This window comes from Muscardinus avellanarius, assembly GCF_963383645.1.
Source record: "Muscardinus avellanarius genome assembly, chromosome: 9".
NCBI lineage: Eukaryota > Metazoa > Chordata > Mammalia > Rodentia > Gliridae > Muscardinus > Muscardinus avellanarius.
This window is the reverse complement of record NC_137795.1, coordinates 33,287,430-33,574,465: the sequence shown is the minus strand read 5'-3', so window position 1 is coordinate 33,574,465 and position 287,036 is coordinate 33,287,430. Positions and strand designations below refer to the sequence as shown.

The 287,036-nt window shown below is 37.2% G+C and overlaps 2 protein-coding genes across 7 annotated transcripts; both read right to left on the bottom strand.

Moving 5' to 3' along the window:
• Window positions 1–44,323: 44,323 nt before the first annotated feature.
• Window positions 44,324–201,371, bottom strand: SNX13 (sorting nexin 13; the record flags this gene model as incomplete). Of its 6 annotated transcripts, XM_080701842.1 has the most annotated exons (26): window positions 44,324–44,571; window positions 48,073–48,185; window positions 50,172–50,240; window positions 50,474–50,619; window positions 52,989–53,060; window positions 55,112–55,273; window positions 57,603–57,713; window positions 60,254–60,361; window positions 67,644–67,816; window positions 71,643–71,712; window positions 76,744–76,781; window positions 82,668–82,800; window positions 83,346–83,450; window positions 86,939–87,132; window positions 89,104–89,203; window positions 97,474–97,562; window positions 97,946–98,084; window positions 113,543–113,626; window positions 124,830–124,918; window positions 126,796–126,897; window positions 126,982–127,103; window positions 140,356–140,477; window positions 141,262–141,351; window positions 143,777–143,879; window positions 147,251–147,363; window positions 201,036–201,371. In XM_080701842.1, the coding sequence occupies 26 exons, from the start codon at window positions 201,045–201,047 to the stop codon at window positions 44,324–44,326; spliced, it is 2,907 nt and encodes a 968-aa protein (XP_080557968.1). The 6 variants fall into 6 exon arrangements, with proteins under 6 accessions (XP_080557968.1, XP_080557971.1, XP_080557970.1 ...); XM_080701845.1 differs by lacking the exon at window positions 201,036–201,371 and having other exon boundaries at window positions 67,644–67,783; window positions 141,262–141,344; window positions 143,770–143,879; window positions 147,251–147,357; XM_080701844.1 differs by lacking the exon at window positions 201,036–201,371 and having other exon boundaries at window positions 67,644–67,783; window positions 147,251–147,357.
• Window positions 201,372–281,014: 79,643 nt separating this feature from the next.
• PRPS1L1 (phosphoribosyl pyrophosphate synthetase 1 like 1) lies at window positions 281,015–281,971 on the bottom strand (the record flags this gene model as incomplete). The annotated part of the gene is made up of 1 exon (XM_080701767.1): window positions 281,015–281,971. One exon carries the CDS (start codon window positions 281,969–281,971, stop codon window positions 281,015–281,017), a length of 957 nt encoding a protein of 318 aa, XP_080557893.1.
• Between the last annotated feature and the right edge of the window lie 5,065 nt (window positions 281,972–287,036).

The window sequence follows — 287,036 nt, the reverse complement described above, 5'->3', positions numbered from 1 at the left end:
AAGTGATATAAAGAATGTGCAGCCGGGCGTGGTGGCACACGCTTGTAATCCCCGCACTTGGGAGGCGGAGACAGGAGGATCGCGCAGGTTCAAAGCCAGCCGTATGCGCTGGCTTAGAAGACCCTGTTTCCAAAATGAAAATGTAAAAAAATAGGTCTGGGAGTGTAGCCCGGAGGTAGAAGGGCTTCCAGGAACCCCAGTACCACCAAAAAAAAAGAAAGAAAGAAAGAAAGAAAGAAAGAAAGAAAGAAAGAAAGAAAGAAAGAAAGAAAGAATGTGCAACTGAAGCCAGCATGGTAGCACACACCTATAATCCCAGTACTCAGGAGACAGAAGGATTGCAGGTTCAAGGCCAGCCTGGGCAACTCAGGGAGACTTTGTTTAAAAAAAAAAAAAAGGAGTGGGATTGGAGGTATAGCTCAGAGGTAAAACACCTCTGGGTTCAAACCCAGTACCAAAAAAAAAAAAAAAAAAAAAAAAAAATCTGCAATTGACAACATTTAATCCTGAGCAATAGAGAAATACCAAGGAATCCAGTTTAAAGTCATCTCCTAAATAACCTGAGAAATAAATATAAGTCACAGGTCAATTATTAAATGTATAATACGTGATAAAAAGAACACGATTTGTTTTATTTAAGTTATCTCTCTCTTTTTTTTTTTTTTTTTGGTGGTACTGGGGTTCCTGGAAGCCCTTCTACCTCTGGGCTACACTCCCAGACCTGTTTTTACATTTTTATTTGGAAACAGGGTCTCCTAAGCCAGCACGCGCGGCTGGCTTCGAACCTGCGCGATCCTCCTGTCTCTGCCTCCCAAGCGCGGGGATTACAAGCGTGCGCCACCACGCCCGGCTAGGTTATCTCTTTTTGTGTGTGTGTGGAACTGGGGATTGAACCTAGGGGCATTCTACCTCTGAACTATTCCTCCAGCCCTATTTTTTATTCTTTATTTTGAAATAGGATCTCACTAAGTTGTGTAGGACCTCACTAAGTAGCTGAGGCTGGCCACAAATCTGCGATATTCCAGTCGCAGCCTCCCAAGTACTGGAATTAAACATGCTTGGCTAAAAATTCTGTTTTAAACATGTTGAAATTACTATCATAACAAAAGTAAATGAAAACCAAAAAAAGGTTTTTATAAAAAACTAATAAAATAATATATTGGTGATAAAATAAATTTTTAAAAACCTGATCTGAGCAAACATAAAAACATAGTTGCCATTGACTGCACACAATAAATGTATTGACTTAATATTGATAGAGGATTCATTTAAACCCATATAATTAAATTTTATAAAAATAATGGCCAGGATAAAAATAGTGCCATGAACCAATTAGGTAACATCTAAGTCATATTGCTAAGCAAAAAAATAAAAAAGTTAAGCACAAAAATTACAAATATTCTACTTTTTGTTTAAGTAAAAAAAAATAAAATAAATAAGAAAATATATGTCTTTATAAAAACACAGGAAGGATAAAACTAGAAACTAAGAAAAATAGTTATCAGCAGGAATGGGTAGGATTAAAGGGATAAGAACTGGAGCACTTTTCTGAGTATAAGTTAATTATTAGATTTGATTTTGATACCATGTAAATGTTTCACATAGTCTATCAATAAAATTAAAGCCTCAAAGATATAGAAAGTAAGCCCTGAAATGAAAATACTATAAAAATATCCTAGGCATGTGAAATCTGTGTACTTGAATGTATATACATACATATATGCATATATACACATATATTACATATGTGCACATATAAAACAGATACACATATATGAATAAATATGTCATATGTGTATCTATACAGAGAAAATAATTCATATAATTAGAACACAGCACTGTGGATATATTCTAAGGACAAAAAGAACTGTAAAATAATCTTAAACTTTACTAAGTAGATTTGTTGCTGTTTGGCACTGTAATTCTGTAAATATGATATATTGCAATTTGGAATAAATGAATCAACTTTGTGATATTGTTAAAAAAACAGTAGTTTCAGACTTCCGGGAAGATGGCGACCGAGAAAAGCGGGGCTTAAGAGCCCCGCTAACAACCAATCTCCATTACCACAAAATCAGCACCTTTCATAGCCAGAAAACACCATCACCAGAGAAACAAAAAAATCACCAGGCTCCAGAGAGAAAGCAGACTGAGAACAGAGCTCAGAGCCATAGAGGAGATACACCGGCCTCACGCCCGAGGACGCAGCAGCAGCGCCATACTGCCGGCGGCAGCGGCGAATTCACCAGACGGCTACAGCAAGCCGAGGTGAGTCACTGCGGAACAGCCCAGTGGGATTTCTTGGCGAATGAACAACTAAAGCTCCCAGTGGCTGAGCTCAGCACACGCTGCAGGGATTCAGAGTGGAAATCAAAACCAAGAAGAAATACGCCAGCCTCATGGACGAGGGCGTGGCAGTGGCGCCATATTGCCACCGGCAGTAGCATCAGCGAATTCACGAAGTCCAGTACGGCTACATCTGCGTACTCAAGAACAGTGAGTCAAATTGTGGGCCACAGAGGAGAAATCCCAGTACTGTACTCCTTGGGACTTGACCCAGTGGGGAAGTGGCGGTGGCAGAGATATCACACCATAGGAGAACATGCAACCTGGCACCCCCCATAGTTTAAAGCAGCCTCTATCGACTCCCTGGGTCGGAGACTCTGTGATACAACCCAGTAAAGGAGTAGTGGGGTCTGACATACTACAGACTCGAGATCCAGAGCACCTTAAGTGAAGCCGTAGTGACCCAAGGGAAGAACCCAGAGAAGGCACAAACCTCCGAAATCATGGGAAAGAGGAATGATACTAGAGCAATGAATGCCCACAACGCCCCAACATCAGAACCCGATAAAACAGAAAATCAGAGATTTCTAGAAGATCAAATCAGGAAAATAACTGTAGAAAGAATAGAGGTGCTTCGAAAAGAACTCAGAGAGAGCCAAAAAGAGATAAAGGATGCAATTAATGAAGTAAAGGCCTCAATTCAAAGCACAAACAACCGATTAGACCACATGGAGAACAGAATCTCGCTCTTAGAAGATGATCATTCCAAAAATGAACGCATAGTTTGTAATCTATAAAAAATTATCCAACAGCAGGAATCTGACATTGAAGAAATATGGGCCCATTTTAAGAGAGCTAACCTAAGAATAATTGGAATAGAGGAGGGAAAAGAAAGTGATACCAAAGGGATCAACAATCTCTTCAAGGAAGTAATAGCAGAAAATTTTCCAAACATAGAGCAAGAGGTTGATACACAGGTCCAGGAAACTTATAGAACTCCCTTTAGACAGGATCGGAGAAGAGGATCCCCACGCCACATAATTGTCAAAATGACCAATGTGGAAGCCAAGCAGAGAATCTTAAAGGCAACAAAAACAAAGGGCCAAGTGACATTCAGAGGCAAACCAATTAGAATCACTCCAGACTTCCCAAACCAAGTCATGAGAGCCAGAAGGGCTTGGAGTAACATATTCCAAACTCTGAAAGAAAACAACTTCCAGCCAAAAATTTCCTACCCAGCAAAACTTTCTATCAAATTAGATGGAAAAATAAGAAGCTTCCACGACAAACAGAAACTGAAGGAATTTATGTCTTCAAAACCAGCGCTAGAGAAAATACTCAAAGAGATTAACTACAAAGAAGAAATAGGTAACACACACCAGAACCAGAGAAACAAGAGTTTCCATCCAACAGACAACTAAGATTGGTTATCTGTGGAGATTCATTATTTATGTTAGTCTTTTACCTATCTCTAAATTGTATTGTTTGCCTTTATTGTTGTTAATTTTTAGGATTTCTAGTTGGAATATTAATATACCTTCAGATATAGCATTTGGAAATATTTTATCCCATTCTATTAGTAACTTTTAACTCTGTTTACATTGTCTTTGGATATACAATATATTTTTATTTTTTAGGGAGTTTGTATACTCTTCTGTTGCCTGTGCCATTGAAATCATATCCAAGAAATCACTGCCAATTTCAATGTTGTGAGGTTTTATGACCCAGATTTTCTTCTAAAAGTTTATAGTCTTAAGATTTATATTTAGGTCTTTTATCTATTTTGAGTTAATACTTGTATATGGGATTAGGTAAGGGTCCAAATTTATTCTTTTCCATGTAATTATTATTTTTCAACAATATTTAGTTAAAAGATTATTATTTCTACCACCAAATGTTCGTGGAAACCTTGTCAAAAATAACTTGACAATATAGGGAAGAATTTAGCTCTAGGCTTTTATTTAACTCCAATGGTTTATATATCTGCCTTTAGAACAGTACTACACTGTTTCAATTATTGTAGCTTTATATGGTTTGAAATCAGAAAATATATATCTTCTAGCTTTGTTCTTTTTCAAGATCGTTGTGGGTATCTAGAGTCCATATTCCATATTAGGATAAATATTTTTCCTGAAAAATAGATATATAAATATATGATAGTTTCACCAAAAAGAAAAAAGAAAAAAATATTCTCTGGTAAGAAAGAAAGTAAAAAGAAATATTGAAATGTTATCTTTAAGTCATCAAAAGCTTGGTATCAGACAAATGAAACTGTTATGTGAGATTATCATTTTTAAGTTTGGATAAATTGCTATAATACTAGATGTCAACCACTAAGCCAAGCATGGGAGGGAGGGATGGGGAGAAAATGGTGTGGGGATCGGGTGGGGGCTGACTGGGCGATGTGTGCATGTATGTCTACAAAAGTTTGTATCCCACTATGATGTATGAATACAGTGCACCAATAAAAAATTAAAAAAAAAAACTGTAGTTTCACTCTAGGAGAAGGGAGATATAAAACAGAGTGGGCAAAACCAGGGGAAATTCCTACTCTGTTGAATTTGATTAAAAATATCAATACAATCATTTTTAAATTTTAGTGGTACCCATTGGAAAGGCCTAGATCTTTGTTTCTAAGTGCATTCTCCATTAAAAGGAACCACGTCTATTTGGTGAAATAATGGACTCCCGAGATAGGATGAGTCTGGAACAATTTAATGTACCAGAAAGCAAGGAAGTACTCAAGCCTTAATGAGGGCCTGATAAAAGGACAGGAGCTGGCTTTTGAAGTGGCTCTCATGGCTAAATTTGGATGAACATTGGCGTCAAAAAGAGTAATGACGGTCATGGATTTTATCACACTGAGTAGATATAATGTGGGCCGCTCCACAGGACGATATGCCTGGATTCCTCAAAGAAGTCACTGTCAGAAAAACAGAGTGAAGCGCTGGGATTCTAATCATAGATTTCCACACTTACTGACTTACCAATCCATTTTCAGAAAAAAAAAAATTACTCGGTGCTCCCTGGACACTTCCACCCCCCTTTTTTATTCATTCAACCCTCTCTCATTGCACCTGAGGCTATTACTACCCCCCTGGCTGGTGGTACTGCTGACTCTGGGGATCTGTTTAGACTGAGGAAGACTCTTAAATTGAGAAAATTCAGAGATGTGAGTATTTAAAGGACACAGAAGAGGAGCAAGGAGATCAGAGCGTGCGCGCGCGCACACACACACACACATTTGAATTAATTTTTAAGACAATACTTCTTTATTATCTGGTTACATTGGACTTTTTTCATTGAATTCGTTTTTAAAAGATGTATCAAGATTACCAAATTTACATTATTCTGCTCACAGTAGAAATATAGTAACTTTCTCTCGTGAGTGGCGTGTTCTTATGGTTGAGTGCATCCTCCCCCACATTCAGGGGTTGGAGCCTTGATTGCTCAATGAGGCAGTACTGAAAGGTGGGGCTTAGAGGGGGTGTTTGGGTCATGGAACCCCCCTGATGGACTAATGTGGGTAGGAGTCAGCTAGTGTGGGGTCTGAGCTCCCTTTCTCTCTTTTACACACACTCTTTTCCCTTCTGCTTCCTGCCATGTGCTGAAGCAGCAGGAGGTCCTCACCAGAAACTTAGCAGATGTCAGCTCTTGGACTTCCCAGCCTCCAAAACCATAAGCCAAAATGAACCCCCTTCCATTATAAATTATCCAGTCTCAGGTATTCTGTAATAGCAACAGAAAATGGACTAAGATACATTCTAACAGAGTTAAGGACTTCAGGTTTATGGTAAATGTTCAGATTCACTTTGTTTTTGCTTAGGAATCAGAAACATACAGGGTGGATCAGTTACCTTTGTGTATCTCAGGGCACAGAGTGATTTCTCTTGACCATGATAGGTTATATGAGTTGTAATGAAGGAAAAGCATCACTGTTGCTTCCATGAGAGAAATAGCCGTATTAAGGCTTGCTTACAGTTGTTCTCAGATTGTTTTAAAAGAAATGAACAAGAAATAAAAACTTCAGAGGAAACTTTAGGCACAAACTAGGAAATCAATATAGACTTTATGATAGCTGACACTAATAAATTGTATTAGTCTAATCATTCCCTTCTGCTGCTGCGGCTGCTGCTGCTGCTTTTGTACTGGGGGCTGACCCCAGAAGTATTCTACCTCTGAGCTACATGTCCTACCTGTTTTATATTTTTTCATTTTGAAACAGAGTCTCACCAAGTTGCTAAGCAGCTTGTTAAATTGTTGAGGCTGCCCTTGAAACTGCAATCCTCCTTATCTCAGCCTCCCAAGTACTGGGATTATAGGCATGTGCCACCGTACCCAGCTTCCTTCCTTCTTAACAATGAACAAATACAACTAGGGAGCTGGAGTTTTTAGGAGGTTTTTTTTTTTATATACATGCTGAAGTATTTCAGGATGAAGTACCATGATTTTTCATCCTACTTCCAATGACTTTGGAAAAGAGAAATATGTTAGAAAATTATGGGTGAGTCCATATGAACTTCACAACAGTGTTTTCATAACTTAAAGGAAAAGTGTCAAGAAATGTTCTGTTCTGGCTCAGTGCAGGGAACAGAGGCCCAATTTAATAATGTCACTGAGTAATAGTTGCTCGATGTATCATTCTTATTAGTTACAAAACATTGAAACCCATGATATACTTTTCTTTGAGAAATCAAACTCTAAAGAGACCAACATGAGCTTCTCCAGTGTGAACCATGTGCCTAATCCCTCCTCCTCCTCCTCCTCCTCCTCCTCCTCCTCCTCCTCCTCCTCCTCCTCCTCCTCCTCCTCCTCCTCCTCCTCCTCTTCTTCTTCTTCTTCTTCTTCTTCTTCTTCTTCTTCTTCTTCTTCTTCCTCTCTCTCTTTATCTCTCTTCCTCCCTCCCTTCCTTCCTTCCTTCCTTCCTGTCTCTCTCCCTACTCCCTCTTTCTCAAGTACTGGGGGAGTGGAAAGGGGAGTGATCAGGACATCCCATAAAGCAAAGCCCTCACTTTCCTGCCCTTCAAGGGCATCTGGAGGGGAGCAGGTGGGCTGCCCTCTAGAAGGAGCAGGGCCAGTGGCTGTGCTGGAATGCACATGTGGCCATGCAGCCAAAGAGACAGGCTGGAAGATCAAAAGGAAACAGAGAAGTCACAGGTCAACCATAATCTCTGCTTCTCAACTCTCAACTAGGATTAGCAGGCCTATGAAAGGGAGCCTCTCATCTTTCCAAGGTCAAGAGGCAAGGACTCCAGGAAGCTGGAGTGGATCCGAATCAGTGAGCTTCCCCAGGAACTCAGGTAGCACCCACTGCTCCCCAAGGCTTATGGACAGAATGTGCATCCTGCAGCTTCCTCAGTCCCTTTGGGAACTTCTCAAAGAGCCTATGCAGAAGGGCTCAGTTAGTAATGTTCATAAGGAGCAGTGACTAATCCCCACGCAGGTCCCCACTGATACAATGTGGCCGTTTATAAATACCTTGGATATAAATGGCACCCAGTTTTAACACACCACTCTTTAAGCCTGATCTTTTTTTCCTTGGTTAAAAAAGGAGACCGTGTTTCTAGGTTTGTTTAGACTGAATTTCCCAAAAAGCAGTTTTAGCAGAATCAATGCAATGAACATCTCTCTGGTTATAGCTTCAAAGGGCCTGGTGGGAATTGTTTCTTCACACTTATAAAAAGCAAAATAATATACTCATTGATTCTGTTAATTAACTTTGTGAGTACAAGCCACTCATGTGATCCTCTGTGTTCTGGTTTCTTCCTTCATAAAACCCATAACCCAATCTCACTGGAGACTCAGTAGTGCTTTTGGAAATTTTTTGACGATTTCAGCATTAACATCTACAATGCTGGCACAAGGATTAAAAACTCAGTCAACTGTCCTGTTCATGTGTGTCTTACAAATCCCACTACCAAAATTAAGTTTCTGATTGACTTGTGTTTTTTTTTTAATACATTGAAAACATGTAAAATGCAGTCAGGCCGGGCGTGGTGGCGCACGCTTGTAATCCCCGCGCTTGGGAGGCAGACACAAGAGGAACGCGCATGGTTCGAAGCCAGCCGCGCGCGCTGGCTTAGGAGACCCTGTTTCCAAATAAAAATGTAAAAATAGGTCTGGGAGTGTAGCCCGGAGATAGAAGGGCTTCCAGGAACCCCAGTACCACCAAATAAATAAATAAATAAATAAATAAATAAATAAATAAATAAAATGCAGTCAGTTTGGAAGCTTCCTTGGAGGGAAGAACCTCTAGGTTGAAAATAACTTTTTTTTCCTAGCTACAATCACACTTCATGGGTAAACAACTCACCATTACTGGGGCCTTTTACTTCTCAGCTAGTGCTAAAAATTTAGGGCAGCTTAGGTAAAAGTAGTCTTTGCTCTGTGGATAATACGTGAGGTTTATTACATTTCATATCTCATCTTGCATGGTTCAGCGTGTCCATCAGCACAATTCCACAAAGTAACCAATCCAGTCCAGTAAATGTTTAAGTCATGTTTTCTCTATTTGGGTACCTTAGCCTTTTTTATTTAATTACCAAAGAGCCAATCAATACAGCATTATCACCAGAAATTGTCAAACTCTGCATGCTCAATGAATTGATTCATTTGGTTGCCAGAAAACATGCCAAATCACCTGGCAGCCCATTCAAATTGTAAGATTATATCTGATCAAGACAAGTAAAACTAGTGGGGGGAAAACATCAACCATTTGTAGTAAATCTTCAAAGGGGAAATTTAAGTCACATAATAAGTTTGTTATTGGGTAATGATTATGATTCATTATTTGAAAAAACAGCACTTTAGAGACAAGTACTGAAAAATTTAATTCTTTTAATTATAAAGGTCTCTACTTTAACCTTTTATGATTTTCAACAAAGAACATGGAGAAATCATCACCAATGGGTGAATGAGGTGGTACAGGCAGCAGGGTGGGGGTGGTACCTGTATAGGGACAGGTGGAGGGTGACTGTACCAGCAGTGGTGTTCTGTAGCAGAACTTTGTGACTAATCTGTCATGATTGCCTTTCCTTCCCTCCCTTCCTTCTTTCCTTCCTTCCTTCATTATTTTGTACTGGGGATTGAACCCAAAGACATTGTACCTCTGAGTTACACTCCAGCCCTTTTATATTTTCTTTATTTTGAAACAGGGTCTTGCTGAATTTCTGAGGGTCTCACGAAGTTGTAGAGGTTGGCCTTGAATCCGTAACCTTTCTGTCTCAGCCTCCCAAGTCTGGAGTTATAGGTGTGTGCCAACACACCTGGCTATCTGTCCTGGATGTTTCTTTAGCTTTCCTATGAATTGGTCAGTCTCGATATGCTTTCAACAGGCTCAATTTCTGCTTGCTACCAATTTTTTATTGCTCTTTCAAACCAAGGATCCCAAAAGCTTAAAATATTATTAAGAAACAATTGTTGCAAATAAGTGAGTGTAAAATGTGGTTCTGAGTGGAAGATATAGGGAAGGAAGAAATGAGGACTCAGCCAGTTTATTTAACTGAGAAACTGGTGACTTTTCTTAGGAGGTCACAGAAGAGCTGACCAAGCAGCTGAATTTTACATCTTAGTGCACTGAAGCTGTTGTATAATGGGAAACAGGAAAAATTTATAATGTTGGAACATATTACATATGACTGTTTCACTCTACAGAAAATAAAAAGGAAATCTAGACAGATTGCAGCCTATCTGAAAGCAGAGCGCTTACTTGGGATTGCACAGCCGGATGCACCAGCTTTTGGGCTTCCTCGCATCCGAGTTAGTACACTTCCTCAGTGTTGCACCCACTTGAGTTGACAGTCTATCCATCCTTAACGTATGCCAAGAAAATCGTGCACTCAGCCAAGTGCAGTGACACACACCTATAAACCTAGTACCTGGGAGTCTAAAACAGGAGGATCACAGCTGGAGGCCAGCAGCAACAACTTAACAAGATCTTGTTTCAAAATAAAATAAAAAGGCTGGGAGTGTAGCTTTGGGGTAGATTGCCCCTGGGTTCATTCCTTAGTATGAAGGAGGAAGAGGAGGACTAGGAGGAGGAGGAGGAGGAGGAGGAGGAGGAGGAGGAGGAGGAGGAGGAGGAGGAAGGAAATGGAGTCCTCATCTGCTCAGGTGAAAAGTGAGGTCCTGATACACGTCCTATTTCTAAAGTGGACTCAATAGGAGCCTGTGTCCTGAGACAGACTGGACTCAAGTTGGAGGCCAGGCATCCAGGAGCAGACTGCCCAGGCACAAGTCACTCCTGTATCAGGACTCTGCGGCATTGGAGGTTGAGCCCAGAGACATTGCAACTCTGAACTATACCCCCTAGCCCTTTTTTTTTTTTTTGGAAACAGGGTCTCACCAAGTTGCTGAGGCTGGCCTTGAACCTACGATCCTCGTGCTCAGCCTCCCAAGTACTGGTACTGGTTGCATCAGGACTCTTGCTTGCTGTGTCAGATTCTCTTGGTGGGTCTTTCTCCAGGGCCTCTTGTCTCGGCCCACCCTCTCCTCTGCTATTAAAGCAGAAGCTCTGCCGGGCGTGGTGGCGCAAGCTTGTAATCCCTGCACTTGGGAGGCTGAGACAGGAGGATTGCACAGGTTCGAAGCCAGCCTCAGCTACTTAGTGAGGCTCTCAGCAACTTAGTAAGACCCTGTTTCTAATAAAATATTTTAAAAATAGGTCTGGGAGTATAGCCCTGAGGTAGAAAGCCTCTGGGTTCCACCCCCTGTGCCACCAAAAAAATAAAAAATAAAAAATAAAAAATATATAAAGCAGGAGCTTCACAGTGCACCTCCCCGAACTTGCCCTCCCATCTTATGGAATGCCACGAAAATAGTGCACTCAGCCAAGTGCAGTGACATACACCCATAAACCTAGGACCTGGGAGGCTAAAACTTACCTTGCAGTCTTAACACAGGACTTCTTTTCTCAATATTCCTGATGTCTCCTCAACTCCCAACCCAAAAAGAGACTGTGACCTTTTAAACAGCCATAGTCTTTGACACTCACACCCCGGCAGTGTGATTTTTCTTTATTTCATAAAATTTTAATCTGAATGGGGTTGACAGCAATATATTTCACCACTAGGGAGGACTATGCATCCTGGAGCCTATTAGTCAATTCACATTCATCTAGCGCAGACAACAGATCTATGAAGTATCAATCATTACTCCTCTGCTCATTTATCACATTTCCCATTTCCATCGTTCAAAGTGTATTGATGAGAAACAGTGAAATGATCGAAGTTTGTCGGGTTGTATTTTAGTATATGCACCTCTAATCACAGGAAAGTTAAGGCTACTTTTTTTTTTTTTTTTTTTTTTTTGCTATACTGGGGACGGGACACAAGGGCATTCTACCTCTGAGCTACACTCCCAGTCCTATTTTTTAGTTTTTTTATTTTTGAAACAGGGTCTCACTGAGTTGCAAAGGGCCTCACTAAATAGCTGAGGCTGTCTGCAGAACCGCGATCCTCAGGTCTCCGCCTACCAAATGCTGGGATTACAAGGGTGCACCACCAGGCCAGCCTAAAGCTACTTATTAAAAACAAACTCTCCATACCTAAAATTCACATTCATTCCCATGCACATGGCCATCCATTACACAATTAAGATGCCTTTGACCAGAGGCCAAATAGCACACTCTTTTTGCCTTACTTGACATGTTTTTGAGCCCCAATACCATCATCAATAATATGTTGGCAGATCTGAATTTAGAGGGGAAAAAAATCAGTATCTCATTTCCAAATGATAGGAGATAACAAATGTATTGTTTCCCTCAATAAAAACGGAGACTAAAGGACTTTCTGCTATTCAATACATTGGTACTCCAAGTTTTGTCTAGAAATCATTTATCTCCAAATAACAATTTCTATTCACCCAAAAAAAATCAGCCAGGCATGCTGGCACACACTTGTAATCCCCGCACTTGGGAGGCGGAGACAGGAGGATCGCGCAGGTTCGAAGCCAGCTGTGCTGGTTTAAGAGATCCTGTTTCCAAATAAAAAGTATAAAATAGGTCTGGGAGTGTTGCCCAGAGGTAGAAGGGTTTCCAGGAACCTCAGTACCACCAAAAAAGAAATAATATAATAAAAATAAATCATATAAAGAAAAAGACTTTCATTACTCCTACATAAAAACAAACTCTGGTAAATCATTCAAAGCTACATTGAAATGCTTAAAGATACTTGGCTCAAGGACTTAATTTTGAAAACTGAGAGGAAGAGACTTTCATAAAATAGAAGTTTCACATGCAATGTATGAAATAATCGAGGTCCAAGGGTAAAGTGGGACAGAAAAATGCTGTAGCTGATGTTGGCTGTGCTGTCAGCCATTTACAGTGTCTGTTCCTTGGGTCTGAGTAAAGCCTCAGGCACCAGCCCAAACCTCAGCTAGAGTCCCGCTAAGAGCAGGCAGATTTCCCGAGAACAAAACCTTTCCTCTAAAGTGGTCAGCAAGACCCATCCTAGACTAGGATGCTGAGGGGGTTGAGTACAATTTTAAATTGTTAAAAGAAGCACAGACCCTGGGACAAAGTAATTCCTCAGGAATTATTTTAGTACTCTTATTGGAGAGGCAAAAGCACATGCTGGTGATGTTTTTATTTCAGAACTTCCTTATCACCTAACACTCTTGGCCATTTAGTCTTAAATTTTTGTCTCATTTGCCTCATATTATGTTTATGTGGAAATGAGAGGATTTTCTATTTTGATTTTTTTTTTTTTTTGTGGTACTGGGGTTCCTGGAAACCCTCCTACCTCCGGTCTACCCTCCCAGACATCTATTTTTATGTAGTTTTATTTGGAAACAGAGTCTCTTAAGCCAGTGCAGCTGACTTCAAACCTGCGTGATCCTCCTGTCTCAGCCTCCCAAGCACAGGGATTACAAGCGTGTGCAACCACGCCCAGCTATTTTGATTTTTTTTATGTGAGCGACTAAAACCACATGTTTTGACTCAAATCCTCTTGATGGGCTCACACAGGGGACAGACTGGTGCTTAATACATACAAATCTAGTATTTCTTGGGGCGGGGGGAGGCAGGACTACACTTCATGAAACATTTTGGAAATGTGTAGAGACACTTGTGGCTGGGGAACAAGAATGTTATTTAGTATAGGAACAGAGAAGCTAGTTAATCTGATGCTTCAAAAACTTGTCCCACACTCCTCAGAATGTTCAAATATTGCTCTATATGTTTGTGTGGATTAAAAAAATTATTCTGCTGGGCGTGATGGTGCACACTTTAATCCCAGCATACAGGAGGCTGAGACCAGAGGATCGCAGTTCAAGGACAGGCTCAGCTACTTAGTGAGGCACTCCGCAACTTAGTGAGACCCTGTTAAAAAAAAAAAAAAAAAAAAAAAAACAGAGCAGGGGGTGTAGCTCGGAGGTTGAATGCCCCTGGGTTCCATTCCCAGACCTGCAAACAAAAATAATAAATTTTATATATATATATATATATATATATATATATATATATATATATATTTATCTACTTATTTATCTACTTATAAACATTGGTGGTACCTGGGATTGCTTTTTTTTTATATCTTTGTCAACATATGGCTTTAAAAACGGAGGCTTGGAACAGAGGTAATATACCAACTTGAATAGGAATATTTTGAATAGGAATATTTTGACATAGGGTTTCACTAGGTTAATGAGAGTCTCACTGCTTCCAGAGGCTGTCCTAAAACCTGTGATCCTTCTGTCTCAGCCTCCCAAGCAATGGGATTACAGGTGTGCACCACCATGCCTGGCTCTAAGATATTTTACTCTCTTAGGTTCACAGAGCTATCACAATTTTAATGATAATGTATTTGTATCCTATTTTATAACTTGAAATTGCATTTTCCTCTATCTTTACACTAATTCCTTCTAGAGCGAGATATAAAAATTGGATATCCTGGTGAAAAGGCTGGTTAGTGGAGCCAGGGTTGCAAATCCATCTTAAAGTTTAAAATTTAATCCAAATATATAGCTAAGTTTCCCACGACATTCAATGATACTACATTTTTGAAACTGAAAATGTAATCTATCAAGTGGTCTTTGAGAGATCTTTCATTTCAATAAATTTAAATAAGAGGTGCCAAATTGTTGTTATCTAGTGGTTGTCACTTTAGAAGGCATCACTTTCAAAGTGGTCCTGTTCAGGATCACTGTAATGTAATCCCAGTAATTGGGAGGCTAAGACAGAAAGATCATAGATTGGAGGCCACCATGTGGTACTTAGTGAGACCTTGCCTCAAAAAAAAAAAAAAAAGAAGAGAAATAATAAGGGATAAGGGTAGATAGCTCAGTGGTAGAGTCTCTCTCTCTCTCTCTCTCTCTCTCTCTCTTTTTTTTCTTCTTCTTCTTCTTCTTCTTCTTCTTCTTCTTCTTCTTCTTCTTCTTCTTCTTCTTCTTCTTCTTCTTCTTCTTCTTCTTTTCTCCCCCCCCCCTCTCTCGACTAGTGGTTCTCAAACTTCAGCTTTGGTTCCTTGTGTAATTCCTACCTGGCTTTTCCTCAGGCTTCTGTGGCACTGACGTTACTGATTTTCCAGAATAAAGTGGAAAGTGGAGAGTCCCATTTGTGTCAGCCTCCTCAAGCTATTTCCAAACATTTTCTGATCTTCTCAGGATGCACCTCCTTAAAATGTAACTGCTTCTAGCCGTGCTCTCAAAATGGGTATGAAGTCTCCAGCGGATAATAGGAACCAGGCGCGGCTGCCCTGCTCCTGCTCTGTGCGGTTCAGTGGCTGGTGGAGATGCCTTCCCCGCTCTTTTGGGATCATGTAAACTCAGCCTGAGAGCTTCCTGAAAACATAAGTGTCTCCCTTAATATAAGGGGGCATCCATAAGGACTGGATACTCTTACTTAAGTATGCCATCCACTCACCCCAGTATCGCATTCATGTGAAGGCTCCAAGGTGTGGTGACCAAAGGCAAACCTCAGAATCCCTTCTGCATATGCAACTTTCTAGTCAACTACGGCGTCCACGCATGCGTGTCAGTGTGAGAAGGCACCCTAGGTTCTCGACAGCCATGCTTGGGTGGGTAGCAAGGCAAGCACAGCACCTTTGATGTCAATTTACATGCTCATTTTAAAAGTTTTCTCTGTTCTTTCACTACCTACATGTGATAATTGGTTACAAATTGCTAAAAGCGTATGATAAAATAGTGGAGTTCCTAATAATAACCCTCCAAAAATTAAAAACTGCTTCCTCAACCCCACACCCCCAAGTATTACCATCAAGCTCAGCAAATTTACCCATCTTGCCGGGCATGGTGGCACATGCTTGTAATCCCAGCATTCAGGAGGTGGAGACCAAAGGACTGTGATTCACCGACAGCTTCAGCTACTTAGAGAGGCTCTTCAAAACTCAGTGAGACCCTGTTTAAAAAATAAAAGACTGAAAAATAGGGATAGGGGTGTAGCTCAGAGGTAGAATGCCCCTGGGTTCCAGCCCCAGTACCATATATATATATATATATATATATATATATATATATATATATACACATACATACATATATATACATATATATATATACATTTTGAATTATATATATACATATATATATACATATATATATGTATATGTATGTATGTATGTATATATACATACATATATATATGTATACATACATATATACATATATATATATATATATATATATATATATATATATCCATCTAGAGTGGAATGGGTTAGCAGACCCTGTGAAGAACATGGTCCTCTGAGGCACATCGGAGGAAAGAGGCTTTAATAAGTAATTAAAATTCCCCTCCCTTTTAAAGAAAGTTTAATTTTCACTTTTATCAAGCTCTCCAATTAAAAGGGTGGAGGTGATAACGAGCAGACAAGTTATATCTAAAGCTCCTTAGCATTAAAGATGTTTTTTGCTTATTTATAGATCATCCAAAAGAACTTTTAATATTTTCTAGAGGAAGGCATGCACTTCTAACAAGATGTGGATTCATACAAATGAAAGGAAAAGCCAGTTATGTGTGTAGGGTATCAAATATGTATCTTCATTCTTCACATGTAAAAGTCCTACCATTTAGCATTACAGGTTTTTGACAGTTACAAATAGTAAATTTGTTCAATTTCTATAAATACGAAAGACTTGATTTTTCCTTTTTATTTCTGCAGATTGAGTTAAGCATTTCTTTTGAGAAAAACAAATATTTTTAGGACACATTTCAGAACTAACAATACTGGGGATGAAACCAAAGGACATTCTGTTTCCAAGCTATACCCCCTAGTCCTTTTAGTTAATTTATTGTTATTATTGTTCTTATTATTTGGTGATACTGGGGATTGAACTCAGGGGAGTTCTACCTCTGAGCTACATATCTGTTCCTGTTTTTGTTGTTCTTGGTGGTGGTGGGTTTTTTGTTGTTGTTGTTGTTTATTTGGTTTGGTTTGGTGTAGTAATGGGGGTGGAACCCAGAGGCTTTCTATCTCTGAGCTATACTCCCAGCGCCATTTTATATTTTATTTGGAAACAGGGTCTCACTGAATTGCTGAGAGCCTTATTAAAAGCTGAGGCTGGCTTTGAACCTGTGTGATCCTCCTGTCTCAGTCTCCCAAGCACTGGGATTACAAGCATGCACCACCACGCCTGGCTCCTGTTTTGTTTTTGAAACAGGGTCTCACTAAGTTGCCAAGGATGGCCTGGAATTTGTGAGCCTGTCTCAGCCTTCCAAGTACTGAGATTACCACTGTACCTGGCTTTCTTTCTTTCTTTCTTTCTTTTTTTTTTTTTTTTTTTTTGAAACAGGGTCTCACTATATTGCTGAGGATGGTCTTGAATCTGTGATCTTCCTGTCTCAGCCTCCCATGTACAGGGATTACCAGCATGTGCCACTGTGCTCAGCATGGCCTAGTTTATCTCTTGCTCTCAAAATCAAGAATTTCCATCTCATGAAGACATACCCAAATGTTAAGGCAAGAAGACCTTTGTTGCATGTTCTGAAGACAAGAAGAATGGTTACAGGACACAAAGCTTAGTTTTGAAAATTTGGTTTCTAAAATTGTTGTCAGTGAATTTTTATTTGATATATTTTTAGTGTATTATAGACTTTAATCTTGCCCCATCAGAATTTTGGAATTACAAAGAAACTCAGTGACAAAGCTAATATTTTGTCCCGCTACATACAAAAAGGATTAATTCAAAATGTATAAACTCTCAAACACTACAATCCTTATTTCTGTAAACCTATAGACATTCATTCTACATAGAGTACTCAACAACTTTTGACCATAATATTTTCAGCACAAGTAAAAATTACAGTAAATAGAAATTAACTGCTTGTCTTATTCCTTTTTTGTATTAGTCTTGCAGTACACAGGGAAAAGAGTAATAGCATAAACATCAACAAAAACTCTAATGTGTCCGCCGGGCGTGGTGGTGCACCCTTGTAATCCCAGCATTCGGGAGGCTGAGACTGGAGGATCATGGTTCACGGACAGCCTCAGCTACTTAGTGAGGCCCTCCTCAACTCAGTGAGACCCTGTCTCAAAATAAAGAATAAAAAATAGGGCAGGGGGTGTAGCTCGGAGGTTCCATCCCTAGACCCACAAAAAACAAAAACAAACGGACAAAAAACCCTCTGTAATGTGTCAATTTGGGACATCTACTTTAAAACCAGGATGATTTTCATATGTTTCATATAAAATGGTGACTATCATGAGATTGCACAGAACCAAAGCCAAGTTATTTCTTATTTCCTTAAAAATGAAATATTTCTTCCCTACACCATAGAGGTCCCAAAGATTTTAACAATTTTATAAGGTATCATGTATTGATTGTGATATTCCATTTATGTAATGTCTTTATGGCTTACATAAATAATGAATTGATGTAAGAATTCATTATGTAATGTAAGACCATCTCTCCATATATGTAGGCAGAGAATAATATTACGTTTGGAATCGTGTTCACCGAAGTATAAAATGATGGTTTTTTTCTGGTTGAAGATTTGGGGTGAATTCTATTGCAAACTTTCGATTTTTCTCAATTTGAGTTATTCTCAAGGAGAATAAATTATTTGACCAATATAGTTAAAACATGCACTGGATGCCCTTAGATGAAGTCCTGCTCCTGGGGCTACTATTGCAGCCCTGGACTTGAAGTGGGGCCCATGCGCTCTGCAGACAATGGCTAGAGCTCAGTTTCTTACAGACAGCAGTTCATTGCTCAGCAGGAGCTCCCCTGGTGCAGGAATTGGAAAATCCTTCTCTGGAGCTCCTGAGTTAACACTGCCTTATTTACACAACCTAGTAGTTCTCACCAAATTCTGTGTCTGTATCCCGCCCAGATAATGAAATCGCTAGGCCATGGTGTTCGGGTTTTGATTCAGCAAGTTCAGAACACAGCCGGGATATTTGCATTTTTATTTATATTCTTTTATTGGTACATTGTAATTATACATCATAATGAGATTCAATGTGATAGAAACATAATGTTCCCAGGACTTGATGTGTTTCCCTTCAGATCCCACGCACTCCCGCACTCCCGTCCTCGTCATACATGTCACTGAGATGGATACTGAGTGATACCCTCATATACTGACATCGCAGTTTGAACTGTTTCTAACACCCCCACCTCACACCCCTTCCCCAGTCCTCTTCCACTATTTTACATCTCTCACTCTCTCTCTTTTTTCCTCATTTATCTGAAGTCCCTTATGGATATTTGTATTTTTCTTTCTTTTTTTTCTTTTTGAGGGTCTGGGGATAGAACCCAGGAGCATTTGACCTCCAAGCTACACCCCTTGCCCTATTTTTTATTCTTTATTTTGACACAGGGTCTCACTAAGTTGCAGAGGTCCTCACCAAGTAGCTGAGGCTGTCTGTAAACCGTGAACTTCCTGTCTCAGCCTCCGGAATGAGTGCACCACCAAACCCGGCTGGATATTTGCATTTTTAAAAAGATCACAAGATGATTCCCAAACACAACAAAGCTTCAGAGCATTGGACATATTTGTCTGCCTCATCAAGGCCTAGCAGTCAAGAACAACTTCAAAGACATGGTGAATCAGGACAATAGCTGATTTTACAAGCCAGATTCCCAATAGGTCAAGATCACGGGTCCCTTTATTAGTTACCTAGGGCTCTTCCTTTATCTCAGAAAGGACCTGAACATTAGAACAGTGTGGTTGAGATTGCAAGGCTGTACATGTGGCTCAGCAGCAGAGCATTTGCCTAGCATGTGAGAGACCCTGAGTTCAACCCCCAGTACCACAAACAAAATAAAACAACTTAGAACATCATGGGCAAGAATCCAGGCTTTGGAGGTTAGACAGCTTTTGATTCTTGGTTTCCTCACTAACTCATATGACCTTTGGCAAGCCTTGGGTATTTTATCTATTAAAGAGAAGCAATAACTACCTTATAAGATCTTTAATCTTTTCATTTTAAACAGCTCTCTTGAGATATAATTCACATATCATGAAATATATACTTTTTAAAAAATTAATTAATTATTATTATTATTTTTTTGGTGGTACTGGGGATGGAACTCAGGGGCTTTCTACCTCCGGGCTATACTCCCAGACCTATTTTATACTTTATTTGGAAACAGGGTCTCACTAAGTTGCCGAGAGCCTCACTAAGTAGCTGAGGCTGGCTTCAAACCTGTGTGATCCTCCTGTCTCAGCCTCCCAAGCTCAGGGATTACAAGCATGCGCCAACACGCCTGGCTTAATTTATACATTTTTATTAGTGTATTGTAGCCATACATCTCATTGGGGTATAAAACTTGTGGAGATATACATGCACACATCACCCAATTAGCCCTTACCCAATCCCTATTCCCTTCCCTCCTTCCCATGCTTGGTCTTGTGATTGATTTTGATATGTTTGTTTAAGTACATCATATGCTTTAAAGAGTTTCCCTTTTCCCCCTCCCATCCCCTCAGATAGGTCACCTTGATTGTTTCTCTATAGGATCCCTTCTTCATCTAGAGTTCCTCCTGTCACCCATCTCTCCTCTGTTTTTGTATATTATGAAAAGCATCTGATTTCTTTTTGTGACAATTCCCTGTAAATGACATAATTTTGTTCTCCTTTATGGTTGGGTAAAATTCCATTGTGTACATATCCCATAGAGTTGTAATCTAGTCCTGAACTCTATTTTAAAAAATGGGTTGTGGCCCGGCGCTGTGGCGCACACTTGTAATCCCCGTGCTTGGGAGGCAGAGACAGGATCGTGCAGGTTCAAAGCCAGCTTAAGAGAGCTGGCTTAAGAGAGCCTGTTAAAAAAAAAAAAAAAAATATATATATATATATATATATATATATTGGGTCTTGGAGTGTAGCCCGGAGGTAGAAGGGTTTCCAGGAACCCCAGTACCACCAAAAAAAAAAAAAAAAAAAAAGGGTTGTGGCTGGGCGTTGGCGCACGCTTGTAATCCCTGCGCTTGGGAGGCTGAGACAGGAGGATTGCGCAGGTTTGAAATCAGCCTCCACTGGCTTAAGAGACCATGTTTCCAAATAAAAAATATAAAATAGGTCTGGGAGTGTACTCCAGAGGTATAAAGCCCCTGGGTTCCATCCCCAGTACCACTACAAAAAAAAAAAAAAAAAAAAAAAAAAAGGTTGTGAGTGGATCATCTCGTCACAGTTACTCACCTTCTGGCTTTCAGTATTTCAGTAAGTGGGAATCAGTGTGGAAAATAAAAGGACTTCCAAGGGAGAAAGAAACTGTAATTGATCAGATGTGGAGAAGTAGAAACTCCAGTACATTATTGGTGAGACTGTAAATTAGTGCAACCACTTTGGAAAACAGGGAAGATCCTCAAAAGAATGGGAATGAACTTACCATATGATCCAGCAATACCACTTCTGGGTATCTACCCAAAAGAATGAAAACCAAACTAATACATGAATATCTATGGCCATAGCTTCACAATTCATTTTTGCCAAACTATGGAACCAGCCAAAATATGCACATTTAAAGAATACAATTCAACGGTTTTTAGTATACTCACAGAATTTTGCAACCATCACCACTATCTAATTCTAGAACATTCTGATCTACTCCAAAAGAACAACATACCTATTAATACCTATTACTAGTGACTCTCAGCTCTCTCTCTCTCTCTCTCTCTCTCTCTCTCTCTCTCTCTCTCTTCTCCCTCCAACCCCTACTTTCTATTTCTATAGATTTCTCTGTTTGAGATATGTCATATAAACAGAATCATATATTATGTGGTCTTTTGTGATTATCTTCTTTCCTTTAGCATGTGTTCAAGGTTTAACCATATTGCAGACTGCACCAATATACTCTTTGTTATTGCGGAATAATATTCTATGTTATGAAAAGACTACATTTTGTTTTATCTCTTCCTCAGTTGATGGGCATTTGAGTTGCTTCCGTTTTTGAGCTATTATAAACCATGTTATAGCTGGGCGTGGTGGTGTACACTTGTAATCCCAGAACTTGGCAGTCTGGCACAGGAAGATCACAGATTTGAGGCCAGTTTCAGCAATTTAGTGAGAACTTTTGCAATTTAGTGAGATCCTGTTTCAAAATAAAAGAATAAAAGAGGTGTAGCTCAGAGGTAGAATGCCCCTGGGCTCCATCCCTTGTACCACCAAACAAATTAACTAACAAACAGTGCTATGGACACATGTGTTTTGTTTGGACACATTTTTTTTTCTCTTGGGTATATATCCAGAAGTGGAATTACTGAGTCTTACATAACTCCATATGAAGCATTTTGAGAAACTGGCCAAACTTTTCCAAAGCACCATTTTGCCTGCCCACCAGCAGCACACATGTTTCTCAGTTTCTTTGTTACTGTCTGTCTTTTCGATTAAAGTCACCCAGTGACTATGAAGAAGCATTTCGTGGTGGTTTGATTTGCATTTCCTTAATGATTAAACATGCTGAGCATCTCTTCATATGCTATTGGGTACTTGTGAATCATTTTTGGAAGGATGTCTATTCGGATCCTTTGCCCATTTTTTTTATTATGTATACTGTCTTTTTATTGTTGAGCTGTGAGGTTTTTTTTATATATTCTGTATACATTTCCTTACTGAATACATGAGTTACAAATATCTTCGTTTTATAGGCTTTTTTACTTTCTTGATAGTACTCCTTGGTACACAAACTTTTTTATTTTTATTTCTTTTTTTGGTACTGGGAATTGAACTCAAGGGTATTCTTCCTTCGAGCTACACACCAACCCGATTTTATTTTTATTTTTAAATATAATCTCACTAGCCGGGCATGGTGGTGCACGCTTGTAATCCCAGCATTCGGGAGGCTGAGACCAGAGGATTGTGGTTCACAGCCTCAACTACTTAGTGAGGCCCTCTGCAACTCAGTGAGACCCGGTTTCAAAATAAAGAATAAAAAATGGGGCAGAGGATGTAGCTCGGAGGTCGAATGTCCCTGGGTTCCATACCCAGACCCGCAAAAATAAATAAATAAATAAATAAATAAATAAATAAATAAATAAATATAATCTCACTAGTTTAATGACAATCTCAGTACTTGCTGAGGCTGTCCTCAATTCTATGATCCTCCTGTCTTAGCCTTCTAAGTACTGGGATTACAGGCACGTACAAGCACACCAGGCTCTGACTTTTTAATTTGTCTACTTTTTCCTTTGGCTCTTTGTGTTTTTGTATCATATCTAAGATACTTCTGCCTAACCAAATTTTATTAAGATTTACCTTAATGTACTATAGAATTTTGGTGAAAGTTAACTAGAATAATGTATGTAAATTCTGGTCATGTAAATATGAGCAGAAAACCAGGCCCCATGGCACACACCTGTAATCTCAATACTTCAGTGGCTGAGACAGGAGGATCATAGTTTCAAGGTCAGCCTCAGCAACACAACGAGGCCTCCAGCAACTTAGCAAGACCCTATTTCAAAATAAAAAATAAAACAGGCTTGGTAGGTAGAATGCCTCTAGGTTCAATCCCCAGTACCCACAAAAACATAAAGTCAGTAGCTGAGAGTAATTACAATAGTTGATATTATCATACAGAAATTTCCTCCAGGATCTTCCTCCCACCCTTACCCTTGTTTGGATCCCACCTCTACTGACATTCTTCTGGGTTTTCCTCTTGGGCAGGCTGGCTCTGGCAATTGATTTCAGACACTCCATAAAATATGGCCTCTTGATAGCACATGGTGCTTGGTTTGAAGTAAGAGCTGCTGACCTTTCTCAATCCAGTCTCCGGACTGTTCAGAAGGGGCCCCACACAATCAGAAGAGAAACCCCTGGAAAACCCAGCTCAAGTGGGATACCTGCCATTCAAGGAACACCTGCTGTGGCATCCTCTTTACGAACATTATGTCTAGTCACTGGAAAAACTGGACATTAAGCATTAACATTCAAGTATTAAAAAAAGAGGTCACTGATTTTCAGGGAAGTTCGGTAACTTTCCCAGCACTTCTCAGTTTAGTAATCGATGAGCTGGGAACTGACTGGTTATGACACTTGTGTTCATTTTATGGTCTTACAGGGCAACCAAAAATCTTGAATCAATCATTCAAATTTCTTTCTTTCTTTAGTAGCTCTGAACAGCACTAAAATATTAACACAAATGTGTTAAGAAAATAGGCACTGGACTTAGAAGACAGATTGAAAATCAAGTTCCCTGACCTCCAAGACCTACCACATAAATTGGGATCAAAACAAAATAAGTAATATACTTGGAAGGCAGTTAGGAAGTAATGACTACTCAATAAATTCAACATCATAGATTCTGATACTTGACAAAATTTTCCCCTCTTGACTGGTCTATAATGTGTATTATAGGTAATCTATGCCTTAATTTTTTTAGAAACTTGAACCTAACTGATTTCCCAATGGCACGATATTTAAATTTGAGTTATCATCTGCCTAGGGGACAGTAAACAATACATCTTTTCTCTCTCTTCCTCCCATTGTTTTGTTTTATTTTATTTTATTTTTGGATCCTGGGAATTGAAACAGGATCATTATATCTTTGAGCTAGATCCCAGCCTTATTTTATTTTATTTATTTATTTATTTATTTATTTATTTATTTATTTGGTGGTACTGGGGTTCCTGGAAGTCCTTCTACCTCTGGGCTACACTCCCAGACCTATTTTTATACTTTTTATTTGGAAACAGGATCTCTTAAACCAGAGAGGCTGGCTTCGAACCAGCGCGATCCTCCTGTCTCCGCCTCCTAAGCGCGGGGATTACAAGCAAGCGTGCACCACCACGCCCGGCTATTTTTTATTTTGAAACAGAATTTTGCTTAGTTTCTGAGGGTTTCACTAAGTTGCTGAGACTGGTCTGAAGCCTGCAATCCTCCTGTCTCCCAAGTACCTGGATTACAGGCATACATCACCATGCCAGGCTAGTAAGCAATACTTTCTCACAATGTTATGTAGGTTTACCTGCAGTGAAATCCCCTGACATGCTTATTAAAATGCAGTTTTAAGAGATGTTCCCTACATTTACACACTTCCAGACTGGTATCTTGCATGCTGCATTTTTAAGCAACTCTACATTTAAAAAGCAAGAATCGTACAAGAGTCATTCCTTCATCATCACTCTAGGAAAGACATGTCCCTTTCAAGTTCTCTTTCACTTACCATGAGTCCTAACCTATTAAATAGACACATATTTATAGTCAGGGAATTTTCTATTGTTTGACAAATAGAATAATAACTAGGGCTTCTATGGCATTTATTCTAGGCCAAATACTATTCTTTTTTATGCTTTTTTGGTGCATTATAGTCTCACATCATAATGTAAATCATGCTGATAATGGCATATGTACACACAACACTTGGTGACCCCCTCCCCCGGTGCTGTTCTAAGCCTTTTCCCTGGGTAAACATGTTGATTCCTTACAAGTCTCATGTTGCTGGTACTATTAACACCAAATCCATTACACTGATGAAGAAACAGAAGTTATCTTGCTTAAGACCATCTAGCGTGAAATTGATAGAGCCCCAACTCAAATACATAGGCAACCTGATTTCAGAATATAAGTTATTTGGATAATTAAGGAAATCAATAAAATAGTGAAAGGCAATTAGGTGAGGAGGAGAAAAGGAAGAATTTATTAGTGAAGTAGTTCAAATTATGCCGTGTCCTTGTGTGAAGTTGTCATTACCAATCTCATGTACAGGGAGAGGTGGGTAGTGAGGCAGAACCGGAAGGGAAAGGAAAACAAGACCAGTGTGAACGTTTGTATGACTTTGAATAAAAGGTTGAAAAAAAAAAAAACCCTGCATGTCTATCAAGAGGATTAGTCAAAGAAATTATGATTCCCCTGGTGAAACACAGCTATGAAAATATATGAAGAAGCCTTTGGGAGGCTGCGACAGGAGGATCGTAGTTCTCGGACAGCCTCAGCTACTGAGTGAGGCCCTCTGCAACTCAGTGTGACCCTGTTTCAAAATAAAGAATAAAAAATAGGGCTGGGGGTGCAGCTTGGAGGTAGAATACCCCTGGGTTCCATCCCCAGTACCACAATCAATCAGTCGATCAATCAATCAATAAATAAAATGTATGAAGAAGCCTTCGCTTTCTGAGAGACATGTCAGAAACATATGGTGAGATGTTTGTGCTATACACGGGTATGATTTGAATCACCACACTATGTGTCACAACATCTTCTTTGCCCCACTAATTTAATATGTCCATTTTTATCATAAAGGAAATTCTCTTATGTATTCTAGATGATTTCTGCATTTGTTTTGCCCCTTGGAGACTATGTTTATAATTTATGGTATAGCCAGAGGCCTTTGCCTTTGCACTCCAGTATTATTTTAGTCCTGGAAGTTAATTTATGGCCTGTTTAATGTACCATGTTATTGCCAACATCTCTTTGTCATGTCTTTGTAATGAACAGTGGCTTAAATGTGACAGTGCCAGTGGAAAACAGATCTAGAGAAACACTCTCCAGATGATGGGACGTTGCCTTGCCCTGGATAAGGCTTTCAGATTCATGTCATCTGTCGGCTTAACTCTATAAGTAACGTACTTCTCCCCTTGGGAAATAGCAGTAATGAGAATTAGAATTAAATTCAGTTTGTGGCCCCAAACCCAAAGTACAGTTGGTCCTCGATGTACAGTATTTCTCTTTACGATGGTGTAAAAGCAAGACAAATTCAGTAGAACCCACACACTGAATTTTGAATCTGGATCTTTCCACAGGCTAGTCATATGTAATACACTCTCTGGTAATGCTGGCCTGAGGCAGGAAGTTGCAGTTCCCAGTCAGTCGTGCAATCATTGGAGGAAAATACTGACACTCTACTTTGGCAAGTCAGGTGCATTAACATGCATTTTCAACTTATGTTGGGTTTGTTGGTACATAACCCCATCATAGGTCAAGGAACTTCGGAATACTACCACTCTCCATTGTTTTTTCCTTGGCATTGTGTTGAAATGCAGGACCAAAACTAAACTCTCCAAATTTCCCAGCCTCCTAGCTGTGTGTTTGTCTGCTCTTGGCTTCCAGACTCTGCCAAAAATCCCCAGAAATTCTATATAAACTGCAGCTTGACTCAAAAGAATGGTGGAATGTCAAAGTGGTTACTCTAACCAAAGTCACTTTTCATATTGCAAAGCTCTTGCAAGAGCCAGCTTTGACCCCACAGTCCTTTTAAGTTCCCTAGAAAGTTCTGTTTGAATAGGATAAACTTTCTGAAGCTTTGAGCTTTGCAGACCCCATATCAGACCCACAGTCTCATGTAACCAGCTCATAGAGAGATAAGGCAGTGTTGAGTGCTGGCCCTCAAAGCCTGCATATGTTTTGGCCAGTGCGCTTGGCTTAATCCCTGCCCCGTGTTAAGCTGCAATAACCCTCGCTGGAATGTCTGTCTGTGCTTTGCAGACCTGGACAGCTGGGAGAAGGGGTCCAGACACAAATTAAATTAGGAAGTGTAAGATGCAGTGGAAAGAAAAACAAACCAGGATGACAAAAACAGGTGCCAAGGGGCATTTGTTCACAATTCCACCACCATTCCATGGCTTTGTGTATGAGTAACAGCCCAGCCGAATTAGGGCCCATTTCATGCTTCTTTGATGTTTTGATGTACTGAAGAGAAAAAGAAACTGCACCTGTTGCTCAAAGGTTTACCAAGAAAGCAGCAGGCTCTGTTGCTTGGAACTCTCAAGCACAACCATCCTTCACTGTGGATGGAGTTAAGGATCATGATTCAAAGACTGGTCCAACAGTATAAAATAATTATCGCTTTACTGAAATTTTCTAACTTGTCAGAGGATTATCTACCATGAGCCCCTGCTTTTTGCTAGAAAGACCTTAGGGAGCTGCAAGCTTTTACACTGACTGATTTGTCATAGTCTAGTTACTTCTTCCTGCTTGATGATCCATGAATTCTAGGGAGGAGACGCAAGGGCAACAGCAGCAAAGAGAAGAGCTGGAAAGCCCCACCACACCCTAGGCTCAGCCTCTGTGTCCTGCAGATCAACACTGATTCCAATTCAACCTCCAGCGACTGGTTCTCTAGCTCCATCATCATTCTGGAGGCCTGTAGATAACTCAGTTCTTTAGGAGTTGTTCTAGGAGGCATCATGTGTTCCTAGCTTGGTCTTCTTGGCCATGCTTAGCTTTCAGCCTTTTCTTCCTTGCCAGCGCTGGCTCATTGTGTTTGCTGATTAACGCCCGTGAGAAGTACCAGTACAGCCACCAAGGCCCTCACGCCACATTTCTATGCCTAGACTGCAAACCCCTCAGCTCTAGGCCAAGAGCTCTTAGTGCCGGCATCCACGTTCCTGCCACCTTGTGCTCTTGGTATCCTGGACGGACTGGCTGTTGAGCTTGTCTTTCATTATGGCCTTCACCATCAGATTTAGTAGGAACAGGATTTGAGGGCCATGTATTTGAGTGAAAGACATCACCCTCTTCTTGCTTCTAGCCTACCATTAGGCGCTGCTCACCCTTCCCTGAAAGAACACTCCATCCTGGGGGGCTCTTCAGTCCCTTGGCCAGTGTAGCCCTGGCCATTCCTCCAGGTATGACTCAGTCTCAAGAAAAACTTACATCAGCCTTCTAGGTTAAAAGCAGCACAGATGCAGTGGCTTGGAAAACCTTATTTTTTTCCCCTTGAAATGGGCATTCTGAATATATAATCTTTATAGGTGTAGATAGAACAATAATTTCATCCCTGACACATATTAGAAGCTGTCTGAATTTCTCTCCAAATCACTGCAGAGGAATAAGAATTGGTTAGACAAAGGAAATGGTCTGAATCCATCCTGTCATACTTCATAGGTACAGGCCCACTAATTGATAAAGGCAGTAATAATGTCTATAATCCTGCATCCGGCCCAGTTTAAGGAGCCAAACCCCTCACAGGGCTATGGTCTCAGGGCTCCAAGATTTATGAACCAGTGGACCACATATGCTTATGTCTCATGGGCCACTGGCTTTACTGTCCTGGGCGTTTGACCCTTCTGTGATTCATAATCTAGTTTCCTAGCTCACACGCTTGGCTTTCCACCCATTGGCATTTTCTGAACTATTCAGAGGTAGGATCACAGAGTGATTGAAAGCAGCAAGAATTCCAGCTCTGCAAAGCCCCAACTGTGCGTCCTTGTAACTGCGTGCACTCTGCCCCTATAACTAAGTCTCTATAGGTATACAACGGGATAATACTAACAATACTCACCTCACAGAGATTTTCTTAAGGCAAACATGAAATAAAACGTGCAAAGCATCTTAAATGTCACTCATTAAACATTAGTTGGGATTACTATTATTCAGAAAAAGGCATGTCATTAGTTATCAATAAAGTGGAGCCTTGTGAATCAAATTCTAAAAGGGCACTCTGAATGTGAGTTAGAAGACATATGCAAAGGTAATTATTTTTCCAAGCTGTAAGCTGAGTCCTTGTAATCTTATCTCCACGACTACAGCTAAATAGAAAAAACTCTATAAATTGAATCCTATATCACTGTGACTTTCACTGCACTGAGACCAGAGGGTGGCATCTAAGTATCAGCTGGCAGATCAGTTGATGCAACAGAAACTTTATTTTTTTAGAGAAGATTTTAAATGTTTATTTTTATCATAGGCCCATCAAATAATTAGATAAAGCCACGAGCTTTATTTTAAAACTATTTTTATTGGTGCATTGTAGTTATACATCTTATGGAGTACAAGAGGTAGAGACATACATACACATATCACTCAATTAGCTCTTACCCAATTTTCACCCCAATCCTCCCCCACTCCCTCCTTGTCATGTTTGGTTTAGTGATTGACTTTGACATGTTTGTGAATGTACATCATGTACATTAGGGAATTTCCCTCTTCTCCCCTCCAATTCCCCTCAGTTAGGTCACCTTATTTGCTCACCTATAGTATCTCCTTCGCCTAGAGTTTCTCCAATGACCTATTTTCTCCCTAGCTTCTGTATATTAGGGAGAGCATCTGATTTATTTTTTGTGACTAATGTCACTTAGCTTAATGTTCTCCAGTTCCATCAACCCTGTAAATTACATAATTGTGTTTTTCATTATAGCCGAGTAAAATTCCATTGTGTATATATCCCATAGTTTTATAATACAATCATCTGTTGATTCATATCTTGGCTGATTCCAGAGTTTGGCAAATGTCAACTGTGCAGCTATGAACATAGATATGTATGTATTAGTTTGGTAGTTTGGTTTTCATTCTTTTGGGTTGATATATAGAAGTGATATTGCTGGATCAAATGGTAGGTTCATTCCTATTTTTATAAAGATCCTTCATACTGTTTTCCAAAGTGGTTGCACTAGCTGGGTGTGGTAGTACGCACTTGTAATCCCCACGCTTGGGAGGCAGAGACAGTAGGATCGTGCAGGTTTGAAGCCAGCCATGCACGCTGGCTTAGGAGACCCTGTTTCCAAATAAAAATGTAAAAATAGGTCTGGGAGTGTAGCCCGGAGGTAGAAGGCTTCTAGGAACCCCAGTACCACCAAACAAAAACAAAAACAAAAAACAAAAAAACAAAGTGGTTGCACTAATTTACAATCCCACCAACAATGTATTAGAGTTCAATTTAATGCTCTCAGTTTAATGCAATCCCCCTCACCAGCATTTGTTGTTTGTGTTTTGAGTTATTGCCATTCTAGTTGAAATTAGGTGAAATATCAGGGTAATTTGATTTGCAGCTCTTTGATTGCTAATGATGTTTTTTATATTTTTATACTTATTAGACATTTGAATTTCTTCTTTTGTAAAGTGTCTATTTAGTTCACTTGCCCATTTTTTGATTGGGTTGTTTTCTTAATGCCCAGTTTCTTGAGTTCTCTGTATATTCTAATTATTAGTCCTCTATTGGAGGAATAGTTACATGAATAGCTGAGAAAAATATGAACTCTGCTGTACTTGGGTGGAATATTATATATGTGTCTAATAGGTCCATTAGAACCTTCTCCAAAACAGATCACATCCTGGGCCACAAAATGAGCACTAGCATATTAAAAAATGTAATATACTTCCCTGTGTCTTTTCAGACCACAATGGAGATGAAACTAGAAATCAACTATAAGAAGACCAGAGAAACCACATAAACATTTGGAATATGAACAGCACACTACTGAATGAAGTATGGATCATAGAAGAAATAAGGGGTGAAATCAAGAAATTCCTAGAAACAAACAAAAAACCCCTGAAAGAGCTCATGTCTTGATGTTCAGAGTTGAAATGATAAAATCACGAGGGCTCTAAACTCATCAGTGGGTGAATCCATTGTAGCGGATGGTAACCTACTGGGTGGTAACCTAGGCAGGTGGGGTATGGCTAGAGGAGGTGGATGCTGGGGTGTGGCCCTGGGGACTGTTTTATCCTTGAATTCTCTTGCTTGCTAGCTTTTGCTTTCAGTCTCTAATGTGAAAGCAGAGAACTCTTTGCTTCCTGCCACAATATCTTGAAGTCCGCCAGAATAACCTGGCTTGACATGGACTGAACTCCTGAAATCTTCAGAACTGTGAGGAAATAAACCTTCCTTTCTCTAAAGCTGTTGTGGTCAGGCAGAGAGAATGCTGAATGAAACACAACCCTAAAAATCGCGTGTTTTACCTACTCGTCCCTCCCTTTCCTCTTCTCAAACCCCCATGGCAACCACTGATCTTTCTACAGTTATAGTACTAGGGGGAAAAGAACAGTCAGTGCAGAATTCTATGCACAGTGAATATACTGCTGAAAATGAAGGTGAGATAAAAATTCTGTAAACAACAAAAACTGACAGAACCCTGCAGTAGACATGTATCACAAGAAATATTACATTAAAAAAATTTCAGCAAGTATTTATTATTAGACAGAAACTTAGATCTGTACAAAGAAATAAAAGGAACTGAAATAGTAAAAATGAAAGTAATATAAAGATAACTTTTCTTGCTCTTAACCACTTGAAGAGATATATGACTAGTATAAGATAACAGTTAACTACAGAGCTGGTGATCCATGTAAAATAAAATATATGGCAATAATAAAAACAATAAGGAAGAAGAAACTGGAAACATACAGTTCAAAAATGCCCTTTAGATGCTTAGGGCAGAATATTGTTATTTTAAGGCAGAAATGATAAGTATAAACTCTATATTTTAAATTTTAGAGATGCTGCTAATTTTCTTTTGTGTGTGTGTGTTCATGTGTGTGTATGCATGCTACTAGGATTAAAACCAGAGCCACACACATGCTAGACAGGTGTCTATCACTTAGCTGCATCCCCAGCCCACTACCAATTGTTTTTTAAAGAAAAAAATAATAAATTAGAAAATATAAAATTGAATCTAAAAAAAATAAACCAAAAAGAGAACAAAGAGAATAAAGAACACATGGGACAATTAGAAAACAGCCAGGAAGCTGTCAAAATTAAATTCAACTATACCAACAACCAAAGTAAATACAAATGGCTTAGCTACCTAAATTAAAAGTCAGATTATAAAACAACAACAACAAGAAGACAACCAGCCAATTATATCCTGTTACAGAAACCTGTTAAAATAAAGGTCAACACACCACAGTCCTTGGGATAACGTTAGCCTGAAGCAACTTTTTTAAGGCCTGAGAGCACAGAATAGTTTACCTATTTAAAGTGTTGGTAATGAAAACAAACAAAAAACCCAAGAAGAGGTAACAGAAATCATATGTGATCAATAAAGCCAAGGATATTGGTTTTCTTTAAAATAAAGACACATAAGTTAAAAGAATAAAATTACATACCATTCAAACTCTAATAAAAGTAGATAGGATTTATTAATATCAGACAAGTATACTTCAGAACAAAGAATATTAATTTGGGAATACTAAGCAATTGCAAGTAGGTCAATTCATCATACAATAATAAAATAATCTTAAATTTATATGCACCAAAGAGCAAAGATTCAAAAATATCATGCAAAACCCAATAGAACTAAACGGGCACAGACAGAATGACATTTGTAGTTGGAAACATCAATATTCCTTTCTCAGTAATTGAAAGACCAAGAGTTAGCAAGTATATACCGAGCAACCGAGACTCAGAAATTGCTGGTGGGGTGCCAGGCGTGGTGGCGCAGGCTTGTAATCCCCGCGCTTGGGAGGCAGAGACAGGAGGATCGCACAGGTTCGAAGCCAGCCGTGCTGGCGTAAGAGACCCTGTTTCAAAAATATAAAATAGGTCTGGGAGTGTAGCCCGGAGGTAGAAGGGCTTTCAGGAACCCCAGTACCACCAAAAAAAAAAAAAAAAAAAAAAAAAAATTCTGGTGGGTATACAAAATGTGACAACTACTTCAGAATATAAATTTTGGCTTTCCCATCAAATTAAATATAGAATTATCATATAATTTAGCCATCCCACTCCTAGGAATTTAGCTAAGAATTAAAACATGTTCACTGATTTGTACATGAGTGTTTATTCTCGCAGCAACCGGTGTACTACTGAAATACATTTCTGATGCTAACCATAAAGAATCAGTCTCACGCTCTAGTTTTAGAAGCTCAGTCACCATGTCTGTCCTTACCCATGTTTGTGTGTGTGTGTGTGTGTGTTTGTGTGTGTGTGTGTGTGTGTACATGTGCATATGGGACTGAACCCAGGAGCATTCTACCTCTGAACTACACCTCAGCCCTATTTTATTTTTTTATTTTGAAACGGGGTCTTGTTAAGTTGTGGAAGGCCTCACTAAGTTGTGGAGGCAGGCTGTGAACCTGTGATCCTCCTTCGATTACAGGTATGTGCCAGCACACTTGACCTGTCCTTACTTTTAATATCTGCTGGAACTAGGAACAACTAGGCCACCTGTACATTTGATCAACTGGCTACACATCCTGGAATTCCCACAAGTTACAGAACTCAAGAAAGCACTATGATTAAAGTTTTATTATAAGGGATAAAAATTAGGACCAGCCAACAAAGAGGTGGGGTGTGAGAGGTTCTGCAACCCAGTGCTTCCAGGCGCTCTTTCAGCAGAATTAAGAGAGGAAAGGCAGCAGGCCCCGAATGGAGTTGCTCATGCTAAAGTTCCATGTCACCAAACTGAAACTAAGCTGTTCACTTTTAAGATCTGACCTGAGAAATCAGAAGCCAGATGTCAGTCAATTCTCTTAAGCCAAGAATATTTTGTTTACAATCCACAGGAAAGTAATCTTAAAAAATGACCAGTCCACCATGTTCATTGTTTCTTCTTTTCCTCTGCTTTTCCCGCCTCTAAAACTCACCCACTCTATCCTGCCCAGCAGAACTCCTTTTTATCTTGTAGGCTGGATTCCGCCTGGCTCATTAAGCTCTTAATGAAAGCCAGGCAGATGTTTGAAACTACACTTGTTGAGGTTTTGTTCTTTTGACACCTTCCTGCCACACTGCTATGTTCTCCATCCAGGAGGTGCTAGAGTTTGACCGTCCAGACTTACTGGGGCCTCATGACAACAGTACAGCTGATTAATTGCATCACTGTACTCAAGCACACTTCTTTTCTCCCCTGCAAGGGATCAGCTGACTCTAAGCCCAACTCTCATCACATATGGCTGTTCTTTCTGGGGATGTACCTATATTAAATGATCTTATTTCTTTTGTATAAATTCAGGAGATCCAAGGGGGATCATGAATAACAAAGAAACTCTTATTATTCAAGAAATTCCAGGGATTTATAGTCTACCTCATAGAAACCAGGGACAGAGGCCAAATTATTTATTGTACAATGTTTAGGGCAGTTTCATTAAGTCATCCAAACTTTGAAATACTCCAAATGCCCTCCAACTGGTGAATGGATAAGTTGTATTATATCTATACAATTGAATTTTGCTAACAATAAAAATGATGCATTGACATAGATGAAGTTCATAAACATGACTTAAAAAAAAAGGTATTCAAATGAAATAACTATGAACTTAGCCTCATCCCATGATCTGTAGCATCAGAGAAATAAATCCTTTTCTTAAAAATAAAGCCATGACTTTAATTCAGGATTTCATGTTCTCGGGGTAACTGACATTTGGGACCTTCTTTATTGCAGTGTGCTGCAGGATGTTTACTGTCAACTCTGGCCTCTTCCCTTAAGATGTCAGAAGCAACTTCCCTAGTTATGACTATAGTTATGTCTCCTGACATTCCTAAACATTCCATGAGGGATAAAACAACTACCACTTAAAAATCAGCAATTTAGTTGAACATTATCATAATCTTAAATATTTTGTGGGAACTAAAATAACTTAATCCATTTAATCAGTGTAGAAAATATGTGGTGTTCAAACAAGGCATTCCGTAAGAAAACATAACCAAGTTTTATATAAATTAGAAACTTTAAAGCAATCTTACTTTACATATCAGGACAAATATGGTTGTTTTGTGGTACTGGAGTTTGAACTCATGGACATTCTATCTCCAAGCCACACACCCCAGCCCTTGGTATTTGTATTTATTTTTTAAATAGAATCTTGCTAGGTTACTCAAGAGTCTCTCTACACTGCTGAGACTGTCCTTGAACTTGCAATTCTTCTGTTTCAGCCTCCCGCATACTGGGATTGTAGGTGTGAGCCATCACATTCAGCTGTTGCTGTTTAAATCACAATTATTAAACTATTTAATTTGTTCAGTAATATTGCCTAATCTTTTTCTATATTTACATATTAAATTCCCAAAACTTCATAACTCACTTAAAAATACTAATGGTTTTAGGATTTCTCTTGTGGTTATTTGATAACATGTGAATCTGTTTCTTGTAAGCTAGTAATAAAGGCCATTTTAAAAAAAAATTGAAATCATAGCTAACTTCCCATCCACCTCCTTTACCAGGTATTTAAGTTTCCCTTAAATACTTGGGTTAGCAAGTATACCCATGTTTTTTTCCTTTTTCTTGAGAGCCATCTTAAAGCCATACACAGAGATTAACATCTTGAACTGACTCGATTTAGTACATAGAGCCGGTGGACAAATTCCAAGGGACCTGATGTAATTGATGAGGATGGACTTTGAGGTCTTCTCCACCCAGTAATGTATGGGGGTTGCTTACTTTGGTTATCTTGGTTACAGTATTACTTTTACTTTTTGTTCTTTGTGCAGTCTGTAGAACCAGATGAAAACAATGTTTCACAAACTTGAAGTTCCAAAACTTATATTTTGGGCCTTTTTTTTTTTTTTTATAAAACTAAAGGATAAGCCAGGTGTGGTGGTGCACGCTTTTAATTCCCATGCTTGGGAGGCTGAGACAGGAGGCTCGTGCAGGTTCAAAGCCAGCCTCAGCTACTTAGTGAGGCTCTCAGCAACTTAGTGAGACCCTGTTTCCAAATAAAATAGGTCTGGGAGTATAGCTCAGAGGTAGAAATCCCCTGGGTTCCACTCCCAGCACCACAAAACAAAAATGACAACAACAACAACAACAACAACAACAACAACAACAACAAAACACTAAAGGATGGAGATGTTGAGAGCCATCTTAGATCCGAACACTGAGAGCCAATTTGATTGAGTACATAGTGCCCAGTTAAGGCACCTGATGCAATCTAGGAGGGCGGCCTTTGGTGTCTCCTCCACCTAGTAATGTTTAACCCTTCCTTTCTCTAAGTTTGTCACATGATTGTTTTACTGTCCTTTCTTATCTTGTCCCATAACAATTTGCTGCCTGGCTACAGATAGCCAGGGGAATTGTGAGCCACCTCCTCTCCAGCTGCTCTGCATATTTCTATTAAATATAATTTTCTCTGTATTATCATATCTGACTCCACTATAATTTTTGACAAATTTTCAGTGGCTTCCTGGAGCAGAAACCTTGAGTAGCAGGACTATGCAGCAAGCAGCAACCTCTTAGGCAAGACTATAGATGAACTAGTATATGCTATAAGTCGTGGCAGGATCATGGGACAAATAGCATCCACTATACCTTTCTTCTTTCTTTTTTTGGTGGTACTGGGGTTCCTGGAAGCCCTTCTATCTCCGGGCTACACTCCCAGACCTATTTTATGCTTTTTTTTACATTTGGAAACAGGTTCTCTTAAGCCAGCGTGGCTGGCTTCAAACCTGTGAGATCCTCCGGTCTCCACCTCCCAAGCACAGGGATTACAAGTGTGCGCCACCATGCCCGGTGCCTTTCTTCTTTCTGAAAATTATTTGGTTCTTTTAAAATTATGTACACCTTAGTCTGTTTATGCTGATGAAATAGTAACTCCATTATATTTGAGACTTTAAAATTGAATTATTTAACTCTAGTGATAAGCAGAGGTTTGTAGTCTATCCATAAGCATTTAGAAAGCATTTCAGTCTTGCAATAAAATAATTTTATCCAACTTTTGGCTCACCTAGGAAACAACCACATAAAACTAATTTCAATTTTTTCTCAAATCTCTGAATATATTCTCTATCTGATGTGTTTGAATTAATTGCCTCCAGTAGTGCATATTAATGTCCAATTTTTATGCTTAATTTCCAGAAACTAGGAGACAATTAAGTAGGGGAATGCCAGCAACAAAATGCAAGGGTTAATTAAAATTATAAATATTTGTAAAATGCTAATTACTTTTCTTTTTCAAGGAGTAAAAAGGTTATTTTTTTCTTTTTCATTTATGTACACCTATGGCATGTGCACAAATATACCTAGTGGCCTTGCTTTTGTAATTTCACTCATGAATAAAAAAATAAAGAATAATATTTACCAATTTGTTGTAGGAAACAGACAAAAAAATTGCAGGGAGTTGCGTTCTTCATAGCAAGTACAAAAACTTTTTTCTTGACATTTTTTAAAGCTCATAGTACTGTGTGAATAAGATAAGCATGGAAAATTTGTCCACTGGCCCAAGAAACTGGTGTAGGCTGCAACATAAACATCTCATCTACAGGTGAAACCATTTGTTGGCCTGCCTGCCTGAAATGTCAGTAGATTTTCAGTACTCAAGACAGAGACAAAAGAGATAGGCAAATAGTTGCTTGACAGATAATCAGACCATACAAATCAGGTTCACAACACTGCTTCTACCAATCAGGAAATAATGTAGCTTTGCACTAATCAAAACCAGAAACAAGACCCAGAAAAAGACCCTGGGGGTGAGGCGTTGAAACCATCAGTGAGGGTACAGGCTTTAATTGAAGAATGAGATTCACCAGTGAAGGCAAGCTGTTCACGGGGACAATGAAGTGTGTATCACAGGGCAAAGTTGCCTCTGTACCTGAGTTGGCTGGACATCCCAGGAGAATGTCCACCAGTCAAAAGAAAACTCATAGACAAGAGCATTTAGGAAGTGAGTTTATTTACAGAGAAAACCGCAAGGGAATTTTCAGGCTTTGGAAGAACTGGCGCACAATAAAAAGGACAATAGTTATTTGAAAGAAAAATAACTTTCACAAGTATAAATGTTACTGAATAATACCAATAATACTGAGTTAATAATTAACTTGGTTAGGGAATAAAAGAGTATTTCTCTCATATAATCACTCACCTTCCCAGCTATGAAATGCTTAAATTAAATCAAGGTAAAATACTTGATTCAAGCCGGGTGTGGTGGCACATGCTTGTAATTCCAGCATTTGGAAGCCTGAGATAGGAGGATCGTGGTTTGTGGACAGGTTCATCTACTACTTAGTGAGGCCTTTTGCAACTCAGTGAGACCTTGTTTCAAAATAAAGAATAAAGCTGGGTGTGGTGGCGAAAGCTTGTAATCCCAGCGCTGGGAGGCTGAGACAGGATCCGCACAGGTTCGAAGCCAGCCTTAGCTACTTAGTGAGGCTCTCAGCAACTTAGTGAGACTGTTACCAAATAAAGTATAAAAATAGGTGTGGTAGTATAGCCTGGAGGTAGAAAAGTCCCTGGGTTCCACTCCCAGTAACACACACACACACACACACACACACACACACACACACACACACACAGAGAGAGAGAATAAAAATATGAGCTGGGCGTGGTGGCGCAGGCTTGTAATCCCTGCACTTGGGTGGCTGAGCCAGGAGTATCTCACAGATTCGAAGCCAGCCTCAGTTTAGTGAGGCCCTCAACAACTTAGTGAGACTGTTTCCAAATAAAATATAAAATAGTTCTGAGATTATAGCTCGGATGTAGAAAGCCCTGGGTTCCACCCCCAGTACCACTAAAAAAAAAAAAAAGAATAAAAAATAGGATAAAAAATAGGACTGGGGGTAGCTTGGATGTAGAATGCCCCGGGTTCCATTCCCAGTACCAATAAATGAATAAATAAATAAAATAATTCCGCTGCTCTCCAGGTTCCCCACTCCAAGCTTAGGACAGAGTTAGAAAATCCATTTATATTCTTCCTTCATCCAAGCCACATGTTTGTCAGGTATTTTACTCAAGAAAAGACACTCCGGTATTTAGATCTGAACTTTTCAGTCCCTACTTTACTTTTTTGTGACCGGAATTGCTTATATTAGTGGTTCTCAACTGAGGGATGTTTTACCACTCCACCATCACCCCCAATCATTTGGCAATGTCTGGAGATATTCTGCTTGTCATAATGAAGCAAGGAGGAGTGCTACACTATAGCATCATCCAGTAGACAGAGCCCAGCAATACTGTTAAATATCCTATAATGCACAGCAACTCCTATAACAAAGGATTTGGCATAAAATGTCAACGGTGTCACTGTTGAGGAACCATGAGGTCCAGAGCTAGACCACCCAGCTTTGGTCTAGCCTGAACACTTAACAACTTATCATGATCAAAGAGTCACCATTTTGTGCTTTGGTTTTCCCATCTCTAAGCTGGTGAGGACAAAGTAAGATCTACACTTCAAAATGTCCTTGTGACTACCAAGTGCCATATAACGATTTACTATTGTAATCTTTATTAGAAATACGGTCATTTCCTCCAGTTTCTTGGGTTTCTAGATCAATTACCACTTGAATACATTTTTTTAATCTACATCTAAATTTTCTCCACCATGTTTTCACTCCTTGGTGCGACTCTTTAAGACAAGACGCCTTACTGACGTTCAGTGCAATTCCTCACCTCTTCCTATTTGCCATTTTTTAAAATCAAAGTATACAATTGTGCAAAAGAGTTAACCTAGTTCTTTCATGGAAGAAATAATGACAAGATTGTCCCTTGTTCTCAGGTGTTTGAGAACTTAGATTTAAGAGTGTTTGCTTCAAATCCCCAAACTGATAATTTGGCCCCTTAAGCTTAAGTTTTATGTACAAAAGTATGGTTTATTTTGAACACGTTTTCATTCTGACCCTGGAATTTTGCTAAGTGCCAGGAAGAGGGCACCCATATGACCTGCTTCCAAATGAAAGCCTTAGGCACAGAGTCTCAAATGTGCTTCCCTGGTTGGTAACATTTCTCATGTGTTGTCAACAACTCCTCGCTGGGAGACTGAAGTGCATCTTATGTGACTCCACAGGGAGACAAGCACTGGAAACTTGAGCCTTGTCTCTCCCATGCTCCTTGTCCCTCTGATTTTGTTCTAGACTCTTTTGTTGTAATAAATCTCAGCTGCATCACTCTATGTTGAGTCTTGTGAGCCCTTCTAGTGAATTAGCCCTTCAGAGACTTCCAACACACAGACTTAGTCTTTTTGTTACTCTTGATAGTATGTAAAAGGTCACTATCAACTTGAAATACCACGTTTACTATATTTCTCATACACTGCATTGTTAAGCAAAAGTCAATAAAATAGTTTTCATTCTCAGCTGCTACAAGTTTTCTTAGATTGAACATATTATCGGCCATTATTTATATGGATTAAGTGCCCAGCACAGTTTATAAACTGAACTGTATGACATTTCTCTCTTCCCTTTGCACTTTCTAGTTAATTTTTTTTTTTATCACATCAGCAAAATCTTTCACAAGTATCATTCCCACTCTCATGAGTTTCATTCTAACATATCTCACTGAGTTCATTATTCTGGTATTCACAGCCAAGTTAGATTCTAATATCTGCTATATAATTACCTTACCTGCTAACTTCCCATATTCTCTTTTTTCTTCCAAATACTGAAATTTTCATGGTAGAGTAGGTTAAAAGAAAAAACTTTGTGTTCCAAATTCATTAGTTTTTCAGTCTTATTTATACTCCCTATGTAAAGATGTTATGTTGCTTTTCTTTTTCTTCTCTCCTAAAAATGACTTTTCAAGCTACATTTCTTAGGCTGTTTTATGTCCAAAGATTCTATGCTTAACTTAAGTTTGAGAAATTAAGTGAGCAAAGTAAAAGAGACACCTCCAAGAATTTCTCAAAGCCTTCGATCTAATTACTTAAATTAGGAAATAGCTCAATATTTCATCTACTATCCTGGAATTTGAACTGCTTAATTTTTAAAATGAAGAGAAAATACAGAGACTAGAAATAAGACTATTGATAAAGCTTATAAAGTAACAAAAATACATTACTAAACTCAACAAACATGTTTGTTAATACTTTATTAGTATTTTCTAATGGACAGAACATAAGGCAAACCAAATAAAAATTTTAATCTTTTTAGTTAATAATAAAAATAACTGACATTCTGATCATTTCTTCTTTGTTAAAGAAGGAAAATATTGATAGAACAGTTAGGCACATAGTTGACACTTACTGTACAATGATATGCACAAGGTATCTTTTAACAATTATAATCCTAAAATGTGCTCTTTATATTTCCCTTGTAATACAGGAGCCATACTCCTATAAGCAAAATTTACCAATAATAAAAGAATTATACAAGGAGTGACAAAAAGACTTTTAAAACAAGTCTTTAAATAAGAGGATGCAGCAACAACGGAATGTAAGTTGTTGAGTTAAGAAGACAGTTTAAACTACACCTCAAAACATTAAAAAATCATTTATTTTACAATTATTCAAATACACATGCATTAAATGAAAATATTGCACAAAATTAAAATTTTAGATTGTGAAATTTATATTGTTCTTAATTTTTTTAAAAAAATTGGTACACTTTCTGGTAGCACTTAACTGTTTGATTTTTTTTTTCCAAACCAGCAGCACAAACTTAAAGTGAGCAAACCAAAATATTCAGTACAGTTTTTAATTTAAAAAAAAAAAAGAATTAAGGCTAACCAAGTGCATCCATTGGTCAATGGCACAATTGTTTCAGCAATTATTTGGAACATTCTGATTACAGGAAATGCTCATCTACGTGCTATATTTAAATTATGCAATCAACTTTTAGGTGAATAAACTATGATGGGTTCTAAGCAGTTTACCAATTACCTGGAAAATCAGATAACCCAAACAAAAATGATTAATTTAGAAGGTTCTTGCCAAAAGGCACCACTGACTTAAAAACACATTCAAAAATCAAATATCAGAAGACATAAAGCCTCTTCATGTTTATATCCATGAATGCAATAAATGCATTAAATGTAATAACTTCATTAAACATAGTACACTGTACCTGACTTATGAGTTAAACATTTTACACACAGCTTAACCAAGTCATTCAAAAAGTATCTCTAATTTTAGCATGAACACGGCTCTCTCTGATGTAAAACACAGATGTGCATAGAGAAGATGCATCACTGTTTATATAATAGACTACCATTTGACATTTCTGCTTCTGAAATATAAACTCTTTTAAACAAAATTTACTTTAAAAACCCATTTATTCAAATAGTTTTTGGTATGATTGCAATTATCTTGCAGGGCTCTATTAGGAAAATTTGCAATTTTACATGACCTTTCTTTCCCCTGGATAATGGCCAGTGTTCCTCACATTATATAGAAATCTTTTGTCACATGTACACATTAGGCTCTTACATGAATTCTTCCGTATACACTTAGATTTATTCATGTCAAAAATATACCTGAAATGGGCAGGGGTATCTATGAAAATCATTGCACTTACAGCCATGCTGATGCTTCCTATAGACATGTTTCACATATCCCACTTTTAAAGCCTGGGGCATAGAGAGGGGCTGGGACAGGGAGCACTGAGTAGAAGAAATAATTCTTCCATCACAGTGACTAAGGATCTCTTCTCACTTGCAAGTTGTAGTGAAGGGGCTATCATTCATGTAATTCTGAAGACATGCAAAACATGCTGAATATATGCATACTACAAGTATGCACACAACAGCATTATTAATAAATATGATTATTGTAAAGCTTTCAAGGAAGGCTTTATTCTGTTAATAGGCTTCAATTTGTAAATAGGATCTAGGTAAAACAAGACAGTGATATCTTGTTCGAATCTTAAAACTCCCAAATAACTGGGATACCAATACTCTGTCTCTTTATCTTAAGCACCCAGATGTTCTTTTAATACCAGGATCCTGGCTCAGTGGTCTAAGTAGCTTCACTATTTTAAGGTTTTAGTGTTATATATTTTTAAAATCAACAACAACAAAAAAGCTGATGATACATCCAAATGTTTAGTTAATGGAAATATTTAAAACTATGCAGAAATCTTGCATACAAGGGAGATGTAGGCAAGAAGACTTAAGATGGACAAATGAAGAATGAGGAACTTAGAAAATACAGAGGCTTCAAAACTGGAAATAGTATTTTGTTTTGTTGGTATAAAATTATTTCAGGGACTTAAATGTACATACCAAGGGGCTTTACCTACTAGCTTTATTTAGAATTTTACATTATGTGAAATATAAATAAAAGCATATTTTAAAAATAGTACAATTCTGTTTTGATTATTTATTTTCATATATGTACACATAATAGAATTAGGAGTTTGTATGTTTACACATAAGTAGTACACTCATTAATCTTCTGATTTGCTAATTCTGTATAGTTACCTAAGGCGTGTATAGATCATACAACTTAAAATTATATGGTAACTTTTAAATAGAGTACTGCTTTATTTTAATTTTCATATTTTAGGAGGACAGAATGTATTTGGCAGTTCTTTCAACAAATTATTCCCCTTCTGAAAATCAGTAATATGTTAAAGATGAAACTAATAATTTTGAAACATACATGAGAGCTATCACATGCTTTTTGTGCACAGAATGCCCAAAGAAAACCTAACAACTGAGTATCATAAGAGCATAACACATTAAGAGTTGACTCAAATTTATTTTATACTAATGAATAATCCAACCAAATTCTGTTTTTCAATGATTTCATTTTATATTCAGTTGTATTTTATGACACAAAACTATAAGGTTATTTCACTTTTTAAGGGCATTCTGTCACTTTTCCCTGACCTGAAATGGATAGATGTTCTGAAGATCATTCACCTGGCTAATTGACACTATATCAAAATGCTGACACAGACTTACAAAATTATTATGCAAAACAAGTATCTCCAAAATCATACATTGCACAGTCTCCAACTGTTAAGCAAATTAGTCAATTTTTCTGTGAATCATTGTTTTGTGCTTTCCTTAGCTCTCATATATACAATCTGGCACTTTGTCATTGCTGGAGAATGCTGATTAGTTTGAAACGGAAGAGACCAACATCATTCTTGCTTGAGATGGGGGCAGTATCCTTTCAATGTTGCAAACTGTGCACCAAATCATCTAAGACACAGAAATCTCCCTTGGTAGTGGCTGGATTATAGATGGTAACGAGAAGAACCAGAGTTTTATGATGTATTAATAATCTATTTTGAGACACTAAAAGACTGGCGCAGACATGACAGTGTATGAATTAAGCCCCAGAAGGTCTGTCCATACTATTAGTCCTGGACAAAATGAACACCAGCTTCACAGATTGAAGTGTCACCTTTTTTGTAAAGAAGGCGCTTGAGTAGTTTGAAGTTTCTGTTTGTATTTCTGCATCTGCTTTGACCGTGAATGCAGTTTGTTGAAAAGTTCACGAAATTTATACTGTGGAAATAAGGTTTCTAAAAAGCCTTCTAAGAAGACATAAACCATTCTCCTATTTAACTGGTTGTGCTGAAACATTTCAAAAACACGAAGAATACCTTTCCGTGTGGTTTCAGCTCCAATAATGTGCTTCAGTTCATCTAAATGAAGAGGTGGAAAACATACAAAATTCATCACTTAATTACACAAAGTATATATAGTACACTGCATAGTAAATGATAAATAGTAGGTATACAGTTAATGTACTTTAGCTGTGTTTATAAATGAGACTTAAAATTAATGCATGTTTGTATGCATACATCATCCGCTTACACAACAGATACTGGAAGACAATATGGCACCAGAGAAAGGATGCTGACTTAGAAACTCCAAATTATAGTTAGAATCCTACCCTTTAATATCCATCCTACACAGCCTAACTCTGTCTCCCCATTTATTAAGTGGGGATTTCTTATAACCAACATTCATCTGAACTATAAGGATTTATAAGACTTTAATAAGACATGCTAGCATGTTTAGTGAACAATAAAAAATGCTATAAGAAAACAAATTAATCCATGATTGTGAATAAGTTTTAGTGGAGCACAGGAGAAAAAAATTCATGATCTCAAAAACCTTGCAGCATAGTATATCAATGTCATGAAAACATTAGAAATTTCCACTTTCTCTTACAAGGAGACAGTATTTACAGTATGAAAACAAAAAGTATGAGCTGGGCATGGTGGTATACACTTGTAATCCCCGCGCTTGGGAGGCAGAGACAGGAGGATCGCACAGGTTTGAAGCCAGCCTTGCTGGCTTAAGAGACCCTGTTTCCAAATAAAAACCTAAAAAATAGGTCTGGGAGTGTAGCCTGGGGGTAGAAGGGTTCCACCTACAGTACCACCATAAATAAATAAATAAATAAATAAATAAATAAATAAATAAATAAATAAATAAATAGTATGTTCAAGAAATGAGGGCAGAAAAGTTTAGAATTCCTGTAAGAGAAAGTGCAGACAAAAATAAAAAACTAAAGGTGCTATGACTATCAGGGTAAACAAGTTTAGAATTCACCCAAAGACAATAGAAAGCTATTAGAGATACTGGACTATGTGACCAATATATATCATTATTCTGGAATTATTCATAATCAGTGTACCAGTATTGGGAAGAGGTTTCAAAACATATTAATGTACCAGTATTGGGAAAGATTTCCAATTTTAAAATATATCTTTGGTGGTAAATGAAGCCAGGAGCTGTGGAGAGAGGGCAGCAGATTTCACCATGGATAATTAGGAAAGGAATAGAAGCAGCCTAGGGCCTTTTTACATTTCTGAAGAGAGGCAAACTTTCTCCAGGATGGGAGGAAATCCCAGATTCTGGATAAGCAACTTAACACATTTTGGAGTGTAACAAAAGGTGTGGGGGTCTGTGCCTGAGACAGAGCTGCCTAGGTGGATTTGGTTGGGTCGGAGACTGGCTATAAGAACACTGGGCTGGCTGTAAGAACCCTCTGCATCAAGGGATTTTTGGTGATTTTGTTTGAAGCACCCCCTCTGGGTAACATGAGGCTGTAACTATCTTCTGTATTTCTATCATTTTAATAAACTCCTTTATATTTTCAGCAAGAGTCCCAGCTCAGGACAAGAACCCGAGGTTTTTTCTGTTTTGGGGGGGAATTATTCCCAGGGGTCTAACAAAGGTCCCTGGGGACAGTTTCCCAAACGGTAACAGTCCAAACAGTAACAATCAGGGTCTCAATAGCATAAATATTCTTTTACTTCTTTAGAAAGAAACATTGGGCTTCCAAAAGGTATGTATTAAACTAATGGTATAACAGAGTGTAAAGCAAGTATGTTATAAATCAACTGAAAAAAAAAAAAACCCAACACAAAACAGGGATGGAATTATGTACATAGAAAATTCTATGCTTTTATATCTGCCATCACTTCCTTCAGGTCGTCACACCAATGGCATCTTCTCAGGCCCTCCTTGGCCACTCTACAGCTGCAATTCACCTGCCACTGCATATTTCTTTTCCCTGAATTAATTTTCTCCTTAATACTTACCACTATCTAACATACTATGCTTTATTTATTTGTTTTGTTTGTTGCATACCCCTAATAAAATGTAGGCTGTGAGAAGACAAAGACATGTGCCAAGAATAGTGTCTGAAACATGATACAATATCAGGAAATATCTATTGACCTTTTCCAGTCACATAACTGAGTTCATCTATAATACAATCTGGTTTACTTTAATAGTGTATTAAATAATATTCTAAAAGTTACTGTTTTAAATGTTATTTCTTTGCTTTACACTACCAAATGTAACTGTTTATAAAAAAGAATTAAAGGTCATGTGGCAAATTCCTAATTTAACTGACAAAAGAGAAAACTGATCATTCAAATTTTATGATGCAAATTAGTTTTAAATTATAAGAAATCAGCCGGGCGTGGTGGCGCACGCTTGTAATCCCCGCGCTTGGGAGGCGGAGACAGGAGGATCGCGCAGGTTCGAAGCCAGCTGCGCTGGCATATGAGACCCTGTTTCAAAAATATAAAATAGGTTTGGGAGTGTAGCCTGGAGGTAGAAGGGCTTCCAGGAACCCCAGTACCACCAAAAAAATGAAATAAAATAAATAAAATAAAATAAATTATAAGAAATCAAAATGGTAAGCATAGAAATTGGTATTGCATGATACTAAAGAACTTAAAATATATCTTACCTATTCTCTGCATCCATAATTAAAGTATATAGAGAAGATATCTGGACATTGTTAAAGATACTCATAAAAAAAGGGATAAAACAATCATCACTACCTGTTAGCCACAGAAAAACAGTTTTCATAATATACAACCTCTTACTGAGAGAAGAAAAATGGGTCAAAGTAAGATAGCTATACCATAAACAAGTAACTCACAGTTGACCAAAAATGCTATTATGTATAATCTCTTTAGGCTTATGTTTTAATTGGGGGGGGTAAATCTGGGGATAGAACCCAGGAGCATTTGACCTCTGAGCTACACCCCCTTACCTATTTTTTATTCTTTATTTTGAAACAGAGTCTCACTAAATTGTGGAGGGCCTCACCAAGTAGCTGAGGCTGTCCGCAAACCGCAATCCTCCTGCCTCAGCCTTCTGAATACTGGGATTACAAGCGTGTGCCACCACATCTGGCTTGTTTTAAATTATTAACAACACAATAATATAGGTTAATAATTGACCAATAAGACCAATAATTGACTCTTTGAAAGAACGTTTGTTTGATCTGTTTAGAAATAAAAAATTCACTCTTCATATTCTCTTACTAGCTCATTCATCTGTCACATATTTTATTTAATAATGTAATTCTGAAAATGATTCAAGAAAGCAAATAGACAGTATTAAAAGCACAAACTTTCAAATCACTCAAATATAAGCCAGTCCTGTCACTTACTAGCTGAACATCTTGGTACTTAGCTGCTCTGAGCACTGTTTCCTCATATATAAAGCTGTTATGGGAATTATTTAATAATATACAAGAATGCAGTGTCTGTCATACAGTAAGCCAATAAATAGTAGTTATTATAATAAGAATAGCCAAAATAGCATGGCCAGTAACAAAAATTCAGAAGAATTACACATTAATGGGATTTTTATTAAATATGCTTACTCACCTGGCATAATTGCAAGTAATTTGGTTTTTCCTGCAATTCTTGTTCTCATTCGAATAGCTTTATCTCTGCATGGAACAGTCTCTGCTAAAATGCCATTTGGCCAAAATGCATCTCTATTTAAGAAGATTAAATATATCTTGTAAATATTTTCATTTTCTAGTAATACAAGTTAAAAATTATTTCAGACTTCTACAGAATATGTAAATGTAAAACAGAAACATTTCTGACATTTTATGTAAGTATAATAATATTCAGATAACACTGACTAAGAGTAGGATTTAATTTTAGTTGTAAAAGGCTATACATAAGAAAAATAAAACATAAGTTTTGCCCTTCAGTAGTTCATAAACACTAACAAAGACCAGTAGAATATACAAATAAACAGCATAGCTATTTAAACTCAGAAGTGAGTACCTGCTTACTGCACTTCTCATACAAAAATAACCCATGACATCTTGAATTTGGATACATTAGAGTTCTTAACAGTTATTCTTCCTCCATTGGGCCACTCAATTCCCCTTATAACTAAACCAATATAAAACAAGATTCCATGCCCACAACTTATACCTTGATTGAGAAGAGGGGTCCTTGCATACATACAATATCCCATCCATCCTGACTCGCAGTGTACTTGATTACTGTTCCCTAATGTTTTGTCCAAAAGCAGAATTCAAGGTTCCATTTGGAATTGGTCTGAGGGACAGAGACTCCCCAGGGCAACTGTGTTAACCTTGCATTAGAAACACCCCAGCACTTTAAAAAATCTCAGTGTTCAAGCCTTTCTCCTGATTAAGGCAGCCCTCTTCTGAGCTGGGTCCAGGGGGTGGATACAGGCCTTGGTGTATGTTAAAGCTCTCCAGGTGATTCAAGTGTACAGCTAAGGCTGGGAATGACTGCTACATTGCTGTATCTACCCTGAAATAAAATGAAATTGCCAAGGTAGGTAGGAACAGTCTGGAATAGAGAGGAAAAACTTAGCTTCAAAGAAAAAAAGCCAGATTCTTCACTTCTATACTGAGAGTTTCTGAGCAAATTACTTCTCTAATCTTCAATTTCCTTAAAACAAAATAGAGACCAAAACACCTACCTTATAAAACAGAGTAACGTCAGAAAGCATACATAATCCATGGCAACCACAAAGTTAGTGTTCAATATTAATAGCTCCTTCCTCCTTTCCTTTCCTTTCCTTTCCTTTCCTTTCCTTTCCTTTCCTTTCCTTTCCTTTCCTTTCCTTTCCTTTCCTTTCCTTTCTACCTTACCTTACCTTCAAAGACCAAGATGCAATAAATTTTTAGGCATTGCTTATCCTCACTTTTGAGAGCTTTATTTTTCTATCTGTGCCTTCCTAAAGGAACTGCAGATTGTCTCTCAGTCTTCAATGACTGAAAGAGTGCTAGGTATAGAGGAAAGAGTCTCTCTCTCTCTCTCTCTCTCTCTCTCTCTCTCTCTCTCTCTCCATACACACACACACACACACACACACACACACACACACACACACACACACATTTTTTTCTAAAAACTTTCACTTAAAACCAAGGTTACGGTGGGCGTGGTGGCGCACACTTGTAATCCCTGCGCTTGGGAGGCAGAGACAGGAGGATCAGGCAGGTTCGAAGCCAGCCATGCTGGCTTATGAGACCTTGTTTCCAAATAAAAATATAAGAAATAGGTGTCTGGGAGTGTAGCCTGGAGGTAGAAGGGTTTCCAGAACCCCAGTACCAACAAAAACAACAAAAAAACCCCCAAGGTTAATAAATATTACAGAAAAACAAATCCCCCAAACTAGGTATTTGATTATATTACTATTTCTATACTGATATATTAATTATCTTAAAGCAACACCACTGTGATAAAATGTAGCCTAGCATCTCAAATATTTTTGTTTATACTTTTCTTATTCTGGTTTTAAAAAGACAAAGATAAATAGGTCCATGGGACAAATGTTTATTATAATTCTTAAAATTCTTTTTGTACACCAATGATGACTCAAATCAATTTTATGGTCAGAAAAGAAACAAAAGCATTGAAAATTATTAAGTGATAACAATGCTAAACTCTGTACTACCTGAAAGAAGTGACTGTGTCTTAAGATATACCTGAAACGTTTTACTGAGTCGGCTACTTGTTCAGGTGAGGTCATCCACTCAACATGGTCAACTATTTTTCTGAAAGTAAAGAAACTGAAGTGAGTAGGCTTAAAATTTTAGAAGGTGGATTAAAATAAACACAACTTTTATGAAATAAGCAGATTAATTTGGGTGTAAGTTATCTTTGAGAGCAATAAACTGCTTTAATGATAAGAGTATGCCTGGAGAAGAAGTTCTCCTATGAAGTTTGAGAAATCTGCTTCCAAAAGTAAAGTTTAAAAGGTAAGTAAGGTAAGGAAAAAAACTGTTACCTATTAATAGTATCACCATATGTAGCTCTAATAAGCTGTTGAAGTAGGTTTTTGATATTCCTTCGCAACCACTGATTTCTCTCTTTTAAGTCAAATACTTCATCCATGAGAAGTAGCATTACCCTAAGTGGAATATTGTCATCTACCTAATAAAATATAAAAAGAAGAATAAATTCATTGGAACCAGCTATCTTTTATGAATGGTTATTTCTGCTGCTTTTACAAAATGATTGTTACTATTTCAGTAAGTCAGAGAACAAGCTACATAATAGCTTTCAAAATTTGAAATTTCATTCTAATTGAGAAAACATATTTCTAATAGTCATGTTGACAGAGTAGAGAATTTTACAGTCCTACAATGATGTCATAAGTTCCAAGATTGGAGTTTAAAAATACAAAACCAAAATTTATTTCTCAAAGTAAGTTCACAATGGTCCTAGAAAAAGATAATTTAGCTCCCTGTACTTTTAGTAGAGGCTGAACTAGTTCAACAAAGCAAATTTCAGGAACTTTGCTTATTTTCTGATGCATTTTTTTTTTCAGGAGAATATACTATTCTCAATACATTTGTATTTAAAAGAACAAAGCACCAGAAAATAAATTGTAAATATAGTAAATTGTATATATATGGTGAATTGTATGTATTTTAAGAATTTATTATAAATAAGTTCAAAGAGAAACTAAAGAAATTATACATTTAAATAAATCTACCTAGAAGAACAAAACAAAGAGCCCAGAAACAAATACAACTGTATATGATAATCTGATCTGTGATAAGAAACACAGAACAGCAGGGAACAGATGGCCTTTTCAGTAAATTGTGCTTGGGTCAACAAGACACCTACACCTTATACCAGATACAAAAATGAGTCCTAGTTGAACTGCAAATCTAAATGTTGGCATGGTAAAACAAAAAAGTTTTTTAAGGAAAATCTGAAGACATCTTGTTATCTTGCATAAGTATACACAAAAACAACACAACGAGTAGAAGATACTAAACACACAAATACAACTGAAAAAAAATTCAGGTTATATAACATAATTTAAAAAAGACAAAGACAGTTAATAGAAAAATGGGCAAGGGAGCTAGAAAAACACAAGACAGTAGACCAAATAGTCAAGACATATATGAAAAAAGGTTCAACTTTTCAGCTATCATCAGAGAAATGTGAATCTACACAAAATACAACAACCAGAAGGGGCTAAAATTAAAAAGACACAAAGTATTAGGTACTAACAGGATGTGGCACCTTCAAATTCACATATAGTGCTGGGAGAACCATGGGTGGTATAGTTTGGAAAACTATTTGGCAGTACCTACCTAAAAGAGAATTTATGCATAATTTCTGACCCAAGAATTTCATTCCCAAAAGAAATGTGTGCTGAATATTATTCTTGTTATTCTTTCTTTCTTTCTTTCTTTTTTTTTTTTTTTTTTTTTTTTTTTGCGGGTCTGGGGATGGAACCCAGAGGCATTTGACCTCCAAGCTATATCCCCTACCCAATTTTTTATTCTCTATTTTGAAACAGGGTCTCACTGAGTTGTGGAGGGCCTAAGTAGCTGAGGCTGTCTTCGAACCGCGATCCTCTGGTCTCAGCCTCCCGAATGCTGGGATTACAAGCGTATGCCACTACGCCCGGCTTCCTTATTATTCTTATTATTACTGTACTGTGGATGGAACCCAGTGGCATTCTACCTCCCAGCTACACCCTCAACCCTATTTTTTATTTGAAACAAGGTCTCACTAAGTTGCAAAAGGTCTCACTAAGTAGCTGAGGCTGTCCTCGAAATTTTTTAATAATAAGACCTGTAGCAGAACATTCAAGGAGTTTATGGATAATGTAATGAATAAATTGTACCAAATTTACAAATGAAATTCTAAAAGGCCACAAGAATACAGAAACTCCAATCACATAAAACAATATGGAAGAACATCACAATGTTGAGAAGAAAAGGGCAGATTTAAAGAAGTAAATACTTGACCGTTTCCTTTATATAAAGTACAAAAGCAGGGTAAAGCCAGGTGCACATGCCTGTAATCCCAGTACTTGGGAGGTTGAGACAGGAGACTTATAGGTTGGAAGGCAGTTTTTGTAACTTAGACTCTTAACCTAATGAGACCCTGTTTAAAAAAAAAATAGGGCTAGGGCAGGTGGGTAGCTCAGATGTAAAATGTCTTTGGGTTCAATCCCCAGTAAAACACACACACACACACACACACACACACACACACACACACACACTTACACACACACACACGTTTAAAGTCTGAATAGTTATGATCTTTGTGAGCTATGACAAAAAGCATAAAGGGCTTTCTGGATTATTGCTAACTTTCTGTTTCCTTTTCTACTAGGGTACAAATTATATGGGAGATACACAGTTTTTAAGAATTTACCAAGCTTAACACAATATGTATATATGAATGATAAATATGTATAAATAAGTTAAAAAGACCTGTCAAGTATGATTTGAGTAACAACTGTTATATTACAAAGAATAAGATTTACTCACATTATCATCAAGTTGAGCTGAGACTCGACAATGTTCAGGATCTGAATCAGTCTTTGTAATTAAAGGAGGCACCTAACATTTAAAAAAGAAAGAATAAATAAATACATTAAAGAAGACAGTGAAAGAACACAACATAATAAATCAAAATGAGTTTTAGCATTTGATTTGTCTTTTGTGCAATATAAAAAGCAAAGTTCAACAATATAGAATTTGAAACCAAATAAAAAATGTTGTTTACTTCATTACTGTTATAGCTAAAGAACGACCCCTGAAGGGGTCATAAATTGGTGTTTGGCGCTGACATAATTGTGTCAAGAGGGTTGGAATTCCAGAAGTGAGCAAGATCCACTGCAATGGGTTTACCTGGAGGGGTACCAGGTAGGCCCATAGGGTATGGCTGGATGGAGAAGGTGGTCTCTAGGGGTGCAGTATTAAGGATTATATAAATGGTTCTTCTTCCCCCTGCTCTTTCTCTTGCTTCTGGCCTCTGTGATGTGAACAATGCCCATGTGCTTTCTCTTCTCCATGCCCTAAGATCTGTGGTCCTCAGCTTCATGTGGACTGAGCCCGAAACCATATAAAAAGTTGTCTTTTCTCTAAGTTATATGATCATATATTTAAATAACTGCCAAGAATGGTGATGAATACAATTACCCAAAGGACTTTTTTTTCCCCTTTAAAAAATATTTGACCAGGAAGGGGAGATTACTTGGTCAAACTCCCATACTTCATATAAGTATTTTAAACCAAGAAAAGTTAAATTTAATTGGAGATCAAATAATAGCAAAACCAGGGAACAAAACTCCAATCTCTCTTTTTCTTAGAACTCCAATCCTTTATTATCATCAAAAGCTCTTAAAAGTACGTTAATACATTTAAATAATTAACCACTTGTTAGATAAATTAAGTAAAAAGGACAGAAAAGCCAATGTTACTTGAAACTCTTTTATCATCATAGCAAGGACCATCAAAATCACCTTTTTTTTTAAGCCTTTGAAGTATTAGTGAGGACAATAATAAGCCTGGGGAAGTTTGATGACTCTTGTACAAAGTCATATGAGTAGTTGGCAAAAGTGGTACTGCCAACAGGTTGTGGTGGCGCACACTTGTAATCCCAGCATCCGGGAAGCTGAGACCTAAGCATTGTGGTTCGTGGACAGCCTCAGCTACTTAGTGAGGTCCCCTGCAAATTAGTGAGATCATGTTTCAAAATAAGGAATAAAAAATCGGGCTGGGGGTGTAGCTTGGAGGTAGATTGCCCCTGAGTTCCATCTCTGATACTGAAAAAAAAAAAAAAAAAAAAAGTGGTACTGCCATACTCTTTTAGTATTAGGATACTTTCTCAGAATTATAAATAAAAATGAAGCATCAGAAAAAGCCTAAGAATAGAAAACTATGATTTACACACATTTTAAGAATTATCTTTCACATCAAAGAACTGTTTTTAATATATGTACACTTTATTCATATATGACTTAACAAGTAGAATACTATAATAGTCTTATGGGTTTTTTAAAAGGCTTTTATTAGACAACCTTAAAAAACGATTTCAAATTATCAAAAGATTAAAAACCAGGAATGCAACAAACTATTTGGTCCAGTACCATTATTATCTGCTAATATAATAAAAAGTTTTCTTGGGAAACTCCTTCATGCCATTACAGACAGTAATACATGGACCCAGAGGCTGACAATTGTGAACTTTTTTTCCATTTGATCTGGTGGTCTCTCTATCATGTGAATCAGGAGAAGTCAGACTGTTTCTTAAGTGAATACTAACTAGTATAACTCATTTGCAAATAGCACTTACTTGTTTGCTAAGGAATTTGTAACATTACAAAATAAAAAATGGCATAACAGAATAACAGTACAAAAATAACTATTAATTTTAAATATTTATTTTAAATGAATTTTAAAACTTTCATAGAAAAGACTGACGAGTGACTGGATATTTAGTGTCCATTTCTGATAAGAATTCATTCTTTATAATTTTTCATTCTTTATGAGACTATGTGTTTGAAGGCACTGGAAAGTAAAATAAGGTAAATCTAATCAAAAGCTCAATGCATCTTAGTTGAATTAAAAATAATTTGCTTTAAACATTATTGAAAGTGTTTTCTTACCTTGAAAAATGATTGTTTTATGTCTTGCCCTAATCTTTCTGACATTTTGCCCATGTTGTCTGACATTTTAGTCATTCCTTCTGCCAGGCTATCCGGAAGGGATTTAACTGCATTTGAAACATTTCTCATAGAATTGCGAAGTGGATTTACAAAAGTGTCCATCTAAGGGAAAAAGATATTATACCATGATTTCACTGCATTATGTTTGTTATTCATCACAGAAGCCCAGGAAAAAAAATGAGCTCAACATAGGAAAGATAAAATAATTGTATTTTAAAAGTATAGAAATGTATTTTAATAAATGTATTTTAAATGTATTCCACTGTATTTTTTGGGGGGGGGTGGTACTGGGGGTAGAACCTAGAGGCTTGCTACCTCCAGGCTATACTCCCAGACATTTTTTATATTTTATTTGGAAACAGGGTCTCACTAAGTTGCTGAAAGCCTCACTAAGTAGCTGAGGCTGGCTTCGAACCCATGCAATACTCCTGTTTCAGCCTCCCAAGCGCGGGGATTACAAACATGCGTCACCACGCCTGGCTTCCACTGTATTTTAAAAGTATAGAAATAATAATAAATTTCTACTTATTTAATCATGTAAATTTCTATTTATTCTAATTATTAACTCTTATTTTGTATCACTCAATTTTTTTAAAAAAAGGTTATTTCGCCTTTTAAGGATCATGAAGAGGTTGAGGAGTCTTTTTTTTTTTTTTGGTGGTACTAGGGTTCCTGGAAGCCTTTCTACCTCTGGGCTACACTCAGACCTATTTTAAACTTTTTTATATTTGGAAACAGGGTCTATTAAACCTGCGCGATCCTCCTGTCTCCACCTCCCAAGTGTCGGGATTACAAGCGTGCGCCACCATGCCCAGGGTGAGGTTGAGGAGTCTTTTAAAAAAAATAATTTTAATATAATTTCAGACTTACAAAAAACTTAAAAATAACTTAGTCAGATCCTGAAAATCCTTCACCCAGCACCCTAACTACTGCTACTATTCCTAAGGACAAACATGTATTCAGAGGTTAATTACGTGTCGGGCATTGTGGTACACAGATAGTATTTCATCTGACTCACTTGGTACTCTAAAATGAGTAATGCAACAAGACGTAACAGGAGTAACATGCTCAAGGTCTCAGCTTGGATGTTGCACAGCAGGGATTTGAACCAAAGGCAGTTTGGTTTCAAAGCTGATGTTCTCATCCACTACACCATATTACTCCACTTGAGCAGTTAGTCATTTACTGTCTTACTTAACCTAGCACTGTATTTGAGGTACAGGTCTTGCATCCTATCTTAAATAAGAATGATTTTACTCAAAACCATAAATGCATTCAGAATGCATTCTAACATTTATCTTATCCTTAAAGTAAAAGATATTTTTTCCTAGTAAAAAACATTACCTCAAGATAATGAAAAGTTTATGATCTAAGGTGAACTTTTCTTAATGTACCATTTCAAAACTTTTTCTTTCTTTTAAGTTTCTGCTGGATTATAAGATAAATGTTAAGATAGGAGTTTCTACAGAGCTAGTACTCATTCCTATCAACAGTATATTTAATAAAGTATAGAAGATATATGGGCTAAAATATACTTCATAAAAATTTTAAGTCTTAAAACACATACAAATCTAAATTTATTTTCATTTAATTATTCATTTATTCAATTATTCAATTATTTATTTATTTATTTATCTATTTATTTATTTATTTATTTATTTATTTTGGTGGTACTGGGGTTCCTGGAAACCCTTCTACTAGCTCCGGGTTACACTCCCAGACCTAATTTTTTTTATACTTTTAAAATTTAGAAACAGGGTCTCTTAAGGCAGCATGGCTGGCTTCGAACCTGTGCAATCCTACTGTCTCTGCACAGGTTCAAAGCCAGCCCCAGATACTTAGTGAGGCTCTCAGCAACTTAGTAAGACCCTGTTTCCAAATAAAATATAAAACAGATCTGGGAGTGTAGCCTGGAAGTAGAAAGCACCTGGGTTCCACCCTCAGTACCACCTAAAAAACAAACAAACAAAAAAAACCAAAAAAACCCCAGACCTTTAAAAAGAAACTCACTGGGAGGCTGAGATAGTAGGATTGTGGTTCGAGGGACAGCGGCCTCAGCTACTTAGTGAGGCCCTCTGCAACTTAGATCTTGTTTCAAAATAAGAAATAAAAAATAGGGCTGGGGGGCCAAATGCCTCTGGGTTCGAGAGAGAGAGAGAGAGAGAGAGAGAGAGAAAGAAGAAGAAGAAGAAGAAGAAGAAGAAGGAGGAGGAGGAGGAGGAGGAGGAGGAGGAGGAGGAGGAGGAGGAGGCGGCGGCGGCGGCGGGGGGGAGGAGGAGGTGGCAGCGGTGGCAGTGGAGAGGGGAAAGAGGGAGGGAGGGAGGGAGGGAGAGAGGGAGAGAGAGAGAGAGAGAGAGAGAGAGAGAGAGAGAGAGAGAGAGAGAGAGAGAGAGAGAAAGAATAAAGACACTCAATGCAATAATTTTCTTACCTTGCGAGCAAAGTCCCCTTTCCCTTTACTGTAGGCTTTGTTCTCAAGGAAATCATACACACAGTGAGCCAAAGCTGGAGATGCTTTCATCATTTCAGGAGTTAATAGTAACTAGTAAATAAAAAAAGGTATCTTAAATAGGTTAGATAATGAAAATTAACTATTTATAACTTCATCTCATAAAATATTAAGAGTGTAAAGAATTTTAACTTCATATTAAAAAAATCCCAATTACTCAAGTTAAAATAAAGTCACCAATAATTGTATTACAATTAAGTCTTCCCATTTGCTATTTTGACTTTCAGTATTTGAGTTGAAAGTTGTCTAACAATATTCACTATGTTATTTTCTGGCTTTCTAATTTATACTAAGAGGATACACATTAGAAAACTGTGCCAGTCACATAATAATGCTACAGTTAACATTAAACAGAAATAGAGTTAACAAAACAGAATGTATAAAAATAATCTAAACAAAACTTGGAAGTGCTATAAAGATACCCCAAACAAAATACTACTTTCACAAGTGCTAATGAACCTAACATTCTAGCTTAGTACCCTCAATGGAACAACAAGTTGTAACATACTGAGTTGATGAGCTAAGATGTATAGAATATGATCACATTTAAAAGATTCATTTATGGCACTAGATTTGGGGAAATATGACAGCCACTTTCTAAATCTTATAAATAACGGATTCAGATTTTAATGGAAATGAAGGTTTTTTTTTTGGTGGTACTGGGGTTCCTGGAAGCCCTTCTACCTCTGGGCTACACTCCCAGACCTATTTTTTACATTTTCATTTTGGAAACAGGGTCTCCTAAGCCAGCACGCGCGGCTGGCTTCGAACCTGTGCGATCCTCCTGTCTCTGTCTCCCAAGCACGGGGATTACAAGCGTGTGCCACTACGCCCGGCCGGAAATGAAGTTTAAAAAAATATCTAAACATTTGACAAGGCTTATACTAATGCTCGTGACATCTGGCTCTTGGCCAAAAGAAGACAAAGGTGAAATAAAGGCAGAGACTTTATTTTTGCTGTCTGTTGAGTATACAAAAATTAAAATTATGGTTATGAACAAACCAAGTCAGTTATAAATATTTAAGAAAGAAAAAATCTTCCAAGCAAAATCTCCAGCATATATTGGTGAAGTTTCACAAAATTCTAAGGCAAGGGTCAACAAACCTTTCCTGTAAAGAGCCATATAGTAATTATTTCAGGCTTTGTGATCTACAGAGTCTCCAGAGCAACTGCTAAATTCTGCTGTTTGTGAAAGCAGCCATAGACAATAGGGGTGGCTCTGCTCTGATAAGCTTTTAGTTAAAACCAGATGATAGGTTGGATGGGATCTGTAGCCTGTGGTTTGCTAATTCCTACTCTAGAAGACAGAGAGCTAAATAATGGACACTCTAAACCTGGGCTTGCTGCCTTATGTCTAACACATGTGGAAACTTTATAAACTATTAACTAATAGAGGAGTTTCATTGTTAGAACTGTAAAGGGATATCTTTATGAGAAATGGCATCTGGGTACATAGGTCTAAAAGCTATTTCTGAGAGTCCTAACAGCTCATGCAATAAAATTTGTGAGACACAGTTTATTATTCCACCAGGGAAAACTGTTATGTCCAGGATAGTCTTTCATATCTATATCTCTATTGAATTATTCTATAGTTTTAGAAGTATTAGAATAATACTGGACCATTGGAGGCAGCTACACACATCTGGGGATAAAAATCTACTAGCTTTCAATTACCATGAAAGCAACTATTTATTGAATTGGAAACATTTAATTGTTTTAGATCTACCATAAAATACCTAAACTTTATAGTGATCTGAAGTGGGTATGCATGTATGTTTTCATCTGAACACTAAATAACAAAAATCTTAACATTGAGTGTTTAGAAAACTCCTAAAGTCATCAACACAGAAATAATGTTTATAGATTCCTGAGCAGATGGCACATCATGTGTGACACTAATCAAAAGTGACTGTTCACTGAGCGTGGTGGCGCACACTTGTAATCCCCGTGCTTGGGAGGCAGGGACAGGAGGATCTCACAGGTTTGAAGCCAGCCTCAGTGGCTTAAGAGACCCTGTTTTCAAATAAAAATATAAAATAGGTCTGGGAGTGTAGCCTGGAGGTAAAAGGGTTTCCAGGAACCTCAGTACCACCAAAAAAATAAAAATAAAAAAGTGATTGTTCGTCCACTATTACAGTAAAAATATTCTATCCCTCCCTCACTTTCTTCCTTGTGCTAGGAATTAAATCCAGGGCTTCATGCATACTATTGCACACCCTTTACTACTGAGCTATACTTCTTGTCCCCATTCTTTAACAAAGAAATCTGCTGTACATATATCTTTTGGTGCCACTGGGGTTCCTGGAAGCCCTTCTACCTCTGGGCTACACTCCCAGACCTTTTTTTTTTATGGTATTGGGGTTCCTGGAAGCCCTTCTACCTCTGGGCTACAATCCCAGACCTATTTTTGGAAACAGGGTCTCTTAAGCCAGCATGGCTGGCTTCGAACCTGCGCGATCCTCCTGTCTCTGCCTCCCAAGTGTGGGAATTAAAAGCATGTGCCACCATGCCCGGCACTGTTATATATTTAAAAATGCATATATAATAAACGCATTTAATAAGCGGAGACTTACCTGCAAATATGCATTTAGGTCTTTTTTCCTCTTTTCTAAGAAATCTCTATCCATATTATTAAAAGTCTTTTTACCAGGAAGCTTCAATATGCTCGACAGATTTTCAAACTATAAGACAAAATGCATTCAATAGGCTTAGTTTGTGTGTGTGTGTGTGTGTGTGTGTGTGTGTGTGTGTGTGTGTGTTTGTGTGTGTGTGTGTGTTGCTGAGGATTGAATACAGGGGCATTTTACCTCCGAGCTACAAAAGAGGGTCTCACTGAGTTGCAAAGGGCCTCACTAACTAGCTGAGGCTGTCTGTGAACCTGTTACCCTTCTGTCTCAGCCTCCTAAATGCTGAGATTACAAGCATGTACCACCATGCTTCGATAAGTCTTAGTTTAAAAAAAAAAAAATGTTCCATGTGACAATTTCTCTCTATGTTTATCAAAATTATCTTCAGGCAACTGCAGAGTACTAAAGAATAATAATAAAATATAAAACATTAACAAAAATGCCCAAAACACAGCTTTATTATAATTAATAATTTTTCAATCAAGAACTGATTGAACATTATCTGCTATAATAGTGTAAGAGCAAAGTCATTTAGCCTGAAATTTCAAGCAGTCTCACTGTTTTTCTAATGTGATACATACTCTTAAGTAAAACAATCATTTTGCTTTCTTTTTCTTTTCTTTTTCTTTTTGTTTTCTTTTTTTGGTTGAACACAGGGGCATTCTACCACCAGGTTGCATCTCCAGCCTTTTTTTTTTTTTGGTGGTGTTGGGGGTGGAACCCAGAGGCTTTCTACCTCCGAGCTATACTCCAAGACCTATTTTAAATATTTTATTTGAAAGCAGGGTCTCACTAAGTAGCCGAGAGCCTCACTAAGTAGCTGAGGCTGGCTTCGAACATGTGAGATCCTCCTGTCTCAGCCTTCCATGTGTGGATATTACAAGCGTGTGTCACCACGTCTGGCTTCATCTCTAGCCTTTTTAATATTTTACTTTTGAAATGGGATCTTGCTACACTGCTGAGGCTGGCATTCCAACCTGTGATTCTGTTTGAGTTTCTCAAGTGCTGAGATTACAGGCATGTCCCTCCATACCAGGTAGTAAAATAAACTTAAAAAACACACACATCTTATTGATTGATTGATTGTGGTAGTGGGGTTCCTGGAAGCCCTTCTATGTCCGGGCTATGCTCCCAGACCTATTTTTTATATTTTTTATTTGGAAACAGGGTCTCTTAAGCCAGCACGGCTGGCTTCGAACCTGCGCGATCCTCCTGTCTCCGCTTCCCAAGCGCGGGGATTACAAGCATGGGCCACTAGGCCCAGCAAACACATCCTTTTTAGATAGCAACAATAATGCGCCTCTAAAAGGAAAACTAATTTCTGTTGCAGAGATTAAAAACAAAAGGAAATAAGGCTTAGCATAAATTTCATCCCCAATTGTAAGATTTTGATGAATTATTAAATGTTATAAAATATATAATGGTTTCTTGGAGCTAAAAGGTGAACAATTCATTGTATGTTACACTTGCAAGGCAAAAGTAATTCTTTTGTTCCAGTCATAGCAAGAAAAACAAAAAATGATAGAAATACTTTACAGAAAAAATACATATAGTGATATTCACAAATTTGAAAGGTCTTCACTGAATATCAAATGCTCAATGGAGAGGACCTGTTTATGAATTAAAAAAAAAAAATTAAGTTAGGGCCTGGTGGCACACGCCTGTAATCTCAGCACTTGGGAGGGTAAGAGAGTAGAATCACAAGTTTAAAGCCAACCTTAACACCTTAGTGAGGGCTAGTTTCAAAATAAAAAATAAAATAGGACTGGTGGTGTCACTCAGAGGTAAAATGCCCAGGGTTCAATCCCCACAATCCCCAGTAAAACACACACACACATACACACACACATACACACACACACACACACACACACACACACACTCTCTTCATGAAAGTAAATTCATTTTTCCAGGTGTTTAATTTCTTGAAATATTACTCATCCACATAATCTTAAGCCACTGACTCAATTTTATAGAATGCATAATTCATTCTGGCTTTATCATGGTCTGAACTGTATTTTCCCAAAATTCTTATCTTCAATAAAACCCTAACCTCTCATACCTTAAAACTGTGACCATACTTGGAGAAAAGGCTTATAAAAAGGTGATTAAATTAAACCAAAGCTTTTAGTATGGACCACAAACCAGTCTGACTGGTGTCTTTATTAAAGGAAATTTGGATATAAAGACACAAGGGATACACATACATAGAGGAAAGGCCATTTGAAGATACAGCAAAAACATAGCCATCTTCAACAAAGGAGGGAAGCCTCAGGAGAAAAAAAAACAAAAAACCTTCTAACACCTGGACCTTGAATTTCTGGCTTCCAGATGTATAGAGAACCAAATTTCTGTTTTATAAGCTACTCAATTTGTGGTATACTGTAATGACAGATAAGCACTAATACAACAAGGCAATATGGTAGCATCAATTAAAACAATAATTTATTCCAGGAACTTTAAAATATTAAAACCCTAAATGTTACAGCAAAACAAAAGTGTCTAGATTATCAAAACAAACCCCTTTGAAAGTTATCTGTCTAGAACAGAAACATATCAACTTTTCTCAAATATTATTATGATAAAAGGAAGAAAGTGGTAAATTTTATTCACCATATAAACTCATCAAAATATCATAAAATGTTTATAAATTATATGAAAGAAATTAAAAATTATATATAGTAAAGCAGTAGGTTACTGTTTTCATATATATATATATATATATATATATATATAATTTTTTTTTGCAGGTTTTGGGGATGGAACCCAGGGGCATTTGACCTCAAAGCTACACCTCCTGCCCTGTTTTTTATTCTTTATTTTGAAACAGGGTCTAAGTTGCAGAGGATCTCACTAAGTAGCTGAGGCTGTCCGTGAACCACGATTCTCTGGTGTCAGCCTCCTGAATGATGGGATTACAAGCTTGTGCCACCATGCCAGGCTAAAATGCTATATTTAAATCATAGACATTCTAAATTCAAGGACTATCTTTCTCCACTAAACATATCAGGTTTAGTTCCTAATAAACAATTAGAATATTTAAGAAGGAGGGTTGAAATTCTGTATTAAGAAAAATTCAAAATTTAATATTGAGGCACGTACTACCTTTACTCCATTATATAACAAATATTTAACATTTACCAGTTAAATCACTAGCATTTACTCTATACATAATAAAGATTTTGTCCAATAAAACAGAAGTACTGCTGGGTGTGGTGGTGCACACTTGTAATCCCTACTCTTGGGAGGCTGAGACAGGAAGGAGGATCACAAGGGTTCAAAGCCAGCCTCAGCTACTTAATGAGGCTCTCAGCAACTTAGTGAGACCCTGTTTCCAAATAAAGTATAAAAAAGGTCTGTGAATATAGCCTGGAGGTAGAAAAGCCCCTGGGTTCCACCCCTAGTACCACACAAAAACAAACAAACAAACAAACAAAAGCCCTCAGTATCAACTACAAGGTATCTTCCTAGAGGGAAAGACTTGTCTTGTTTCAGGTTTTACTTCTCTAGCACTGAGAAGAGTGCCAGGAACACAGGAAAAATTCTTTCTCTCTCTCTCTCTCTCTATATATATATGTATGTATGTATGTATATGTGTATATGTGTATATATGTATATGTGTATATATACATATATAAAATGTATGTATATACACACACACACACACATATATATATACACACACACATATATATATATTACTAAATCAATGGGCCGTTTCTAAGAGCATATAGCATTTTTAATGATTTATTTTTAATTTTAGAAATTTCTAAGTATCAAGTCAGACAATATATTAAAAGGAAATAAACAATAGTTCATGTTTAGACTTGGGGGGGGGAGTGTTAAATAAAATAAAACCTGTTGTAAAATTATTTTACCTTAATTAAGATCTGTATATATTTACATTTATTCATGTCAAAGGTTATGCTATTACCAAATGATGAACTGTCAGTGCATTTTTCTTCCACTGTTTTGAGTTAAAAAAAATAAACTAAAAAGTCAAACAACCTTATTTATAGATGTTTAAGATACTAAAACCCAATTTCCACCAATAAGCTTAATTTTCAATTCCTAAAGCTCTGTAAGTAATATAAATATTTAAGTAAACAGAACTATTGTGATCTTGTAAGAAATACCAAGCCGAAACATATTCACTTCACTCATACTACGCTATAAAAAAAATTGTACTATATCAATTCCATTTAAATTTTGGTGCTGCACTGAAAAGGGAAGTTTCCTTACAGGCTGTCTTATCAGCAAAGTTTTCTTTAAAGGTATGTTCTTCACTTGTATTTGTCAACATACAAACACAATATTTACAGTTTTGGTCTAGAATATTGTGAATTAGGCATTGATATTCCTCTTAGATGAAAAAAAAATTACAACTATAAGCACAAATAGTGCAAATCCCTATTAATCAAATTCCCATTAATTTGCACTAAATAAAACATTATTAGCAATTGAAATTATTTTTAATCATTAAAGTATAGGGATAGGAAGAAAGATATATAAGATGTATGCTTTTAAACTAATTATCAAATACATAACATTTGAAAATATAAAACTTTTATTTCTTTAATTTGGATCAGAATATTCTATCACCTTTGCAAATAAATTAAGATAATAATGAAGATCTACTCAGCAGAAGAACAGATATGTCCACAGTTATTCATTTCCTTATGAATATAATTCAAAATAGTACTATTAACATGGGCTTTGAGCTGGATGTGGTGGTACATGCTTGTAATCCCAGCATTTGGGAGACTGAGACCAGAGGATCACAGTTCATGGACAGCTTCAGCTACTTAGCAAGGCCCCACAACTCAGTGAGACCCTGTTTCAAAAATAAAAAAGACTAAAGCTGGCGTGATGGCGCACGCTTATAATCCTCATGCTTGGGAGGCTGAGACAGGAGGATCGCACAGGTTCGAAGCCAGCCTCAGCCACTTAGTGAGGCTCTCAGCAGCTTAGTGAGACCCTGTTTCCAAATAAAATATAAAAATAGGTCTCGGAGTATAGCCCGGAGGCAGAAAGCCTCTGGGTTCCACTCCCAGTACCACCAAAAAAAAACCAAACAAAACAACAACAAAACAAACATATATATATATATATATATATATATATATATATATATATATATATATATATGTGTGTACTAGTATTGGGAAGAGTTTTCAAAATGTATTAATGTACCAGTATTGGGAAAGATTGCCAATTCTGAAAATTTACCATTTGTACTAAAGAAAGCCAGGACTGTCAGGAAGAAGGGTCTTTTTACATTTCTAAAGAGAAGTAAGAAAAAAGCCAGGAGCCAGGAAAAAGGCTTCTTTACATTTCTAAAGAGAGACAAACTGCCTCAAGGATGGGAGGAAATCCCAGATCCCTGAGAAGCAATTTAACACATGTTGGGAGTGTAACAAAAGGTGTTGAGGTCTGTGCTAGGACAGAGCTGCCTCCCCCCACCAGCCTCTGAGGGGAGGATCCTGCTGGGATGGAGACAGAAGAAAACTGGGCTAGAGATAGGGCAACATATCTACATTATCAAAGGACCTGCAGACTTGGTCAGGATAAGAACACTCAACATGCAGGGTCTTTTGGTAAATTTGAGAACACTCAACATGCAGGGTCTTTGGGTAAATTTGGTAAATTTTGGTAAATTGCCCCCCTGTGCCATCTTCTGGATAGCATGGGGCTGTAATTATCCTCTGTATTTCTATCTTTTTAATAAACTTCTTTAAGTCTTCAGCAACTGTCCAAGCTACGTATATTTATACTTCGCTCAGGACAAGAACCCGCAGTTTTTCGGTTTTTCTGTTTGTGTGGTTGTGTTGGGGGAATTATTTCTCCCCTCACACAATGAATTTCACCGTATCAAAAAAGACTAAAAATAGGGCTGGGGGTGTTGCTCAGAGGTACAATGCCCTGGGTTCCATCCCCAGTACTGCAAAAGAAACAAAACAAAGCAAAACAACAACAAAAACCCATGGGCTTTAGAAACCAATACTTTGTTTTTAATCATTTTTAACTTATTAATATTTTATCTTACTCTATTCACAAAACATTATGAGATTATCAAGATACCAACCATATTTTTCTACTCCCTTAACTAAAAAGATAACTTTCTGATTTCTAAGGTAGGGCAATATCATTTCAGAGCTTTAGTTTACATTTATTATTTTTACTGACTTAATACTACTTGTATCTCTAAAAACCCAAATTAATCAAAGCCTTTCAAAAGATAAAATAAGCCAAGCATGGTGGTGCACATTTGTGATTTCCGCACTTGGGAGGCAGGGATAGGAGGATTGCGCAGGTTCGAAGCCAGACGCGCTGGCTTAAGAGACCTTGTTTCCAAATTTTAAAAAAGTATAAAAATAGGTCTGGGAATGTAGCCTGGAGGTATAAGGGTTTCCAGGAACCCCAGTACCACCAAAAAAATAAAATAAAAGTTAAAATAAATTTTATAGTTCAGCTATTCAAATTCACCTGGTAATATTTTACCTTTTTCCAAGTTGAGAAGATAAAATATTTCATCAAAACAAGGAAAGGGAAGTAAATTCTTTACATTTGTTATCTTTAAGAGTCCTTATAGTTAATTCTATAAAACAAGTGTATTTTATTTAGTAAGAATTAAAACATTTATTTGTTAATGATGAATTTATTTTAGGTTGTGGTTCAAAATAAGTAAAGGAAAGGATCTAGAATTTAAATGTTATGATGTTTAATGATACTACCATATAAAATAATACAGATGTGAGCCGGACGTGGCGGCGCACGCTTGTAATCCCTGCGCTCCGGAGGCGGAGACAGGAGGATTGCGCAGGTTCGAAGCCCATCGCTGGCTTAAAAGACCCTGTTTCTAAATAAAAATATAAAATAGATCTGGGAATGTAGCCCGGAGGTAGAAGGGTTCCATCCCCAGTACCACCAAAATAATAATAATAAAAAATAATAATATAGCTGTGAATTATGCCTCTGAAAAGAAAAATATGAATGTCTTGCAGCAACTTCCATGCCTATTCCAACCAAACACTTCTGCAAAGCATACAAAGGATACACATATACACATTTTCAAATAAGTCAGAAATATACATTCATTTTAGTTTTCAAAGTTTTGTTACTAGTTCATGATGGGCAAAACTAGTTAAAGTCCTCAATCACGGATGTATTAGTTAACTGCTAAAAATCATTCTAATGTTTAAGTGAATCATATAAAAAATCTGTTTTATTTTCTTTGATTAGCTTTAGTCAATAATAATTGTCCTGAGACAAATTTTGAATCAAAACTTGAGTAAAGAAACAATGTAAAGTAAGCAAACTTTAAAAACCGCATTACCTGTTCAGTGATTCTCATGTGGAAGTCATGGAAGTCACTGTAACGACGGTAGGTTTTCCACATCTCCTCACTGTTGAGACTGCGCCGGTGAACAGTGATGGCATATAATGCATATGTCTTGCCATGGTCATTACAAACGCCTGCCACAGCATATGGGTCACAGTCAGCATATACTAGTCATTTAAAATAAAATGAAGAGAAACAAAAAGACACAAAAAAGGAGGAAGATGAAGAACAGAAACAAACAAAAAAGACATGAAATGAATTTGAAATGACAGACTGAGACAAAGGATGTTACCAAAGGATAAAAGAGTCCTTTCCTCTATACTAACATGTATAAAGCATTACAAACATTGACAATAATATGAAGTAAACAAAGTATATGACAACATTACCAACCACAAATGATATCTACTTTGGATTAACTTTTCAACCACTTTTACCTACTATGAATGATGTTACCAGAGTGTCACCTCAGAGTGCATTTAGCATTAGAGTGTCTTAAACGTAATAGAGGAGAAACAGCTGAAAAAAACCCTTTTATACTAGTTTTCACTATTTTGTTGTATTTAAATTAGTATCTTTCCAACTAAACAGCAAAGGCCACAGGCCAAAAGTCACTCCCTTGTGTGTGTGTTGAACTGGGGACTAAATCCAGAAATACTCTGCCTAAATCCCAAGGCCCTCTGTCCCTGACCTTTTAATTTTATTTTGAAATAAGGTCTTGCTTGCCCAGGTTGGCCTAGGACATGTTATCCTCTTGCTTTGACCTTCCAAGTAGTTGGGATTACAGCGGCACATACCACCGCTCCAGGATCTTAGTAATATTAACATATTTTAAGTTCTAGAAGTAGACTTTAGTCATCTTGCTCTGCACAGATGCTTTATACTGTCTGTTACCTCTTACAAGCAACTTTCTTTTAGAGACTCTTACAGATAAAATAGTAAAACCCTTGCTCATCACATGGGAGAATCACCATTTCTAAACAGAGCTGTCATGGCAACATGAGAATGGCTTTATCAGCTGTGTCCAAAATAAGTTTGGAAAAGGAAAATGGAAAGCAGAGGTCACCTGGGGAGCTAACCACAACCAATTATAAGTTAACAAGAACAAGAACAGCAAGCAACAGACAAAGAGGAAGAGAGCAATAAAAGAAAACATTCTAAAAGAGAATAATCAATATTTGTCACAAGTTGCCAAGCAGAAAGATTACCCAGATTACCCAAAAACATACACAAAGAAAAGAATAATGAGACTTTTAAAAAATGCAAAAGAGCCAGGTGTGGTGGCACATGTCTGTAATCCCAGCATTTGGGAGGCTGAGACAGGAGGACTGCACAGGTTCAAAGCCAGCCTTAGCTACTTAGTGAGGCCCTTTGCAATTCAGGAGAGCTTGTTTCAAAAATAAAAGAATGAAAAATAGGGCTGGGGTGTCACTCGGAGTTTGAATGCCCAGTACTGCAAAAAAAAAAAAAAAAAAAAAGAAAGAAAAAAAAAAAGAAAAAGGAAGAAAGGTAATTTGATTTTAAAAGAAGACAATGAGAAGCCAAGTGCAGTGGTGCTAGCTTATAATTCCAGTACTTGAGAAGCTGAGACATGAGGATCACAGGTTCATGGCCAGCTTCAGCTACCTGTGAAGGCCCTCTGCAATTTAGTGAGATCCTGTTTCAAATAAAAAATGGGGCAGAGGGTATAGCTCGGAGGCAGAATGCTGGAGTTCAATCCCCAGTACCCCAAAAAAAAAAAAAAAGGGAGATAATAAGGCTACAGATATAAATTATGAGAAGGTTTTGTGTTCATTTGGTCAAGCTACTCATCATAGGTTAATATTACACCATTTGTTATTTGTTATTAATTCATAATTAGGTAAGGAACTGGAACTAGAATGTAAACTAACCTTCTCACTAGTCACATTATTTACTTTGCCAAATATTTTTTTTTCTTTACAGTAAAATTTGTCAATAAGTAGACACTAGAGTTTAAGGACCACTCTGAGTAACACTGCAATGGGCCATAAATCCTTACTTCGATAATAGTAGTTAAGGACATGAGATCAAGAATCAAATGGAAAAATAAATATTTATTGAACACTTATATATGATGGCTATCATATATAATTATTAATGTAATTAGCCCCATAAGCACCTTATGAAGTATGCATATTATTATTATTACATTTAACAGATGAGCAAATTGCAGTTCCGAGAAGAAAGAACACCTATTAAGCAGCAGAACAAATCCTGAACCCAGGCCATCCAGTCAGAAAGTTGTGCTCTTAATCATAATACTATGCTGTCTTTTCAGTATTTATATATAAGATTGGGTCTGACAGATAAACAATGAATTTAAAATGCCTAGCATGTTACCATTCATTTTAAGAAGCTAATAAATTCTTGTTGAATAGATGAGCACCTAGACAAAGCAGCCAGAAAATAAGAGCCCTCAGAAAAAAAGAAATATTAACATTAGAAAAAGTTTAAGATCTCTAAAAAATAAAAATACTAAACATCTGCATCTTAATGAAGACTTTCACAAGTTAACAAAGAATATAGAAATTTTTTAAAGAATTTTTTTAATTTATGGAAGGACAAACTGAGACAACTGTAGCAAAAGCTAGGAAAGAAAACAGTAAGACCTCAGCTTTTATTGGCAATGGTGTTATCTAATGACCTTAAAGAGTAGAGTAATCCATGTACCAACTATACATAAAAAATAAAGGAACAACTGAGTCAGTAATTATAGATACTAATTCTAGAAGAGTGTCAGGGATGAGAATGCTAAGCTCCAGCTCCAGTGAGAAACAAAACTTTTATTTTATTTATTCTTTTGGTGGTACTGGGGTTCCTGGAAGCCCTTCTACCTCTGGGCTACACTCCCAGACCTATTTTTACATTTTTATTTGGAAACAGGGTCTCCTAAGCCAGCACACGCGGCTGGCTTCGAACCTGCGCGATCCTCCTATCTCTGCCTCCCAAACGTGGGGATTACAAGCGTGCGCCACCACGCCCGGCAACAACAAAACTCTTTTAAAAACTGCATCTTTGCCGGGCGTGGTGGCGCACGCTTGTAATCCCTGCGCTTGGGAGGCAGAGACAGGAGGATCGCGCTGGTTCGATGCCAGCCGCGCTGGCTTAAGAGACCCTGTTTCCAAATAAAAATGTAAAATAGGTCTGGGAGTGTAGCCCGGAGAAGGGTTTCCAGGAACCCCAGTACCACCAACCCCCCCCCCAAAAAAAAACAACAAAAAACCCCAAACAAACAAAAAACCCTGCATCTTATTTTTTTAAATCTACAGTTATACTATAAAATCTCTTTTCAGTACCTTAAATGCAAGCATGAACCTGAAATGAGGTATATACCTTAACAGGTTTACATTTCATTAAGTAATATGTCAAACACATTCCTATATTTTAGAAAGAGTGAGAAGCCAGATAAAAAAAGCTAATACTAACATTAATAACTTAATCTAATGTTAGAAATTGATTATTTTCAGGGTATACTAACAATTCTGTACATATTGCTAGGTAATCACAAAGTCCTAGATGCTTCTCCACTCATTCAAGTATTTACTGAACTCCTGCAAACTTGTATACCTTCAGGCTTCATTTACTCCCGCTATCTAGTGTGACTTTGGGGGTATGAAAGTAAATACTAAAGTGAACTCTGCCCAGAAGAGTTTTATAAGAATTATGCAAGTTACTATCAGCCAGACTCAAGTACAAAGAGAAAAATACTGGTTCTAGAGCTTATTAGAAGTGCCAAAATACTTAGAATACAAGCATTTTCAAATATTAATAGTGACCATCTTAGAAGAAAGTATATATAAACAAACACAACTAAAGATCATAGAATTTAATGAAGAACATGCTGCAGAAAAAAATAGAACTTAAAAATATGACTGTAAAACAAAAAATCATTTGTAAAAATAAATATGGAAAATAACATGGTATTTAATAAACAAGAATTTTAAAAAATAATTACGCTGCAAGGTCTCTTACCAGTGTCTGAAATGTAAGCATGAAGTTGTGCTGAGTCATCAGAAGATACACTTGAAAGGTCATCTAAAGACTGGAATAAAAGTATCAGGAAACAAACTTTTAAGTTTAGAGGAAAAAAAGCATTAAAGAAGTTTACCTCAGATATACATTATACATATTCTTATGCAAGCAAACTAGGTTATTTGTAGTCCCACAGTCCCATATACAATACTCTCCCCATTTATACTAACTAGAGAGGGAAAAACCAAGACTAAGAAACTATAGAATAAAACCCAAGACTAAGAAACTATAGAAAAGCCAAGACTAAGAAACTATAGAATAAAATAAATATAAAATTATATATATATATAAAATTTTATTTTATAGATAAACAAAATTTATCTACAGAACAAAAATAATTTATAATATAAATTATATAATTTGATTACCAAATTATTACCAATAATATATAATACATCATATTTCTTCTTTATTGCTTATACTATAACTTGTATAGTATGGCTATACTATAACTTGCTACTTTTCAATTATATTCAATATATGGCAAAAAGTAACTCGGTAAAATCAGATATATTCTTAACGTTTTAATTTTAAAATATTGAAATATATTATTGCTTTGTATTATTTAACTTAAAACTTTTGTTAATATAAAAACAACAGTGTCAGTTGATTTGGATTTATTAGCCATGAAATGAAAATAGTACCTATATCATTGGTTTATGTGAGAATTAAATAAAAAGACATCTAAAATACTTAGAAAGCTGCTTATCACAGCAACTACTTATTAAATGAAGTGAATACACAAATTAAGATTTCCATTTGTAAAATTTCTGATACCTATAATTAAAAATTAATATAATTTTCAAAATAATTTTACAAGTATTACTGATCAATCATGAGCATTTTATAACTATGGCCTCTGAGTCTTAATTTAAAAAATGTGAGCCAGGCATGGTGGCTCACGTATGTACTCCCAGCATTTGGGAGGCTGAGACCAGAGGATCGCGGTTTGCGGACAGCCTCAGCTACTTAGTGAGGCCCTCTACAACTCAGTGAGACCCTGTTTCAAAATAGAGAATAAAAAATTGGGTAGGGGATATAGCTTGGAGGTCAAATGCCTCTGGGTTCCATCCCCAAACCCACAAAATAAATAAAACAAATAAATAAAAAATGTTTTACTACACAAAGGTATACCCATACATAAATAGAAAAAAATATAATCATTTAATGGAAGGCAAACTAGGTAGAAAAAGAGTTAACACAGCAGCCTAAAACTGTTCTGTTTAAAAGAACAATTTGTAAGGTTGCCCCTTAGAAGGCATTTGGGAGTGTGTATTTAAGGAAGGCTCCTAGTAACTAACTGGCCTGGGTGAGTTTACTGTTCCTAGAAGTGCTTATACAATGTGTTTATGCTGAACACTTTCCATTTGTCTGGGTCTGGAATCTGATATTGCAGTGGACACAGCATGTACCATGTCATCTGCCTCCAATAAAAATCTATGTACTTAATATCAATGCATTTTCCTAGTGGCATCACGTTTTTTATCACTACTCATTTCTTGGGAAATTAAGTACATTCTGTGTGACTCCCCTGGGGAAAAACTTTTGGAAGCTTATGTCTGGTTTCCTTCCAACTTTTCCCCTCTGTACCTTTTCACTTTGCTGATTTTGCTTTCTATCCTTGAACTGTAACAAATTCTGGCTATAATTATGGAGTATGCTGTGTCTTATGAATATTCTTAGCAAATTAATACACCTGGGAATGGTCTGGGGGATCACTAACATAGAGATATAATTCAGATATAATTCGTACTTTAAAAAGCCCTAATATACTAATTAAGAAAAGTGCACCAATAAAAAAAATTAAAAGTCACCTCAATGACTTTAAATGCAACATAAAGCCATTTAAATTCAAGTAAAATATAGTCTATGAAAAAAGTCTATTGTTGAGATAAGTTTATAATTCCATAGAGATAATCCATAGGCCTAATCAAATAGCAGAATTATTAAGTTAAATTAGGTGCAGTCCAGGATTCAGCAATGATTCCTTAAGAGATATTAGCTAAATATCAACTCTTTCTTGTATATCAGTTTTCCTAATGGTAAATGGTATTAAAAAATACCTACTCTGCATATTTGTCAGGATACAATGTAAATGAAAGTATTTTTTTTTTTTTTAAATGGGGAGCTGGGCGTGGTGGCGCATGCTTGTAATCCCAGCATTCAGGAGGCTGAGACAGAAGTATCACAGGTTGGTGGTTCGTGGACATCCTCAGCTACTTAGTGAGACTCAGTTTCAAATGAAAGAATAAACACTAGGGCAGGAGGTGTAGCTTGGAGGTTGAATGCCCCTAGGTTCAATCCCCAGTTCTATAAAAACAAATAAACAAAAAACTAGCACAGGAAACATAAAACATAAATTATTTAAAAATCAAAACATTATTAATAATGGTAATCTTTCCTTGTCATTTTCATTTTATAATCATGATGGCATTTCATACTATAAAACCCTAAGTTGTTAAAAGATTTTGGGTCAGCATATTTAAAACATTAATAACACAATTTTCATTATATAAAATAAAAATACGATTAAAATGTCTCTTAAAATTAATTATTAATGAGAACAAACAAATAAGACCTAGAAAATTTCAAGTAGGAAATTATAATTACAAAATAATATAAACTTCAGAACTATATCTGAATTTGAACTGTAAATACTGATGAGAAAAGAGTGATTGCAAAATAAGTACAGTAATACTGCCCTGAAATAAAACACAATCTACAAAAGAAACTTTTTCTAGAGGGATGGAGTAGAACAATAGAGACATTCTACCTCTGAGCTACACTTTCAGCCCTGGTCTTTTATTTTGAAACAGGGTCTCACTAAGTAACCACTCTGGCTTTAAAACTGTGATACCCTGTCTTAACATTACTAAAAATGATAGGAATTATTTAATTCACAATCTCAGTTGCACAATGAGAAATATACCAAAGAAGCATTCTTATTGCTTCTTTGTTGAATATATTGTAATGAACCACCACAATTTCTTTTATAATTCTAAATTGTTACGGTGAAATATGTTCGATGTATGAGGGGAGAAATAATTTCCCCAACAAAACCACACAAAGAAAAAAAGTGCAGGTTCTTGTCCTGAGCTAAGGATAAGTATACATAGCTCGGGCACTTGCTGAAGATTTAAAGAAGTTTATTAAAAAGATAGAAATACACAAGACAGTTAAAGGTCCATGCCATTCAGAAATGGCATGGCAGGGGGCGACTTGAGCGAATACACCAAAAGACCCCTGCATGCTGAGTGTTCTTATCCTGACCAAGTCTGTGGCAGGTCCTTTGATATGTAGATATGCTGCTCTAACTGTAGCCCAGTTTCCTGCTGTCTCCATCCCAGCTGGATCTGCCCCTTGGAGGCAGGGGGGGGCAACCCTATCTTGGGCACAGACCTCCACACCTTTTGTTACCCTCCCAAGATGTGTTAAGTTGCTTCTCTGGGATCTGGGATTTCCTCCCATCCTTGAGGCAGTTTGTCTCTCTTTAGAAATGTAAAGAGGCCCTTCTTCCTGACACTCCAGGCTTTCTTTAGTATAAACGATATAATTTTCAAAATTGAAAATCTTTCCCAATACTGGTACATTAATACATTTTGAAACATCTTCCCAATACTGGTACATAAATTACTTTTAAAATGCAGCTCACTAAAATTTGTATATGTATTAAAATTTGTATATGTATTAAAATTTGTATATGTATTAAAAAAAGAAATAATACTTTAGTTACTTTAAAAAGCCCAAATTTAACAAATTTATGGAAATCAAATATATTGCAAGTCTCTGACCTCAAATGTGACTACAAACATGAATATTAGAAAATTTCAAACTAAGAAAAAGTTTACTCACATTTGGTAACTTTTCTGGTAAAATTAAATCATGCTCTAGGAGCAATTTCTTTTTTGTTATTAACACTTCAGTATATAAATAGTAAATAATAATGATGCCAAATAATTTTGGCAAACACTTAAAAAGTTACAAAGAATCTGACATACTACTCTGGCTGATTTACTTAAGTGTTCTGAAGATTATACTTTATATAGTGAGAGAATATTCACTCAATAAGGATATTTTAGAAATAAATGTAGCAGTAGAGTTGACAATATCATAGAATTCTAAACAATTTAGCTATTACAAAAGGTTTAAAAGGTAAAACATGTGGAAGGAAAAACAATGCAAACATCCTTCTCTGTTTCCCAACTTCTCCATTCAAGGTCTGAATTGAAAACTTCATAGAATATGAATTATTTCTTTCTAACAGAATTTCAGAAAGTAAGTTTCCTTCCTTGCCTTCCAGGCAAGGCAGACTTATAGCAGCAGAGCTGTTCATTATGTCACACTACATTCTCAACTATATGAAATTACATTGACAATGTACATAGTAAAAACGTCATTATTTTCTTACACATACACACACACAGAGACACACACACACACACACACACATACACATACTTTTATTGGTACATTGTAATTACACATCATAATGGGTTTAAAGTCATACAAACAAATATGCACCCAGGTCTCAGTGTGTTTCTCTCTTCAGGTCTTACCCCAAAAACATAATTTTTAAACCTCTAGTTACAAAGTACAGTTGCTGTAAAGCTAGGAAGAAAATAAACTTTTTACAGTGACTTAGACTTGTTTTTGTGTAGATTTTAAGAAACAGAAGTTTATAGTTATCCCAACTAGTTTTACATTTCTTTTTGAGATATGAGAAGATAAAACTGATTCTAGTGATTTAAATATAAATATTGGAAACAAAAGTAATAAAAGCAATTCCTTTATAAAATAAAAATGCAATTATGCAGTTGTAACCTACAGCCATTTCTTTAAAATATATATTTTTAAAGTGTTAATTAATACACAGATATTTTACATAATGAACTTAACATTTTCTTAGAAGCATATTAATACTGTATAATACTAAAAGAACAATTTGGGGGCTCTGAATAGATTACTTATATACAAATGTCAAAGCTGAGTCAATTTATTTTAAAGTCATTTTAATAATTAAAGTACCAATAATAGTGCTTACCAAATTTATGCTTCCGGTAGGAGACCCATTAAAAGATTCTATCAGAGAGAAATTCAAATTAATATCAATAAAAAAGAAAAAAAAAGCTTCTGAACTGTTGCTTTATTTAAGGTTCAAACGAGATAAACTAAGATATAACAGAATACTAAGAAATATTTGTGTTATGCTCCCAAACATCAAATCTCTCAAGTCCCAAATTTTGAAACCAACCAGGCATTTAAATGAAAATATATATGTACCATGTACAAGACAGTTGTCCAAAACCAAAAAGCATTCATGTACAAGAGGCAATTATTACATATTTAATTTTTTCATAGCATCATATCAAGTTGTCCAACACAATGTAAGCAAAAGGAAAATATTGTATTACCCATCAGAAAATATCAGCACAAGCTGGGTGTGGTGACACACACTTGTAATCCCAGTGCTTGGGAGGCTGAGATAGGAGGGTCGCACAGGTTCGAGGCAGCCTCAGCTACTTAGTGAGGCTCTCAGCAACTTAGTGAGACTCTGTTTCCAAATAAAGTATACAATAAGGTCTGGGAGTATAGCCCAGAAGTAGAAAAGCCCATGGGTTCCACCCCCAGTACCACAAAAAAAAAAAAAAAGAAAGAAAATGTCAGCACTGTTTTGTTATTTCTCTCTCAAAGGATTAAAAAATACTACAAATAAATTTATTAGTTTAAGGGAAAGGCTGTTTTCTAATGTACCAAATCTACTTGGTAGCCAGGCATGGTGTCCTATGCTTGTAATCCCAGGATTTGGGAGGCTGAGACAGGAGGATCACAGTTCATGGCCAGCCTCAGTTACTTAGGTGAGGCCCTTTGCAACTCTGAGACCCTTTTTCAAAATAAAGAATAAAAAATAGGGCTGTGGTGTAGCTCGGAGTAGAATGCCCCTGGGTTCCATCCCCAGTACCACACACACACACACACACACACACACACACACACACACACACACACAGAGGGCTGGTTGTGCCTCAGAGATAGAATGTCCCGAGGTTCCATCCCTAGCCCCCCCCCCCCCCCCCCGCCAACAAATCTACTTGGTAGATTTGGTTTTACAACATTGGAAGTCTACTTTTGTTTTTATAGTACTAGGGATGGTACCCAGAGGCATTCTACCTCAAAGCTATAACCCTAGGCTGTTTTGGGGGGGTTTTATTTTATTTTGTTTGAAACAAGGTCTCTTTAGATTGCAGAGAGTCTTGCAAATTTGCGAAGGCAAGTCTTGAACCCTCAATCCTTCTGTCTCAGCCTTCTAAGTACTGGGATTACAGGTGTGTCCCACGGTTCCACTAGGCTGAAGTCTAAAAATTCTTAAGTCAATATATAATAATCCATAGCCACGTGTGGTGATGCATCCATGTAAACACAGTACATGGGAGGCTGAGACAGGAAGACGGCAGGTTTGAGAACAACCTCAGCAAGTAGTGAGACTTTCATCAACCTAGTGAGACCCTGTCTCAAAATAAAAATTAAAAATAGGGCTGGGAATGTAGCTTGGAGTTAGAATGCCTCTAAGTATAATCCTCAGTACACACACACACACACACACACACACACACACACAAAATAAAAACATATATGAATGTACATATATAATGTATAATAAATTTTTATATAAATATTTGTATATAATATAAAATATATGATATAATATATTTAATATACATATATTTAGTGGCAATTAACAGTCTGGAGATATATAAAAACATATGCAATGGCATTTAATTAAGTAACAAAAAAATTAATTTTAAAAATAAATGTGAAGAGCCGGACGTGGTGGCTCACACTTGTAATCCCCGCGCTTGGGAGGCAGAGACAGGAGGATCACGCTGGTTTGGAGCCAGCTGCACGCACTGGCTTAGGATACCCTGTTTCCAAATAAAAAAATAGGTCTGGGAGTGTAGCCCAGAGGTAGAAGGGCTTCCAGGAACCCCAGTACCATAAATAAATAAATAAATAAATAAATAAATAAATAAATAAATAAATGTGAAGAGAATATGTCAATTAAAGACTATTTACTATCAAGCAATAATCTTTTCCTTCAGGGTTTATTTTATATCTAAAGAAATTAAGTAATCAGTTAAAAAAACCTATGGTGTTTTGTTGTTGTTTTTTGCAGTTCTATGAATTAAAATCAGGGGTCTTCTACCACTGAGCTACATCCTCAGCCCTTATAAATTTTTATTTTGGAACAGGATTTCACTAAGTTGCAGAAGCTGGTCTTGAATTTGTGATCCTCCTGCCTCAGCCTCCCAAGTAGATGGGATTGAGACATGCACAACCAAGCCCAACCTATTTATTTATTTATTATTTATTTATTGTGGGTTTGGGAATGGAACCCAGGGGCATTTGACCTCTGAGCTATACCCCCCTCCCTATTTTTTATTCTTTATTTTGAAACAGGGTCTCAATAAGTTGTAGAGGTCCTCACTAAGTAGCTGAGGCTGTCCGCGAACCGCAATCCTCCAGTCTCAGTCTCCTGAATGCTGGGATTATAAGTGTGCGCCACCATGCCCGGCTCCCAACCTATTTAAAATTATGTATGATTCCTAGCCTTTTTCGAAATTATGTCTAAAGTAGAAAGAGGACCTAGGTCCAATACTTCAACATATAGGCACTGGTAAAAATATTCTCAACAAGTCTTCAAAGGCACAAGAAATTAAAAGGAGGATTACACATAGGGTTGCAGTAAACTGAAGAGATTCTGTGTCCCAAAGGAAACTATCAAGAACCTCAACAGAGAGCCCACAGAATGAAAGAAAATTTCTTCCAACTACTTGTCTAATAGAAGACTAATATCTACAATATAAAGATAACTCAAGAAACTCACTGCTAAGAAAACAAATAATACAATAAAAAATGGGCAAGGGAACTAAATAGACACTTTGCAAAAGAAGAAACACAAATGGCCAATAAAGGTGTGAAATATGTTATTTTTCACATTGCTAATGGCATTAGCAATCAGAGAGATGCAAATCAAGACTACTCTAAAATTTCACCTAACTCCAATTAGAATGGTAATAATTAAAAAAACACAACAACAAATGCTGGCCAGGGTGTGGAGAAGTGTGAACTCTTAATACATTGTTGGTGGGACTGCAAATTAGTACAACCTCTTTGTAAAACAGTATGAAGGATCTTTAGAAGAACAGGAATGAACCTACCGTTTGATTCAGCAATACCACTTTTTCTACCCAAAAGAATGGAAACTAAACTATCAAACTAATGCATGTGTATCTATGCTCATAGCCACACAATTCAAAATGGCCAAACTATGGAATCAGACAAGATGTCCATCAATAGATGAATGGATTAAAAATATGGGATATATACACAATGGGATTTTACTCGGCCATAAAGAACAACAAAATTATTTCATTTGTAAGGAAACAGATGGAACTGGAGAACATTATGCTAAGTGAGATTAGTCAGTCACAAAAAGTAAAAAATCAGATGTTCTCCCTAATATGTGGAAGCTGGGGGAAATGGGTCATAGGAAGAAGAAACCTTAGATGAGTAAAGAAGGTGACCTGAGGGAGATGAAAAGGGGGAAGAAGGAAACTCTCTAAGACATATAATGTACCTTCACAAATATATCAATCACTAAACAGAACATGAGAAGGAGGGAGGGGGAGAGAATAGGGTGAGAATTGGAGAAGACCTAAATATATATATGAGGATATATAGATGGGGGAGATATAGAGACAGAGAGAGAGAGAAAATGTGTGTGTGTGTGTGTGTGTGTGTGTGTGTATGTGTTATTTCTCCAAATGAGTCTTTAAAAGCAAGATTGTATTACATCTACAAAGAAATACTGCCTTTCATCTTAAAGAACTTTAAATATCCACAAATATTTCTTGGTTTCTAAAACCTTTGGTCAAAAAAGACAAATGGAAAATTTCATCTACAATTATCTTTTGTTTTGTAGACAAGTCAGAACTAAAATAAGCAAATAAATGGTCACCATCCTTCTAATTCAATTATATGACTTCTACCAATTCTGTGGTCTGCCAACCTCTTAAATCCTCCCATCATAAACATGTCAGTTGGAAAATTCAGGAACAAATTAAGGCATATAATTTAGGCAGTTACATTTCCTGATCAACAAAAGGATTTTAAAAATACAGTCTATTTCCTAAAGACAGTAAAGGAAGAAACTCTCACTAGTTGAGTATCCTTAACCTAAAAGTCTAAAATTCATAATACTCCAAAATCCACAACTGAGCTAGACATGACACTCAAAAAGTTTTAGACTTTGAAGTATTTTGGATTTTAGATAAATTCTATGCAATTGCAAAATCTGAAAAATTCTGAACTTAATAAATTATTGTCCAAAGTGTTTTGGATTGGGAATACTCAACCTATTCTTTTAAAATAATTTAAAGCAGATCTAGGTAAGGAGAATAATCATAAATAAAAAGAAAGAAGAGTATAAGGAAAGGAGGAAGGAGAGAGAATGCACAAGCAAGTCACCTAACTATCCATCTACTTAACTTTGTTTAAATAAAAATGAAATTTCTTTTTTAGCAAAAAAAATTACCAGAGGACAGATGACAAGATGTGGCTCATTCATTTTAGGCTTAATTATAGAATATATTTTTTTATGTCAGCTACACAGTAATATCTGATTAGATAATTATTTCAGAATGTCTAAAAAGTTGTCAAGATTTAAGAAAGTTTAAAGTATTTGTGGACTTTTGAGAAGCTTAATTTTAAGTAATAAAAACTAAAAATAAAACAAAATGTGAATTACTTTTCTTATAATCTGATAAAAGGAAGAAAATCTGAAGAATTGCTATCTGAAAGTTATACCTATGGCCAGGAACTTAAATAATAAAAAGACAATAAGGCTGTTATTTTTAATAATAATGTTTCATATGATTACCTATCAACTCCATATACTTTGTAAAAATGCTTTCCAAAAGAGGATAACTTCTCAATATAAATGAAAAGAAACTCATCAATTAGGAAACAGAATGTTAAAAAGCAATGTCCTAGAAAGACATTAATCAATGATTCAAATTTTAGAGATTATTAAATGATTGATATATATAAAGCAAGCACATTTATTTTAAAGCAAAACCAGATAAAAATTATTTCTTTTCTTTTTTTTTTTTTTGTGGTACTGGGGTTCCTAGAAGCCCTTCTTCCTCCGGGCTACACTCCCAGACCTATTTTATATTTTTGAAACAGGGTCTCTTACGCCAGCACGGCTGGCTTCGAACCTGCGCGATCCTCCTGTCTCCGCCTCCCAAGCGCGGGGATTACAAGCGTGCGCCACCACGCCCGGCTGATAAAAATTATTTCTAATCTAATTTATGTTGAAAGATATATGAGGTTTAGAGAAATTTAAGATGGTTTAATAGTTCAATTATACAAAAGACTGGCTGGAGAGATATGAATGAAAACTAAAAGTCAATTTAAATGATGTTGGAAGTATTCTTGTACTTTGGGATAAAAAAATAATACCCAGAAAAAGTACTGTCACTATCACCATTTTAAATCACATAACTACTTAGAAGCTCAAACAAGAATTGATTTTGACTTAATTTATCTTTTTTATTATGGGTTATATAGCAAATCCACCTCACATTATAATCCCATTATAAAATATGAAGATTATTTTACAGTATACTTACTACCAAAAGGGAAGCTGCTATAAAAAGTTGAATGACCCACCTCAAGAAAACATTCTTTTTTAAGAATTCAAGACTTCTGCAGTTATATTGTTATTAAATCCTCAATGTTTTAATATAATTTGGCAACTAAACTTTGTCATTCATTTATAGATTTTCAAATATATTACTTTGTATTTGGGCTTTAATAACTTTTTAGAAATCTCATTTAAAAGGTTCTTTTGGTAATTAGAATATAAGGGATAAACATACACACACAAAATATGCATAACCTTACCTCCATCACCATCATCGGATCCTCTAAAACTAGGATCTTTTAACATGTCCAGCTCAGCTAACATGCGTACATACAGTGCATTCTGTCTGAAGGAAGGATAAAATCTTTCATCTCGTAGCATCAATTCATATACCTTGTTGAAATAAACCAAGATTTTAAAATAATTAAGTATGTGGTGATTTTAACAAAAGACTTCCCCAAAAGCTACATTTATGTCTTGCTTATATAACATATGTTACAAGATGTCAACAATAAGACTCACAACTAATGATCTCATTCTGTCAGTTACAATGACACTGAAAGGGGTCCTACTGCAACATGAGTCACATGTAATACATTATCTATAATGTTCTAGTAAACAGTGTTCTAATAAACAAGTATACTCAAGGGCTCAAGGCTAAAATTAAGATTAATTTGCAAAGCATCTTATTTATACATCATCAATTCATCAAATTCCAAGACTGGAATATCTTGCTCTTCAATCAGACTCAAACAAACAAACATATAAGGATTTTCCTCAATGGGCAATTAGAGAAAAAAATTAAAGAATTTGGTTTACATATTTGGAAATGAAAGGTATTACTCAACTTTTTAAAATGTCTCAGTCTGTTTTTAAAAACCTAGTTACAAGCACATAGAAATATATATTTGTTTCAAGAAAGATAAAATAGAAAATACCTTTCTTTGAATGTCATCAAAAATTTCAGGAGTTGGATCTTCATGATTCAAAGTATCTGCTAATTTTGCTACTAAATAGTCATCAACAGTAACTCTTGGAGATGCCTAACAAACAGAAAAAATAACAGATTAATCACTGAAATTTCTAGCTTCATTTTAATAATAAAAGAATTAATAATAAGTCATATTAAAATAACTGGCAGGTAAGAATGACTGTTTTGTAAATGACAAGTTGACATTTAAGAAAGATGAAATACAACTAGTCATCCCTTCATCAAATACTATGTAGGAAACTGGTAGATAAACATAAATTTAAATCTTCATTTTTTTTATTAAGCAAGTTACCTGTTACTAAGCCTCACTCCATCTATAAAATGGAGAGAGCACTTTGTAAGGTTAAGATTATTGTTAAGGATTAGCCAGTGTGGTGGTACATTCTTATAATTCTGGTACTTGGGAGGGTGAGAGAGAAGGATCCCAGGTTCCAAGACAGGCCACAGTAACTTAGTGAGACCCTATTTCAAAATAAAAAGTAAAAAGGGCTAGGGTACAGCTCAAAGGTAGAACACATTTGGGTTCAAACAGTAGTACCCTGGAAAAACAAAAGATTATTTTTAAGAGATATCTACATAAGACAGACCACAGTGCCTGGCACATGGGAAACACTGTCACTAGGCATTAAATCAGTGTTTAAGCATTCAGTAGTACTAAGTATATATTGTTTGTCAAAAGAATAAGCCATTTGACTTGTCACCAATAAAATCCTTTGAGTAGCCTTTAAAAGAGATTACCAGTATCCTTACCAGTATGCCTTTATAGCCATGCTACAATAAAGTTTCACTGTGACACAGGAGGGAAATAAATCTATAAAAAATCAATTTGTTCCAAAAACAAATGTGAATTCATTTCCAAGTGCTGTGTGCATGTATGTCACTGTCAACATGACTTACATTACATGAGACTATAATGTACCAATAAAAGCATATTGAAAAAAATGGCAATAAAAGCACAAAAGTTAAAATAATTTTAATTATTTATTTATTTACTTATTTTTGCAGTACTGGGAATGGAACCCAGGGGCACTGTTCCTCTGAGCTACACCCCCAGCCCTATTTTTTCTAGTCTTTTTATTTTTTTGAAACAGGGTCTCACTGAGTTGCAAAGAGCCTCGCTAAGTAACTGGGGCTGTCCACAAATGACGATCCTCTTGTCTCAGCCTCCCGAATGAATGCTGGGATTACAGGCATGCGCCACCATGCCCGGCTAGAATAAATATTTTATACATAAAATCTTTATTAAAACTTTTTAAAAAGTGAATAATGTGATAAATACGGTAAAATCTGATCTTTCAATTTCAATAATTATTGAAAGAAAAATGTCGGAAAGCTAGACATGTCAAAAGCTTTGTGATGTCAACATTTGAATTTCTATTTCTAAAACCTGTAAAGTAAATGAGTGATAAAAATAGTAACTTTTATAGAAACTAACAAAAATACACTGCTTAAATCATTTAAATCAAGGAAGGAGAGAAAGAAAAGCAGGGCATAAATATGTATGAAAAGGGTCATACAATTTCTAACACTGCTTGTCAATACTCTCATTCATAAGCCCAAGAAGGTTGCCTGGCTGGTGTGTCTGAGGATGAACAAAGGTGCTCACTGGCAGTGTACTGGAAAAGATGGTTTACAGTTTCAAATATATGGTAACGATTACAGAGGAACATGAAGTTTGTTGGTTTTGCCTTCTATCTGTCCTCTAACCTCACTAAATTCAATTGTTAGAAAGTAAAGAGGTGAATTTGAAAATTATATTTTATATTTATTTAAATTTTAATTTGTCCTATACATCTCAAATACACAGAATTAGATTAAGCAAGGGTGATCAACCTTTTTACATAGACATTTTAAGACACAACCCATGAGGACTCCTCCTAAATAAAGCACCACAGAAGAAATATTTATATATATTTGTTATGTTTTTAATATAAAAATATGATGACCTTTTAACATATATTCTTTCCTTTTCTATAATATATATTTGTTTGTAAGATTAGTTAAATAAAATAGTGGCAAATAGTAGTAATTAGTAGGACCGATTCAACATAATGCACATGTAAAAAAAGTAACAATAATTCAAGTTCCTGTCCTCTGATACAGCAATTTAACTTTTAAAAGTTTCTTTATTGGATATTTAAATTCTGTAGGCTATTCTATTTTGATCTTTTTTCTGGTGGGACTGGGGACTGAACTCAAAAGCTTTCTATCTCTAAACTACACCCCAGTCCTATTTTATTTATTTTTTTTTATTTTAAAACAGGTTGCTGAGGCTGGCTTTGGACCAGAGATGCTTCTGTCTCAACTGGGATTACAGGCATGCACCACCATGTTGTGCTTATTATTTTGAATTACAACAATTCAGAAATGCAGGGCTAATAAGAGCTTTTGTTATAGCCCATGAATTTTGATGAATATGTTTTTATTTTCAATTGAAATTATCTTGTAGGTTTTTAAGGCACCATGTTATACACAATAAATGCATATACTTTTATATATCAGTTTATAAATAAACTTGAAGAAACTTGGAATGTCTTCATTCTGATCAAAGGGCATACTTTGTATTGTCTAAATGCTTTTAAGACTTGTTTAATGGTCTAGCATATACTTTATCCTGGGAAATGTTTCATCTACTTTGAAAACACTGTATTTTGCTATAAGTAGAAATGTAATATATTTGTTAGGCTTCCTGCTTTATAATATTCTTCAAGCCTCAAATATTGTTACTTTTCCATCTAATTATTTTATTAATTACTAAAAATAGAGTATTAAAGTCTCCAAATATTATTGTGGAAATGCCTTTTTCTCCCTTCAAATCTTTACATTTTCCTTTGATGTATTTGGGCATTTTGTTGTTAGGTATAAATGTTTATAACTGTTTAGTATCCTGATGAACTGACCCTTTATCAATATAGAATATTCGTATTTTCTTTAGTAAGAATTTTCATCTTAGCCAGGCATGGGGGCACACGTTTATATTCCCAGCATTTGGGAAGCTGAGACAGGATGATTATGGTTCACGGCCAGCCTCAGCTACTTAGTGAGGACCTTTGTAACTCAGTGAGACCGTTTTTCAAAATAAAGAATAAAAAAAATAGGGCTTGGGGTGTCTCTCAGAGATAAAACGTCCCTGGGTTCCATCCCCAGTACCACAAAAAAGAAAAAGAAAAATTTCATATTCCTTCTAATTTGTCTGATATTAGTGTAGCCATTCTCTTTTACTTGTGTATGTTTTATCTTTTTCCATTCTTTTATTTTCAACCTGTTGTGTCTTTGAATCTAAAGTGTGTGTGACCTTTAATCTTGACATTGTATTTTAGTTGCATGATCTTGGGCACATTAATTGGTTTTCTAAACAATAGGTTCTTCATTTAAACAATGAGAACAAAAATTCACAAGAAGATTGTTTCTTAAGATTAAATGAAACAATATTTCTGAGGCAATCATGACTGGCATAAGTAATGCATATCTGAAAGTATTTTAAAATTTATTATTTATGATCCTGCCAAGCAAGAAAAAATAATCAAAATATATCCTCACCTTTTCAGATAAATACTGTTCATAAATTCCAACAGCAGCTGCTCTTAAGAGCCCTTTAGTTTGACTGGTTTGATGTTTTCCATCTTTCTGACGACTTAATAAAACCTCTAGCTGCTGTTGGGCTGTGACCCGGTATCCTTCCACTGTCATCCAAAAAAAAAGATGTGCTTGACCTCCAGTTTGCTGCATGTAATCTACCAAATGAAATCCAGAACACAATAGATATTAATGTCGCATAGTGTGGGGTCCATGTAAAGATTACAGTTCCAAATATTTATAAAACCATGAGAGCAAGGCATGGGGGCACACACTTGTAATACCAACATTTGGGAGGCTGAGAGAGGAGGACTGAGATTCCCGACTAGCCTCAGCTACTACTTAGTGAGGCCCTTTGTAACTCAGTGAAGCCTTGATTCAAAATAAAGAATAAAATATAAGGCAGGGAGTGTAACTCAGAGGAGAATACCCCCTGGGTTCCACCCTGTACTGCAAAAAACAAACAATCAAACAAACAAACAAAAAAACTATGAGGTGAAAAAATGGTTGAAAGTTGATTAAGCTAAATATCAGTTATGTAGGAAACACAAGAGAAAGCACATACTTTTACAAAATTTAAGCCCCATTTTTCATGATAAAAATCTCTAGTGAATAAATGTGTTCCATGAATCTTCATCAGAGATAAACTACTTTGCAAACATTTAATATTGATTCAAAATACAGATTATTAGTCATAACATGAATTTTTATACATATTAAAATAAAAGTAAAAAATTAACTACATATTTAAATTTTTAGTCACACAAATAAAGAATTAAGGATATTTGTTAAAATGTCCTTCAGATAAAAATAATTTTATGTAATACTAATAAAATATATACATATTTATATATAAAAATGGTATAAAAAGTACCTTATCCACACATAAATAAAACAATATGAATAGATTAATATATGTTTTCCCAATAAAGTACTCTTCAATAAATTTAAATTCATACCAGAATCTCCTAGAGCTTGTTTTAAAAGCTGTTTAGAAAACACACATTAGTTATAGGTAATTATTTTTGTGTTTTTTAGTCTTATATATATATTTTTTTTTTTTGGCGGTAATGGGGATGGAACCCAGGGAACTTCTACTTCCTGGCTACACTCCCAGACCTATTTTATATTTTTTATTTGGAAACAGGGTCTCTAAAGCCAGCAGAGGCTGGCTTTGAACCTGCACGATCCTCCTGATTCAGCCTCCCAAGCATGGGAATCACAAGCGTGTGTCACCACACCTGGCTTAGTCATACATTTCTGAATTTAATAATTAAAAATAATCCAGGTATGATGGCACATGTATGGGAGACCAGGGCAGGAGGATCACAGGCTCGAGGACTCTCAGCAACCTAGCAAGACCGTTTCTTAACAAAACATAAAAAGGTCTGGGAGTATAGCTCACAAATACAATGCCCCTGAATTCAATCATTCAATCCCCGGTAACACACACACACACACACACACACACGTCATTCGTTTCTAAACAAACACAGAGAGTTCAGGGGAAAGGGAGGGGACAAAGTGGCATACAGTAAAATTAACCACTCAAAATTGATTTAAAATTATTAAAAAGTTCTAGAAAGATATTGGAGTAAGAAGCACCAGGACTCTATTTCCCCAATTATATAATGGTAGCACTAGCAGAATCTGTCTAAGGTAACTAATTTTGTATTATATGGAGTCTAACTGCTATCTGTGCATTTATATCCATAGCAAAACTATTTATACAAGCTAAAACAAGAAATCCAAGAGTCCTGAACATGATGGGTAAGCAAAATGTGCCACTATGTATAAGTGCATGCACGCGCGCGTGCGCGCACACACACACACAGTCACTATTCACCTTTAAAAAGAAATGAAATTCTAACATATACTTCAGCATGGATGAATCTCAAGGACATTGTACAAAGTGAAGTAAGCCAATAACTTTAATGAGTATAAACTTTTACAAGATAAAAAAGTTTGGTGGTCATGGTTGCACAATGTTATCAATGTATTTAAGATCAATAAACTGTATACTTAAAATATTTATTATAAAATTTTATGTTAATTGTATTTTACCACAATAAAAAGATTAGAAAATTATTTTAATGGCTATATGATTAAAATAAAACAAATTTACTTACCCATAAAAAATTGTAGTGCAACATTGTCTACAAGAATGCTGTCCAGGGGGACTGTGCAAAGTTTCCCAAAGTTTGCTGCCAGTTTCACAGTATTAATTTCCTACAGACATAAATAAATATAGGTTAAAATTTTACCCAATCACTCATTAAAGATCTTTACATAAATGAGAAAAAAAATCTAACATTAAGTTAAAATGAGGTAAAAATGAAGTTCTTAACTCTTACATGTTGATTCTCAATAAACTATTCTGAACTTAAATCCTATTTATTTTAAGTTGGGCTTAGCAAATAGTTATTAAAATATGATACACTAGTTATGGTGGCACACGCTTGTAATCTCACTACTTGGGAGACTAAGGCAGGAGGATCTGGGTTCGCAGACAGCCTCAGCTACTTAGTGAGACCCTCCGCAACTTAGGGAGACCCTATTTCAAAATAAAGAATAAAAAAATACGGTGTAGTTTGGAGGCAGAATGCCCCTGGGTTCAACCCCAGTACCATACATACATACTCACACACACACATATATATACACATATATAAGTTCTTTCAATATGAAATAAATCTAAATTACTATATTTTCAAGTATTCTCTAATATCTACATATCCCAAATTAAAATGAACACTTCAGGAGCTAAAGGGAAAAGGGAATGTTTGAATATATACAAGCATATATAAACCTAGTTCTTTGATTTTTTTTATTACAGCCTATCTAGAGAAAACAGAAAATATTCAAAAAGAACAACTGTGTTCTTAACAAAGCAAGAACCCTGTAATTGTTATAATCTATTTATTTTCAGACTATGTAAACACTGAATTATATATATAATTCAAAATCACAGAACAAGGTAACTACATTTGGGGATGTTCCACTATACACATTGTTTCATTTAAATTGTGCAGATATATGTCACTAATCTCACTGAATGGAAAAGGAAAATAAAGATCATAAAGGTCCCCTATGATCACAAAGCTCACAAATATGAGTCTGTGATTTCAAATTCTGTTGCTTTTCCACTAAAATCCATGATGCTTCTGTTAACTATTTTTACTAGCTGCTACTCCCAAGTCCACATCTCATAACTCCCTATTTTAAAAAGGCAGGTTTATTGTAAAATAGATAGGCTGCCTTCTTCTAATTCAAATTTACTGTTAATTAGATAGTTTTCTTAAGTTTTACCACTTCTTTCTCCTTAGCAACAACTTTACAGATAAGGCATGGGGAAGAATATTCACTGTAGCCTTACTTGTAATATAAAAGAATAAAAATCTTTTAAAATTTTAAGATAAATAAAATGGTTATAAAATTGTGGGGATTCTAGGATTACCTTCAAAAGGAACACACACTGTATGATCCAAATTAATAAAAAGATAAAGGTTGATACTCATTTTTTTTTTCTTTTTCTTTTTTTACTTTTTAGTGGCACTGAGGATTGAACCCAGGGGCACTCCTACCTCAGGGCTACGGCTTTAATCCTATTTTTTTTATTTGTTTATTTTGAAATAGGGTTTCAGTAAGTTGCACAGGACCTAAACTGCTGAGGCTAGTCTCGAACCTGAGACAGAATCCTTCTGTCTCAGCCTGCCAAGTACTAGGATTAGAGGCATGTGCCACCACACCAGGCTTAAAGCTTGATATTCAAAATAGAATTAACAGGCTAAAATGACTGTATCAAAAACTATCTGGGCAAAAAGACTAAATAATGATGCTGAAGGGTCACTAAGACATGGAACAAAGAGTAAAAGGTTAAGAGTAAAAGTTAAAGAGCTAAAGAAAAAAACCCCACAAATGAACCCTTATCGTTTTCTATTCTAACGGAATGGGTATATAAACTAGTTTCCTATTCCTTAAGGAATTTAAATACACTGCAACATATAAGACTTGGGAGGCTCAGACAGAAGGATAGCAGGTTTAAGACCAGCTTCCGCAATTTAGTGAGACCCTGTTTCAAGAAACAAAAAATAAAAACTACAAATTTCCAAAATAGAAAATCAGAGCCAAAAAGGGTGATTACACTAAAACTAAAGAATAAAAAAATCTTTTTCTGCTTTTACTTTTTTTGTCAATTACTTTCTTAAAATAAATTTTTAGTGGTGCATTGTAGTCATACATCTTAATGGGATAAAAAAAAACTTGTGGAGATATACATGCACACATCACCCAATCAGCCCTTACCCAATCCCTAATCCCTTCCTCACCCTCCCTCCTATCTATGCTTGGCTTCCTGACTGACTTTTTTTTGTGTGTGTGTGGTACTGGGGGTGGAACCCAGAGGCTTTCTACCTCCAGGCTATACTTCCAGACCTATTTTATACTTTGTTTGGAAACAGGGTCTCACTAAGTTGCTGAGAGCCTCACTAAGTAGCTGAGGCTGGCTTTGAATCTGTGCGATCCTCCTGTCTCAGCCTCCCAAGTGCGGGGATTACAAGCGTGTGCCACCATGCCCGGCTCTTCCTGACTGACTTTGATATGTTTAAGTACATCATGTGCTTTAAAGAGTTTCCCTCGGAATTCCCCCCTCCCTTTCCCTCAGATAGGTCACCTTAATTGCTCCTCTATAAGATCCCTTCTTCATCTAGAGTTCCTCCTGTTACCCATTTCTCCCTAGTTTTTGCACACTAGCAAAAGCATCTGATTTCTTATTTTTTGTGACATTTCACTGTGTAAATGCCATAATTTTGTTCTTCCTTATGGCTGAGCAAAATTACACTGTGTACACATTCCATAGTTTTGAAATCCACTCATTCGTTGAAAGACATCTTGGCTAATTCCACAGTTTGGCAATGGTGAACTGTGCAGCTATGAACATGATTACTCATGCATTAGATTGGTACTTTGGTTTTTATTCTTTCTGGTAGATACCCAGAGTTGGTATTGCTGGATCATATGGAAAGTCCACTTTAATTCTTCTGAGTATCTTCCATATTGTTTTCCCAAGTGGTTGCACCAACTTGCAATCCCACCAACAATGTATTAAAGCTTCTATTTCTACACATCTGATGAATCAGAGTTTCTTTCTTCCTTGGAAATCCTTCTTTTAATTTCAAAACTTATTGCCACTTACTGAAATCCTGAAAGCCAAAAGGTGAGTAACTTTGACAAGATGATCCACTCACAACCATTTTTTTTTTTTTAATAGAGGTCACTTGGATCAGGGAATCTGCTGAGAGATGAAATGAAGCAGTGGCAGCTTCTAGTGCTTCCTGGACACATGGTTGCAGGGACCCAATATCTCTTTGCTGTGGAGCAGGTCCCGGTCCTAGACCTGCTGCATTACAGGCTCCAGACTCGGCCTTACCCCGTGGCAGGTTCTGGGCCCAGCCTCACTGGCTCCAGACCCGGCCTCGCTGTGCTGCAGGCTCCGGGCCTGGCATTGCTGGCTCCAGACCCGGCCTCACCCCGTGGCAGGGTCCGGGCCCTGCCTCGCTGGCTCCAGACCCGGCCTCGCTATGTGGTAGGCTCTGTTCCCCGTCACTGTGGGCAGGGCATCTACAAAGGTTCCCATTTTTCCTTCTGTATTTCTTTTTCAAGTAGAAGAAAACAGCACATGTCATTTGCAGAACCTAGGAGCCCAATTCCCCAGGAGCAATAGATTTTATCTCCTCACCGAAAAGTGGAAGCCTACAGTCTCATCACAGAGAGCAGGATCCACTGCTCCAAGCACACTCTAGAACCCAGCGCAGCACAGAGGAGCATAGCGTCCATGAGCGCTGAGGTCTCTGGACATCTAGTGAAGTGAGCTGGCCTGGCCATACGGCAAGGCTCCCTCTGACTCACCCCGGAAATTTTTCTTATATAATATGTCATTCAGAATTCCTGAGCATGTGCAGCAGGGGCAGTCTATTTTCAGGGAGATTTCTTCAAAAATTCAAGGTGGATTGGATTAGATCTGTCTGCCTCTCCCAAATACTGGCCACCGCTGCTGCCACCATCTTGGTCTGTCTCTATAAAACTTTTTCTTACACAGTATTTTGTCCAAAGTTCCTGAGCATGTGCAGCAGGAGCAGTCTACTTTTGGGGAGATTTCTTCAAAATTTCAAGGTGGATTTGATTGGATCTTTCTGACTCTCCTGAATGCTGGCCGCCATGGCCTTCTTAGTCTCTCCTAGAGTATGTTATTGTTAAGAATTCCTGTGCATGTGGAGCAGGAGCAGTCTTTCTGATCTCTTCTGGGATGTCCCTCCAAAAATCACTTTTCTTGCAGTAGCAGGTGCCACGCTACCATATTGCCTCTAATTCCATTTTCCACTCTCTCTCCTATATTTCAGATATAAGTTATGACTGGAAAGGTCTCCGTATGTTGTCCCAATCAGCTATTAAACCAAAACCTGTTGTCCAGGGTTTCTCAGAAGGATGTACGTCCTATTTAGCCACTGACAAATGTCACCACTGCGGAAGTGGTTGCCGCTGCGGCCGCAGCCGCTGCCATCTTCCTCCCTCTTCGGCCAGGAGCGCCTCCTGGGATGCGAGGTGCGTCGGCTGACCCGGCTATGTGAGGCTCCCTCTGACGCACCCCAAATCTTTTTCTTATGTAATATGTTGTCCAGAATTCCTGAGCCTGTGGGGCAGGAGCAGTATATTTTCGGGGAGATTTCTCCAACAGTTTAAGGCAGGATGGACTGGATCTGTCTGCCTCTCCCGAATACTCGCCACCACTGCCACCACCATCTTGGTCCATCTCTTCTCTCTTATATTTAGGTAGTAAGTCATGACGGGAAATGACTCTGTATCTTGTCCCAATCAGATATTAAATCAAAATCTGTTGTCTGGGGTTCCTCAGAGGAATACATGTTCTATTTGGCCGCTGACAGCTGTTGTCACTGCTGCCGCAGCCACCACCGGCTCCTTTTTCTGCTTTTAAACCCCCAAATCTCTGCTCTCCTTAAAAAAAAAAAAAAAAAGTACGCTAAAGAGCTATCTATGATCACTGTTTATAGTTCTTCTCTTCCCATTTTCCCCTGGATGGAATCCAATCAGGATTTTTGCTATACTCCAAGAAAACAGCTCTCATCAGACAATGATGGCAACCTCAAAGGTCAATTCTCAGTCTTCATTTTACTCAAGGCTATCCTGTTACACACTGTTCGAAGCCTTATTAGTCATCAGCTTTGAGGTCATGTCAGTCTGTTTTGGTCCACCCAAGTGGAGATTTTTGCATGCAGATAAATCTCCAAGGACCAAATGAGATGGATAAGCAAAAACCCTGAAAACTTATTTCCCAGAATTTTACCTTTTCCTTTCCTGATTCATATGTGGCTACCTTGATGTTTTTCCCTGATTCACCCATGACTACTTTGCTGTCTCCTGTGATTAATCACTCTTACAATACTTTAGCTAAAATCCTTAAAATAAGAAAGGCTGATGGATGGACTCTAGTAATAATTTTTTCCAAGAATCATTATGACTTCATTTTTGTTCACGCGAGAGGCCTCTAATCAATCAATCAACATCAACAACATCTGCCATAACACTTTTCTTTTCTTCTTTAAATACATTCTATACTAGGCTTCTTGGACATCCCACTCCCAGGTTTCCTTTAATCTTACTGGCTTCTTTCTTTGCTTTCTTTCTGGATCCTTCACTTCATCTTAAACTCTATGAAATGAAATGTCATAGGACTAAAAAACTGCGATGTTACTTAACCATCATGCTGTTAGATAACCTCATCTAGTCTCTTAACATTTAATAAATTTGGTAATTCTGGAGACCCAACAATCTTTACTTCCATCATTAAAGTTTCCCTTGGACTCAAAATTACCAAATAACATGTGTAACTAATGTTTAACAGGGATTTCAAATTAAAATATCCAGAACTTGATACTTTCTTCCAAACTACCTTCTCTTCAGCTTCATATTTCAGTGAAAACTAACTCTATTCATTCATTTGTACAGAGAAAAAAAATTGGAATCTTCCATGAGTACTTTTTTTTCTTTCTTCCTCCACATGTAGTCCATTAGCAAATCCTCTGAGTACTATTACCAGTCTCTAATCACTTTTCACAACCTCTACAAGTATCTCTTATCAGGTCTAAGTAGTAGTCTTATAGTCTCAGTTTCCACCCTCACCACTATTTCCAACCATAGTCTATTCTTCAGAAAAAAGTACAATAATAGCTCATAAATCAAATGTCACTTGCCATGACAAATCTCCAACTAATTTCAATAAAATAAAAATCTGATTATAACCACTAAAACCATGTATGATCTAACACCCAGATTCTCTAACTTCCTCATACAATCCTTTATTCACTCACAATGACTTCCTCTCACTCACCAAGATTCTATCTCAAGGTCTTTTCTACTTGTTTTTACTTGTGCCTAAAAGATTCTTCAAAAAGAAAAAACACAGGACTACCTCTTCTGTTGTTATTCAATTTTGTCTTATGCTCAAATGCCACCACTTTCATAGCACCTATCTTTAAGACATTTTCTATATCCTACACTACTTATTTTTATAGCAAATATCACCACCTGATATATTGATTTGCTTGTTATTTATTTTCTGATTGTGCAAGTACAATTTAGCTTCATGAAGAGAGTTGTTTATTTGGTCCACCTAAAATGGTAACCAATTCACAAAATTCAGTAACTGTTGTATTTCAAGTAATATTAAATAAGCAAATGAATTATTCAAGCAATAAAATCTTTAATTATTTTCCATTTTTTAAGTGGTACTCCCACTCCAATCAACAAGTTTATTGACTTTAGCTGAAAGATCTTCATTGTAGAAAACTTGTTTGGGTTAGCTTTCAGTAGTTTGTTCCTCAACTCTGAGGACGTTTGCTTTCTTTTAAGTTACTCTATCTTTCTTTTGGGCATCCTTACCCATTTGGATGGTTTCACCTGTCCTTTTTAACTTCTCTTTTGTACTTCTGACTGAATTCTCCCATATAGCAGCAATGAATTTTCTTACACAACTTTTCTACCATGTCTAGAAACCATAAAGCTATTCTTTATGTACTGAACTGTTTCTTTTATGTATCTTCATCTTCTTCCACTAGTTAAGGTATATAATATGCAATGTTCTGACAATGATGTGCTTCCAATGCACTTATGCATTAAACTGCTTGCTTTTAGAATTATAATAATAGAATCATTTTGTATTTGTGAGTGATAGGCAAGCTTCCATCCACAGTTTCTTTCAGCCCCCCAAATTTTCTTGTTAGTTATAGTTCTGGCGTAGCATGCACCCAAATTGCAGGTGAAGGTACCAGTTTGACCAGCAATGTTTTGTAAACTGTATTTATCCCCAGACCCCTTCATCCAAAGATTTCCACACTGTACTCATCTCTGGTTACCTCCATGTGGCCTTCATAGTCTTGACCATGCCCTATGGAGAAGTCTGTGGGCCAGCAACAGGCCCATATATCCTCCAGCATAACTTGTTAGGACAAATTTCACACCATATTTTGACAGTTCATATGCATATGCTGTGTGCAGGCTATCATATCATTTTTTTTTTTTGAGGGTCTGGGGAAGGAACCCAGAGGCATTTGACCTCCGAGCTACACCCCCTGCCCTATTTTTTTTTCTTTATTTTGAAACAGGGTCTCACTGAGTTGCAAAGGGCCTCCCTAAGTAGCTGAGGCTGTCCTCGAACCGCGTTCCTCCCGTCTCAGCCTCCCAAATGCTGGGATTACAAGCGTGCGCCACCACGCCCGGCTATCACATCATTTGTTTATAAAAGCCTAAGTAACCTGGCAAATGCTATCTCTGCTATATAAACTATTTGAATGTGTTGTAGTTATTTTTGTCCTGGATCATCAAGTGTTTCTGAGAACAATACTTAGTTTTACCCTTTCATCTTCTGCTATATTTCAGTGGGTATTTCTTAAAGTAGCCAGCCATTACTCTTGACTACTTTTTTTTTTTTTTTTTTTTTTTTTTTGGTGGTGGTACTGGGGTTTCTGGAAGCCCTTCTACCTCCGGGCTATACTCCCAGACCTATTTTGTACTTTTTATTTGGAAACAGGGTCTCTTAAGCCAGTGCGGCTGGCTTCGACCTTGTGCAATCCTCCTGTCTCTGCCTCCCAAGCGCGGGGATTACAAGCGTGCACCACCACGCCTGGCGACTCTAGACAACTTTAACAAACCCCATCCCATGGAACCCAGACCCACATCTGATCTCAGCACAGACCTGAGGCCACCCCAGCAGCATTGTGGGAACTGGGGAGAGGTCAAGTAGTATACATTAATCTCTTAAATCTGTTTGAAGAAATACACTCAATTGTGTATGAGAAAATCTTTGTGAAAGCTCTGCTGTAGAGTGCCATGGTGGTTAAAATCCTACCTTTTGCCATTTACTAGGCATTTCAATAATTAGAAAGCATTTGTAACTAAACATTAATTCAAAAGTGCTTTATACTTACTTTGCCTGACTGTAGCCGCTGTATTCTTGAATCACATACTTTCTTTACAAATAATAAGCTATTTATTTGATTTTTGATGGTGTTGATATCTAAAAATAAATAGATTATGAGCTAGAAAGTAGTAATGATACTTATGAAACAACTTTAAACATGCACTTACTGAAAATTTAAAAATAACCAATTAATTCAACAAATTTTACCCAGTAGAAGAAATAATCTGAAAATATATAGTGAAATTACTTAATTAAAATTTAACTATGTCTATTACCTGTACTTTAGGGATAATTGCAATAATCACAGTCTCACATTCAGGAAATCAAGCTTTTATTCTAAGCACATGTTAACATAATAAGGAAGACTTAAAGTAAAAACAACTAGTAGCATACAATGACATTTAGGAAGATTAAAGCTTTATTTAGAGATACGATTATCTTTAAAGAAAACTTTTTTTTAACTTAAATAAGTCACTTACCATCACCAGCTGTATCTAAAGACCTAAGATACTGTAATTCTTCTGCTGCCTTATCTCTGACTGCTTCCAGTTCTCCAATATTGTCACTCAATTTTATAATGTTCATAAAGGCCTCATAGTTGCAATTAGAATCACGGATCTGAAAAAAGTTTTACACAAATAGGTAGGGGGATCATCTATCAAGAGAAAAATTGTATTTCACATCCTTACTATGTGCCAGGCACCATCTGTTACATAACCAGTCCTTATAGCAGGAAGAAGAAAAAAAGTTCTGTATTCATGGCACTTACATTCTAATGGATCATAGGCTATAAACAAAACAAAATAAGTAAAATATATAACATGCTAAAAAGTACAGAAGCATGCTCAGAAAGTTTGATAACAGCAAAGAAACCATGATGGCTGGAACTAAATCAAAAGGCTGAAGGGTCTGGCAGTAATGGAGAAAAAAAAATCTTATAGGTGAGGTTATGGCTTTTATTTTGATATAAATTAAAAGTTACTAGAAGGTTTAAGCAGTGGAGTAACATTCTTGACATAAAAAAAAAAAGAATTACTGTTCTGCTATCTAAAAACAGAGTGAAGGTAGAGGCAAGAGCAGAAGACCAGCTAATAATATAAGTAGAACAAGGTAACAATGCCTAGATGTGTCGGGGTAGTGGGGGGTGTGCTAAGAAGTGTGCTCTGTTCAGTGTTTTGTGTTAAGAAATGCTTTGTATCAGCACTTCAGTTTTGGCTTTTAAACATCCAAATAGACAAGTTGTTTGCTTTTTAATATGAAAGGCAAAGTTTAGGAAGGAGAAATTGGCAGGAATATGCATTTCCAAGTGACTAACATATAGCTGAATATAAAATCATCAAACTGGATAGGAATCATCAAGAGAATGAATGTAGACTGAAAAAAAGAGAACAAGGGCAGTAAGCTAGCACACTTGAAGAGCAAAATAAGATTCAGGAAAGCCAAGAATCAAGAAAGTGTAGTGTCCTAACAAGCCAAGTAAAGACGTATTTTAACCCACTTTGTCCTATCATCCCATATGTGGAACACCTATAAAAACTTAAAACACAGAATATAATACATAATTATAAAATAAAAATTATAATTATAGCATAATATTAATATATGTAATTTCCAAATTATGGTTTCCAAACTATTTTAATGTACCTGTGTCAATTTCACTAAAATATTTACAGAACTAAAAATTTGAGATTTAAAGCGTTATTAAAAATATGCTAAATTTTGTCAAATGTTTCATAGAGGTCAAGACAAAACCATGAATCAAATAACTTCCATTAAATTTAACAATGCGTATCGCCCTCTTTTATTGGAGGGGTTCAAGAAAGAAAATATAGACAGTTAATACAGGCAACTCTAAGATATTTCACTGCAAAAAGGTGAGAAACAGTATAGGCTAGAGTGAAAAGCAGAATCAGTCTTCTTTTTGTTTTTGTAAAATAAGAGATATAGTGGTATAGGTTATGCTTATGTGATTGATCATATAGAGTGAAACTTTAATGTTAAAAAAAAGCGAGAAACTGACAAAGCAATAAACTGTACCTATCTAGAGAAAGTGGGGTACAGTGCACAAATAAAGAACTTGCTTTAGCTAGCTACATGAATAATTCATTAAAATCACAGGATAAAATGTAGAATATATGTACATAGATGGAAATAATGAACAGATGTGATAATAGGACATTATGAAATTTCTATCTATCTGTTTGTTTTTGGTGGTACTGGGGTTCCTGGAAACTCTTCTACCTCTGGGATACACTCCCAGACCTATTTTATACTTTTTTTTATTTTTGGAAACAGGGTCTCTTAAGCCAGAGTGGCTGGCTTCGAACCTGCGCGATCCTCCGGTCTCCGCCTCCTAAGCACGGGGATTACAAGCATGCACTATCATGCTGGCTGAAATTTCTCTTTAAATGACCTCAATTTTTTTCCAGTAAAGTTGTAATTAAGAAATATAATGAGTTAAGAATGAGGGTGTGGAAAGATGTGTTATCATGAAAGGGGATAAAGTATAGAAGAGCTATTCAGGAAAATGAAGACAGAATAGATAGGATATTATAATAATTGCAAGGTAAGAGTAAGGGCACACTTGAGGTTAGTTCCCATGCATTTAAAATGAGATCAGTGTAGATTTATTTTTTTTTTTCTACAGCCACATTCAACTGCTTAGAGGAGGAATGGAGTAAGTTGTTATGTTAGATTTAATCAGAGCTATGATATATCACCTAATAAATGACTAATCATTATGAGATCCAATAAAATTTAAACTAAGTGAAGCAGGAGAATCTGCAAAAAATGGTTGCAATTAGGATTTTGCCCACTCTCAACAAAACATCAAAGAACTGAGGGGCAAAAGTCCAGATTTATAAAACAGACATATTATATATAGGGGATCAATGACACAAAGGATATTGAATTTTCATTAGAAACAATGGTAGATAATGAAACATTTTTAAGTAAACTTTTTCTACTTTTTTTGGTGGTACTGGGGTTCCTGGAAGTCCTTCTACCTCTGGTCTACACTCCCAATTTTATATTTTTTATTTATTTGGAAACAGGGTTTCTTAAGCCAGTGAGTAAACATTTTTAAAAGTACTGCTGAAAATTTAAAAGTACTTTTAAAATTTTTACAAGTACTCTAGGGCAAATGAAAATATCCTTCAAACTTTCATTAAAATGAAGATATCTTCAGATAAAGAAGTTCATATAATTTGTTGACAGAAACCTGGAAATATATGGAATCCTAAAGGAAATTCTTCAGAATGAAGGAAAATGCCAAGAAATTGCTATATGAATCTAGTGGAAAGAATGGAGAACACTGAAAATTTACATATATATATATGTGAGTCAGTATACAAGATTTCTTTTCTTAGTTTAAAACAACTGTTCAAGATACAAAAAAAGCAAAATGTTGCACTGCAGGATAAACTATGTATGTTGATAGAAAATACATAAAGGTAGTTTATTTTAATTAACAGGTAGTTAATTAAAATGATCCTTTTGTGAAGGATCTTCACATTTTATGTAAAGTAGTAAAGAACTGCCTGTAGGCCTATGATAAGTTTAAGGGGCACACTGCAACAGGGTCTCACTAAGTTGCTGAGAGCCTCACTAAGTAGCTGAGGCTGGCTTTGAACCTGTGCGATCCTCCTGTCTCAGCCTCCCAAGCACTGGGATGACAAGTGTGTGTCACCATGCCTGGCTTGAAGCCCTGTTTCCAAATAAAATATAAAGTAGGTCTGGGAGTGTAACCCAGAGGTAGAAGGCCCCTTGGGTTCAATCCCCAGTACCAAATTTAAAAAAAAAAAAAAAAAAGGAGAAGGAGAAGGAGGAGAAGGAGAAGAAGAAGAAGAAGAAGAGGAGGAAGAAGAAGACGACAACGACGACCTTAGTACACTAACAATCACAGTTAAGAGATTTTTTGTGTGTGTGGAGGGGAGGTAACTGAGTATTGAACCCAAAGACATTCTATCTCCAAGATATAGTCCTATTTTATTTTATTTATTATTATTATTATTATTATTATTATTATTATTATTATTATTATTTTATTTTTTTGTAGTACTGGGGTTTCTGGAAACCCTTCTTCCTCCGGGCTACAATCCCAGACCTATTTTTATAGTTTATTTGGAAACAGGGTCTCTTAAGCCAGCGTGGCTGGCTTCGAACCTGCGCAATCCTCCTGTTTCTGCCTCCCAAGTGCGGGGGATTACAAGCGTGCGCCACCACGCCCAGCCCTATTTTATATTTTGAACCAGAGTTTCACTAAGTTCCTGAGGCTGGGCTCCAACCTGCAGTTCTTCTATCTCAGGCTTGCACTACCACGCTCTGCTCCTCCAATCTATTTTCAATAGCAGCTATACCATTTTATGTTTGCATAGATGAGTAAGGGTTACTATTCCTACACATCTTCACCAGCATTTGTTATTGTTTTCTTAAGCTACTCATGACCTTTTGAGAATCTATTTGCCAGGTGGATTTGAAAATGGCTTTTCTTCTGTAGAAAAAATAATAAGGATTTTTTAAATAAAAATTACACTGCATCTTGAGGTTGCTTAGGTAGTATAAAAATCTTCACAATATTACATTTTTTTTTTTTTTTTTTGGTATTGGGAATTCAACCCACCCTGAGCCCTATTTCACTCTTTATTTTGGAATAGGGTTTAAGTTGCAGAGGGCCTCACAAGTTCCTGAGGCTGACCACAAACTTGAGATCCTACTGTCTCAGCCTCCCAAGTACTGGGATCACAAGCATGCGCCACCTCACTCTGCTACACCATTACATCTTGTAATACACAAATATGGGATAAGTTTACACTTATTTGTGTATTTATTATATTTTGGAACTGTCTTGTGATTTTCAGTGTATACATTTTTAATTTTTAAGTATTTTGTTCTTTTTAAAATACTTTTCCATTTGTTTATTACTTAAAAATTAACGTTGTCCTTGTTTGTTGTCAGTATAGAGAAATGAAACTGATATTTATGTGCTAATTTTGTTAGCTGCAACTTTACTAAATTTGATTATTAGTCCTAAGAGGTTATTTGTGGCATCTTTATGATTTTCTATATCAAGAGCACTTCATCTACAGAAACAATTTACTACTCCATTCTTGAATATCTTTTATTTCTTTATATTTTCTAACTACTCTGACTAGAAATGCCAGTAATGTGTTGAATAGAAATAGCAAAAGTAGAAATCCTTGCCCTGTCCATGACCTTAGAGGAAACGTTTTTAGTTTTTACCATTAAATATATTTTCTGTACACTTTTCAAATGTGGCCCTTCTTGTGCTGATGTAATTTCCTTCTATTCCTACTTTCTTTTTCCCTGCATCTCCTGGGATGATCATGTGGTAATGTGAAGTTGTAATGACTGATTTTACTATATTGACATATGAATGTGATGTTGTAATGACTAATTTTCCTACTTTGACATATCCTTACATTCCAAGGATAAAACTGGGTGGCTCAATGTGTTGGTGAATTCAGTTTGCTGAGTTCTGCATTAATAATCATTAGAATATTAGTCTGTAGTTTTCCTATACAGTATCATTGTCAGATTATGTGATCAAGATACTGAGTCTGAAAGTACTGTTTATTTTGAAGAATGTGAGGGCTGGCATTCATTCATTCTTTATATGTCTTGTAGAATTGTCTATGAAATCAACTGTTTCTAGGCTAGTTTTATTGTTAGGTTTTGGACTACGGATTCCATCACCTACTTGTTTATAGATCTGTTAAACCTTTTCATTTTTTAATGATTTGTGGTTTGTATGTTTCTAAAGATTTATCCATTTCTTCTATCTGATCTAATTTTGGGACATATAATTGTTCATAGCTATATGAGTTTTCTATAATTGTTTAAATTATTTCATAGTAGGATTTTTATCTTTATTTTTGTGGTATTATTTGTAGTACTTCCTCCTCCATTTCTGATTAAAATTTTTTTTTCTTATTTTACTTATAGAAGAGTGCCAATTTTGTTGATCTTTTCAAAAACCTCCTAGATTCATTTATTTTTTCCTATCTGCTTTTCTCCTACCTAATTTATTTGTGCTTTAATCTGTACTATTTTCATTCTCCTATCAACTTTGGGATTAGTTTGTTATTTTCTGCTTCGTGATATGTATTGTTAGGTTGCTGATTGGAATTTTTTCCTTTCTAAATGCAGACATTTACTAAAACCTAAACCTATTTCTTAGAACTGCTTTTGCTGAATTAGATAAGTTTTAGTATGCTGCTGTATTGTCAAATATATATTTGGCTTTTGTCCAAGTTTCTTGACATATGGCTATGAAAATCCTTTAAATCTCAGAATAATATTCCTTGGATAGCCTCAGGATGGAGGATGGCTGCCAGGAGAATCAACTTGTGATTCTAGTATTACAACTTTAAGTCTCACTCCTAGCCTCCCCTCCCCTAACATACATACCTTTATGGAGGGGAGAAGGGCTTTGAGCTGATAAACCAATTGTTAGTAATTTAATCAATCACACTACCATAAAAAAATACAAAGGACCTAGGTCCAAATAGATGAACACACACAGGTTCCTGGAAGCTGCATGCCCAGGGAGGGCATGCATCTCTCCCATCTGGCTATACATCTGTATCCTTTGTAATATCCTTTCTGAAAAAGTGAGTAAATACAATTATTTCTCTGAATTCTATGAGCTGTCCTAGCCAAATAACTGATCAGAGAAGGAAGAGCCCAGTGGGAACCCCAAATTATAGGCAGTTGGTCAGAAGCTCCAAAAGCTTATATACATAGTACGGGCATCTGAAGGGAAAAATATATTGTAGGGTGAAGCCCTCAACCTGTAGGATCCAATGCTATTTTCAGGTAGATATTATCAGAATTAAATTGAATTAGAGAATATTCAGCTAATGACCATGAAAAAACTGCTTGATTAGTGGTGAAATAACTCCACAACTGTGATCACAGAAGCATTCTATGCTTTGAGAATGTAGGAAGAGAATATGAGGTTCTCCCCACCCTATATTCTTATAGCTGTTTATTCACTCATTTGTATCAAAATATTTTCTAATTTCTGTGTGACCTACTGGGTTTTTTGAGTGTGTTTTTTAAATTCACACATACATAAATTTTCCATTTCCTGTTCATTTCTCATTTCATTAGGTTGTGGTGTGAAAAGATACTTGTTTGATTTCAATGTTTTTGAATTTGGTAAAATTATTTTATGGCTTAAGATGCAATCTATCTTGTAGAATGTTCCATGTGCGCCAGAGAAGAATGTGTGTTCTTCTTTTGTAGTGTGGAGAGCTCTGTATGTCTGTTAAGGCCAAATGGCTACAATATTATTCATATCTTCTTTCCTAACTTGCCTTCTGCCTGACTGTTGTATTCCCTACTGAAAGTAGGGGATTAAAGTACCCTATTTAACTGAGCTAGCCGTTATTCTCCCTTCAATTCTGTAAATGTTTGCTTCATATATTTTGACGCTCTGTGTTAGGCACACAATAATTTATTATTGTTATATATTCATGGCAGAATTGACCTGTTTACATTTATGTAATATTCAGCAGTTTTTTAAGGTTAAAATGTTTGATATAAGTATCACCACCTCATTCTCTTATCATTTCCATGAAATATTCCACTCTTCCACTTTTGAAACTTCATTTATGTATATACCTAAAGAGTTTTCTGTAGAAAACGTAGAGTTCTATGTTTTTTAAATCTTTTCCTAAGGATTTTTATCTCATTCCACTTAAAATAATCACTGATAGGGAAGAGAGATACTATTACATTTTCTCATTGTTTTCTGTATTTCTTGATGGTATTTTGTCCCTCTTTTGCTCTCTTGCTGCCTTTCTTTGCTTTCTTTAAACAACTTTAATGGAACACATTAATTCTAAAAATATTTGTATGCATTTTCTCTAGGTATTTTCTTTGTGGTTACCATGGGGCTTACATAAAATATCTTATGCCTGGCTGGGCATGGTGGCGCACGCTTATAATCCCCGCGCTTGGGAGCCAGAGACAGGAGGATCGAACAGGTTCGAAGCCAGCCTTGCTGGCATAGGAGACCCTGTTTCCAAATAAAAATATAAAATAGCTCTGGAAGTGTAGCCCAGAGGTAGAAGGGCTTTGCTGTGAAGCAGGCCCCAGTTTCAGGCCTGCCGCGCAAGAGGCTCTGGGCCTGGCCCTTTGGCTCCAGGCCTGGCCTCTTTGCACAGCAGGGTCCAGGCCTGGCCTCGCCCCGCGGCAGGCTCTGGTTACTGTCACTGTGGGCATGACATTTACAGGGGTTTTTACTTTCCTCCATACACACACACACACACATATACACACACATATATATATATATATATATTTTGGTGGTATTGGAGCTCCTGGAAGCCCTTCTGGGCTATACTCCCAGACCTATTTTTTTATATTTTTATTTGGAAACAGGGTCTCTTAAGCCAGCGCGGCTGGCTTGGAACCTGTGCGATCCTCCTGTCTCCGCCTCCCAAGCACGGGGATTACAAGTGTGCGCCACCACGCCCGGCATATATATATATACACACACACATACGTACATACACATACATATACATATATACATATATACACTATACACATACACACACACACACACACACACACACACACACACACACACACACATATATGTAGGAAGAAACAGCACGTGTCATTGCAGAAGCTGAGAGCCCAATTCCCTAGCAGCAATGGATTTTATCTCTCCACTGAAAGTGGGGGCTCACAACCTCACCATGGAGAGCAGGATCCGCTGCTCCAAGCATACCCTAACCTCCACTGCAGCGCAGAGGGGCACAGTGGCCATGAGCTGAGGTCTCCCAAGACCTCCAGTGGAGCGAATCAGCCCAGCAATACAGGTAGGGCTCCCTCTGACTTGCCCCGGACATTTTTCTTACATAGTATGTTGTCCAGAATTCCTGCACATGTGTGGCAAGAGCAGTCTACTTTTGGGGAGATAATTTTAAAAATTAAGGTGGATTGGATCTGTCTGCTTCTCCCGAATACTGGCCACTGCTGCTACTGCCATTTTGGTTCATCTCCGCAAAACTTTTTCTTACATAATATGTTGTCCAGAATTCCTGCACGTGTGCGGCAAGAGCAGTCTACTTTTGGGGGAATTTCTTCAAAAATTCAGGGTGGATTTGGTTGGATCTGTCTGCCTCTCCCGAATATTGGCCGCCACCACAGCCTTCTTGGTCTCTCCTAGAGTATGTTGTTGTTAAGTATTCCTGTACATGGGCAGCAGGAGCAGTCTGCTTTCTAATCTCTTCTGGGATATTCCTCCAAAAATCACTTTTCTTGCAGTGGTGGGTGTCATGCTGCAGTCTTGCCTCTAATTCTGCTATTTTCCACTCTTGCTCCTATATTTCAGATAGAAAGTGATGACTGGAAATGTTTCTGTGTGTTGTTCCATTCAGCTATTAAATCAAAAACCATTGTCAAGGGTTTCTCAGGGGGATGCATATCCTATTTGGCTGCTACTAACCATCACCACCGTGGTTGTGGTCACCGCTGTAGCTGCAACTGTAGCCGCCGCCATCTTCCTCCCTCTTCAATATTTTTTATTAAAAGAAAACAGCACATGTCTTTTGCAGGCGTTGGGAGCCCAAATACTTAGTAGCAATGTGTTTTATCTCCCCATCAAGAGTGGAGGCCCACAGCTTCACCATGGAGAACGGGTTCTGCTGCTCTGAGCGCACCCAGCCACAGCATTGCACAGAGGAGCGCGGCAGCCAGGAGTGCACTTGGCTCCTGGAACGCGCGGCACCAGCCAACCCGACTATGCAGGGCTCCATCTGACACTCCCTGAACATTTTTCTTACATAGTTTGTTGTCCAGAGTTTCTGAGCATGTGGGGCAAGTGCAGTCGACTTTCAGGAAGACTTCCCCAAAAGTTTAGGGTGGATTAGAATGAATTTACCTGCCTCTCCCTGATACTAGCCGCTGCCGCCATCTTCACTTTCCTCCTGGGCATTTTTCTTACATAGTAGGTTGTCTAGAATTCCTGAGCCTGTGGGGCAGGAGCAGTATTTTTTTGGGAGATTTCTCCAACAGTTCAAGGTGGGTTGGAATGGTTTTATCTACCTCTCCCTAATACTGGCCACCACTGCCCCCGCCATGTTGGTTCGTCTTTTCTTTCTTATATTTTACTTAGGAAGTCATGGCTATAAATGTCTGTATATATTGTCCCAATCAGATATTAATCCAAAATCTGATGTCCGGGGTTTCTCAGAGGAATACCTGTCCTATTTGGCTGCTTCCAGCTATTGTTGCCAATGCAACATATATTGGCCGCTTATGTGACTGCGGCTGCCTCCATCTTCCCGGATAATCTGTAGCAATCTATTTTAAACTCGTACCAACTTCAGTCATATGCAGGAGCCAACTCATTTTACATGACGTTTTATATAACTGATGTCACAAATGAGATCTTTTCATATTTTCCATCCATCAATATAGTTTGATAGTTATGGTTCCATATTATATTTTCATCTTTTCAATTCTGTGTCAGGACTAAAGCAATTTTGTACTACCATTACAGTACTACAAGATTAAGTATTTCTATATTTACTTTTCAAAAGTTTTATATGTTCTTTTGTTTTCATTCTGCTATCTATCATCCTTTTGTTTCAACTTGATGGGAATCCCTTCAGTAAATGCTTTATGGCAAATCTAGCAGTGATTAATTTTTCAGCTTTTGTTTAATGATTTGCCAACTACAGTTCTCTAGCATTAAGTTTTTTTTAGATTTGGGGAGGAGGAATTCCTCTCAGTATACCAACTTAGCAAAAACCTATGGTCTAAAAAATATTTCTGAGAAATTCCAAAACCAATTAAGAAATTGTAGTACCCAGGTGTCAAGCTGAAGATTTGTATAAAAATATTTATGGCATCCCGTTAAGTTTTTGCTTTTGCAATAGCTTAAAAAAAGGAACTTCAAATGTACATCTATAAAAGACAAGGTAAAAAATTGAAGCAGATTATTAAAGAGAATACTCTCAGCACTTAAATTAAAAACACACGGAAATGTCCAAAATCAATATGTTAAACAAAAGAAACCAGACACAAAAGAGTAGATACAGCATTTACAGCATGACTTCACTTATCTTAAGTTCATGAATGAGTATTACTAAATTTATGGTAATGGAGAACAGGAGAAGAGTTGCTTTGAGAGAATAAGATGAATTTGCTGAAAATAGGGAAAAAAAAAAAAGAAAACTTTCTGGTCTAATGGGAAGGCTTTGTTTCTTGATTAGTATGGTACTCACATGAGTATATATATTTATCAAAATTAATTCATCTACAGAAGAACCATTTATTTGAATTTATAGAAATTTTGTTGTATTAATAAAAATAAAAAAAATTTCAAGAATAAAATTAAAGAACACTAGAGACCTGAATTTTATAAAAAATGCATTTAAAATGGAAATTAATCCCACTTTCTCACCCTGCACAAGAGTCAATTCAAGATGGATCAAAGACTTGGAAATTAGACCAGAGACTTTGAGGCTCTTTGAAGAGGGCATAGGTCCAACACTGCAACACATAGGCACTTAAAAACACTTTCTCAACAAGAGCCCAAGGGCACAACAAACTAAAAGGTGAATTAATATGTGGGACTGCATGAAACTGAAGAGCTTCTGTTCAGCAAAGGAAACTGTCAGGATCATCAACTGAGAGCCAACAGAATGGGAGAAGATTTTTGCTACCTATGCCTCAGAGGACTAATATCTAGAATACACAAAGAGCTTAAGAAACTCAACACTAAAAAACAAATAATTGAATAAAAAATAGGCAAGTGAACTAAATAGACACTTCACGAAAGAAGAAATTCAAATGGCCAATAAATGCATGCAAAATGTTCAACACCATTGGCAATCAGAGAGATGTAAATCAAAACTACCCTGAGATTTCACCTAACTACACCTAGAATGGCAATCATTCAAAACACAAACAACAATAGATGCTGGCGAGGATGTGGAGAATCGGGAACCCTAAAACATTGTTGGTGGGATTGCAAATTACTGCAACCACTTTAGAAAACAGTATGGAGGATTCTCAGAAGAATGGAAACTAATTTACCATTTAACCCAGCAATACCACTTCTGGGTATCTATCCAAAAGAAAGGAAACCAAACTACCAAACTAATGCTATCTATGTTCATAGCTGCACAATTCACCATAGGCAAACTATGGAACTAGCCAAGATGTCCATCAACAGATGAATGGATTACAAAACTATGAGATATGTACACAATGGAATTTTACTCAGCCATAAAAAAAACAAAATTATATAATTTTCAAAGAAATGGAAGGAACTGGAGGACATTATGCTAAGTGAGTTTAGTCAGTCAGAAAAAGTATGAAAACAGATGCTTTCCCTAATATGTGAAAGCTAAGGTGAAATGGGTCATAAGAGGACCTCCAGATGAAAAAGGAGATCCTATAGAGGAGCAAACAAGGCAACCTAATGGAGGGGATGGGAGAGGGGAAGAAGGAAACTCTCTAAAATACATGATGTACATAAAAAAACATATCGATGTCAACCATTAAGCCAAGCATGGGAGTGAGGGAAGGGTAGGAAATGGGATGGGGAGGGCGTAGGATTTAATGGGGTGATATGTGCATGTATATCTACACAAATTTTTTATCCCATTAAGTTGTATGAATTCAATGCAACAATAAAAATAATAAATAAATAAGTGCATTTAATAAACAAGTAAATATCTTTTCCTTTACCTACTCTAGGTAAAGATAACAATATTTAGAAAATTCAGTAAAATCTTATTCCAATCAGAGACAGGACTATTTGTTTGAGAATCTGTTTCAAACCAAAATGTAAGCTGGGCATGGTGGTGCACACTTGTAATTCCAAGCATTCAGGAGGCTGAGACTGGAGGATTGCGGTTCACCAATAGCCTCATCTACTTAGCAAGGCCCCTATCAACTCAGTGAGAGCCTGTTTCAAAAATAGACTAAAAAATAGGGCTGGGGGTGTAGCTTGGAGGTACAATGTTCTTGGGTTCCATCCCCAGTACTGCCAAAAAAAAAAAAAAAAAAAAAAAAAAGGAAAAAGGAAAAGGGGCTACAGGTGTAGGTTGGAGGTAAAATTTTGCTAGGTTCAATCCCATGTACCATATACACACAAAATACACACACACACACACACACACACACACCTTAAAAATCATGCCCAACTATTGCTGGGCAACACTATTCCTTTATACAGAGAAGAGATATGTTGGCACTATTATAAGTTTTTCCTTTCAAGTAAAAAATAAGCTATATAAATAGATCTCACTAATATCATAGCTGAGTAAATAAAAGAACTGAGTTCCCATTTATTTTTATATGTACACCTGAAGTTTTTCCAAACAAATAACAAGACTGTAAATGAGACAACAATGTAGGCTAAAGATCCCTTGTTGATTACATACCCCTATGTATGTAATACATACATCCATCTCTCTCTCTCTCTCTCTGTGTGTGTGTGTGTGTGTGTGTGTGTGTGTGTGTGTGTGTGTGTGTGTATTATATATACTCCCTCCTGCCCTGCTAACAAGAATTGAACCCAGGAACATTATGACACTGATCTGTATTTCCAGCCCTTATTTATTTTGGGAGCATCTAAATTGCCCAGATTGGCCTTGTACTTGTGATCCTCCTCCTTCAGCATCCCCATTAGCTAGGATTACATATATATATGAGCACACCCAGAAAACTCTTCTAAGTTCTTCTCTTTTGCTGAGTGTGATGGCACACACTAGTAATCTCAGTACTTGGGAGGCTGAGAAAAGAACTACATACGATGTATCTCTAGATGGCTTTAAATGATTTGTTACAGACTTATCACCTTACAATAAATTTTTAGGTATAGAATACCAAAGAATATGTGATTTTAAAAATTTCAAACTAGGCAGATATGCATATTTTAAAAAAACTTTTGGTGGTGCCAATAGTACTGATAGTAAACAAATGAAAAGAAGAATCAATTTCAATCAACTCCAGAAAAGATGCTAGGAATAGAAAATTAGTAACACAGATTTTGCCTGCAGGTTTCCATAGACAGTTGGAGTAGACAAATGTGGCGACAACAATGACAAAGCAATGGCAAGTTTTGTAATTCCTAAAGAAATCGAAAAACAATCAAATGATTCTTTCCTAGGAACTATAGATGGAGTTAAAAGAAGACGAGTAAGAAAAAAACTCCAGATTCAAGAAAATGAACTAGAGATCTACAAAGTATATATCAAAATCTGTAAGAAAATAAAGAAATTAAAATGTTATTATGTGTCCTACAATAAGGTTTTGGAATAAACCTTACTGTTTATCATGATGTTAGCTAGCCAAGTTTAAGCTGTATAGAAATTTAAGACTTTAAAATATGTTGATAAAAAGCTGGGCGTGGCCAGCCGTGGTGGCGCACACTTGTAATTCCAGCACTTGGGAGGCTGACACAGGAGGATTGCCCAAGTTCAAAGCCAGCCTCAGGTACTTAGTGAGGCTCAGCAATTTAGTGAGACCCTGTTTCCAAATAAAATATAAAATAGGTCTGAGAGTGTAACCTAAAGGTAGAAGGCCCCTGGGTTTCATCCCCAGTACCACACACACATAAAAAAATAAAATAAAATAAAAAAGAAAAAGCTGGCCTTGTGCACATGCTTGTAACCCCAGCATGACGGAGGCTGAAACCGGAGGTTCACAGTTCACAGACAGCCTCAACTAAAGGAAGGTCTTTTGCAACTCGGTGAGACCCAGTTTCAAAAATAATAAAAAAGAGACTAAAAATTAGGGTTGAGGGTGTAGCTTGGAGGTTCCATGCCCCTGTTGATAAAAAAAAAAATAAGTACTGTGCTAATTAGAAATGATTTAGTGTATTTCCTACAGTACATCTATTTTATAGGGATTCCTCAGGATTTAATAACTAAAGTAAATATGACACCAAATAAATGTTCATAGTTGTCAAGGAAAAAAGTTTTAAAAAGTGTGTATATATATATAAAAAATCAAAGTAGTCCCAGCAAATAGCCCATTTTCAACTGTTCTTGACCATGAGTTAACTGAAGAAGAAAAAAACAAACATGTATTATCTGAAAATTAAAAAAATAAAAAACAGGACTCTTTGGTATGTCTGTCAAATGAGTTTTCTGTTCATAGACATATAAAGCAACTTAGGGAAAAAGATCTAAAATTGATCCTTTTTTTTTTTTGGTAGTGCTGGGGTTCCTGAAAACCCTTCTCTGGGCTATACTCCCAGCCCTATTTTATATTTTTATTGGAAACAGGGTCTCTTAAGCCAGTTAGGCTGGTTTCGAACCTGCGCAATCCTCCTGTCTCTGCCTCCCAAGCTCGAGGATTGTAAGCGTGCACCACCACGCCCGGCTAATGATTACCATTTTAGTGTTTTATCATCTATAATCTCCTCACATTATATGTATAAAATTTGAAGTACATGCTATCTAAGTACTTGAGATCTTCAATTGTACTTAAAACCAATAAAGGTTGTGTATCCCTATCCTAAAATCCAAAATATAAGAGTTCTATAGCATTTACATGCCACAAGAAGAAAATTCCATGTTTGACTTCAGTCAAAACACAGGCACGCTAAAAATACTGCATAAAATTATCTTCAAGCTATGTTTATAAGGTATATAAGAAACAAGATTTTCATGTATAGACTTGGGGTCCAGGGCAAGGAATATCTCATTATAGATAAGGAATTAATTAATCTAGACTGTGACATATTTCTGAGCTGCAAGCATTTTAGATAAGGAATACTCAACCTGTAGTAGCTGTTAAAAATACTCACCATCTGTATACATAACGAAAAATCTTATTTTTAAATAAAAAAATATTAGTACCATAATACCAAAGAAGGTAATAAATTTCTTAGAGAACTTGATCACAACAAATTTGTTGACAGAATTTGGTCAAACAAAACTATTGGAAATATAGAGATTATTTAAGAAACATTTTGCTTAATTTAATAAATTACTGTTTAATCATCCTGATCTCCAAGCAATATTTTCACACTTAAAAAGTTATTTCAAAATGCAGCAATTTTAAAAGGTACTTACCATCCATATGACATATTGATTAATATAATCAGGATCACTGAGTTGATTTATTAATGGAAGAAGAATTCCTCGTGCAAGGATTTCCTAAAAAATATGTTTAAGAAAAATGCATTTAATGTATACTTCTCAAATCAACAGAATCATAAAAATTTCTAACACAATACTCTTAAATATCATAGCCATGATATAAAACAAAGTAAAACATGATCAATACAATCTTTTTGTGTGTGTGTTTGGTAACTGGGGTGGAGCCCAGGGTCTTTCTACCTCCTGGCTATACTCCCAGACCTATTTTACATTTTATTTGGAAACAGGGTCTCACTAAGTTGCTGAGAGACTCACTAAGTAGCTGAGGGTGGCTTCAAATATGTGTGATCCTCCTGTCTCAGCCTCCCAAGTGTGGGGATTACAAGTGTGAGCCACCACCCCCAACTCAATGCAATATTAAAACAGTGATTTACTGTATCACAGTTAAAGTAAATGAAACAAAGCCACCTATATTAACTTTAGACACATCTCCAAATTAACAACTAAAATTGAATAAAAAAAGTAAAAGAAAAGTTCTAGCGTATTAATAGCAATTTTTAAAAAGCAAACCATGAGAAAAAGGTGTTTATGAATTCATCTATATTAAAAATGTTAAGAAAAAAGAAGAAAAAAAAAAGATACCACTTTTAGACACATCTTTATTTAACCAAGCATCTACAGTAAAATATCAATGTTAGTTAAATCTGGGTGGCTGGAATATAAAAGTTTATTGTGTTATTTGCATAATTTTCTATGTTTAGAGATGTAAGTATAGATGGCGACCGAGAAAAGCGGGGCTTAAGAGTCCCGCTAACAACCAATCTCCGTTACCACAAAAAGAGCACCTTTCATAGCCAGAAAACACCATCACCAGAAAAACAAAAAAACCCACCAGGCTCCAGAGAGAAAGCAGACTGAGAACAGAGCTCAGGGCCACAGAGGAGACACACGCGCCCGAGGACGCGGCAGCAGCGCCATACTGCCGGCGGCAGCGGCGAACTCAGCGGACGGCTACAGCAAGCCGAGGTGAGCTGATGCGGAACAGCCAGGCGGGATCTTTTGGCGCAGACAGCATTTAAAGCTCCCAGTGGCTGAGCTCAGCACACGCTGCAGGGATTCAGAGTGGAAATCAAAACCAGAGAAGAAAAAATACGCCAGCCTCATGGCCGAGGGCGTGGCAGAGGTGCCATATTGCCACCGGCGGCGGCAGCAGCAGTGAATTCACCGAGTCCAGTACAGCTACATCTACGTACTCAAGAACAGTGAGTCAAATTGCGGGCCACAGAGGAGAAATCCCAGTATTGTGCCTCCTGGGACTTGACCCAGTGAGGGAGTGGTGGTGGCAGAGATATCACACCATAGGAGAGCGTGCAACCTGGCACCCCCCATAGTTTAAAGCAGCCTCTATCGACTCCCTGGGTCGGAGACTCTGTGATACAACCCAGTAAAGGAGTAGTAGGGTCTGAGATAATACAGACTCGAGATCCAGAGCACCTTAAGTGAAGCCATAGTGACCCAAAGGAAGAACCCAGAGAAGGCACAAACCTCCGAAATCATGGGAAAGAGGAATAACACTGAAGTAATGAATGTGCACAACCCCACAACATCAGAACCTGATAAAACAGAAAATCAGAGATTTCTAGAAGATCAAATCAGGAAAATAACTGTAGAAATAATAGAGGTGCTTCGAAAAGAACTCAGAGAGAGCCAAAAAGAGATAAAGGATGCAATTAATGAAGTAAAGGCCTCAATTCAAAGCACAAACAACCGATTAGACCACATGGAGAACAGAATCTCGCTCTTAGAAGATGAGCAATCCAAAAATGAATGCATAGTTTCTAATCTAGAAAAAGATATCCAACAGCAGGAATCTGACATTGAAGAAATATGGGCCCATCTTAAGAGAGCTAACCTAAGAATAATTGGAATAGAGGAGGGAAAAGAAAGTGATACCAAAGGGATCAACAATCTCTTCAAGGAAGTAATAGCAGAAAATTTTCCAAATATAGAGCAAGAGGTTGATACACAGATCCAGGAAACTTATAGAACTCCCTTTAGACAGGATCCGAGAAGAGGATCCCCACGCCATATAATTGTCAAAATGACCAATGTGGAAGCCAAGCAGAGAATCTTAAAGGCAACAAAAACAAAGGGCCAAGTGACATTCAGAGGCAAACCCATTAGAATCACTCCAGACTTCCCAAACCAAGTCATGAGAGCCAGAAGGGCTTGGAGTAACATATTCCAAACTCTGAAAGAAAACAACTTCCAGCCAAAAATTTCCTATCCAGCAAAACTTTCTATCAAATTAGATGGAGAAATAAGAAGCTTCCATGACAAACAGAAACTGAAGGAATTTATGTCTTCAAAACCAGCGCTAGAGAAAATACTCAAAGAGATTAACTACAAAGAAGAAATAGGTAACACTCACCAGAACCAGAGAAACAAGAGTTTCCATCCAACAGACAACTAAGATTGGTTATCTGTGGAGATTCATTATTTATGTTAGTCTTTTACCTATCTCTAAATTGTATTGTTTGCCTTTATTGTTGTTAATTTTTAGGATTTCTAGTTGGAATATTAATATACCTTCAGATATAGCATTTGGAAATATTTTATCCAATTCTATTAGTAACTTTTAACTCTGTTTACATTGTCTTTGGATATACAATATCTTTTTATTTTTTAGGGAGTTTGTATACTCTTCTGTTGCCTGTGCCATTGAAATCATATCCAAGAAATCACTGCCAATTTCAATGTTGTGAGGTTTTATGACCCAGATTTTCTCCTAAAAGTTTATAGTCTTAAGATTTATATTTAGGTCTTTTATCTAGTTTGAGTTAATACTTGTATGTGGGATTAGGTAAGGGTCCAATTTTATTCTTTTCCATGTAATTATTATTTTTCAATAATATTTAGTTAAAAGATTATTATTTCCACCACCAAATCTTCGTGGAAACCTTGTCAAAAATAACTTGACAATATAGGGAAGAAGTTAGCTCTAGGCTGGTATTTAACTCCAATGGTCTATATATCTGCCTTTAGAACAGTACTACACTGTTTCAATTATTGTAGCTTTATATGGTTTGAAATCAGAAAATATACATCTTCTAGCTTTGTTTTTGCTTCGAGATTGTTTTGGGTATCTAGAGTCCATATTCCATATCAGGATAGATTTTTTTCTGAAAAATAAATATATGATAGTTTCACCTAAAAAAAAGAAAAAAATATTCTCTGGTAAGAAAGAAAGCAAAAAGAAATATTGAAATGTTATCTTTAAGTCATCAAAAGCTTGGTATCAGACAAATGAAACTGTTATGTGAGATTATCATTTTTAATTTTGGATAAATTGCTATAATACTAGATGTCAACCACTAAGCCAAGCATGGGAGGGAGGGATGGGGAGAGAATGGGGTGGGGATCGGGTGGGGGCTGACTGGGCGATGTGTGCATGTATGTCTACAAAAGTTTGTATCCCACTATGATGTATGAATACAGTGCACCAATAAAATAAAATTTAAAAAAAAAAAATTTTCTATGTTTAAATATATTCCCAATAAGAAAGTGATATATATCATAATACTCATTGCTACTTACCATTCTCTATAATATACCTTCCCTTTTTTCCAGCTGGTTGTGCTCCAAACTGCTAAACTTTTGTCTTTTCTTTAAGGTCTGACTGAAATATCAATTATCCTATTAATAAATCCTAACTATCTCAGCTGGTTATAATACACATTTCCCTGTATTTACAGCATTTATCACTTAAAATTTTCCATGTTATTCTATATCTTATGTTTTTCTAACAGACTACTGCCATCTATGAATCCTCCATATATGAGTAGAATTGGTCAATTAATGACTAACCTGTATCTTCTCAAGGTCATAGTCATTTGTTAAATGAGTGAAAATAAGGATTCAGAACTGATTCTATTAATACACTGTTTTACCTCTTATTAACCACCATTCCTCAATGCCTGTTATCGCTAAATTTGTGGAATATCATTTCTTGAGAATATTGGAGATGCTCAATAACAATAAGCTTAATAAAATGATACTATTATAAATAAAAGACTGACATTCCTTTTGTCAGAATTCTAATGTATCTGAATCATTTTCTAGTATACGCTCATAAAAGGTAATCTTTATTTTCATTTAAAGAAAAAAATATTTTCTTTTTTTTTTTTTTGGTGGTACTGGGGATCCTGGATGCCCTTCTACCTCCGGGCTATACTCCCAGACCTATTTTTACATTTTTATTGGAAACAGGGTCTACTAAGCCAGCATGCATGACTGGCTTCGAACCTGCGCGATCCTCCTGTCTCTGCCTCCCAAGCATGGGGATTACAAGCGTGTGCCACCACGCCAGGCTAAAGAAATATTTTAAGTAAGTTTACTTTTCTAAGTTGTCCAAGTCTCTAACAACTACTCCCGCTGATGAATTAATTTTTCCAACAGACACTAATGGAGGTGCGAGTAATTTTTAGAAATCTCTTAGAATAATTTACAGTCCAAAATTACAGATAATTGCTTCTTTCAAGTTTATCTCGAGCCACTATACACACAAATGCACGTATATACACACACACACACACACATATATATATATATAAAAATTTATCTCCTTCAAATTATGTCTCTGGCCACATGTGTTCAAATTTATAAATGTATTCTGTAAATAAATGTAAGAAAATTTCTTTCAAAATGAGAAAAAATAAATGGGAAAGAATTTTGAACTTATTAATTAATGCAATTAGCTAATCTGTCTTACAAAACTACTTTGTTTTCCTCATTTGCCTCATAAAAAGGAAAAAGGTCTGATTCATTAAGGGCTAACCATATGACTCAAAAATTCCTATATAAAACCTAGTGAGAACTCTGGGCCCCGGGTGGAGTCGTGCGAGCACACCGGACTCCTGGAGAAACCAGGGCCCCGTCGCAAGGCCCTGGGTCCCGGGCGGGGGTCAGGCAGGGCACTCCGGACATCCGGAGGAGCTGGGGCACAGGTCACAGGACTCTGGGCCCGAGGCATAGTCGTACGCAACACAGAGGACCCCTGGAGAAACCTGGACCCGGGTTGCAAGGCCCTGGGCCCCATGCGGGGGTCTGGTGGGGCACACCGGACCCCCAGAAGAGCTGGGATCCGGGTCGCAGGACTCTGGGCCCCAGGCGGAGTAGTGCGGAGCATGCTGGACCCCTAGAGAAACTGGGGTGGGTTGCAAGGCCGTAGGCCATGGGCCCTGGGCAGGAGTCAGGCAGGGCACGCAGGAACCCTCCACCACCAAGAACCGGGGCCTCGGCCGCCGTGCTACTGAGTGCCGGATCCCGCAACCTCCTCAAACCACACATACTGTCTTCTATTAAAAAAAAAAAAAAAAAAAAAAAAAGGAAAAGGAAAAGAAAAAAGAAAAGAAAAGAAAAATATCAGAGTGGTCAAGAAGGCCATGGCGGATACCAAGATACTGGAGATGCAGACAAAACTTATCCAAATGAACTGAAACTTTGGGAAAAATTCCCCGTGAAGGAGGACTGCCTCTTTACATTCTTAAGAATCCTGGACATCACTTGTAAGAAGACAGTTTAGGGGAGAGCTAGGAGGAAAGTGGTGTTGGAAGCGGTTGCCGCGATGGCGGTGGAGACTTGTATTCAGGAGAGGCAGAAATCTGATGCTACCAACCTTATTTTTTGGAGAAATTACACCAAACATCGAATGCTACCGTTGCGCATACTTAGAAACACTGGACAACATTCAGAGTGAAAGAAGAGCTTGGGAAAGATTTGAAATGGTGGAGGCAGTGGCAATGGCAGTGGCCAGTACTCAGGGGAGGCAGAGATCTGATGCATTACACCTGGAACTTTTGAAATAATAACCCCAGAGGCAGAATGCTACCACCATGCACCCTCGGGAACGTGAGACAACCTGCTGGGCAAAGAGGGTGCTCGCATTGGAGCCTGCTGAGGGGTGAGGCCAGCGACAAGGACAGCAAAGCTGGGATTGGAGCCTGCCGTGAGGCAAGGCCGGTGCTGGGGCTTCCAAGGCCGGGATTGGAGCATGCTGAGGGGTGAGGCCGGTACCGAGGCCAATGAGGCTGGGATAGGAACCTGCTGTGAGGCAAGGCCGGGGCTGGGGCCTCTGAGGCCGGAATCGGAGCCTGCCAAGGGGTTAGGCTGGTGCCAGGGCCAGCAGCCAGCATCGGAGCCTGCCGTGAGGCAAGGCTGCTACTGAGGCCTCTGAGGCTGGAATCAGAGCCTGCTGAGGGGTTAGGCGGGTGCCGAGGCCAGCAAGGCCAGGATCGGAGCCTGCCAAGGGGTTAGACTCGTGCTGGGGCCAGTGAAGCTGGGATCGGAGCCTGCCGTGAGGCAAGGCCGGTGCTGGGGCCTCTGAGGCCAGGATCGGAGCCTGCCGAGGGGTTAGGCTGGTGCTGGGGCCAGCGAGACCAGGAGCGGAGCCTGCCGTGAGCCAAGGCCGGTGCTGCGGCATCCGAGGCCTGGATTGGAGCCTGCTGAGGGGTAAGGCCGGTGCCGGGGCCAGTGAGGCTGGGATCGGAGCCTGCCATGAGGCATAGCCACTATTAAGGCCTCCACGGCTGGGATCGGAGCCTGCCGAAGGGTTAGGCTGGCACGGGGGCCAGTGAGGCCAGGATCGGAGCGTGCTGTGAGGAAGGCCAGTGCTGGGGCCTCCGAGGCCGGGATCAGAGCCTGCCGAGGGGTTAGGCCGGTACCAAGGCCAATGGCTGGCATCGGAGCCTGCCTTGAGGTAAGGCCGCTACTGAGGCCTCCAAGGCCGGGATCGGAGCCTGCTGAGGGGTTAGGCCGGTGCAGGGGCCAGCGAGGCCGGGATCAGAGTCTGCTGTGAGGCAAGGCTGGTGCTGGGCCCTCGAGGCCTGGATTGGAGCCTGCCGAGGGGTAAGGCCGGTGCCGGGGCCAGTGAGACCAGGATCGGAGCCTGCCGTTGGCACGGCCGCTACTATGGCCTCCGAGGCCGGGATCGGAGCCTGCCGAGGGGTTAGGTCGATGCCGGGGCCAGCGAGGCTGGGATCGGAGCCTGCCATGAGGCAAGGCCGGTGCTGGGGCCTGCGAGGCTGTGATCGGAGCCTGCCGAGGGTTAGGCCAGTGCCGGGGCCAGTGGCCAGCATCAGAGCCTGCCTTGAGTCAAGGCTGCTACTGAGGCCTCCGAGGCCGGAATCGAAGCCTGCCGAGGGGTTAGGCCAGTGCCAGGGCCAGCGAGGCTGGGATCGGAGCCTGCCATGAGGCAAGGCCGGTGCTGGGGCCTCCGAGGCTGGGATCGGAGACTGCCGAGGGTTTAGGCTGGTGCCGGGGTCAGAGAGGCTGGGACGGAGACTGCCTTTAGGCAAGGCTGGTGCTGGGGCCACTGAGGCTGGGATCAGAGCCAGCTGAGGGGTTAGGCCGGTGCAGGGGCCAGCGAGGCCAGAATCAGGGCCTCCCATGAGGCAAGGCCACTGCTTGAGCCAGCGAGGTCTGGATCAGTCCACCGGGTAGCCAGGCCACTACTGGGGCCGTCAAGAGTGGAATCTGTACTTGCAATGCAGCATGCACAGAGAAATATCACAGAAAATAAAAACCAGATTGCTTCCCCTAAACAGCAATAACTAGGAGGAAAGGGGTAACAGGAAGAGGTCTAGTTATAGAAAGGGCCCTATAGCGATGCAATTAAGGTGACCAATCAGAGGGTATGGGATAGGAGAGGATGGAACCTCTTTAAAACTCAGGAGGTATATAAGCAAATGTATCAGAGTTAATCACCAAAGAAGCATGGGATCGAGGGAGGGGGAGCGATGGGATGGGGACTGGATGAGGGCTGATTGGATGATGTGTGCTTGTATATCCTCTCAAGTCTTGTATTCCAATGTGATGTATGATTACAATGCACCAATAAAAATCAATCAATCAATCAATCAATAAAACCTAGGGAGAGCTCTAAATATTCCAAAGTAAGAGGCCAGTTACATGAAATTCTTACATTAAGATCTAGACAACAAGCACCAAGTATCAATATGGAGCCTAAGATATATAAAGTCACTAAAGACCTGAATTTTTAACAGGGTCTCTTTTTTGGGGGGGTCTTTTTGGACTGGGGACCTAACCCAGGGAAGTGCACTTGCTAGGCAAGCACTTTGCCACTGAGCTACATCCCAGCCCAATCTGAATTTTGAATTTTTAAATAAGTAAAACACACTAACTGAAAGAAAGTAGAAGCAATTAAATAGCAATTAACTCAAACACTGTGATTTGTATAGTCTATACAAAAGACCCACATAAAGGAAAGAACTCTTTCATCTGTTATTTAGTCTAAACAAAAATGTCTACTGGGAAAACTTGAAATTAATTACTGACCAAAAATACTGATAAAGAATTATCAAGAGGCGGGCATGGTGGTGCACACTTGTAATCTCCACTCTTGGGAGGCAGAGGCAGGAGGATCGTGCTGGTTCGGAGCCAGCCTTGCTGGCTTAACAGACCCTGTTTTCACATAAATTGGTAAAAAAATAGGTATGGGAGTGTAGCCCGTGGGAGTGTATCCTGGAGGTGGAAGGGCTTCCAGGAACCCCAGTACCACCAAAAAAAAAAAAAAAAAAAAAAAAAAAAAAAATTATCAAGAGAAAAAAAATTGCTGAATATTTTGCTTTACCATTACTCTTACTCAATTAGATCAAACAAAAAGAGATGAAACACTGGCTTGAAAGAAATTAGTAACAAAATATATTTTTATTACAAGCATATTTATTTTAAACAATAACCTCATATTACAAAACAAATCTTCATTTATAGTTCTTAGGATGCAGATTATTTCTTCAAGAAGCTGGAATAGCTGCACACCGTACCCAGCAAGAGGGAAAATGAGTTTCCTCTTATGTTACAAGTAATTCTGATTTAGTACCTGCTATATTCCAGACACTATGTTAAACAACTAGGTATATAATGATGATATATAATGATAAGGTCCCTGCCCTCAAGGAATTTATATTTCATGTGAGAGAAATGTATCAATTAAGTAAACACAACCAAATTATCACTTTAAAATATGAATAATACTCTGAAGAAAAATAATGGTACTACCTGCAATTAATAGGGAATTATAAGCAAGCTATCTTAAGATTTGGTGGTCAAGGAAGTATCTCTGGAGAAGAGACTTTAAGTGAAATTAAAAAAAAAAAAAAGGAGTATAATTTAGCCAAGAGAATAACAACAACCAATCTGAGCAAAGGAAAAAAAGCACAGGAAATAAGTCTATGATGAGAGAGAAGGAAAATAACCTTTTGGGAGAGAAAGCCCACCTGGCAAGAATATAGTGATGACTGACAAGGATGTTATCCTTAACCAAACTTAAGCAGGCTTCTCTGAACTCTCTTCTAAATTATGCCTCAATGTGTGAACTTCCATGTTTATGCATCACTGTATCACACTTTTTTTTGGGGGGGGGGGGTACTAGGGATCAAATCCAGGGACATTCCACTTCCAAACTACACTCCCAGACCTTTTTGATTTTTGATTTTGAAACAGAGTCTCACTAAATTGTTGAGGCTGGCTTCAATAATACTGTCAAATAAATTTACTAATAACACCTCCATCCTTTATATTTGATCAAATTCCTCATCCCTGACTTGATATTTGATTATCCTAGCCTACCTTTAGCAAGAAGTTTGTTTAAACAGAATTACCTCTTACCCCTGATATGCCTCTTAAAAACTTTCCATCCATTGATCCCCACCCTACCCCTGGGATGTAAATCCCCACTCATTCTTGTTGTATTTAGAAGTGAGACCAGTTGTATACTGAGGTCTTACAATAATTCCTGAATAACCTTCCTCCCTCCTTTTATTATTTTTTAACCATGTACTGTCAGCCTCTGGTCTTAGGCACTACATGGCACAAAGGAATGTTTCGTTACATGGGTAAAGAAACTGTATCACAAAAGACCTAGTAAACTTCTGACTTTTTCCATTTTGCTTAATTTTGATAACATTTACTGGGATGAAGAAAAGACTAACAGGAGAAAAAATATGGAAGCAAGACATGGAGTTCAACTAATGACATAAATTTAAAACTCATTAGCATTTGAATGGTGTTTAAAGCCACAGGAATGGATAAGCAAAAGAGGGCCTAGACCTGGAGAACATGAGTATTTAAAAGTTAAGCAGAGCCAGGATTGGTGGTGTATCCCTATAATACCAGTACTTGGGAAGCTGAGACAGGAGGATCATAGGTTCTAGGCCAAGCTCAGCAACTCAGCAAGACTGTTTCAAACAAAAAATAAAATAGGGCTGGGGAAATAACTTGGAGGTAGAAAACCCTCGGTTTAAAATAAAAATCAAAAAAGTTAAACAGAATAGGAATTCAGATATATGATAAATGTGAGATGATAGGACTAGGACAGATATTTACTACCTTGGATAATAACTGCCTATAACCATATTATTTAATATGATCCCTCTGATAAAAACCTAGCACTTTCTACTCATTTCATATAAGTCCCATTAAAATACCCTGAGAAGTACACCAAATTCAAGCTACATAGATGTTAGGAAATTCTGTGGTATTGCTTAAACAATAATGTACAAGCATAAAACATGTTTCAGAAACTGATACCCATTTACAAGAGGAGAGAGTAAAGAGATTGTAAGATTTTTCATAAAAATTAAAAATGTTCATTGTACCCATTCAAATGTGATAAAGTCTTAAATAAATGGCACTTCTCAATCATAACAAGAAGCCAAAGCCAAATGTTACTTCTTTACATGCACACACAATTTTACTTTATAGGCTTACACTAGAAACAGATTCCAAGACTATCATTCTCACCTGACTTAATTCATGTCCAATCATGAAACTCAGAATACTGGCATTCCAGCTTTGTTTTTAAGATTTCTGTCCAGAAATGTTATTTTTATCTACTCAAATTTAGGTAAAGCTATAATGTTAAATATTTATTATAACCTAAAACCTATGAACCTAACTCTGAAGTAAGGCAGTTCTCAGAGTACTGACCAAGAACCTTTGGGGGATTGAGAAAAGGTCCCCTAGATCCTTTCAGGGAATCTGAGTCATGCACCACCATGCCCAGCTTCTTGTTTTGAATTTATAATTCAAAAATATTTTAGAGAAAGACCATATGAACAGAAACTCTTTGACAGTCTTCAATGATTTTTAACAGGGTCTAACAGAGTCTTGAAATAAAAATTTGGGTAACTATTGCTCTAAGTTTCTTTACAGTAATTATTAAGTATAAGTTTAAACTTACCCTGACAAAGTATCGCATGATCTTGTTCTGGAAATCTCCAGGAGGTAGCAATAAATATAATAAGACCTCACACAAATCTCTTAGGAATCCTAAAAATAGAAAAAGTAGCTATAACAATTCTTTACTTACTCTAAAACATTAAAAAAGGTGGAAGTAATCAGTTCCCTGGTTATACCAGTTTATTATTTTAGTAATTAGTATACATCATTATTCATTTAGTAATTAGTATACATCATTATTCATTAAAATTCATTCATTGTTCTCTAAGTAGTTACTATTCATTAATAAAACTAATATTTTTAATTATTTTCAATTTTAACAAATTTTTTGAATCATGAGAAACCTCAACTACAAAATATTTTCTCCAAAACAAGCTTTAGATAAGTTTTAGATATACTGTGTATTCTGTACTTCTCCCACACATTGATTATCTTTATATACTTCAAAGTTATTTGGTCAGTTAAACATGGACCTGTAAAATCCTTAAAGATTAAAAAAAGCACAATTTCAGCAGGTAATAATAAAGAAAGAGTATGCTCTTCTATTCTAATAATTTAAGAGAACTATGCCGAGCGTGGTGGCACACGCGTGTAATCCCTGCGCTTGGGAGGTGGAGACAAGAGGATCCCGCTGGTTCGAAGCCAGTCTCTCTCTGGCTTAGAGACCCTGTTTCCAAATAAAAAAGTATAAAAGAGGTCTGGGAATGCAGCCTGGAGTTAGAAGGGTTTCCAGGAACCCCAGTACCACCAAGAGAAGGGGGGGGGAGAGGGAGAGGGAGAGGGAGAGGGAGAGGAGGGAGGGGAGAGGGGAGGAGAGGGGAGGGGAGGAGAGGAGAGGAGAGGAGAGGAGAGGGAGAGAGAGAACACTAAACTTTTCCAAAGTGTTGTATACTATTATTTTTTTTATTTTTTTATTTTTTTATTTTTTTTTTGGCCGATCTGGGGATGGAACCCAGGAGCATTTGATCTCCAAACTACAACCCCTGCACTATTTTTTTTGTTCTTTATTTTGAAACCAGGTCTCACTGAGTTACAAAGAGCCTCACTAAGCAGCTGAGGCTGTCCACAATCCACAATCCTCTGGTCACAGCCTCTCGAATGCTGGGATTACAAGCATGAGCCACCACACCCGGCTCATTGTACACTATTATATCTATTTTTTAGATTTAACTTTTACTTCATAATGACACTTCATGAACTGGCAAAAACTGAATGTTACAATAAAAAGGAAAGAATAAAAAAGGAGGAAAAAAGAAAAAAGAGAGGCAAACAACAAAACAGTTTAAACATTTTCAAAATCTAAGAAAATAATTTCCACAACTAGAAATGCTTTTCTGTGGTTGTTTTTATGCTGACACTTGCCAGAATAAAACTAAATAGGTAATCCAATTAATTTTAAAAAGTGCCAATTATTCTACTTCATGGTTAAACTGGAAAAAGATCCTTAACTAAAGCTTTCCTGGTATAACCATCAACAAATAAGTGACAAGTTTATTCATATCTATAAATTTTATCTGATATAATTATCTTTAAAATATTTTAGGGTAACAGTTTTTATTTTATATTTGAGTGCAGCAGTGAAAGAGATAATATAAAGAAATACAATTATATCTCTTTGGAAATTTTTTTTTTTTTTTTACGGTACTTGGATGGAACCTAAGGAAATTCTATCTCTTAAGTAGAATAATTAATAATTAATCTGAAGGGGAAAATTACTATAGTTCATAAAATACCAATGTTTAATTTTAAATGTTTGTGCTTTCTGTATTTTAAAATTGGCAGATGAAATTTTAAAGATAACCTCTAAAAATGAAAAAAGAATGTGAAAATTAGTAAGAGTTGAAATAAAATGAATAGTGTCTTCACTATGTTATATTTCTATGTAAGAATTTCACTCTTAGATTTGTTCTGCTAACTTGTCTTTACTATAGTTACTATTTTCAAAAGGGTTATATTAAAAAGAAAACCTTCTTCATCTTTGGGAGAAGTGCACACTAGGTCACGGCAAACATCCTTCTCCATTTCCACTTCAACTTCAAAGAATGTATCTACAAGATCTTCTGCTGTACCTGAAAAGAAACAACTTAAGATATACAAAGAGAAAAGAAAACAGATTTTTAAATCTTAATTTTCAAATGGAGCAAAGATATTACCTTTTACTTGATCATCTTTCTCCGTTATTTTCTGTTGGGCTTTTCTGAAAACTCGTAGGTGTGTGCCAAAATCATCTACAATGCGTGTAGTAAAATAAGGTTGCCAGTCTATTTCTTTTGACCTTATAAAAAACACATTACATATAAGCATTACATAAATGCTTTCCAAAATTAAGTTCATTTTTATGACTGTCATTGATTATCATACAGACTAAAATTTTGTTTTTACTGAAATTTTATTATTTTTATTATCTTTTTTGTTATTTTTAGTAACTCGGACTCCATTTCACAATACCCAAAGTAAAGCAAATTTATTTTGTGAAGTCTTCTAACAGTATTATTTTTCAATTATTTTGTGCCAAAGCTTAAAAGTACTATTTAAATTCTTAAAAGAGGAAAAGAAATTAATTTTTTCTAGTTAAATCTCAAATAAGTTTGACCATAGGTATATCAAACACACAGAGATTTAAGAATACATAAGAAATGTTTTGCTTATTCTTAATTTCTTCTGAATCCATCTGAATTCTCCATATTAGTTATAAAACCCAAATTCTGAACCAAATACTTCTGGTATGAACTTGATTGATTTCTACTTGCATATACTGGCACTGAAAAACATAACCGTTAGAAATAACTGGTCACACAGAACTGATGTGTTTTTAAAGAAGGAAAAAAAAAATCACATACATAAAAGCCTTTAAAATACCAGTGAAAAATTAATGACTAACTTTATTATCTCATACTCTATCTCAAAAACAACAGACCTCAAGAAACAGTGCTAATTCAGTACAGCAGTGAAACAGATAATATCAAGAGATACAATTTTATCTCTCTTAAGATTTTTTTGTATGTGTGGTACTTGGATTGAACCTAAGGCAATTCTACCACTAAGCTACACCCCTAGCCCTGGTTTTTATTCTTTATTTTAAAATAGGGTTTCACTAAGTAGCTGGGGCTTTCTGCAAACCACTATCCTCCTGTCTCAGCCTTCCAAACGCTGAGACTACAATGTGTGCCACCACAACCAACTTGAAAAGAAAATTTTTAAGTAAACATTTTTTTTTGTCAGTGATGTTTTATTCTTAAAATAGCACTAATATTACTTCACCATTTAAGAAACATACCAAGTAAATACAAGTCAAGGAGAATATTCTTGACGGTGGGCAATGGGGGAACCAGACAAGTTATATAGAAATTCATTATGGTAATTATCAATGTATGTATAATAAACAAAAAACTAGTAAAGAGTTGACTTAATTATTGTCATTTTTTAAGAAGAAACTTTGAATAATGATGATGGCATTTAGAAAGTAACAGATGAGCCTGGCGTGGTGGCGCACGCTTGGAATCCCTATGCTTGGGAGGCGAAGACAGGAGGATCGTGCAGGTTCGAAGCCAGCCACGCTGGCTTACGAGACCCTGTTTCCAAATAAAAATATAAAAATAGGTCTGGGAGTGTAGCCCAGAGGTATAGAAGGGCTTCCAGGAACCCCAGTACCACCACCAAAAAAAAAAAAAAAAAAGTAACAGATGGCTGTTTTCAAATAAAAACATCAAGTTTTTAACATTAAAATTATTTCTAAGGTCACAACTATAGTTTGTTATACACATGAAAACAAAGAGTAAACTATAAGTACATTAACAGAAAGAGTAAATTAATATTAGAAGTTATCCCTGAGCTAAAAAATCTGAGAAAGGATATTAGTATATAAGATTCATATATATAAGCTTAAGTCTAGCAATCTCTAGAGTCTTTTTATTTAAAAAACAAATTCACAATCTTTGTAGACACCTTTTGAAAATCTTTACATGAATATTTACTCAGTCATCTATACTTGAAAATTTTATAAAAACAGAATGTATTTAAGTCTAGACCACTAGATTGTTTAATCTATAAAAGTTTCATTCTAACAAATTTAGAAAAAAAGACCATATAATTATAAATTTAAATTATATCTATTCTGTTTCATGGTGATAATATTTAATTACTGAAATTTTCAAACAAAATAAAAACATACCAGCCAGGTGTGGTGGCACACGCTTGTAACCCCAGTACCTGGGAGGCTGAGACAGAAGAATTGTAGGTTTGAGGCTAGCCTCAGCTAACTAGTGAGGCCCTCTGCAACTTAGTGAGATACTGTTTCAAAATAAAGAGTTAAAAATAGGGCTGGAGGTGTAGCTCAGAAGTATAATGTCGCTGGGCAGCTGGGCGTGGTGGCTCACGCTTGTAATCCCTGCACTTGGGAGGCAGAGGCAGGAGGATCGAGGTCAGCCATGCTGGCTTAAGAGACCCTGTTTCAAAAAAAAATACAGAAAATAGGTCTGGGAGTGTAGCCCAGAGGTAGAAGGGCTTCCAGGAACCCCAGTATCACCACCAAAAAAAAAAAAAAAAGTAGAATGTCCCTGGGTTCAATTCCCAGTACTGAAAAAAATAAAAATATACCAATAGCAGAAAGGCTTTATAATTCCATCTTCTTGACTCATTACAATATGTAATGACATCTAAAGTCGGTAAGAAATGCAAATACATAAAATTCTTTAATTTTTTTTTTTTTTGGTGGTACTTGGGTTCCTGGAAGCCCTTCTACCTCTGGGCTACACTCCCAGACCTATTTTTTACATTTTTATTTGGAAACAGGGTCTCCTAAGCCAGCACACGCGGCTGGCTTCGAACCTGCGTGATCCTCCTGTCTCTGCTTCCCAAGCGCAGGGATTACAAGCGTGCGCCACCACGCCCGGCTAAAATTCTTTAAATTTTAAGAAAGTTTTTCTATTGTCAATATAGAAATATGATGAGTATAAAGAAAACGGGAAAAACTATATTATACATTTTCATTCAATATCATTATTTTCCTCAAATCTGAGTTTGTACCAAAGCCTCCATGTAAACTTAATAGACATTCCAAGTCAAGAAGAGTATTCATTACTTCTCATTAACAAATGGAAGAATATACACTGCAATTGTGTCATGTTTGTCTTGACAAAATTAGAAAATACTTTGATGGCAGAGAATTACTTTCTAAAACTATAGCGTATGATGTATGTGAGAAATGGCATGTGAATGTTAATAAAAAATGATTCAATTATATAACAACACAGTACTTCCTACTGTATTAATTACATAGTTTTCTATTGCATCTAATAACATCAAATATTCTTAAAATTATGCCCACAAGAAGCTTTTACATTTTTGTTTAAAATATTCCCCTACATGAGAACTATTCTCATATGTGTTATCACATAAGCCATATTACTAACACTTTCAATTTATTACTTATAAACTGTCATTTCTTGAATTTAAAAAGCAATAGTCCTTGAAGCATATATATCTTTTCAACATTATTCAAAAAATTAGTTTCCTAGAAATGAAATAAGAAATGATGTTTAACTAAAGCACAAAAGCAAAGAAAAACCAGAAACTACATTTACAATGAACATAAATTTTGCATGCCCTTACATGATCTCTACTGTCCCCATCCCACTTCTCCCACACTCTTGTAGGTCTTCCACATCTACTCATCACCCTTCAATCCCATTTCCCATAGAACAGAGTTACCCTATATAAACCATGTAGAAAATGACGGTATAACTTGTAACCTTTAAATATTCTCCAGTGTCACCCCTTTGTTCTTAGCATGAATACATACTCTAAGATCTTGCACAATTGCACCCTTGCTAGTTCTTTCTCCCTCATCATCTATTTCACCCTCTTCCTTCCTGTCTGCAGACAGACTTTTTTTCTATTTCTCAAACTCAAATATGCCCCTCTCTTACCTAAGTGCCTCTGTACATACTATTTCCTTTCTAAGTTTGCTCAATCCTATCAACTCTCCACAAGTTTCCCTCCTGCCCCCAATATTCAATTGAAAAATTCAGTTTATACTTCAGAGTTCACATAAAATGTCAATTACACATGGCAGTCTTCATTGACTTCCACCTTCTCCACCATTCCCCCAAACTAGATCTGATTCTCCAATTATATATTCTAATAACACTCAACTTTAAGATATGCAGTTAAATACTTTCACTGTTAGAATAAAAAATCTCAAGCTAAGTGTGGTGGTATACTATCCATACATGTAATGCTGACAGGTTTGATGCCAGCATACAGTAATGTAGGCAATATTTCAAAATAAAAAATAAAATAAATTGGGCATGGTGGTTCATGCTTGTAATTCCAGTATTTGAGAGGCTGAAACAGGAGGATAGCAGGTTCTTAGCCAACCTCAGCTACTTAGTGAGGCTCTCCACAACTTAGTGAGACCTTGTTTTAAAAATAAAAAATAAATTGCCTGGCATGGTGGCACATACTTATAATCCCCGTGCTTGGGAAACGGAGACAGGAGGATCACGTAGGTTCAAGGACAGCCTTGCTGCCTTAGGAGACCCTGTTTCCAAATAAAAATATAAAATAGGTATGGGAGTGTAGCACAGAAGTAGAAGGGACCAATAAATAAATAAATAAAAATAAAGAAAAAAAATAGGGCTGGGGGTGTAGATTGGAGGTAGAATGCCCCTGGGTTCAATCCCCAGTAACGGAAAAGTAAAATAAAATAAAATGAAATGAAATGAAATAAAATAAGACTGCAGATATAATTCAGAGGCAGAATACCCTGAGTTCAATCCCAAGTACCCCCCCCACATAAACATAATAAAAATATTAGAAAAGTATGGACTTTAATTCAACTATGTCTGTTTTATTTACATGGTATTCACCTAAGTAAAATTACATATAAAACTTTCAATGTAAGCCTAAGATTCTTTAACTATGTAGTATTAACATGTCCCTTGTCTTGAATAAACCACAGACTGTGTCCAGATTGCAAAAGCTAGTTTCTAGGGTCTTTGAAATGGCATGACCACTAACATTTGTGAACAAATCTAAGTGCAGGGTCTTTTACAATGTTTCTTCAATATTTCATAGTTGTCTTTTCTACACTTGATTTAACTATAACCTCCAGATAGCTTTGAGTAATTTCAAAGTAAGTGACTATGTTTTCATAGAAACTACCTTGTCATATTCATATTTCCTTAAGTTAAGAGAATTAAACTACATGATTATAATAAAAAGTTTAATTGAATGCAGACTTAGAAACAAATATAACTTTTAACATGCTTATCTTTCTCCTATATATCACCAATGTTCAAGTCATAACACAAATTTTATTATACTTTTCTGGTAGCCTAGGCATCATACAACTGACTTTTGATAAGGTTAAAATTCAAAAGATGGGAACAGAAGTGGACAAAAGTAATAACATCAGGTAAGGAACTATAGAATACTGGCTAACCATCAGTTTAGAAAGTTCCCACTAGGGTAGTACAGAATTGGTACTATTTCAAAAAATAGTTCTGTTGAAGAGAACCACACACAAAAATAAGCAGAGGTTAAGTAATGTCCCACAATTTAGAGGCTTCAATAAAGTAAGGCTACAGTTAAATCCTGATGGATGAATGAATAGTATTTATATGGGAGGAGAAAGGATACAGAAATGTGTAAAAGACGGGAATGAGCATGGCATCCAATGCAAGGGTCATCTCATAATACACTTGCCTGCCCAGAGAAGAGGGTGACCATTTGGCAGTAAAGGCAATCTTCACATTCATGGCAGAATACTTTCCTGGAAAAGGTGCCTTATGTCAAAATAATAAAATGCTTTTTTCATAGAAACAATCCGATAAGAAATGTTCTCTTACTGGTGCCCCACTACTTTTTCATAGAAATGACTACTAAGTCCTTATTTTAAAACAGTAGTTAAAAGTAAGAGTATACATACATACATACACACCCAGGATCTTAGTATTTTGGAATTCAAAGAGATCTCAAAGAAGGAAGGAATACATACATACACACACTAGATTTTTAAAGAATATTTATTATGTCAAAATAACCAATCACTTAAAATTAAAATAATTGTACTCATTTTCTACAAAGAAGGCTATTATTATCTATGTAACATAAAGCAGAAAAAATTAAATGATTAATATAATACAATTCCTAGTTTTTTTTCTGGGGATACTTGACAAGTATTTTGGAGAGAATTTGAAAAAAGTTTCATCTCACGAATGGGCTTTTTGGTTAAATGGCCCACAAACAATTTCTGTTGAGAGAAAGCAAGTGAGTGGCCTATCTAAGAAAGAAAAATGCTTCCTTCTTCCTTGAAGCACTGAATTGGACACTAATTTCCCTCATATTTCACTACTAAAAAGAATATGCCTTTAAAATATATAACCATTTATCTCAATCATTCAAGAATCCTTGAAATTGTACTTTGTAACAGTATCAAAAGCTCAGCCTAGATTTAATTGGGCAAAATTCTGAGGACAAAAACTATAACCTTGATCCTAAATCCACTAAGTCAATTTCCTCTCTTCAACCTCAATTTACTCATAAACAGCACATGTTACCATAACCATCAGTCAAGAGTGCATTTTCTCCCTTTTGTCAAATCTATTTTAAGGATTTAGTTAGTACTAATTAAAATAGTTTTTTCACAAACTTCTTTAACTTATATTTATTATTTGCCCCTACTATAATCTTCTAAAGTATATGAGAAATTCCTTAGTCAAAGTTACATTAAGCTGGGTATAATAGCACATGCTGGTAATCCTAGTACTAGCAAGATTAAGAAAGAGGGATCATAGGTTCAAGGCCACCTCTGCAACTTAGCAAGACTATTTCAAAATAAAAAAGGATGGGGCTATAGCTCAGAGGTAGAATGCCTCTGAATTCAATCTTCAGTAGCACTAAATATATAAGTAAATAAATAACAAGATGTATATTAGTAACCAAAGAACTAAGTCTCATTACTTCATGGCTACAAATCTGTCTGTCCTCCTTCACTTTTGCCAGCTCTATGCTGGAGTTGGTGAAGTAATTATGTACATCTGTTCCTATTTTCATTTTCAGTAGTTTTATTATGTTAATAATTTAAAATAAAAGTGACAGAATTATTATTATTACAGAAAGCTTAAGTGAGAAGACTTGATAGCACTACAAATTTATTTTTCAGTATTCTACTAAAAACAGCAGTAGTTTGGTTAATAATTTTTTTAAGTTTCATTGATATGAGGTTTTAGTAATCAAGAAACGATCAGTCTATAGATGTCTTTAATGTCTGAAATCAAACATTCCTTCTGACCAAATACAGATATAATTAAAAGGTTCAAATGAATTTTACTCTCCTAAGACTCCTACTAATATAACAATTGATCAAAGGAGAACTTTTATCCCAAAGACAATTAAATCTAATTAATAACTCCACATGCTTTATGTAATAGAGTGTTAATATTTTTGAAGGAGTTAAAATTGAAAACCAGCAAACTGAAATTAGCACAATATGACCAGAATATCTTGAATTTTAGAATGGAAAGAAATTTCAAATGATTACAAGTCCCTGTAATTACAAGAGCTATAAGGTAAACTACATATTCCAGGTTACAATGTGATACAAAAGTTTTGCTAAACAGAGCAGAACTCCTAAGCAATTCAGTACTCTATTACACCTGAAAAAGGAAACAAGCCTCCTCATTCATAAAAGTTATGAAGACTTAGGCATGTAGTTTTGTGTCATCATATTAAAGAAAACGGTATTGCGAACTATAAAACCACATAATAAGTTCAGTCACTCCAAAACAGCTTGTATTTCCTAAAAAAATAAGTAGTCTATGACACAGAAGTCGTATTTCTAAGTACCCAAGGACAATAAAAACATATGTCCATACAAAAAACTTGTATGCCATTTATCATAACAACATTATTCATAGGGTACAAAAAAAACTAGAAACAACCCAAATGTCCATCAACTAGTGCACAGATAAACAAAATGAGGCCTATCTGTACAACAGTTATTATTCAGTAATAACAAGGAGTAAGTACTAATATATACTACAACATGAATGGACCTCAAAAACATCATGCTAAATGAAAAATAAAAGTCACAAAGGACCATATAAGTCAATTGCCAAGAGTCAGGTGTGGTAGTATATGCCTATAATCCCAGTATATGAGGGGCTGAGACAGGAGGATTATTCTCAGATTCCAGGTCAACGTCATCAATGCGAGATTCTCAGTAACTTAGTGAGATCCTGTTTCAAAACAAAAAATAAAAAGGGCTAGGAGTGTAGCTTGGAGGTAGACCACCCCTAGGTTCAATCCGCTATACCAAAAAACAAAAAAAGCCCAGAAGAGAAAAATCCACAGACATGAAGAAATATAGTGACTGCCTATAGCCAGAAGCTAGGGGGATACAGAAGGAACTGATAATAGATACAAGGTGTCTTTATGAAGTCATTAGAATATTCTTAAACTGACTGTGATTATGATGGTTGTACAACTAAAAGCCAATGACTCTTACTTGGTAAAATATATAGTTTGTCAGTTATATAGACATATAATTATCATCCCCTGGCCTTTTCTACATATACAAAAACTTTAACTTATTTTCTCATTTTTAAATATATAGGTGGTTTTTCAAAGTTTTTGCTCTACAATAACAAGTATCACAATAACCACCTTTCTATTTGATGTCAGTTTTGAGCAAAGTTTTTAAATAGAATTGTTTCTGCCATTCAGAAATGTCTAAGACTATACGATTTATTCTCATTATTTCTATAAGAAAGGTTGTAAGGAAAATGATAATAATTTTAAGAATATATTCCTTGTCATTCCAGAAAGAGCAGTATCATTATTATCATAGCCAATGAATCCTAAAACCTACATTTCTGTCCTACTCCCTCTATGAGAAAACACTTAAGGAAGAAACACAATGCTTATCAGAATGTATCTTCTTTCAGCTAAATGGACTGAGGGGAGCAGAGATGAGGTCTTCTTTGTCATTTCCTTTCTGGTCCACTCTATTTCTGTATGACAAATCACTTTCAGGATAACATAAGTGAGTAATTTATTTCTCCCCATTTTATGCGCTTTAATATTGTCTTCCCTGCTTGTCTCTATCCCCACTAAAAAAACCTAAGACAAGGTCAAAGAATCTGTGTACAAACTTAGGAACACAGTAAGTAATATCTAAAATAGTAACAGCAAGTATTTTATTTATTTTATTTTTTTGGTGGTACTGGGGTTCCTGGAAACCCTTCTACTTCTGGGCTACACTCCCAGACCTATTTTACACTTTTTTATTTGGAAACAGGGTCTCCTAAGCCAGCGTGGCTGGCTTCGAACCTGATCGATCCTCTTGTCTCCGCCTCCCAAGCGTGGGGATTACAGGCGTGCACCACCACGCCTGGCTACAGCAAGTATTTTAAGTGGGAATAAAAATACATGTGCTACTAAGGACTCATCACTCTCAAACAACTTAAGTCTAATTCATGTCCAGCTTCCACTGAAGGGGAAGTTTCCTACCCTAAACTGCTACTGGAGAGTTAAATACTAATGTTTCCCTAAACTGCTACTTGAGTAACAAGTACTAACAGGTAACAAAGTGTCTTCACTACAAAGTACTCTCCTGCATGTGATGATGTTTAATCCTAACAACCTGATAAGATATGTTTTATTATCTCCAGATTTAAAGAATGTATGTTTTTCATTCTTTCTAGGTCCACAGAGCTTAATAAGTAATAGATCTAAAGCTCAACTCCAGGACCTTCGATTCACAGTACACCTTTTTCTTCCCATGTTCCCTCCAAATTTAGTACTTTATGCTGGTATTCTCTGATTATCTTTTTTTTGGGGGGAGAGGCGTTTGTTTTTCCGGGGTACTGGTGATTGAACCCACAGAGTGGGGGGGGGGGTCTACCTCTAGGTCCTATTTTTCATTTTGAAGCAGGGTCTTCTAAGTTTTTAAGAGTTTCACTAAATTGCTGAGTCTGGCCTAGAATCTGCAATCCATCTGTCTCAGTCTCCCAAGTACTGGGATTATCGGCAGGCGCCACCATGTCCCACTCTAATCTTTCAAAGTTGATATAAATATGAACATTAATATGGTAGTTCTAAATAATTTCTGGGGATAGAGGTACATTTAAAAAAAATTGTTCCAATGTTCAGGGTTCTGGATTCCTGGTTAAAACATATAGAACACTATAAATTGAAGACAGAGATGACAACATATTCTTGTCATATGCTCCACAGCATACAGCACAGAACAAGACTTAGAGAAGTATCTGAGTGATTGTAAACATAACTGATTTTCTAATTATTAGCACTGGATACAGTCATGGAGCCTCTGGTAAGACAATTACTTTTGTAATAGTAAGAAAGAGCCAACATAGGAAAGTCACTCACCGAGAAGGGGCACAAACCAACAAATACTTATTGCCCCTTGCTGTATGCTAAGGGCAAAATATTAATTTTTAGCCTCAAAGCAGCCTCTGTAGCAGTTCTTATCAGCTTTTTCACTTTGCCACAAACGTTAGGCAAATACCCAAGATAAGATACATTTAGATAACTAAGAAGAAATCTCTTTCTCAATAATTACCAAAAATTACACATCACAGAAAAATATGCCATAAAAATAAAAATTGAGACATCAAGTGAGAAGAAAGGGTGATGGGTGTGTCAAACAACAGGAAATGCATTGCAATGATAGGAAAGAAGGGAAGAAATGAGATGAATAACCTAGACCATAACACATACATACATTCGTACGTGTGTGTGTGTGTGTGTGTGTGTGTGTGTGTGTGTGTGTGTGTATGATAGGAATTGGGACAAGGAACACCAGACTGTTAACAACAATCTCATTCCAAATCCAATTTTCACTGAAAACACTTTACTAAATACTTAACCTTTCTGTACCTTAGCTTCTTTTCTTCATCTGTGAAGTTACTGGTGTTGGGTGACACAAAAACTTAGATTTCTAAATTACTCCACCATGTTCACAAGATTGTCATGTATACTATTTTCATTTCACTTCACTAAGCAGTAATTTTATTACTCCTAGCACCTAGCTGTACAAAGTAGGCTCAAAATATTAGGTGAATGACTACATGAATTTGATTCTGACAATAAAGTAGAACAGAGCAGGTATTATTATTATATTTATTTTACATATTAAAGAAACACGGTTCAAAGAACCTAAAATACTTAAGTACCACAGCTAAGTGATAGAGCAGGATACAAACTCAAGTCCTTAAATTACTAATTCAAATTTCTTTCCAGGTATAAAATTTACTACATTTTAATGTAACTCTTAAGTAGTCAGGTATAAGAATAATGAACACTTGTTATTGCTACTCTATCAGAAAATCACTAGAATAATATTGTTATAAAAAGCAATTGATAATTATTCAGAAGACCTCTCTTAAAATATATAATGTTCAATAATTTTGCATATAAAATACAAGAAATAAAATTTAATTTCTAAACTATAAATCGATTATATTTTCTATGTTGCACACTTGGTCTGCATCTATTATTCTGATTGTCCACTTTGTACATGCTTAAGGGAGAAGTACAAATCTCTCTTTATAGTTAAGATGGCTGTTCAAACTATAGACCTTATACAAAGCTCCGTAAATATCTAAAATTGAGAAACATATTCCCTCCCTCCCCATCCCCACTCCAAATATAGGAATACCTGAGTTAAAAAGGAAAGGTCCTAACAGGGCAGCATGAGCTGAAAATGTCTTTGCACACAGAGCAGAATACACAGTAAGAGCAATAAGGCAAAGATCTGTGCTTAAGGACTCTCAGAATCACAAGACTAAGAACCTTATGTGCAGTGGAAAAGGGTTGGCTGGAGAACACCACCTTCATGCTGGAGAGTGTACATCTTAAGAATGCAGGCCAAGAGGAGAATTTGTGAATATATTGGGTAGAAAAATATTTTTTACAAAAAAAAAAACTTGCAAACTTATCCATGCATAAAATCCTTTCAAAATTAAGTAATTTCGGAAACACAACTTTTTCCTTTCACATAATGTTGCCAACTAAAAGGCTTTCAAAAAAACAACAAAAAAAGGAAGTCTGCCGGGCTTGGTGACCCATGCTTGTAATCCCAGTACTTGGGATGCTGAGACAGGAGAAATGAAAAGATTCACGGCCAGCCTCAGCTAACTAGTGAGGCCCTCTGCAACTTAGTGAGACCCTGTTTCAAAATAAAAAATAAAACACAGGGCTGGGGGTGTAGCTCAGGGGTAGAATGACCCTGAGTTCAATCCCATGAATGAATGAATGAATGAATTAATTAATTAATTTAAATAAATATGAAATGGCCCATTGCCACCAAAACATCTAGTTTAAGTTCAGAGGTATTGACCAGAAAGAATACTGTTGTCATATGAGAAGCAGTACACAGCTGGTTTATGAGAGCATTTAGTATAGTTACGAAAAAGGTTTCTTAAAACTCATCAAGATATACTTCTCTTCTAAAAAAATAAAAATAAAAAATTATCCACTGTCATATACTTTAGTTCCTTCTCACTCAAGACTTCTGCTGGGTATGTGCCAATGTTAATAGTTTATATGGATCACAGGTTCACAGCCAGTCTCAGCAACTTAGTGAGACCCTCCACAAGTAGTAAGACCCTGTCTAAAAAAAATTGTGTGTGTATGGGTATATGGCTGGTGTAGCTCAGAGGTATAATGCAACTAGGTTCAATCCCTAGGACCAATAAATAAATAAATAAATAAATAAATAAATAAATAAATAAATCTGTGGAAAAGAGAATGGAAACATATTACAAATGATAAATGGGTGAAAAAATTGAACACTCACCTATTTTAGGCTTTGTGTGTAAAAACTAAGAGACAGAGAGCAGGGCTTAATCGAGATAAACATTCAATAAAAACTTCAAGTTAGCTAGGCGTGGTGGCACAATTTTGTAATCTCCGCGCTTGGAAGGCACAGGTTCAAAGCTAGCCTCAGCTATTTAGTGAGGCTCTCAGCAACTTACTGAGACCCTGTTTCCAAATAAAATATAAAATAAGTCTGGGAGTAGAACCTGGAGGTATAAAGCCTCTGGGTTCCAGCCCCAGTACCACCCCACCTCCCCCCAAAAAAACACTTCAAGTCACCAGGGGTGGTGGCATATGCTTGCAATCCTAGTACTTGGGAGGTTGAGAAAGGCGGAGCACAGCTTTGTAGCCAGCCTCAGCTACTTAGTGAGGCCCTCCACAACTTAGTGAGAAGACCCTGTTTCAAAATAAAGAATAAAAAATAGGGCTGGGTGTGTAGCTCAGAGACAGAATGCCCCTGGGTTTCAACCCATTCTGCAAAAATAAAAAGTAAATAAATAAATATCTCAAGTCTAGGGTTTTATAAAAGTTGTAATGGTTTCAGCTGGAAGTTATCCCAAAATAATAATCTACTGTTCTTAACTTTTTATTAACAATACTTGCCCACTTCAAAGTGATTTTGTCCTAGTAAAACAAAAAATATGTCTAAATTTTTCTGTTTAAATGCAATGCAGTGACCTTACCTAGTAGCAAACTGAATGAGAGCATTTTGAAGAGTCTGCCTAATTTCAAGAAGAAAAGATTCATCATCACTTAGTGTATAATACCAATACTGGACATAATCTCTCAAGGAAAACTGGATAACCTATAAGAAATATATTGGGAAAAAGATACAAATTGTTAGCATTTAAAAAGCAATCACAGTGAATTAAAAACTAAGATTATTATCTGTTGACATATCTTTTCTCTGTATCTTAAACTGTGCAAATACCTACGTTCATATGAAAAGCATCAACATAATAAAAACCATTTCAAGAATCTTTATATCAATGAGAAATCCCAATTTATCCACTATCCAAAATTTGTGTGTGTGTGTGTGGTAGTAGGAATGAAACATTATCTATGGCCAAATCCCACTCAAATTCAGGTAAATACAGAGTTTGCAGAAAAAAGTTAATGTTTAGTGCTATAATATATGAAGAATGAAGAGTTCAGCCAGTTGTGGTGGCACATGCTTGTAATCGAGGTTGAGACAGGAGGATCACAAGTTCAAAGACAGCCTCAGCAGCTTGGTGAGGCTCTCAGCAACAACATAGTGAGACCTTGTTTCCAAAAATACAGCTACCTGGAGGTATAGCTCAGAGGTAGATGGTCCCTGAGTTCAATCCCCAGGACCACAAAAAAAAAAAGAAAAGAAAAAAAATAGTGGCAAAACCTTTTCCTCTAAATGCAAATTCAATCAAAAGCCTTCATAGTAAACAAACTACCTTATTATACTTACTAAAGCATCTCTATGTACAAAACTCAAGGATAGCACATATAAAATTTCAGTATATTACTTAAATATCAAAAATTTATCTTAGTATTTTCAAAAGAGATATAGCCAGTACGTAATATATGGAATTCAAATACCACATACTGAAACTCACTTGTTGTAGAGGTTCATCAATTATATTGGCACCCGTCAATCTTCTATCAATCTTAATAGTCCTGGCTTCCCGTTTCATTTCTTCTAAGCACTTAAAAAAAATCATAATATTGTACTGAGTAGCTTCATGATTTTAAATCTCTCCAGTTTACTTGAAATTGAATATTCATTGTAACTGCTCTTAAATATCATCAAGTAAATAAATAATTTTGAAACTAGAGTGTAAGCCAAATACTACTTCTCGGGTTAAAAAAAAGAACAGACACACAGAAAAAAACTTTATTATTAGACTAAAAAATTTGTTTGAACTGAAAAATATCATTTAAAATGATGTTTACATCTTTACAATGTGTGTTTTAAATTAAGTGTTATCATAAAAAGTCACAAAGTTTTAACAGTTAAAGGTTTAAAATTTAAAAAGTTACAGTAACCCAAGGTTAATTTATTATTATTTTTCTGGTGCATTGTATTCATACATCATAATGGGATTAAAAAAAAAACTTGTATAGACATACATGCACACATCACCCAGTCAGCCCCCACCCAATCTCCACCCCATTCCCTCCCAACCCTCCTTCCCATGCTTGGTTTAGTGGTTGATATCTATGTTTGTTTAAGTACATCATGCGCTTTAGAGAGTTTCCTTTCCCCCCCCCTCCCATCCCCTCCGTTAGGTTACCTTATTTGTTCTTCTATATTGAAGAAACAAAAATACATTTTATCGATTTAGTGTAGCTAAAGTATACAGTGTTTATAAAGTCTATAGGAGTGTGCAGTAAAGTCTTGGCTCTCACAATCATTCATCACTTACTGACTTGTCCAGAGACTTCCAGTCCTACAGTTTCCAGTCATGGTAAATGCCCTATACAGGTATATACCATTTTTTAACTTTTATATCATTTAGCTGAAGTTTGTGTTAAGCTACACCATCTAGGTTTGTGTATGTTCACTCTATGATATTTGCTTGCATAGTTACAAAATCACCTACCAATATATTCCTCAGAACATAACTTTATTTTTAAATGATGCATGATGGTATATAAAATACATGCTTCAAGTTTTAACATAAAACCACTAAGATTTTTTCATAAAATCTATTTATAAATCATATTTTTGAAAAGGTAAATCAAATCTTTTGTTTTTTGTACTGGAATATTAAACCCAGGGGCATTCTACCTCAAACCTATGCTCCCATTCCTTTTTATTTTATTTTGAAAGAAGGTTTCATTAGGTGAGGCTGGCTTTGAACCTGTATTCCTCTTGTCTCAACCTCCCAAATACTGGATTACAGGTGTGAGCCAACACACTTGGCTCAAAATTATTTTTATACAATCTACTAACAATGGAATATAAAAATGTAACCTGTCTTGACTATGATTAATTATTATTTAGGATCATAATTCTTAAAGTAGTTTCTATTCTCTATTATTTACTACTCAAATGAACGTAAACTATGGATGGTTAAAATTTTTTTCAAAACGCTGGGTGTGGTATCACAAATTTATAATCCTAGCATTTGGGAGGCTTAGACAGGAGGATTGTGGTTTGTGGACAGCCTCAGCTACTTAATGAGGCCCTTTGCAACTTAGTGAGACTCTATTTCAAAATAAAGAATAAACGATAGGGTTGGGGGTGTAGCTCTAAGGTAGAATGTCACTGGGTTCCATCCCCAGTACTGCAAAAAAAAATTAAAAAAAGAGCTTCATTTCCTCAGAGATTTTTAGGCAAACCTAAAAGAATATATATTAACAAAAGTTCTAAACAGAGAAAAAACTTTCAGATTATAAAAAAGTTATAAAAGATTAGTATATCAATAGTAAGTGACATTCTTTTATTTCAGTAATGTAAAATAATACTGTATATTATTTACTTCTGAATCTTCTACATCTCAGCATATAATGAACTATAAAGTTAACTATTTTCAATGCTAGGCTATTTATTTCTCATCACATAAGGTTAAATCACACTATCCCAAAATAAGAACTAAAGGCCTTGCAAATCTGAAACCTCCCCAAATCTAATTTTGTTTATAATGTCTAAAACTTAAAAAAAAAAAAAAACAGGAAAAAAGGCACAATTCATGTTACTAACAACTAGGCCTGAATTATTAAAACTATAGATACTGCATAATTTACATGAAAGCTATATTTTTTCAAAGTAAAGAAAAAGTATATATTTTCCCTGATTCCTGTTTGATTTCTTCCATTCAAAACAGAATATTCGCTGACTTTTTCACAAATCATATATATGATGACCTTCTTTGTTAGGACAGCAGGGAAATGCCCAAATTAATCTTAACAATTTCTATTCTTTCCTCAAATTTGCATTCACACTTGACATCTAATATTAAGAAAGTTTTTAAGATGAATTTTTAAAATGTATTTTTTAACTATGATCAGAAAATCTCCCATAAGTGTACAGTGAGCATGAGTTAGTAACAGGAAGATCTGCCAGACAATCACACTATTGTCACTGCAAAGAACTGAAATGAGGATTCATTCTTCCACACTATTTACCTTAGGAACCCCAGTTGATGTTGGAGGAAGAAATGAGTGTTCACACTGCTCTAGGTATTTTTCTGAGTTTGTTTTTCCAAACAGGAGAGTAACCACTAAACCCCTAAAAAAAATTATAGATTAAAAAAAAGCATTTCTGCAAATTAACACAACCATTACAAAGTATTTTTATGATTTTATAGCTTATGATTCATTTAAAATTCATGTCTTGATTTAATCCAAGCAAAAAATGGACAGATTTTGTTGTTTTAAAATTTAAAACAATTATAAACACCATGTGAGTCATACAATGCTTTCCAAAGTGTTAATCTGATATATTTCATGAAGAATCTCAGAAATTTTCAAACTTTAGAAAAATTAGCCCTCATAAAATGAGGCTAGCTAATAATAAGGATAAAGACAAATGAGACCTAAACCTATAGAGAGATGACCAAATCCTACAGTCTATTAATTAAGGTGAGGTATTTGTACTAAAATAACTTGTCACTACAACTAAAGAATAAATGAATAAGGGCTAAACAGAGAAAAAATTATCCAATCTGTGATTTATTTTAAAACAAGGCTAGAATTATGAAAATATAACAGTATCCTCAAAAGGCTAATCATTTTTAACAATTAAAAGACCATAGTAAAATAAATACTGTTTTAAAACTACATCACGATAAATGTTGATTAAGTGTTATCACCATTTCCCATACTTAAATTTTAACAATAAACCAATGCCTTGGAAATATGTCAGAGAAGAAAACTAAGTTTTAACTTTATAATGATTTACAGTTATAATTCCAAGACTATAGTGATAAGAAGAAAACAATGAAAAGTTTAAAGTCAGTCTCAACTACTAAAAGAAAGAAGATTCACAAGGTCTGTTTTCTGTAACTACCTACTAGTACTCACTGATCTTCAAGGGCAAGTACAGTTAAGAGGGTGGAAGGAAGTAGAAAACACAGAATAAGACAAATCAGTCCATGTCACTAATTGTTTTTATTTTTTTCTAAGAGGTTGGCCTCATAATTATGAGTAAATTTCGCCTGTGTTATACTGATATTACTAAGATTTGGTTAGCCTGGATTTCTGTTTTACCTGGTAAAAATTAAGCATATGAAAACACTATAAAATATTAAGTTAACTTTGTATTCCTAAAAACATCATAATGAAAACTGATAAAACATTAATCTTTACTCACAGTACAACAGTAGGAAGGTAAGCTAAGGAAAAAGTTAATTTACAAAGAACCTAATTACTAGTTTCAGCTGGGATTTAAAAACAGATGCTACCAAGAATTACATAAACCAATAAATACAACAGAATGCCATGAAATAACCATAATATGTATTAAAAGTATCATAATAAAATCAAAACAAAGCATCTGTTTTTCTTAAAATTTTTCTTAATATTAAAGTAAGGAATTAGCTTTGACTATTAAAAATGTATATATTACCAATATTTTAGATGGATAAACTACAGAACCTAAACTTTAGGATTAGTAAAAAATGGGGAGTCCGCAATAAAATGTAATAATCACTTTTAAACCTAAATTTTAAGTAACAGCCAAAAGTATAGCTCTAAAAACTCAGTAAGGTAAGAAAACATATCAAAAATATAAAATTAGCCGGGCGTGGTGGCACACGCTTGTAATCCCCGTGCTTGGGAGGCAGAGACAGGAGGATCGCGCAGGTTCGAAGCCAGCCGCGCGCGCTGGTTTAGGAGACCCTGTTTCCAAAATGAAAATGTAAAAAATAGGTCTGGGAGTGTAGCCCGGAGGTAGAAGGGCTTCCAGGAACCCCAGTACCACCAAAAAAAAAAAAAAATTATTACAAATTTATTAAATGTCATAATTTGATTTTAAATTTATACTTTAAAGCCTAATTTTGTTATTTAAATTCACAAGACATCAAACTGTACTAAGTACATTTTAAAAAGGGCAACCATTCTTCATAGTAAGAGACAAAATGAGAATGATTTGTCTTTAGAAATTAATATATTCACTGCCCATAAAATTGAGTAATCTGGGAATGCTTAAGTATTATTCTTCCTGAGATGAGTTTCAGAGTTCTGCTAGTAAAAGCAGAAATATCCTTGTGATGGTAGTTTCACTGAGATCAAAATAGAACAGAATGTCAGATCAATTTATAATTTAGCATGAACTTGGAATTTCAGACCCTATCATGTTTTCAGTATCATTTCCAACCCTACAATAAACCATCTTATTTAAAAAATATTAAGAACTTTCTAAGTATCCAACAGATTTCTTGAAGTTATTCCATGACACATTAGTAGATTCAGAGAGATTAAAAAAAAAACTTGCATGACTTTAAAATGGACTAATCACTTTCCCTGTTTGCCAAATTTTATAAGAAGATTAGTATGTGAAATTATTCTCCATCCCTTCTAGCTTTCAAGGGCTCTTACCTTGAAAACTGCAATGTCTTACACCTGTTCAAAGTATTGGTAATTTTTTTTTTAAATTATCTTTCTTCATTCTAAGCAAGGGCTTAGTACATTAGTAAAATTAGAAAAAAAATTTCTCCCTTTCAGAGAAACACCTCCTCAAATTTTTCCAATTCCCTTACCAATCAGTTAAAGCTGCCTTGACTCTGTGGAGGAAAAGGTCCAACTCTGCAGCTAGTTGGGTAGCCCTGCTGTGTTGTTAATTTGAGAAGGGAGTGTAATTAGAAAGCCCCTTTAGTTGCAGATCTGTAATGTCTTCCATCATCTTTATCATCCAAAAGGATATTTTGAATTCTGTTAGCTGACTCCTTGGGCTGAAAGTTTAATATACCTATTATATCTAGGCAATTATTATGAAAACAGTGCTTCAGACATAAAACACACTTTTACAGAGAATCTTTGACATAACTGTTCAATTTAACTCTCATTTGTTCAATAATCAGTGGATTCATTCCCTATAGAATGACTACAGAGGTGACTTTCAAATCTGTACCCTGAAAGGTGAGATGTGGTAGTAGATGGAATAAGAAGCCATCCCTTCAGTGTCTCATATTTTCTCTCACACCGTTATACAAGCTGTTCAATTTATCTAAGTCCTCTAAACCTGTAGACTCAACTCCTCCAAAATGTCCAAGACCTCAAAAGATTTATAGAAAAGAATTCATAATGAAATAATATCTTCTATATTACAAAGTTTGTTGTGCTATATCAAATTAACTTACTCAATATTATAATGGGTAAACATTTCAACTTCAAAGAGGAGTAGCATCAAAATGAATTTCAGAATCTCAAAAACTTTTCATATTATTACAAAAAAGCTTTTATCTTAGAAAACAAATTTAACTGAAGATAACCACCCATGTTTCTGGCATAAGTGGGTATCTTTTACTTTTTTAAAAACTTTGGGAAAAAATTTAAAAAAGAAATTCAAAAATAAATTATATTTCAAGTTCACATTGTCATTTGTTTCAATTTTAAACAAGATATAACATATTTATTATAAAATTATTAGAATATACTTACCCACCCACAAAGCAGAGGATATAAAATGCCAAATAAAATATTACAAAGGGTCCAAAGGTTATTAGAAAAAGGACAATGCCAAGGCTTCCCCATCCCCATATGGATAGACTGGCCTGAAATAAAGCAAAAATAATAATGATAATAAAAATAAAAACAAAATGAATAAATAATTCTCCATATGAATTAGAAAAGAACCAAGAGAACTTTTACATAGTTTTAAATTTGCCCTTTCAAACATATGAGGTATTGTTTCAGTAAATGTTAGAATATTTACTTTTGAAAATATATTATACCCTTGAAACTCTCAAACTATACACAAAATGGATGTATAGGACATCACTAATAATTTTAAGGTACAAAATAGTTATACAGATCGTTCAATGAAAAGTTGACATAAGAAGTGACAGTGTCTATAAAATATTTCATATATTTGCAAAAGCTTATATAAAAGATTATGATTAAAAGTTTTATTATTCAGAATTAAACTTCCATTTTAAAACAGAGTCCCAAGAACTACAGCATAAGGAGTCTTTCAAGTATCAAGATAAGAAATCCTTCTCATTGAAAGTTATAAAATTTTTATTTTATTCAAATTGTGTGCAGAAACTCATAAAATTCTAATTCAAAAATTCCAACTTCAGTTACAAAAATATATCACAAGTTCAACAAAACACATCCCAAAGTCTCCATCTCTCAAAAATAAAAAATCCATTTCATACAGCATTATCCTGTTTTCCAGTAAAAATACTCCTTTTGTTGAGGGTAAACTGGACATTAGCAATTTAGTCCTTAGGAATAAATAAATGTATTCAACTCAACAAATTTCTATATCCATTTGCCTTGTACTGTGAGATATACAAAGAAAGCATTTGTTCCCACCCACCCCCAAAGAATATAGAGAATGTCTTATAGGAATTAAACAATTAGATACTAAGGAAAATAAAAGAAAACATTAAAAACACAAATCTACTAAACAAAATTGATGACTGAAAAAGTAAGGGACAGTATGTGCAAAAGCTTGGATCCAGAAGAATAAATGTTTGTTTCATTCATTCATTCATTCATTCACTCACTCACCAGTCACTGACTGCTTCCTATGTGCTTAAGCACAATTCAAAGTCCTAGGAATAGATACCACAAGGAATATAATATATTCTTAAAGTCTACATTCTAATAAGGGAAAAAACACAAGCATAACTTAAGTTTACATTTCTTCCAAATTTACATTCTGAAAAAAGAAAAACAAAATTAGAAAATACATAATTCTATCAGATGAGTAAGTGCTATGGAGAAAAGCAACTGGAGCTGACTGGTCTAAGCAGCTCTGAATGATCAGATGACACATGAACAGAAATCTCGGTCAAGATTTATTTAGGGAGAATTTATAATACTGAGTCTTCCTGTGGCAAAATATTTTTCCATTTATTCATATCATGTAGGTCCTTTAGGGGAGATTTCTGATCTTCACCCCTGCCAGGTCACAACTCTATTTTTATTATCCTTTTTCCTCATCCTACTCACTATTATTTAACCAGAGAACAGATGCCTGTTCAATGAAGTCTCTGCTCTACCTTCATATTTTCCTCCCTGAATCAGCTATTTCACCAAAAGAAGTGTTCTCTGATTTCTAAGAGCTAAAAGTACGACATAGTAATTTAGAATAAACACAGCGTAGCCCAATCCTACTGATATTTCTGCTGAACACTCAGTACCTTTCTCCACAGTATAATACAGCCAGATGCCCAACTATCGGAAACAGATGCTATTGCCCAAGAATCAGGCAAAAAACTTGTCCACTAAACTTCCCCAGAAAAAAAGATCCTGCAAACTCTTAAGAAAGCTAAAACCAAATATGGCCCACATGCTTTATTCAACATTCTTTTCCTATGAGATTTTAGCAGTATTACCCTTTATTTACATAGTTAGATTTATGCATGCTAGTTAAGTTTTTCAAAACTAAACAACTTATTGTTTAAGAATATATTCAGAAATTTAAAAAATAAAACCAAGGAAAGTGCCTATCTCTAGGGATAAAGGAACATGCAACTGAAGGACAACACACTGGAGGCTTCTCCAATAGTCAAAAGTATTCTACTTCTTCAACAGGTGTTTTATTCTAACTATGTAAATATTTTACTTATTCTTATGTGTAATCACATCTTTCACAAAGAAATTTAAAAAAAAATAAAATCACAGCCTGGCATGGTGGCTTACGCTTGTAATCCCAGCATTCGGGAGGCTTAAACTGGAGGATCGTGGTTCACTGACAGCCTCAGCTATTTATTAAGGCCCTCTGCAACTTAGAGACTGTGTTTCAAAAATAAAGAATAAAATATAGGGCAGGGGGTGTAGCTCAGAGGTCGAATGCCCCTGGGTTCCATCCCTAGACCCACAAAAATAAATAAATAAATTAAATAAAATCACAATTAGTTGACGTGGGGAAGACTGAAGCAACAATTAAGTTTAATAAGGAAAGATCCTCAATTCATCTAAAAACTCAAGTTTTGAGATTATACATGTCTCGTTTGTCATTTGAAAAGTAGTAAAATCATTTTAAAAAGTTCATTCAACAATATCTGTGAATACTGAAAACATGAACAAATCACACAGTAACTGTGACATAAAACCCTTTTTTTTTTTGGTGGTACTGGGGTTCTACCTCCGGGCTACAGTCCCAGAACTATTTTTTACATTTTTATTTGGAAACAGGGTCTCCTAAGCCAGTGCGCGTGGCTGGCTTCGAACCTGCGCGATTCTCCTGTCTCCGCCTCCCAAGCGCGGGGATTACAAGCGTGCGCCACCACGCCTGGCCAAAAACCCGTTTTTTAATAAAGTTTGAGAGAACTTTTTTTGGTAGTGCTGGTTATCAAAGTCTGACATGAAGCATAGCAGCCAATCTACCATTATTACGCTATTACTACTACAGCTATTACAGAAATTTTTAAATTCCAGAAACTAATGAAATTAAACATTTCTAATCAAGTAATTCAAGGGCTCATTTGCTTTGCTATTAATCTCTTATAATGGTTAATTTAAAACGTTAAACTGTTTATTGAAGCATCAGAGTAGTACATTGTCCAAAAAAAGGTTTTATTATTCATAGTGTTCCCATATCTATGGTTGCTATCATGATCATATTACTTAGCGAGATGAATTTAAAAAAATACCTAATGGTATCTAAAATTTGCAAGTGCCAGCAAGGTGTGGTGGTGCATACTTGTAATCCCAGTACCTGGAAGGCAACAAGAGGGTCACAGGTTCACAGCCAACCTCAGCTACATAATGAGGCCCTCTGCAACTTACTGAGACCCTGTTTCAAGATAAAGAATAAGAAACAGAGCTGACAATATAGCTCAGAGGTAGAATGTCCATAGGTTCCATTATTGGTACCACAACATACATACATACACACTAACAAAGACACACACACACACACACATACACACACACACACACACACACACACACTTGTGAGTGCCAATTATTTCCTAAAATGAGGGGTGATAAAATTTAGAATAATTTTGTACTATGGCAAAAACCTTACATAACAATTCAAATGGATATTACCTAAAGAGGTGACCTAAAATGGAAGCCAAAATCAAAGAATTAAATCTACACAGAGGGTTTAGAGTAAAATAATCCTTAATATACAATTTTCATTGCTAAATACAATAATTAACACTGAAATATCCATACTAGCTAGTCCAAGAATCACAACTACGAATTGCAAGAAATCTTCAAGATCATCTACAGTGATACTTCTCAAACTTTAAGTGTCTCATAAGCAGGTTGTATTTACTTACTTATTTTGGAACTAGGGATTGAACCCCTAGAAGTTCTAACTCTGGGATATATCCCCAGCTACCAGTTAAGAAAGCGTTCAAGTTCAACACATTCTTTTTTTCCTTAATTCATAACTTCTCACTCAATTCCTATAAATAATTATTGGGTTAATCTATTACATAATTGAAGAATTAATGTTAATATAAGTAACAAGAAAATTTTCTCCTAGCATGAGCTTATATCAGACCAAATAAATTACTGATAGTTAAAATTTTACTTTTTATGTTGAAACAGAGCCTTGCTAAGTTTCTGAGGCTGATCTTGAACCTGTGATTCCCCTATCTTAGCCTCCTAAATACTAGGTTCACAAGGGTGCACCACCATGCCTGCCCAGCTGAATGCAGGTTTTTATTTTTTTATTTATTGGTGGTACTGGGGATGGAACCCAAGGGCTTTCCACCTCCAGGTTATACTCTCAGACCTATTTTATACTTTATTTAGAAACAGGGTCTCACTAAGTTGCTGAAAGCCTCACTAAGTAGCTGAGGATGGCTTTGAACCTGTGCGATCCTCCTGTCTCAGCCCCACAAGTCCTGGGATTACAAGCATACGCCACCACACCCGTCTTGAATGCAGGTTTTTATAAAGCAGATTCTGCTCCAGAATGTCCAGGGTGGAGCATGTGATTCTTTCATTTTTAACAGCTTGTCAGAATTGTTCAGAACCAGAAATAATGATATATTCATTCTCCCTAAATTAGTCTCTAGGCCAATAAAATGTTATTTACAATACCAAAATATAAAAAGGACTGAGAACCAAAACTGTACTAAGCATTCTACATACCTCATTTACTCCTTAAAACTGATGAAATAAAAAGATAGTACATATAATACTCAAAAATTATAAATTACAGAGTTAGACCTGAGTTCAATTTTACTCAGTATTTCTTAGCTGTGTGCACACTACTACTGACTTCATTTCCCCACCTATGCCATGTGGTTACTATGAGGAGTAAATGAATACTACTACTACTATGCCTAGTTTAACAATAACCTATAGCACAGAGACATTTCTTCAAATTGCCAAAGATTACACAGCAAATAAAAGTTAATCTGATGCTAAGCAAATTGGGACCCCTTAATTAACCTTATAATTTTTTAGCTAATAAACTGGGGCACTTGGAAGGCTGAGACAGGAAGATTTCAGGTTCAAGGCTAGGACAGGGAAACTTAGCAAAACTCTAATTCAGAATTTTAAAAAAGGACTTGGGGGGGGTGTGGATTAGATGTAGAATTACCTCAATTCACCACGCATAGTGGTGCATGTTTGTAATCCCAGAATTGAGGAGGCTGAGACCAGAGGACCAGGGTTCCTGCACAGCCTCAGCTACTTAGTGAGGCCCTCTGCAACTTAGTGAGACCCCATTTCAAAATAAAGAATAAAAATTAGGGCAGGGGGTATAGCTCAGAGTCAAATGCCCCTGGGTTCCATCCCCAGACCCGAAAAAAAAAAAAAAAAAAAGAGAGACAGAGAAAGAAAGAAAGAAAGAAAGAAAGAAAGAAAGAAAGAAAAAAAGAATGAATTACCCAATTCTCCTGAATCCAATACCCAATACCATAAATACATACACACATACATACATACATACATATATACTTTCAATACTCATCTGAAAGAAAACATTGTTCTTTTATAGCACAACTTTTTTTTTTTTTTTTTTTTTTTGGTGGTGGTACTGGGGTTTCTGGAAGCCCTTCTACCTCCGGGCTACACTCCCAGACCTATTTTTACATTTTAATTTGGAAACAGGGTCTCCTAAGCCAGCGCACGCGGCTGGCTTCGAACCTGCGCGATCCTCCTGTTTCTGCCTCCCAAGCGCGGGGATTACAAGCGTGCGCCACCACGCCCGGCTATAGCAAAACTTTTAATAATTAAAAAATAGAATCACGAGGACTTTCGGGAAGATGGCGATGGAGAAAAGCGGGGCTTACGAGCCCCGATAACAACCAATCTCTATTACCACAAAATCAACGCCTTTCATAGCCAGAAAACACCATCAGCAGAGAAACAAAAAATGTAATTACAAGGGACAGAGAAAAAGAGGGCTGGAAAAGCGAGACACCAGAAAAAAACCAGACCGCAGTGCTGCAGCCGAAGCCACGGCGCGAAGCGGCGGGCGCCATTTTCCCTTGCAGCACCAGGCTCCAGAGAGGAGGGGCACTCAGAATGGAGCTCAGAGCCACAGAGGAGATATGCCGGCCTCACGCCCGAGGATGCGACAGCAGCGCCTTACTGCCGGCGGCAGAGGCGAGCTCAACGGACGGCACCAGACCAATGCACTCAACAGCCCACAAGGCTCCAGAGAGGAGCGGCGGGCAGCGAGCCGAGGTGAGCCACTGCGGAACAGCCAGGAGGAATTCAGCAGATTTCTCGGTGCAGGGAGCACCTAAAGCTCCCAGAGGCTGGGCTCAGCACACCCTGCAGGAACTCAGAGAGGAGCTCAAAAACAGAAAAGAAATACACCAGCCTCACGGCCGAGGGCGTGGCAGCGGTGCCATATTGCTACCGGTGGCGGCAGCAGCGAATTCACCGAGTCCACGACAGCTCCATCTGCGCACTCAACAACAGTGAGTTATATGTGGCCCCTAGAGGAGAAATCCCAGTACTGTACTCCCTGGGACTTGACCCAGTGGGGGAGTGGCAGTGGCAGAGATATCACACCATAGGAAAACGCCCAACCTGGCACCCCCCATGGTCTAAAGCAGCCTTGATTGACTCCCTGGGTCTAAGACTCTGCGATACAACCCAGTAAAGGAGTAGTGGGGACTGAGATACCACAGACTCGAGATCCAGAGCACCTTAAGTGAAGCCGTAGTGACCCAAGGGAAGAACCCAGAGAAGGCACAAACTTCCGAAATCATGGGAAAGAGGAATAACAATGGAGCAATGAATGCCCACAACACAACAATATCAGAACCCGATAAAACAGGAATCCAGAGATTTCTAGAAGATCAAATCAGGAAAATAACTGCAGAAATAAAAGAGGTGTTTCGAAATGAATTCAGAGAGAGCCAAAAAGAGATAAAGGATGCAATTGATGAAGTAAAGGCCTCAATTCAAAGTACAAACAACCGATTAGACCACATGGAGAATAGAATCTCGCTCCTAGAAGATGATCATTCAAAAACTGAACGCATAGTTTCTAATTTAGAAAAAAATATCCGATAGCAGGAATCTGACATTGAAGAAATATGGGCCCATTTTAAGAGAGCTAACCTAAGAATAATTGGAATAGAGGAGGGAAAAAAAGGTGAAACCAAAGAGATCAACAATCTCTTCAAGGAAGTAATAGCAGAAAATTTTCCAAACATAGAGCAAGAGGTCGATACACAGGTCCAGGAAACTTATAGAACTCCCTTTAGAGAGTATCAGAGAAGAGGATCCCCACGCTACATAATTGTCAAAATGACCAATGTGGAAGCCAAGCAGAGAATCTTAATGGCAACAAAAACAAAGGGCCAAGTGATATTCAGCAGCAAACCAATTAGAATCACTCCAGACTTCCCAATCCAAGTCATGAGAGCCAGAAGGGCTTGGAGTAACATATTCCAAACTCTGGAAGAAAACAACTTCTAGCCAAAAATTTCCTACCCAGCAAAACTTTCTATCAAATTAGATAGGGAAATAAGAAGCTTCTACGACAAACAGAAACTGAAGGAATTTATGTCTTCAAAACCAGCGCTAGAGAAAATACTCAAAGAGATTAACTACAAAGAAGAAATAGGTAACACACACCAGAACCAGAGAAATGAGATTTTCCATCCAACAGACAACTAAGATTGGTTATCTGTGGAGATTCATTATTTATGTTAGTCTTTTACCTATGTCTAAATTGTTTTGTTTGCTTTTATTGTTGCTAATTTTTAGAATTTCTAGTTGGAATATTAATATACCTTCAGATATAGCATTTGGAAATATTTTATCCCATTCTATCAGTAACTTAATTTTAACTCTGTTTACATTGTCTTTGGATATACAATATTTTTTTTATTTTTTAGGGAGTTTGTATACTCTTCTGTTGCCTGTGCCATTGAAATCATATCCAAGAAATCACTGCCAATTTCAGTGTTGTGAGGTTTTATGACCCAGATTTTCTTCTAAAAGTTTATAGCCTTAAGATTTATATTTAGGTCTTTTATCTGAGTTAATATTTCTATGTGGGATTAGGTAAGGGTCCAATTTTATTCTTTTCCATTTAAGTATTATTTTTCAACAATATTTAGTTAAAAGATTATTATTTCCACCACCAAATGTTCGTGGAAACCTTGTCAAAAATAACTTGACAATATAGGGAAGAGTTTAGCTCTAGGCTTGTATTTAACTCCAATGGTTTATATATCTGCCTTTAGAACAGTACTACACTGTTTCAATTATTGTAGCTATATATATATATATATATATATATATATATATATATATATATATATATTTTTTTTTTTTTTTTTTTTTTTTGGTGGTACTGGGGTTCCTGGAAGCTCTTCTATCTCCGGACTACACTCCCAGACCTATTTTTACATTTTTATTTGGAAACAGGGTCTCCTAAGCCAGTGCGCGCGAAGCTGGCTTCGAACCTGCGCAATCCTCCTGTCTCTGCCTCCCAAGCGCGGGGATTACAAGCATGCGCCACCACGCCCAGCTATTGTAGCTTTATATGGTTTGAAATCAGAAAATATATATCTTCTAGCTTTGTTCTTTTTTGAGATTGTTTTGCGTATCTAGAGTCCATATTCCATATCAGGATAGATTTTTTTCTGAAAAATAAATAAATAAATGTATGATAGTTTCACCTAAAAAAAAAGAAAAAAATATTCTCTGGTAAGAAAAAAAGCAAAAAGAAATATTGAAATGTTATCGTTAAGTCATCAAAAGCTTGGTATCAGACAAATGAAACTGTTATGTGAGATTATCATCGTTAATATTGGATAAATTGCTATAATACTAGTTTTCAACCACTAAGCCAAGCATGGGAAGGAGGGATGGGGAGGGAACGGGGTGGGGATCGGGTAGGGGCTAACTGGGCGATGTGTGCATGTATGTCTACAAAAGTATTATCTTTATACTATTATGATGTATGAATACAGTGCACCAATAAAAATAAATAAAAAAAAAGGCTCGCTTCTTAGTAAATATTCCTTTTGACAAATAAAGGTCTACTTTAAATTTGTTTAAGAATAAAAGTTACAGTTTCAATTATGTGAACTAATTATGTAAACAGAATCCATTATACTAGAAAAATACCAATTCTATTTATTTTGAACAAATTATTTCTTTTGTATCAGCATATTTACTGATTACTTTTCTTAAATTATATACTAATTACATATAGCTAATATTCATCTGAGAAAGGATTTCTTAAATATAATTGCATAATAGTAATGTATCCATAGTTAACATCTAAGAAAGGGAGGGAGTTAAATAAAAAAAAACATTTGCTTATTTCTTTTTTATTTTTTTTATTATTTTTTCGGTGGTACTTGGGTTCCTGGAAGCCCTTCTACCTCCAGGCTACACTCCCAGACCTATTTGTACATTTTATATTTGGAAACAGGGTCTCCTAAGCCAGCGCACGCGGCTGGCTTCGAACCTGCGAGATCCTCCTGTCTCTGCCTCCCAAGCGTGAGGATTACAAGCGTGCACCACCATGCCAGGTTGCTTATTTCTTAAAGGTAAGGACATACATAAACTTTTAAAAATAATAATCTATGGAGAAAGAAAAGTGGGAGAGAGGGATAAGTGCTATACATCAGAACAATACCTTGTTCTGTAGATTTGACTTTGTATACACTGACAAAGTAACCACATATAAACATTTCAAGTGATTTCAGAACACAGTAATTTGATTCTGAAACCTTAGTGAAATATACCTTAAGAATAGCAACCCCAAAATAACTTATTAAAAACGTTTTATATTTCAGTAAAAAATAATGCTGAAAGTTTCAGTTAAATGAACAAAGACTACTTGAAAGAAGGGCTGTCGCCAAATCTAGGCCAGCAAATACTTTTCAGATGAGCCTGAAGGACCAGAAAACCACCACAGACAACTAAAATACGGACTCTGGAAACAACCTGAAGAAGGAATGCCTGGCTTTCAACAGAATGTATGTCTCTACCATCTTGTACTCCATTAATATATATGGCTACAATGCACCAATTAAAAAAAAAAAAAAAAAAAAACTGCAGCTAGTCCTGAGTGGTGCATGCGTAGAATTCCAGTACTTGCAAGGCTGAAACAGGAAAATAACCAGTTCAAGGACAGTTTCAGTTCAGCACAGCAAGACTCTAAGCAACTTAGTAAGCACCTGTTTCCCAATAAAATAAAAGGGGCTGAGGGTGTAGCTTGATGTAGAATGCCACTGGGGTAATTCCCCAGTACCAGTACCAAGCACACAAAAGGAAGGAAGGAAGGAAGGGAGGGAGGGAGGGAGAGGGGAGGGGAGGGGAGGAAGGAAAGGGGAGGGGAGGGGAGGGGAAGAAGGGGAAGGGGAAAACACTTCAAGTATTCTATTATAATGAAGAAATTATATAATCTGCTATATTAAATTCGTCATGAATTATGCATCTCGCCTTAATCTAATTGCTACCATAGAGAGACAGACAGACAGACAGACATCATATTCTTCATGAAAAAAAAAAATAGTAGCCATCTATGAGTCTTGCTGGGGGAAAAAAATCCAAACCTAAATCTTATTTAGGAAATGCAGAGAAAATCAACTCAAAAAATTCTGACTGTAGAAACACGAAAGGACAAAAAAAAAAAAAAAAAATCTTCTACAAATGCAAAGGAAAAAAAGTGAGTGAGGTGTTGGGAAACTGTGGATTAAAATTTCAATGTGTAGAAATTATTCAAACTGATTTTAACAAAAATACAGTGGAAAGGGAAGAATTGAGGAGGGTGGGAATAATGATATTAACAAGATACTGTTTTTTTTTAAGCTGGTATAATGGTATTATAGTGATTTTTTTAAAAAAAGAATGCTTTTATTTTAAAAAATGCATTATGAAACATTTACAGGTGATATCATACATTGGGAATCTGCTTCAAAATAATATGGAAGGTAGAAAGTAGAGAAAAAGTAAAAAAAGGAGGGAGGGGCTACTGATAGATGTCTAAACTGGGTGTGGCACAGGGAGTTCATTATACCAGTCTCTCTTTTAATTTTTGAAAAATTTTTAAATTTTTTCATTGGTGCATTGTAGTCATACATCTTCAAGGGTCTACAAGATGGCAGAGGCATACATGCACACATCATTTGCCTCTTCCCCAATTCCCTCCTTCTCATGTTTGGCTTTGATATGTTTATGAATGTACTTCATGTACATTAGGGAATTTCCCTTCCCCCCCTCATATTCCCTTCAATTAAGTCACCTTATTTTCTCATCTATGGTTTCTCCTTCCTCATCTAAAGTTCTTCCTATGTATGACCCTTCCACATATTAGGAAGTACATCTGATTTTACTTTTTTGACTGACTAATCTCACTTAGCATAATGTTCTCCAGTTCCATCCATTTCTTCACAAATGACATAATTTTGTTCTTTTTTATGGCTGAGTAAAATTCCACTGTGTACATAGCCCACCGTTTTGTAATCCATTCATCTGTTGATGGACATCTTGGCTGGTTCCATAGTTTGTCAATTGAGAATTGTGTGGCTATGAACATACATACGCATGCATTTGTTTGGTAGTTTGGTTTCCATTCTCTTGGGTAGATACCCAGAAGAGATATTGTTGGGTCATATTCGCTAAAATATTTTTTAAAACAGTATTCATAAAATTTTCTTGAAAAGTAAGTACACCTGCATTTTTCAAACAAACATACAGGGAAATAAATAGCCCATAAACATGGTGTATGTTTATTGTCCAGGATACTAACCTAGAATCAAGAGTTTTTTTATGCTAAAATAGTGGTATAATATACACATGGCTATTTGATTAAGAAAAGCATTACATTATATATAAAACTAAGAAATGAGTTTTAACATCCATTTCATATATGGATAGGCAGATATTTTATATAAAAACTACTGTCCTTCAAAATACCTGTTTTGGGGTTTCATATTGATTCTATAATAATTAGGTCAGGCCTTCATACAAAATTAAATTGAATGATTTCTGCTCCCAAATACTCACAAACAAAAACTGAAGATATATATGAAACAATAATGTAAATGTTATATGTTCCACAATAAAAAGATTTACAAAGTAGAAAATACAAAAAAAGACAATGCCACCAGAAAAAAAAAAAAAATCTCTTTTCTTTATGCTACTTCCCCAAACCAATTACTAATTTTATATGCTTGGTAATTTCCAAAACTAAAATGTCCAAGTGAACAAAGATCCACAAATGCTGAGGCTACTCAAGAATGTACCACAAGAAATGTTTTTTCCAGTGAATACTGAACCCAAGGCCTTGCAAAAATAGAAATGTGAGCTCACACTGAGCTACATTCTCAGCCCAGAAAGTCACTCTAAAATTCAGTGATTCTGTAGGGTAGAGTGCTTGTCTAGCAAGACCCTGGGCTCAGGCCACAGAACTGGGAAAAGGAAAAAAAAGTTCACTGATTCAAAAGTTAAGAGAATAACATTTGATCTAGGCTATTTTATTTTTAAGTCTAAATATATTTAAGGATTTCATTTATACATGGCAACAAAGTAAGAATGTAATGCCTATTTTACATACACTAGTTTTGAGTTTGCAAAATATAATATTTACAACCATATATAAATAATCACAGGCACAATATTATTTTACAAAAGAGAAAATGGCAGCTAGATGGCACTAGCTACAAATTATAATAAACAAATATGTGGTCAGACTTATTGGCCCAAAATAACAAATGCAAAAGAAAGAAAGTCAAAGAGCTTAAAATTCATTTAAATTTATAAATAAAATGTAGAAAAAACTATTTTCATAGGATGTTAAAATCAACTGTTTAGATTCAGTTCACAGCTTTCAAAATCTGTAATCTCAGTATAGGAAATAATAGATATCAATAATTTTGATATAGAAAACTTTAAGAGAAACTATAAAAACATACAGAACTAAATAACACAACTGAGAAAAATTATTATACCAAACTTCTAGATGATATAACAAATTCATACATAACTTAAACTAGACCCACCTGGACTCTTTCCTCAAAGGATCAACTCAGCAAATAAGGAACTAAAGGTGACAAGAATCCACTGTCAATATAGCTACTAAGTATAGCTACTAAGGATGGGTCGACACCCATGCAACTCATGACACCGTAATTATTCAATCTTTAAGTCCAGGAATTCAATCTTTTCTCCTTCTCCGTTGCAATCAAGTACATCTCAAAACAACTTTCTCTGTAGGTCACACTGATTGCTGTTTGTTACAAAGAATTTAAAAATTGAGAAAGATCTGACACTGGCAGTTTTTATTGCAGAAAAATCTGGAACCAGTAGACTCACACTCCAGCAAGCCTGTAACTAGATATAGCTCTACAGCAATACCCACAGTGAATTATAATTTAACTAGTAATACTATAATTCCAATAGTCTTAACACTTATAAAGTTTACCAGATGTTGAGTCCAAGATTTTGTTTTGTTTATTATTATTTTTAAGAAATAAAGACTCCCTATGTTGTGTAGGCTGGTCTCAAATTTCTAAGCTCAAGCGATACTCCTGCCTTAGCCTCCAGAAAAACTGGGATTAAAGAGACAAGCCACCAAACATACAATTTATCGTCATAATGTTACTGTTGTTTTGATTACAGTAACAAGACATTTACCTGCACCTATGCAGCTATCAAAAGTGAGAAAACAAAAGATAAAACAACAACAAAAAAAGAATATTACATTTCTTAAATGGCAGAGACTCTTTTCCTTGGTGGAAGTTAATGCATAAAAATATATGCCCATTTCACAGAGGAATGAGGTCATGTATCTGATTTAAGATTTCCTTTTTCCCCAGTTTAATATGACAACAAAAAAACTCAAAGCAGAATAAATTAGTAGCCTTCAGAAGAATCTAGTGCAGTAAAGGGAAAAGAAAACACAAATAGGAGCTGCAAATTGGAAATTTGTATAATCCATTAAAATGGGAAAGAATAAAGAACATATAAAGAAATTAAAACACTAAAAAAAAGCCCGTTCAAAAAATGGGCAATTGGGCCGGGCGTAGTGGCGCACGCTTGTAATCCCTGCGCTTGGGAGGCAGAGACAGGAGGATCGCGCAGGTTCGAAGCCAGCCACGCTGGCTTAGGAGACCCTGTTTCCAAAAATAAAATAGGTCTGGGAGTGTAGCCCGGAGATAGACGGGCTTCCAGGAACCCCAGTACCACCAAAAAAAAAAAAAAAAAGGCAATTGAACTATACAGATTATGTCTCAAAAGATATACAAATGGCCAAATAATAAATGAAAAAATGTCCAATAGAATTAAAATCAAGTAAATACAGATAAATACTACACTGAGATTTTATTTAACTCCAGTCAGAATGACAATCAAGAATAGAAACAGTAATAAATGCAGATATAAACATAGGGAAATAAGAACTTATCTTATTAAGTATTCAGTATGTAGGTCCTCAAAATATTAAGAAATAAAACTAGAGCTGGGTGTGGCAGTGAATGCTTACAATCCCAGCATTTGGGAGGCTGATACCTGAGGATCGCGGTTCACAGACAGCCTCGGCTACTTAGTGAGGCCCTTTACAACTCAGTGAGACCCTGTTTCAAAATAAAGAATAAAAAATAGGGCTGGGGGTGTCACTTGGAGGTAGAATGTTCCTGGGTTCCATCCTCAGTACCGCAAAAGAAAGAAAGGAAAGAAGGAAGGAAGGAAGGAAGGAAGGAAGGAAGGAAGCAAGCAAGTAAGCAAGCAAGCAAGCAAGCAAACTACCATATGAGCCGGGCGTGGTGGTGCATGCTTGTAAATCCCAGCACTCGTGAGGCTGAGACAGGAGGATCGCGCAGGTTTGAAGCCAGCCTCAGCTACTTAGTGAAGCTCCCAGCAACTTAGGAGACCCTGTTTCCAAATAAAACACAAAAAATAGGTCTGGGAGTAGAGCCTGGAGGTAGAAGGCCCCTGGAGTTCCATTCCCAGTACAAAACAAAACAAAACAAAACAAAACAAAACAAAACTACTGTATGACCTAACTATATCACTTCTCAGTATCTTTCCAAAAGAATTAGAGTACTATATACTCTAGTATATAGCATAATTTGCAATAGTAGCATAATTCACAGTAGCCAAATTTTGGAACCAAGCTAGGTATCCATTAACAGATGAATAAATCTAGAAAATGTGATATGTATATATATATATATATATATATATATATATATATATATATATATATACAAAGAAATTTTACTCAGCCATAACAAAATTATGTCACATGAAGGAAAACGAATGGAACTAGAGAATATTATGCTAAATGAGGTCAGCCATTTTTAGAAAGTCAAGGGTTCTATGTTTTCTTTTATAAGTGAAAGCTAGAGAAAAATAGGAAACAAAAGGGATTTTAGCTAAAAGAAGAAAACAGTAGAATAGTCAAAGGAGATTGGGGGAGGGAGATGAAGTGGAGGAAAAGGAGAAATAATGAAGGAAAGAGTTCAGATAATGCTATGTTCATATGAGAGTGTCACTGCCAATCTCACTAGCATGTACATGTAAGAAAGTATCTGTAAAGAGGATGAAGGGGAGGGAGGTGGGATCAGGAGAGAAACACACTAATTGTAGTCTGTTTGTATCACTTTGAACTTTACTATGATACTATGATATATAATTACTGTGTGTGTGTGTGTGTGTGTGTGTGTGTGTGTGTGTGTGTGCAAGCCTAGAGGCAGGCAACCCTGTATAGGACAGTTACTATTAATCTTATATAAAGGCCAGAAAGAGGAAGGGGAGAGAAGAGAAGAGTAGGCAGATTTGGAGAAATACCAATCAATCATCTTTGTGGTTAACTGTATGTATGGAGCATGAGAAAGTAAGTAGCTATCTCCATAGCTTTTTTTGTGTGTGTGGTACTGGAAATGGAACCCAGAAGCATTCGATCTCTGAACTACACCGCCAGCCCTATTTTTTAATTCTTTATTTTGAAACAGGGTCTCACTGAATTGCAAAGGATCTCACTAAGTAGCTGAGGCTGTCTGCAAACTATGATCCTCTTGTCTCAGCCTCCCAAATACTGGGATTACAAGCATGTGGCACTATATCCGGCCTCCATAGCTTTTTGAGCTTAAGTAAAAACAGGATGAAAAACCAGTCATACTAAACAAGGCAAAAGAGAACAAGCTAAAGGAGGAGAGTGGCTGTTGTTTTGTTTTGTGAATGAAGAGCTGAGTAAAGAATTGAATATGTAGGTGATAAAGGTGTATACATAAGATCTCATGATAGGCAACTGAATATATCAATACATTGCATTTTCAAGTAATTGCTAAGCCAGATATAAAATTTTTAGTTATCACAGAGATCATAATCTTAAAGAAGATCATGAAGACAGCAGTGGCTCAAGATGGAAACTTAGCAAATAACATTTAAGGGGCAGGTAAAGAAAACTAAAGCCCATGAAGGTGACTGAGAAGGCATGTGCATAACCAGTAATGGGTGGAGTCCTATAAGCTAACAATAATATCTTCATAAGAAAGTGATTCACGGTGTCCAAAAGCAAACAGTTCAGCAAGATAAAAATCAGTAAATATTCAGGAGATTTGACAATAGCAACTGTTGATCTTATTGAGAAAAGCATCAATATAGTGAGCATTAAGTCCAGATTGCCATGAATTCAGGAGTGAGTAGGAAGAGATTAGGATTCAAGTCAGGTTTTAAGGCAGCATCAGTAAAGAGTATGTGTAGGTTAGATAAGGTATGACTCATGAAGCAACAGGTGACAGTCTCAAAGGCACTAAGATTATTTGGCCTGTAATAAGTATAAAAGGGACATCTCGGTTTCCAAAACATAAAGTTATTTAAGAGCAAGGAACATACCATATTCAACTTTTATCTCCACATGGCTAGCAAAATTCTTTGAATATAATAGTTACTCAAACATTTGGTGACATGTGAATATGTGAATCAAATCAGTTTCCTTTTCTGATATGTTAAACATATTCTCAAAACAGTGGACTATAAAACACTAATAATAAGCACTGAAATAATCTCACAAAAAATGGGCTAAAAAGAAACATTCTCTAGAAGCACAGAGCTCTACCACTAAGTTATTAAAGATTCATTTATAATTAATGAACTTATTGCACAGATGTCAGAGATAAAGAATGATAGCCCATGCTAGTCTGTTCACTCTTTACCACTCATTGTCTATTTAATAGTTTAATCCCTGATCCATAAACTAAGTATGAAACTAGCACATACTATAAAAGACATGTTTCATGTACCTATTGTGAACTCCATTCACACTCCTAGGAATCACCTTAACCTATCTAATTTTCCCTTCCCAACTGTCCCAACATGATCTAGGCCAAATGGACCTAACACAAAGAGTCAATTTATTGTGTAATGGATAATGATTTCCCTGTGAGACCAGGTTCCATCAGTAATTTGAGATAGATTCTCAATAACCTGAAAAGTTATGAACTGTTGCCAGTTAGTAGATGAACCTGGGAAAGTATATGTACATTCTGGGACTGGCATAGCCATTTAGAGGGGATATGCAGGTCAATGACTAAGCAATGAAGCCAGCTGAAAGACTGGACATGAAACAGATACATGCCTTTCAATGAAATGCCAAAGTAAGAGACTGGCTGCTGAGAGTGTTGAGAGAGTTCAGGCACCAACTTTTTAGTTCCCATTCAGTTTTATATCCATGAATTCTCCTTCCTACATGAGGTTACTAGGGTGTATTTATGGTCCTTAAAGCCAAGAGCCTCAAGCAGAAATATCCTAAAAACAAGCTGAAAGCCAGGAATACACAAATCCTTTTTTCTTTTTTTCTTGGCAGAACTGGGGTTAAATGTCAAACCCAGGGGCATTCTACTTCCAAGCTACATCCTCAGCCCTATTTTTTATTCTGTATTTTGAAACAGGATCTCACTAAGTAGCTGAGGATGGCCACAATCTGCAATCCTCCTGTCTCAGCCTCCCAAGTACGGTGATTACAAGCATACAGCACCACGCACAGCTCCTTTTCATGTTTTTTAAGTCACTAAGTATGCACTACACACTATAACTAACACAGAAGTAGGAATTCTGGCTCCTGTTCCTAGCCCTAGAGGTAATGTGAAACTGGGCAAACAAAATGTCTCTTGAGAGGCCAGGCGTGGTGGCGCACGCTTGTAATCCCCGTGCTTGGGAGGCGGAGACAGGAGGATCGCGCTGGTTCGAAGCCAGCCTTGCTGGCTTAAGAGACTCTGTTTCCACATAAAAATGTTAAAAAATAGGTCTGTGAGTGTAGCCCGTGAGAGTGTATCCCGGAGGTAGAAGGGCTTCCAGGAACCCCAGTACCACCAAAAAAAAAAAAAAAAAAAGTCTCTCGAAATTTGTTTACTTCTAAAAAAAAGACTTGCAGCCAGACACTGTGGCATATGCCTGTAATCCCAGTACTTTGCAGGCTGAGGCAGGAGGCTCCAAACCTCAAAGCAAGCCTCAGCAACTTAGGGAAACCTTGTTTCTAAAGAAAGATGGTTAGGGGTATGCTCAGTAACACCACACACACACACATACACACACAAATTCATTTCATATTCTCTCTCTCTCTCTCTCTCTCTCTCTTTCAGCTAAGTAAGTCTATTCAAAAAAGCAATTCTTGAATCAAATGCAGTATCTATAATATGAAACTTCCTTTAGGAATAAACAAGGTGCTTACCTGATATACTGTTCCCCTCTTGGATTCTTCAAAATTGCCTGTCTAAGGCTGGGCATGGTAACATACTCCCAGTACCTGGGAGACTGAGGAAGATCATAGGTTTAAGGACAGCCTCAGCAATACAGTGAGACTCTCAGCTATCTAGTGAGACCCTGTTTTGAAAACAAAATAAAAAGGGCTGGGAGTGTAGCTATGAGATACAACACCCCTAGGTTCAATCCTCAGTAAAACACGTGTGCACGCGCGCGCACACACACACACACACACACACACACACACACACACACGTTTGTCTACTATACATTAAAACATCTCCTAAGAGTTCATATGAAGGAACAGATAACAGAACACAGTTCTATAGATCACCAACCTCTAAATCACACGAATGACTCCCACCATGGAAGACCACAACCTATAACCAGTTTAATGGCTTAGCACCAGTTTAATGGCTTAGCAGAAAAGCTCTATCAAATAATACAAGAAACCTAGAATGAATTGAGACTGATTTATCCAATTGGATCTTCTCTTGAAATTTTTAGTTCATGGTAACAGGGATAAAAGAAGCAGAGTGAGCCAGGAGTGGTGAAGCATGTCTGTAATCGCAGTACTTGGAAGGCTGAGATGAAGTTCACAGGTTTGAGGCCAGCCTCAGTCACTTAGCAAAATCTTGTGTGTATGCACATGTGTGAATAGTTATTAAGTATACATTACCCACTATAACACACACACACACACACACATACACACACACACACACACACACACTTAGGGCTGAGTTGTAGCTCACAGGGAGAATGTCACTGTGTTCAATCCCTAGAATCCCCCCCAAAAAAACAAAAAGCAGCAACAGTAGCAGTGTCATACACAGTAACCGAGAGAACCAATCAAAATAGCCTAATGCCAGCATAGGGACTGACAAAAGCCTAATGCCAGAAAAGTCACTGCATTGCTCGATCTATATTACATACACAAGATGACCTTCTGGTAGTCTGGTATGTGCTACATTTGTAACTCTGCACCTTCATCTATATGAAACCAGGCAACCATTTCTGTTAGATTATGAAGCCTAGATACCTATTAAGGCTTTTTTTTTTTTTTTTTACTGATTACACCATGTACCCTTATAATAAAATTCTTGTCACCTGAGATAATTTCAGAATCCCTCTGTGACTTGCAAACTTAAAAAAACATTCTAATATATTCAATATTCTTCATAAAGTTAAATGTATTCTACCAATTTGTCAGTAGGTATCTACCCTCTAAGACAAAAGTGAAAAAATGACTTACAGATTATTTTCTTAATACTACAAATATGTTTATGTAACAGTGTGAGATGGAGCTGCAGGTTCTTGTTCTTAGCTAATTTTAGAAAAAAATAGCCAGAACTGTTCTAATGTAAACTTCTGCAATTTTTATTATAACAAAGTTAGAGACAGAAATTATAAAGAACTATGTCAGAGAGAGAGTGACAGAGTAGAGTGCCTTGAATATAAGACACTAAAGTTTTTGAATAGCAAACAGCTTGTATAAAGATTATTATCTCTCATCTTTGCTTAACCAATAGTCTTCGTGACTCGATTAGGTGTAGGTCTGCTCATTAATTCTAGGGCAAGCCTTCTGATAAGATTATGAGGATTCATTTATCTTACATCCTGTTTAGTCCTTCCATTTGCTTCTGACCTAATGTAGGTGTAGGCCGGCCTGTTTCCTGCCCAAGACCAGGTCTTTGCTAAGACCCAAAACGTTTTACTTGATTGACAAAGTCAGGGATCACATGGTATCTGCCTTCTTTGAGGAATACCTGTACCATCCTCCCACATCTTTGGGGAATTTTAGCCTGACTGCTAGAAATTATTTATTACTTGTCTTTAAAATACAAAGGCCCTGGGCTACAACTCTTTTGTGTTCTTGCTAATCACTTTTGGAGCCCAGAACTCTGCAGGGTAACAGCCGCCTGCCTGAGTGTCTGCAGCACACCCAAACTCTGACTACTTTCTAAATTTTGGAAATTAATACCAAAGCTATTTTCCAATACATTTTGAAATTAGTACCAAAGCCATTTCCCAATATCAGCACAGTTTACACTCCTATCTAAAGCACCACTTATTTGAACCACCATTTATTTGAACCATTTAACCTCAAAAGCATATGGAATATGATTTCTATTTAACCTATCTTAAAGTTTATTCTAAATTTTCTATAATACCAATTTATCAAAGGTAACAAAGAATTGTTTTAATAAACATTGTATAGTAATAATATGACCTCAAATTTAGACACTCAAAACACAACTGTCAAGCCCCACCAAGTGACTTCATAGCAAAGGTGGCAACAAGGAAAGCTGACCTGCACTTAAGCCAACTAAAACCTATAAATAAGTGCCTGAAAGCATCCAAGATTACTTCAGTGTTGCCACTTCTTTTTTCTCTTCCTTTTTTCTCATACAATAAATGGAGTGAAACTTACTTAGACCTATAAAATCACTACCATAGGCTCTAAGAACATAAATACAATGAGAAAAGGAATGAAGGAAAACAACTTTCCCTCAACTTGAATTAAAGGACCAAATCAAAATTATAAAAAAAATAAGCCACTCCAAAGACAACATTGGTTGAAAATCTATTTGTATCAAAAAAAATTTTCATATCTTAAAAATATAGATCTTTGGCTTATTTTCTTTGTCAAGTTAGCATAATGAAAGGGGGGGGAAGCTAGCTAGGGAGACATAAACTGGTGCAACCATTGTGCAAAACAGTTTGACTGTTACTTCAAAGGTTAAACAGAATTATCATGTGGACTAGCAAGCCCACTCCTAGTTATATACCCAAAAAACATAGAAAGCAGGTACTCAATCTATGTACACATGCATTCATAGCAGCTCTACTTACGATAGCAAAAAGGTTTGAAGAGCCCAAATGTCTATCATTGAACAAAGAGGTGAACTGCAGTATCTATAAATAATGGAGTATCACTTATTCATGAAAAGGAATGAAGTACTGATAACATGCTACAGTATGGCTGAACCTTGAAATCAAGTAAAAAAAAGATACAAAAGGCCAAAGATTATATATGATTATGATTTCCCTCCCCCACATACTTATTTGTAATTTTGCTTTCCATAGTTTCAGTTTTCTGTGGTTGACTTCAGGACTGAAATATTATCCAGAAATGCCAGAAAGAAACAATTCTTAAGTTTTAAGTTGTACAATGTTCTGAATAGCATGATGAAATCTCAATTAGGGACACGAATACATTCCTTTGTGCAGGGCATCCACACTGTATACACTATCAACCCATTAATCATTTAGTAGCAGTCTTGGCTATCAGATTAACTGTCTTGGTACTATAATGTTGATGGCAAAGTAATCCGTAGTAACCTAATGCAAAGTCACAGTATATCATTCTTCTCCACTTCATCTTATCATAGAAACACTGCTGTCATTTCACATTATCACAACAAAGTACAATATTGAAAGACAATATTCACAAGCTTTTAGTATAGTTATAATTATCCTATTTTATTAGTCATTATTATTCTTACTCTCTCTAATGTAAATTAAACTTGACAATAAGTATGTATGCAGCCAGGCACAGTGGAGCATACCTGTAATCACTGTACTTGGGAGGCTGAGAGAGGAGGATTAATCACCCATTCACTTCAGCCCTTGTTAACCTTGTGAGACCTTGTTACAAAATAACAAAATACAGCTAGAGTATAGCTTAGGGGTAGAACACCTCTGTGTTCAATCACAGTAAAACAAAAGAAAAACTACATAAATATATACATATGTTTATATATGTATATAAATACACACACATCTGCATAAGAAAAATAGTACACACACACACACACACACACACACACGGTTCAGTGCTAGGTGAGTAGGTGAGGTTTCAGTTATCCATGAAGGGATCTTGGAACATATGCCTCAAAACTCAGCAGGGCTACTGTATATGAAATACCCAGAATAAGTACATCCATGGAAACAGAAATCAGATTGGTGGTGGCCAGGGCCTGGGGGGAGAGGAACAGGAAGAAACTGCTTAAAAGATGTTATAGTTTGGATCTAGCACAGCCTCTAAAACCTCATGAGGTAGGCAACACAGCATGGCTAAAGGAGATGGGTCAATGGTGGCATGACTCTGAGGACAGTATTTGTCCCTGACATGTGTGTGTGAGGGCTCTCACTCAATCTTCCTGTCTCTGTCTCCTATTCTGCTTCCTGGATGCCAGGAGCTCAGCAGCTTTCTTCCACAAGCTGCCACCAGGAAGTTCCTGCCTTGGAACCAGCTGATTAGGGACTAAACCTTTGAAACATTGAGCCAAATAAAACTTTCCACCTCTAAGCTGTTTTTACTGGTATTTTGTTCACCCTGACAAAATTATATAAATAATTTAAAAAGCTGACTAATATAACAGAGATGGTCTTTCTTTGGGGGTAATAATAAACCCGCTTTAAGCCGGGCGTGGTGGCGCACGCTTGTAATCCCCGCGCTTGGAAGGCTGAGACAGGAGGATTGCGTAGGTTCGAAGCCAACCTCAGCTACTTAGTAAGGCTCTCAGCAACTTAGTGAGACCCTGTTTCCAAATAAAATATAAAATAGGTCTTGGAGTATAGCCCGGAGGTAGAAAGCCTCTGGGTTCCACCCCCAGTACCACCAAAAAAAAAAAAAAAAGAAACCCTGTTTCAAATATAGTAATAATAATAATAATAATAATAATAATAATAATAGTAAATAAACCCGCTTTAAACTAGACAGAGGTGGTGGTTGAACAACTTTGAGAACATACTCAATGAATCATTCAATTTAAAATGGCTAATATATTGCCAATGTTACCTCAATTTATAAAAAGATTTAAAAAGAAAATCAGATCAATTGTTAGAAAACACAATTTTTAGGCCCAAGGTCTAGGCTAGTTACTTAGAGCTAATTTCTCTAGGCCTCTACTTCTTCATTTGTAAAACACTTTGGGAAGAGATGGTACTTAAGGTCCTGCTCATTAGCTGGGGTTCCATATCTGCAGCACTGAGTTTTTAAAGAATTGTATCATACTGGAATTTATCTGAAACACAACCCATGATGTACTGATTAATGTTCTTGCCAACAGTTTTACAGGAAAGTCACTAGAAAGTTTACTGTAACTGTTTCCCATACAGATTCTAAGTAAAAAATGAACATATGTATTAAAAGATATGCAGTGAAAGCAATTCTGCAAAGAGTACAATGAATGTTTTGCAAGATTATAGTCTTCTAGCAGTCAAACCAAAGGCAAAAGTCAAGAAGCTAACCACAATTAAAAATAAGCTCACACACACACATACACACACAAAATTTGTGAGGGATGCTGGGGATTGAACACAGAGGCTATTCTATCTCCAAGCTATATACACTCCCTTTCTTTTTTGTTTTTTTTTTTTTTTTTTGGTTTGTTTGTTTTTGCAGTACTGGAGATGGAACCCAGGGGCATTCTACCTCCAAACTACACCTATAGCCCTATTTTTTATTCTTTATTTTGAAACAGGATCTCATTGAATTGTGGAGGGCCTCACTAAGTAGTAGCTGAGGCTGGCTGCGAACCGGGATCCTCCTGCCTCAGCCTCCCAAATTCTGGGATTACAAGCCTGCACCACCACACCCGGCAGCCATTTTTTTTCCCTTAGTTGGAAAGAGGGTCTAACTAGGTTGCTCAATAGCCTCACTAAATTACCAAGGCTGGCTCCAAGTACTGGGATTTCAAGCATGCATCACCAGTCTCAGTTATAATAATCATTTTTAAAAAGCAGGCAATCTATTAAAAATTGAATTAAATTACTCTTGAACATTTTTCCCAGTATAAATTCTGTCAAGCTTTGAAAGGTACTGAGTTTCATATAGTCTGTGGCCACTGAATATTCTGTACTTGTAATTAGAGTTGATCCACCTAAAATCAAGTAAGCTACAAAAAATAAAGAATCTCACCATCCAACTTTTATTAGGGTTATAGACTATAACAAAGCCAACTAAGAAAAGCTAATATTTTCCTCAGGAAGCAGTGTTGTATATGTTCCCACATAACAAATATTAGCCTGAGTTACCAGAATTTCCTACCATATAAAAAAATAATTTTGGCCTAGAAACTTTCAACAAAATAATGTTGCCTGTCATAGCCAAGGAAAAATAAGCCTTAAAAGGATTTTATAAGTAGTCTGAATCTGTATGAAATTAAACTGTAAAATGTACCCCCAGATGACTATAATAATTGACTTCCTGGTCAGAATTATTATATTTATTTATTTTTTTAATTTATTTATTTTTTTGGTGGTACTGGGGTTCCTGGAAACCCTTCTACCTCTGGGTTACACTCCCAGACCTATTTTTATATTATTTTTATTTGGAAACAGGGTCTTTTAAGCCAGCGCGGCTGACTTCGAACCTGCGTAATCCTCCTGTCTCCACCTCCCAAGTGCTGGGATTACAAGTGTGCGCCACTACGCCCGGCCAGAATTATTTAACAAATACACATTTAGTTTTAGAAAAATGAGTGATATTAATATCCACCTAAACGACAGGTAAATCAATAAAAGAAATTAAAAAAACTAAAGTAAAACAAGTACCCTTTGGTAAAATTGCTCCTCAGTTTTCATCTTGCTAAGCACATCTAAAATTACAAGCACAAAAGATACATATAAAAATGTATGTCACAGCTAGCTATTAAAGATGTATTTCTGATGTGACCTAAATCCCCATAATGCATCACGGGCTTCATCTACCTAGTGTCACAGCCTCAAAAACTTACTTTGAGTTCCACAATTCAAACATATGTGAAATAAAGTCACTGCATGCAAAATCATCTAATTAAAAAGTATAAAAGCTTTAATCATGAAGTATAATTTGCTCAGTAAAAGCACATGGGTTTTAATTACTAGTTAACATGATATACTATAATTATGTGAAAGTCTTGTTTTCACTTAGCATACTATTTTTCTGATTTCTACAACAAGCTGTTACCATATTTACTAGTTTACTACTTACCTTATTCTAAACAAAAATAAATAGGAAGTTTTTTGAAAATATTTTGAATGAACTCTTTGCCCAGAAGCAATTTCAGAGTTCCCATGCATAGCAAGAGTAGTTTTTAAAGCCTATGAGCACTGTACTTCTAAAAACTTTAATTTTAAAAGAAAAATAAATTTGAAGCAATCTGCTAACAATGTCTGATGTTCTCAGATTTCCAATTTTAACAGTGCAAAGAAATCATGTTAAATTGCAAATTAATAAAATGGGTTGCAGTTAACCTATTTTTTTCTGACACAAAAGTGAATGAGTGTAACAATCATAAATCTCTAGACCCACATACAGTTTATATTTCAGTTAATCTATGCCAAATTGTTTTTTTTTTAGAACTCATTTCAATCCTCTGTGACTAAAATTCTAATGTATAAGGAGAGTTTCCTAGATAATAAATGAGGTCCCTTTTCATTGTGTTTCTAAGATTCCTTATGCATTGAGAAAAATAAGACCTGTCAATTCTTAGTTAAATCTGAAGCTGGGTAACTTAAATTTCTTCCTGAAAAGCATCAGTGGTAAAAATAAATACTAAAGCTTTTGCTATTGTGAGATACAAGCAATACATATGAATGAAAAACAGATATACTATGAAGAAATGACCAAACCTTGAGACTTTAAGTGCATCACCTGGCCAGTATTAGAATAGCCTCTAACTGTAACCACTAGCCTGGGGGCCTGTGGAACAACAACCCAGAGAAGTAGGTCTCTCCTTGAACTTTAGTCAATCTAGAACCCTTATCAATGAGAAAAATTCACCCAACTGCAATTATCCACCAAAAGACTGATGGATGTATTCTCCAGACTAAATCTGAATCTACTTCACACCTTATACTTGGTCACCACCAAGAACTAAATTATCCACTTATCAATCCTCTCCTATACTCTAACCACTGTGCTGTATTATATTTTTTTACTCCTTTTTCCAACTTCCCATTGCTTTCCTCCCTCCTAAGGTTTCCCTCTACATCCCAAACAAACCTTCTCATTTTCCCCAGCAACTCTGCCATCTTGCTTCAAGTAAAAGTTGTGTCTCTGCAAACCTCTAAACAAAGGCTTATAATCTTTCAAATACCCCAACTTCAGGATGCCCATAAAATTTCTGCAGATCAGAATTAACTTGAGGAGGGTTAGAGAAGGAAGTCACTTCAAAATCCCAACTACCCAGGTTATGCCACACATAAATTAAATCAGAACAGTTAGGTTGAAAGCCAGGCATCAAAATTTCCAATGTGCAGCAAAGTTAAGGAAATTGGTAGTATATAGAGTTCCCCAGTTGATTTCCTGTGAGAACCACTGATCTCCAAGGCACTATTAATCCTTCACTAAAAGCTCTGACACCAGGCATACAACATTCTTTTTAACCTTCACACTCCATAACCTCAAGTTATCTCAATAAATTTGTGGATAATCCATCCTACTCTACTTTTAATATCAAATGCATTTCTCCTCAGTCAACTCTCACTAAAACATCACAATTCCTTTTAAAACATCAAATGACCACCCCCTAGACCTCACTATCACCTTATTTTCGGAGTGGGAAATGTAAAAATTAACTTTTAGTCTCTGACCACAATCTCTCAATTCTAAATTAGATATGCTAATTTCATCTATTTTCCATTGTCATTCAGAGTTGTAGACACTTGGTTCTTTTACTTTTTCCTTACGTAGTTCATTTTAATATTAATTTCCTTTTCTATATTAACAATGGTTTAACATCCTTTTCTAGATTAAAAGCCATGGCTTACCATTTTAAAGATTCTTGCCATTATACTCATTTATCACATTATGTTGGAATTGCCAATTTATTTTCTCATATATACCATATGCAAAAGTCTCATGAGGATGTAAACTGTGTATACTCTGATCATTGTTGTAGCCTGATATCAAGTATAACATATGGGACAGAAAGTAGGCTCCCAATAAGTATACAATATTAAGGAAAAATAATACACAAATGAATTAATTATCTAAATTAGTCTTTGAGAAATCAAGGACACTCTTCCCATCTTCCCATCATGATACTTAAATCTTCAACGGCTTATTTTCCTATTTTTTAGCCAGCATCCTAACAAATTAGGTTCTACTTGCCCTTAAAATCTGTATAAAATCAATTTAATAAGCAACTACTAGCTATAGAACAGAGAGAAAGGTAAATGAGTATAGTATAATGATAAATAAAAACTGTTGGAAAAACTAATGAAAATCATCAAAGAAAAAGATAATTCACATACCTCTAAGAATATTTTTTTAATTTAATAAAAATTCTGTGTCTATAAAAAGGTACAGATACCCAGATTGTTTTAAATTGAAAATATAAACAATACTTTCAACTTTCACTTAATATATTTCTAAACCAGTTTCTCAAAAAGCATGTAATTTTTTAAAGCAAATAAAATATGCTGCATATAACACTATTATTTTTAAGTAACACATACTATTTTTCCTACAAAGAATATAATATATTCTTAAATGATCCTATGGATCTTCAAACAGCAATCATTTAAAACATTTAAATGAAGACAATAATCTTAACATTCTACCAAACAATGATCACAAAGATTGTCACAAAACTTGAACTCCACCAAATGAAAAAAACATAACACAAACATCTTGCTTGAGGAAGCAAAAAAAAAAAAAAAAAAAAAAAAAAAAAAAATCAAATTGTGGAAATAACCAGAAAATACTTTACTACACACAGGATCTTTAAAACAGATTTGCATATGAAAAATTTTAAAAAGAAAAACATGTATGTATTTGTATACTGTCATGATTTAAGTATGTTTTAAAGACGCACTAAGAAGAAAGAAGTGATGAGAGTAAACATACTACATACAGCCCATTGTGAATTTTTGTGAAAAGGCAGATGGATTATAAACAAAGGAGATGATCCTCAAAAATACCATGACCTGAAATATGATTCCTGAACCTGGAGTGCTGCTGAAAGGGCAGGCCAGCCCAGTAAGATCTTCAATGCTAAGCCACAGAGTCAGAAAGTGCTACCAAAAAACAAAAACCAACAACAACAACAACAAAAAACAATGGATAAGCACTCCAATAATGCATGAGATCGTGCAGCAAGGAGTAGGCAGATGACACAGAGACCAGGTTTGCAAATACATGGCTCTGATTTTGGAAGATTCCTCCTCCTCTGATACTGTGACTAACTTAAAGAATACACCCACAGAAGATCAATGGAAAACTGGAATGCTGCAAAATTTTGTTAATATAGCTTTTATGTTTTTGTTTTGCAGTACTGGGGATGGACCGGGATGGGGGGAGGTTTCCACCTCTGAACAACACCCCTAGCCCTATTTTTTAATATTTATCTTTTTGAAACTGAGTTGCAATGGGCTTCACTAAGTAGCTCAGACCTGTCCAAAAACTCCAGTGTCAGCCTCCCAAATGCTAGGATTACAAGCGCACACCACCACGCCCGGCTGTTATTACAGTTTTAGTTTCTACTTCAGAGCCTTAGTGGCTGTTAAGTAGCCTGAATGGCTAAAATGTACACCCAGCTTCTATTACCCTCAAATTCTTAGTGAAGTCTTCTATAGACATAAAAAGATGCAAATAAAATTCACAAAAAAGTTCTTATTTACAAATTCAACATGAAGAAAGCTAGAGTAACTTAATTTCAGCTCTTATCTATTTATTTTGCATGTGATACTTGATATATTACCTGATACTAGCCCTTACTGAAAATGCAGTATAGAATTTAAATTACCTTTTGATATAAAAAACACACAACAAAAATAGATACTCAGGCAGGGAAAAGGAGGCGCATACTTTTAATCCCAGTACTTTGGAGGCTGAGACAGTAGGGACAGGGGTCCCTGGCCAGCCTCAGCTTAGTGAGACCCTGTTCCAAAAATAAAGAATAAAAATAAGGCTGGGGGTGTAGCTTGAAGGTAGAATGACCCCTACCCTGTTCCATTGGGACCATGAAAAAAAAAATTCTGAACAATGTTGAGAATTTTTGTTTTGTTTTTCTTAATAACTATGGGAATGGTTTTGTTTTGGTTTGGTTTTTGTTGGTACTGGGGATTGAATTCAGGGGCATTCTAACCTGCAAGCTATAGCCACAGCTCTATTTTATAACTTATTTATTTATTTATTTATTTATTTATTTATTTATTTATTTATTGTAGTCCTGGAGAAGGAACCTAGGGGCTTTCTACTTCCAGGCTACACTCCCAGATCTATTTCATATTTTATGTGGAAACAGGGTCTCACTAAGTTGCTGAGAGCCTCACTAAGTAACTGAGATTGGCTTCAAATCTGCATGATCCTCCTATCTAAGCCTCCCAAGGACTGGGAATACAACCATGTGCCAGCATGCCCGGCTTTTATTTATTTTAAAACACAGTCTAATTGTTGAGGGCCATTCCCTAGGTTACTGAGTTTAGGCACAAACCTGTGATCTTCCTGTCTCAAGCCTCCTATATGAAAATGTATGTTTTGCTTTGTTTTTCCTGTACTGGGGATGGAATCCAGGAGCATTCTACCTCCAACCTATATTTTATTCTTTTTAATGCTACACCCCCAACCCTATATTTTATTCTTTATTTTGAAACAGGGTCTCACTAAGTTGTGGAGGGCCTCACTAAGTAGCTGAGGCTGGCCAGAAACCTGTGATCCTCCAGTCTTAGCCTCCCAAGTACTGGGCTTACAAGTGTGGGCCATCAAGCCAGGCTGGAAATGTTTTGATCAGGGAAAGGGGCATTATTCCACTAAGTTTTTCATGGCTAAAAAAGAAAACTAAAATATTTTTAATGTCCAGGTTTTTCAATAATTTCCTATTTCATATCCCCTATTCATTTCAGATTTCCCCTCACTATGACACTAAATTAAAATAAAACATACTGACATTAAATAGAGTAGTACACTTAGCATTTCATTTTCCTTTTTTTAGTACTGGGAATTAAACCCATGGGCATTCTACCTTTGAGCTATACCCTCAGCCCTTTCTTTCTTTTTTTTTTTTTTTTATGGTATAGGGGATTGAACCCAAGGGCAAGGGTACTCTACCAAAGCTATACTCCTGGCACTATTTTATTTTGAAACAGTGTGTCACTAAATTGCTGAGACTGGCCTCAAATTTACAATCCTCCTATTTTAGTATCCCAGGTACTGGGATTACAGTCATATGCCACCATGCCCGGCTATGTGTATGTATGTGTGTGTGTGTGCGCGTGCGCGCGCGTGCATGCGTGCGTGTGTGTGTGTGTGTATATATATATATATATATATATATATATATATATATGTATGTATGTATTTTAGTTTGGGACAGGATTTTGCTAAATTGTTGAGGGTCAGCTGCTGAGGCCAGCCTCAAACCTGTGTGATCTTCCTGTCTTGAAATTCCCATGTACTGAGATTATAGCTGTACACTACTACATCCAGTTACATTTGGCATCTCTAACCGAACAATCTATTGCTACCCACCCACTTTCTTTGGGCCACATTTGGGGATGTAAAGATCCTTGAAGCAACAAGAACATTCTCTATCATTATCTCATATTAAAAAAAAAACTCAATTACATGGAAATTCATTTAAGTTCTTTTAATATAAGTGAATTAGAAAAAATAAATTTATACATGAGAAGATTTCTATTCACTGGTGTTTCTCTACTAAAGTACATAAAATATCACAGCAGTTCACTGGTGCAAGACCAAGATAAAATAGGCCATATTCATAAATGATAGTTGTTCTTCATTCATAAAAATCTTTAACAATATAAATATTCCCAATAATTACAACTCCTAACTTTTCCATTTCTTGATATTGTATAATCCAAGGGGAAATCAAAACAACACAAGCCTATCATAGTAGAGAATGACAGATCCTCAATGCACAGCATAACTCTGACTAATCTCCTAACCCTTCATTTCTTCTTTATGGGAAGGGCACCCTCTAAAAACAACAGCACACTATTATTTAAGTGCTTAGTTTAGCCTTACAATTACGGTCTTTGCTAGCCGCTTTATATATATCTAATTCTCACAATTCTCTGACCTAAGTTATACCAACTACATTCTACAGATGAAGAAATAACTAAGTCACTGAACTGAACATGGTTTACATGTTCTGAATTACTATTTTACACTATCGAATAAGTTTTTTTAAAAAAAAGGAGGTAGGCAAAATTCTGCACACAACATCTGAATAAGCAAATAAAAGTGATTAAGGTTCAAAAAATTCAGTTACCAGATAAACATGGAACGAATCTGAACCTAACATCTTGATACTCTTTATTTATTATTATTATTATTATTATTATTATTATTATTATTATTATTGATACTGGGGTTCCTGGAAGCCCTTCTACCTCCAGGCTACACTCCCAAACCTATTTTTTTATATATTTTTTATTTGGAAACAGGGTCTCTTAAGCCAGCGAGGCTGGCTCCGAACCAGCGCGATCCTCCTGTCTCCGCCTCCCAAGTGCGGGGATTACAAATGTGCGCCACCACCACGCCCAGCCTTGATACTCTTTAAAAATCAGTTCATTGCCTGGAGTGGGGGCGCACGCTTGTAATCTCCACGCTTGGGAGGCAGAGACAGGAGGATTGCAAGCCCCCGCTGGCTTGAGACCCTGTTTCCAAAAATAAAAAAGTATAAAATAGGTCTAGGAGTGTAGCCCGGAGTTAGAAGGGCTTCCCAGTACCACCAAAAAAAAAAAAAAAAAAAAAAAAAATCAGATCATATGTGCCCGGCATGGTGGTGCATGCTTGTAATCCCAGTGTTTGGGAGGCTGAGACAGGAGAATCTCACAGGTTCAAAGCCAGTCTCAATTACTTAGTGAGGCTCTCAACAACTTAGTGCAACCCTGTTTCCAAATAAAGTATAAAATAGGTCTGGAAGTTTAGCCCAGAGGTATAAAAGCCCTGGGTTCTACCCTAGTACCACTTTAAAAAAAAAAATCAGATCAGATATATAATTTTAGGTATTAATATAACTTTCACAGTATGTATTAAATTAGTATAGATTCAGATAAATTTCCTGTACAATCCTGATGGCTAAACAGTAATAAGTCAGTATCACAACAATGGTCCTGACTCTGAAACTACTACAAGATCCTTAGCAATGTTTATTTAAAAGGTGATGAGTTGGACTTCCGGGAAGATGGCGACCGAGAAAAGCGGGGCTTAAGAGTCCCGCTAACAACCAATCTCCATTACCACAAAAAGAGCGCCTTTCATAGCCAGAAAACACCATCACCAGAAAAACAAAAAAAACCACCAGGCTCCAGAGAGAAAGCGGACTGAGAACAGAGCTCAGGGCCACAGAGGAGACACACGCGCCCGAGGACGCCGCAGCAGCGCCATACTGCCGGCGGCAGCGGCGAACTCAACGGACGGCTACAGCAAGCCAGGTGAGCCGCTGCGGAACAGCCAGGCGGGATCTTTCGGCGCAGACACCATTTAAAGCTCCCAGTGGCTGAGCTCAGCACACGCTGCAGGGATTCAGAGTGGAAAACAAAACCAGAGAAGAAAAAATACGCCAGCCTCATGGCCGAGGGCGTGGCAGAGGCGCCATATTGCCACCGGCGGCGGCAGCAGCAGTGAATTCACTGAGTCCAGTACAGCTACATCTGCATACTCAAGAACAGTGAGTCAAATTGCGGGCCACAGAGGAGAAATCGCAGTATTGTGCCTCCTGGGACTTGACCCAGTGAGGGAGTGGTGGTGGCAGAGATATCACACCATAGGAGAACGTGCAACCTGGCACCCCCCATAGTTTAAAGCAGCCTCTATCGACTCCCTGGGTCGGAGACTCTGTGATACAACACAGTAAAGGAGTAGTGGGGTCTGAGATAATACAGACTCGAGATCCAGAGCACCTTAAGTGAAGCCATAGTGACCCAAGGGAAGAACCCAGAGAAGGCACAAACCTCCGAAATCATGGGAAAGAGGAATAACACTGGAGTAATGAATGTGCACAACCCCACAACATCAGAACCTGATAAAACAGAAAATCAGAGATTTCTAGAAGATCAAATCAGGAAAATAACTGTAGAAATAATAGAGGTGCTTCGAAAAGAACTCAGAGAGAGCCAAAAAGAGATAAAGGATGCAATTAATGAAGTAAAGGCCTCAATTCAAAGCACAAACAACCGATTAGACCACATGGAGAACAGAATCTCGCTCTTAGAAGATGAGCAATCCAAAAATGAATGCATAGTTTCTAATCTAGAAAAAAATTTCCAACAGCAGGAATCTGACATGGAAGAAATATGGGCCCATTTTAAGAGAGCTAACCTAAGAATAATTGGAATAGAGGAGGGAAAAGAAAGTGATACCAAAGGGATCAACAATCTCTTCAAGGAAGTAATAGCAGAAAATTTTCCAAATATAGAGCAAGAGGTTGATACACAGATCCAGGAAACTTATAGAACTCCCTTTAGACAGGATCGGAGAAGAGGATCCCCACGCCATATAATTGTCAAAATGACCAATGTGGAAGCCAAGCAGAGAATCTTAAAGGCAACAAAAGCAAAGGGCCAAGTGACATTCAGAGGCAAACCAATTAGAATCACTCCAGACTTCCCAAACCAAGTCATGAGAGCCAGAAGGGCTTGGAGTAACATATTCCAAACTCTGAAAGAAAACAACTTCCAGCCAAAAATTTCCTATCCAGCAAAACTTTCTATCAAATTAGATGGAGAAATAAGAAGCTTCCATGACAAACAGAAACTGAAGGAATTTATGTCTTCAAAACCAGCGCTAGAGAAAATACTCAAAGAGATTAACTACAAAGAAGAAATAGGTAACACTCACCAGAACCAGAGAAACAAGAGTTTCCATCCAACAGACAACTAAGATTGGTTATCTGTGGAGATTCGTTATTTATGTTAGTCTTTTACCTATCTCTAAGTTGTATTGTTTGCCTTTATTGTTGTTAATTTTTAGGATTTCTAGTTGGAATATTAATATACCTTCAGATATAGCATTTGGAAATATTTTATCCAATTCTATTAGTAACTTTTAACTCTGTTTACATTGTCTTTGGATATACAATATTTTCTTTTATTTTTTAGGGAGTTTGTATATTCTTCTGTTGCCTGTGCCATTGAAATCATATCCAAGAAATCACTGCCAATTTCAATGTTGTGAGGTTTTATGACCCAGATTTTCTCCTAAAAGTTTATAGTCTTAAGATTTATATTTAGGTCTTTTATCTATTTTGAGTTAATACTTGTATGTGGGATTAGGTAAAGGTCCAATTTTATTCTTTTCCATGTAATTATTATTTTTCAACAATATTTAGTTAAAAGATTATTATTTCCACCACCAAATGTTCATGGAAACCTTGTCAAAAATAACTTGACAATATAGGGGAGAATTTAGCTCTAGGCTTGTATTTAACTCCAATGGTCTATATATCTGCCTTTAGAACAGTACTACACTGTTTCAATTATTGTAGCTTTATATGGTTTGAAATCAGAAAATATATATCTGCTAGCTTTGTTCTTTTTCAAGATCGTTTTGGGTATCTAGAATTCATACTCCATATTAGGATAGATTTTTTTCTGAAAAATAAATATATAAATATATGATAGTTTCACCTAAAAAAACAGAAAAAAATATGCTCTAGTAAGAAAGAAAGCAAAAAGAAATATTGAAATGCTATCTTTAAATCATCAAACGCTTGGTATCAGACAAATGAAACTATTATGTGAGATTATCATTTTTAATTTTGGATAAATTGCTATAATACTAGATGTCAACCACTAAGCCAAGCATGGGAAGGAGGGATGGGGAGAGAATGGGGTGGGGATCGGGTGGGGGCTGACTGGGCGATGTGTGCATGTATGTCTACAAAAGTTTGTATCCCACTATGATGTATGAATACAGTGCACCAATAAAATAAAATTTAAAAAAAAATTTAAAAAATTTAACAAAAAAAAAATAAATAAATAAATAAAATAAAAGGTGATGAGTCATTTTAATCAAGATAAGTTCAGACAAGATAAATAAGAAAAATATAAGAAAATTATACTGGGCTGTACTGATTAAGGAAATATACATATACCATCCTATTTATTGATCTTATAAAACTGGAAAATATTTTTAAACCCATGTACTGAGATTATAAGTCAAAGTACTCATGTACTTTGTTATAATGAAATATAACAAAACGTAAAAGTTATATTTTCTACTGTGACCTTTAAGATTCATTTGCAAAGGAAACAAACCAATGAAAACTAGGGGAAAATACCCAGCACACCACAAACCTTTATCCATACAGAGTAATAAAGACAGAGGCATAAAGAGGGAGATAAATAATAAAAGCAACAAAGAAAAAAAAACTAAATAGAGAAAGAAAAACAGACATAGATTCACACACAAAGAACCTTGATGGCTTAATCTGCAGCTAAGTAAATTGTTACTGTAAAAGGAACATACCACTCTGAGTATAACAGTTTATTGTGTTACTATATGAACCCACATGAAAAGCTGCTGTACAAAGAAAAGGAAATTATTTACATACTTAAATATCCATACTTTTTATTTATATAAATACAGGTATTATTTGTAATAACTTACCCCTAAACCCTTTCTTAAATTCTTATGACAGTATCATTCATACCAACAAGCCAAGTACATATTAGAAAGGAAAAAGATTTCAATATTCTGCCTTTCTGTTCCCTGTAATAAAAATAATTCAAGATAATTTAATAAATAATAAAATATTCACATCTATTTAACTTTTCTAAGACCTATATGTAAGTTTAGAGCTATTTTACATAAAACTTCATCAAATTGAAAGCAACCAGAGTATTCTGCATATGAGAAAACTACACAATGGCATTTTAAAGTATAGTATAGAGTGTACAATTTTTCTTTCATTTAATCTACACTAAAAACTCTAGTGACAAAAAAATAGCCAAAATTTCTGATTATGGGAAATTTATAATCTATAGACAAGTGTCATCCCTTTTGATTTTCTCCTGAAATTCAGTCTAAATCTAGTTCTTAGTATTTACTACAAAAATGATATACATTAATTAGAAAGGTACTAAAAACTGAGAATGTAAGAAGTAATTAAATCACCAGGTGCTTTTTTTCTGTTTTAAGCTTCCTCGATTGTTGGGGTCTACTCAACCGCCTGACAAAACTTCCAATGAATGAGCAACATGTAGCGCCGAGTGGATACGGAGGGCATAACTACTCCTCTTGCCCCCACTAGCCCAATTTGGTAATGTTGAGCCTTATTTGCTCATATAATGCTTCCGTGCTCGTGAACCCCTCGTGCATTGTATAATGATTGGCTGCAAGCTATGTGCTTTTGCGCATGCAAGAGTGACCTTTAGCTTGATAGGTTAGAATAGTTTCCTATTGGAAATCCCCCTTGCGGTTATTTGCTTTAAATTGGGTTGTCTGAAAAAAATAAACGCGATCCTGCTTGACATGTCTCCCGGCTCCATGTGGTTCTGTTTGGGGCCATTTTCCTTCTCAGCGCACCGCTGACGGGCTGAACCCGTCAGTCTGGTGCCCCGTGTGAGGACTTCTTATTCCTTGACAAGACGCTGACAGGCCAATGGGTCTTCGGGTGAGTGTCCCCTCATAAGGTATGGAGAAGTCCAGTTCTAACCCTGACCCTGCCCTAGAATCCCTTCGACTCTTTCTCAAGAGCCGAGGACTTGATCTCACTGATAACCAAGCCACCCAGGCCTGGGGTTACCTTTTAAAATCTGCCCCATGACTCCCCGAAAGTAATCTTTTGATTGGGACACCTGGGATGGAGTTGAGGGACTGGTTAGGCGAGCCCAGACAGAGCAAGGGGAAATCCCCCCCCCTGGGGGTTGTCCCCACCATCTCCATGCTTAAAAGTTGTTTTCCCCCATGACCCCCGAAGAAACTCGCTGACCATGGCCCCAAGCCAGCGGAAAAAGGGGCCGCTGAGCATATACCCTCCTCCAGTCCCAAAGCCCCTAAGAACCCTCCCGATCCCTCCCTTGATCCCTTTGGGGACGCTAAGGGCTCCCCACAGCCCCTTTCCCCAGCCAATTTCTTCTCCATACCCTCGGCTCCGCCACCATATGCGGGCAAAGGGGGAGCCGGAAGAACTGTGGGCCTCTTTCCTGTCAATGTCACCCTGGGAGAAAACCGCCCTGCAGCCTGGTACCCCTGGGAACCACAAGACCTAAAATAACTTAGAAAGGCTTTGCAGAGAACGGGCCTAACTCACCTTGGGCAGACACCCTTACAGAAGGATTAGCCCACCAGGCACTTGTCCTGCACGATTAGAAAGACCTCACTAAGTGCTCCCTGGGGCTCTTTTTCTTAAGTGGACAGCGAATTTTCAGGAGGAGTGTAGAATCCAGGATGAACAGAATCAAGCTGCTCAGCCTGTTATACCTCTAAATTATGGCATGCTCTCAGGTACAGGCGATCAGTTCACCACTGGCCTCCAACAGGCAGCCTTACCCCCCCCCCAACACCAAGACCAGGTATGGACAGCCGCTTTGACTGCGTGGAGGAAATTAGATGAAGGGCCTACTGAAGCCCCTATCGCTGGGATAACCCAAAAAGCAAAAATACAAAAGTCAATTAATGAGACATCCTTAAGGCGATTTAATCCTACGCTGCTTTTAATTTTATGTTTTCATGGGAAGCACCCTACGCTTGGCTCTTTTGGCCCAGATGGGAGAGCCCATTCATTGGATACACCTCTCCATAGGAGGAGCACCCCGGGTATATTGCATTATTAAAGGAAGAGATATAACAAATCGGCTTTTTAGAATGGATCCTCAAGAGCCGGGTGTGCTGGCGCACGCTTGTAATCCCCGCACTGAGACAGGAGGATCGTGCAGATTCGAAGCTAGCCTCAGCTACTTAGTGAGGCTCTCAGCAACTTAGTGAGACCCTGTTTCCAAATAAAACATAAAATAGGTCTGAGAGTATAGCCCGGAGGTAGAAAGCCTCTGGGTTCCACCCCCAGTACCACCAAAAAAAAAAAAAAAAAAAAAAAGGAATGGACCCTCAAGATATAATTATCCCCAACCGATTATCTGATTTCACCTGGTTCCAAAAAATAATAAAAGAGTGGTAATAAAATTAGAGGGATTTTGGGGTAACGTTGATTATCATGATGGTCCCTATAAGTGGATGAGCTCTTTTACTAGATTGGAGTGGAGGCCCCCAAAAGTCTTTATCCGAGAACCTAATCCAAATTTCCTGACGGTGTTTACCGATGGGGGGCGTATGGGGGCAGCCGTGGTTATATATTCTTCATTTGTCAATGGACAAGACCCACAGCCAATTCAAACAATATCCTATCCAATAGAAGGCTCCCCCCAGTTCAAAAACTTATTTGCAGTAGTATTAGTGTTAAATGCCATTCATGAACCCATCAATTTATTTTCAGATAGCCAATATGTGGCTAATCTGTTACCTTTATTGATGGAGGCCCATATTAAACTGGATTCCAATCCTATTACCCCTCTAATGATTCAAACACAAACAATTTTAAAACAATAAATACATTCTATATTTTTACAACATTTGCAAGGCCACCAAAACCTACCAGGCCTCTTCTCTAAAGGCAATCAAACTGCAGACAAATTTAGCCTCCTCTATTTTCTCTGTAATGGAGGCCACCAAATTCCAACAACTTACTCGCGTCAATTGGACTGGCTTAAAACATAAATACCCGAGGCATCGACAACTGATTTAAAAAAGATTGTGCGTGCCTGTTGATCCTGCCAACTCTTCCTTCAAATACCCCCCCACTACAAATCTCGGACAGCAACCCTCAAGGATTATGCCCCAACAATCTTTGGCAAATTGATGTAACTCATTATTCCCCCTTTGGTAAATTAAAATACATTTTTGTATCAGTCAATACTTACTCCCGAGCATGCTGGGCCTCAGCCCATGCAAGGGAAAAAAGACCAAACATGCTATTAGTCATATGCTACAATGTTTTGCCACCCTCAGGTTGCCCGACCAAATAGAAACGGATAACGGACCATGTTTTATGGGCAAGGCCTTTACTGTTTTCCTCCAAACCTGGAATATCTCCCATACTATGGGCATTCTGTATAATCCTAGAGGACAGGCCATTATAGAAAGATTTAATCATACCTTAAAGGTTGAATTACAAAAACAAAGGTGGAACTCATTACCCCCACATGATCAGCTTAGAAAAGCATTACTTACTCTAAATATATTAAATTTTTCAAAATACAGCCCAGAACTTTCACCATTCCAGAAACATTGGTCATCCTCAATCACATACATATACATCTGTCTTGGTAAAATGGAAAGACCCACTCATGGGCATATGGAGAGGGCCAGACCCATTGATTATGGCTGGAAGGAGATTTAGATATGTCTTCCCTCTGGATGAAAAAAGACCCCTGTGGGTTCCAGCAAGGAACATTAAATATCTTCCGCCATGCACTAATAATTGTGATTCCGGGGAAAAAGAGATCCCTGAGATTATAGCTCTCTCTTCTTAATTGCAAAAAGAGAGATACAAAATGGAGACGAAAATCCTCATCGGTCTAATCCTATTAGCACAAGTAAGGTATAGTATACAAGGATTTGGAGACCCAGGTAAGGCAAGAGAGATCCTTAATAAAAGGATGGGGCGGCCCTGTGATTGTGGAGGGAGTACCTTCTCAGTACTCCCCGTAGATGGACAGGCTATCCAGAGTAATCCATTTTACAAACCACCTTTAGACTCCCTTGCAGATGTAGTGTTACAAAACTGGAAAGGATTAGACTTGTTAACGCCCGAAAAGGGAGGCATATGCTTGTTTTTATAGGAAAAATGCTGTTTTTATGCCAATAAATCGGGCTTAGTCCAGGACAAGATAAAGCAACCCCAAGAAGACCTTAAAAAACGTCGGCAAGATCTACAAGACAACCCATTACGGACAAGCTTCAATGGGCTTTTGCCTTATTTTTTCGTTCTATTGGGCCCCCTTGTGTCTCTCCTGCTTGTTTGTACCCTGGGCCCCTGTATCTTCAATAGGTTAGTTCAGTTTGTAGGCAGTTAAAATACATCAAGTAGAGATCCAATATCAAAAGCTTACTGAGAGAGAGCCCAATCAGTATGACTGGTGTTCTGACTATGAACATCCCTCCTCTGCTCCCCGTGTACCAGTGACAGGTAAGATCCTCAGAGGAGGACAACCTAAGACAGGGGCTGGGGTGGCTTATGAGCGGCTATCAAGCATGAGTACCCAATGATGGGTAAGAAAGATCCTCAAAAAAGGACAACCTAAGACAGGGACCATGCATTTCACACTCATATATAAAAAAAAAGGGGGATATGCTGGGGTCTGCTCAACTGCCTGACAAAACTTCCGATGAATCAGCTACATGTAGCGCCGAGCGTGTTGGAGTCTGCACAACCGCCTGACAGAACTTCCGATGAATCAGCAACATGCAGCGCTGAGCGGATATGGAGGGCATAACTACTCCTCTTGCCCCCACTAGCCCAATTTGGTAATGTTGAGCCTTACTAGCGCATATAATGCTTCCATGCTCGTGAACCCCTCGTGCATTGTATAATGATTGGCTGCAAGTTATATGCTTTGCGCATGCAAGAGTGACCTTTAGCTTGATAGGTTAGAATAGTTTCCTGTTGGAAATCCCCCTTGCAATTATTTGCTTTAAATTGGGTTGCCTGAAAAAAATAAACGAGATCCTGCTTGACACGTCTCCCAGCTCCATGTGGTTCTGTTTGGGGCTGTCGGCACTCATTTTCCAGCTCAGCCACACCGCTGATGGGCTGGACCCGTCACTTGATGAAACAAAGGAACACAGAAAACAATATCAAAGTTTACATTCTAAGTTTTGAAAATAAACCACTTGCTATTTATAGCAGAAGAAATAATAAAGCTCAGTATTATTTACTGCTATTGTGGGAAATATCACACATTACTTAACATGTATTGCTTTGCTTGATACTCATAAAGATCTTATGGGATTAAGTTAATTAATTTATAAGCCACATAGATAAGGAAACTGAGGCAAAAAGGTTAGTGACCTTTTCTACGTCAAAATGTTTGGAAATGACAAGACTAGATACAAATCCAAATAAATGGACAGTGATTACTCAACCCAAAGCATATGCACTTCTTCAGATACTAGAAATATTCAATTTGTCATATATAACCATGATTAACACCTTGAGTCCCAGTACAGAGATAATCTCACTAACTTCCATAGCCATATAAAATTTACATTGAGTGCCTATTACCTGACTGAATATTCTAAGATTAACTTTTAGAATTTTTGGCTCATAAGATACCATTGTAATAAATTAAAAAACTCAAAGCCAGGTATGGTGATGCATGCCTGTAATCCCAATATTTGGGAGGCTAGACCGGCTAGACCAAAGGACCACAGGTTCAAGGCCAACCCCACCAACTTGTGAGGCCCCATTCAATTTAGTGAGACTCTGTTTCAAAATAAATAATAAAACAAGGCTGGGAGTATAGCTTTGAGATTCAATCCCCAGTATTTACAAAACAAAAACAAAAAATCCCTCAAATACTGGTTTTTCAAAAATCTTTATGTAACCAACACCCATGATTTATAAAGTATATTTTTTCTTTCTATATTTTCTCCAGTCTCCCTCCAGAATATTTTCTTCTCCTAAGTATTGAACATGTGGGTACTATAGGAAGAAAAAATCAGATGTAAAAGTCTGATTATTAATAACTGCATTTTCATTAAACATCAATTTTTTTCACTTGAGAAGAATCATGACAAAAAGTTACTTCAAACACAGAAAGAGAAATAGTAAACAAATTACAAAATACATTATGGCATGTAGAAACACTGGATAACACAAAATACTACATCTTGAAATCTGATCATTATTTTCTATAATTTATATAATAACTGAAGCAAGGTGAAATTTTCTTTCATATTTAACTCTTCGGTTGAAATACCACTTCAGTCAGTTTCACAATTTCCAAGCTTCAAAATGTGAATCCAAAGGCCATTTTCACCTATAATATTGCTACACAACTATAACCTGAAAATGTAAGAAGTCACAGTACAAAATGATTGCATATTTATCCTATGCCAAACCAGAGGCAGGCTAAAAATAGTCCCAGGGTTAGGAGCAAAACCAATTCAGGATTAAGCATGGCATGGTGGCGCATGCCTATAATCCCAGTACATGGAAGACTGAGACAGGAGGGTCAATCCCAGGTTTGAGGCCAGCCTCAGCAATTTAAGGAAGCCCTCAACAACTTAATGAGGCCCTGTTTCAAAATAAAAAATAAAATAGGGCTGGGGTGTATCTCAGGGGTAGAATGACCCTGGGTTCAATACCCAAGACAGACAGAAAAATAGATGGAAAGGGAGGAAGGCAGGAAGTGAGAAAATGAGGGAAGAAGGGATTCAGGATTAAATGAAGCAACAGCCAAGGTTTCTTCAACAATGCAACTAAGGTCAAGAGCAAAGCAGGCTTCACCTCAGGGTTTTGTGAGTAAGAATAAAAAGGTCTGTAATCCCAATAGTTTGAGGACGCTGAGACAGAAGAATCAAATTGCAAGTTTGAGGCCATCCTCAGTAACTGAGCAAAAACTCTGCTTCAGAATAAAAAACAAAGAGGCTGGAAGTGTAGTTCAGAGGTAGAACACCCATGTTCAATCCCTAGTATCACACACAAAGTTTCTCAGGAAATTGGAGTAAATAATGCAGTAAGTCAACAATGACGAACTATCCCAGTTGATATACATGAGCCTCTCGTACTAACTTCAAAAGTACATTCTGAAGAGCATATCACTGATTTAAACAGTTAAACAGAGTAGGATTATTTTACTGAATAATTCTGGTACATATTATTTCTGCATATGAGGAAATTATACATTGACAAAATGGTCTAATAGTGTTATAACAGTTCCTTGAAAAATCATCCCCCCAAATTTCTAACTTTGAAATCCATGACCAAATTTTTAACTAATAAATACTTGCAAACTTTCTGGGTAGCCTAAAAGGTCACATAAACTAAAACACTCAAAGTACCATGAAAATCAGTACTATTTAACTATGATAAATAAAGCTTTAAGAGTATTTAGGTAAGGAATAAAATTTTATTTAGTGCTTCACAAAATCATAATAAATACCAAGTAATACTAAGAGATTCAAAACAAAAATCTAATACCTCCTCAAATTTATAATGCTATATCAAGTTAACAACTTAATCCAATTTTTCCCTTTAGGAAAAATTAAGGCAATTATATTACTAACTAAAACCCCTCATGTTTAACTTCTTTTTGACTTAACTAATCCCAAACATAATGTTCAATCAATGTCCTTACCACATAAAATGTATAATAGACATAGCAGAAAAACACTAAGGATAATTGATGTGATATTTTAAGTGTAACAAACACTTTTAGTGATTTTTCACCTTCATTTTAATTTTTCTTGAGGGATTTTTTTTTTTTTTTATGGTACAGGGGACAGAACCCAGAGGCATTCTACCTCTGAGCTTTTATTTTGATTTTGAAACAGGATTTCACTAGGTTGCTTGAGAACCTCGCTAAGTTGTCAGTGCTGACTGAACCTGTGATCCTTCCGTCTCAGCCTTCCAAGTACTGGGATTATGGCCAGCTTGAAGGAATATTTAACATTCACTCATTCATTCAATGAGTATTTAATGACACCCACTAAGTGTTAAGCTCTGTTCTAGGCTGTGGAATACTACATTGAGCCACAGACTCCTTTTGTATGAAAAATACAATAAGGTGTGTGTGTGTGTGTGTGTGTGTGTGTGTATATATATATATATTATGTAATATGTGGAGGTGGGGGACCTAGGAATCAATATTACTTTAATTAGGGTAATGAATTTTGCAGTCTTTCAGTAGAAGTTGACAGACCAATCTAAGAAAATGCAAAACCTCTTTAGAGAAACAACAACAACAGATTCACAGAGAGTAGGGTGTAGCTACGAGGGAAAGTAAAGCTCTGGGTTCAATACCCAACACTTAAAAAAATTAAAAGAGTCACAGAATTATTTTTTCTTTTCTGTTCTCCCACTGACCCCTGAACCCATCCTTCTCTGTATAAATTATGTTGGAGCAATAATAAGCAGTCTAGATGGGTGGACTCTGCAGTTGCAAAAAGCTCACTTGAGGGCTGTCATCTCAACCAAATTATAGTAGCTTTATCTAGAGTTGTAAAGCTAATCCAAGTCATAATTATCTTTTAATTACATTCTCAAACCTTGTCTTCCTCTTAATTTTCATCCTTTAATCATATTATTTTATTCTAACAAAAGACCTCAAGGCTTCAGCTTTAAGGGCCAAAGTGGCACAGAGCTAAATAAAGCTGTGATAAGATTTCTGAGGGCAGGTTTCTGGTCTGACTCACCACTTCAGTACCAGAACATTTTAGCACATGCCTACCACACGTATACTCATATATTTGGTGAAGAAATTAATCCACAAAAATTGATCTCCAGGATAATTTATAACCAAAACCTTAAAAATATTACCCTAGCTGGGCATGATGTTATACACTTATAAATCCCAGTACTTGGAAGGCTGAGACAGGAGGATAGCAGGTTAGTGAACAGCCTCAGCAACTTTGTGAGGCTATCACAACTTAGTAAGACCCTGTTTCAAAATAAAAGAACAAATAAAAAAAGGGCAAGATGTAGCTCAGAGGTAAAATGTCTTTATCCCTACTATGAATGAATGAATGAATGAATGAATGAATGAATGTTTTACCCTAAACAACAACTTTGCCTTTGAAGAATTTACTAAGGTTGAGCTGGGCATGGTAGCATACATCTGCCTCAGCAATTTAGTGAGGCTCTCAGCAACCTTGTGAGACCCTATTTCCAAATTAGAAATAAAATAGGGCTGGGGGTATATCTTGGAGTTTGTAAACTGTCACTAAGTTCAATCCCCAGTACCAGAAAAAAAAAAAAAAGAATTTACCAAGGGTAACTAGAAAGTCATTAAAGATTTCTCTTGGTATATTCCTGACTTCTTTTAGACTATTCCCTGCCTTCTTTTAGTCTATTATTCCCTGCCTTCCCTGAACTGTATCAGTGTCCAAGGAAACACACACACACACACACACACACACACACACACACACACACATCAATGAGCTAGTAAGCAAAAATGTTAGATGAAGCCCAGTACTTGAATTTATATTAGTGTAAGGTATATAAAGAAAAAAATGGTGTGTTAGTTACTAATATTTGTATGACTGACAATTTACAAATAGTTCTACCCTCCATCACCTTATTTGATCTTCCTAACACTGTGAGAGCAGCTAGAAAGGTGCTATTATCCCAGTTTTACAGGAGGAAAATAATGCTTAGGAAGTTCAAAGGATTTTCCAACATCACATCACAAATAAGTGGTAAAGTTGAGACTCATCCCTTATAATGCTTAACATATAAGTTAATTTGTGAGTTGCCTCCCTACTCAAATACTACTGTTGATAGACTTTAAGTATGCATCACCATGATCCTAGCCTACTTATTCACTCACTGTCAACCATTTTTTAAAATGTTCAAAGGTTTAAAAGCTGTCCACTTACTTTAAAGTTCCGTCTCCTTCCAAACATTGAAGACACTGTATTATAAAATTAAACCTGATTTGAAATAGAAAGTTAATCTATAGATTACTGTAAGAGGCATGATGAAATCAACAAATTTCAAAACAACATTAATAAAAAATAAAAATAAAAAACTCAATCTGAGAACCTCGCTCAGGGAAAACTCTAAATTCACTTAGCTCTGCAATCAAACGGCTATTTGGTGGCTAGAACTAGAAACTCTTTCTCATGATAGGACCTATTTTCTTCCCCTTCCAGAATGCCCTTGCTCGCTTTTTCATTACTTCTTAGCTAACACAGCTTAGTTGATTTCACCTAGAGCAATCTATTTCAAACATCCTCTCAGGCCCTTTTTTTTTCTACTTCTCTATTTCTAGTCAAACTAAAAATGACATAAGCATCAGTACATCTAACAATATAATTAAATGAAGACATCCAGCATCCTTTATAATCTACAAAAGTCTATGTACATGCTGATATTTTTTACATTAAGAGATAAAAAGCAACACATTTTGCAGCTGCCTTCTGATGCGCAAACATATCTTTTATTTAACCTACTTATTTCATTCTCCTATTCCCAAATTGAACTGTTTCCTCAAATAAAATAAGAAAAATAAGCCGGGTGGTGCACGCTTGTAATCCCCGCGCTCGGGAGGCAGAGACAGGAGGATCACGCAGGTTCGAAGCCAGCTGCAAGCGCTGGCTTAGGAGACCCTGTTTCCAAATAAAAATATAAAATAGGTCTGGGAGTGTAGCCCGGAGGTAGAAGGGCTTCCAGGAACCCCAGTAACCCCCACATACAATAATAATAATAATAATAATAATAATAATAATAATAATAACAGTAATAATAACAACAATAAATTTATAAATGCATACACTTAAGGTTGTAACACTTAATCAGAAATATAACAGATACGCCGGGCGTGGTGGCGCACGCTTGTAATCCCCGCACTTGGGAGGCGGAGACAGGAGGATCGCGCAGGTTCGAAGCCAGCCGTGCTGGCGTAAGAGACCCTGTTTCAAAAATATAAAATAGGTCTGGGAGTGTAGCCCGGAGGAAGAAGGGCTTCCAGGAACCCCAGTACCACCAAAAAAAAAAAAAAAGAAATATAACAGATACTGGTAAAGAAATATTCTTTATCAATTTCTATATAAAACTGGTATCAAACTTTGGAACACAGGGCTGAAGGTATAGCTCAGTGATAGAACAAGTTGCCTAGAATACTCAAGGCCATGGGTTTGAGCCCCAGTACCACAAAAGCAAAACAAAACAAAACAAAACAAAACAAAAAACTTCATCTTAAAGTTTGAGCAGCCAAAGAGGTTTATACACTATTATCTCCCTGCTTAGGACTCCCAAGAATCCTTATGAAAATTTAAAATTTAATTTTAATATTTCAAAATCCTTAATGTTAAACATTATTTATCTGATTTAAAGTTGTAGGGCAAAAGGCTTGAGCAGTTATTTCTAAAAAGAAGTGATAATACAGCCAAAAGGTAAATGAAACACTTTGAACCTTAGGGAAATTCAAATTAAAACCAAAAAGAGATGTCATCTCACACCTATTAGAATGGCTATTATCAAAAAAGATGAAAGATAACAACTATTGTCATGAATGTGAAGAAAAAGGGAATTCTTGCCAGGCATGGTGGCCCATGCCTGTAATCCCAACATTTAGGAGGCTAACACTGGAGGATCGCAGTTTGCGGACAGCCTCAGCTACTTAGTGAGGCCCTTTGCAAGTCAGTGAGACACTTTCAAAATAAAGAATAAAAGAAAATGGGGCTGGGGGTGTAGCTTGGATGTACAATGCCCCTGGGTTTCATCCCCAATACTGCCAAAAAAAGAGAATTTTTTTTTAAATCATGGAATTCTTTTTTTTTTTTTTTTTGGTGGTGGTGCTGGGGTTCCTGGAAGCCCTTCTACCTTAGGGCTACACTCCCAGACCTATTTTATACTTTTTTTTATATTTGGAAACAGGGTCTCTTAAAGCCAGCACGGCTGGCTTCGAACCTGCGTGATCCTCCTGTCTCCGCCTCCCAAGCACGGGGATTACAAGCGTGCGCCACCACGCCCGGACTAAATCATGGAATTCTTATACTTTGCTGGTGATGTTAAATTATACAGCCCTTAGAACTACTACATATGATTCAGCAATTCCACCTTTGGGTATATATATCCAAAGAATTGAGCAAATATGTTAAAGGGATATCTGCATTCCTATGTACATTACACTATTCACAATGTCCAATATACATAATTAATCTAAAAGTTCATCAACAAAGAGAACATTTGTTACAACATAAACATGGAAGACTAATGCTAAATGAAATAAGCCAGACATAGAAAGGCAAAATACTCCGTGATCTCACTTACATGTAAAATCTAAAATAGTTCAACTTACAGATGCAGAGAGAAAACTCATTACTAGCGACTATAGGAAAGAGAGAAATAGGAACTTGTTGGTCAAAGGCTACATTTCAGATACACAAAAATTTTTAGAAAATTCTGTAAGTCTCCATGGTTAAATAACTTTGCAATATGCTACAAATTATCTTTACAAGTAAACCATCCATTGAAAGTTATGAGAAATCCTCCAGAGAAGGAACCATTTAATTTTGTCAAATATTTTCTGAATCTATTTGAACCACAAAACCTATCACACCCTTTCATGCCTTTCTCCCTCTGTATCATATATGTTAACTCCAAAATCAAGAATCAGTGTTAATATCTAAAAATCTAAAAATCAAAAAGTCTGGATAAAAGTAATTTAACACAAACTATTTTTATTTAGTGTCCACTTAGTACCCTACATTGCCAAATATCCCAAATAACTAATAATTTTAAATAATTACTGTATTTATCCACAATTTTTTCAAGTACAGGACAAGTAACAAAAGCCTAATAATTCTAATAATTGTTCTGTTTTGGTTTTGTGTGAGAGTTTTTGGTTGTCTTTCAAAACCAACCTACAGAGCACACTACAGCACTGGGATCAATTCAGCCATTTTCCTACATCTTATATACTATGCCTTTAGCTCTCTGTAATAGTAAATTCTTAAAATCATAATCCTGATAGCTTGTGTGTGTGTGTGTGTGTGTGTGTGTGTGTGTGTGTGTGTGTGTGTGTCTGGGGATGGAACCCAGGGGCATTCAACCTCCAAGCCACACCCCCTGCTCTATTCTTTATTCTTTATTTTGAAACAGGGTCTAAGTTGCAGAGGGCCTCACTGAGTAGCTGAGGCTGTTTGCAAACCACAATCCTCCTGTCTCAGCCTGCTGAATGCTGGGATTACAAGCTTTCGCCACGTCCAGCTCCTAATAGCTTTTTAAATATCAAAAAAAGTTTATTAGTGTTAATGAAAATTCACTATTTAATTATGTGAAAATTCAGATTAATTGCAATAAATTCTCAGGTAAACAAATATTCCTGGCCCTAAAACCGGGCATGGTGGGGCACATGCTTATAATCCCAGTATTTGGGAGGCTGAGAAAGTTCCCAAGGATCTGAGGATCACAAGTTCACGATCAACCTCAGCTACTCAGTGAGGCCCTCTGAAACTTAGTGAGAACCTGTTTCAAAATAAAGAATAAAAAAATAGGGCTGGGAGTATAGCTCAGAGGTAGAATGCCCCTGGATTCAATCCTCAGTACTGCCAAAACAAAACAAACAAAAAATAAAAGTATGTATATATATATTTTTTTCTCACCTTTATTTTGATATATGTAGTTAAAAAAAAGAAGGGGGGAAGAGGATAGAGGGTGAATGGGTATGTATTAAACAATTTTCAAGTATATCATTACAAATTTTTTGTCAAATATAGGAGAAACATTAAAAGTTGGACACTCCAGTAAGGGCAAAGATAGGAGGGAAAAAATTAATAGGACATTAAATATATAGAGAAATGAAAATGAAAAACAAACAAATACATAAATTTATGACTAGCAAAATTTCAAAACAATTCAAATGTGTTTAAAACAAAAACAATACAAAGCCAAAGCCGGGCACAATTCCAGCATTTGGGAGGCTGAGACAGGAGGATTATGGTTCACAAAAAGCCTCAGCTACTTAGTGAGGCCCTATGCAACTCAGTGAGACCCTGTTTCAAAATAAAGAATAAGCCAGGTATGGTGGCACATGCTTGTAATCCCAGTATTTGGGAGGCTGAGACAGGAGGATCCAGATTCTCAGACAGCCTCAGCTACTTCGTGAGGTCCTTCACAATTCAGTGAGACCCTGTTTCAAAATAAAAATAGGGCTGGGAGTATAGCTCGGAGGTAGAATGCCCCTGGGTTCCAATCCCAGTATCACAAAAAATAAATAAATAAAAGCTGAAGTCAAAAAGTTAAAATGGTAACTATGAAACTGGGCCTGTCCCTTCAATTTGCACTAATATAATATCTTTCTTTCCTACGTCTCAAAGTTCAATGTACATATTAGTTTGCTCAATTGAGTAATTCTCCTTTTCAGGTTAACTTGCTGAAAAGGTTTCAATTAAAGATATAGTGTGACAAATTCAAAACTAAAAAGTTTCATATTTATCATTGCTGTTTTCATCATGTACTCAGTATCCTCACCTTGGACTTAAAAAAAAACCTAAAAATAGTATACTGATATCAACTACAAAAAAATTCATTCCATATTGAATTCCAAAATAGCACATAATTTTGAATAAGAGTACCAAAGTGTGATTCCTTCCCCCATCACTCGTTATGATTTTAAACAAGCTATTTTAATCTTCTCAACCTGTTTTCTCATCTACTTAATGCAGATAATATCACCTACCTCAATGCTGAGATTTAAAGAAGCCTGTACAATTCACCACTATCTCAGCACAGAAAATGCTTGTTAAACATGATTAAAACAAGGGCAGAATCTTTTACAGCACAGATCATTAATGTATATTTTGAGATCTAAGATGAATTAAATCACATCCCCTAAAACCTGCTGATCTGTTAGCACTTAAAGACACAGAAAAAGAAGTTCGGAACTACTAATTTTTAAATAATCAATATTTACTGAAATTGTATATATAATTATTTCAAAATAGTAGTTTTACACGACTTTGAAGCCTGGTTAAAAAATAAAAGAAGATTGAGCAAGGAGTCTTTCTCAAGTAATGATAATCTTTCAGTTTAACTAATGATAATATCCAGACAAGGATGTAGCACATTCTAAAGTCAATCAAGAGAGCTGAAAACTAGATTTGTAAAGAAGTTGAGCAAAATGGTCTGTGATGTATATGGAACTAAGAAAAAAGATTCCAGTTTCAACTGTCACTAGTAATTGTTTGGCCTTGGACAAGTCTCTAGGCTTCAATTTCTGAATCTATAAACTGACTGCTGAAAACAATAGGTGTGATCCAAGGATAATTCAATCTGGGCCTAACTTTGGAGAGGCAATCCCAGAGTAGTGGTTAATAAAATGGCCTGTAGCAACTGCCAAGGCTAGAAATCTCACGCAGCCACTTAAAAGCTTGTGCACTGTACACATACACATCCAAATTAAGACACTATCATTTTGCTACTTTCATGTGAAAGTATTAAAACTCTAAAACTTTAAGTCAAGTTTTACCAAAACATCATCTCATAAAATATTAAACAATAAAGATACCAATGAAAAGTTATTAAAACTTATAAGGCTGTTAGCTGGGCTTGGTGGCACATGCCTGTAATCCTAGTGCTTGGGAGGCTGAGACCTGAGGATCGCGGTTCACAGACAGCCTCAGCTACTTTGCGAGGCCCTTCACAACTCAATGAGACCCTGTTTCAAAATAAAGAATAAAAAAAAAACTAGGGCTGAAGGTATAGCTCAGGGGTAGAATGCTCCTGAGTTCCACCCTCAGTACCACAAAAAAAAAAAAAAAACAGAAAGGGTTAGGGGTGTATCTCTCTGAGTTAAAGCATTCCTGGGTTCTATTCTATCCCCAGTAACACACATACACACGACTAATTGTTCTCACCAAAATATTACACATACAGCAAATTATAGAACTTCTGACACTCCCTACTCCTACCACTGGTATCGGGGATAGATCCCAGGGCCCACACATGATAGGCAAGTGTTTTATCACTGAGTTACATCCCTAGGCCTTTTGTTTTGTTTTGTGGCAAGGTCCTATTAAGCTGTCAAGGCTGGCCAGAAACTTGAAATCCTCCTGCCTCAGGCTCCCCTGCAGCTATGATTACAAGCATGCCTCATAGTGCCCTGTAGGGTCTTTTCTGTTTAGTCTACAGAAATGTATGGCCATAGTTTCTGACAATGAAATCAACTACAAGAATAAAAACCTGTAGATTTTGGAAATATAAAGTGAACTTCTAGTACTAGAAATAAGAAGTTCAAAAGTTACAGTCAACCAGTAAACATTTACCAAACACACCTAATACTAGGGTTTGTGCGTAGATTAAGTACAAACATCAAAGTAGGAGGTTTCTCAGAGTTAAGTTCTAAGGATTAGGAAAAGAGTGGGTCCCTTTATCATCACTTTTACACAATAAAAGCCACTTACGTATTTATTTCCCTTTTGGTTCATTTAGGACTACTTCTCATTGGCCATTAAAATTGCTTCCTAGCCTAAATTTACAAACTAGTCCCTGAGGTCCGGAGCCATTCTACTTGAGTGAATAGGTCCTAAGAAAGTATTTTACCAAATCCACAAGCTTCAGTATTTCATATTCAATGACGCTCACACCTGTATATTCCACTACACACAACCTTATTGATTTGGGTCAAGTACCTAGTTGCGTCAATTCTTCCCCCTAAAGTATCGCTAGTAAAGGCAAACTCTACTTCTTCAAAAAGTATTTTTTTTCTTTTGCAATAGACACTAGACATTAGAAAAGGGAAACTGATTGGCTCGTCATTGTTGCCCTACTTCCATTTCAGACCCAAGGAGAAAACTGCTCCCCAGAGAGTGTCAAGGGGGCCATACTCAAAGCAAGAAGGTAGATGCTAACCTCAACTTTGCGATTACCACCAGGGACCCGAAAGATGTGGGGGAAGGGGCTGACAAAACTAAGCTTGAGGGAAAGGGCACACTTCAAGAAGCAGTCAAGGCAGGAGGTGGGAAACCGGTCAGGCCAAGCGACCAGCCGAGGATGCTGACCCAGCTCAGAGGTGGAGGGCCCTGGAGCCCGGGGACCAAGGAGGCAGACATCGGATAAACCGCAGGGGTACAGGACCCAGCAGCAACGCAGAGAGGCCAACGCTGCCACTGAGCAGCCTGTCAGGGGACACCACCGGGAGAGCGATTAGTTAGGAGACAGCGACAGCAGGCGGGAGCCCAGAGCCAGGGGCGACTGGTAAGTGCAAGTGCGAAAGGCGAGGCGCGGGCAGCCGGAGGTGGGGAGACTCTGTTGAGTCAGCACAGCTCCGACTCCGGGGGCACTTGTAGGATCCCCGCCGCTCCTGGGGCCCTGGAGCCCGCGGCGGAGGGTCGGGCCCGTGGGCCAGAGAGCCGACGTTCTCTGACAGGCTGGCGCCGGCCCCTTCCCGATTTCACAGGTAAACAGTGGCCGCCGTCGCCGCTTACCTCTGTTAACATTATTACACCCCGGGGGAGTGAGGTCCTCCCTAGCCTCGCCGCATGGCAACAGCCGTGGCAGCAGCGAAAACTGCTCGGGCCGCCGCCAACGGCGGCAACTGCACCTCCAGTCCTCTCCCAGGCGGCAGCTTTACTCGGCTTCGCTGGCTTCCCCCCGGCCCGGTCTCTCGCGACGGACGCGCCGCCATCTTGGAAGAGCGACGTCCGCGTCTCCCCGCGACGTGCGCTCTGATTGGCCGGCGCGGCGGCCGCCGGCGTCTCGTGACCGTCTCCATGGCGCCGGCGCGCGGAGGAGCGGGGGCGGCCGCCCAGCTGCCCAGTCGGCGCCGGCCGCGGGGTCCTCCGGGCCGGGCGTCCGGGCCAGCCTGGGACCCCGGGGAGTGCCGCGAAGGCCCCGCGTCCGGATCGCCGCCCGGGGTCCGTCGGGGATGGCCGCTGGTCTTCGCTCTCACGCCGAGGGTGGCCGGCCCTGGGGAGGGCCGGGAATGGCCGGGGCTGAGGCTTGGACTGATGGCGCTGCGCACCCCGCGGGTCTCGGGGACCGGGAGGCAGATTTCCTGTAGGGAAACTTTCATCGCGCATCTCCCCGGACCCGCGGCGACCGAACAGCACCGGCTTCCTTCTCTGCCCCGGCTGCAGGTGCGGTCTGAAACTGCTCCCTGCGAAGTGCCTCTCTCGAAACTTTGCCAGAAACTTTCCTTTGTGTCTGCCAATCCTCTCTGAGTTCATTACCCAGGTGCGCGACAGGTTGTGGACGTGATAGGGGCGGATCTGCTCTACTCTGATCTTAGCAGAGTAGGCACTGTTGCTGAGTCTGTGGTTGGCCAGCACTTGCATGAGCAGGAGGGGTTAGTTTTTCTAGATATAAGACACCTTTAACATAAATCAAAGCAGGTTTTGCTTTGTAACTACTGTCTTCAGCTGTATCGCTTTCTTAGTCTTTACACTGTGTGTGTGTGTGTGTGTGTGTGTGTGTGTATGAGACTGAGCAAATTTCAGGTGTCCTTGTGTTGTAAGTAGGCCTGATTTAAATGGGACTGAACTGGAGCTTTGTATATAGAAGCCTACAGACTGATACCATTCATTCTCATTTGGCCACTAAATAGGTTATACTGTGTAGAGTTAAAAGCATTTGATTCTTCCTGAATTGGAATGAAGTAGTTTACCCAAACATACTGCCAAACTGTACTTTATTTTGGGTTAGAATCCAGTTTCCAAATAAGTTGACAAGCAAATTTTCAGGCTTATCAAGCAGAACACTTCCTTAAAAGAGACATTTTGGAAAACTTAAGGCCAGTGGTTCCTCCTTTTCTTTACTGAAAACTTTGCCCCCTACTTAACAATATTCCTATTGTGCTAAATATAATTTTCTCAATACATTTTAATCTAAATTCTCAGAACACAAAGTAAAACATTGTACTTTCTTTTATGTGTCTCCACCAAGAAAACAAAATGGTTCATTTAAACAGTCATGAAGAAATTCAAGAAAAATCCTGATCTTGTCCATTCAAATAATTATAGCAAAGTAGTTTTGTAATTTGAATCTACATTTTATACATATTTTCCACATTGCTGGACCTGTAAAATTCTGGCGCCTACAATACAATAAAAAATGTTATTGATATTGACAAACTACAAATAGAAAACATGATTGAAAAACACAACTTGGACTCTGAAGTAGTAGGGGAAACCAAGAAATACTAGAGCCATCAAGGAAACTGGAAAAAAGATACTGTTCCAGCCTGTAAATAAGAAAACAGAGGAGCCTCATTAATATTTAACATACTGACTAGTGAATTAAAACTGTAATTTAGATGTCTGGCCTGAGTATTCAGTTTTATTCTCTACATCTATTTTCTTTTCCAGGAGCAAGGTATTTTCCCATATTTTAAGGATGGCAAATTAAGCAGAGGCAAAACTTGAGATTTGAACCAACCTGCCATATCACATGGATATTTTTAACATTCAGAAGTTTGTCAAGCCCAAATCACTAACTCTCCCAATAGCTTCCCAATTTCCTCAGCCAGAGTCCTTTCTGAGACCTAAAACACCTATGCCAACTGGCCTCCCAGGTCCTACCCTACCCCCACCTCTCTGACCTTGTTTCTACTAAACAGTTTGTTCCAGCTACACAAAACTGCTCCCTGCTCCTATAACAAACAACGGCGCATCCTACCACTCTGGGGCCTTGGCTCTATTCTCTCTCTCTCTGGAAGAATCTTACTACCAAATACCTGCAAGGAAACCTACCCTTACCATCCTATTTATAACATTGCCCCTCTCCTAGAATCCTCCTTTAGCTTCTGGGTTTCTTGTTTGTTTGTTTGTTTTTTTAATAATACTCATAAACTCTCTCTGCTTATTATCTGTCTTCCAATAGAATGTAAGCTCCGTGAGATCAGGGATTTTTCTGTATTTTTAGTTTGTTTTGTTTTTTAATGATGTTTCCTTAGTACCTAAAATAGTAGAACAGTGCATGGCACAGATTAAATGCTCAGTAAATATTTTTTAAATGAATGGGTGCATCATTTCATAAAAGATATCATGAAAAAAGCCTGGCTGAACCCTTTGTCTTGAAAGATTAAATTACTTAAAATTTGCTATTGTGTGGTCTCATCTTGGAATTATGAGAGTATTGCTTCTGCCAGTAGTTTACTAGAGGGATCGCATATGACAAAACTGTGAACGATGTCTTTCCCTTTTTTATCTTTTGTACTGAGTATTGAACCCATGGGTATCCTACCATTGAGCTATATCCCAGCCCTTTTTTTTTATTGTTGTAATTTATTTTGAAACAAGGTCTCACTAAGTTGCTGAGGCGGGCCTTGAACCTTGATCCCTGTCTCAGCTTCCCAAGCAGGAGGATTATAGGCATTCACCACCATGCCTGGCTTCCCAATCACCTACTTAAACAAATACATGTCCTACATGAATTTGAGCTCATATGCTAGCAAGGGAAGCAACAAAGTGAGTAAGGTATTCTATTTCAGAGTTATGGAAATTAAGTTATATAGTTGGAAAGAATGCTTACAGACGCAGATCACTTTAAAAAACAAAGTAAGTGCCTAATTTGATACAGGTTGCACTTTCATTCCATGTGGTCTTAAAAACATCCTATTCATATCATTTTTTTGTATAGAGGAAACAGGACAGGGTGCTGAGATGCCAGGTTCTTCAGCTATCAATAATAAATAGAAAACAAAATAAGCTATCTTAAGAAGCATGTGATAAGGATGCATATTTGGCTGTTACTGCAAAAAGTTTGATCCCCCAACAATAGTACCCAATTAACACCGGAAAAGATGACAAAAAAGAGGTAAAAGGCAATTATTAGTGTGAAAGGCTGTTAAACTCTTGGCAGTGATTTCTAAACCTCCAAAGACTTAAAATATCCAGGTTGCCAATTTTTTAGTTTGAAACTGAATCTCTCCTACATATTCACATTTTCACAAATTGCTTCTGACTTCTTTTTCAGAAACTAGGAAAGTATAAGATTAACTTTCCAAACAAATTGCATTTATCAAATAGTTGTCACATTTAAATCTTTTGGTAACACAACCACTTTTTAATTATTTATTTATTTATGTATTTATTTTGCAGTACTAGGGATGGAACCCAGGTTCATTCTACTTCTGAGCTACAACCCTGGCTCTAAATTTTTTTTTTTTTTTTTTTTTTTTTTTTTTTTTTTTTTTGGTGGTACTGGTGTTCCTGGAAATCCTTCTACCTCCAGGCTACACTCCCAGACCTATTTTATGTTTTTATTTGGAAACAGGGTCTCTTAATCTAGCAAGGCTGGCTTCGAACCTGCGCCATCCTCCTGTCTCTGCCTCCCAAGCAAGATTACAAGCAATGTGCCACCACGCCCTGGCCTGGCCCTAATTTTTTATTCTTTATTTTGAAACATGATCTGAGTTGCAAAGGACCTCACTAAGTAGCTGAGGCTGTCTGCATAACGTGATCCTTCTGTCTCAACCCCCCAAATGCTGGGATTACAAACGTGTACCACCATACCCATATTGTTTTACTTATATATTTATGGTGCGTGTGTGTGTGTGTGTGTGTGTGTGTGTGTGTGTGTGTGTGTGTGTTTGGTGGCAGTGGTGGTGGTGGCAGCACTGGGGATTGAACCCAGGGCATTCTACCTCTCACCTATATCATCAGCCCTATTTTCATTTTGTACTTGGAAACAGGATCTCAATTGTCAAGGCTGGCTTCCAACCAGTGATCCCCCTCTCTCAGCCCCCCAAGTATTGGAATTGCAGGTCTGTGCCAACACACCCAGCACATTTATGTATTTATTGTTGTACTAGGAATTCAACCCAAGGATATTCTACCACTGAGCTACATTCCTTGCCCATTTTATTTTTATTCTGAAACTTGGTTTCTCTAAGTTATCCAGGGCTGTCCTTGAACCTGCAATCCTGTGTCTGCCTCACAATTATTGGTATTATAGGCATGGGGCACTTTGACAGGTCTTAGTTTTACTAAGTTTATAGTATATGATGTGATGTTTTAATATACATTCTGTAACAAATGTGCCAATTTGGACCACCACTAAAACTTTTAATTGTCATATGTCCCTTTAAGAGACTTCCATCAATGTGGGATGGTTTGTTTTTGTTCTTGAGCACTCTCTTCTTTCTGGTAATATAAGATGTGCCAGGCTCATTGTGACCCCGGCCTAGAACCATCCATTTTTCTAAGAAACCATAATTCCTTTTATTGAAAAATGATACTAGAAACCAAGATGAAAGTTCTGTTTTCTGGTCGAGGTGTCATTTATTTTAGTCTAATACAGCTGACAGAGTAAGAAAATATAGAGATGCATATTTATCTATATATGTGTATATGTTACATATATAGTGGTTTTGTATGTGACTATCTGCATCTATATTAAGCTAAACATTAGTCCATATTTGTTATAGTTAGATATAAAATGTCCCCCTAAAGAGCTCATTTATTAAAAGCCTAAGTTGATATAATTGAGTCATGAGGGTTATACTCCCAGAAGTGGATAAATCCATTATAATGGATCTACCTGAGTGGTACCCAGTAGGCCAGCGGGGTGTGGCTGCAGGAGGCAGTCCCTGTGGTGCAGCCTTGAGGATTATCTATATGGTTCCAGCTCCCTCCTCTGCTTGCTCTCTTGCTTCCGGCCTTCATGACGTGAGCACAGCCCATGTGCTCTCCCTTTCTCCACTTCCTGTCACCATGCCCTGAGATCTACAGCCCCTGATCGCACAGGAACTGAACTGAAACTAAGAAAGTAAATCTTTCCTCTAAACTACATGGCCAGTCTTTAGATTATAATTTTAAGAATGCTGACAGATACAGTTATGTTCATAGTCTCCTACTTGAATTCATTTTCCATAAAAATCATTGTAGCTTCCTCCCCTTTGCTTATTTATAATTTCTACTTCATCAGTGAGAAATCTGGATTCTGCTATCTCCATTGATTTGCTTAATTGTTCAGTTTCATCATACATGTGTAGCAGTATCAGAATGTTTAGCCCATACCCTCATGAGACACAAATTTATCAACTAAAGTATATCACCTACAGTCAGTTTCTTATGCCTTTATTCTTACAGACTTTAGTTATTTTCAAAGTTACTTACTTCAGCATCTTTTCCCCCAACCTCTTCAGTGAAGTTTATAAAACAGATTCTCTCTCTCTCTCTCTCTCTCTCTCTCTCTCTCTCTCTCTCTCTCTCTCTTTTGGTGTGGGTCTAGGAGTGGAACCCAAGGGCATTTGACCTCTGAGCTACACCCCCTGCCCTATTTTTTATTCTTTATTTTGAAACAAGGTCTCACTAAGTTGCAGAGGGCCTCACTACATAGCTGAGACTATCCACACACTCTGATCCTTCTGTCTCAGCCTCCAGAATGTTGGGATTACAAGCATGCGCCTCCACTCCTGGCTCTAAAACAGGTTCTCTTATCAAAGTCTCTGTTCTTTTCCTAGAGCTGTCTACCTCCTAAATGATTTTTTTATTTGTATAAGTTGTTTAACTCTTGACAGATGTTTAATGTTATGTATCCACCTTTATGATATTTTACCGAATAGTATCACTGCCCTAAAACATAGAGGGAAATGATAATAAAATTGCTTTCATATGTTTTTTTTGTAGACACAAACAACTGGTTATTTTATTGAATAAGCATATTTGGACATGTATTATGTTATCTTTCTATGACAGTTAATTAATATATATTAAGTTCTTATTATGTGCCAGACTCTTAAGCGCTTTACAACAGTTCTATAAGATAGGAATTGTTATTAGCCAGGTGTGGTAGTACTGCCTGTAATCTCAGTACTTTGGAGACTTAGACAGAAGGATCACAGGTTGGAGGCCAGCCTCAGCAATTTAGTGAAACTCTCAGCAATTTAGGGAGACCCTTTCTCTAAATATATAAATTAAAAGTGCTGAGGTATAGTTTGGAGGTAGAATGCCCCTGGATCCAGTCTACAGTACAAAATTTTAAAAAGATAAGAACTGCTATTATTACTATTTTACAAATAAAACAGGCCCAGAGAATATTTTTTAGGGGGGCCAAGTGTACACAGCTAGTAATGCAGCATATATATATATTTTTTTTTACAACCATCTTTCTCTTCAATTTTACATGAATCCTAAGTGTTGTGATTAGCCTTTGACCTTCTGTTTTTGCCTTCAGCAAAAGGAGGAAATGAGAAAAGGAATCAGTACTCATAGAGCAAACCTAATATATCTACATATTTAAGGCTAATCTCAGCTAGTTCCACTTTTACAGAGAAGGGGTGAAATTAAAGACTGCTACTATATTGCTTTCTACCCTACTCCCTTAACAACTAAAGTAAATAATAATGTTATTTTAAGAATTACTTTTATTTTAAAATAGTATTTAAAATACTTTTATTTAAAATAGTATTAAAATACTTTTATTTAAAATAGTAATGTATTAGTTTCCACAAGTTAATTTGGCATGCCCTCTCCCTCACCTGTATGATCTTTTTGTTTTCAATAAAAAATTTTAAATGAAAACTATTTGTACTATATATGCACACATCTAAATAGGAGGGATATTACACATATGACCCATACTACTGACTGTGGAATATAAACAGAAGCCTGAGAAGATTTGCACTGTGGTCCTGCCTTTGCTATTAAGTAGGATGAAGTCTTGTGTGAAAATTTCACCATTTGTTGATCTTCAGTTCCTTTACTATAATGCTAAGATTGAAACATAGAGTAACATCTAATACAATAGGTTGTTATTTTAATTATTGAACAATGGCCTCAAAATCAGATGTTTCTTAAGGGTTCTTTCTGTTTTTAAACTGTGGTTCTTAATGATAACAAGTAAGTGGCAGTTCATTTTCCTATCACTTTTCTTCAACAAGCATATTCATCACCTTTTACAAAAACCTTGCTACTGAGCAGTGGCACAAGCTGCTGTGAACTCTTGGGTATGGTAATGAACCCTGTGATTTACCACCTTCCCACTTAAAATGAGACACCTTCTACCTCATAATGGCCATATGTGCAAATATTCATGAACAAAAATCAGCACTCAGCAGAAACCTCTGGTGTGTAAAAACATAGCAAATAATCAAATAAAAGACATGTAAATCAGGTTATTTGTTCTTGAAATCTATAGGATATTCACCTGATTTGGATGGCTAAGACTTGCACTCTATCTTGTTCAGCAAAATGCTGAGTACTTCACATTTTATTTTTAAAAATAGATGTCCTTTTCGGGTTTTCCTGTTGCTGGGGAAGTGTTCTTTCTGTTGCTAACAGAGAGCTAAATGTTCTGCTTTGAATGGAATGTGTTTGTTTTTTTGGTAGGAGTGGCAAAAGGATGAATGAAGGAATCTATTTTTTTCATTGTTTCTATAAGGGAGATGTCTGCCTTCTGAGTAGAGGTACACGATTGGCCATTTACCAGAAAATCTTTTAATAAAGTCATAGAATTTGTTCATTTGTTTACACATTTGTATTCACATAACAAATGGGCTAACCAAGTGTAAAGACCACAGCATTATGGGATATATATCAGGAACACTTATTATCATTAGTTGCTAGGAGGTTCAAAGAAGGTATTTATGCTTTTTACATTTTTTGCCTGATATAATTTAGCCTCACAAAAAGGAAAGAAAAATAGATGAAATCTGGCTTTCCCTCAGATTTATGATTTTTTGTTCTTTTGTTTTGGGGCAGGGATACTGAGGAATGAACTCAGGGGCATTCTACCTCTGAGCTACACCCCTAGCTCAGAGGTAGAACAATAACATTATTATTTTAAATTTTGAAATTGTCTTACCACACACTGGCCTTGAACCTGCAGTCCTCCTGTCTCAGCCTCCTATGTGATGGGATTACAGGTGTGTGCCCAAGCCATTTCACTCTTTTATTATTATAGTATTACATCTCTATTTAGGACAAGAAATTTAGGGGTGAAATAACACAGATAAAACATTACTTTCGCATACATTATGCTTAAAACTGTGTGAGAAAATTGACCATTCTATCCTAAGATTAAAATAGAAATTACATAATTATTTTTAATGTAATTTTGTTGACCTGAAATTAATTTCTATATTATTATGGCCTTCATTGTGTTCCAATACTCTGTGAAAGATTTGGTTTGTTAAACAGGCACCTTTGTTTTGTTTAAAGTTGTATCTCTTCCTCTGGATAATTTTTTGAGCTTTATGGTTATGTCAAAAATTTAATCAAAATATAATCAAGATTCTATCTTCTAAATTTTATTTTTGACTTTAGAAGTGGAGTTGTTCATCTATGAGCCACTCGTTTATAGGGAAAAGGGACTGTGTCCTAGTACTCAGTAACTCACTCAGGGGTATGTCAATGCTATGTGTCCCTCTAATCATTTAATTTTCCTCCTGGGCACTGAAGAAGATTGCATCTCCTGCCTATCTAGGTAGAGTTGTCCAGATCAATGAAATGTAGCAGTTCTTCTCTTTTTCCATCTTCCCAAATGAACTTGGATGCTACAGGTTGAGATACTGAGACTAAACATGGTAGAACCTATCCACCAGAAAAAGTGTCTATAGATTTTGCACGGGTACTAAATTCTTGTATTATTGAGAGGTATAGTTGTAGCCATTAATGATACATATCCAGATGAATACACACTCTAACTCATCTTCCTGAAAATAGAAAATGTCTACTTGCTGGGTGTGGTGGTGCACACTTATAATCCCCGTGCTTGGGAGACAGAGACAGGAGGATCCCACAGGTTCGAAGCCAGCCTTGCTGGCTTAAGAGACCCTGTTTCCAAATAAAAAAGTATAAAAATAGGTCTGGGAGTGTAGCCCGGAGGTAGAAGGATTTCCAGGAACCCCAGTATCCCCCCCCCCAAAAAAGAGAGACAATAAAAGAAAGAAAGTGTCTACTTGAGGAATACTCATTCTATTTTTTTCACTGTCAGAATGATGTTACTGTTTTGAGTAACAATACTTAAGCTCCCTAGTAGATGCACAGTTCTCTAAGGAGAACTGCTTTAGTAAATTATGGTGTGTGTGTGTGTGTGTGTGTGTGTGTGTGTGTGTGTGTGTGTGTGTGTAGTGGGGGGTACTAGGGATTTAACCCAGAGCATTCTATCTCTGAGTCACACCGCCAGGCCTTTTCATTTTTTATTTTTTATTTTGAAACAGAGTCTAAGTTGCTGAGGCTGGCCATGAACCTGCAATCCTCCTGTCTCAGCCCCCCCCCCCCAAGTACTAGGATTAAGGCATGAATCACCATGTCTTTCCTGAGGATTCTAATAGCTATTAACAAAGGATATGGGAAAATTAAGCCGAGCATGGTGACACATGATTGTAATCCCAGCGCTTAGGAGGCTGAGACAAGAGGATCGCACAGGCTCAAAGCCAGCCTCAGCTATTTAGTGAGGCTCTCAGCAACTTAGTGACACCCTGTTTCCAAATAAAATATGAAATAGGTCTGGGAGTATATTCCATAGTAGAAAAGCCTCTGGGTTCCACCCCCAGTGCCCCCGACACACACACAAATAGGGCTGGAGGTGTAGCTTGGAGGTAGAATGCCCTTGGGTTCCAGCCCTAGTACAGGAGGGGGGGAAAGGAACTAAGGAAGGAAACATAATTAGGTATTTGGCTTAGGGACTTGTATAAAAGGTAATTCTCTGGTCACGGGGACTGGGGCAGGTTTTGCTGAGGGATGTTTTACCTCTGACCCAGAAAGTCTCCCACGCTGAGCATTTCACTTTTTCATTGAATGCCTCCTCTGTGCCAGGTGTGTTATGTATGTCATTACCTTTCAATCTCCTGAGGTAAGTATTGTCAACCCCATTTTTAAAATGAGGAAATTATAATTTACCTGAGTTTTCTACTTATCGATGTCAGATCAATTTGAATCTAGACTTTTCTAACCCAAAAGTTACATTTTTTTTTCTACTATACCTCCCATAAGCACAGTCTCAATTCTAGGAGTTAATATACATTTTGAGCTGGGCATGGTAGCACTTGCCTGTAATCTCAGTACTTGGAAGGCTGAGACAGGAGAGTCACAGCTTCCACTCCAGCCTCAGCAATTTAGCGACTATTTATTATTTTTATTTTTATTTTTATCAAAATAAAAATAATAAAATAGGGCCGGGGTTTTAGCTCAGAGGTAAAATTTCCCTGTGGGTTTAATCACCAGTATCATAAAATGTATAATAATATACTTTTGAAGAGCTAATAAAAACCTGCTTCTCTCCCCAAATATTCCATGCTTTCTTACACTTTGTATCTCATGAGGACCTTTTGAAATACACTATCATTTACCTAGTAATGACTTGGATGTCTATTTAACTACCCCCCCTCCATCTAGGAAGAGATGAGAGGATGAACCCAGTAAAATTTTATCTGATTTCTTTTTCTAATTTGCAGAAGTCGAACCTTAGTTCTACTCTCAATAAACTTTGCTTGTCCTGATTGTAAACTGCTAATCTCAGAAATTTATAGAAATTTTTTGTTGATTGTCATGGCATTATACATTCAACTAATCACTCAAAGCCCATTCAAGGTCTTTTCATCATTGACATCACCATGATTTGTTTATGGCTGCCTTGTGTCCATCAGCCTCTGCCTCATGCTGTGACTATGTTGTAACCTAAGGGTATCAATTCTATTTCTTTCATTTTGCTTCCCTTTCCAAATGAGGTCCCAGCTTGTCAGCTCTATTCTCTTTCGCTCTCCTCTCTTAGGAACCTGTGCTTTTCTGCTTTTGTAGAGAAATTTCACCTTCCTCTCCTCATCTAGTTCTGAAATTTATATTTCTATCATTGACCAACCCATCAGCTTTCTCTTAGGCTAGTTTCTAGATGTTTATGACCATGGGCCCAGGTTGCCTCTAAACACCATTTGAGCAGAAAGGGAATATTCTGTGATCCCTCACTGCCAAAACAAACAAATTACTAGGTACAATTGTATACTCACTTCATCAGCATTCCTATTTTACTACAGCACATGGACATTTATGAGACAGTCAGTTTGCAAAGTCTTCCCTTTTTTGTGCATAGCAGGGGTACAGGGGATTGAACAGTTGTTCCTCTGAGCTATACTCCCAATTCTATTTTATTTTTATTTTAAAATAGGATCTCACTCATTTGCTAAGGGCCTCACTAAATTGCTGCAGCTGGCCTCAAACCTGTGATCTTTCTGCTGCAACATTCCATATACTGGAATTATAGGTATGTGTGCCATAGCACCTGGAATGTCTTCCTTTTTTTTTTTTTAATGGTACTGGGAATTGGACCCAGGAATTGTACCTCTGAGCTACACCCCCAATCCTGTTTTTATTATTATTATTCTTATTAATTATGAAACAGAGTCTCACTAAGTTGCCAAGGACCTCACTAAATTGCTGAGGCTGCTCTCAAAACTGTGAGTATCCTATTTCAGCCTCTCAAGTATTGGGATTATTAGTATGTGACATCATGCCTGACTTCCATTTTTGTCATCTCACACCACACACACACACACACACACACACACACACACACACACACACACATTTACTAATACTGGCTTACTAATGTAAATTTTTGTCCACCCTTGTCTCATGTTTCTTCTCCTAAACTTGGGATTATTCTCTTATTAGCTTCAGTAGTCCACTCCATTTTAAAAAATAAAGATATCAAAATTTTAAATACTGAAAAATTAGTAGCTATTTTGCAACTGCATACTGTTTAAAAGCAACACGTCTGAACAAAATTATGTCATTTGCAAGAAATGAGTGGAACTAGAAATATTGAGATCAGCCATTCTGAGGAAGTGAAGGGTAGTATATTTTCTCTCATGTGTGAAAGCTAGTGAGAAAATCGGAAACTCATATGTGGAAGCTAGGTCGATACTGGGAAACAAGGGACATCAGATAAACCAGCAGAGACTCCAACAGCATGATGGAAGGGGCTTAGGGGAAAGAGGGAGAAGGCTGGAGACTTAAAGGAGCTAACAGTTGAAATAATGCTGTGTATATATAATAATCCACCAATGCCAATCTCAAAGACGTAGACATGTGTAGGGGAGGAGAGGGAGGGAAGTGAGGGAAATGTTCCTTGAGTTGTGGGCATGTACATTCCTGTCGATGCACCAATAAAAAATAGGAAATATGCCGGGCGTGGTGGCGCACGCTTGTAATCCCCGTGCTTGGGAGGCAGAGACAGGAGGATCGAGCAGGTTCGAAGCCAGCCGCGCGCGCTGGCTTAGGAGACCCTGTTTCCAAATAAAAATGTAAAAATAGGTCTGGGAGTGTAGCCCGGAGGTAGAAGGGCTTCCGGGAACCCCAGTACCACCAAAACAAAAAATAGGAAATGTAAGGGACTTTAAATAATGTGGAGACCAGTAGAATAACAGAAGGAGATTGGGGGACGGTTTGGAAGGGTAAAAGGAGGCTTGAGGAGGGAAATAGTTCAAATAATACTGTGGAACGATATAAAAGTATTACTACCAATTTCACTAACACATACAAGGGAGTATCAAGGTGTGATCAGAAGGAAATACACCCAGAACTGTGTGCATGTATGTTTGGGTCACATTGGACCTCACTGTGATATATAATTACAATGCACTAATAAAAATATAAAAAGCAACAAGTCTGTACTCAGCATACCATCAAAGATGGAGTAATGCCTAAGTGACAATTACTATTCCATTTCAAACTTAATTTATTAAGCAATTACTCTCATTTATCCACTTTAGTTGCTAAAGCACCTAAGAGTTTCAGTGACAGAAAGGCCACCAAGAATACACTTCTATTTTCAATGTTAAACATATAAAAATAAAGTATCAAGTGTTTCTCAGTATTATTTCCCTTTAGTCCTGTCTCTTATCAAAATTATATTCACTAAGATATGTCAGTATATCTGAGAAGAACTGCATATTTTTAGTGTTCTTTGTCACATTTTGTCTGGTGCAGTTTTTAGAAAATCATTTGAGTGTGAAAAAGTTTCTGAGAGTTCATAATATGAAGAAATGGAATTTCTTCTTCATAAGCAGAAAAGGCCTTCAGAGATTCTGCTTTTGCTTTCTATTCTAGCTAAACTATAAAAAAATGGGAGTTGTACTTTTTGTAAAGATAATACAGTAACCTCTCAATCATTTGCACTGCTGAAAGATAAAATGGATGTGAAAAATCCAAAATGGTGAATAGTTTAAAACTGTATAATCATAAAATAAAATCATTCAAGTTTGAGTGTATTTGGCACTAGAAATCTACCTACATCTTCACTGGCGAAATATATGATTTCAAATAAAATGATGCCATGGCAGGACCTGCATTATACATATTAGTTTTCTGAGCTATTAGCAAAGACTGAAAATGATCATTTCTTAACTTTTTCCATTGGAATCATGCAAACTATCTGCTGTAACTGTCTGGGACATGCTCATAAGGGGAATTCTCAAAGTTTTTAGAACTTTGCTAAATGAATTTCTAATACAGCTATCATTAAAGTATATAATCTTACAATTAAGTAAGTTGCATATAAGAGTAATAGATGCTCAAAGCTTCACTTCTCAATTACTTTGCTACATTTTAGTATTATGTGTGGTTTGAGGTCACTTATGTGTATTGTATAGTAAAGATCTCTGTGTTTAGAGATACCCTGGTCATAGCATAAAACCAGCTGTATTGGGGGGTATTTACACCACACTAACTAGCAAATATCACTAAGGCTTGATTTATTGTTTTGTTGACTTTCTAGAGTTGAGTGATCAAGAAAATATAGAGTAAACTTAAATGCTGCTATGACTGCTTTTTACATTGTGAATAACAAAATCAGAGAATGATTGAGAAAGGTAATTCCTTGCCATTATCTCTAGTGTCTTAGATTCCTGAAACAAAAGTCCATGGATATTGATTACAGTGTTCAGGGTATTCTGTCCGCCTTCTTTTTAGTTATAGGCTCTTTCTTTCACCATCTTGCCACAGAGGTGGCCATGAAGCAGATTTGATTAATGAGCGCAACAGTGATTAGTAGAAGGAAAATGAACAAAGCAGAGAGAGTCCTCTGGATTTGATACATAGATATTCACAAAAGCTGTTTTTCTTGGGGCAAGTAAGCGGGATCTACTGGCAGGTCTGTTCTCTGCAGGAGAAAATGAGATTAGTATGCCAAGAGACGTGAAGGCAAAGGGAACTGAGAAGCAGATAGAAAATTTTATGGTGGTCTTGGAGTCTGCAAATCCAGTTTTCTCTGTAGGTCCCATTTCTTTTAGTCAGTGGACTTAGTTCACTATTTTTCCAGTCATAGGGGCCAATATAACTCATCTTTGCTTAGATAACATAAATTGGCTTTCTCTTAGTTGCAGGAATAGAATCTTGATTAATATAAAACTCTATGCAGTTAATAGACAGGCTTCACTGAGTCTGCAAACTTCCTGAAACTGTATGCAAAAATCATGTGACTGTGTTTAAGTGCATTTTCTTCTGGAAACAGGGTTCTTTCTTTTTTCGGATTTACAAAAAGGCCTACAATCCTGCAAAAACTGGCTAAAGTAAGCATGAATGAAAAAAACTAAGTACCAGGCATGGTGGTATATGCTTAGAATCCAAGCCTTCACTACTTAGTGAAGCCCTTCAGAACTTAGTGAGATCCTGTTTCAAAATGAAGAATAAACCAGGCATGGTGGCACATGCTTGTAATCCCAGCATTTGGGAGGCTGAGACAGGAGGATCACCATTCATGGATAGCCTCCGCTACTTAATAAAGCCCTCTGCAACTCCGTGAGACCCTGTTTCAAAATAAAGAAAAAAAATAGGGCCAGGGTATAGCTCGGAGGTAGAATGCCCCTGGGTACCATCCCCAGATCCAAAAAAATAAAGAATAAAAAATAGGGCTGGGGTGTAGCTCAGAGGTAGAGTGCCCCTGGGTTCCATCCCCAGACCCCCCAAAAATTAAAATAAAGAATAAAGAATAGGGCTAGGGTGTAGCTTAGAGGCAGAGTGCCCCTGGGTTCCATCCCCAGTAGCAGTTGCTCAGCATAGACTGTCAGTCTATTGGTAGTTGCATTCACCTGAGTTTGAATTTAAGCCTGTTGTTCTCTGACATTTTAACCTAGATTTGAAGACTTCCTAAGAATTTTAAACAGTAAAGGCATTTCTTTTTCATTTAATTTCTCACTTGTTACTTTTTCACATACTAGTCTATTTGTATATGTGTGATATTGTTAGCATATTTCTCAAGGGAGACTAAAATGGGAAGTACTTGTTATTCACTTGACTTATGAAACTTCAAGGGAGATGAACATCTAATAAGAAGTTAGTATTTGTATTCTATCAAAGCTTTTAAGAATTATTTTTATGACTCCTTCGAAATAACTTTCATGGAAATAATTTCAGGCATTAAATTCAAATTTGTTAACTATTTCTCAGATATTTTCAGGCTGTTTCCAAAAAGAAACAAGTGAAATTAAGTTATAGGGTAGGAAGAGCCTTTATTGGAGACAAATTAAAACTAGACTCAATATGAATGAGAAAAAAACTAAGAAGAAACTTATCTTGTTCTCTTCTGATGGGGAAAATATTATTATTTTCCACTATCAAGTGGAAAATAATTACATTTGATGAAAAGCAAAATAAAGTGTTCCCAATACTATGCATTCAATACCTTTCCTTCAGAAAGAGCTAAAGCAATTTCAGAGGATGATTTTTGTCTAAAAAAGTAATTTATTGCTTGGATAAGCATGACATAGGAGGCTTTGCAGGTCCTGCTCACCTGACTGAAGCAATAGTATGTCAGCCTTTGTAAGAGTTCTGGTTGATTGTACCCACTGCACTAAAAAGAAATTATTTAAATATTCTAAAAATATAATGCACACAATAAACTAATATAGTGATTTCTCTGAAAATGTATTTGATGTAAAAAATTAAAATGTGATACATTTAAGTTTCTAAAAATGAAACACTTTCTCATCAGAGCTGTTAGACAATATTATAAATATCCTATCCAAGCTGAAGTGAATAAGCCATGGCTAAGGCTTATGTATGAGCACGACTAGACTGAAATATCAGATTCATGAGTAAGTCTCATGATAGAGTTTAGGAGCCAAAGGTATGAAGTTAATGGGACCATTTTAAGAAATTCAGTACATTTAAACTTATATTTGCTGAAATTTAATGTTGCTTCTCAAAATCACGTATGCCCTTAAGTTGCCAGTTGAAAACGATTAATCAATACAAAGAAATAAATTCTGTAATCAGTCCTAAGACTTTAGGTTATATCTATTTAACCCCTTTCTCATTTAGAAAAAAAGTGCAGCTTTACTGCCATGTTCATTTAATTTTACATAAACGTGTTCTTTAAGGCTGAAGCAAATCCAACTGCTTTTCAATGTGAAAATAAAATATAAAAACTGGCTGGGCATGGTGGCACATGCTTGTAATCCCTGCAGTTGGGAGGCTGAGACAGGAGGATCTTACAGGTTCGAAGCCAGCCTCAGCTACTTACTGAGGCTCTTAGCAACTTAGTGAGACCCTGTTTCCAAATAAAATATAAAATAGGTCTGGGAGTATATCCTGGAGGTAGAAATCCCCTGGGTTCCTTGGCTGGGTGTGGTGGCGCACGCTTGTAATCCCAGCATTCGGGAAGCTGAGACCTGGAGGATCGCAGTTCACGGACAGCCTCAGCTACTTAGTGAGGCCCTCTGCAACTTACTGAGACCCTGTTTCAAAATAAAGAATAAAAAATAGGGAAGGGGGTGTAGCTCAGAGGTCGAATGTCCCTGGGTTCCATCCCCAGACCCGCAAAATAAAATAAAGAGAGAGACTCCATTTCATTTTTTTAAAAAATCCCCTGGGTTCCACCCCCAGTACCACCCAAAACAATGTGTGTGTGTGTGTGTGTGTGTGTGTGTGTGTGTGTGTGTGTGTATACACACACACATATATATACAAACTGTTTTTGGAGTTATTTATAAATAGGATGTGTCTCTAATCTTAATGTAATAGAAATCTATGTGATATACATGATTGCCAGTATTTAATTTTTTTTTTTGGCATGTAGTAAATTTCTGTAACCCGTAAGTTATCTCCAACTGACTGCTAAAATTACAAGCTTTCACTGGGAAACATTCAAGGAACAAACAGGAAAAGAACTAATGAGTATTTGGACTAGTCTGATAGTTAATGCTAGCTCAGATTTGTGGATTCTATATTAGTCTTCTCAATTACTTCTTATTCTATGGCTGCATTAATCCTAACATATGTACAGACAGGTAGATAGGTAAGCATGACAGAAAGCTATGAAAACCACGCCCACCAGACTGAAACAATATTTTGCCAGAGAGAAAGAAAAGAGAGAGAAGCTAAAAGAGAATTTGGGGTATGATATGACTAAGGAAGTGGTCTAGGGCTGTTAGTGATGACAGAACTCAGATTTTTATATTGTTCTTTAGAACAAAAATGCAAATTAAAATGGCTTTGAGTGTTCAGCTCCAAGAGGGAGAAGTTAAATGCAGAGAAACCTGGTAGAAAAAGAAATATATGACTTACTATTGTTTTTGGTTTCTACTTATTGAAATTATTAATGTCTTCCATACGGTGTTTTATCCTAATGTCAAAAATAATAATTTATCTTGAACCAAATAAAGCACTGCAAAACTGAGCATGATGCCTATTTAAATAAATAAGTCCTTTTCTATGTGATGTGCAGATGGAATTTTTTTGGGTGTGTGGTATTGGGGTTCCTGGAAACCCTTCTGCCTCCAGGCCACACTCCCAGACCCAGTTTTATACTTTTTTAAAATTTGGAAACAGGGTCTTTTTTTTTGTGGTGGTACTGGGTTCCTGGAAGCCTGTCTACCTCCAAGCTACACTCCCAGACATATTTTATATTTTTATTTGGAAACAAGGTCTCTTAAGCCAGCACGGCTGACTCCAAACCTGTGTGATCCTCCTATCTCCACCTCCCAAGCACGGGGAATTTTAAAAGGCAAAATAAATAATGAACAGATTCATGTGATAACTCTTCTTCCCAAAAACCTTATTCTAAAGGGTGTACAAAATGCCACATACTCATAGATAACGTAGAACAGAGTTGGAATGTTTTCATCTCTATACTGCCACAGGAGAATTTTTAAGGAGAATACATGCACATTTTATTAATATAGTTAATACACTTACCTTGTGAAGTGTAGAAAAACTGTCAGGAAGAAATTATGAACAGTATTTCAAACATTAGAAAGTTAATGTTATATTTTAGAAGAGTAATGATCATGTAGCATTTTTTTTTTTTACTTCATACATGCCACTTGGGTTGCTGTACCAACTTTTCTTCCACATATAAAACACTGGGGGGAAAAAAAATACTGAACACCACTCACAGCTGCCAGTAATGTTGCCATTTCTAGAAGGGGAAATGATGCAACAACTTCTGTAGCTGATAGGATTTTTGCTAGCTGCCTCTTGAATTGTCTTCTACCAGGTTCTCCTATCTATTTTTATTTGCAAGCTTTTATTTTTGTAAAGTAACAGCCCAGCCAAATTAATAACCTTGGATCCCTGCTCCGATTCAACTTTTTTTTTAATATACTGGGCTCAGTAAGTGAAAAAAAATCTTAAAGTCCTCTTTACAGCCTTCCAATGCCTGAAGTACAGCATCTACAATTAGTCCAAAGCATCCACCTCCGCACTTTCTCTTTTCATGGCCTATTTTGACCTCTCTACATCTTGATTCCTAGGCAACTCCTAAACTGAAGGTACTTCAGATCAAGAGACATAGGTGCCTGCCCTACAGGAAAATGTGATCCAAATGTTGCATGAATACATACAACGAGGGGCCAAATGGATACCTCAGTGTGGCTAATTAAAAAAATTCTACAGCTCATTTTAGGTTAAAAAGCCTCTTATTTTTCCAAAAGTTCCACCATCACTTCCCACCCTAAACATTAAGACCATCATTTCTTTCCTCCTACAAATCTGAAACCAGCTGAGAAGTATAAAGGATGGAACTCAGTAGGCACTGAAAGGGAAAATGTGGGTCTCCAGATTGGGCGTGTGGCACATGTTTATAATCTCAGTGCTGGCGTGGGGGGCTGAGACAGGAGGATCATAGGTTCAAAACTAGCCTCAGCAAGTAGTGAGACTCAGCAAACTAGCAAGACCCTGTTGCAAAACAAAAAATAAAAAATAAAAAGAGCTAGGGGTGTATCTCAGAGGTAGAACGCCTTTGGGTTCAATCCCCAATACTCCCCCCACACACATACATATACTACACACACACACACACACACACACACACACACACACACACGGTTCAGAGTCAGTATCGAGTAGCTATAAAGAATTTAAAATATTAGTTTAAATCCTTTAACAAAAGTAAGAGTATTACTCTGCTTTCAAAAACACTTATTTGTATAACTCTGTTTAACAGAAAACTGTTATGATTAGGTATAGAGTGTCCCCTGAAGAGCTCTTGCATTAGTTCCAGAGTTGATAAAGTTCAGTCTTGAGAGTTGTAATCTTATAGCAGATAAATCCATTATAATATATTTACTGGGTGGTAGCCTGGAAAAGAGGGATGTTGCATGAATACATACAACGAGGGGCCAAATGGCTGGAGAAGGTGGGTCCCTGGAGTTGTAGCCACAGGGACTGTTATTTTTTTCTTTGAATATTTTTGCTTGCTTTCTCTCTGGCTTCTGGACGCCATGATGTACGAGCAGGGCCTTGTTCTCTTCCTCTCTGCCCTGAGCTACCTAGATTTGGCCTCACATGGACTGCAATTCTGAAATCTCCAAAAACTGTGAGCAAATAAACTTTCCTTTCTCGAAGTTGTGTGTGGTCAGGCTTAGTGGGTCACAGCAGTGAGAATGCCAACTGAAACAACAACTGATTGGCCTTGCATCATAACCTAATTATGAAAACACCAAATAAGTTACTTTCCTTATCATAATTCATACAGTTACAATGAGAATATACAGATATTTTATTTAATATTTAAAATTATCTTTAAATATTAAAAAATGAGAAAATACAGTTATTTTCTTACTGTAACTGGGTCAGAAGGGGGCAGGACAGGAAATTTAGAATTCTCATAGGATACCACAATATTTTAGGCAGTAGCTATTGGTGAAGGCCAATTGTAAATTATTAGTATGTGTGTGCATACACACATGTGGGCATGTGTATGCATGTGTATGGTACTAGAGATGGAATTTAGGAGCATTTTACCTTCAAGCTCCATCCCAGCCCTATTTTATTTTTTACTTTGAAACAGAGTGTTCCTAAGTCACTGAGGATTTTACTAAGTTGCAGACCTGCAATTCTTCTGTCTCAGACTCCCAAGTACTGGGATTACAGGTGTCCATCACCATGCTTGGCTCTGTGAATTATTTTTAAAACAGAGACAAATAGTATTATATAATGTAATTTTAAACTTAAGTTTTTTGTGAACTCTCTAAGAAATATAACTTATTTTTTGGATTGGGGATTGACCTGGGGCAGTCTACCCCTGAGGTACACCCCAGCCCTATTTTATTTTATTTTATTTTATTTTATTTTATTTTTGCAATATTGGAAATGGAGCCCAGGGGCATTCTACTTTCGAGCTACACTCCCAGACCTATTTTTTATTCTTTATTTTGAAACAGAGTCTCCTTGAGTTGCAGAGGGCCTCACTAAGTAGCTGAGGCTGTCTGCAAACTGCAATCCCTCTGTTTTAGCCTCCTCAATGCTGGGATTACAAGTGTGCACCACCATGTTCAACTCTTATTTTATGTTATTTTATTTTATTTTGAGATACTGGGGATGGAACCCAGGGGCAATGTACCTCTGAGCTACACCCCCAGCCCTAGTTTTTAGTCTTTTTATTTTTGAAACAGGGTCTCACTAGGTTGCTAAGTTTGGCCATGAACATGTGATCTTCCTGTCTCAGTTTCCCAAGTACTGAGATGACAGGCGTGCACCACAACTACTGAGGAGAAATACAACTTTTAGCAAAGATACTAGTGATGAAACACTTTCTTTATTATAGTTATCCTATTGTATGTATCATTATTTTGTAGATGTTTTCCTTCTAGTAAACTGAGCTACTGAAATTGAGAGGCCTGTTTTTATGTGCACAGGTCCTAATCAAATGTGACCTAATAAACGTTTACACAGTTGATTGATTTACTTACACCTTATGCTATTATGAAACATATTTTCAAATGAATTTGTCTTAGAATCACTTCTAAAACACTTCACAAAACATATACCCAAGCTGCACTCTCCACACAGACCTAGATACATGCATTTAAATAGTTCTACAAACTGATACACATTTCCATACTGTGGTGAATATATAGTAGGATAATTCCTAAAAGCATTTCAATTATAGTCGGGGACAGGGAGAGGATGCCTATTAGGTTCACTACTATTAAGTTTGGACCAGGGCTAGTAGCTAGTGCATTCATACTAGGGAATAAGCAGAATTTTAAGAATTAGAAAAAAGTAAAACTGTATCTAATGACATATGATCTATTGGTAAACCTAGGAAACAGAAAATAATTAATGCTAAGGCTAACATATAAAAGGACATTTAATAGAAAAACAAACATTAAATTAACATATAAAACCACATAAAAACAAAACCACTTAAAAATATCTTTAAGCCAGGCATGGTGGTGCATGCTTGTAATCCCAGTACTTGGGAGGCTAAGACAGGAGGACTGCAGGTTTACAGCCAGCCTCAGCAACTTAGTGAGTCTCTCCATAACTTACTGAGACCCTGTTTCAAAACAAAAGACTAAAATAACACTCGAGGTGTAGTTCAGAGGTTTAATACCCCTGGGTCCCATCCCCAGTACCACAAAAATATAACAACTTTAGAAAAATATGTATAATGAGTACAAAAACATTTATAAACAATCCTATCAGAAAAATGTGCTAAACTTAAATAAGGAAAACTTTAAAATACTGTTAAATTCATAAAGTAGATCCATCGCAGTGGAATGATTTTTTTTTTTTTTTGTAAAGGAAAAAGTATTACGAATCTGAATTTAGCAGGAACAATTGTGCTGGCCTGTAATCACAGTACTTGGAAGGCTAAGGCAGGAGGATAACAGTTTCAAGGCCAGCCTCAGCAACTTAGTGAGACCCTCAACAATTCAGCAAGACCCTGATTCCAAAAAATAAAAAAATAAAAAATGCTGGGATAAAGAAAAAAAGTCTCAATATGTTAATTTACTTTAAGTTAATATACACATTTAATACAATCCCAGTCAAAGCCTCCGAGGTTTTTATTCTTTGATGAAAACTGGTTAATTCTTAAGTGCGTGTGGAGAAATAAACATGCAAGAGTAGGTAAGGAAACTCTAAATAAAAAGTCTAATAAGTGAGAAAAATAAGCCAGAACAGGTAGGGTCTAAGTTGCTGAGGATGGCTGTGAACCTGAGATCATCCTATCTCAGCCTCTAAATACTGGAATTACAAGCATGCACCATCATGCCCAGCACTATAAAGCTTTTATAATTAAAAATGAATATTGTGGATATATGAACAAAGAAATAATGATAGAGTGCCAACTCAAGAAGTAGGTACATGTACAGATAGAATTTGGTAAATGATAAAGAGGGCAACTGAAATGACTTGGAGAAATAATGGATTTTTTTGTGTGTGTGGTACTGGGGGTGGAACCCAGGGGCTTTTCTACCTCCAGGCTATACTCCCAGCTCTATTTTATATTTTCTTTGGAAACAGGGTCTCAATAAGTTGCTGAGAGCCTCACTAAGTTGCTGAGGCTGGCATCAAACCTGCGTGATCCTCCTGTCTCAGCCTCCCAAGTGCAGGGATTATAAGCGTGTGCCACCATGCCTGGCTAATAATGTATTTAAAAACTATATTTTTAAATATTAAAATTTTTGAAAAAGATACGATGAGACTCATACTTCATTCACATAAAAGAGAAACTGACAAATGCATCAGGTATTTACTTAAAAATATTAAATTATATAAGAACTAGAGGAAAACCTGGGTGAATTCATTTAAAATGTGGTTGCAGGAAAACCTTTCTATGACCTGAAATCTAGAAGCATTCATGGAAAATATTTCATTTCACAGCCCTTGTTATTGAAGGAATCTCTAATAGAAGGCTGAGCTTTTCCTCACCAGAGCAGGAAAAATCAGCCAGAGGTGTCTGGTATGAATCTTATAATTCAGGACTTGCATATTAGAGCATCCATGAGATCCAGCCAAAACAGATCCCATCATGTACAGCCAACCTCTATCCCTAATAGCTGTGCTCACTTCAGTCACTATAATTCAACCTTCTTTCCACCATGAAACTCAACCAAAACTGAAGCCTATGATCTGTTTCTCTACTACCCAGAGAACTGGTATGGCACTTACTATCCTCTTCTTATTAAAAGGCCATATCTTATATCCCAAGTCCCCACACTATTAGCTATTGACTGAGCACCTGTTGTGAAATAGAGCCAGACTGCCATCAATCTGACTTCTAGTATTTATACTTCTCTGAACATACTAAGTAGACGTCCACACTAGCTAGTTGTGGTGGTGCACACTTGTAATCCCAGCATTTGGGAGGCTGAGACAGGAGGATCTCAGTTCGCAGCCAGCCTCAGCTACTTAGAGAGGCCCTTTGCAACTCTGTGAGACCCTATTTCAAAATTAAAAAAAATAATAATAAATATTGCTGGAGGTGTAGCTCAGAGGTAGTATGCCCCTGGGTTCCATCCCTACTACTACTACTACTACAAAAAAAAAAAAAGTCTACACTGATGTGACATGATTGCTTGTGCCCTTGTGTTGCCTGTCATTTTCTAGAATTACTGCACAATTGACTATCCTCAAATAACCACTCTTGTTATAATCAACCCCAGATAGCTGGGTGTGGTGGCACACACTTGTAATCCCCACGCTTGGGAGGCGGAGACAGGAGGATCTCGCAGATTCTTAGTCAGCCTCACTGGCTTAAGAGACCCTGTTTCCAAATAAATAAAAAATATAAAATAGGTCTAGGAGTGTAGCCTGGAGGTAGAAGGGCTTCCAGGAACCCCAGTACCACCAAAAAAAAAAAAAAAAAATCAACCCCAGAGCTTCTTCCAACTTTGCACCATGGTCTACTGACCTTGCTTCCTCCTCATCTTATCCACGGGGATGTCACTCCACTTGTGACCTTTCGAGGTGTGATACTGTCTCTCTTCTCCTTGTTCAGTCCCCACTGCCAGAATTATATAACTAGACCCATGTTATCTAACACTTGGCTTAATTACCAAATAACTTTTCTTTATGCTGTGGTAGACATTAGAGTGATTTCCTGCATCAGTTCTCTCTTTCCAAAAATTTGATGCATTATGCTTTTTTGCCCACCTTTTTGTTAGGTGGCACTGTCTTAGGTCAAATTCACCAGATTCAGTCTCTAAGGCAAGAATGTGTATGTATATGAAGTATTAAGAGAATGTTCTCAGGACTTGTAGGAAGAACGTCAGCTTTCTGCTCCTGTAACAAATGCCCACAATAATCTACTTATAAAGAGGGAAGGTTTACTTTGGCTTAGAGTTTCAGAATTTTCTGTCCCTGATTGGTTGGACCTGTTGCTTAGGCCTGTGGTGAGGAAGTACATTATGGCAGGTGAATGGTAGTGTCACAGAAGCAGCTCATTCATATCATAGCCAGAAGAAAGAGAGACCAGAGGAAGAGACCAAGGTCCTAATCCCCTTCAAGGGCACATCCTCTGTGGCCTAAAACCTCTCATTAGGCCCTACCTATTAAAGGTTCAACCACCTCCTAATGGCACCAAGCTATGAACCAAGCCTTTAACACATGGACCTTTGTGGGACATCCAATATCCAAACTATAACAGGAAGTGCTAGAAGCAAGACAGAGAACAAAATAAAGCCAACTAAAAGCACAATATCAGGCAAAATTACAACAGAGGTAGGTTTTAGTGTGATTCCACAGAATTCTGGACGGTATTTCTTCAGTTTTCTGAACCTGAGGCAAGGAGTTGAGATAGTATTCCTGCACCAGGCAGATATTAATAAGAGCTACTTAGGGATATGTGCCAGGCTCTCTGGCTCTGTGTAAAAGGGACTCCAGTCACCCAAAGGCAGGCCACTGAAGAAGAGACACCAGTACTGGACACTGAACAGGAGCAATCTCAGGATTTAAGCCAAGCACAGGCATGGTTGGTTACAGATGTCAGGAACAGTTCTGGTCAATGATGTTTGGGTAGAAAAGGCTGTCATTGGAAATTTTATTTCCAGGGTGTAATTCTTCTGCATTTTTCCCTCCTGCCTTGAAAATCTATAAGTCTACTTGTTTTAGACAATGAAGCACTACGAAATGGTGGAGTCTTTTGAGCATGCATTGCAATTCACTGGAAAAGCACATCCATCTGACTTGGGTGGGGCAGGCATATCAAGTGAGGGGTAGACTTAGGGTGTGTTTATTATTGTGTGACATCTCCCCATATGTAAACACACACACACACACACACACACACACACACACACACACACCATTTATGCATCCTTTACTCAAAAATAGTTTTTGAGTAAATATAAAGTTCTAGGCATTATGCTAGAAAATATGAAAACAGATAAGAAATAAGAAATGTTCCTTCTTCACAGAGATGCCAGAGATCTCATTATTACAATGGAGTCTAGTTAGTCCCATGATAGAGATATGTTGTAGGAACTAGAGTGCTATGTGAACAATGAACAGGAAAGCACTCTACAAGCGACAGCAAGGCCAGGCAAAGGCTTCTTAGAAGGATATATATATATATATATATATATATATATATATATATATATATATATTATAAGCAAGTGCTGGGCATGGTGGGGCACACTTGTAATCCCCGTGCTTGGGAGGCGGAGACAGGAGGATCGCACAAGTTTAAAGCCAGCGCGCTGGCCTAAGAGACCTTGTTTCCAAATTAAAAAAAAAAAATAGGTCTGGGAGTGTAGCCCAGAGATGGAACCCCAGTAGTGTTAATGGGTTTCCAGGAACCCCAGTGCCACCAAAAATAATAATAATAGTAATTATAAGGCATAAGTAGGAATTAGGTAGAAAAAATAAGAGGACTAGAGAAGAAAAGTCAGCTTGAGCAGCTGAGACATGAAATGCAAAGTTTAGATTCACAAAGCACAGGATGCACTGATGACTCACTAATATATAACAATATACAAATTAGTAGTTTGATATTTTGTTTGCTGTTGCTTGGCCTATCAGACAGGAAGTCAATTCAAATATGAGCTAGTTCATGACGTAAGGCAAATTATTATTTTGCTTTTCTGTGTCCTGTTTACCTACTCTGAAAGATGAAAGTGCTGACCTGCTTTATAGAGAAGTTGTTTAATACTCAAAGTTGCTCTGAAAATATTAAGTCCATCTCAAACATGAAGAATTAGTACAACTTCCCTGGGAGTTGTGTTGATGAAAGACAACATGATTTTTACATTTTTAGACTAGAATAAATCTAAAGACCATAATTATTGGTTTCCTTCTGTGAGGAATAAAGGACTTTCTACTGATACGTCTTTAATGATCTGAGACTAAAAAAAAATGGAAAAGGTATAATCATTTCATGACAAGGTTGAAACACGTCATAGCAGACAAGACATTTTTCAGTTACCTGGGGCTTTCAGGAACAAGTACTCAGATGGTCCATTTTACCCTTTTAAAAATAAATGCAGATGATGATGATGATGATGATGATGATGATGATGATGATGATGGTAATAGCTGTTACAGTTTGGCTCTGCAGTTTCCTTAAAAGGTTCCTGTGTTGTCAACTTGGTCCCCAATGCAGCAATATTTCTTTGGTAGGCCATTGGGGAAGTGATTGGATCATGAGGGCTTGGACCTCATCAATGGATATAGGGCTGAATGGGCTATTGGGAAGAGGCACAAATTGTGAGAGGCGGGACCTAGTTGAAGAGAATGGGATTTTACAAGAAATGTGTCCTTGGGACTCCCTTTGTCGACTTGTCTTCTTCTTCTTTTCCCTCCTCCTCCTCTCCCTCCTCCTCTTCCTCTTCCTCTTCCTCTTCTTCTCCTTCTCCTTCTTCCTCTTCATTGTCATGAGTTCAGCTTCTTGGCTCTGCTACACCCTCCATGCCCCAATGTTCTTCCTTGTCACAAGCCCACAGAGAGGGGAACTACAAATTGATATCCTTGAAACTATAAAACTAGCTGGGTGTGGTGGCGCACGATTTAATCCAAGCATTTGGGAGGCGGAGACAGGGGGATCGAAGTTTGCAGACAGCCTTAGCTACTTAGTGAGGCCCTTTGCAACTCAGTGGGACCCTGTTTCAAAATAAAAGACTAAAAATAAGGCTGAGGGTGTATCTTGGAGGTAGAATGCCTCTGGGTTCCATCTCCAGTACAAAAAAAAAAGGAAACTATCAGCCCAAATAAACCTTTCCCATTTTCAGTTGATTTTCTCAGGTTATACTGTTACAGCAAGCAAAAGCTGACTCATACAATAGCTAAAATTGAATGACACAATACCATGTTCTAGAGCTATTCTTTGCTTTTTTATATCTTATATCTTAAATTCTCTAGACAACTTTATGCCGTAGTTTTATTCCTACTCTTGATTTATTGGTAAGGAAACACAGACACAGAGTTTAGTACTGTGGCAAGGGCCATTCAGTGACCTTGGCAGGTCAGCAGCACTCCTGAGCACTCAAGTGGCTCTGAACTCTTGTTTCTCTGTATCTTTTTATGCCACCCACACTTGCTCTGTAGGTTTCATGGGCAGAATAGTACCTTTAAGATGCCAGGTGCTGGGCAAAACTTCTCATGTGACTAGATGAATAAAAACAATTATTTTAGAAGACAGACTATATAGAAAAATTAGAGCCGGGCATGGTAGCTCAGGCTTGTAATTCCAGCATTTGGGAGGCGGAGACAGGGGGATCGCGGTTTGTGGACAGCCTCAGCTACTTAGTGAGGCCCTCTGCAACTCAGTGAGACTCAGTTTCAAGATAAAGAATAAAAAATAGGGCAGAAGGTATAGCTCGGAGGTCGAATGCCCCTGGGTTCCATCCCCAGACCCACAAAAAAAAGAAAAAAATAAAGAAAAGAAAAATTAGTCTCAATTCACCTTTTTCCTGACCTTTTTGCATGTGTGTGTGGGGGTGGTGGTGGTGGTGCTGGAGATTGACCCCAGAGCATTCTACCCCTGAGCTACACTCCCAGCCCAATTTTACTTTTTATTTTGGAACAAGTTACTGAAGGTCTTGCTAAGGTATTGAAGGTCTCACTAAATTGCTGAGGCTGTCTTTGAACGTGGGATCCTTCCATCTCAACATACCAAGTGCTGGGATTACAGGCATGCACCACTATGCCCAGGATAGAAGGCAAACTATAAGAAAAATTAGTCTAAATTCAGCTTCCTACTGACCTCTTTCATTGACAATATGCAAATGACCCATTTATTTACCAATTGCCTCAAAATCACATGAGATTTCTGTACTCAGTAACAATTATGTGCTTTATATACACATTTGCTCTTCAAACTGTGTGTCTTCATCTGATGCCACTTCCTGGAATTGAGACTACACTCGAAAACTTGCCACAGGTCAACTTCACTGACCACTCCAGTAAGTTTCTTTTTCATCCATGCTGGGATATTACATTAAGTCGAAATTTACACTAAGACACCCCTTATATTTTTTTTTTCTAAAAAGTTTTAACATGAACCCTTCTACAACATATTTTCAGTGTTCTCAAGTGTATTCATGTATAGAAATGATATGATATACACATTGATTAAATAATATTGATATTACTTAATGATTCTCCTTTTTGGTAATATATATGTACTTACTGTATATGCTGATTGATAAACTAACTGATAGATGACAGAATGTGTGTGTATATTTTTCTTACTTTCCCAATATATAAACTAAATAGTTGTTTCATTGTTATAATTTTATGAAGACTATGAAAATCCTTATCTCCCTGCATTGACATGCAGTTTTCCCATGTACTAGTTATTTCCTATACAAAGTATCCTTTGTTCCCTATGGGTTCACTTGTTTCTTTCCACGAGCTCTATCAGAAAAATTAACTTGACACTTCATGAACTTTGACAAGAGTAAAAACTTATCAGGACCTGGGGCTCAGGATCTGCATCAGTTCAAATAGCACCCAGCCGAAAGACAGTATTGGTTTGGAAGAGGCACAAGAATTGACAGAAGGAAGGAAAATCGACTTAAAAAAAAATAAAAAGTTTGACTTTGGATTTGAATCATGACATAGAGGTCAATAACCACAGTCACAGGGTGGTAGCGCCTGGAATCAAATCCCAGCCTTTTTGTTCCAAATCCTTCCTACCATGTTGTCCAGATCCGTGGTGCTTTGTGATTGCAATAGTCTAAGATAAGCTGACTTTCCCAAGCCCTTCTGGGCACACCCTAAATCTAGATTTTCTCTATCTGAACATTCATGGCTACTGTTGGATGGAAGTAGTTAGAAAGAAAAGGTAAGTGCTGAGTCAAAGGCAAAATGGCCTAGCAATTGTCAGCCTATGGACTCTGGAGCCTAAGAATTTTTAATCAAATTCCATTGATTGTGTTACTTAGGGCAAATTAATTAAACTCTTTGTCCATAGGTCTCCTTACCTGCTTTATGGAAACAATAACAATACTCTCTCCTAGAACATTTTTGAAAGATCAAAGTATATCTAATGCAAAGCATGTTGTATAATGCCTCTCACACTGGGAGTGGTCGAGATATTTCAACATAAATGGCAAAACACTACTGTTATAATTGGACATGGGGGTAGAAACCAAAAGGACAATGAAGGTTGAAGTCCTCCCAAATGGGCCAAATGGCTTAGCAAGAAAGAAAGAGAAAAAGAGCAAATATGCATAGATATTTGTAGGCAAGCTGACTGAAAAGATGGGGTGCAAATATCAGATAACATGAAGTGGAAGGGAGGCAGTTTACCATACAGACACTTCTAGGGAGTGTGGAGGAAGCCACCTTGCCTCCATTCTGGCTTTTTAAAGAAGCAGTTGGAAGGCACTTGATTCATTCAGGAAGCTGTTAGAGATGCAAAGAACTTGAGAAGAGATTAGAGGAGATGGAAAGAAACTTCGAAAACAGGCTTAAACACAAGTTTGACTTCAGGGGACTGAGCCAGTGGGGTTCTGAAGAGAGTAATGGAGATGAAGGGAAAGGAATATTCAAAGAGAATTTTATGGAAGAAAATGAGGATTTTTTTTTTCTCTTGGGAATGTGAGTGGGGAAAGTATGAATGCGGAAGTTGGAATAGTGAAAAGAAATATTCATCATAAAAGGCAGAAAAGAGTCCCAAACCTATTTCCTATGTACCACGAGTCTTAAAGATAAACCAGGTACAAGGCCAGGCTTAAAAAGGAACAGTCAAGTAACAAACATACAACACAGAATTTTGTATATCGTGTTAGAATAGGCACATATCTAAATTTTCAGCTCATAGATACTCTCAATTCTGACCTAGAAGAGTTAGGCTCTACCATGCCCCTTTCCCAAGCCAACACAGAGAGTCAAGGCTCGATCTATGTTGCACTAGTGACTAGATGTAGAAATCCTTTCTACAGCTGGGTACAGTGGTGCTTGACTGTCATTCCAGTACTTAGGAGGCTGAGACAGGAGGACCACAAGTTTGCAGCCTGCCTCAGCTACTTAGTAAAACCCTCTGCGACTTATTGGGATCCTATTTCAAAAATGAAGAATAAAACATAGGGCTGAAGCTGTAGCTTGAAGGTAGAATATCCCTGGGTTCAATCCACAGTACCACAAAAATAAAATAAAATAAAGTAAAAAGGCCTAGAGGTGCCGGGCGTGGTGGCGCACGCTTGTAATCCCCGCGCTTGGGAGGCAGAGACAGGAGGATTGCACAGGTTTGAAGCCAGCCACACTGGCTTAAGAGACCCTCTTCCACATAAAAAAGTATAAAAATAGATCTGGGAGTGTAGCCCGTGGGAGTGTAGCTGGAGGAAGAAGGGCTTCCAGGAACCCCAGTACCACCAAAAAAAAAAAAAAAAAAAAAAAAAAAAAAGGACTAGGGGTATATCTCAGAGGCAGAATGCCCCTGGGTTCAGTCCCTAGTACCAAAGGAAGCCAAGTGTCCTTTCCACACTTTTGGCTAGGTACAATTTTGGAATGGGAATGAGCCATTCATAATTTATTAAGCCATCTGGGTTCCACTATGGGTACTCCATTAATTTCAGGGATTTGGAATCCATTATGAATGGAATTATGGGTACTCCATTAATTTCAGGTTTTTTTTTTTAAATAAAAGCAACCTAGTTAAAGAAGTGAAATATTAGCTTTTCCGAATTTAGAAAAATTAAATGTCATATTTAAATATAAATAGTTCACACAGATTTTAAAAGTAATCCTAACAAGAAGCAAAAACCTCTAAGTGAACCAGGAAAACCAATAGGTTATGAACAGAATAGTAGGGTTGAACATATTTTTGTTCCAGAAATTTGTAACATATGAGATTCTCAATCATTTGACCATTTGTTTCTGTAGCATTTACATATGTTAATATATTAAGTACTTTTCCAAAGACTGTTTTTTATAAATATAGCCGATAAGTAATAACATTTTAATTCTAGTAGTCTTGGGTTTTCCTTATTTAAATTTTTTCTGTTTTTTAGAACTTTCAAATCTATAGAGACATGGATTCTATAGATAAAGGGCTAAATGGAATCTATAGTAAAGGACTTCTGTTTACATGTCAAATATGAAACACTTAAAGTTCTTGGACTGTTAGGATCATTTTTATGTTATGTATTGAGCTGGATTCAAACCTCGACTCTAGGTGGCAGTTTACTCCATCACTTACTTATGTTCTTTTAATAAGCAGTAGATTCATTCACAGTTTTTTCATGAATGCATAATTTTGTGTGAAAATTAGTCCCTGGCTTTCAGTATCTGCTAAAAATAGATTTATTTTTTGGAATAAAATTATGGCTTGTGATGTATCTTGTCATTCTTGGTTCCATTAAGTTGATAGGATAAAGCAAAAAAGAATAAAGATAAATGTTTTAACCTTTTTTAAGGAATATAATTATCTTAAATCATGGCAATAGTTCTCTGTCAAGGCTGTGTTTCTGTCATGAAGAATATAACAGTATAAATAATTTTTCTATGAATATACTAATTTTCAAAAGTATCCAGGATATCTAGGATTCTGAATTTTTGGAGATTATTTAAGGGTATTGATTTAATTGAAGGAATAAAAGAAAAAAAGAAAATGACTCATATTTGTGTTTCTTTGCATCTCAAAGATGTACAACTCAAGCTGAAGCTAGTTTAATTAAATGATCAAGGTCCAAAATACTCAAGCTGCCTGATTAAAAGCAGTGCTTCCCTTCTCCCACTTACCTCTGAACACATCTGTGAGAGGTGTATATTGTTTTATTTTTGTAAGGCACCCAGTAATAGGATATGCAGAATAACATATCACATGAAAAACTTGCTACACTTTAGTGTTTTTTTTTTTAGATCTAGCAGGAAACAAAATGTATAAAGAATTTAAACTTCATCCTAAACATAGCTTCTAATTTTCAAATGAGAATAATAATAGTACCTACTTCCCTGTGAAATAAGACAATGTTTGTATAGAGTAACTAGCTTTACGCATTCTGCATATTAGTTATTTTTCTTAAATGTTCTTACTTTAATTAATAACTGAAGTCAAATCTGAATCTGAAAGAGACTGGTCACTAACAAATCCATGAGGAGCTTTTATCTTAAGGAGTCACATGCCTTTTGCTCCCCTAGGCCCATCCCTGTCTCCCTTCTCTCCCATGTGTAAAAGGAACACAGGAAAAGCCATATGGCATCAGTGTAGGGGTGAGGATATTAGTCACCAGAGTGTGAAAATTAACTATTTCTAAATGTGTCTAATTGTCCGTAAAAATGAATACAAAATTATATTTGTCAAAAGTTGGAATTGTTTCTCCATTTCTCCTTAATATATATGTGTGTATTATGTGTATGTATGTGGATATATATAAATTTGGATATATATAATATATATGCATATATATTTATAATCTGTGTGGTTGGAGAGAGAGGTATACATTTTAATGTCATCACCATCTGCACTACCATTTTACTGAATGATATTATTCATGGATGATGTCAAAATCAGAGGTATTGACCCTAATAATAGAATATAATCTCTTATTTCATTCGAGTTCCATTTCTAAATTAGTTATGTAAAATATGTCTAAATTAAGTATCCTCTATCTTACAATGGAAATGATCCTCTATTATAGAGCCTCCTGACTGGCATGTCTAAGAGGGAATTTTTAATAGATATGCTGACATACTAATTCTTGCAAGCCTAGGGTGCCAGTTACCCTCAGTAGCCAACCCACCTCATCCACTTAACCAAGGGTTACCTGCAAATATTATAACTTCTATGTGTGATCTCACATGGAAAAGTTTGGAAAGAATTATCATATAATCACTAAGTATTCTAATTGTTTAGGGATGAATATGTTTCATAATTATAGGACCTCTCAATAATTATCCCAGAGTATATTGATTACATATAGAGGCTTTTGGTGACTCCCATTGCTTATTGAGCAAAACCTAAACTTTTTATGGTATTATTCAAGTTGATATATTATGTGGCTGCAAGCTACCTGCTATAGTTTGATTAAGTGTCTCCCAAAGGTCTGGGTCCCCAAGAGTAGTGCTTCTGGCAGGTGGTGGAACCTTCAGGAGGTGGAGCCTAGTGGAATATCCTTACATAATTGGGCCCTTTCCGTTGAAGGCCATGACCTGGACTCTTCCTCTTGCTCTTTTTCTTCCTGGCCATCAGTTGGGCAGTTTGCTCTGTCACCAGCTCTCTGCTCTTGCCAAAGCAATGATTTCACCAATTTGAACTGGTATCTCTAAAATTGTGAACCTAAATAAGTCTTTTCTCTTTGTAAGTTAATTGTTTCAAGTATTCCATTATAGCGATTGGAAGCTAACACTCTGCCCTTCCAAGTGCCCTTTCATTTCCATTGAAAGATATTGGTGGGAAATGTCTACATCACACATAAGAATGCACTTTTCCTCACTCATTTCTACATGTCTCAATCTCTCTTGGTTCAAATGTAACTGTGTCTGTACAGTCTTTTCAATTCTTCCAACAAGAACTAATCCCTCCCTTCTCTAAGTCTCTAAATAACTTCAGCATTTCATTTGTCTGGCCAATTCCATGTTCTAGAGTCACCTTATATGTGCTAACTAGGTGAATTAGGTGTTAGCTAAGTTTACGCTCAGCTACATATAAGTGAAAAACTACCAAATTAGCCAAAATAATAACTTCCCAATTATCCCACCTCATGGTCTAAGATGGTTGCGCAAGGTATAGGCACTGTATCTGCAATCTAACCAGTATGAAGAGAGAAGGGAGGACAGTATCAATATTTTTTACCTTACTCAGCATTTGTCATTGCTGTATTCCAGTAAACCTGACCACACAACTTAGAGGAGAAAAGATTTATTTGCTTACAGCTATTTGGAGATCTCAGAATTCAGTCTATGTGAGATCTGGGTGCTGAGCTGGAGCTCAGTCCATGGTGGCAGCAAGCAGAGAGAGAGAGCGAACACATACAGGTTCTGCTCCTCACAACAAAGAGGCAAGAAGCAAGAGAAAACATGCGGGGGGAGGAGGAAGGATATATAATCCCCATGGCCACACTCCCAAGGACCCCTCCTCAGCAACTAAGCCCTGCTTCCAAAATTGCTATATTGTTTCTGTGAGGGCTGGGGGGCATTCCAAATCTTAACCATTACACTCCACCTCTGACACCCCAGACCTCACAACTACCTCACAATGCAAAATTCATTTAGTCCATCTTCAAGAGTTCCCACAGTTTTAGCAGTTCAAGAATCACTCAAAAGTCCAAAGTACAGAGTCTTCTCTGAGATTCAAGGTAAACTCTTGGCTATGAGCCCTGTTATATACATCCAATGTATAACAGTACTGAATAAATATTTGTATTACAAAAAGGAGAAATGGGACCAAAGCAATATTGAAATCCAGCAGGGCAAACATGTGATCCTGTAGCTTCACTTCTGGCATCGGGCCAAATGATGGTGAGATGCAATCTCCAAGGAACTCTGGCAGCCCCACTCTTGTGGCCTGGTTGATTTCAATGGGTAGCTTATACACTCTTCCAGCCTGACTCACAGCTTGTAGACTTTCCTTGAAGTTGTTCCACATTTCTGGCCTCCCTAAATCTTGAGGAATTTTCTTGCAACCTTGGTTTCACCATCACATCTTCACAAATTTCTCCATTTGGGCCCTCTTGCAGGGATTTCAATCCTGCCACACGTTGCCTGCCTTCCCAGGCCTTTTTTTGAAATTTGGGAGGAAGCCTCCATAACACGCTTTTCCCAGAAAATCCAGAATTATGTAAGCACTGGAGTGTTATGATCTACCACTAATAGAAAAAGATTCACACCCTTTTCAAGCACTGTCCCTGGGTCCTTTGTCTTTTGGTTCTGTACTTGGGCTTGAACTGCTCTGACCACATTCCCTTTTTTGTACCTATGCAAAGTATTCAAACTCCTTTCATCTCTTTCTTTCACTGCACCATCTCTCTGGGCCCCAGGTTTACACTTGCCTTTCTGGCCAAACTGAAAATCTATAAAGTCTCTCTGCTTTGCTTTCCCCTCCTGAAATTTGGTGTACACTTCACTGAATGTGGATGTGAATATCCATAGTACAGTTTGGCTGCTTGGCTCTTTTGAGATTTCCTCTGCCAGCATAATCAGTCCATCATCTTTAAACTCAGCCTCACACAAAGTTTCAGGGTGCAGGCAAAATGTTGACAAGTTCTTTGCCAGAATGTAATACATGTAGCCTCTACTCCATTTTCCTAAGGTGTCCTTTTTGCCTTCCCAAATTTCCTGAGTGCAGTCTCTATAATCTGCCTTCTTAGCCACATGCTGGCCCTCCCAACTTCCTCTTACATACTAGTTCCAAAGACTCACAGAACACATGGTCAGACTTAGATATAGCAGAGATCCCGTTTCTCAGGTACTATCTTCAGTCTTGGTCAGCATTCTCACTGCTATATCCCAGTAAACCTGACCACCCAACATTCAGGAAGGGAGATTTATTTACTCACATAAATAAATAAATCTTTTTTAAGATCTCAGTGTTCAGTTCACATGAGGCTGGGGTGGCAAGCTGGAGCTCAGGCTATGGCGGCAGGAAGCAAAAAGGGAAATAGCACACAGGCTCTGCTCCTCACATTATGAAGGCGAGAAGCAAAAGAAAACCTGCAAGGGGAAGAAGAAGAATATATAATCCCTAAGGCCACACCCCCAGAAACCCTTCCTTAGGAACCAAACCCTGCTTCAGCATTGCTCCCTTGTTTCTGTGAGAATAGGGAGACATTCCAAAGCCTAATCATTATACCTTTGTACATTAAGCACCCATTCTGAAAGTTGTATGTACCACTTCCACTTTTATTACATTAGCCAGAACTGAATCAAATGTTTATATCTAGCAACCAAGGCAGCTGAGAAATGCATTCTTTATTCCACATTACCTTTACCTACTTAAAAAAATAGGGGTTATATTACTAGAGGATAAAGAGAGGGTTATACAGAGATAACCATTAATCTTTGCACTTATCTGTGAGAAGTATAAATGCTTTGAATGATGGATTCATATTTCACTTGTTTTTATAATACTAGAATCAGGAAAATTGACTTATATAAATTAATATTGAATAGTCCTCTGCTCTTTTACTGACCCCATTATTTCAAGTGATATTGACTATCAAACTTTTAGATATAATTTAATGTATATATGCATATATATTTGGAATTGATTTTATTATGCCCATTTAACTAATTAACTACAGGTCCTTGAGAAACAAGGTGATAGTGATAGTTATCAAATATAGGGAAAGCTACTAGGTATGGTAGAACATACCTATAATCCCAGTACTTGGGAGGCAGAGACAGGAAGATTGCAGGTATGAGGGGATCCTCAGCAAGAAGTGAGACTCTCATCAACTTAGGGGGATGCTGTCTCAAAATAAAAATTAAAAAATAATGCTAGGGGTATAGCTCAGAGGTAGAATGTCCCTGGGTTCAATCCCTAGTACCCCACCACACACAATAAATAAATTAATAGAAGTGAAAAGAGATCACTTCAAATATTTAGATTCGAAAGCCTTCTAAGTATACTTCTCTATTGATCACCACCCAAAATAAAAATGTTTGCTTTGGAAAATTAAGACACACTGTCTGTCAGGTTTCATATGTACTATAATCTATAATTTGATGCCCCTAGCTCCATCTTGATTGTAATTTGGTTAGGGGACTGTTGAATTACACTTTCTTGTTCTCCTGATATGGGTCATTGTTAGGCCTCTATAAATTCCTATCATATTTCACATGAAGGTTTAAAGTATTTCCTTAAAAACAGACACTATTAATGAGGGACCTCACCACGCACGGTCTGAATGTATGCCATTTTCAATATGATCCACATAAAAAAAAAAAGAAGGGACAAAGAGAAGAGAGTGAAGTAAACACTTTAAGAATTTTAAAATAAGTTGTGAGTTTTTACTTTCTCTTACTAATGGCAACAATCTCCTAACTTTCTCTGACTTCCTTTTATGTGTCTATCACCACAGAGCAAACTTTATCATTAACTTAGGTTTTATTAGTTTCTTTTGTGTGTATATTGTACTGTGGCATTCTACCTCTGAGCTATACCTCCAGCCCTTTTTATTTTCTGTTGTTTTGTTTTGTGGTACTGGAGATTAAACCCATGGGCATTCTACCTCTGATTTATACCTCTAGCCTTACTTTTTATTAAAATTTTGAAACATGGGGTTATACTAAATTGCAGAGAGCCTTGCTAAGCTGCTGAGAGGCTGGTCACAAACTTGCAACCAAGTACTGGGATTTAAAGTGTGGGCTACCATGATCTGCTATTTTTGTTTTTTGAAAAAGACTCTTGTTAAATTGCTGAGAATCCTGCTAAATTGCCGAAGCTGTCCTTGAAACTGTAGTCCTCCTGTCTCAGGCTCCTAAGTACGGGAATTACAGGCCTCTGCCACCTGGCCTGGCTAATATTATTATTATATATATATATTGGGTGGAATCCAGGGTCATTCTACCTCCGAGCTACACTGCCATCCCTATTTTTTATTCTTTATTTTGAAACAGGGTCTCATGGAGTTGCAAAGGGCCTCACTAAGTAGCTGAGGCTGTTTGTGAACTGGGATCCTCCTGTCTCAGCCTCAGCCTCACAAATGCTGGTGAAGTGCATAAGCCCCCAAGAAGCTGGGTGTGATGGCAATACCTGTAATCCCAGTACTTGGAAGACTGAGACAGAAGAATCACAGGTTTACCGCCAGCCTCAGTTACTTAGTGAGCCCCTCTACAACTTAGTGAGACCGTTTCAAAATAAAGAATAAAAAATAGGGATGTATCTCAGAGATTTAGGTATCTCTGGATTCCATTCCCAGTACCACAAATAAAAAAGAATAAAAGCCCCCAAGATATCAATAAAGATCTAAACTTCCACAAGAAGCTATTCTAAACCCATTGACAAAACATGTTGCCCTTGTAATCTTAGACATTTCTTTTATTGCCAAGTTTTCAGTCACATTTGGGTCTTCTCACAAAGATTATGTCAGAATTGTTTTTAGAGCTAATAATACATTTAGTATAGGTTATCAATTAGAAATTACTTTGGCTTATCCAAATTTTTTCTTCACATGGTTTCCTTTGCTTAGAGCCCCTTCCTCCCTCCCTTCCTTCCTTCCTTCCTTCCTTCCTTCCTTCCGGTGCTGGGGGTTGAACACAGGATATTTTTACCTTGGAGCTCCATCATTCAACTTGGTCTTGCTAAGTTTCTGAGACTGGCCTCAAGTTTGTGGTTCTTCTGCATTGCAAGCATGAGCCACCACAGTTTAGAGTTTAACATCCTGCTGAGGTTTTTTTTTTTTTTTCCCCAAAAGCAGATTCTCTCACCTTAAAGGAAAATCTTCCATTTGGTACATGCTGCATAGATAAATTTTTTTTTTCTTTTTTGTGGCACTGGGGATGGAATCCTTCTCTAGGCTACACTCCCAGACCTATTTTATATCTTTATTTGGAAACAGGATCTCTTAAGCCAGCGCGGCTGGCTTCGAACCTGCGCGATCCTCCTGTCTCTGCCTCACATGAAGAAGTGGTAGAAACATGCTTCTCAAGGAATAGAAAAAAAAAAAAAAATATATATATATATATATATATATATATATATATATATATATATACCAATGCATGGTAACTTAATGAGACCTTGCTTTCAAAATAAAATATTAAAGAAGGGTTAGGGGTGCATTTCAGTGGTTAGGATATATATATATATATATATATATATATATATATATATATATATATATTATACCTAGGGATATTCTATATTTTATTCTGTATTTTATTTTGAAAGCAAGGTTTCATTAAGTTACCATGCATTGGCCTAGAACCTGTGATCTTCCTGTCTCAGCTTCCCTAATACTGGAATTACACGTGTACACGATTGTGCCTGGCTAAGAAACAGAATTATTACTACCTTTTTGCGGTACTGGGGGTGGAACCCAGGGGCATTCTACCTTCGAGTGACACCCCCAGCCCTATTTTTTAATTCTTTTTATTTTGAAACAGCGTTTCACTGAGTTGCAAAGGGCCTAAATAAGTAGCTGAATCTGTAAATCGCAGTCCTCCTGTCTGAGCCTCCCAAATGCTGGGATTACAAGCATGTGCCACCACACCCGGCCAAGAAACATAATTTTTAAAAAGAAACTTTTGGTTCCCAGAAAGTCACTAATAAAGTTTTGATTCCTACAACAATTTACTGTTCTTCCCTCTCTGAACTGTCCATCAGGGCAAACTCTGGAATACGAAGGGAAACCTAAATTCTCCTTTATACTTAAACTATTCAACTCAAGGATGTTAATCATAAAAGAGACAATAAGCATATCACCCCTGAAACTGTATATGCTTAGTTTCATATTTAGCAAATTTGGGTGTTGATTGTAGCTAAATTTTGTGAGGAGTTTTCCACTCAACAATGTTCTACCTGGGGAGTTCTCAATTTCTAAAAGCCTATTTAATTTTGAGTATCACTAAACTTTAATACTGTAGTATCAGGCTATGGGAATAAAAATAAAGAAGTCTGGTTTCCTGGGAAACAGGAAAAATTTTGAAATAATAAAACTTTTTTTTTCTCTCTTTGAAACAGAATTTCACCATGCTGAAACTAATTCCTGGGCTCAAGCGATCCTTCTGCCTTAGCCTCCCAAGTAGCTGGGACTACAGGAAAACAATATCTTGATGCCCTTTGAGTATCTTTTTTCTCTTCCATCACCATCAATCCACTCAGACTTACAGTGTGAGTATCTTTTGCTCCAAGTGCCTTCTGTAAGCTTCCTTCTGGGCCATTCTACTATCTAGGGTACTATTTGCACTCAGTTATCCTACCTCCCCTTCCCCAGTCTGGACCTGAATATGCCCCATAGATCTTACTTTGAAAACTATGGGGAAAGCAATCTGATTGCTTCCCCACATCTTTCTCTTAGGTGTTTTTTTTTTTTTCTCCCAGAGACAAAGAAATTTATTTAATGTTATTGTTTGAATATAGAACATCCCCTGGAAAAGCTTCTGTGTCGGTGACACAAATATTCAGAGGTGAAATAATGGGATCGGGGTTCTAATATCATCAGTTGGTAAATCCCAAGAAGGATTTTAATAATTTCAATGAATTTACTGGGTGATGACTTAGGTGGGTGTGGATGTAGGAGGTCACAAGGGGTCAACTTGGGGTCTCTATCTTGTCCCTGATCACTTTCATGGCCTTTCTCTCTCTCTGCTTTCTGACCTCAGTGAGGTGAGAGGCTTTCTTTTTCCATGCAGCACCACCATGATGTTTGCCTCGGAGTCTGCTGACTAATGGACTGTTCTCCTGAAATCATGAACCAAATTAACCTTTCCTCCTTTATGTCAGGTATTTTAGTCACAGTGATAGGGAAGCTGACTAAAACATTTAGGAAAGTAAAGATAAATTTGATGGAGAATATGAGCTGTTTTGAGTGTGAGACACCTTTTGGGATAAAGCAAGGAATCGACACTTTCAAGGCAGAATGTGATCATCTTGAGAGTGAGAGACATCTCCCTCCCTTAGGTATTATAAGGGAAGCAATCCAACTGAATTAGTTTGAATTATGTATCAGGGAGTAACAGCTTCTTTAATTTCAAGATGTTAACTTTAATAAAAGAGAATGTTTGTTACCTTATACAAATAGCTAATAGGAAAAATTTCACTCAGAACAACAAAATGAAATACATACTTTCTACTGTAAAATGAAAGAGAGTGGATGACTTTTATTGTTCCCTTTAATCCTAATGTTCTTTAACTTTATGACTAAGGGTTGTATAAGGGAAAGATATTTGGAGTGAAAGTCTTTCCAGTTCTGCCATTCTGTTTCTGTAGCCCTTTTCTCCCCACAGCTTGGCTACCCCAAACTTAATTCACCCATAGCCTTTAAGGCCAATCTGCTCTTTGGGGTGGAAACATTTAAGAAAATCTAAATCAGCACTATCTAATAGAAATATAATGTCAGTCACATAGGTCATTTAAATTTTTCTAGTAGCTATGCCAGGCGTGGTGGCGCACGCTTGTAATCCCCGCGCTTGGGAGGTGGAGACAGGAGGATCGCGCAGGTTCGAAGCCAGCCTTGCTGGCTTAAGAGACCCTGTTTCCAAATAAAAATATAAAAATAGGTCTGGGAGTGTAGCCCAGAGGTAGATGGGTTTCCAGGAACCCCAGTACCACCAAAATAAAATAAAATAAAATAAAAATTTCTAGTAGCTATATTTTAAAAAGAAAAAATCACTTTAATGATATATTGTTTAACCCAATAAATCTAAAATTTTTAACAAATGATCAATTTAAAAAGTTTCAATGAATATTTTACATTGTTTTTATTGGTAGATTTTCAAATCCAGTGTGTTTTTGTGTGTGTGTGTGTGGTACTGGGGTTCCTGGAAGCCCTTCTACCTCCGGTCTATACTCCCAGACCTATTTTTACATTTTTATTTGGAAACAGGGTCTCCTAAGCCAGCGTGCGCGACTGGCTTTGAACCTGCACGATCCTCCTGTCTCTGCCTCCCAAGCACGGGGATTACAAGCGTGGGCCACCACGCCCGGCCAGTGTGTATTTTATATCTACATCATGTCTCAATTAAGACTTGTGCATGCTTAATAGCCACACATGGCTAGTGGCTACCATCTTGAGCAAGAAGTTCTAGACCATGACTCCACTTTGGTAACATAAAATCACCTGGAGAGGACTTAAGAGCCCTGATTCTCCACCCAAATGCTAGACTCCTTAAATCAGGATCTACTGGAACAGAACTTGACCTCAAGTATTTTTTTTTTTTAGATTCAGGTGATTATAATGGGCATCTAAGACTGAGAATACTCTGGACTAATGTTTCTCAACTTCTGCTTAGAATGCTTGGATCATTTTTGCTTCAAAGAGCAATGCCTGGCCTCTACCCACAAAGATTCTGATCGTAATTGGTGTATTTCTTGTACGAGGAAAAGGTATTGGTTTAAACTTTCACAGATTTTTACAACATACTAACTAGGTGGAAAAACACTGACGGGTATTTGAACTTGGTACTCTATCAACTGCATGATTTTCCTGATAAGGTGGTTAATAGATATCTATTTTCTTTTTCTTTTCTTTTCTTTCTTTCTTTTTTTCTTTTTCTTTCTTTTTCTTTTCTTTTTTTCTTATTTTCTTTCTTTTTTTTTGGTGGTACTGTGGTTCCTGGAAACCCTTCTACCTCCGGGGTACACTCCCAGACTTATTTTTTTATATTTTTATTTGGAAACAGGGCCAGCGGGGCTGGCTTCGAACCTGCTTGATCCTCCTGTCTCCGCCTCCCAAGCACGGGGATTAAAAGAGTGAGCCACCACGCCCGGCTCTATTTTGTTTCTAAGACTTACTTCCAAAACTTCCTTTAGCATTATGCCTGGGTCCTTGATTTTGTTGCTCTACTTAAGACCCCACTTAATAACTGGGTAATATTCCATTTCCATAGGTCTATAGGTCTTTGCCTTGCTAGTTTCCTTCTCAGGCACTAAAAATCTTTCCCAAGATACCACTATAATATATATACATACTATATACATGTGTGTGTGTGTGTGTGTGTGTGTGTGTGTATGTATGTGTGTGTGTGTGTGTACTGGTTATTGAACTCATGGACATCCTACCTCTGGGCTACACCCGTGGCCCTTTTTACTTTTTTATTCTGAGACAGGTTCTTACTAAGTTGTTGAGGGTCTTGTAAAGTTTCTGTGGCTGGCCTCCAGCCTGTGATCCTTTGTCTTAGCCTCCCAAGTACTAGAATTACAGGCATGTGCCACCATGCCTGGCCCTGGATCCTATATTCTTATGCTTGATTGCTAATTGAATACTTTCTTCAGATCATATTAGGTAGGACTGGCAAACCACTGAGGATGCTTGTAGGGACAGGCACCTACTTCCTGTTTCTACCTACTGCAAATGACACACACTTCCTGTCTTCAGCTGGGTTTATCATCTGAACAATGTCCCACCCAAATATTATATCCAGGTTATACATTCTCCCATTCTATGACATTTTGATGCATTCAGTCAGAACTCATCAAACCCCGTGCAAAGGAATGTCTTTATGACAGGCATACATGTTATTGTCATTTACTGTTTAAACTCCCAGGTAAATATAAAATACTAACTAGGTGGAATTGCTTTTTGGAAACCCACACTAGAGTAAATTTCTTTCTTTCTTTCTTTCTTTCTTTCTTTCTTTCTTTCTTTCTTTCTTTCTTTCTTTCTTCCTTTCTTTCTTTTCTCTTCCTTTCTTTTCTTTTCTTTTTTTCAGTACTGTGGATGGAACCCAGGGACATTGTACCTATGAGCTAAACCCCCAGCCCTATTTTTTAGTCCTTCTTGTTTGTTTGTTTGTTTTTTGCGGGTTTGAGGATGGAACCCAGGGACATTCGACCTCCAAGCTATACACCCTGCCCTATTTTTTATTCTTTATTTTGAAACCGGGTCTCACTGAGTTGCGGAGGGCCTCACTAAGTAGCTGAGGCTGTCCGTGAACCGCAATCCTCCGGACTCAACCTCCAGAATGCTGGGATTACATGCATGCACTACTACGCCCTGCTTAGTCCTTTTATTTTTGAAACAGAGTCTCACGGAGTTGCGAAGTGCCTCACTAAGTAGCACAGGCTGTCCACAAACCATGATCCTCCAGTCTCTGCCTCCCAAATGCTGGGATTACAAGTGTGTGCCCCCAAACGCAGCACTGAATTTCTTTACATTGTTGATAACCTTTACAGATTCTTTCCCTAGTTTTACTTTTGTGTCGAACCATACTTAAGATCATGCCTTCTTTCTCTTATGAGCCACGTCTCAGGTAACATACTATCCACACATTTACCCAAGCCAAGAGCAGCTAGGAGGCCCCTGATTTCTTTGTTCCCCATCTCCAGTTGATCAGTATGTTCAGTTTTATTCTATGCACTTTCTCCATGTCTTAACACACATGCCCTGCATTAATCTCCCTGCGCTTCTTTTTCCAAAATTTGTTGAAACATCACACATTTGCTTAAAATGTTTGTCCACATAAGTACAAATTCCTAAATGTGGCACATATCAGTAGCAACATAATAATGCATTCTATTTGCCAGACCGTGTTAAAAACTTCATGTGTTTCACTCTGCCTTCAATCTTTGTTTTCAGCTTTGATTTACCACACTCTTGCCTTGTTATTTCTTTGTGGTCACCCTGAACTTGCTCTGTGAATTCTTGTGTTTTTCTCACGTTGCTGTTTCTTCTGCCTTGAGTAATTGTTATCTCCTTACTGCCTGAGAAACATCTGCTTATCTTCAGAGTTCAAATAAAGTAGCCATTCTGAAATTCTAAATCTGACGTTCTTTCTTTGTGGATCCTTTGGACTTTGTGATAAATTATATGAGTATCTCTTACTGAAGTAGTATTTCTCCCTGTATACCTACTTGAAATGTGAGCAGAAATTACTTAGTTGTCTCTATGTTTTTATCCTGGCACAGGCTGCGTGCCCAATACATGTTAGATATAGTTATTATGTAAAAGTACCATAGTTTACTTTATATGGAGCTGTGTGAATCCTTTTATCTTTGCCCATTTGGGGAATTAATTGTTCATATGCATTCTGAGTGCATAAACTAGAGCTGAGACAGGAGAATTGTGGGCTCAAGACTAGCCTCAGCAATTTAGCAAGACTAGCAGCAACCTAGTAAGACCCTGTTTCAAAATAAAACTAAACAGAGCTGGGGGCATAGCTTGAAGGTAGAATGCCCCAGGGTTCAATTCCTAGTAACCAGGAAACCCAAACACACACACACACACACACACACACACACACACACGAGTAGTATTTTCCATTTTGTTTGATTCTATTTAATTTTAACAAAATTCAATCAATCTTTACAAACAATTAGCAAGATAGAACTTCCAGTTTAGAAAACTCTGGTTTAAGGCAGGTGTGGTGGTGTATGCTTGTAATCCCAGCCTTTGGGAGGCTGAGACTTGAGGATCTCGGTTGGCGGCCATCCTCAGCTACTTAGGGAGGCCCTCTGCAACTCAGCGAGATCCTGTTTCAAAATAAAGAATAAAAAATAGGGCAGGGGTTATAGCTTGGAGGTAGAATGCCCCTGGGTTCCATCCCCAGTAACACACACACACACACACACACACACACACACACACACACACACAATCTCTGGTTTGAACTATAAATGATAAAATGGGAAAAGTTGAGTATTAAATCTCAGGGCATCTTTCTCAATGCAAAAAGATAAAATTTGAAAAATATAAAATTTCAGCTAGCTGTCAAGATGAGAAGAATATGGTTAAGATTTAGGTCCGGCCTTAGCTAGGAATCCCTAATATGTTGAGGAGGAATTCAAGGAAAGCATCAGAGAAGAGCAGAGTACCATTAGAGAAGCTAAGCAAGAACTTTGCTGTTGATAAATACCTTCAGCTTTAAAAAATGCTTTGGGGTTGCAGGGCCAGAAGACACACTTAGGGTCCCACACATTCTAGCTTGGGAAGGGAAGACTGCTGAGTGCCCTTGAGCTCTCAGGGGGAGTGGGGGGTGTTGGGAGGGAATAGAAGAACTGAGAAATGTGCAGGACTGAAACTGGAATGTGACAGTCTCCAAATGCATGAGATCACGCACCAGAGAAGGTATCAGGGGTAGCAGCAGCTCATGATGCTACGAACCAAGCAAGGTTATACAGCAAATACCCAGCTATGATGCCTGAAGATCAGACAGAACAAGAGACCTCTCGGTGGAGCTGAGCTTTTGGATCAGATAGTCCCTGTCCTTAACCTCAAAACATAAAAATACTAACATGATAAATCCCCGAGGAACTTAGTTCACTTAGGGGAGAAAGGGAAGGCCAAAGAGGAAGAAGTGGACAAAGAAAATCTTGTTTATGTACTTACTTTATACTACTTGCTTGAAAGACGTGTGTGTGTGTGTGTGTGTGTGTGTGTGTGTGTGTGTGTGTGTTACCAGGGATGAAACCCAGGTGCCTTCTACCTCTGGGATATACCCCTAGCCCTGTTTTATTTTATTTGGAGACAGGGTCTCACTAAGTTGCTGAGGATGGCTTTAAACCTGTGATGCTCCTGCTTCAGCCTCCCAAGTAGTGAGGTTACAGGCACATGCTACCACGATTGGCTCAATTTTTATTTTATAGTTTTTATTGTTTGGTGGTACAGAGGATTGAGCTCAGGGTAGCCCTTTTTAAATTTTGAAATATAGTCTTGCTAAGTTATCCCTTGCTGGCCTTGAGTCTGAGATTCTCTTGGAAAGACATTAAATTTTAAAGAAGGGATTAAGAGAATAGAGTGGGGCAAAAAAAAAATAGAGTGGGAAGAGCCTGTGATTCCTATCACCACTTCTGCACATTAGAGCAATGACTGCAAATATTAAGCTTACTAAATACACATGGCAAAGTGATACATAATTTAATGGCTAGTGTCCTACACCATCCATACCTGTCATCAGCAGATAGATGCACATGGAAAATGAAAAGTTTGCAATTCTTCCAGTCTGCCTTAGCTGAGGCCAGTCAAAGGGAGGAGCTGCAGGGATGATGTTGATCAGGAACAAGCCTGGTGCATACCGACTCTGTGGTGAGAGCCATTAAAGCTTATATTTATTTATTCATTTATTATTATAAAGAGGTTGAACTTATGTTGTTGCTCATCCTTACCCTTGCTGAACCACGGTGGAGATTTTGCCAGGAGATTGTGTTGTCTCCTGTGGGAGTGAGGCCTGTGTAGTAGAAACAGCACTGCGGGGGGCTGCCCCAGGTGCCGAGGCGGGGCTTGTTCTCACTACACACACACACACACACACACACACACACACACACACACACACACCCCGTGTTGCTGTGGGAGGGTGCAGGGCTGTTGTCAGAGAGCCAGGGTTCCTCAGTCTTCTCGGTGACTGGCTAGACTAAGCAATGCAGCTTTCAGATTCAGTGTGTGGACCTGGGTCTTGCTTTCTCAGTTACTCCCATTTCTGGGCACCCCCTTCATCCTGTGTGAATGATGGACGGCTGGCATGTGGGTTTTTCTAGCGTGTGACAGCAGTCTCTGGAAGCCGAGGACAGCCATGTCTATTCTGTGATCGGGTCTGTCCACCCTTAACTTAGAACACATTTGTAACTGAACTCGTGTTTTCAATTTGTACCAAGTAGTTTGAAGATTCTATTAAAGTTATGACACACAAGAAAAGAGAAGGAGGAGGAGGATGTTACAACGAACACTGATGAGCTACGGGGGGTGAGAATAAAGGGGTAGGTCAGTGATTAGAGCAGGATTCTGAGAGGAGCCCTCCAGGAGTCCTTATGGATCCGCGACTGGACAATGGGCAGAGACTGGGGTCTGATGCTGAGGAGAAAGCCCTTCAGCATTTGAGAAGCCAGCTGAGTAAAGGGCAGGCTGTGCTCAGGAGCAAGCCTGATCAGGAGAAGCTGGGCAGTTGACCTCATGATGTGCATTTTTCTGGAAATGCTTTGCACTCTCGACCAGTCCTACCTGCTTTCAAAGTCAAGCAGGCTCTGAATGCACAGTGCCCTTGTGAAACTCTCTTGAGTTGCTCCTCTCCAGGGTCACAAGCCATTTTCTTTCAAGTCTTAGATGGCTCCATGTGCTTCCTCTCTGCTTTGCTTCAACACTAAGGATACTTGCTGTTATGGCTTGGATTTAGAATGTCTCCCGGACCTCATTTGGTAGATAAGGCAGCTATGTGAGGAGAGACTTGATTGTTGGGGAGGGACCTGAGGGGAAACAGCCAAGGATAGTGTTTTCTGGGTAGGCTGCAGGAGCTTCCTGTTATTCTCTCTCCCCTGATGCCATGAGCAAACTCCTCTCTCTCTCTCTCTCTCTCTCTCTCTCTCTCTCTCTCTCTCTCTCTCTTCCTCTCCTCTCCCTCTTCCTGCTTCTGGTCATCATGCCTAAGGACCATCATGTCCAGGCAGTTGATCTAAATAGACTATATATATATATATATATATATATATATATATATATAACTCTAGATACAGAAGCAAACATCTTTCTTCCTTTACATTTTGTGTGTGGCAGGTGTTGGATGAGCATTGGAAACACAGACTGATGCACTTGCTTTCTCCTAATGCTGTCACTTCAACTTCTACAATCTTCACTTTCCAACAATGTACCTCACAATGAATGACAAATCTCTCAATAGCACACTTAGAATTTCTTTGACCATTCCTACCTGCAAACTCTCAACCTCATATCAGTTTCACAATTAGACTTTTTTTTTTTTTGGCTGTTTTAGCCACCCTGCAAAATACAGCTATAAACTATTTCCTGATTGTACAGAATGAGGCCATTTCAAATAGAGACTACTCAGTTTCAAGTTAGTCCTTTGATACTATGAAAACCCCTTAAAAATGTCTTGTTTTGGTATATATTTTCTTCTAAGCTATAGTAATTTGCCAGTCTTCTTATTTGTAGTAGTACAATATTATTATTAAACACTCCTCAGGGACTTCCGGGAAGATGGCGACCAAGAAAAGCAGCATTTTCGAGCTCTGCTAAAACTCGATCTCTATTGCCACAAAATCAGTGCTTTTCATAGCCAGAAAACACCATCAGCAGAAAAAAAAAAAAAAAGTAAACACAAGGGACAGAGAAAAAAAAGACTAGAAGAACAACCAGAGACCAGAAATCAAGCCCGCAATGCAGCAGTGGAGCGGTGCCAGCATCATCTTCTCTCACAGCACCAGGATCCAGAGAGGAAAGGTAAACAAGGAGCTGAAGTGAGCAGCTGCGGATCATTCGGGTGTGATTCAGCAGTTCTTTCAGTGCAAAGAACGTCCAAAAACTCCCAGTGGTCAAGCTCATCACGCCGTCCAGGGACACAGAACAGAGCTCAAAACCAGAAAAGAAATATGCCAGCCTCATAGCTGAGGGCATGGCAGTGGCACCATATTGCCAGCAGCACCAGCCTCACAGCCGAGGGTGTGGCAGCGACGCCATATTGCCAGCAGCAATAGCAAGTTCACCACGCCCTCGACAGCTCCTGATCAACACGCACAATAACCGTGAGTGAAATTGCGGCCCCTAAAGGAGAAATCCCTGTACTGCACACCCAAGGACTTTGATAATCTCTCTGGGTCTGAGATTTTGCAGTCCAACCCAGTGAAGGAGTAGCGGTAGCAGAGATTACCACAGACTCGAGATACAGAGCACCCTAAGTGAAGTTGTAGTGATCCAGGAAAGGCACAAGCTTCTGAAATCATGGGAAAGAGGAACAACAATAGAGCAATGAATGCCCACAACCCCATAATATCAGAACCTGATAACACAGAAATTCAGAGATCTCCAGAAGATCAAATCAGAAATATAACTGTAGAAATAATACAGGACCTTTGAAAAGAATTTAGAGTCTAAAAGACATAAAGCATGCAATAATTGAGGCAAAGTCCTCAATTCAAAATATAAACAATTGATTAGACCACATGGAGAATAGAATCTCACTCCTAGAAGAGGATCACTCCAAAAACGAATGCATAATTTCTAACTTAGAAAAAAAAATCAGACAGCAGGAATCTGACATTGAAGAAATATGGGCCCATTTTAAGAGAGCTAACCTAAGAATAATTGGAATAGAGGAGGGAAAAGATGGTGAAACCAAAGGGATTAATAATATCTTCAAAGAAATAATAGCAGAAAATTTTCCAAACATAGAGCCTAACCTAACAGGCATTTGTTAAAGTTCTGTTAAACTAACAAAAATATGCATTAATTTATCTATAAGTTTTTGAAATTTTTCAAAGTCCTGTTTGGATGAACCCAAATATACTATTTTCCCTCTTCATGCCTACTTGTCCAGTGATAGCTTTCTCTCTCTTACTATATATATATATGGAGCAAATCACAATGTAAAACTATCACATCAAAATTGCATAGTTTTCTAGGTATGCCTGTAATCCCAGTACTTGAGAGAATCACAGATTCAAGGCCAGCTTCAACAATTTAGGAGAAGCTCAGCAACTTAGCAAGATCCTGATTCAAAATAAAAAATGAACTAGTGTTGGGGATGTAGCATAGCGGTAGAATGTTCGTGGGTTCAATTCCCAGTAACATCCACACACACACACACACACACACACACACACACACGAGCATAGCTATGTAATATAATTATAGAAATATTTGTAGCCGGGCGTGGTGGCCCACGCTTGTAATCCCGCACTTGGAAGGCGGAGACAGGAGGATCGCGCAGGTTCGAAGCCAGCCTTGCTGGCTTAAGAGACCCTGTTTCCAAATAATAAAATATATATAACATAGGTCTGGGAGTATAGCCTGGAGGTGGAAGGGTTCCATCCCCAGTACCACACCCCCCAAAAAACCCCCAAAATTTGTATTTGTTTTCCATTCTCCTTTGAAATATTTCCTTTGAGAATAGTCCTCACCTATCTCTGGGTGAATTGTAGGGTGAGACTCATGATTTTCTGGTCATATTTAGTGACTACCTATTATTGTAGTCTCAAACTTCCTGGGACTGATTTAAGCATTTGTTCAACAAAATTGACTCTCTCTTTAAGGAAGTATATTAGTCAGATTTCCACTACTATGACAAAATACCCAAGATAAGTTAAATTAAAAGAGGAAAGGTTTACTGTGTCTCACAATTTTAAAGGTTGCTGTCCATGGTTGGTGGCCCCAGTGCTTTTGGGCCCATGGAGAGGTAGCCATCATGGTAGGGAGTATGTGGTAGAGCAAAGCAGCTTACCTCATTACCTCATAGAGGCAGAAAAGCAAAAAAGAGAGAGAGAAAAGGACCAAGGGTCCCAATGTCCCCTTCAAGTGGATGCCCCAGTGACCTAACTTCCTCACTAGGATTCATCTCCTTAAGTTTCTACTGCTTCCCAATAGCACCATAGGCTGACAACCAAGACCTCAACCCATGGCCTTTGGGGGACAATAAAGATGCAAACTATAGCAGGGAGATTTTTAGACTAATTCTGAGTGTGTGAAACATGTGCAAATATATACATATATTTAAAACACATATCTGATAAATATGGTCAGATTAAATAGAAGTATAATGCAAATATATGTATAAAATTTCACACATAATATATGATATATATGTATATAAAATCCACATTGTTATATTCTGGTTTATTTGTTATTTGCCTGAAACCATATACTAAACCTTGTTTCTCTCTCTTGGCCCAACCCTTTTTGATTTGCATATTTTCATGTGAATGTATCCACAAGACAGTTTTTCATTATTTCCCTCTGCTCTCTGCATTAAAATCTATCAACCAGTTACAATCTGTGGACCCAAATTATCTTTGAAGGGAAGGGTATGATTTCTGCTCACTTAGGAGTGTTCTAAGGGAAGGTCTCATATCCTTTTGCCCCCCACCCCCAAAACGGAACTAGTTTTTTGGCATCCTAATATTGCTTCCATGTTACACATATTCTTTAACACCCAGCAGAATTCAGAATCTTAAATTCCTGAGTTTCATATTTTGAGTCTAAAGTGTTAGACAGGTGAAATATTAGGTTGAACTCAGATAATCAAAACTGGAGTTATACAAGCCATTGTCTCTGCATGAAAATGCCACAAACTCAGTATCAAAATTTGCAATAATCAAACTCTGAGAGTTTCAATACTACAATTTAGGCATTTCTTCCCACCCCTTCCCATAACACCCACTGGAGGGCTTTCTTTTCCTCCTGGAGCATGCCCGCCCCCATCTATTCGACTCTCCCATCACTCACTCTTTGGCATGAGTAACTCAGCCTCTGTTTGTGCCTAGGTTCATTATGTGGCAGCTGTTTTCATTACCATCTCATTATTTCACTGAGGGGGAGATGTTTCCATGGTGATGCTGAACCACATAAGTAGAGATTTTACTACATTGAGTTTTCATCTACTCACTGTACCAGTTAGAGGGAGAATTGAGCTAGTACCTTTTCAATAGAAAGAGAGTTTGTAAATCTCCCTTCACTTTCTTGTATCTTTGATTTTTGCCATGAAGATATGTTGTAATTTTGAGTTCTTAACAGATGAGAGTTAACACAGAAAATGAACAGTTGTTTTTTTTTAATCATAATTAGTTTGCCCTTTTAATATGTCCATGGAAATGTCCAGAATAGCATTACACAGGACAAATGACTTGCACTATTAATTTTTCTTAATTCTTCCACCAGAAAGGAGACTCTGGAAAAATTCTGGATGGGAACTGGTCTAATTATCAACATAATTATTGCTTAGCTTTGATTGCTTCCAAAGTTGTCATTGCCTAGGGAAACAAAGGTCACAACAGCACTGAAATGATTATATAATACTTTCTCCACTTATGAATGAGTGGTACTCGACTTTCATTAATTGATTTGTGCTTAATCCTGCATTTGCAGGAGGATTTTATTAATAGATTTCCCTTGCAGTAAGCCTTAAATAATTTGAACTACACTGAAAGTAAATCTATCTACAGCAGCAAATTCTTTCTTAATCTTTTGCCTTTGGAATTTTAGATAAATCAAGCCACATTTGTTTAGCACTTAAGTTCTTAAGCACTTACATTTTTATTTGATAGAACAACACCATGTTAACTGAAGTACAAAAGTAATGAAAAAGTTTAACGTAAATAGCACTGAACTTGAAGAATTATTAAGGATACCATTAAATAAATGCACCAATACGATAAGTATCTGGGTGCATGATTAAACCAATTATGGCTTGGAATTCAGTTTAATATAAATTTATCTATGATCCAAACCAATGGACTTCAACAATCGGAAGAATATTGTTCCCTTATAATTAACTAATATCTTACTATTATTCTTATGAAGATTTTCCCACCATGGCAAATTTCAAACAGACTCCAGCCAACAAGTAGTAGTATGTCAAGATTAGATGAAGCTGGGCACGGTGACACACACTTGTAATCCCAGTACTTGGGAGGCTGAGACAGGAGGATTGCACAGGTTTGAAGCCAGAATCAGCTATTTAAAGAGACTCTCGGCAACTTTGTGAGACCCTGTTTCCAAATAAAATATAAAATAAGTGTGGGGGAGTAGCATGGAGGTAGAAAGCCCCTGGGTTCTATTCCCAGGACCACACACACAAAAAAGATTAGATGTTACTTCTTGAAAAAACTATTATATATTAGACATAGTGGTGGGATTTTTTTTCTGTATCTCTTCATTTATTCCTTTCAGTAGCATAATGTGGATATTTCTATTTTCAATTAAATAAGGATGAAATTAACATTTAAGGTGTTAAGATACTTGTAAAAAACAGATACTTGTCAAATGTCAACACCAAGTCAGTCCTTGTATTAGAATTGGGGTGTTCAAATGTATTATTTCTAACCCACAATGGAAAGTCTTTGTCAATAGTAGTCACCATCAATCTCTTTAAAAACTACCAGCCGGGCGTGGTGGCGCACGCTTGTAATCCCCGCGCTTGGGAGGCAGAGACAGGAGGATCACACAGGTTCGAAGCCAGCCATGCGCGCTGGCTTAGGAGACCCTGTTTCCAAATAAAAATGTGAAAATAGGTCTGGGAGTGTAGCCCGGAGGTAGAAGGGCTTCCAGGAACCCCAGTACCACACATAAAAAAAAAGACCAAAGTTTGTGGGGGGCTTTTTTGAACAATTACAGGGTGAGAGAATGCTGGAGAGACACAGAATAGATAGCAAAATAGAGCCCTAAAGTCAGCTCATATGAAAAGTTTATGTGTTAATAGTCCATATTCAGCAATATCTTGAACAAATAAATCACTTATTGGACTGAAAAATAGATTTGTAGTGCATGAGGACTGGATTAGGTGGAGTTCAATCTCTAGAACAGCTCTCTGTGAGTACTCATTTAAAATAAAAACGCATCAGGATTGCTCGTTACTGCTTATTCTAAGCTGCTTCTATTTCAACCAGCATCCGACTTCTAGGAGAGTAGCATCTATCTCTATGTTAAATGTACCTCAACTGCCCTGTTTCCTGAGTGTTCAGATACAACCCATGGAATCCCAGAACTTGTACATTTGGGATAAGTGTAGGTTGATTGATGGTTGCTTAAATATGCCACTTGATGTTCAAATTTCTATTTTATTGACTCACTAAGTTAAATTAAGTAAAATGCTGTCTTAGTTCATTAGAATGTTCTTATTTACATTCCCTGAAAATCTTTGTTGTCTAAATTTTAAATTAAAGGGAGATTGTGGATCAATGGGTAAGATGAGAAAGTGTATTGACATGAGGATATCAGGAGATCCTCTGGCCAGGATATTCCCAAAATATGTAAGATGAAACTAGCACTACCAAGGTTTGTGGAATTGATTCCTTTGAAAATTGTAATTATAGACAAAGCAGAGCTCCATTTGTCTGCTAGCCAAGTATCACCTGGTACTATTTTTGTACAGTCTATTATTATAGAGAAATGTCTTCACAGAGAGTGAAAGTACAATGACCTTTCAGTCCTCAAAATGTGGATAAGAGCTCAATGTCAAAATACATTGCTATGCCTCACCACATAGCTAGAAAGAAAATTAATCAAAATTTTATGTGTGCAGATGGAAATGCTTAAACCAGTTTTACAAACCAATTACCATTCAGCTCCAAAAACCTGTAACTTGTTCGAGATTTAATACACACCAAGCAGCCTCGGAACTCCTTAAAGAATAATAATTCAAACTTAATATAGAATGGAAGTTGACTACTATTTCTGTGTTCTTTAGTTTCTGTATTTTTCAGTTAAGTTATAATTCAGGGCCGCTCAGGAGATGCCTGTATGAAATATGTTTTCTGCTGATTGGCCTTTTTACAGAGACTTAGGCAGCATGTTTTTAGTGATATAGTACCATTGCTACTAGGGGGCCTCATTCTGTACTCATTGTTCAGAATAAATGCCCTGAGAATTCTGGAGAAAGACATTTGAATTTAGGATCAAGAAGCAAGATTATTTTTTTTCATTTGTCATGGTTTAACCTTCACAATGACAAGCAATAAATTAAATTCTGCAGAATTTTTGTTGTTTTTGCTAAGTCAAATTAATGATGTTTAGGTTAAAAATGCACCTTACTGTCTTATATTGAATATTTCTTCCACAGTGTAAATAATATAAGTTTAGTGGATTAAAATTAGAAAAAGATAAACTGAAATAAAAATAAAGCACTTATTATTCTACCACCCACAGATAATGATTATGAATATTTTAGTTCTTAATATTTATATTATTTCATTAATATATTTTAATTAATTGATGTAATATAATAACATTAATGAGTGTAAAATTTTAACATATTCTATATTTTTAAAATTACAGTGTATCATACTATCACTGCCATTTAGTAAGCAATATATTTTTGAATGTTTTTCATGCCTTTAATAAGTAATGACCATTAATACTAAACATTGATATAAAGTGTTTCATTTTATGAATCTTTAATTTTTAAAATTTTATTATTTCCTAAAATGTTTTGAAAAATTTAGATACTCCATTGCTAATTTTAAGTCAACATTTAAATTTTTTATCATGAATTTAATAGTTACAAAGCATGTAATCTCCAAAGTATTAAAATATTAACATTTTAAATTAAAACTCTAACAGGGCTCTTAAATATAGCTAATGGAGTCTAATATCATAGTGGTTTAGTGCCCACAACCATACATTTAAAATACATCAATACTCTTTTTGTCAGAAAGTAATATTATTCCTTTATTCTCCTTATATTTCCATTATAACTACTTCATTGAAATTTTATCCTAATACATATTTTTAAGTTTGGAAGTATTTTAAGGGACTTATGATTGCACCTTTTATATACTCTCCAAAACAAAATTATGCACTTAGTTTGAAAATTTACTTACAGCTGGTAATCATAAAATATTAAATATTTGAGAATTACATTTTTGATTGAGTTACGATTACATTTTATATTAAACAATTGTGCCACAGGGGATCCAGCCCAGGTGCCTCTGCCTCTGAGCTACATTCACAGTACTTTTTCATTTTTATTTTGAGTCAAGGTCTCACACAGTTGCCCAGGCTGGCCTAAAACTTGTAATTAATTCTTCTGCCTCAGCCTCCCAAGTAGCTGGAGTTGGCATGCTTTTATTTTTAGTGTTACCTGGCTTGCCATGTTTTTATTTTTAGTGTTATCATTATGGTACTGAAAATTGAACCCAGGGGCATTTTGCCTCTGAGCGTATTATACTCCCACCCCTATTTTATTTATTTATTTTTTAATTTTTATTGGTGCATTGTGTTCATACATCTTAATGGGGTACAAGATGGTGGAGGCATACATGCATGCATCACTCAATTAGCCCTTATGCAGTTCCTTCCCCCTCCCCCATTCTCATGTTTGGCTTAATGATTGGCTTTTTTTTTTTTTTGGTGGTGGTACTGGGGTTCCTGGAAGCCCTTCTACCTCCGGGCTATACTCCCAGATCTATTTTTTACATTTTTATTTGGAAACAGGGTCTCCTAAGCCAGCGCGCGCAGCTGGCTTCGAACCTGCGCGATACTCCTGTCTCTGCCTCCCAAGAGCGGGGATTACAAGCGTGCGCCACCACGCCCGGCTTAATGATTGACTTTGATATGTTTGTGAATGTACATCATATGCATTAGAGAATTTCCCTCTTCCCCCTCCCATCCTCTTAACTGTGGGATATGTACACAATGGAATTTTACTCAGCCATAAAGAAAAACACAATTATGTCATTTACAGGGGAATGGATGGAACTGGAGAACATTATGCTAAGTGAGGTTATTCAGTCACAAAACAATAAAAAATTGGATGATCTCCCTAATATGTGGAAGCTAGGGAGAAAATGGGTCATAGGAGAAATTCTAGATGAAGAAGGAAATACTATAGATGAGTAAATAAGGCGATCTATATTATTTTTTTAAATTTAAAACAGTCTCACTAAGTTGTGGAGGGCCTAAGTTGCTGAGCTGGCTATGAACATGGGATTCTCCCATCTCAGCCTTCCAAGTACTAGCATGTGCCACCGTGCCTGGTTTGCTATGATTTTTGCAAATCATTGTATAACATTCATGGTAAGATTTTATCAGCAATACATCTTTTAATATGGTGGAAGCAGTTTAAAAAAAACAGAGTGCATATCAATGAATAAATATGGAAATTAACTAAAAGGTCACTCATGAGTGTATGGTTTACATGAAGTTTTTCACTATTGTTTTAAAGTATGTTATTTACAGAAGAACCTGCAACATATCCTCTTTCATTTAGTCCAAAGTGAACAATAATGCAATAGGAATGAAAAACAAAGCAGAGAAGTGATACCCAAAGAAAAATGTGATTTCATCATAGTAATATTTTAGCAAATATTTCCATTACCTCATTCCTCTCTGAAGTCATGAAAAAAAAAGTAACCAAGATGCATTGTTGATAAAAAAAGAAGCTTCCCAGACACTACATTTTTGCTTAGCTCATTGCTTGGCATCCTATAGTCTATATAATCTTGGAAAATGAAACTTTTGTAAGGTTCAGGGTGAGTAAAAAGGTGTGACTTTGGTTAAGCACTAGGGAAAGTGGTCAAAGAAGAAAATGGACATGATACTTTAATCATAGATATACCCTCAAATGCATCCGTTTTTAGGAAAAAAGTCATTTAAAAATGAAGCTCTGAGAATTGATTTTCTTAAAACTATCAGTATTTGTATTCCATATAGAACACCTTCAAGTAGCCCCAAAGATCTTGAATCTTGCGTTGGGTATCATTGGTGTACTGGTTATTTGGCAGTAAAACATTTACCTAAATATATTGACTTAAATGATTAATATTAACCATATTTGGTTTTGGGGTTTGTTTGGTTTGGTACTGGGGATTGAACCCAGGGTATTCTACCTCTGAGCTTACAACCCTGAGCACTTTATATGTTTTATTTTGAAATAAATTAAAAAATGGGTCTTACTAAGACCTAACGGTCTCACTTAGGTCTCACTAAGTTGCTAAGGGCCTCACTAAGTTACTGAGGGGGACCTCAGTCCTTCTGTCTCAGCCTTCCAAGTAGCGGGATAACAGATGTGTGACATCATGACTCTCTTAAACATATTTGTCTTTAAGATGACTACTCACAGAAAGGAAATGCTAGCAGTCCAAGATTTACTTACATATTTATCTATATTTTATAAAAATCCAATGACAATTTATGACTAGTAGATATGAGCTTTGCCCTGGGTATATGGGCAAAGCTGAGAGGCCCAACATGAGAAATGACTCTTGCCCTACACATACATACTTTGTAATATTAGAGATCCTAGGATTGATTCAAGTGCTGTCTCTTACAAACCATAATTTCTCTTCCACTTATTCTTTGACTTTCAGCCTTATAGTTTTAAAGTAGAATTTTAAAATTCCCAAGTACCAAGAACAAAGAATCCATCGAAGAGGCTTCTCTACAAACAAGTCTCTCACTAGGAAATTAAGCTGAATTTTACAGAACATGCATTCTAGTGTCATCATTCTATCTATCTGTTCTTCATGGCTTCTATCAGTGTGTAATTCCCTGGTTTTTGCCTTTATCATTTGTCCTCTTGGTCTTCGTCATCTTTTTCCTGCTCTTCTAGAAAATGACCTGAGACCTTCCTTACCACACTCAGTGCTTCCCTGGATAGTTCTTTGTGAGTTCCGTGAGGTTTCAGAGAACCTGGGCTCAGGTGGGTTTGATGGATTCAAGGAAGCCCTGAAGAAGCTCAAGTACTGTGGAGCTTCACCAATGCCAACTTTCAGGTAGTCCCTTGATCTCAGTCTCATTGTGCATGTCTGTAAACTTGATTCTTCTACCTCCTTGCATCTTGACCTATCACTCTCTCCCATTCCTTCACTGCTTTTTTTTTTTTTTTACTAAGGTATTCTTCATTACTTTAATTTTCTCATAGCCCCTACTTTGTTTTAAGACTTTCCTCTAAACATCCTTTCAGCTTCAGTTTCAAATTGCAATTTTATTAGAGCAAGATTCTGGCTGGCCCAGCTTATTTCTACTTGGTCAAGTACATTTTTTTGTGTGTGAGGGGAAGCTGCTGGGGGTTGAACCTGGAGCCATTTTTACCATTGAGCTATACCCTCAACCTTATTTATTTATTTACTTATTTATTTATTTATATGGTACTGGGGATAGACCCCAGGGGCTTTTACCTCTGGACTACAACCCCAGTCCTATTTTATTTTTTATTTGGAAAAAGGGTCTCATTAAGTTGCTGAGAGCCTCATTAAATTGCTGAGGCTGGCTTCTAACCTTCAATACTCCTGTCTCAGCCTCACAAGTACTGGGATTACAAGTGTGCACCACAACACTTGGCTTATCTTTTTATTTTGAAACAGGATTTCACTAAGTTTTGAGACTGGCCTCAAACTTGCAATCCTTTTGTCTCAGCCGGTTGGTCAGTAACTTTGATGCCAAGCTCTCCTGAGCTTCTGAGACTCTGACCAACTCATAATTTGCTGCCTATAGGTCAGAAGCTCACTCTTGATCTAGTCATATCTGGTAAAGGTGACACTACCACCAGAGCTTTGAGGCTGTCCTCTCTGTGAGGATTGCAAATAGAGCATAATCTTTTAAGAATGCTGCCATATCCTCAATAATTCTGTTTTGCATTTGGTTTTAAAAAATATACAGCAAATTTTGAACATGCTTCTATGATATCTTTGTATATCACTATTGTGCAATGGTTCCCAAAGGACATTGCATATTGCACCTAGTTAGCTTAAAAATGTAATGCCAATACTTTACCCCCAGAAATTATAATTTAGTAGATATAGAATGTGACCTGAACTTTGAAATTTTTAAATGATCCTCAAGCAAGTATAAATTGCAGACATGTTTGAGAACCACAATTTCAATGGATGTGTCATCATATATTCAAATTTAATGGAATTTCATTGAATAAATGCACTATAACATCTTTAATAAATGGATATACTTTAAGATGATTGCTAAGTTTTCACTACTTTAAACAACATTACCAAGGACTTCCTTTTAGTCAATTTTTTTAGTACAACTGCCCTTACTTAAGACAAATTCCTACTACTAGAATTATTGGATAAAAAGTATGAATATTTCCCAGCTTCCCTCCAAAATAATTTTCCAATTTATATGTTTAGAATCAATATAAGAATGTCTTTTATAAAGCCGGGCTGAATCCCCAAAATAAAACAAAGGAAAAGAGAAAAGAAGCCAGGCATGGTGGTGCATGCTTGTAATCCCAGCATTCAGGAGGCAGAGACTAGAGGATCAGTTCACCAACAGCCTTAGCTACTTAGTGAGACCCTGTTTCAAAAACTAAAAAGACTAAAAAATAGGGCTGCGGGTGTAGCTCAGAGGTATAGTGCCCCTGGGTTCCATCCCCAGTACTACCGGAAAAAAAAAAAAAAAAAAAAAAAGAATGTCTTTTTTCTTCCAAGCTAGTATCATCTTTTAAAATTTTATTTATTTATTTATTTATTTATTTATTTATTTATTTATTTATTTATTGCAGGTCTGCGGATGGAACCCAGGGGCATTTGACCTCCGAGCTACACCCCCTGCCCAATTATTTATTCTTTATTTTGAAACAGGGTGTGACTGAGTTGCGAAGGGACTAAGTAGCTGAGGCTGTCTGCGAACCGCGATCCTCCCATCTCAGCCTCCCAAATGCTGGGATTACAAACGTGCGCCACCACGCCTGGCTTATAGCTAGTATTATTTAATTATTATTATTATAATTATTTCTATTTGATAAGTAAAAAAATAACATGTTTATTTTAATTTTATTTATTGTATTACTAGAGTGCTTGAATATCACCTTCTCGGTTTATTTTGCCTTTTTATTTTTCTTCTGTGAATTAGTTATGCCTTTTTTGCTTCTTTTTTCTTTCAGGCAATGAGGTTCTGACTTATTCTTCTTCCCTTATATAAAGCTTAGACCCTTTGTCATATATGTTGTACATGTACTTAAAATTGTTTGCTTTCCATTATTACTTTCCAGGGTAGATTTTTTATCATATCAATTTATCAATTAATTCGGTTTTTTATTATTATCATTTTTGGTGCCAGTTTCTTCACTTAAAAAACTCCAAACATTCATTATTTGTTCTCTAATTCTTGAAAAATAAACGTTATCAAGACTAAAAGTGTGTGTGTGTGTGTGTGTGTGTGTGTGTGTGTGTGTGTGTGGTATTGGGGATTGAATACAGGAACATTTTACCTCTGAGTTACACCCCTAGCCCTATTTTAGTTTTTTAATTTTAAAGCAGGGTCTTAGCTGGGCATGGTGGCACACACTTTTAATCCCCGCGCTTGGGAGGCGGAGACAGGAGGATTGCGCAGGTTTGAAGCCAACCGTGCTGGCTTAAGAGACCCTGTTTCCAAATAAGAAAAAGTATAAAATAGGTCTGGGAGTGTAGCCTGGAAGTAGAAGGGCTTCCAGGAACCCCAGTACCACCACACACACACACAAAAAAAAAATAAATAACACAGGGTTTTGCTAAATTGTAGAGGACCACACTAAGTTATTGAGATTGGGCTGCAAACCTATGATCCTCTTGTCTCAGCCTCTCAAGTACTGGGATTATGAGCATGCACCACCATACCTAAAACTTCTCTATTACTTTTAGTGTAAAAAATAGAACACTGACTGTTGTAGTATAATCCTTATCATAAATAAGTGAGACCTAGAGCAGTGTAACTGGATTGGGTTACTGAACCATTAGCTGCATCCAAGTCTTACCAGAAATTCAAACTAAAAATCACCAAAGACCTGTACAAGTTTAAACCCCACCAAACATGTTTTCTTTTTGCAACATTCCTGCTATTAAAACACTGGCATTTTCTTAGATGTACTGAAGCTTAGGGAAATGATGATGGTAGAATAAAGCCAGATGAAATCCATCTGAAGACCCTCTTGATCATTTTACTTCATAATCAAATTCCCAGATATGAGAAGTTTAAAAAGGAGTCCGTTCTCAGACTGGTACCCTGACATTTGTATTTGTAATGTAATCCATAGATGTGACTCTCAAGTTCTGCGGAAAGTTAGCATTAAATTACCAGCTAATGTTACACTGGAAGAATTGTGTTCATTACAGCATGTATTTGAACTGACTCAAATATCCTTATAGTTGTCCTTCAGTTTATGATGCTGAACATATGGCACTCTAGCCCTATAAGAAAATAGCAAAGATGAGATTGCCTCGTAGTCTCATTTAGACAGTTAATTTTATCTTTGTTTTCTGAAGTCACATTTCATTGTGTTTCTCGATGGTGCAAAACTAATTGGCTCTTATCACAGTTACATTACCTTCAAAGGCAGATAAAATTAATGCAAAGTAAAAGATCACTACAATCAGAGATATCTGGTTAAAAGGGAGACAGGCTTGCATAAAGTGGCTGCACAATCCACAGCAGACTCTGGCAGAATAATAAATCATGGCTTTCTCCAGGTTATCATCTTGTGCTCTAGTTCATTATTTTGTATCATTTGTTTTAACCTTGGATTGTCCCTACTACATCTGCTCTGCTGTGATTAATTCTGCTGATGGAAATAAACTGTCGAAGGGCAATGCTGTACTGCATGACTAATTAGCCTCCCGAATTATGTCCATAAATTAACATTTTGTTTTTATCCATTTAAATAAATCAAAGTTGTCCAAAATTACTTTGCGTGGATCACTTTAATATCAATTTATATTTGTAACCTTTTATCTGGGCTACCTCACTTTCTTTCTGGTTAACTAATTCTTAATTGGTTTCTTACCTTCACTTTTTTAAAACTCTCCATAGCTAGATTGTTGTTTCTGTTTATACAGGTAGGAGAAAGATTTTTTTTCATTAAATTATGCTTTGTGCCAGGTTCTCTGCTTTAGCCTACCTATCCTCAGCCCCTTCCTGTCCCTGGTCCTGGTCAGAGCTACTCATCCTCTGTTTTTATTGACTATATGGAAATGGCTATTATTACAACAAACTAAATCCTCCTCACAAGGAATTTCTAGGGCCTCTATCAAAAGATGAGACTTTTTTAGATGCACGGATCAAGTTAATCTTCACAGTATTGGGGATTGAACCCAAGTCCTAGCACACACTATGCAAATACTCCACCACTGAGCTACATGCCCAGACTCTTTTACTTGATTTTGAGGCAGAGTCTTACAAAGGATGTCCATGCTAGCCTCAAATTTGTGATCCTCTTGCCTTAGCTTCCAGAGTAGCTGGGATTATAAGTGTGCATACAGGCTTGACAAAGCTACTCATTTTTTTATTGCTTTTGCCTACAGTAGTGGTTAGTACCAATCAGACTCTCAGTAGACTTTAAAAGTCCACTCAAGAATGCTATATGAAAGGATAATATTAATATAAAAGATTATTTTAAGGTCAGAAAAAACATTGGGAAATGTTTCTATATACTCTGCAAGATCAGATTGCTTGTTTCCAAAGACTATTTAAAAATATGATTTGGTCTTTCTAGGACCTGTTTTATTGGCCTTACTTCTTTTCTTTTCTTTTTCTTTCTTTCTTTCTTTCTTTCTTTCTTTCTTTCTTTCTTTCTTTTTTTATTTTTGGTACTGGTGATTGAACACAGGGGCTTTCTACCTCCAGGCTAAAATCTCCTCCAATTTTTGAAACAGGATCTCATTACATTGCTGAGTATCTTGCTAAATTGCTAAATCTGGCCTTGAACCTGTGATCCATCTGTTTCAGTCTCCCCAGTACTCGTATTGTAGGTATACACCACAAAGCTAGGCCCACTGGTCTTATTTTAATAAAAGCAATTAGATCGTTTTCAATAAGGTGTTCACTGCCCCCTCAGCAGTCTGAATAACATGAGAGAAGCTACAAGTTCTCAAGTTAGTTTCAGAAAGTTTTCCAAGTGGTTATCCTTAGCTTTTAGGCAAGGCTGTACTGGCTCCTGGTCTCAGTTGTGCATAGCTCTTCCCAATTCTGAATTCAGTGAGGGCATACTGGTACCTTAATTTGGCAATGGGAATATTTATTCCATGGAAATCTGCAAAAACTCTAAGCCGGGACTTATGTCTTCCAGATATCTGGTTGTTAAATATTGTTATGGTTTGGTTCTGGAATATCCCCCAAACCTCATGGACTAGCAACGCAGCAAGGTTCAGAGGCATGTTGATTGAATTATGAGGGCTCCCACTTCATCAGCAGATTTACTCATTTGATGGATTAGCAACTTAAATGGATTTACAGAGTGGTAGCTATAGGCCGATGGAGTGTGGCTGGAGGAGCTATGCCACAGAGGAGTAGATCTTTCCCTTTCTACTCTCTTGCTCTCTGCTTCTGGCTGACATGACTGGAGCAGCTTTTCTCTACCATATGCTACTCCAGAATGTTTCTGCCTTAGAGCTGACTGATCGTAGACTGAGCCTCTGAAACTATGAGCCCATGTACCTTTCATTCTCTAAGTTTTTCTTGTTGGGTATTTTGGTCATAGCTATGAAAAGCTAACACATTTAGAAGCTCTTTATTTATTTGCAAAAAGCAGGATGCTAGGCATAGCTGTCATATAGTAGCTTCCTGATCTAAATCCTTCCCTTCCCTTAGTCTTCTGCCCTGTTTGAAATAAACATCCTACCAATTCATGTTTGAAATGCATACTCTAGGAAATCTCTCCAAGTGAAACAATCAGGAGACAGCTGTTCACAGGCCTTTTTCTCAGCTGGCTAGGCACCAGCCAGCTTCCATTCCTGACAGGTTGCCATAATCATAACACCTGCTTCTGCTTTACAGAGGCAGAGGCACTTTATGTCTTCCCTGATACTTACTTTTGCCCGAGAGCTACACTCGTAACTTAATCACTGTATACAACAGAATCACTTTTCAGCTTGGTGACCTGTGTGTTTTTAAAGGAAACATAAGTTTGCCCAGAGGGTATTATTTTTAAAAATCAAATGTACTTGTTTTTTAGGCTAGTTCATATGTTCTATCACTCTACTAAGTACTATAAGGAATACCAAAGTAAAGGAAATGATCAGTTCTTTCAGATTCCTTCAATCTTTCTGTGAATGGCAGGGCTAATAGGGCATATGAAACAACTGTAAAGGAATTAAATAGCAAACTGTTAAAAACATGGCCAGGCAAGGCGCATACCTGAAATTCCAGTACTTAGAAGGTTGATACAGGTGGATTGCAGGTTTGAGGACATCCTCAACAATGTAGGAATATTCTCAGCAACTTAGTGAGATTCTGTTTTAAAACAAACAGGCTTGTAATCCCAGCATTTGGGAGGCTGATACTAGAGGATCACGGTTCACAGACAGTCTCGGCTACCTAGTGAGGCCCTTTGCAACTCAGTGAAACCCTGTTTCAAAATAAAGAATAAAAAATAGGGCTGGGGCTATAGCTCAGAGGTAGAATGTCCCTGGGTTCCATCCCCAGTACCGCAAACAAATAATAATAATAATAATAATAATAATAATAATAATAAAAGGTTGGAAATATAGCTTGAACATAGAATGCCCCTAGGTTCAATCCCTAGCACCACAAACAAACAAATAATAAATAAATAAAATATGGTCAAGGTGGATGAGCTTAGTGATGTATACTTTCAATACTTGGGAGGCTGAGACAGGAGGATCACAGGTTAGATTCCAGTGTGAAGTGGTTTAGAAAGACCCGGTTTTAAAATAAAAAAAAAATTTGCCAGGTGTAGTGGCGCATGCTTTTCATCTCAGTATTCAGGAGGCTGAGATCGCAGGATTGAAGTTTGCGAACAGCTTCAGCTACTTAGTAAGATTCTTTGCAACTCAGTGAGATCCTGTTTCAAAATAAAGGATAAAAAATAGGGGTAGGGGTGAAGATTGGAGGTAGAATGCCCCTGGGTTCCATCCCCAGCACCATAAATAAATAAATAAAATTTTAAAAGGGCTAGGGATATAGATCATAGGTAAAACATCCCTGGGTTCAATCTCCAGTACCACACACACACACACACACACACACACACACACACACACACACACACTCACAGCTGTGGTTAACATACCAAAAAACTGGAAGGGCAAGAAAAGCTATGTTGGGATTTCTGTTGAAGCTTATCTGAGCAATGGTCAAGCCTGGGAGATGCAGAAAGGAGGACAGTTTATGTGAAAACAACACAGCAGCATGAGCTAAGGATTGACCTGTGTGCAAACTCTATGTAACCTTTGAGAATTATTGGGAAATTTAAAAAATATTTAGATCCTGGGAGGATTTAAAAAGTGAAAGCTTTTACAGGTTGAGCATCCCTAACCAAAAAACCCCCTCTAAATTAGAAGTACTCCAAAATCCCAAATTTTGAGTGCCAACATGATGCTACAAGTGGAAAATTTCATTCCTGATCTCACGTGATATGCCAGTCAAAATGCAGGTGTACTGAATCATTGTATAAGATCACCTTGTTAAAGGCAGGTGTATTGAATCATTGTATAAAATCTCCTTGAACTATGTGTATCAGGTATACACAAAATATAACTAAATTTTATGTTTGGATTTGAGTCCCATTTATAAGGTAACTCATTATATAAATGTGAGTATTCCAAAATATGAAAAAAATTAAAATCCAAATTACTTCTGGTCTCAAGCATTTGAGGTAATGGATAATTAACTTCTTTCTGACTTTTGAGCATCCAGGTGATTAGATTAAAAGGGTGCCTTGAAGATTGGTCTGTCATTGCTGTAGTTTGGATCAGGAATATCCACCAAAGGCTATGCATTTCATAATGACTTGGTCCTCAGTAGAGCAATGTTCAGAGGTAGGGCTTTTAGGAAATAATTGGCTCATGGAGGCTCCTTTCTTATCAACAGATTAATTCTTTGATGGGTTAATAATTGAATTGACTATTGGGAGGTGGTGGAAACTGTAAGAGGTGGGAAGCCATGCGTGGTGGCGCACGCTTGTGATTCCAGCATTCAGGAGGCTGAGACTAGAGGACCATGGTTCGCAGGACAGCCTCAGCTACTTAGTGAGGCCCTCTGCAACTTAGTGAGACCCTGTATCAAAATAAAGAATAAAAAATCGGGCAGGGGCTGTAGCTCAGAGGTTGAATGCCCCTGGGTTTCATCCCCAGTACCACAGAAAAAAAAGAGGTGGAAAAAGTGGGCCACTGGGAGTATATCCCAGAAGAATATATCTTATCCCAAGCCCCTTACTCTCTCTTCAGCTCCTGACCACCATGAGGTGAGCAGCTCTGCTTGGCCACACCCTTCCATCATGATGTTGTGTCTCAACATAGGCCCTTGTTATGGACTGAAAGCTCTGAAACCCAGAGCAAAAATTAATCTTTACTCCCTTAAGTTGGTTTTCTCAGATATTTTGTCATGGCAATGAAAAGCTTACTAACACAGTCAGCATCATGTAGGAGAAATTGCACACAGAAAGATTAGTAGTAAGGAAACAGGTAGAAATAATAGGTGTGCCTTGTTCGAAAGTACATGAGAACCTCAACAAGGAATAGTTGAGGGCCAAAGTTGGGTGGAGAGCTACTTACTCTGGTAGAGGTTAAGGTATAGGATGTGGAAGGGTGACCCAGTGAGATAAAAAATGAGCTTCAAAAACAGAGTATTCACGCCGGGCGTGGTGGCGCATGCTTGTAATCCCAGCAAGTGGGAGGCTGAGACAGGAGTATCTGAGTTCACGGAGAGTCTCAGCTACTTCTTAGTGAGGCCCTTTGCAGCTCAGTGAGACTCTTTCAAAATAAAGAATAAAAAAGCGGCCTGGGGGTGTCACTCAGAGATAGAACGCCCCTGGGTTCCATCCTCAGTACCACAAACAAAAACAAAACAGAGTATTCAAAATCCACAGCAAGCTTTGGGATGATACCAGCAAGTGCCAGCCTGAGAAGAGTAGATTTACATTCAACTTCAGTAAAATTTTGAATTACCAGGTTCAGAAAATTGATTATTCTAAGAATAGTTAGATTTATTTAGATTTCTGGTTGAGTTATTTAAAAATGTTGGGGACATTGATAAGCAGAACACAGTGATAGGAAATCAAGGTGATAGTGACCAGAGGTGACAGTTTGGTAGTTGTGAGAGAAACCATTTCAGGCTTCTCCTCAAGGAAAGTCACCAACACTAGGACTAGCAAGTATCTTGGGCCTTGACTTCACCTGAAACTTAAGGAAGGGCTGCAGCCCCCAAAGGCACTGGGGAACAGAGCAGATACAATAAGGAGAAAAGATAAAATCAAAGGGAAAACCTGTTCTAATGGCTAACATAAGACGTGTGTTTGAGGGTGCTGGGCGAAGGAATGCCCAGACACTTGAGGCTTGATACTCCTAATGCAGACCTTGGACTGAGCCATGTTGATGATAAAGGGGAAACTAACCACTGTGGATAGCTGTGGCATTGTTGAAATTAATTCTAAACATACATCAGATTATAGATTCAAAACTTTCTAGGATTGGTTGAGAAACTAGCAGATCTCAGTGAGAAAGAGAGGCAGGAAACAAAGTGGAGTTGGTCCTTGCAATTAACGCAAGAATACAGGTAGCAACAGCCGACAGTTTAACTTTTTGATGTTTTACCCTACTAATAGATATTTTAAGCCAGTGTATATGCCTGAGGGACAGAAGACAGAAATTAGTTAGAAAATTTTGAAAAGTATTTACATCCAACTTCAGTAAAATTTTGAATTACCAGGTTCAAAAATTTGATTGTTCTAAGGACAGTTAGATTCATTTAGATTTATGGTTGAGTTATTTAAAAATGTTGGAGATATAAACTCTTTTTATCTGCTTTTATTAGACTGGCTTAAGTTTCCTGTCTTATAGCAGTATAAATGAATATTTCTTCAATAATTGAAGACTGAACATAATTTGTGATCATTGCTCTTTACCAAAGAAACAAGAAGTTTATTAACTCCAGGACATACATACCTGTAAATGAGGTCCCAATTTTAGCTTATTTTTTAAACACTTGTCATAGGAATCCAGGAAATTGTACTAATAATATTGAGGGTCACATTTAACTCCAAATGTAGGTCCTTAAAATCTAGGGCATACACCCATGCACACAAAAAAGGTTAACTGAGGATTTTGCTTGATTCAATACATATTCATTATTAAACTTTGAATAAATAACAATTTAGAGTATTTCTTAAAATTTCCATGCTATGTTATCCAAATTCTGTTACCAAATAGAGAAGCATGGGGAAAAGTTTCATGAGCCAGTCTGTTAATAGAGGGAGATTTCTGTTTCAAGTCAAGGAAAGGAAGAAATCTAAGATTTACACATCATGTGGGCAAAACTGTTCTAGCTGCTTCACACATGCTCACATAAAACATTCTTATTAAAGCAACCATGTTAGGTATTTTGTCTCCATTATTTAGATAGGAATCAGAGGTTCAGAGACATATATTAACTGGTTATTAATATAGCTAAGTGACAGAATTCAAAATTAAGGTCTAATTAGAAAGCTCTTTTGTGTGTGTGTGTGTGTTCATTGCCCCTTCAGAAGCATATCTGCATATATAAACTTTTACAAAGAAATTGGTGAAATTAATATTTTTCAGATAGCATAATTCTGAAATATCATAAACATATGTAACTGATCTATAACCCTATAGATCAACCCTAAACACAAATACATTTTACTATGTGATAGTTAAGTCTTTCACCCAGTAAAAATCAGCTGAAAAGTCCTCCATATTAAGTATAAATTGACAAGAAGAATGGCACTTAAACTTCATTTGCTAGGCCAGGTCTTATCCTTTGATAGTTGCTCCTGAGCTCTACATGGAGAAGGAATTTGAAGTCCTATGTAGAGTCAGCAGAAAGGAGCCCCAGGATTCATATAAGAGGCATAGTTCTGAGAAGGAAAATGGCAGTTTATGTGCCATGAACTGACCAGAGCTGTCAGAAACATGTGTAAAGCAGTATGTGATTAGGGATACTAGTACTCAAAATTACCTCTATTAATCTTGCTTTGGGGCTTGGTGTTTCCTAACATTGCCGATCATAAGAATTATTTAAGGTAGCTGGAATTGGTAGTGTACACATGTTATCCCGGTATTCGGGAGCTGAAACAGGATTAGATATTTGAGGTGAGCCTCAGCAACTTAGCGAGACCCTATTTAAAAAAAAATAGAGCTGGGGTATAGTTCAGAGGTAGAACATTCCTGAGTTCAATCCCCAGTATCACAAAAATAAAATAGAAGAGAATAAGTATTACAAATATTTTCCAAGCCTCTTCTCTAGGAGTGGAGGAAGTCAAGGGTAGAAGATCAGGAAATTTAGGATGTGGCAAGTTTGGAAATATAGGATTTGCTATTGTGTTTAGAAAGCCTCTGTGAAGTACAAGTATTTAGCTTAATAATTTAAGACAATATTAGTAGAGATGTGAGCATTTACTGGCAAGGGACAAGCAAAAGAGCTGGATGGTGATTGGTGATCAGAGAAGTTTGGGCATGTGGTAGTTTACCTACCTCCTCTGACTCTGCCAATCTTGCTGACATAATTGCTCTCTTTACTCCAGCCACACTGGCCTTCTTTCTGTTGCTCTAATATCTGTATGGTTCACCTCAAAGTCTTTGCTCTTGCTGTTCTCCTGCATCTTATGCTATTTCTGAACAATACAGGGCTAGTTTCCTTAACCCTACCTTAAGTGGTAGGGATATTAAATAAAAAATTCCAAATAGTGGGCAAGGAGGAAGAAGTGACACACAATTTTTAGTCTGTGAGAAATTGCTTATTGACAATCCCACAGCGAAGATATTCAGTGTTGCAAAAGGAAAACTACTATTCCTTGCACTCAATGAGGAGTTATACCAACCATTACATAGCATGTGGAAGAAAATGGGAGTTAAAAATTATTGGGTTTTGTATAAAGGAAAGAAATAGAATGATTAGAAGAAATTCACTATTTGTGTAATAATTAATCTGGATAAAATGTATTATTTAAAACCATTCAATCACTACCTTATCTTTTCTAATTCTCACAGGATATTCATAAGTATGATCATCTGACTGCACCTCTGAAATGGCATTAGGATTTGGGAAGCATCTTAAACACTAACTGAAGCCACTCCGAAGAAAACATCATTAATCATGTCATCATCTGATAAGAGATACTGTCAGTGTTACATTTAGAAATTTATACACATATTAAATTCCTTTGTGTGCCTGAGGGAAATGAAAGCTGCTTTGTTTACTATAAATCTAAAAATATAGATCATTTTAGGCCTAATTTCTGAAAATGCTCATATGCATTTGGTTTCCTAGCCATAGATTCTTTCCAGTACAGTTCACTTTGCACATTGCTGCTCAATTCTATCCCCAAAAGCACAATTTCTATTGCATCAGTCGTCTACGATAAACTTACCAAGAAGCTACAAGAGCTCCCTATTGTTTTCTTAAATAAATAAATAAAAAACCAGAACTAGGTTTATCCTTTATTAGGTAAAGTTTACAATAATTTTTAAAAACCAACCAAAGCATAATAATTGGTTTTTAGAATTCTATTATCTATTTAGTCTCTTTTCCTTTCTTTTGCTGACATGATTGATGACTGCGCCCAAAAGTTACACACCTGAATTTTTCAGCAAATAAGTATCAAGCCACACCCTTGGGCTTCTAGCCAGAGAAGGCTTTCCCAACAATGAATTTCTGAGTTTTGGCATTCTTTGCAACTTAGTTAGAGTGAGAATACCCCAAGTCACCCAGTGCTGGCTCCTTTTCACTATACTGATCCATCATTTTTCACTTTCCTTTCCCATTTTACTATCAGCAGTGAAGAAGAGCTAAGTAATATCTTGAACATTTAGCTTTGAAATCTCCCCAGCTAAATATCCAATCCCATCACTTAACAGATTCTGCCTCCATCCAACAGTAGGATACAATTCACCCATGTATTCTGCCACTTTTAACAAAGATAGCTTGCCCTTCAGTTTACAGTAACACATTTCTCATTTTCTTTGGAGACCTTACAACCACCTCATATTTCTACCAACAATTGGTTCATGATGACCGATGTATTTCTTTTTTTCTTTCTTTCTTTCTTTCTTTCTTTTTTTTTTTTTTTGGTACTAGGGATTGAACCCAGGGCCATTCTACCTCCGAGCTACACCCCCTGCCCTATTTTTTATTCTTTTTATTTTGAAACAGGGTCTCACTAAGTTGCAGAGGACCTCACTAAATAGCTGAGGCTGGCCATGAACCCGGATCCTCATGTCTCAGCCTCCCAAAGGATTACATGCATGTGCCACCACGCCCAGCTGACCTATGTATGGTTAAGAAGACAGAATCATTTTCTGTCATCCGCTTTCCTTTGAGGACTCATTATAATCATTGTGTGTGTATGGTGCGTGGGATTGAACCTAGAGATCTCTACCTCTAAGATATACTCCCAGCCCTATATTATCTATTTTTATTTGGAAACAAGATGTCACTAAGTTGCTGAGAGCCTCACTAAGTTGGTGAAGCTTGCTTAAAACCTGCAAACCAGACAGGCGTGGTGGCGCATGTTTGTAATCCTTGCACTTGGGAGGTGGAGACAGGAGGAAGCCAGCTGTGCTGGCTTAAGAGACCCTGTTTCCAAATAAAAAAGTATAAAATAAAATAGGTCTGGGAGTGTAGCCCGGAGGTAGAAGGAATCCCAGTATCACCAAACACACACACACACACACACACACACAAAAAAAAAAAAAAAAAAACCCACAAACAAACAAAAAAAACCCTGCAAACCTCCTATCTGTTGTGTTGGTGTTGTGTTGGTGTGCACCAACACATTTGGCTTCATAATCTCCTTTAAACAGGTAAATAGCTATCAATAGCCTCTTCAAACAATCTTGACTTTTTCTGTCTAATACCTCTATTAATTCCCCAATTCCAAATCCATGTCTATACTTTTTAGTATTAGTTATAGAAACACCCCACTTTCTGGTACCAGAATCTTCGTTTCCTACGAATATTAACAAATTACCATAAACTAGATGGCTTTAAACAATAAAAACTGATTCTTTCATAGGTCCAGAGGCCAAAAGTCCAAATTCAAGATGTTAGTAATATTAGTTCTTTCTGGAAGCTCTGAGACAGAACCTGGTCCATACCTTTTTGATAGCTTCTGCTGGATACTGGTTACATCACTCCCACCTCTGTCTCCATTTTTAACCACCAAAATTTTTATGTGTGGTATTAGGAAGTAGGGCTTTTGGTAGGTGATTAGGAGCCCTCATGAATAGGATTTGTGCCCTCATAAAAGAGGCTCCTGAAACCTCCATCCTCTATCTGCCATGTGAGGACACAGTGAGAATTCAGTCGTCCATCCATAAATCAGGAAGTAGGCCCTCACCAAATATGGAATTTGCTAGTACCTTGATCTTGGACTTATCCTCCAGAATTGTGAGAAGTTAATTTGTGTTGTCTATGTCAGCATACAATTTAAGGTAGTTTGTTATAGCAGCCTGAACAGAATATGAAAATCCTCCCTTGTTAGGACCATAGTTCTAGCTTCTGGGGTTGTAGCAATAATGGCTCTATCATTCTCTGGGCCTGTGGCAGCAGCTCAGTCAGCTTCTGGGTCACCCTCTGTGACCCTGCTGGACTCTATAACACTATTGACAGTTCTACCCTTGGAGTCCTTCTTCCTTTCTCTCCAAAGGGTAACACACATTTCCAGTTGTGTTACTCTATCAGTCCATTCCTGCCTGTAGAATCCAAGAAGTCATTTCTCAATCTTATGTCTTAAGAGTTTTGAGTTTTATATCTTTCTTAAGAATACCTTCTCTACTACGAGAGTGTAAAAGTTATTCTACATTTTCTTTAGGTGCTTTAAAATTCTGTTTTTTTAACCATTCCTTGTAAAATTTCCTTTTGTGCATCATTTAAGTATCATCAACATTGATTGGTTGGCCATTTATATATCTCTGACATATACGTTTTGTTCTATATGCATATTTAATACAATGCCATCTTCACAAAATTCTGTTTTTCTCTCTCTTTACATAGACACACACTGTACTTATAAGCTGAGAATACATGTATGTATGTATGTATGTATGTATGTGTATACTTTCCTTCCAGTCTCTAAATAGTCATGTGAGCTCACAGGTAATACAATATAGTATACTACAGCCTCTACCAAGGAGCTACTACCCTGGTGTGAATATATTCTGTAGCATGTATTATTTACTATGCAATGACCACTCTTGACTATATTGTATTATGAAAGGAAGTCCACCCCAAATGATTCAGTCTGTAAAAAAAATAATGTTGGACATCCTTCAGGCTTCATATAAACAAGAGTCTTAAAGTAGAGGCTTTTGGAAAGGCAAATTCTAGGATGTATATATGTATGTACATACACACACATATAAAATAAAGAAGGCAGAAGGTTCAGATCATCAAGAAGGTAGCTATTGATAAGTGACAACTGACATAAAGAAGCCCTTCATCAGACAGGTATGGTGGCACATGCTTGTAATTCCAGTACTTGCGAGGCTGAGACAGGAGAATCCGGATTTGAGGCTAGCCTCAGCTCCTTAGTGACACACTCTGCAACTTAGTGAGACCCTGTTTCAAAGTAAAAGAATAAAAAATCAGCCTGGGGGTATAGCTCAGAGCTAGAATGCCCCTGGGTTCAATCGCCAGCACCACACACATAAAAAGAAGCCCATCATAAGCATCACTATATCTTGGATAGACCAACAGATATATGAAGATAGCTGGAGAAAAACAAACAAAAACAAACAACTATGGCAAGAGGCACATTCCCCAATTCAGAGAATCTGAGTAGATTCAGGCCATTCCACACTTCAGAGAATCTGAATAGACTGCAGGTATGGTTGCCAAGGCAGGATATCAGGAAAGGATCTCCATAGAGACTCTAATAGTGATTCTCCTATAGCGTTAATTCAGTTATGTATCTCTTTCCAGTAACGGAGTCAGTTCTTCCATTAGATAGAGTGTGTGTGTACTTCATTCCTGTAAGTACACACAGGTCTGTTTCAGGAATATAAGCTCTGCACTATTATGTGTCTATTCCTATAACAAGATCACATTTTAACTACTGTAGCTTTATCTTTTAATAAAATAAAAATATTTTGAAAAACTCAAGTATTTTTGTTAACTATTTTTTCCAGATGAACTTTAAGAAAAGCTTATCAAGTTATCTTTTTAAAAAAATCTTGCTCAGAGCCAGGTGTTGGCACATACCTGTAATCCCAGTACTTGGGAAGCTGAGGCAAGAGGATGAGAATTTCGAAGCCAGACTCAGTAACTTACTGAGACTCTCAACTACTTGCTGAGATCTTATTTCAAAATAAAAAATAAAATAGGGCTGTGGGTGTAGCTCAGAGGTAGAAAACCCCTCGGTTCAATCACACTCACACACACACACACACACACATTTTGTTCAGAATTTAGTCAGACTAGACAGTTTGAAATAGTTGTCAGGATTGCCAATATTTTTCTTCCAATCCAGGTTCATAATGTATTTATTCAGGTATTCCCTATATCCTTTACTAAATTTTTTACCATGTAAGTTCTAGAGCTATAGAGTTTGTTGTTAGTCATAGATTTTATTGCTTTAGGCCATAAAAACATTTTTTCAGCTGGGTGTGGTGGCACAGGCTTGTAATCCCTGCGCTTGGGAGGTAGAGACAGGAAGATCGCGCAGGTTCAAAGCCAGCAGCGCTGGCTTAAGAGACCCTGTTTCCAAATAAAAAGTATAAAATAGGTCTGGGAGTGTAGCCCGGAGCTAGAAAGGCTTCCAGAAACCTCAGTACCACCAAAAAAAAAATCTCAACTATACTTTTCATGTGTATCTGCTAGTATTTAGAAAAGGCAATGATTTTTATAAATCTTATATGCATTCATTTTACTTACTTATAAATTAACAGTTTTTGAATATTAGACTTTTTGTTGATAATCATGACATCTGCAAATAATGAAAATTTTACTTCTTTCCTTCTATCTTGTTCATATTGGCTTAGAAATTTACTTTAATGGGGATTTTTTGATGTTTCATCATTAAGTATGTCTTTATAGGTCTTCAGTAGGTTTTCTTTACCAGGTCAAGTAAGTTTTTTTTTTTTTGGGGGGGGGGTCTGGGGATGGAACCCAGAGGCATTTGACTTCTGAGCTACACCCCCTGCCCTATTTTTTCTTTATTTTGAAACTGGGTCTCACTGAATTGCAGAGGGCCTTACTAAATAGCTGAGGCTGTCCACAAACCGCAATCCTCCAGGTCTCAGCCTCCCAAATGCATGCGCCACCACACCCGGCTCAAGTAAGCTTTGTTCTTTTCTTAATTAAGAGTCATATTTTAACTACTGTAATTAAGAGTCATACAATTTTGTCAAATAGTAATAGTAAAACTACTTTATTACATATGATACATATAAATTCCTTTAAATATATCAAAGACATTTGTGACCTGTTATATTTTCAATATTATTTCATACATACTTGCAAATGTAAATTAATTTCTATATAAATTTAAATTCTATGCCTTTTCCTATGATTTTTGTCAAATTATCTGCTTATGCTTATGATTATAGATTATTCATTTTAATATTATTTCAAACTTTGATATTGAGTTATTAGGTGCATAAGGATTTATGATGTTTATAACTTACTGGTGGGTTTATTCAGCAATATTCCATTTTTGCTTTCAAAGTATCATTCTTAGTTCTTTGTTACAATTTACTTGGTATATTTTTCTCCATTCCTTTATCTCCAAATAATTTTGAATGTGTCTCCTATAAACACCATATTGTGAGATATTTCTGCTAACTGATCTATTATCCTTTAAGAGATTTATTTAAGCTATTTATGATAACATATGTTTGGTACTTCTTTGCTTTCTCATTTGTTTTCCTATCTTCAGCTGGGTTTATTTAGCTTTGCCTATGCCATATTTATTTAGGAGTTTGGAAGTTAATTTGTCCCATTCTTTTTTACTCCTACTTGCCCCTTCCCTTTGAATTTTAGAAAATATATTTAAACTTTTTTCCTACAATGCTATCAATTGGTGCCAATAATCTGCCTCTCAATTAAACAAGATGCTTAGTATATTTACAAAAACCCTAATTCCTCTCAGATATGATCTCTAATTTTATTTACAGATTTGATGTTTTGGTTTACAGTTAAGTTCAATTTTATATGAATTTTATCTGGGATAATGTTCATAACAACTAAATGAAAATCATTTTATATGTTAGTTTCACTTTTTTATTTGCTTTATCAACATCTCTTTTATTTCATGTGTTTCTCTTGATAGCATTTTTATGTCCAATAACTCAATACTTTCAGAAAGCATTGATGTTGGTCACAGTTTCTTAGTCTTTTAATATTAAAATGCCTTAATATATTGCTTTCAAGTTTTAGTTTGGACACAGGAATTTAGGTTGAAAATAATATTCCTTAAGAACTGCAAAGAAATTGTCCCATTTTCTTATTTCTCAGTAATTCAAATGAGAAGTTTTACAACAATCTGAATATTGTTTAGAGATATTTCATTTTTGTTTTACCTTTTAGAAACTTAGAACTCTTCTGTATATTATTGAAAATCAGAAATTTCACATAATACATTAGTGCCTTCCCTCCTGCCACCCACAATATGCAGACATTTTAATGGTTTCTCTTAGAAAAGACAAAAGTATCATTTTGAAATATAGATCTAGGTTGAGAGGCCAGCCAACTACAAGGAAAGATGAAAATTAAATGTTTAAAATAAAGGTGCTAGCCAGGCGTGGTGGCGCACGCTTGTAATCCCCGCGCTTGGGAGGCTGAGCCAGGAGGATCGCACGGGTTCAAAACCAGCCTCAGCTACTTATTGAGGCTTTCAGAAACTTAGTGAGACCCTGTTTCCAAATAAAATATAAAAAAGGTCTGGGAGTATAGCCCGGAGGTAGAAAGCCTCTGGGTTCCACCCCCAGTACCACACACACACAAAAAAAAAAAAATTAAAAAAATAAAATAAAATAAAGGTGCTATGATGCCACCTAAAAACTACTATAGAGGAACTAGGCAAAGGAAGATAAAGCTACCGTCAAACACCTAATGTGCTTACGAGGAATTATGTAGCAGGAAGTCAGTGTTTCAGAAGAATAGGGAATACTGACCATTTGGGCTCAGTTGGATATTTAACTAAGAGAAGGTCAAGATGGTTGAAATTCGAAGGACCGGATATAACTAAGAACCCAAGATAGTCCCCAGATGGTGCTTAGCTTTCTCACAGTGAAATCTATTGTTTTGTAAAATTAATATGCACTAATAATTATAATACAATTTTAACTAAAAATAAGCTTTTGCTGCACTTTACTGCCTCCTATGATACCAACGGCTGCTTAAAACTGTTTGCTCCTGCCTTTCAGTTAGTTCAACAATAACTAGTACTAGTATGCCCATAGATCTTGGAGAACTTGTGTACTGGTAGATTTGTTGCTAATTGTTCTCAACTACCTATACACAGCACACTGGAAGGTCTATAATCCTACCTGCAATCCCGGTATTTGGGAGGCTGAGACAGGTGGATTGTAGGTTTGAGGAAAGCCTCAGCAATGTAGCAAGATTCTAAGTAACTTAGTTATAGCCTGTTTCAAAACTAAAAAGATCTGGGAGTGTGTACAGGTAGAATGTCCCAGGGTAAAATACTAATCCCCCCTCACCCCTCCCCAACCTGCAGGGCTAACAAAATCATAAAAGCCAGCATGAGACAAGCCATTCAGAAAACTTCAGCAGTTCTCTGTATCTTTCCCCAACAGAAGAAAACCATGTATACCTGATATAGGTTGTAGAAAAACTCACTGGAGCAAGCTGGGTCTTCTGAACTTTTCATCAAAAACCAAGACAGAATAATGAGGAAGGTTTATTTTTATTACATCTCATTTTATTTTAATATAGAATAACTTGCAAGTCACTCTGTTACAAAGGAACATGGCTGAAAAGGTAGGAAACTGATTCCCCATTGTGAGTTCTCCGGATGGCTTCTGCAAGGATCATGGAGATGTCTATCACCTGTATTTTGGAGCAATGTCTCATCTTATCCTCTTGAGGTATGGTATTGGTGACTACCACTGCTTCAAAGCATGCACCGTCGATGCGAGCAATGGCGGGGCCAGAAAAGATTCCGTGAGTCAAGATCGCATAAACTCTAGTGGCTCCAGCTGAAAGAAGTTTGTCGGCGGCATGGCAGATCGTACCACAAGTGTCAGCCATGTCATCCACAAGGATGGCGACACGATCCTTCACATCTCCCACCAGCACCATGCGGTCCACTTCATTGGCCTTCTTCCGTTCTTTGTGAATTAAGGCAAAGTCCACATTCAAACGGTCTGCGATGGAGGTCACTCTCTTGGCTCCGCCAGCGTCAGGCGACACAATAATGCAATTCCTCCACTCTGAAATATTCTCCCTTATCCACTTTAGGACGGCTGGCTCTGCATACAAATTGTCTACTGGGATATCAAAAAAACCCTGAATCTGAGAAGCATGTAGATCCATGGTGATGATATGGTCGGCACCTGCTATAGACAGCATATTTGCCACAAGTTTAGCCGAGATTGGGGCCCGGCTCTTGTCCTTCTTATCCTGCCGGGCATAGGGGAAGCAGGGGATGACTGCCGTCACGCGGTTGGCTGAAGCAATCTTGCAGGCATTGATCATAATCAGAAGCTCCATCAGGCTGTCGTTGATCTCCCCGCAACCGCTCTGGACGATGTAGACGTCCTCGCCACGCACACTCTCACCAATCTCCACGCAGGTCTCCTGGTTGCTGAACTTCTTAGTCACCACCTTGCCTAGCTCCAGGCCCAGGCGGTCGGCAATTTTCTGGGATAAGTCCGGGTGGGAGCTGCCACTGAAGATTTTGATATTTGGCATCTTGACAGCTTTCCCCAGAGATTCCTGATCCAGCTCTAATGACCGCTGCTGAATTCGAAATGGAAGTCCGACGGGCGTCCGTTAACGGCTTCCGGCTTCCGGTGGCTGGAGGGCGCGTGGGGGAGGGGTGCTCAGCCGTCACTTCCGGAGCGCGGTGCTAAAGAGTCGTGATTGACATTCCACGGTTTACCCTGAACCATCAAGTCTTTCCAGTTTGTGGAATCTGTGGAATTTTTACTACTATCATTCTTTTTTTTTGCGGTACTGGGAGAGAACCCAGGGGCATTCTACCTCCGAGCTACACCCCTGCCCTATTTTTTATTCTTTATTTTGAAACAGGGTCTCATTAAGTTGCGGAGGGCCTCACTAAGTAGCTGAGGCTGTCCGCAAACCCGGATCCTCTTGTCTCAGCCCCCAAAAGATGGGATTCCAAGCGTGCGCCACCACGCCTGGCTCTATCATTCATTATTATTCATTATTCACGTCCTTATTAGTTTCCTAGGGATGCTTAAGTTTATATACAAAAAAATTGAAACTTCTACAGGGGGCCCAAAGCACAAAAGTTTAAAAGTAAAGAGACTAGAGGAAGTATGTGCAAAGTGTTATTTTAGAGTTCCTCTCATAAATTTAAAAAATTAGAAAAATTAAAAATTAGAAAAGGGAGCGGATGTGGTGGTACACGCTCAGAATCCCAGCATTTGGAAAGTTGAGACAGGAGGATCCCAGTTGGCGGACAGCCTCAGCTACTTATGCCCTTTGCAACTCAGTGAGACACTTTCCAAATAGACTAAAACATAGGGCTGGGGGTATAGATCTGAGGTAGAATGCCCTTGGTTCCATCCTCAGTACTGCAAAATAAATAAATAAATAAATAAATAAATAAATAAATAAATAAATAAATAATAAAAAGAGGGAAAAGTTTCCTAGCAGTAAAAAAACAAAACAAACAAACAAAAAAAAAACGGGGAGGGGAAAGGGGGCCAATAAACATGAGATCTAGTAGGCAAAAATAGGTTATGTATTTTATTTTGGTACTGGGGATTGAACTCAAGGGCATTCTACCTCTGAGCTACACCTCTAACCCAATTTTATTGTTATTTTGAAACAGGGTCTCCCCAGGTTGATGAGAGTCTCACTACATGCTGAGGCTGTCCTTGAATCCTCCTGTCTCAGCCTCCCAAGTGTTGGAATTACAAGTGTGGCCACACGACACCCAGCTATAATGATGTATTTTAAGCTTTAGTCTTTTGCTCTTGTACCAGGGATTGAATCCAGAGCCTCATGCATGCTAAGCAACTCGTTCTACCACTGAGCTACAGCCCCAACCCTAATATCTTCTAATAGAATGTGTCAATGTGTCGTTATTGCAAGGGCAACTTTTCACTTAAACTTTGTTTCATAATGTCTACTTCTAGGAATCTATTACTAATGTCTACTTCTAGGAATCTATTACTAATGTCTACTGCTAGGAATCTATTTCAGAGAAATATTTAAAAGCACTATCAAAATATCTTGATAATGATGTTAGTGTATTAATTCATTAAATAAATATTCTGCATCTCCTGTATGTTAGGTGTTATACTACTTCTAGAGTATAAAATGGTGAGTGACAAATGGGAACCAACCTAGAATTGTTTATAAAAGCAAAATCTCCAAGCCAACAAGTATTTATCAATCAATAAATTATTATATGATTTATTGTACATTCATTAAGGAGATGGTTTATGTACAACCATATAAATGGCTTTTTAAAGACATTAAAAGTATTTTTATAGCTTTTTTTGTGTGTGTGTGTGGGTCTGGGGATGGAACCCAGGGCCATTCGACCTCCGGGCTATGCCCCCTGCCCTATTTTTTATTCTTTATTTTGAAACCGGGTCTCACTGTTGCAGAGGGCCTCACTAAGTAGCTGAGGCTGTCTGCGAACCATGATCCTCCAGGTCTCAGCCTCCCGAATGCTGGGATTACAAGTATGTGCCACCACGCCCGGCAAAAGTATTTTTAAAGGTAATAAACCAGTCACAGAAAACATGCATAATTTTATGTACATATGTATTTAAAATTATATAATATTCAAAGTACCAAATAGGTACAGTTGTCCTATTTATTTATTTATTTATTTATTTATTTATTTATTTGGTGGTACTGGGGTTCCTGGAAGCCCTTCTACTTCCGGGCTACACTCCCAGACCTATTTTTACATTTTCATTTTTGGAAACAGGGTCTCCTAAGCCAGCGTGCGGGGCTGGCTTCGAACCTGCGCCATCCTCCTGTCTCCGCCTCCTAAGCGCGGGGATTACAAGCGTGCGCCACCACGCCCGGCCAGTTGTTCTTTTTATAATGATTACCTTTGGACAGGAGAATTGGTTGTTAAGAGTTGAGAATCGAGGACTGTTGTAATTCACCGTTATCTATTAATGTGGTATTGAATTTTTATTACTTTTATAATAAAAAGAAGAATAAAATACATTTAGTAATTAAGTGCTTGCTAGTGAATTTTAAATATACACTATCCACAGTGTACTTGTGGTCAAAGCACTGGAGCAGGACATAGAACCATAGACACCAAGAATTTCAACAATAAAATGACTGTTTTATAAAAATAATGGAATTATCAATTGCGGATCATACATTCATATCCTGCTATTTATGTGCCTAACATTTGGATACTGAGATGTTTTCATTTAGTCTGAAGCCCAATCATCATTATTCATATTTTGAAATTATCAAATAATTGTATTGATAAGGAATGGAGCAGGCAAGAGATGAACAAGATGTAGCAATATCACTGATACTCATTACCTGGATATAAAAATATCTTTTTATATACCAAAGGAGATATATATTGTTTAAAAGTCATATAAATGACTAAACATGCTACATGTTAAACATACTACATCAAAACGACTTGTAGATGATCTGGTCACATCTCTCCTGACACACACTCTTTCTCTTCAGTGCAGTTTGCTGCTGGTTGCCAGTGCAAGCTGGCTGCTACCTTTTTGCCTCTCTTCATTCATGTTCTTTACTATCAAAAACTCAGCAGACCCACCTATGCCATATAATTCATCCCAAACCAGACTACATACCGTGATTCCTAAAGAAAACCCTGTGGCTTAATTTAGAAGCACTAAAAAGTACTTGCAGCTTCAGTTAAAGTGCCTTTCCTTTTAGTGTTCTTAGTGTGTCACGCATTTTCTAGTTTTTAATGAAAAACAAATTTTTAAATAGATTTAATATTACCTAAATAGGATTGAATGCTAATGTAAACATTTAAAACCCATAGTTGGTTGCGTTTTTCTTGAGGTGTTAAGTAGGAGACATTTTTGTCTTGCTGCTATTTTTGCTCCAAGCTCTGGCTGTGGCTGTAGCTCAGAGTTCCAGGATTTGTCTAGAATCATAAAATGTTAAAGATGGAAATGGCCTCAGAGACCACCTAGTTATATTTATATTCCAATACACACACTGGGAACCGAGGCCCAGAGAATGAAGCAACTTGCCTGTGATGTATTAGATAATTAGAGGCAGAGAAAGAATTAGAATGTGGGGTTTCTGAATTTTTAAGTATGACTTTTCCCCCTATGTCACTTTAGACCTTTGTTGTGTTTCTTTTGTTATTGTTTCTTTTGTTGCTGTTGGGTTTTATTAGAATGAAGGAAAATTGTGGAAGCGGTGTAGAAATATTTTCTCTTTTATTTGGATGCGTGATGGTGTGCACCTGCAGGCTCAGTATTTGGGAATTTGAGGGTGTGGCTTCAAAGTAGAACTCCCCCCCTCAGTTTAATCTCCAATATCACACACAATACATTTGTTTTCTTCTATCAAATACCTAAAACAAAGAACAAACAGACTGAAAATTGTTTTGCTTAAAACAAACAAACAAAAACCCCACAATTTACAGAAAGAAATGAACCAGCAGTAATTTTGTGGAATATCTTTGTTATTTTGACATTTCTGTTATCAGGATCTGTTGCAAGGGGATTTCGCTTCCCTTTGCTTGTCTTCTGCACGTTGAGAGAAATTTCTGTTTCTGCTGCTTCTGACAAAAATTTACAGGTAGGAATAAAAGTTCAGTGAACAACACATTCTTTTTATTTAGGACAGTTTCTTTCTTTTCTTTCCTTTTTCTAGTGTGTGTGTGTGTGTGTGTGTGTGTGTGTGTGTGTGTGTGTGTGTAACTGGGGATGGAACCCAGAAGTATTCAACCTCCAAGCTACACCCCCAGCCCATGTTTTTATTCTTTATTCTGAAACAGGGTCTCACTAGGTTGCAGAGGGCCTCACTAAGTAGCTGAGACTGGCCAAGAACCTGTGATCCCTCTGCCTCAGCCTCCCCACCAAGTACTGGGATTACAAGCATGAGCCGCTACTCCTGGCAGGACATTCATTGTGTCTCAATAAATTGCTCAAAAAATGAAAATTGAGATAGAAAATGCCTTATCTTTCTCCTTCCCAAGGCAGGCATAATAAATTCCATCTCTACAGATCTGTGAGAATTGTTGCATTTTGAAGGTCTTTTGAGTCAATACCCAGAATATGAATACACACACACACACACACACACACACACACACACACACACACCTTGGTAATAGTTTCTTGCTTTACTGATTATTCTTTTACCCTTCACAATTCCAACATGAATAATTGAAAAAGAGCCCTGATGCAGCTTGTCGGATAAAGAGAAAAGAAATTCAGTCCATTCTTTCAGAAAGAAGAGAAAAATGGTTGTATTTTAAGTGAAATAAATGCTTTCACTAAACATACTTGCAGTTGACAAAATGCTGGATGTTTAGGTGGCAATTATAGTTCTTTGATAAACTGTCAAATCTTGTCACAACACATGTTACAAACAAGGACAGATTTAGATGTCCTTTATGGCAGCTTTGTGTAGGTTGGGAACGCTTGGCAGTTAATCTCACACAAGGAACTTTTCTTTCCAGCCTTTATCTGCTTGTTTATTAGGAAGAGTTTCTTTGTGCCTTTAATCTTACTCATTTAACTCAGAAATCCAAATCATTATTGTAATATTACCTTAACTCATTTATTTTGTTCATAATAATCAT